This window comes from Hippopotamus amphibius, chromosome 4, assembly GCF_030028045.1.
Source record: "Hippopotamus amphibius kiboko isolate mHipAmp2 chromosome 4, mHipAmp2.hap2, whole genome shotgun sequence".
Taxonomy (NCBI): domain Eukaryota; kingdom Metazoa; phylum Chordata; class Mammalia; order Artiodactyla; family Hippopotamidae; genus Hippopotamus; species Hippopotamus amphibius.
The window spans coordinates 87,735,210-87,981,835 of record NC_080189.1 but is presented as its reverse complement, the minus strand read 5'-3'; the positions used below and the strand labels follow the sequence as shown (position 1 = coordinate 87,981,835).

General features: G+C 37.5%; 1 protein-coding gene and 1 pseudogene across 5 annotated transcripts; one reads left to right on the top strand and one right to left on the bottom strand.

The window, feature by feature from the left end:
• Positions 1-17,659: 17,659 nt before the first annotated feature.
• On the bottom strand, positions 17,660-183,963 carry ORC5 (origin recognition complex subunit 5). 5 transcript variants are annotated; one of them, XM_057731718.1, is made up of 14 exons: positions 183,729-183,885; positions 179,969-180,061; positions 176,800-177,000; positions 171,734-171,808; positions 169,853-169,964; positions 164,776-164,906; positions 162,775-162,823; positions 162,596-162,686; positions 158,168-158,220; positions 156,170-156,282; positions 154,430-154,477; positions 148,308-148,418; positions 124,480-124,592; positions 17,660-17,956 (listed from the first exon to the last, which is right to left on the bottom strand). In XM_057731718.1, exons 1-14 carry the CDS (start codon positions 183,798-183,800, stop codon positions 17,953-17,955), a joined length of 1,266 nt encoding a protein of 421 aa, XP_057587701.1. In that variant the 5' UTR covers positions 183,801-183,885; the 3' UTR covers positions 17,660-17,952. The 5 variants fall into 5 exon arrangements, with proteins under 5 accessions (XP_057587701.1, XP_057587698.1, XP_057587697.1 ...); XM_057731715.1 differs by lacking the exon at positions 17,660-17,956 and adding an exon at positions 34,360-34,423; XM_057731714.1 differs by lacking the exon at positions 17,660-17,956 and adding an exon at positions 87,651-87,750.
• LOC130851419 (protein-L-isoaspartate(D-aspartate) O-methyltransferase-like) lies at positions 45,522-46,847 on the top strand (annotated as a pseudogene).
• Positions 183,964-246,626: the final 62,663 nt, after the last annotated feature.

Below are 246,626 nucleotides of genomic sequence, written 5' to 3'. Positions count from 1 at the left end.
TGGCGGGAAGGGCTGGCGGAGCTGAGCCCCGACAGGCGCTCTTCGCTGGACTGTTCTGTGATTCATTGCTGCTGGGTTCTTCAGGCGGGGATGGTTGTAATTTTTTAAATCGGTGTTTATTTCCTTTAAATGTCAGCTACGACCAATGTCCCTGAAATGGGGGGAGGGGAAAACGTTCTGGGGAGATGCTGGCAGCGGTGATTGAAGCGGGTGGTAATGAGCTGCTGCGCCGGAGGCTGCGGGGAAGAGAAATAAAAAGCACGTTTTTAACCGGGGACGGCTGGCAGAAGCCCTGCGGCATCCGGAGATGGGGAGCGGGGTTGCCAGGTTTTAATGCCTCTCGCCACCCCCTTGGCTTGCCACCAAGCCCAGATAAACCCTCACGTGCAGAAATGTGTAGGTTATAAAATTGGAAGGAATGGTGCCTTTGCCTGCCTTTGAGGGGGACAGGAGGAGTGTGAAAGACAGGGGGAGTCTTTCCAAGGGGAGATCTCCGTAGTCACTTCGTTACAAAAGGAAGAGACTGGTTGTTTTCCTTTTACCCAGGCCGAGTTCAGACAGGTAGAAGGGCCACTTCTGGCTGCCTTTTGGTTTCCCTTCCTTCAAAATCCCCGAGGGCTCAACTGCTGTATATATTTGATGTAATAATCGTTACCGCTGCAGCTCTGTGCTGGTACAGGCTTTGGGCTGTGGGTAAGTTACCTCATTTAATCCTCACACCACCCGGAGACGGAAAAATTATCCCCATTTCACAGTGGAGGAAACAGTCAGAAATGTTAATTTGCACAACTTCAGTAACAAAGGCTGGATGCGAGGCAGCCTGGCTGCTGGCTCCAAAGGCTTTCACCGGTACCTGCCTTGCAACCATCCACAGCAACCCTAACTAGAGGGAAAGCTACCACCACCACCTGTTCCCCGCAGGTAGGCAATGTTGCCTCAATTACAAGACACTCGCCCACAGCTGGCAAGACTGTGACTGCCTCTTCCTGTCCAGTTCTGTGAATATAACATAAGAAAAAATGAATCACTTATAGAAAGAAGCCAAAACTATTGAACGTTTTTAGCTAACACTTTTTAAATGTTTATTATGTGCCAAGCACTGTCCTAAGTACTTTACATATATTAACTCCTTTAATCCTCATAACCCTATGGAGAAATTACTATTAATAGTACATTTTACATATGAAGAAACTGGAGCACAGAGAGGTCCAGTAACTTGTCCAAGGTCACACAGCTGTAATTGTGAGAGAGCAGTGACTTGAACAGTCTTACTCCAGAGTCCCGGCACTTAACCGCTGCAAACTACTGTAAGGAATGAATGTTTACTAATGCTGTTAAAGAGATGGAATGAGAATTATTCTTTATCCAATGTCAGATTATCTCATTTAATCCTTACATTGGCCTGTGAAGTCAGTATAATTATCCTCATTTTTTAGGAGATAAAGTTGAGATTCATACAAGTTAAATAATTTGTCAAGGGCACTCAGTAAGAAGAGAAGCCTGGGATGAAATCTGGCCATGATTGATCCCACGGTTGCTGTTTTACATAAACTGAGGAGTAAAGTAGTAAAGCATTGATACTTCATCCAGGTCACAATTGCACTTAATTCCCAGAAGGTCCTCAGTTCCTAGGAGGTCCCCCTCTTTTCACTCTGTGAGTAGTATTCTCCTGTGAATCTCTGACCATGGCTTTCTTAACATTCAATTTACGTGACCAGGTTTATTTTGCAATCTTCCCCTTTTTTGTGCTTTCTTAACTTTTACAGCATGACTTCCCTACGTGCATTTGGGTGACTTTTATACTACGCAGGCTTGAATATGTGGCTGCTAGCTACCGTGGTTGTTCATTAACAGCCACAGAGACTGTTTAAATAATGCCCTGAGTAGTGCTGAGCTGCTTAAGAAGGGGGTAGATGCTTGTACACTCCACTTAGCAGTCCTTTGGACTAGCATGTGTACCTGTGCCCTTACAATAATAGAGGCCCAAGTTCACACATCTCTGAGACTTTCTTCATGGAATCCAATTCAACTGATTATTAATACTTTTCAATAATCTTTGTTAAAATGAGGAAAATAACACAAGATGGATATAGAATCACCTTGAACACTGGGAATAGCATCATTCCTAGTGAGCAGTTTAAGTCACACAATAAGGTGGCAAACTGGGTTACTATTCAAAACTTCCAGTTCCCCAGCTCATGTGCTAATCCTTAGATCTTACTTCTATTTAGTGACCCATAATAAACATCTTCAGGACTATTTGGCCCACAAAATCTACAAACCTCGAAACTAATGGGAAAATAAAGAAGTACTCTTCAAGAAAATTTGGTTTACATCCAAAAAATCTACAAAAAAATAAAAGGTGATGTTGATATCAGGAGTGAAAATGAGTAAATCTGTGGGAAGGGGAGTTTAAAATGGGATAAGATTCCTTATTAATTAAAAGAGCATTGGAGAAGCAATTAGTCTACCAAAAAATTACATTTACGCGTTAGAGACTATAAATTCATTTCTTGCTGATAAGTAGAAATTATTGACCACTATTTGAATAATCTTAACACAATGGAAATTAAATTATGTACATATGAGATCCACAACTTTCAAGTCATAGGAAGATGATGCCTCTAAATGAAACACAAAAAAGACATTAAATTACACTTTAAAGCTGCAAGCATTCATTCGTTGTCTGCCTTCATTGATTTTTTTAAAATTTAATTTATTTATTTATTATTTTTGGGGGGGGCACACCAAGTTCAATCATCTGTTTTTATACACATATCCCCGTATTCCCTCCCTCCCTTGACTCCCCCCCCACCCTCCCCGTCCCAGTCCTCTAAGGCATCTTCCATCCTCGAGTTGAACTCCCTTTGTTATACAGCAACTTCCCACTGGCTATCTATTTTACAGTTGGTAGTATATATATGTCGGTGCTACTCTCTCACTTCGTCTCAGCTTCCCCTTCACCCCTCGGCCCCTCCCAAACCTCGAGTTCTCCAGTCCATTCTCTGCACCTGCGTCCTTGTTCTTGTCACTGAGTTCATCAGTACCATTTTTAGATTCCATATATGTGAGTTAGCATACAATATTTGTCTTTCTCTTTCTGACTTACTTCACTCTGTATGACAGACTGTAGGTCTATCCACCTCATGACATATAGCTCCATCTCATCCCTTTTTATAGCTGAGTAATATTCCATTGTGTATATATGCCACATTTTTTTTTTGGGGGGGTACACCAAGTTCAATCATCTGTTTTTATACACATATCCCTATATTCCCTCCCTTCCTTGACTCCCCCCCCCTCGAGACCCCCTACCCTCCCTGCCCCAGTCCTCTAAGGCATCTTCCATCCTCGAGTTGGACTCCCTTTGTTATACAACAACTTCCCACTGACTATCTATTTTACAGTTGGTAGTATATATATGTCTGTGCTACTCCCTCGCTTCATCTCAGCTTCCCCTTCACCCCCCGCCCCCTCCCATACCTCGAGTTCTCCAGTCCATTCTCTGTATCTGCGTCCTTGTTCTTGTCACTGAGTTCATCAGTACCATTTTTAGATTCCATATATGTGAGTTAGCATACAATATTTGTCCTTCTCTTTCTGACTTACTTCACTCTGTATGACAGATTGTAGTTCTATCCACCTCATTACATATAGCTCCATCTCATCCCTTTTTATAGCTGAGTAATATTCCATTGTATATATATGCCACATCTTCTGTATCCATTCGTTTATTGATGGGCATTTCGGTTGCTTCCATGTCCTAGCTATTGTAAATAGTGCTGCAATAAACATTATGGTATGTGTTTCTTTTGGGATTATGGTTTTCTTTGGGTATATGCCCAGCAGTGAGATGACTGGATCATATGGTAGTTCTATTTGTAGTTTTTTAAGGAACCTCCAAATTGTTTTCCATAGTGGCTGTATCAACTTACATTCCCACCAACAGTGCAGGAGAGTTCCCTTTTCTCCACACCCTCTCCAACATTTGTTGTTTCCAGATTTTGTGATGATGGCCATTCTGATTGGTGTGAGGTGATACCTCATGGTGGCTTTGACTTGCATTTCTCTGATGATGAGTGATGTTGAGCATCTTTTCATGTGTTTGTTGGCCATCTGTATGTCTTCTTTGGAGAAATGTCTATTTAGGTCTTCTGCCCATTTGTGGATTGGGTTATTTGCTTTTTTGGTATGAAGCTTCATGAGCTGCTTGTATATTTTGGAGGTTAATCCTTTGTCCTTTGTTTCATAGGCAACTATTTTTTCCCATTCTGAGGGTTGCCTTTTAGTCTTGTTTATGGTTTCTTTCGCTGTGCAAAAGCTTTTAAGTTTCATGAGGTCCCATTCGTTTATTCTTGATTTTATTTCCATGATTCTAGGAGGTGGGTCAAAAAGGATGTTGCTTTGATGTATGCCATAGAGTGTTCTGCCTATGTTTTCCTCTAGGAGTTTTATAGTGTCTGGCCTTACATGTAGGTCTTTAATCCATTTGGAGTTTATTTTTGTGGATGGTGTTAGGAAGTGTTCTAATTTCATTCTTTTACATGTTGCTGTCCAATTTCCCCAGCACCACTTATTGAAGAGGCTGTCTTTTTTCCATTGTATATTCGTGCCTCCTTTGTCAAAGATAAGGTGCCCATATGTGTTTGGGCTTACTTCTGAGTTCTCTATTCTATTCCATTGATCTTTCTGTCTATTTTTGTGCCAGTACCATACTGTCTTGATCACTATGGCCTTGTAGTATAGTTTGAAGTCAGGAAGCCTGATTCCACCAACTCCATTTTTCCTTCTCAAGATTGCTTTGGCTATTCGGGGTCTTTTGTGTTTCCATACAAATCGTAAGATTTCTTGTTCTAGTTCTGTGAAAAATGCCATTGGTAATTTGATTGGGATTGCATTGAATCTGTAAATTGCTTTGGGGAGTACAGTCATTTTCATGATGTTGATTCTTCCAATCCAGGAACATGGTATATCCCTCCATCTGTTTGTGTCGTCTTTGATTTCTTTCATCAATGTCTCAAAGTTTTCTGCATACAGATCTTTTGCCTCCTTAGGCAGGTTTATTCCTAGGTATTTTATTCTTTTTGTTGCAATGGTGAATGGGAGAGTTTCCTTAATTTCTCTTTCTGCTCTTCCGTTGTTCGTGTATAGGAATGCAAGAGATTTCTGTGCATTAATTTTGTATCCTGCTACTTTACTAAACTCATCAATTAGTGCTAGCAGTTTTCTGGTAGAGTCTTTAGGGTTTTCTCTATATAATATCATGTCATCTGCAAAGAGGGACAATTTTACTTCTTCTTTTCCAATGTGGATTCCTTTTATTTCTTTTTCTTTTCTGATTGCTGTGGCTAAAACTTCCAAAACTATGTTGAATAATAATGGTGAGAGTGGGCACCCTTGTCTTGTTTCTGTTCTTAGAGGGAATTCTTTCAGTTTTTCCCCATTTAGAACGATGTTGACTTTTATTATATTGAGGTAATTTCCTTCTATGCCCATTTTCTGGAGAGCTTTTATCATAAATGGATGTTGAACTTTGTCAAAAGCTTTTTCTGTATCTATTGAGATGATCATATGGTTTTTATCCTTCAATTTGTTGATATGATGTATCATGTTGATTGATTTGCGTATATTGAAGAATCCTTGCATCCCAGGGATAAACCCCACTTGCTCATGGTGTATGATTTTTTTTAATGTGCTGTTGGATTCTGTTAGCTAGTATTTTGTTGAGGATTTTTGCATCTGTATTCATCAGTGATATTGGCCTGTCATTTTCTTTTTTTGTGACATCTTTGCCTGGTTTTGGTATCAGGGTGATGGCCGCCTCGTAGAATGAGTTTGGGAGTGTTCCGCCTTCTGCAATATTTTGGAAGAGTTTGAGAAGGATAGGTGTTAGCTCTTCTCAAAATGTTTGATAGAATTCGCCCGTGAACCCATCTGGTCCTGGGCTTTTGTGAGTTGGGAGATTTTTAATCACTGCCTCAATTTCCATACTTGTGATTGGTCTGTTCATGGTTTCTATTTCTTCCTGGTTCAGTCTTGGAAGATTGTATTTTTCTAAGAATTTATCCATTTCTTCCAGGTTATCCAGTTTATTGGCATATAGTTGCTTGTAGTAGTCCCTCATGATGTTTTGTATTTCTGAGGAGTCCATTGTTACTTCTCCTTTTTCATTTCTAATTCTGTTGATTTGCATCTTCTCCCTTTTTTTCTTGATGAGTCTGGCTAATGGTTTATCAATTTTGTTAATCTTCTCAAAGAACCAGCTGTTAGTTTTATTAATTTTTGCTATGGCTTCCTTCCTTTCTTTTTCATTTATTTCTGCTCTGATCTTTATGATTTCTTTCCTTCTGCTCACTTTGGGGTTTCTTTGTTCTTCTTTTTCTAATTGTTTTAGGTGTAAGGTTAGGTTGTTTATTCGATAATTTTCTTGTTTCTTAAGGTAGGACTGTATTGCTATAAACTTCCCTCTTAGAACTGCTTTTGCTGCATCCCATAGGTTTTGGGTTGTTGTGTTCTCGTTGTCGTTTGTTTCTAGATATTTTTTGATTTCCTCTTTGATTTCTTTAGTGATTTCTTGGTTGTTTAATAGTGAATTGTTTAGCCTCCATGTGTTTGTATTTTTTGCAGTTTTTTTCCTGAAATTGATATCTAGTCTCATGGCGTTGTGGTCTGAGAAGATGCTTGATATGATTTCAATTTTCTTGAATTTGCTGAGGTTTGATTTGTGACCCAAGATGTGATCTTTCCTGGAAAATGTTCCGTGTGCACTTGAGAAGAAAGTGTAGTCTGTCGTTTTTGGATGGAATGTCCTATAAATATCAATTAAGTTGAGATGGTCTAATGTGTCATTTAAAGCTTGTGTGTCTTTATTTTCTGTTTGGATGATCTGTCCATTGATGTAAGTGGGGTGTTCAAGTCTCCCACTATTATTGTGTTACTGTCAATGTCCCCTTTTATGGCTGTTAGCATTTGCCTTATGTATTGAGGTGCTCCTATGTTGGGGGCATAGATATTTACCATTGTGATATGTTCTTCTTGAATGGATCCCTTGATCATTATGTAGTGTCCTTCCTTGTCTCTTGTAATAGTCTTTACTTTCAAGTCTAATTTGTCTGATATGAGTATTGCTACTCCAGCTTTCTTTTGGCTTCCATTTGCATGGAATATCTTTTTCCATCCCTTCACTTTCAGTCTATATGTATCCCTTGGTCTGAAGTGGGTTTCTTGTAGGCAGCATATAGAAGGGTCTTGTTTTTGTATCCATTCAGCCAGTCTGTGCCTTTTGGTTGGAGCATTAATCCATTTACATTTAAAGTGATTATTGACATGTGTGTTCCAATTACCATTTTCTTAATTGTTTTGGGTTTGTATTTGTAGGTGTTTTCCTTCTCTTGTGTTTCCTACTTAGAGAAGTTCCTTTAGTACTTGTTGTAAGGCTGGTTTGGTGGTGCTGAATTCTCTTAACTTTTGCTTGTCTGGAAAGTTTTTGATTTCTCCCTCAAATCTGAATGAGATTCTTGCTGGGTAGAGTATTCTTGGCTGTAGGTTTCTCTCTTTCAGGACTTTCAATATATCCTGCCATTCCCTTCTGGCCTGCAGAGTTTCTGTAGAGAGGTCAGCTGTTATCCTTATGGGTTTTCCCTTATATGTTATTTGTTGCTTTTCTCTTGCTGCTTTTAATATTTTTTCTTTTTGTTTAATTGTCATTAGTTTGATTAATATGTGCCTTTGTGTATTTCTCCTTGGGTTTATTCTGTATGGGACTCTCTGTGCTTCTTGGACTTGGTGAATTATTTCCTTTCCCATGTTGGGGAAGTTTTCCACTAGAACCTCTTCAAATATTTTCTCAGACCCTTTCTTGTTTTCTTCTTCTTCTGGGATGCCTATAATTCGAATGTTGGTACGCTTAATGTTATCACTGAGGTCTCTGAGACTGTCTTCTATTCTTTTTATTCTTTTTTCTTTTTCCTGCTCTGTGGCAGTTATTTCCCCCATTCTATCTTCCAACTCACTTATTCGTTCTTCTGCCTCAGTCATTCTGCTGGTTAGAGCATCTAGAGTATTTTTAATTTCAGTTATTTTGTTATCCATTGCTGTTTGTTTTTCTGAGTTCTTATGAACTGTTTCTTGTACTTTATTTTGTTATCGAGATTTTGTATCATTTTTACTGTCATTACTCTGAATTCTTTTTCAGGCATTTTTCCCATTTCCTCCTCATTTATTTGGTCTTGTGGGTTTTTTCCTGCTCCTTTGCCTACATGGTATTTCTTTGTTTCCTCATGGTTGTCCAAACTTTTGGGGTTGCTTGTCCTGGTGATAGAGGTGTTTATAGAAGACTGTCCAAGCCTCAGACTAATGTCCAAGTATTGGATTAAACAAATACTAAGTCTAGGAAACACATACATGTATAAGACACACAATTACTGAATCCATTAGGACATAAGGCTCTGGAAAGACCTGACAGAACCCCAGTATGCTATCAGGTATTCAAAGAGAAACCCAACAGAAATTGACAATGGAAACAGAACAAATCAGAGACAAAAGCAAAAGCAAACAAACAAACAAATAACACCTTACACATACAAACACTAATCCAGGGAGATTTTGTAAGCTAGGATCAAATATAGAAAAGAGCTAGAGTACCACCAGACAGAATGGAGATTCTCAGAATGTAATTAGACAGTTGTACTAAGAACTAAGATAAAGACAAAAACCTAATATTAAATACCAAGGTGGTGCGTCATCTGGAGAATAGAGCAAGGAGTCTGAGCAGATTGATAGTGTTGCTTATAAGTATGTTAAGATAAAATAAACTTAAAATGGCTGGAAGAAAGGGGAACAGAAGAGCACAGTGTGGTTGGAAATATGGAAATAAAAAGAAAGGAATAGAAATGTATAAAAGATAGGGATGAAAGGAAAGTATGAGAGATATATTGTCCGTACTACCAAAAACTTAGCTAGATATAGAAGTATATAAAAAGGCAAAAAAATGAAAATAGAATAAAAATATCATTAAAAAATTATGTTATAAAAAAATTATGTTATAAAACTTGTAGATCCCTTAGGACTAAGATCGTAATTAATATAGAAAAAAAAAAAGAAGAAAAAAAAGTCCAGAACTGGTCCCAGAATGGACCAGTTCAATAGGATCGATACTAATATTTCTGTTTCCTTAGAGTCTCAGCTGTAAGTGTCCTTCTACTCGCCTTGGGTTTTTTTGCATTATTCTGTGACCAGCAGAGGTTCCTTTATTGTTTGTCTGTAAGCGTTGGTGTGTGGGGAGGGAGAGGGTACAATAGTGGCTCCTTCCCCTGGGAGTGAGTGAGCAGTGGCGCACTGTTGTTTCAGTCGGGCTTGGAGGTGCCTGTTGCAGAGGGACGCTGGTGGCTCAGGTGTAAACAGAAAGTCTTAGAGTTGGGCCTCTCTTGGGGTTTTGTTTGTTTGTTTTTTCTCGGCAGCCTCCCTGCTGCTGGCATTCCAAGGGGTTTTAATCTAGCCCCGCCCGAGTGCCTGAGGGTACTTGTTCTCCCTGAGAGCCTTAGGTGGCCCGCAGGGCGTCTCTCCACTTCCTGCTGCAGAGGTGACGGAAAGAGAGAGGCTATGCGCGCGGCTCCTCCCCCCGCCCCCCCCCCCACCCGTAAGCCTGCAGCTTCCAGCCGCCATCATGGCCAGGCAGCTCTCAGGGACAGGCACTCCTCACCGCGGACCTCTTCCCTCCTGTCCTCTCGTCTGTCACCTTACTGGCAACATTTCTCACCCTGAACCAGCTCTCCGGTTCCCACGCTCCCGCTCCCGGACCCTCTGTTCAGCTGTGAATCGACGTCTCAGTCCGGAAACCCTGAGCTGTGGTGTGGATCCTCTGTGTGTTTCTCACTCCCTCCCATCTGCCACAGCTCCGCCGCTTCACCCTCTTTGAGCCCTCGTAGATGCCTCCCTACTGGTTATGTCGGGATCCTTGCGGTCCTTTCTCTCATTTCATTCTTATATCCGCATGGCTAACATAGTTTATAGCACAAAGTACTGAAAAATATTCACTGACTGAATAATGAAATAAAAGAATGAAAAATATCATGAACACAGATGACGATGTTTCTCAAGTGTCTTCATTGATTTTTTGAGTCAGAGTATCAGACATTTTGGTGTGTATGAGAAAGTGAATCTCTACTCTTATCTACTGTGTAAAAGTCAAATAGAAAGTATATAAAATTTTAAAAGTGTATAAATATAAATATGGAGATCATGAAATCAGTCAACTCTCTAGGCTCCAAAATGGTGATAAAAGGTCAACTAAAAGAAAACCCTTCTTTATATAGCAGTCAGTGAACTTATAAAACCTACTCCCCATAAAATGTACAATCTGAAGAAATTGAGGCTCTTAAGCTAAAAAAAAAAAAGTTACTTAAGTCTTTAGGGAATGAAACCACTGAGAAAGTGGAATATTTGAGGATTGGCTCTGATATGCATGTCTTGCCAGAACAAGTTACTTAATATACTTAGTATTAAAAATACTAACATAATTAGATAATGGGTCAATAAAAAAGCATTATATCATAAAAATTTTAAAACAGAGCACAATCCAACACTAAAAATCCCTTTTTTTAAGCTTCTCCATTTCCAGGGATTTGCACATGCTATTTCCTCTCCCTGGAATGTCCTTCCCATTTCTTCTGCCCTGACCACACACCTGCAGCCTTCTCCTCTCCCACCTCACTCCTTACTTGGATGCTATCAGTTCATCCTCCAAGTCTCCATGTACATGTTTTTGCCCTTGAGAGACTTTCCTGACCTGCCTCTCCCCCCAACCTAAATTAGTTTCCCTAGAACTAGGTAGCTAGCTAGGTCCTAACTACGTGTAGCTATTTAAATTGAAATTAAATTAAAAATCAAGGATGGCAAGAAAAAAGAGAACAGTGGAGGCTTAACTGAGAAAGAGGTCAAAGCTAAGATTTCCGAATAGTTTGGTAAAAAGTGGTGGAGAGAAGGAGGGAAAACATTTCAGGCCAAAGCACCTACATGTAAGAAGAAGCTTATGTGGAAAGGAAGGTGGCAGATTCAAGGCCTGAAAGAATGTCAGTGCAAATGGAGTAAAGAATATCCAGGGAGCCTGGTCTTGCCCTAGTATGGGCAGTGGCCAGACTAGGCAGGGCCTTGTCAGCCACAGTTAGGATTTTGGTCTTCTTCCTGAAAACAATGGTGAGGCATAGGATGGATTTTGAACAGGGACATTCCCTGGTCATGGTTTGTTTGTTCCAGAGGGGAGGATGGACTGGAGAGTGGTAAAAGTAGAGGCAAGGAGAGGATTAGAATGTGGTGCAAGGAGCTCAGGTGAGAGATGGTGTTCTGGAGAGGAGATGGAGAGAAGAGGATGGAACTGGGAAGTAATTAGAAGACAGTTACAGGACTAAGTGATAGACTGGGTTATTGACTGGATAGGGCTGGGGGGAGAGACAAGGGTTGAAGGTGAATGATGCCTAGCTTTGTCTTTTAAAGCTTGGTGACTGTCACTGTGGGGTAAACTATTTTTAAAATATTTTTATTATATTTAGTATATTTATATACATCATATATTATATTTATATTATGTTTTAAAATATTTTCATTAAGTAATTTTTTTAATGAAGTATAACACATGCAGGAAAAAGTGAACAAATCTTCAGTATAGAACTCGATGCATTTTCACAAGTGGAACATGGCAAGTGAGCAGCATTCAGAGAACAGGAGCAGAAGTGCCTATGACCCCTCTGAGCCATCACTCTTACCCAAGGCACGGAAGGGATTTTAGGCAGGGACATATCATGTCTCCAGGATGCTTAGTGTTGCCTGTTTATAAACGTCATCTAAATGGAATTATATAATACGTACACTTTTATATCTGGCTTCTTTGGCTCAGCTTCATGTTTGTAAGAATTATACACATTGTTGCATGTATCAATAGTGCATTCATTCTTATTACTACATAGTATATGGGGGAAGGGCAATCACAATGTATTTATCATTAATGGAACGTTTGGCTCTTTTCAGATTGCGGCAACTATGAAAAATGCAGTTAAAAATACTCTTGTGCATGTTTATTGGTAAACATATGCATACATTTCAGTTGGAAAGGGGGTGTGGGATCATGGGGGAACCTCTTTTGACATATTGCCAAACTAATGAGATATACAGAGAAATCTTTAGAGGTGAAAAAGAAGTGAAAGCAAGAATCCAGAGATAAGCTAATGAGTATCCAATCCACCCAGGACTCTGTGACATTGCCCATTTCAACAGACCTTGAACTTCCATTTTGATGGCTAAGTGGGGTGTGGAAACGAGATAAATTTTAGGGCCTGCCAAGGTGAGAAGAATGATAAGACAGTGCTACTCAAAGTAGGGTTTGCAGATCAGTCTACAAATTATCTGTTGCCAGTTGATGTTGAGATGTGTACAGAAAATGAGAGTGTTTGGAAACTTTTCTAGTGATTTTATAGTGCAGTAACATCCAAGCAGAATTCCATTTTTCTAGTAACTAATTTTTATTGTATTTTATTAAAACAAAGTGTCTGCGATGACTCACAGATAGTTTGTGAAGAAGTGTGAAAGGAAATTCATAATAAAGCTATGACCCATCCTCAAATAGCTAGCCTCTCAATTGTAAGGTTTACTAGAAAAATTTTTCCTCGTTTGTCTCAATCTCAGTGGAGAGTAGTGATGTCAGGGGAATCCTCTCACCAAAATGTAAAACCACAATCTGGCTCTCAAGAGCTTGTGACCCAAATTCATACTTCTATTTGATTTCAGAAACCTCAAGCCAAAATTATTTTTAAGGTGGTCCTGGGTTCAAACTGCTCCCAGGGCCTAGAAAAAACAAATTCAAGTTACCTCTAGGAAGAAAAAACCCCATTCCTTTAAGTCAGGCTTCAAAGAATTACAACAGATAAAGATGCACTGAACATATGTTCACAATCAAAAATCACTAATACTTTGAGAAATCAGAACCCAGTGAGTCAACAGAAACAGTAAATAACTAGAATCAGACCCACAAAGACTTCAGATATTGGAATTATCATCTACAAAATATAAAGATGTATATATTTAATAAATGTAGAAAAATAAAATAATGCTTCAAAAATGCAACGAGGATAAGAGACCGTCTAGAACGATCAGGCATTCTCAAACTGAAAAATCTGATAACCAAAAGTTAGAACTCTAAGGACAGAGACATCTGCTTTTGATAGTAGAATATTAGATAGTCTGTGTGGCTTATTTCCTATAAAACAACTAGATCCAGCATAAAACATAATTTTCTTATATTATTGGACTTATAGAAAGTAAAGGAAATCACTAAGAGACCAGGAAATTTTAAAAACGAACCAATCATGAGGGGAAATGAGAACCACGTGCAATGAGCATATGTGAGTGTGGGTTCCCAATTGTATGGAAACTCAGTATACAGTGGCTGGGACTACAGATCAAAAGAGGAAGAGATGGACTTTTCAATAAATATGCTGAGATAATTGGTTATCCATATGGAAAATAATAAAATCGGACCTCCACCTTCCACCTAGGGCCGCAGGCTTAAGTACAGGGCCTTTCACTAGCATGAGCCTCCTCCAAGGCCTGAGAGGGGAGCAGAAATGGGTTCACATGGTCACATACACTTGTAAAATTTGTAAAGTAACATGACCACATGGGTTAAGATCACTGTCCTTTTCTATTCTAACTACCTCTCCACATTTCTCTTTGTGTAGACTGTCATTGGAGCGGCTGTGAGCATTTTTTTAGATATGGCTAAAGGGTAGTTGATTTGGAGATTCACTGCATTTGAGTTTAGTTGGGTATTTTGATGTGCTTTGCAGACACTGTGTGTTCATGTACGTTATTGCCAGCTCCTGCTCCAGTAAGGAATGACCTCCAGAAATACTGTCACGGTCCACTAGACAGACCTAACTGGCATCATGATATGTAGGTGCAGATTAAAGGTTATTTCATAGACCATGTCCTATGGCCCCTGGCACCAGAAATATGTGGATAGTGAAGCGGTAACGAGGTGTGAAGTGCATGGACCAGAAGCTAGTCTGTGGCAAATTATTTCAATCATAAGATGTTTCAAAATATAAGTTCTCTTCTGTCAGAAATATGTGAAATAATGCAGTGTTTGCAATTAAAGCTATATTTTATTTTTGATAGGATCACCTGAAATGTAATTTAACTCAACCAGAATTCCTATATTCAAAGGGCATTAAGCTATGGTACCACTACAAATAGCAAATACATCTGTAAGTGGTCTTGTATTTCACCATTCCTGATCTATTGAATCACATATTTAGTGTGTCTGATGCACCTTGCTCTAACAGTCTGATAGTTCCAGAAAAAGCAGTACACAAAATTGTCACTGGTGCAGTGGAATGGCCTGAAGAGACAAGCGTTCCAGTGGCATATCTAAACATAATTATCAGTAGGACTAGGTATGTAGTATTAGTGTGAGTCATTTGATGATAAATGCATTTGACTGATTTGATGTGCCTTAAATTCAAATTAATTTTATGTTTTTCATGATTGTTAACTATACCAGAATTTAAATATGATGAGAAAGAGGTATTCTAAGGAATGTCAAAAATAAAGCTATAGAAAATGAGGTAAAGTTTTAAAATGTCAAAAACTATCTTATTACATAACTGGGAACCAAAAACTCTGATGGTCAATGTCATGAAGACAAAGAAAAGAATTAAGATAGCTAAGAAAACACAGATAATAATAAAAAAAAAAACAGTAGAAAAGTTAACAAAATTATGAGAATTGGTACACTCCCAAACATGAAACAAAGATGAGAAGGAACATGAATATAATAAAGAAAAACAATTTATATGATCAATACATGAAAGTCTGAAGCAGCCTCAATTTGACAAATTTGTTGACTTGGATAAATGTCATGATCTTTCATTTTATTCTGTTCAGATGGATAGTTTCACCATTTAATGAGAGTTTTGTAAAAGTTTTTTTCCAAATAGTGATCCCATTAATATTTATAGAGAATAAAAACATACAATGAACACAAGAGCTTCTCAAATAGATATTTTGAAAAAACAAGTTTTTAAATGGTCAAGCCACTGTGAGATCTTGTTTGGGCCATTGCAAGAGTATAGGATTGCTTTTATTGTTTTGTTTGTAAACTCTTTTAACAAGACATAGGAATTTGTTCATACAAGATGGATTGTCTGACTGGATGAATTTATTAAGTTCCCTCAAAATTCAGGAAACTCCTTAAAATATGTCTATGCAGTTTACTGAAGAACATGCAGCCAAAAATGTAGGAAAAGAAGTATTGTAAAAGTGGGTTGGGCAGTTCATTAATACAAATATTATGCTATTTTTCTGGATTTTGCCATGTTTGTGGTATTTGCTAGCTTTTAAAAAATGTGTACTTGGTTGTAATTTTTTCTTCTTAGCAATCATTCTCTTTTACACATTCTATTTTTCTTAAAGAGGAACCCAAATTATATATGTATCATGCCCCACAAGGCCTGGATCCACCTCTGATGAGATATAGCATTTAGCCATTGTACATCGGTATAGCCTTACCTGACGTAAACAGGCAGCATCAGTTCTGACTAGTGGGGCATTGTTTCCAATTGATTGTGCCCAGGCTGTATCAGTTTTTACATATTTTGTGTTTTTTATTTTATTTTTAATTGAAGTATAATTGATATACAACATTATATTCGTTTCAGGGTAAAACATAATGATTTGATATTTGTATGTGTTGCAGAATGATCACCACAATAAGTCTAGTTAACATCTACCACCATATGTACTTACAAATTTTTTTTCTTGTGATGAGAACTTTTAAGATTTATTCTTTTAAGCAACTTTCAAACAGGCAATATAGTATTATTAACTATAGTCACCATGCTGTACCTTACCTCCCCATGACTTATTCATTTTATAACTAAAACTCTTTGAATTTTGCTCTCTACATGCTATCTAGTCTTGCATTCTGGAACTCTGTTCAGATGTAAACTACATTTTCTCACTCCATTTTCCATATCTTTTAACCTGTTATATTTTCTGTCCAATTGTCTCTCTATGCTGCATTTGAGAGAAATTCTTCAGATTTGTCTACCAGTTCATGAAGTTTCTCTTTCAACTTGCTTGTCTAAGCTTCCATTAACCTGCCCTTTGGGTTTTCATGTTTAGGTTTTTTGTTTGTTTGTTTTGTTTTTTTAATTTAAAAACAAAAATTTTTTTGGCCGCCCCTCGCAGCCTGTGGGATTTTAGTTCCCCGACCAGGGAGTGAAACCGGGCTCTCGTCAGTGACAGCGCAGAGTGCTAACCACTAGACCACCAGGGAGTTCCCTCATCTTCAATTTTTATTATGTAATATTTGATATACATTGAAGGAAGATTTGAAAAACAAGAAGCAATGCTGTAATGTACTCTTAAAATTTTGCCAAGACAGTATATCTTATGTTATATTCTTATCACACAAAAAAATAATAATAAATGATGAGGCCAGGAAGAAAGTTTAAAGGTGATGGATATATTTATGGCATAGATTGTGCTGATGGTTTTACGGTTGTACACTTATCTCCAAACTCATCAAGTTGTATATATTAAATGTGTATAGATTTTTATATGTTGATCATACTTTAATGGTCTTTTTTATAAAATTGAGCAGAACAATGGTAAAAATAATAATAGTAATCAATAAATGTGCACAGAGACATAAAAGTTAAGTTATGGAATATACATATATGCATATAATTTAATTTGGGGCTGGTATAATCAGAATTAGAGTGTTCAGGAGGAGCATACTGACTAACTTCAATCTTCATTAATAAGAACTTAGTGAAACACTTGTCCAGTATGTATGGGTGTGCATGGATTACACTACACAAGGGTTACCACTGATGGGGCAGGAGTGGAAGATAAAATCAGCCTGTGCATCACTTGCCAAACCCAAAAAGACAATATGAGAATTGAAAATTATTGACCAATCTCAGTTGCTCGTGTACAAAGATGCACAAACTCTAAACAATCTACTAATAAATAGCATCCAGCAGAATACATAAAATATAATACAGGGGATTTCCCTCGTGGTGCAGTGGTTGAGAATCTGCCTGCCAATGCAGGGGACATGGGTTCGATCCCTGGTCCAGGAAGATCCCACATGCCACGGAGCAACTAAGCCCGCGCTCCACAACGAGAAGCCCGTGCACCACAAAGAAGAGTAGCCTCGCTCACCGCAGCTAGACAAAGCCCGCGTGTGCAGCAAAGAAGTCCAAATGCAGTCAAAAATAAATAAATAAAATTTTAAAAATAAGTAAATAAAATATAATACAGGATTACAAAGTTGGGCTCACTCCATGACTAAAAGAATAATTTAATGTTAGAAAAGAAAGCTCTTCACTATATTAAAGAAAAAAATTAAAGAATCATTTAGATATAGGAACTTCAGCTGTTTATGATGAACTCATAGAAAAAAATGAGAATTGAAAGGAAACATCTTAATCTGATGAAGGATATTTACAAATAATTTCTACAAGAATTTAATTATTCTTTGTCAAACCTCAAAAGCATTCCCTTTAAGATCAAGAATGAGAAAAAGATGCCCTCCATCACTAATTTTATTTAACATGTATTGGAGGTCCTAGTCAGTGAAATAAGAACAGAAAAAAAAGAAATGAAATATCTAAGGATTGGAAAGGACCAAACTGAATTCTTAGTTGGCACTTAACTTCTTTCAGAATATTGATATTGCTACATTGTCTCCGCATTCATAGTTGCAATTGAAAAGTCAATTGTCATCTTTGCTGCATATTTGAAGGTAATCTGTATTTTTTTTCTGGCTCTTTTGCTTTATCTTTGGTGTTCTTCAGTTTAACTATGATACACTTTTTTCTGCATAAAACTCCAGCGAACTTTTGGAACTCACATATTCATTCTAATAGTTGGTATATGTCACAAGTGATTTGATTACCTACACGGAAAATGGGGAAAAATATAAAATGATACTACTCAGAGAAGAACAATACAACAAGAACAAAATATGCTCTCTAGAAATAAGCTAAAACAAAAATGTGAAGTTATATATCAATAAAATTATAAAATAATTTTTCCAGATTACTTAACATCTAGGAAGTGGTAGAACCATAATTCAAACCTAGACAGAATATCCTTTAACATGTTACCATTACACATCCCACTTGGGTCACAGACTGGGAAACACCAGTGTCTCATGCCAGGTGAAAAAAAAATTGTCGCAAAGCAAATTAAGGCAAGATACCATTTCATACCCACTAGGCTGTCAAAAGTTAAAAGTCTGACAATAACAAGTGTTGGTGAGGCTATAAATTGACAAGATTTCTTACATACTGCTGCTGGAATATAAATTGTTGCAACATCTGGAAAGTAGTATTTCAATATCTAGTAAAATAGAGGCAATATAGCAATTTTGCCTCTGGCTACACACCATAGAGACATGCCCAGTGGGTACAGAAGGAGACATGTTTAAGAATACTCTTAGCAATATTGATATTAATAGCAAAACCAAAAAATGGAAACCACCTTAATATCCATTAATAGAATAATAAATAAATGATCTGGTCATACAGTGGAGCAAAGGTCCTTGCTTCTCTTTAACAGCTTCATTGAGGTTTAAATACCATAAATGCCATCCATTTTAAGTGTATAGTTCAATGATTTTTAGTAAATCTACAGAGTTGTACAACATCATCATGATCCAATTTTAGAACATTTCCATTATGTCAAGAAAGATCCCTCATGCCCATTTGCAATTAATCCCGTCTTCTTCACCCCCAGCTCCAAGCAACCACTAATTTACTTTCTATATATAGATTTGCCTTTTCTGGACATTTTGCATAAATGAAATCATAAACTTTGTAGTCTTTTGTATCTGGCTTCCTTCACTTAGCATATTGTTTCGAAGTTCATTCATGTTGTAGGCTGTATCAGCAGTTAGTTCTTTTTATTCTAAAGTATTATTCTAATGTACAGATAGATCCATTCACTCTCTAGCTATTATGAACAATGCTGCTCTGAACACTCACATACAAGTCTTTGTATGAACATACCTTTTCATTTCTCCTGGGTAGATGCCTAGGAGTAGAACTGTTTGGGAGCAAATGTTCTTAACCTTGTTTGTGAGAAGGACCTCTTAGGCAGTTTGATGAAACCTATGGATCTCTTCTTAGAAAACTGTTTTTAAAAATACCGGCTATCCGTAAAAGCTGGACGAAGCTTGTTAGTGATTTCTGAAGAGTAGAGTCAGCTTTATTTGAGGAAGGCACCTTAAAACAGTGTTCTTCAGACACTATAAAACTCCTAGAGGAAAACATAGGCAGAACACTCTATGACATCCATCAAAGCAACATCCTTTTTGACCCACTTCCTAGAATCATGGAAATAAAATCAAGAATAAACAAATGGGACCTCATGAAACTTAAAAGCTTTTGCACAGCGAAAGAAACCATAAACAAGACTAAAAGGCAACCCTCAGAATGGGAAAAAATAGTTGCCTATGAAACAACGGACAAAGGATTAACCTCCAAAATATATAAGCAGCTCATGAAGCTTCATACCAAAAAAGCAAATAACCCAATCCACAAATGGGCAGAAGACCTAAACAGACATTTCTCCAAAGAAGACATACAGATGGCCAACAAACACATGGAAAGATGCTCAACATCACTCATCATCAGAGAAATGCAAGTCAAAGCCACAATGAGGTATCACCTCACACCAATCAGAATGGCCATCATCACAAAATCTGGAAACAACAAATGTTGGAGAGGGTGTGGAGAAAAGGGAACTCTCCTGCACTGTTGGTGGGAATGTAAGTTGATACAGCCACTATGGAAAACAATTTGGAGGTTCCTTAAAAAACTACAAATAGAACTACCATATGATCCAGTAATCCCACTTCTGGGCATATACCCAAAGAAAACTATAATCCCAAAAGAAACTTGTACCATAATGTTTATTGCAGCACTATTTACAACAGCCAGGACATGGAAGCAACCGAAATGCCCATCAACAAATGAATGGATACAGAAGATGTGGCATATATATACAATGGAATATTACTCAGCTATAAAAAGGGATGAGATGGAGCTATATGTAATGAGGTGGATAGAACTACAATCTGTCATACATAGTGAAGTAAGTCAGAAAGAGAAGGACAAATATTGTATGCTAACTCACATATATGGAATCTAAAAATGGTACTGATGAACTCAGTGACAAGAACAAGGATGCAGATACAGAGAATGGACTGGAGAACTTGAGGTATGGGAGGGGGCGGGGGGTGAAGGGGAAACTGAGACGAAGCGAGAGAGTAGCACAGACATATATATACTACCAACTGTAAAATAGTCAATGGGAAGTTGTTGTATAACAAAGGGAGTCCAACTCGCGGATGGAAGATGCCTTAGAGGACTGGGGCGGGGAGGGTGGGGGGACTTGAGGGGCGGGGAGTCAAGGAAGGGAGGGAATACGGGGATATGTGTTTAAAAACAGATGATTGAACCTAGTGTACCCCCCAAAAAAATAATAAAAAAATAAAAAAAATTTAATACCTTTAATAAAATATATAGGCTAATAAACAAATTATACTGAAACATGGTTATTATCAGCATAGAAAAAAAGTTAGAGTAATATATGTATCTTTATTAGCCCATTAAATAATTAGACATAGCAGCAAGATAAGAAACTAACAATGTCAAAAATTAATGAGCTTAGTCAATATTTCAAGATCTCTGTATTAAGTATAAATGTGATATGGAAATATCTGTGATTTCTATTGGTGATCAAGTCACATATTAGTATGGTTGGTTGCCTGCTTTATAACTGAAGGAATGTCAAATTTCAGTTATAGGTGGTGAAAATCCTATTTCATAGATTTCCTCCACCCCCTACGAGGTCCTTAACCTATTAAAAACTTGAGATATAATATTATGCTATAACGAAATGAATAAAGGAGAGTTACTTATTTCAACATGAATGAATCTCATAAACATAGTGTCTAATTTAAAAAGTAGCTGGAGAAAATATATACTATTGTTCCACTTGTGTAAAGCTTAGTTACCTGCTAAATAACACTATTTGTTGTTTGGGCATGCATACGTATATGGTAACATGTGAAGAAATGCATGGGAATGACAACAAATTCAGAATAGAAATTACCTCTAGGAGGGAAAGAGAGGGATTTGTCCAGGAAGGGGAAAAGGGGGCTTCAACTTGCAATGATATATTTATTAGGGTGTCAGGTACATAGGTGCTGGTTATATTATTTTACACTATTTTATATGTTTACATTTTATGTTTCCAATGTATTTCCATATGTATGAAATATAATCAATTTTTAAAAGAATGAATTAGCTCTTTTAAAAATGTAATTGAAGAAAAACTAAAGTCTTTACTTAAATATGAATTATAATAATCAAAATATTAATGTCCCAAATATGACTAAAATACTTTGTTATACTCAAAATTGTGAAATTTAAAAATGGAAAGTGAAAATATAATAACTTCTTTTCTCACCTATCATTCCCAGTTAAGAATTTGTCTGCTTTTTGATACTAGCTTCAAAATGCTTTCAGGGATGTTTAATATTCATTCTCTTTATATTTTCTATTATTTGAGCTCCTTGGACTTTCCACAGACATCTTTTCCAGATAACTTTTAAATTTCACTGCACTATTATTTGTAGATTAGAGTTGATAGAACCTTCTGATTGTAAGCAATGGAGTCCCCAACTCAAACTAGTTTGAGAAAACGGTAACATCCCAAGGAATTCCTGGCTTTGGGCGTGGTTTGAATAATGCTACCAGGACTCCGCTCACCCTCTGTCTCTCAACTCTGTTCTTTGCTGCGGAGGTATCACTCTCAGGCAGACCCTCTCAACATGATAGCCCTTGGAAAGTTCATACATACTTAATCATTACAGGACTGAGTCTCCTGGACTGACTTAAAGCTGTGGGCCAATCCCTGCACGGTCACTGTGATGAAAATGCTGATGGTCCCAGTCAGTAGAGTGGGTGGAGTCAGGCCCACCCAAACCACACACACTATGAGAGAGAAGGGGTGGGTCCGCAAAAGAAAATCTGCCAAAAGAAGGGAAAGTGAATGCTAAGCAGAACAAACAACAAATGTGCACTGCTTCAACTAAGGATTGAAATGCCTTCCATTCTTTGGCCGTGGAGGTTTATTCTGGTGTCATGTATTTCTCTAGTAACTGCAGGATGTCTGACAATATGGCTGAATGGATTCTTCTGCTTAAGGATAAGTGACCACCAGCCCCAGTTTTCAGAAGTAGCATTCATAGTAAGTAATTTTTTTTTCTTTTAGTTTCTTGCATTGTTTTTTGTTTTGTTTTATCAGATCTTTCTTGGAGTATAATTGCTTTACAATGTTGTGTTAGTTTCTACTGTACAACAAAGTGAATCAGCTATATGTATACATCTATCCCCATATCCCCTCCCTCGTGAGCCTCCCTCCCACCCTCCCTATCGCACCCCTCTAGGTCATCACAGAGCATCGAGTTGATCCTCCTGTGCTATGCAGCAGCTTCCCCACATTTTACATTTGGTAGCTTATATGTGACAATGCTATTCTCTCACGTCTTCCCCCCCTTCCCCTTCCCCCACTGTGTCCTGAAGTCCATTCCCTGCCACTGGTTTCATTAATACCAATTTTTTATATTCCATATATATGCATTAGTTTTTCTCTTTCTGACTTACTTCACTCTGTATAACAGCCTCTAGGTCCATCCACCTTACTACAAATAACTCAATTTCATTCCTTTTTATGCCTGAGTAGTATTTCATTGTATATATGTGCCACATCTTCTTTATCCATTCATCTGTCAATGGACATTTAGGTTGCTTCCATGTCCTGGCTATTGTAAATAGTGCTGCAGTGAACATTGCAGCACATGTATCTTTTTGAATGATGGTTTTCTCAGGGTATATGCCCAGTAGTGAGATTGCTGGGTCGTATGGTAGTTCTGTTTCTAGTTTCTTGTTTTCAGTTTACTTTCCCACCAACAGTGCAGGAGGGTTCCCTTTTCTCAAGGTAAATTTTAACCTGATAAGAAAAATCTGGACCATTGTAAAATCAAGGCCAGGACTCCCATGTTTCAAAAAACTTAAAAATAAAAACAGTGTTTTCTATTTGGGTCTTCAGTTTGCTACTTCCATGATGAAGTCCTACATGAATAATATGTAATTCTATAAATCTTTCCAGTAAAGTTAAATAAAGAAGAAAGATGTTTGATACTGTTGGATTTGATGCTGTGTACTGACGTAATGGGAAAATTATCCAATAACATTTCATTCTTGAGAAAATACTGCCCACATTATCAATACCTCGACACACTTGGGCTTATAAAAAAGTATAATCCATATTTCCTGAGCACATGACTTTGTCGGCAACCTTCACTACAAAAAAAAATTTATCTTAGAATTCAACAGCTATTAGCGGTGCTCATAAAGTAAGTTTTCTCTAACAGAGAGGATACAATTGTAGATGATATCTACCCAATTTCTTTTCACAGTATTCAAGGAAATTTTCTAAGGAGGTTCTCTACATATAAATATTCCTCCCAAGGAAATAGGTAGCCAGAATTTTGCTTATCAGGGGTTAAACTGAGGGAGGTTAATAAATACAGATTCATTAAATGTTGTTCACCTACTGTATGCCAAGTACCATGCTAAGTCCTGGGGATATAAGAGTGAAGAGACACAGTCTAAGCTCTCAAGGAGTTTGCTGTTTAATGGAGGAAACATACAGGCAAGTAATTATAATATAGTGTAATAAATACTTTGATTAAAATGAATAATTTTCACTGTGGTTTTTAGAATTGAGGTTCAGCAAGAAAAATAATGGAAAAGGACGAGAGGTGTTGGGAATGCTTCGGGGGGAATAAATGTCTTAGGGATGACTTGGGCTAAGTCTGAAGGACAAGTAGGAATTATCCAAGTCCAAGCAGTGGGAGTAGAAAGGGCAACACATGCAGAGTGAACAGAAATGAGCAAATAAGTAAAGATGTAGGCACTTCCTGGTAGGCACTGAGAAGTGTACCTACTCAAACATATCTGTCAAGTACCCACTAAGGTTTCATTCATGTAATTGCAATTAGTTATGTCTTAAAAACATTTTTAATAGGTAATACTCCTGGGGGTGGTTATTCGTCGTCCGCATCTTAGTGTCAATTACTTTAATCAATTTGCTGCCCTAACACTTGGTATCCGTAAGGGGTCAGCAAACTTTAGTGTAAAGGGCCAGGTGGTAAATATTTTTGGCTTTTCAAGCTGTACAGTTTCTTTTGCAGCTACTCAATGGTATAGTTGTATTGTGAGAGCAGCCATAGGCAGTACATGACCCATGGACACGGCTTTGTTCCAACAGAACTTAATTAACCAAGACCAGTGACTCCTCCAAGGCCTCTACTAAGTAACAGAGCTGCGAGTTAAACCAAGGGCTTAGGATTCCAAAAATAGTGCCCTTCCTAGCCATGCTGACCCCAAAAACAAACTTTGAACTTTGAATATCTGCCTGAACAGACAGCCCTTCCTCCTCTCTCAGTTTTCTCTCAAACAGCCACCCCTCAGAGGCCTTATAAGAAACCCGTTTGGAAGATGGTGCTGAAGGGAGACAGGAAACGCAGGCCACCCCTCCTGGATTCATTCCCCACCGTGGAGAGGCAGTAGGTGGGACTCCTATACGGCGAATGGCTTCTCTTGCTCCAGGGGTACGCCTCCCTTCCAGGTTCATCTTGTCAAGTGTCAGATGTCCTGCCCTGCTCACCGGCCCGGCCTATGCCTGGCACACAGGTGTGCACAGGAGTCATTTTGGCGATGTGCAGATTACAGGGAACATTCCACTCCCATTCTGAATTGTCTCCGTCTCCTAACACCCTCCCCCAAACATAGTAAGTCACAGTTAGGGTTTAAGCCTAAACACAAAAGCCGATTTAACATATTACATAGCTTAAATATGGTACTATTCCACTGCTAAAGTTCTGTTATGTTTAGTAAATGTGTGGGTCTTGGACCATGAAACTCACTCTGAAAAGAATAAAAATATTGAAGAACTAGGAATCCCAAGCCTTTTGGGAGGGGGAAAAAAAGAACAAAACTAGCTACCTTTAATAACTTATTTCTCTCATGCTCTATCCTCATTTGAATTTGAGAAAATCTTAAAGGATTCGAGGGGACTTGTTCATGCCAAACAATCTATCTCTATGAATTCCTTTTTTGTGCATTTCACATGTCAGAGACACACACAATAATGCCACCATTACTTGCCAATTGCATGAACTTTGATCTCAAATGGGTCACAGCTCAGTTTCAAACAAAGCACTAAATGTGAAGTGATAAGCAACTTCCATGCCTATGATATTACGAGATTTTATTTTTCGCATAGTGGACACAATGGCATATTTTTGTCTTTATTTTTCAGTTAATGACTATAATGTGGATATTGCTCAAAGCCGGGGAAAGATCTAACCATTTTGTTGGAGACAAACTTCTCAGCATTATACAATCCAGTCTAATATATCTTATATTTCCTAATAGTTCATTGATATTAGAGGATTTAACAGGAGAAGGGCCATTGACAAACTTGCTGTATAACAGAAGATCTTAACATTTTGAGAGTTGTGAGACTGGTCACTATTAAAACATGGTTTGACAAAGTTGCTTGTGAAGCTGCAGACACTAATGTGAAAAGGAATAATAATAACAATTTTAAAAGCCTTACCTTGGCCAAATTCTCTATCATTTATATAATTCATACAGGAAGTGTTAAATATCACACATTTTACATTAAAATGTGAGGCAAGGTATTTATAACAAGACCAATGCTGTAGCTTCAGTATTAAGATATGTAAATGAATCTGGACCCATAACTAAAGTAGCTCAAGTCCAGCTGATTTTGTAAGTTGAGTGGTACAAACGGTGTGACCATGGTATTAGAGTTGGGGATCAAAACCAACTATCTCTAACAAAATCCCCAGTCCTTTTGCATGAACTTCTAGCCTTGTGGTTCTGATTATTCTAGAGGACTTGCGAGGTTTTTTGTTTATCTGTTTTTATCAGAGCCCACAAACAGAAATCCGATAATATACTTCTGACCCAATTTACTAAGCCAAGTTATACGCTCAAAGAAATGGTAGTTATGATTATTTTTTAAATTTTATTTTAGCAATTTATGAATTATGTATATGATAGTTGGGCCAAATCAAAGCCTTTAAAATCATTACCATGCCTATTATTTCACACAGGTGTGGGAAGCGTGAGCCGCAAATGTGTGCAACCGTGTCTTAATGTGTGCAACCGTGTCTTCACAGTGAGGGGTTTTATAACTCTAAAAGTTAGATTTCTCAATTATAAGACAGTTTTTGTGAATGGCTTTGCTCATATTAAATTCTTTACTAAGAATTTTAATGACATTGTTAATTAGAAATTTTAAATAAGACGTTCCTCCTTTCTGGAAAAATTCCTTGTTGGTTCACAAAACTACTGCCTGAAAGGTGGGTTTACAATTTTTTAAATTCAGTCATAAATATTTATTCTAGACAGTCTTTATCTGGAGTGTTTTTGAAATACTGATCATGACAAAAATCTCTTTCTACTTTATAAGAGTTTATAACTTAAGGTAACACAATAATGTAAACCACTAGCTGCTTGTTTTTTCAGTAAAGGTAGAATTCAAGTCAAAGGTGTTCAACAACTTATATTTGTTTTCTTCTGTGCAATATGATTAATTTTACAACTTTGGAGTGTCACAGGCTGAGAAAGCTGACAAGGGACTACATTTTATGCTCTTGTAATGTGCAGTTCTTAGACATTACGCTGACATACTCCCAGGGTTAAAATATCCATATGTTTTAGATTGACCACAATGTGTTATATATAAGGGTTGATTTCCTAACTCTCCTTTACTTTCATGAAAATATAGTCTAGCCACCCTGCTTTATTTTGCAGAAGCTCCTCCAGTGGGTGAGCCATGGTTCTTCCAAGAGTCATTTAAAGTGCCTGAGAAAGGATTTTCTCCAAGAATGAGCAGTTCAGAGGTTCCACATGAGGTGAGGACAGAAAAGCTTCCTGGTCAGAAGGCCCAGGGAGCAGACGCCCCACAGTGAGGACACAACAGGTCCCTCTGTCTAAGAGATCCATGTTCTCTGACCTGGATGAGCAAGGTGATCCAGGCGCAGGCGGACAGAGGCTGGTGAGTTACTGGGATCAAGCAGCTTTGCTTGCTGATAGTAAAGCCCTAAGCTTTGTATGTTAACAAGCAGCACTTTCTGGGAACTCAGTGATGGGCTTCCCCCACAGCTCTTCTCCCTGCCTCTGTTAATCATTGAACTCTCGTTTTCAGAATTTCAGAATGAGCCACGGCTTCAACTCTAGGGTGGCCTGCCCTGGGATTTCCAGGTCAAAGGAAAAGAAGAAAAGGGGGGGAAAATGACAACGACTGCCAACTTAAGAGAGGCCTCGGACAAGTGTTATTGTTGAAAAATAATGCTGACCTCAAAATGACCTTCAATACAACTGTGCTCCCTGTCATAGATGAATGGAGCCTACACTAAGCTATAACATCTAAAGGTAGGATGGAGCTGCTTTTATCCACCACATTTTGAATTTTGCTAATATTTGATGTACACAACTAATCTCGACTGGGACAACTATTGTCCTGATCTCTATGTAAAGCAACTGGTTCACTGAGGTTTAAAGTGAGCATGTGGTCTAAGAGAGGAAATCATATGTAAATCCTCAAAGATGTTGAAGGCCCTGGTTTAGTGATTGTACCTCCCAGTGTTTACTACTGATAAAACTGGGCATGATTTTGTTGCCTTGGCGGTATTTATTTTGTTACAGTCATTTTAGGCATCTGATGGGCAGTATTCTTTGGAGAGTTTGAAGCCAAAATGATGTGTTTGGCTTTTTTTCCCATAGCCAAATTAGATACAAACAAGGAAATCTGAAGTTAGGGAAGGAGACAATCACATTTCAAAGATTCAATAATCAGAATAATTTTCCTAATTATCCTGGCAGATGAAATTTTAAGACCTCATATGAGAGCAGAATTTGCTAAATCAACATGTGGTTTTTATGGTCAAATATATTGTTTGACCTAATTACTAAATTGAAATATGTATGTATACACACACACACACACACACACACACACACACGATGAAGTTCAGAGACGGAGAAAGCATTTATCATGTACCAGGTCAACTCTACATGCTCCCCCGAATTCCAATGAGCCAAGTCGTCTATTGCTGCTGAATTGTATTTTCTAAGTTGCTTATTATTTAATGTTAAACTATAAACAAAGATCAGGGAAATAAAAACACATGAAGTGTTCAGTAGATGACTGAGCAATCCAATGCTCTACTTTTACTAACATTAGTACTATGGTATCAAGCCATAAATTTTACATTTTCATAACATTCTGTGATTGAGAAAACACTTGCACGCACAAGCACTCATTTTACCTAATCCTCAAACTGAACCCAGGAGGTTGGTATTACCATTCCATTCTCAAGATGCAGATGTTGAGGCTCGGTAAGTGTAAGAGCACTCAGTAGAGATTCATTCATTCCAACAATTATCAGTTGACTGCCTACAATGTGCCAAGCATAGCTAGTAAATGAACTTGGACCCAAATCTAATAACTGAATCTACTGGTTTCAGTATCTTCCTCAACATAGAAAGAAGGCAGCAGCTTCCAATCTATTTGAGTTGCCATCTCAGCACTGTGCCAATCTACTACTGACAATCTGATAGCTAGAAAGCAGTGGCTTTATCTAACACCTGAAGTGCTAATTATAGACAAAAATTGTGAGATTGAGATGAGAACCAACTACCCGCTTCCCACCACAGGACTTTCTCTGGACTTCCTCTTCTCTCTGCCTGTGTGCCTGTGTCCTACCTTTTCCACTTCAATTAGCTCTTCTTTGAAAAGCAATCTGAAAAAAGGTAGGTTCTTTAAGAAAAAAAAGAAGATAAACCCAATTTTTAAAAAATACAGAAAGCAAAATAAACATGCTTTAAAAAGAGAGATTTAACCACTGATATGGAAGGATTATGGGAACTGTAGGGAAAATCTGTGTAACCCTATGGACATAAAATTGAAAATTGAGGGGGGGATGTGGCAATTTTCCAGCAAAATATAAATGACCAAAGTTAGCCTTAAAAAAGAATGAAAAATTAAACAGACCAATAATCATAAAATATAACTAAAATTATATCTTTGTGAAAAGCTACAGGCCTAGGTAGTTATATACATATATTTAGTTTTAAAAAACTAATGATTCATGCCACTTAATGTACTTTAGCTCATAGAAGAATGCATTAATCTCCATTTTTATGCAGATAACAATGCCTTATTAACAAAACCCAATAGATAGTACAAACCAGAAACTTATGTCAATTTTGCTTATGAATGCAGATACAAAATTCTAAGTTAAATATTATTAATCTAATCTAGCATTAAATGAAAAGAGCAACAATTTGAGTTTATTCTAAGCATGCATGGATAGTTCAATATTCTTTCAAGATAATTCAGTATAAAAATGAATATTGTTATGAATATAACAATAGTATACTAAAATGAGATTTACCAAAATTTACCATCCATTACTAATTTATAAAACTTCCAAGTGAAAAATAAGTAGGGACTTCCCTGTGGCACAGTGGTTAAGAATCCACCTGCCAATGCAGGGCACATGGATTCGATCCCTGGTTCGGAAGATCCCACATGCCACGGAGCAACTAAGCCAGTGCACCACAACTACTGAGCCTGCACTCTAGAGCCTGTGAGCCACAACTACTGAGTGTGCACACCACAACTACTGAAGCCCATGTGCACCTAGAGCCCGTGCTCCGCAACAAGAGAAGCCACCACAGTGAGAAGCCTGCACACCGCAACAAAGAGTAGCCTCTGCTCACCACAACTAGAGAGAAAAGCCTGCACACAGCAGCAAAGACCCAATACAGCCAAAAATAAAAAGAATTAAAAAATAACAATAAGTAGAAGGAAATATGATAGAGACTGTCACAAACCAAAAGCCAACATCAAACTAAACAGTAAAATGCTAAAGCCATTTCTATTAAAATCAGGGACAATGCATAACGTCCACATCAACCTTATTAAACATCATTTTAGAGCTAGTGTATTAGATAAGAAAAAAATAATTCATATAAATATTGGACATTTTTTAAATTATTCTTTTTTGAAGGATGTGATTATAGACATAGAAACTCCAAGAAACCAGTTTAATAAGTTAATAGTATAAAAAAATGAATGGATTTGAGGTAACATACAAAAGTACTTAGTTTCCCTTTATACTGGCAATAATCAATAGAATAACAGCATAAAATAACAGATGTAGACATCATTGATGAGAGCAATAGTTATCACAAAATATACATGAAGAAGAATATAAAATTGTACTAAAGAACATAACTCAAGACCTGAACAGACTGAATGATATACCCTGATCCTGAATGAAGAATTTTAATATCATAAAATGTTACATTTCCAAAATTAATATGTAAATCTAATTCAATTCACATATAGATATTTTAGAGCTGAGTAACATTTTAAAGATCAATTGAAAGCATCCAAGAATAGCCAAGAAGACTCTTAAAAAAGACAATTGTGATATGAGATTTGCCTTGTCAGATATTAAATGTAATATAATGCTTCTGTAATAAAATAAATAGTAAAAGAAAAACCATGAAGTATAGATAAATGATAAATGACAAAAGTAGCATTCATTCATAAGAGAAAGTAGAGTATACATTACTTAATATGTATATAGTGCAAATATAGTAGGCTAGTCATCTAGGAAAAAATTCAAACTTAATTCCCTATCTCATTCTATATACAGAAATAAATTATTATTTATTTATCACAATTATTAGAGAAATGCAAATCAAAACTACAATGAGGTATCACCTCACATTGGTCAAAATGGCCATGATCAAAAAGTCTACAAATAATAAATCCTGGAGAGGGTATGGAGAAAAGGAACCCTCCTACACTGTTGATGGAAATGTAAATTGGTACAGCCACTGTGGAAAAGAGTACGGAGGTTCCTTAAAAAACTAAAAATAGAGCTACTATATAATCCAGCAATCCCACTTTTGGGCATATATCTGTAGAAAACCATAATTCAAAAAGATACATGCATCCAAATATTCACTGTGGCACTATTTCAATAGCCAAGACATGGAAGCAAACTAAATGTCCATCAATCGATGAATGGATAAAGAAGATGTGGTATATTTATATAATGGAATACATATTAAAAAGTATGAAATAATGCCATTTGCAGCAACATGGATGGACCTTAAGATGATCATACTAAATGCATTAAGCCAGACTAAGAAAGACAAATATCCTATGATACCACTTAAATATGTGGAATCTTAAAAAAAAAAAAAAAGAAAGAAATACAAATGAACTTATCTACAAAACAGAAATAGACCCACAGGCATAGAAAACAAATGTATGGTTACCAAAGGGGAAGGGGGGTGAGGGATAAATTAGAAGTTTCGGATTAACATATATACACTACTATATATAAAATAGATAACCAACAAGTACCTACTGTATAGCACAGGGAACTATACTAAATATTTTGTAATAACCTATAAGGGAAAAGGATCTAAAAAAAAAGATATATGTGTACATATAGCTGAATCACTTTGCTGTACACCTGAAACTAACACAGCATTGTACGTCAACTATGCATCAATAAAAAATTCTAAAAAGGAAGAAAAACCATGAGAATGTAAGACTACTGTATAAGTATACTTATTACCACATTGTAGTTGCAATTACTTATGGTATATCCATTCTAAGTGATATTGTGTAGCTGTTAAAAGAAAAACGTCAGGTGTATATCAGTTACTTTTTAGGGATGGCCAAGTAATGTTATGTGAGAAGACAACTGCCAAACAATGTGTAGAGTATCTTCTTATTTTAAAAAATCAGGCAATATAAGATATTTGCTTTTCTCCAAGTGTTGAGAAGGCTTCACTTGGGAGTGAAATAAAGGAGCCGGTATAAAGGAAAAGACTATTATCTTTTAAATATATGGATGGATTGTCCCACTTGAAAAAATTTAATTGGAAACTAAATACATATGCAGGGAAAATTTTTAGAAGATACTCTAAAGTGAGGTTTGAGTATGCATAAAGGAAAGACGCTTCTCTATTTGTACCCTTTTGTACCTTTTCAATTTATTTTTTGAACAAGGAGCATGTATTCATTTTTTGAAATCTGATAAACTGATTCCTGTGATTAAAAATAGCTTAAGGTAATGCTTCAAGGAATATTTAAATTTTAATGGATGACTCAGAACTTTTTATCTAGGAAGGATAAGTCTATTTCAAATAGGTCACCAGGGCCAGTAGAAGAACTCATCAAAACCTAACACACAGACCCACTAACTTGGCCTACCTACTCACAGCTCTTTTCAAGGATTCTTGAACTTAAAGGCTTTGCTGTCAGGGTTCCAAGGAAGCTGGGGGGGTGGGGGGTGTACATTTAGTATTAGAATAATAATCCATGAAATGTGGAGAAAAGAGGTTGGTAGACACATTACATACATCCATTATCACTGTTCATATCACCCCACCGCATCATTTTTGTACCAGGCCGGTTCACAAATTGGAAAGAACCAAGAAATCCCTATGTATCAAAATTATTTTTTTGTTTACATGTCTCAAGGAAACCTGAAGCTGGTGATTGCAGTTTACAAGAATGCTGTGAAAAGCCGTCTGCAGCTGTCTAACTTTATGTGAGCAGCAGAAGGTAGATGTTGATCACACAAAGAATAGATGACAGTACTGATGGAATAAATATTCTGCTGCTATTCCCCAGCAAGTCCAACAGGCAGAAACTACACTAACTAATAAAAGAAAAAATCAATTACTTTTATAAGTCCTGCTATAATATCTGAGCTGGCTGGATGTGGGGAAGCACAAAGAAACACTTAAAAGTTATTTATTACTTGAAAGTCCTCAAGCTCAATTTTCCTCTTTACATTGTCTTAATAAATTACACATCAAATAAATACCATTGAAGAAAAAAAAAAAGTAAAATGAGTTCAATGTCAGGTTGAGTAGAGAATTTTAATTGGAGAATAATGGTCCTTGTGGATACAGACGATGCTTTTAAGTTATCACTTCCTTGCTCTCTCTCACCTCAGCCCCCAAAACAAAGTGACAATTGCTTTAAAAGCAACATGCTTCTTGATACACTGATAGGCATTTTTTCCCAAGGACTATAGCGAATTTCAACACCTGATGAATTGCTATTTCACATCTCACTTAACAAATTCTAATAGGCAGCTAAAAATCTCTCACAGGGTATTCATTTATCTCAGTTCAAAATGTTTGAGGTTGAAATCTGGCCCAGAAAATGGAGCAGAAAGATCAGGAAAGGGAAATTATATAACTGTCATCACAAATAACACGCTGTTCTTCTGGAATTGAATCACAGCATATTCAGCATGAATGCCTATGTTTCCTTCTCAAGAAAAATAATCATCAAAAATTTAGAAATCTAGATAAAATATAGACAAACATTGCGCCTCCTAAATGTAACCACTGTGAAAGAGTTAAAAATACGAAAAAAAAAATACACTACATAAGGTTTCTTTACAGAAATGGAATAAACACTTGCAACATTCATACAACAGACAGAAGATAATTGTGGTCAATTATATTATACTCCTGCTCCTGAGAAAATATCTCACAGTCCAGGAAATGAGTTCTGAGATCCTTCCTGTATGTGGTAATATGCGCCAGTGAGCCTTATTGTCTGTTAAATGCTCTACTTTCACACAGACTAAAAGTGGATGTGCATTTTTATTGATTTTTATGTACCACACCTTCAGTTCCAAACAGACTTAAGACAGCTTTAAAAGACACATAAAGTGCAGCAAGACCTCGTATATTAAAAGTCTGAGCAAAGAAGAAAGGAAAATATGGATTGGAGCATGAATGGAACCAGAAATAAGGCCAAAGAAAACATGTTATAATAACCTCACTCTTGGTATTGATGGGCCACAGCTTTGGTGAGACGGTCTCTAGCAGTGACGGAGAAAAGGAAGACATCAAAAACTCTAGCATATTCTTATAAAAGGGAAAAGTCCTAAGGAACCTTCAGCATTGGCTTAAATTATTTTATTTGTAATAGTAGTAAAAATACACTAGTAGTTAGAGTAGCTCTAACTCAGAGTGCTCACTATAATTTCAGGTATGATTCTGAATTCATTACATATATTAAATCATTTAGTTCTCATAAAATCTAATAAAGTAAATAATACTATAACCCCTTTTTTATAGATCAGGAAACCGAGGAACAAAGGAGTTTTTTCATCTTGCCCAAGATCACGCACCTAGTAAGGAATAAAGTGAGATGTTACTAAATGTGTACTTAGATAAACAAGGTAAAAATGCTATGGGCTTATAGTTTTTATATATTCATCTATATGAAACAAATGTAATTAAATATAAACAAAACTACAAAAACAAGCCAGCTGACAATTTTAATTTGATATGATAAATGTTCTCTGAAACTACATCTTGCTTGCAACATTAATATGGAACTGAGTGCTAAGATGAAAGTTCATTTATGTTTGGCATGCCACAAGTTGATGACTCAATTCTCCCTCCATTTTTCTCTAATTAGACAACTGAGAAACCTAGTTCATGTGGCCTGTTGTGATACTGTTTGGACTTCCTTTGGTGAGAAGACATTCTCAATGTATCAGGCACACCAGTTTTCTCATTCCTGGCAACAATTCAAAAACTACCGCTTGGCATCAGCTCTTTTGGAAGCACAAACAGGAACTCAGGCAGTGAAACTGTGGGGCAGTTTTCAATTATCAGATACAAGTGATCCAAAATACGCTTATATTAGTTTGTTTTCCAGAATGTCGTTTAAATAAAAACACAAAATTTAAGTTTTCTTGTGAATAACTCTCAAGTTCCCTCTTTTGGGAAATACCATTTTTGTAGAAACATATTTGACCATGTTCTTAATTTTAAAAATAGTGTAAAGCAATTATACTCCAATAAAGAGCTTTAAAAAATAAAAAAATAAACAAATCACTCAAGTATTACTAATTTTCATACTAGAAGACAGTTATTTTTCATGGGAGGGGGCAATATAAAGAGGGCAGTATGGAATTAAAATAATAATGCTATTGGGACTTCTCCAAAAAGAAGACAAGGATCGTGAAGTAATAGTGATGACATCACACTAATAGGCAACTCAATAAAAATAACCATGATACTCTGGTTTGATTTGAGAATATATTTTTAAATAGTGGGAAGACAAGCTTTGGGGAAAGACGTTTATGGCAGTGAACTCAGAGATGTCAAATACCTGAATTCAGCAATCATATGTTGCTGGTTGAATACAGACCCATAGGTTTCAACATCAAGAAGCTCTTGCATAGAGAGCTAAAAAGGCCAATAAGAAATTGAGCCTGAAAAGGTAGTCTATCTCTATTCACAGATGGGCTGAGAGAACAGTCTTTGGAAGTGTGCCACCCAAGAATGTATATTTATATAACATCCTTAAGCTTGGAGATCAACAAAACCTTAAAGATGCATCATTATTTCATTTGTTTCCATTTTCAGTACTGTTAACATTTAGGATGCTCTCAAGCTGACTGAAACTAAAATGTATTATCTCACATAATAAGAAGTCCAGTGTAGGTAGGGCTTGAGGGTTAGCTGATTTAGAAGCTCAGAGAAGTCCAGGCCCTATATTCTTTCCATCTTACTGCTTTGCCTTCCACAGTGTGGACTTCTTGCAACAGGTTTCCCCAATGATCAGAGCATGGGAGCCAGGAGTAATAAGGGTACATGATTCCTTATTCATATCCAGCAGAAAGCAAGCGAGAGTTTCTCCCTCAATTATGTAATAAGATTACTTCCTTTCAGTCTGACTTGGCCCAACATAGGTCTCATTACTAAAAGAATGCCACAAGCTGATTGCTTAAGCCAGGTTACTTAACCAGTTCAGGTAAGAGGCATGAGATCACCATGATTGCTTTAGACTAAAGTTCATCGAGAGGCTGGGCTGGGGTCACATTCCCTTAAGTCACGTGGGCTGCATTTTGTGGATGCCTGCATAAAATCAGAGTTCCGCTGTGAAAGGGGAAGTGGGGATACGAAGCTCAGTAGACAGTCAACTGATCTGCTAGCAATAAAACCTTTTCCTGACCACGTCAAGGCAAAACATTTAGTAGGATGCCCTGATATACCTTGGATAGGCTATAGGGGGCAGTAGTGGCTCAGTCCTCAATGAATTTCTACCATGCTGTAGTAAAGAACACTTCTCTTGGACAGGTGTTTCTCTTGAAGAGTCAAATATCACTTGCTATCAGTAAATCATAACTACTATTTTCATCAATTAAATTCACAGCTGCTTGGAGTTGAATGTATAGCAATAAGACTTGTTCCTTTTATCAGTATTGCATTGTAGGACCTCTCTGCACCTCTGACTTCACTCACAGAAAACTGCTAGTAAAAACAGTTTATGCATTTGATTAACATATTTTTCCTGTTAACCATTTGCCTGCTATGTGCTATATAGAATGAGTGAATAGGCAAGATACTTCTATGTATGTATTCTGTACAAAGCAGCATGATTAACATTAAACTCAAATGTTAAAAATGTTTGAGAGATAAGCTAACAAACATGCCAACTTCTGATTTAATCAGGACGACCTCTTGGATGAGTTGGACTCTGAGCTGGAGATGAAAGAAAGGGCAAGATAGAGAGGGAAGTTTTTCCAGATAAGCAGACTTCAGAGGACAAAGAAAGAAGGCTGAGTAGGGTGGTGACTATTTGGGAAGATGGTAGTGGATAGGAGGATAAAAGAAAAGACCATGGGACTAGTTCACTGATAACTCCAGTCAGTTTCTGAATTACTGGTAATGAGAAACCTATTAGAGGACATAGGAATAAAATTAATATTTGTTGGTTGTCTAAAATGTGCCAGACACTGTGCTGGGTGCTTAATATATTTATTTATTTAATCCTCACAAGAACCTAGCAAAGTTTTATCGTTATCATCTTCTTTCTATGGGTGAGAAGACTGAGGGTCAAAGATGTTAAGTAAATTAAGATCACACAGCTAGTAACTGGCAGAAGAATTTTAGTCCAAATCTGCTCCAAATCCTGCATTTTCCCACTGCCTAATGTTGTCTCTGAATCTTAGCCTTCAGAATTGACCACGGGATATTCAGGGAAGACCTGAGAGAGGGTACCCCAATAATCTAAAAGAGGAGGGTGGTGGCTAGCAGACAGGGCTTGAATGAAATTCTTGATTATGGAGATTTAGATGAAATAATGTACAAGTTACTCACACAGATCTGTGAGGCATAGGATTCTAAAGTAACTCCAGGTTCTATGCTTAATTTGTCAAATGATTCTGCTTCCAACCAAAATATAGAAGACGAAATATCAGGAGTTGATTGTCATTGCTGTCAAGGACGGTGATTGGGCCAGGTAACAGCTGAAGGATATTTTTATGTAGCCTCATGGTTGTATTCCACAGACCTCGCTCCCTTAGGAACACAGCTAAATTCCAATTTTCTTAATATGTACTTAGGACCCAACCGACTTGGAATTTGTTCTAATTTGGAAAAGAATTGAGTTGAATTTCCCTTTTTCTTTTATAGAGTAATGATATAAGAAAGATATTTAAAAATCTAAATTATCTTAGTCTGATGGTTAGAGTCTAAACAAACCGAGTATTGTTTAAGGTCAATTGACAAAGAAAACAAACTAGAGGGTGAATATTCACATTACAATATGGCACTCCATGAATTTGCACGTTTTCCTCTTCAACTTTAAATGCATATTCAACTCACATTTTAAAGTCATATCCTCTTTGGACTGCATATGTTGCAACTGAGGTTGGTTTACAGGTTTGTTTTTCTCAGTAGGGAATTTCATGGCAGAGATTCTATTACTTGCCTTTAAGAAAACTTCTTTAGTCATTTAATTTAAGACGTGCACGGTAAATGCTTGTTAAAGACAGCATGTTCATTAAATGCAAATTTAAAATTTTAAATTAGTACCCTTGCAAAGGAAAGAGTCTCTGTTTTTTTGCTGCATGACTTCAAACAAGTACTTTAACATTCTGAGTGTTCCCAATGATGCCTACTGAACAGCACTGCTGTGAAGACAAACATAGTGACGAATGAATAAACAACTTATAAATATTATTCACTTTATTAAATTAAGTTACAACTGTGCAAATATTTTAGCCAGCATGCTATTCCACACCTTAGCCATGTCAACAAGGCAAACCTTGATAATTTATTCTGAAGATCTGAGAGTAAGTAAAAGACATATTCTAGAGTCCAATTGTGCTATAAATTCAGACTGGCAACCCTCAGAAGATTCCATCTTTCCACTGAAATGAAGTTTAATAATAATAAAAAATGAAAAAAGATCTGAGAAACTAATACATGTTTTCTAGAATATCAGAGCTGTTTTTCCTCCTTTCTCTTATCTGTTGACATTCCCTTGAGCAAAGAAGCTGACTATTTTTTTAGATTTTTGCAGTATATCCACTCTGTACAACTCAAGTCAATGATCATGTAACTCCCAAATGATTTGAGTAAGTTTTGGACTAAAAACAAATGTCAGTGTTAAAAGTATAAGATATAAAAAAAGATCCCATTGGGGGAAGAATTGGAGGACACAAAGAAAAAGAATAATGGGGGTAGCTAAAAACTATGATTTCAGTCTCAGCTTGGAGGTTTGCAAGGTAGGAGGAAATAGAAAAAATCAGAAAGGCCATAATTCTAGAGCATCCAGTAATAGTTCCTATAATGAATTCTAAAAATGTGATCTCCTCAGTCACAAATCCCCTTTCAATCCTCCACTCCTCTCAGATCCAACGCAACAAAGTACTTTTTCCACACTGTCTGCAAGACCTACTTACTATGGTGCTGGGGAACCAAAAATAAATATAGAACTAGCTCAAAGGTCTATATTGTTTGCATACAGGTCCAGGCCATACTACAAAATCCCAACCCATGACTTTGCTTTGAATCCTGACCAATGGACACAGAAAAAAATAAAATAAAGGGGGAATTGTGAATCAGAAACCTTTGGCTGCCATGGTCCTGAAATTGGCAGCTTTTCTACCATTCACAAATGAAGTGGGCAACAAATTAAACTACACATTAAAATAATCAAGTTTAATTCAGGTGACATTTTTAATAAAATCTGGAGATTTTATTAAATATTAAAATGGTTCTCTGAAGATTTGCTATTGGGCTTTAAAGGCATTACTGAGGGGTTCCTTCCCGCTCTATGCCCTCAACCCCTAGGGTGGTTGTCCTGCTCTCAGTTCTTTGGGTAAGGAAATGCAATAGGCTAGCTGTTCAGAGCTCAAGCCGGGAGTCATGCAATCATAGGACTGATTCCGAGGCATCTACTTACTAGGTGGTGGTGTTTAGGAAGTTATGCCACCTCTCCATGCCTCAGTTTCCTCAAGTATAAATAGACATAATAATAGTTCCTGCCTCACAGAATTGTTGGGAGTGTTGCTGAGCTCAGTACCTGACATGCAAAGATTTAATAAATGTGACCCATTAATATTAAACACATTCTATGTCAAGAGAGTAGGAAATCAAGGGGCTACTAGTTTAGGAAAATATACCCTGCCTTGAAATCATGCACCAGCCTGTGGGGCACAAAGGAAAGGTGTACGGTGAACCTCTATCAGGAGTTACTGGATGGGTTGGATCCGTTATGGGAAAGGAACAGAAGTGACAGAAGCCCCTCCATTTCCCAAGAAGGGCAGAGAGGACACAGTCTGCTCATAGCTGCACCTCCTTGAATGGATATTTGTCTGAGCAACAGATTAAGTTTAAAGTTTTTGTTTTTACCTTTTAAAGCTCCTTGAAGGACTGCTTCCAAGTCTGCTTTACAAACTCTGGGCCAGCCCTTGCCTTCAGGGGGTTTGAAGGAATGGAGCTTTGGACTTTGGGGCTTAGCAGAACATTAAAGGGATTGTACATCTCTTTCCTTATGCAGCCCCCAGGCAGGGAGTATCATCTCTCATTTTAAAAAAGCTTTCATTTTTCAGGGCCCCTTGGCACCTCAGATTCATTTTACATCTGAGTTTTATATCTGTTATTTATTTTTTTGGTCGTCTACATTTATCTTTTTTATGTTTTTGTTTTGCTCTCTCTTTTTGGGTATTGTTTTTTGGGAATGAACTTTGGGTTAGAACCCAGCTAGTGTGTGTCAATGACAAGAATGTCCACTGTGAGTTTTTTAAATTGATGGATAATAGATTGGCAGACTACATTTAAAAGTCTTTTAAAAGACTACTTTAAAAATTATTTTTAAAAGTCAAGGATACTGTACTTTAGTCATTTGTTTTAATTTAAGAAACACCAGCATGTGGGCTGTTTTTAAATCCTTTTATCTGAGGCTCTCTGAATAAGCTTTTATTATGGTGAGCCCATGGGTCCAACCTACTATGTCAAAACAGAGTTTCCAAGAAACTAACAGAATTATCCAAGGTCATTTAATAAGTTGTAGCCAGTCCAGACATGGAGTCCAAAAGCTTTGACCAGTGCAGGATCCTGTATGTGCAACAGAATGACTGAAAATTTTTTCAGACATGTAAATTTTCCCATTGCCATACTGCAAGAGTCCATTTCAGGAATGTGGGAAAAAGGGCCCAAGGAATATCCATGGTTATACATATTATTTTTAATAATCCTAAGGCTGGTTGTTCACAGACCACACTTCAAAACCCATAACTTTAAATCCAGTTCAAAGCTGTAAGACAGTGAATCTCAAACTTTGATTTCAGGTAACACTTAAACTTTTAAAAAAATATTGAGAATCCCTCAAAGCTTTTGTTTTTGTAGGTCAAATCTCTCAATATGTATTGTTCTAGAAAGTTGAATGGAGACATTTAAAAAAGATTTACGTATAAATTCATTTAAAAATAATAATTCTATTACATGTTAACAAACACACTGATTATGAAAAATAACTATATTTTTCAAAACAAAATAAAAATTAGTGGGGAGAGTGGCATAGTTTTACATTTTTGCAAATCTCTAATCACTCGCTTAGACATAAAGCAGGTGGATTCTCCTATCAGCTTGTGCATTCATTCTGCTGCCATATGTTGCATTGGGTTGAAGTATATTTAGAAAACTTGGCCTCATACAAATACTTAGATAGAAAAGGACGGATTAGTTTAGTAACCTTTTTACATAATTGTGGATATTCTTCTTTGATACTATAGCAAAACTCAACAGCTGAAAGTTTCTTAAGGGTTGGATGCAATGTAGAATATGAAACCCTATTAGTGAACTTTTCATACTCTCTCACATGAAAATCCACTGGTCTCACTTATATTCTGAATATTCTTTTTACCTATTCTGAATTTTATAACACATATATTATTTGGAAAATAACATTTGGAATACATAACATTTGGAAAAAATTGTTTCACAGAGTTATGCAGATTTTCCAAATTTTGACGTATTTTACTACACATATAAAAAAAATCATACTCATTAATATAATCACCAATATTGTCAGAACAGTCATTAAGTACTGAGAAGCTGTCAGGCTTACAGTGGCAGATATGAATGTTCCAGAATCCTAATTTTCACTTGAAAACTAGAATTTTATCATTGGCAATAAATATTGAAAGTTAGAACCTAGAATCAAGGCTATTACTTGGTTCATTTTTGCAAAGTCTAAAAATCCATATTTTATATGCGAGTTGTTCTTTCACATTAAAATAGTGTTCCATGAAAAAAAGTGGCTAGTACAGCTCATGAATCAAACAATTGCACCATTGCTTTACCTTGAGACAATCGTTGGACTTTGGTACTTTATGAGCACTTTCTGTTTTGTTACACAAGTTAAAAAGACGTTCTCAAAGATGGAGATACCATACAATCAATGATTTTTATTGTTTCATTAGGGACATTCTTAACTGAGACTAGTTTGTTCGTTTGTTTAATTGCAAGTGCTTAATGGTGAAGGATGACTACTTGTGCAATTTGGTACCATTGCCTTGGTACCATAGCCTTAGGTGCTAGCAGCTTGTTTTTGCATTATCAAGGCAAATATCAACATTGCGAAAAAAGGCAAAGAACATCTTAGTATTTTTTTGAAACTAGTTTTGACCTGCAGACCTCTGAAAAGGTCTCCAGGACTCCAGGGTCTGTGGATCACACTTTTGAGAACCACTGCTCTGGAAAAACAGTTTGCTATTATTTTATATATAATCCAGCCTGGAAAATAAAAACACAAATTTAGCAGACTGTTCTTATTTTTATTGGCTCATCTTCCCCCAAAGAAGAGGCATAATGAGTACAATTAACTAACTCATCATTCCCATGAAGCCATCTTTAAAAATCATGTGTCCTTCTAGAGCTAGCAACCTGGGACGTAGGCAATGAGATGAAAATGCAACATCATTTATAGAGTGGGTGATAACCCAAGTGTCAAATGGTGGTTATAATGTATGGAGGGTCCACATGCTATTGTTTTACTCTTGGCCCAATACAGAATGAGGGACTAAAAAGAGGTTGGGGTGAGTTTAGGTTACAGTGGCTTTTGAGGCTATTTCATCACAAAGGCAAAAATATTCATTAGCTATGCATGCACTGTATACAATAAGCAATAAGGAGAAAACCTTCCCCTATGGGCATAAGTATTCTGTATGTTGAGCATTAAGGGAATTTTTTGAGAAAAGATAATAATAATGTGATGGGGGGAGAGAAAAATAAAGTTCTCTTTGCCCCTTAGGTGTTCATCTGCCAATGACTGGATATTATCCTTGGATGCCTTTCTCATTTCAGGCCACAAGAAGGAAAGGAGCTTCCAACTCAGAGTAAAATTTGAACAGGCTACATATCTGCCTTCTAGCTATAAGTTTCTACAGAGCCCAAACTGCTAAGAGCCTTCCAGTCCCTTCCATCTGACACAGTTTACCATACCCAGGAAACTTTCATATGTATTTTGGAAATTTCAAGATGTTTAATGATTTTGCAATTAGCTTTCAGCTATTATTGCCTTCAGTCTGTGGGTCACTGGTTTGGAGAGAAGGTACTGGATACCAGTGCTTTCTCATCTCCTCATTAACTACTTGTCTGACCTTGAGCAGGGCTCAAGTCTCCCATCTCGTAAGTATAATGAGGGGGCCTAAACACGAGCATGCACAAAATCCTGGAGTTGGAAGGTCTTTGGACAATAGTATCTACTTCAATCTCCTCTTTGTTAGAGCAAAAATAGCCACTGCTAATTTACCATTCACTATAGCGAAGTGTTATCCTGAGTGTTTTGTACATATTCACTCAATAATTAGCTTTATGAAAGAGACAGTTATTGTTATTATAGTCAGTTCTGCTATAACATGATGCATGTGTTCCTAAAAATCACTGCTCTACTCATTGGTGTATAATACACAAAAACTTTTCAGTGGCATATTTTTAAAAAGAGAAGCCTAATAAAAATGGTAGCACAGTTTTATAGCTGTGCAATAGTTAAGAAACACATAATTTTACTACAATAAATACAGCACTTTACCTTGAAAAAAACCTGAAGCTTGCTTGTGGGGGTGAGCACGGGTACTCCCAGCTTGCCACCCTATGTGTAGATAACTAAAGAAATACAGGAAAAGAGTGAGAGAAAGGATAAAGAGAGAAAAAAAACAGAGAGGAAAATACAAAATAGGCTGAGAAGAAAGAGGGAAAATTAACAAGAGGAGAGGGTGTCGGATTGTGGCCAGGAGTGGGGCCAAATTCTTATGCCCCACCCCAGACCTAGTTTGCCAGCAACCTGTTTTAACAAGCCCTTAAGGAGATTGTGTACCACCTTAAGGTCTGAGGAGCAGCACTGATAGGAAAGGGATGATCATAATAGTTAGGCAGAGAACCTCTCAGTACTGGCTACAAAGAGTAAAAAGATTGTCTGATCTAAGGAATGTTGGCTATCAGAGTATCAGAGAAAAAATCAATTTAAGCATAAGATCAGACACAGATCATGTTGATAAAATGTTCTCAGATTACTTGATAAAAATATGTTGGTTATTTGATAATCTATCATTAAGATGAACATTAGAAAGCAATGATAATAAAAAAGACCAAGGGGGACTTCCCTGGTGGTGCAGTGGTTAAGAATCTGCCTGCCAATTCAGGGGACATGGGTTTGAGCCCTGGTCCGGGAAGATCCCACATGCCTCAGAGCAACTAAGCCCGTGCGCCACAACTACTGAGCCTGCACTCTAGAGCCTGTGAGTCACAACTACTGAAGCCTGAATGTCTAGAGCCTGAGTTCCACAACAAAAGCCTCTGCAATGAGAAGCCCACGCATCGCAAAGAAGAATAACCTCTGCTCGCCAAAACTGGAAAAACCCACACACAACAACAAACACCCAATGCAGCCAATAAATAAATAAATAAATCTATCTTTAAAAAAAGAGAGAATCAATTGACTATATTCCAATAATAAAAATCTTAAAAAAAAAAAAAAAAAAAAGACCAAGGGAGTGGTTGAAAACCATTAGTTTCCCATTAACTTGTAGAGCTCTAAGACTATACTACCCCAGCTTCATTGTGAGATGGCAAGAGTAGGTATAAGCCACACCTCATAGAATGTAGGATTTTCCCACCTCATCCTCCAGCACACCCAGCTGAAATATAAAGCCCAAGAATTTCTAAAAATCAATTTGTTCCACAGAAGCTTACAATATGGCACCTTTAAACGGGTTATAAGGACTGAATTATCTCTTTTGTGAATACTTTGATGAAATAATCCACTGGTAGAGCCTCTTCTGAAGTTTGTTAGAGAGAAATGTAAAACCTCCACAGTCTTTCTCACGTGTTGCTGCTGATTATTACTATTATCTACATTTTATATCAGAGAGTGCTTTTGGCTGCAAGGGAGAGAAAACCCCAATGCAGAACGGTTTAAGCAGTAGGCAAACCTAACTAGGAGCTCAGAGGTAGGGCAGCTCCCAGCTCAGAACCTTAGCGTTCCAGTTCCCCACCCCCCTGTGTGCACCAGCTTCACCTTCAGGCTGGCAGCCAGATGACTCCAACTGTCCCCATGGTCACATCCAGGCATGACAAGATTCAGAGGAAGGAGAGGCACCAGCTCTTTCTTGCAGCTCTTTTTTAGCAGTCTCCCAGAAACTCCCCAGCAGACGTCCCCCTCTTGTCTTAAGTCTAGAATTGGGTGACAAGCCAATTGTGGGTCTTATTGACACAATACACACTAGATGGCTTCAGCAGATCTCTGGAGATTTATTCGGTTAAGAAGAGTAGACTTGAGCGCGCAGTGGCGGCAGCGGCGGCGACGGCAGTAGCAGCGGCGACTGCAGCGAGGACGCGAGCGAGGCGGTGACCGTGTGGAAGGTGGTCTCACTCTTGGGGAAGCTGCTGGGCGCCGTCGCCGCGCTGAAGGTGGCTCTGTACCTGCTCCGGGTGTGCTGAGCGATGGCCTGGAAATCCGGCGGCTCCAGCCACTCGGAGCTAATCCGCAACCTCCGCAAAAATGGAATCATCAAGACAGATAAAGTATTTGAAGTAATGCTGGCCACAGACCGCTCCCACTATGCAAAATGTAACCCTTATATGGATTCTCCACAATCAATAGGGTTCCAAGCAACAATCAGTGCTCCACACATGCATGCATATGCACTAGAACTCCTATTTGATCCATTGCATGAAGGAGCTAAAGCTCTCGATGTAGGATCTGGAAGTGGAATCCTTACTGCATGTTTTGCACGTATGGGTGGACCCAGTGGAAAAGTCATAGGAATTGATCACATTAAAGAGCTAGTAGATGACTCAGTAAATAATGTCTGAAAGGATGACCCAATGCTTTTGTCTTCAGGGAGAGTGCAACTGGTTGTGGGGGTTGGAAGAATGGGATATGCGGAGGAAGCCCCTTACCATGCTATTCTATTCACGTAGGAGCTGCAGCCCCAGCTGTGCCCCGGGCACTAATAGACCAGTTAAAGCCTGGTGGAAGATTGATATTGCCAGCTGGTCCTGCAGGTGGAAACCAGATGTTGGAGCAGTATGACAAGCTACAAGATGGCAGTGTCAAAATGAAACCTCTCATGGGAGTGACATACATGCCTTTAACAGATAAAGAAAAGCAGTGGTCCAGGATTTCCAGTACTATGTTGAATGGAGGTGGCGGGAGTGGGCATCCTTGTCTTGTTCCTGGTTTTGCAGGAAAAGCTTTCAGCTTTTCACCGTTGAATATGATGTTGGCTGTGAGCTTGTCATGTGTGGCCTTTATTATGTTGAGGGACGAACTGTAAAAGCAACATCAGCTTCACCAGTATATAATATTACAGTGGATTGCTCATCTCAGTCCTCAAAGCTTTTGAAAATCAACAGCATCACAGCTTGTTTTGGACTTTCTTACACTGTTTTCAGCATGAAAATGTGTGGTTTTGTGGGGTTTCTAATTCTTCACAGAGGCACAGAAGCCAAATTGGTAGAAGGATGCAAAGTATAATTTTGTGTATTATTACTTTAACATGCCCATGTTTTACTTTAAATATTAAAAGAAGGGGTTCTGCAAAATGGAAAACATAGTTTGTGAATTGATTTTGAGGAGTGGCTTTTCTTTTCTTAGACACTTAATTCTGTTCTGATGTTAATTTATCGGATTGCTTTTGTGCATCAGATAACACCACCATTCACAAGTTAAGATTCTTGGTTTTTGAGTATATGTTAGATGCTACTAAGAAAATAGAGATGAGCCTCCTTTTTAAAGCTTTTGATGTCGTGTTATAGAATAGCATGTTGTAGATACAATCAGCTGCTTTGTTACCTTAAAACTAAGCATTTGTAAATAGTAAAACTTAAGAAGACGGCAGGTGTTGTCCCTTAAAACACACAGCTGTTCAGATTGGACATAACTGACATAGTTCTTTCTTTCTCTCTAAAAATTATAGACTTGTAGTTCAGTATTGTTTTTTCTGTTTCTAATTTGCTGCTCATAATGTATATGGATTTAACATGCTGTGTAAGCTGTGTCCTAGTTACTGAACAGTTTATGCAGTGCTGCTTTGCCAAATAAAGTTAAAAGTGAAAGAGGCAAAAAAAAAAGAAGAGTAGACTTTGCCAGAGTCATGGACTCAGCGTTCTAGGTTTCCTTGGGATGTTTGTCAAGTAGAGTTGGTATTTAGGCATTTTTATAAAATTATTGAATATTGTTCCTTTTTCTGTTAGTAAAAATATAGTCATTTATAGTAAGGGCAAGTGTATAACCGTGACTAGCTCAGGCTAACCCTATGGGGTCGTACAGATGTTAGAAAGTCAACCACTATTATCACTACAAATAACAATCTCCACTAACATTTACTATGTATACTTTCTATTGTGCTAGGGACTATGTTAAACCTTATGCATGTATTATATCACTTAAAAATAAATCCAGAAGGTATGTACTTTTATTAATTTCATGTTACACCTGAGAAAATTTGGGCTGAGGTTGGTGAATCACTTCAAATTACACACCCAGTAGATGCTGAGCTAGGACACAAGCCTAAAGACTACCCCAAAGCTCAACTCCAAAGACCACTCTGCTGTATGGTGAGAACATCAATCCTCATACACTGTTGATGGGAATGTGAACTGGTGTAGCCACTGTGGAAAACAGTGGTAGAGGTTTCTCAAAAAACTAAAAATATAATTACCATATGACCCAGCAATTCCACTCCTGGGTATGTATCCAAAAAAAACCAAAAACACTAATTTGAAAAGACACATGCACCCAATGTTCATAGCAGCATTATTTACAGTTGCCAAGATATGGAAGCAACCCATGTGTCCATCAACAGACGAATGGTTAAAAAAGAAGTGCTATGTATATACAATGGAATATTACTCAGCCACAAAAAAGAATGAAATTTTGCCATTTGCAACAACATGGGTGGAGTTGGCAGGTATTATGCTAAGTGAAATAAGTCAGACAAAGAAAGACAAATACTGTATGATATCACTCATATGTGGAATCTAAAAAATACAAGAAACTAGTGAATATAACAAAAAAGAAGCAGACTCCCAGATATAGAGAGCAAACTAGTGATTACCAGTGGGGAGAGGGAAGGGGAGAGAGGCAAGCTAGGGGGAGGAAATTAAGAGGTACAAACTATTGTGTATAAAATAAGCTATAAGGATATATTGTACAACAGAGGGAATACAGCCAATATTTTATAGTAACTATAAATGGAGTATAACCCTTAAAAATTTCGAATCACTAAATTGTACACCTGTAAATTATATAATATTGTACATAACTATACTTCAATTTTAAAAAGATTACCACATAATTACCAGGCAAAAGTGAAAAAAAAAAAAAAAAGACTATTATCAAGGTAAGCATAGCATAAACCTCAGCAAAAAGGGAATGGAAAGATGGAAGAAGACACATGATACCAAGTAAGCTTGCCCTGTTGTGTTAAATGCATCCAATCTTTCAAGCTCTAAAAGTTTTATCCTAAAACATGGGAAGAGTCTATGTATATGACTTTTGTGATATCATGGATAAGGCGGAAAGCACCCAAAAACTGGAGAAAAGCAAATGCCTAAATTTTCAAGGAGTGAAAAAGAGTAGATTTTGAGCCAAATAATAACAGCTGGCATTTATTGTTTCTTCTATGCCTGGAATTGTTCCAACAATTTTGTTATGTAGAATTATTATTCTCTGCATGTTATAGATGAAATACTGAACTCATGGGGTTTCTAAAAGGATTAAATAAGTATTTAGAATAATTCCTGGCACATAGTAAAACCCTCCATAAATGTAGGCTCTTATTGTTATGGAGAAATCAAAGTTCTCTTCTTTATGCCTGCAGTGTGCAATCTTTATTTAATTTATATTTATTTAATTTATAACTGTCATCTGCTTTTCTAATCTTTTTATTAGCAATATTTTACAGCAATAATGTGTATCAAAGGAGAGTACAATGTTGGTAGATTCATTTTGCAGGTCAAGAAACAGAGGCAAGCAAATTAAGCAATTGATGTGAGATTCTTTGGTTTGGTTAGTAGTCTAAGCAAGGTTAACTCCACTAACAATAGGACACAAGGGTGCTTAAAGCTCTTCTCTATGACTCACCAGTGTCAACTACACCTGAATCCAGCCTCTTCAGCAGTCTGGGGCCCAGGAGCTGAATTCCTCAGCTGAGTTTAAATTGCTGATTTGTTATTTCCTGAACTATGCTCTTTTTCTTCCCTTTGTGTTTCTGGCCATTGTCTGCAAGTAGTCATAAAAGTTTCATATAATGACAGGTAAGGGACTAGGAAAAGATGCAGGCATATGAAATCTGACACTCAAAAGATGCATTTGTCTTGCAACATGCTTCAAACAAAGCATTTTTCTGGGGATTAAAGCAATAACAATGGAAGAAACCCAGCCCCTGCCAATGCTAAATTATTTGGCACAAGAGTCATTTTGCCCACCTCGTAAAATTAGGTGTGAGTTTGGTGATTAAACACACTTGAATAGTTTGAGAATGAAAAATTTTGGAAATTCTGAGGTGTGAGGGCAGTGGTTTTGTTTATTGATTTGGACAGGAGTTTAGATCGCTTTCCTTGTGGGTCTCATTAACATACAATTCCCACTAGATGGCTGCAGCAAATCTCTGGAGATTTATTCTATTAGGAGGAGTGGACCATGCCAGATTCAAGGACGCCTAGCTTTTGTAGGTGTCTCTGGGATGTTTATCAAGTAGAGTTGGCATTTAGTCATTTTTATAAAATTACCGAATACTTTTCTTTTTCCTGTTGGTTAAGGTATTAATTCTGAATTTGATTCCTTTCTCTTTCCCTAATTTGAAATCACTCTCATTGTCACCCTAAGTGTATTTGTTTACTAATGCCATCAAGAATCATCTCACAAAGCAACCCATACAACTGGTCCCCCAATATGTGGATACCGTATGTGCGTAACCATGATCTGGACAACATAAAATCAAAAGAGGAAAATTTAAATTTCCTCCCTGACAGGAATTTATATAATTGAAACCAAGAAAGTAGGTCCTTTATCAGGGAAGAGACTGTAGGGTAGTCCCACTTGTGGCTCTCTTCACCTCCCACCCCTCAGACTGGAGGAGTCAAAGAGCTGACTGGTAATCAGGGATTGATGGTAGGAGTGACCTACCCACCCCTTCAACCAATCAAATATAGGCACAAAACCCCCACTGAATGTTATCTATTATTTCACCATAGTTAAGTAATACAGTATTCTAACCCACCTAAGGCCCTTAGGGTGGCAAAGGTTTGCAACTGACTTTCTTCACCTGTTTGTGTTGTCTCTGATTTCCACTTTTAGACACAGGGCCTTATTTCTAGTCTCTCAAGTACTCCTGGTGACCTCAACTGCCAGAAAGTGTTCCCCTGCAGCCCTCTCCCTGTGCCTTCTCTTGTCTCTCTCAAAGGTACCTCAGCACTATAACCATTTCTCTACCCACCCCCAAGGGATAGACCTCATCTTATGTCCTGCTTCTGCTGATGGCTGTATGTATCATGCAGTCCCTCTAATACCCTGGGGGAGAAAGTTAGCTTCAAATCCTTTGAGTGAACAGAAAGAAGGAAGAGATATCAAATTGAACTGGCCTAAGAGTGAAAACACTTAGCAACCATTCATTTAAAAAAACCTCACATCACAAAGGATAATTCCCTTTAGGATACCTCCTGCATCCAGCATGATGCATTAGTGTCTGTCTTCTTCCCTTCAGTTACATTAGAAATAGCCCCTTTCTAGTCCCTCTCCAAGTACTGGAAAGAACCAGGTTCCATGAGGGGATAAATAGGGGGATGGATAAAGAGAAAAGATAATCCTTCCTACAATATTATATCACTTTAGGAATCCCTACCTTAAAGTGCATCATTAACTACAAAACAATTTGCTTTATTGCAACATTAAATGTATGTCATATCCTATTTCTACATATACAAACACATATGGGGCAGAATAGAAGTTTCTGTGTGGGAGTATGTGCAGATTTCCTTCTTCCCCTAGTCTACCAAAAATATCTTGTAACTTCCAGGTTATTCCTCATGCCCTTCAGTCTCGTGAAGAGGATGAATTCTTTCTCACTGTCAGAGATGCTAAGTTTATTTACACAATGAAGGGCTTAGAGAGAAGTGAGGTGGTAAGAGAAAGTAAGAACACTTTTTTTTTTTTTTTGCAAAGTTCAAAGGAAAAGGTGGCAGAGCAGAAGTAAAGAGAGAGGGCAATGAATAGAGAACTATACAAACTATATATTTGGATTCCTTTCAGTTTTCTTTATAAGAGGCAAATAAGGAATGGAATTCCTTATAAAGTATTTTTGGTTATTAACTGTGCTTCTTCATTCATATGTTTAAAAACAGCTTTATTGAAATATAATTCAAATATCATGCATTTACCATTTTAAAATGCACAGTTCTACAATAGCACCATTATTTAATTTCAGAATATTTTCATCACCCCCAAAGAAACTCTGTACCCACTAACAGTAACTCCCCATTATCTCTGCCCCCAGTCCCTATAGCTATATACTTTCTATTTCTTTGGATATTCTGGACATCTTACATAATGGAATCATACAACATGTGACTTTTGTTACTGGCTTCTTTCCTTAGTATAATAATTTCAAGGTTCATCCATGTGGTAGCATGGATCAGTACTTCATTCCTTTTTATGACTAATATTTCACTGTGTGGTTATAGCGCATTTTGTTTATCCATTCATCCACTGATGGGCATTTGTTTCCACTTTTTGTTTATTATGAATACTGCTGCTATGAACTTTCATGTACAAGCCATATGTTTTCAGTTCTCTTGGGTATATAGCCAGGAGCAGAAATGCTGGGTCATATATTAACTTTATGCTTAACATTTTGAGAAACTGCCAAACTGTTACACTATTTTACATTCTGAACAGCAATATGTGAGGGTTCCAATTTTACCTTCTTACTGTCCATCGTTTAGATTATAGAGATCCTAATTGATTCATAGTGGTATCTTAGTGTGGTTTTGATGTGCATTTCCCTTATGTCTAATGATGTTGACCATTATTTTATGTATTTTTTGGCCATTTTTATATGTTTTTAGGAGAATTTTTTTAGGAGAAATTTTTTAGGAGAAATTTTTTTAGGAGAAAAATATTTTGCCCGTTTTTTAATTGAATTATTTGTCTTTATATAATCTGGATACAAGTCCCTTATCAGATATATGATTTGCAAGTATTTTCACCCATTCTCTGGATTGTGGAAAGCTTTCAGTCTTTCACCATGAAGTATGATGTTAGCTGTGGGTTTTTTGTAGATGACTTTTATCAGGTTGAGGAAGTTCCCTTCTATTCTGTGTGTATGTGTGTGTTAATCATGAAAAGGTGTTGGAATTTGTCAAATTTTTTTTCTGAATCTGTTGAAATGATCATGTGGTTTTGCCCTTTATTTTATAATATATATTGTATTAATTGATTTTTGTATGTTGAACTAGCTTGCATTCCTGGGATAAATACCACTTGGTCGTGTTGTATGATCTTTTTATATGAATTTAGTTTGCTAGTATTTTGATAAGGATTATATATATATATATTCATAAGAGATATTGGTCTGTAGTTTTCTTGTGGTATTCATCTGATTTATCTATCAAGACAATACTGACCTCACAGAATAAATTAAGAAGTGTGCCCCCTCTTCTATTTGTAGGAAGTATGTGAAGGATTGGTGTTAATTCTTTTTTAAACATTTGGTAGAACTGACCAATGAAGCCATCTGGGCCTGGGATTTTCCTAGTGGGAAGTTTTAAAATTACTAGTTCAATCTCTTCATTTGTTGTAGATCTCTGCATATTTTCTATTCATTCTTGAGTCAATCTCAATAATTTCTGTCTTTCTAAGTATTTATCCAGTTCATTTAGGTTATCTAAATTTTTGGCATGTCTTTTATATGCCATGCACAGTTTCAGGCTCTGGGAATAGGGAGAGGCAAACAAGACATTACCTTGCCCTTATGGAGCAATTATTCTCTCATAAAGGAGGGAGACAGGAAGTAAAAAATAAGTCATATAATATGTAATATGATGTCAGTAAGACATTTGATTATTGAGTACAGTTTAATAGGTGACAGCTTATCAACCTATTGGACATTATATTCCAATCATAAGTTAATAAGTTAATAAATGAACATAATATGTTGGTTGGATGCCTACCAGGTTAAACAGATTCTCATAATGAATTTCCTTTCATATGTCAAACCCATAAAATGAATAAATTTGCATATGTATTTTATTTTTAAAACTAAAGTGTATGCACAGAGATATTAATTGATCAATAAGATAATTAATAGAAGGGAGGGACAAATCAAGTCAAAACAGCTATTTTCTGGGACTTCCCTAGGGTCCAGTGCTAAAGAATCCATCCTACAATGCAGGGGACGTGGGTTCCATCCCTGGTAGGGGAACTAAGATCCCAGCTGCTGCAGGGCAACTAGAGAGCCCACGTGCCACAAACTACATAGTCCACACACCCTGGAGCCTGTGCACTACAACTAGAGAAGAGAAAACATGCACACCACAACTAGAGAGAAGCCCATGCGCCCCCAACTAGAGAGAAGCCCACACGCCGTAGCAGAGAGCCAGTGTGCCACAAAGAAAGATCCCTCATGCCACAGTGAAGATCCTGCATGCCACCACAAAGATCAGACACGGCCAAAGATAAAATAAATACATAAATAAATAAAACAGCTGTTTTCTTAAATGGCTAGTTGATTTGGTAGCATTTAATTCCATCACACAGTTTATGTGAAGTAGTTGGTCAGTGGTCCCACTTTAATTTAGTCAGAATGGTTCCCTACATAGATATAGCCTTGCCAAATGGGAGAGCATCTACCTGATAGACTGTATGTACTGTACACTTGTGTCATAACTATCATGATTCAGAGCTCACCTCAGGACCTTGGACAGCACCTGGTTAAGCTCTCATGTTAGCACATGCAAAAACACTAACTTTAATTACTAAATTATGCTAATTTTTATGAACACAATCTCATTATCCATAATTACACTGTAAGGTAGATAATATTATTTTCCTCTTTTTACAGAGGAAGAAACTGAGGCTCTGAGGTACAAAGTCTTATGGCTAGTAGGTGGCTGAAATGGAATTTGAACACAGGAAATTTGATTCCAAGTCAATATGTTTTACCACTGTATTATCCTCCCTTATAAGTAACAGATTATACAATAAAAAGTCTTGCTTTGTCAGTTATTTGTGGCTCACCTCACCTTCTTCTAATTACACTCATTAATGAAGAATAATGGAGAGAACAAGTCAAAATGGCTATTTTCTGTCTAAACCACTTCTTAAACATCTACACATCCGTATCCTTGTTCCCATCCTCAGAGGCAGCATTTGCATAGACTTCCTGAGAAGACACATTATACTAGAACTTGTGATGAATTAGAATAACCCTGAAAGTCATGGGCAAAGTCAAATATTAACAATTCCTAGACCTGCAGATAATCTATATGAATCTAATGGTACCCTAACCCTCTTCAACTATCCCAGCAAGAAATTATCAGCTTTTTTCCATTAATACATTTAACAAAAATGTTCAAAATACTGTACTTAATTATCTACAACATATATAAAATGGAATAAAAGTCACTAAAGCTATGTGTTTCTGAATATATATATATGTAAGGGTCTTTCACTGATAGTACTTTGGTCACTTTGAGTTTCTTAGAAGACAAAGATGGGGTGACTAGAGTATTTCTAGAACAACTATGAACAATCTTGGTGAATAAAGGCCTGCTCATTTATTGTTGCTCTTAAAGTCTTTTATAACAACAGAGAGAAAAAGCTTTCTTAAAAATTTTGAAAAACAACCCTTAGTACACATCCACCTTCAGATACTACTGGTAAGCAAATGAACACAACCTCAAACATGAGGACTAAAACAAACTGAACAATCTGATGTCAGGACACTTCTTGGGATTCTTGTGTTGAAAGGCTCACTTCTACCTTAAAGCCAGTCGAACCCTGTGTCTTGTTCAAGTGCATTGTGCTTCCATTGCCTGTGTAATTCACAATTACCATAACAGGGCACTCGGTTCTCTGGCTGCATTATGACAAACACATCTGATGAGTTTGTGGGAGAATGTTCACAAGCACCATCAGTCATTGTCTGGAGATTTACGATCCACATATAAGATCAACGGTCTGGTGCTCACTGATTATTTTACTGCTGAGCGGTGCTGAGCAGTGCTGAGCGGCGCTGAGCGGCACCATCTGTCACCACCCAGGAATCTTAAAGATTTCTTAGATAATGTTGCAGGATCCTCTTTCAAGAGGCATTATCAATGGCCCTCCAACCCCTTTTGACTAAGCAAAATCAATATGAGAGCTCTCTAGTGAGTCTCAGAAATTAAAGGACTTATTACAAATAAATGTCCTATCCATGAAACTAAGCTTTTACTAACAGGTTTAGCCAAGGGGAATATATATATATATACACTCCACAATATCTGAGGATTAAATTAGACATGCCAATACCTACTCTGATTATAGACTTAAGGATATAAAATGTAAATTCTGAATGCAGTAGGACTGTCTTGCTAAAATCAACCACCACTGATTTAAAAGATGGTCTCAGAGCTGCACTTAGCTACAGTGATCAAGACCATGCTTACCAAATACCCATGTGCTCTCCCTATGGTAGTGCCTTTAAAAATTGTGCTGGGTATGGTGTTCTTGGGATACTCTTTTCTAAAGATCAGCCTACACTTTCATTATGTATTTCCCAACCCCCTTGCAATTAGGTTAGGACCATATGATGAAATTGACCAATGGGCTCTGTATGTGTCCCTTCCAGGCGGAGGCATGTAGGAGCTGGTATGCCTTCTCCAATACTCTCTCCCCCGGTGAGGGGAACCTTGAAGAACATGCACAGGTGTTACAGAAGATGGAGATCTCTCTGGCCAACACTGGGCTGTGATGAGAGTGAGAAATAAACTTTTATTGTGTGAAACCCCTGAGATTTCAAGGTTGTCTGTTGCAGTTAATTACTCTGAATAATACAGCCACAAATAGATGGCATTGAGAATTCTCACCATTGAGAACAAATCTTATTTTCACTATCAAACTGGGCGTAAGTCAAGAAGGACGCTTTTCTCCTATCAAAGGTATTAAAGCGTTCTTGTAACTATTCTAGTTCTACGGTATTACCTTTAAAAACTATGCTGATCACAAGGTTCTTGAGGTAATTTTGTTCTAAAGATCAACCTACACCTTAATTACATTGAGAGATATGTAAAAAAAGATGTCTGCCCAGTTATTGTTATTCCAATATTTTTAGTAGGTCTGAAGAACAACATCTAATTCCAATACCCTGGGCTACGTTCCCAGTGGCCTTCAAAATGCGGTATGCCACCTCCCCTACAAGAGCTTTAATGTCAAATACTTCCTTGATCCATCTTTTTGGGCTTGGACCATCATATTAACTGCCTGGATTCAAATGCAGTATGGATGGAGTGGCCAAAGGAGAAGGGCAGAGGCACCCAAGCTTTTAACAGGCTGCTATCCTGAGCTATCTGCCTATAAAGAATGACTTTTGTGGAGAAATCTCATTGTTATTCCAGAAGGCAATCGTCACATTATCTCAGCCACAATGAGTGAAGCACAATGAAGCAACTGTTTGCAAGAAGACCTTGGCTATAAGCTACATTTGGTGACCCAGAATTTATCACAGTATTGTAAGCATTGTAAAAGATTGTGGTGTAAGTAAGAACACTGCCTGTAACTCATCAAAGGAAATCATGTTCCATGAAATGTGACTAAGATGTCTTGGTCAGAAATATATGTCAACTTCCTAAACCTACTCTAGATGGAGAAATCTCTATTTTAAACACTGTTTCAAATGTTTTCCCATTATTTGCTGAATTTTTCTATGTCTTCTTTCTTCCGTAATGGCAGCCTTATTACTGCGTTAGACAAAAGGGGATCAGTGACTCTGTGTGCGTGGAGGACACAACCAGGCTGAAGGGGGAGGGAATACATGTGACTAAATATTTCCCCCTCCATAGTTTTCCATCCTTGTGGAGAGCCGTTCATTGCAAAACACACCTGGACTCTCTGACACCTTCTTCATCCCCAGGAAAGGAGGAATTTCTTATCTGTTGAGCGACTTTAGGAGCAGGGACTGTGGCTCTGCAACTTAGTCCCTTCTTCCCCCTCTTTTCTCCTGGGGTTTCTCTGGTTGCAGAGAAAATGTGCCACAAGGTAAGCTTAGTGGCAAAGGCTCTGCCCCTACAAGGGGAGGTCACAGTTTTCTTGTGCTGTGATGGATGGATAAGTTGGTCAAATTCTGAGATTTGGCATTAGGAAATTCTCTCTGGTTACACACCTAAGTTACATCCTTCAATTCACTATTAATCAGCGATAAACCCAATACTTTTACCTTCATTTGCTTGACTCCTTTATCTCACAGTTCAAGACTTGGCATGGGGGAACTCATGTGCCAACCGAGGACAAAAATTCACCATCCAAACCAGGGGAATTTGTCTGGAAGACAGTTTGAAAGTCCCAAATGGGCCATAAAGTATTCAGATTCTCTGTATTAGTCAAATGAAACCAACTCAAGCTAGGAAGGGGGGTGAGGAGGAAGTGGAGTTTCATGTGAAGATATAGCGATATTTCATTGAACTCAGGGCAAAAAAGCTGTTGGACCTTAGGAAGGAACTGGAACCAGGAAAAGTGAGCCCAGCTGAATTCACTCCACCTCTTATCTTGACATCCCTCAACTTGCTCACCCTTCTCTCTCTCTGCAGACAGGCTTTCTCTGCTTCTCTAGACCACATGGGGTTTTGCACGTGTGTGTGTGTGTGTGTGTGTGTGTGTGTGTATGTTAGGGAGGTATCCACACTGACCTAATCAATTACAGTCATGAGGAAAATAATCATAAAGAGCAATATGTCTACTGTATCAATAAATCAATAATGTAGTTATCAGCTAAGAGTTAGAAATGGGGAACAGCTGTATGAGGTTTGGGGACTAAGAAGAGAGTGTAAAATAGATATGGGAGAGACAGACTGGAAATTAAGTGTAATAGCATTGGTAGTCTGTGCTGAGGGTGCCTATGAGATTTGTGGTCCAGTACTTAGAGACCAGTCATCTCAGCTGCAATTGTGTCCCCAGTCATGAACAGCTGCTGACCTGCAGACACAGCCTAGGCAGAGACCTGAGTTTAACCTGCACTGCTTTTTCTGTCAGGTGAGTCAATCAGAGGAAAAGAAGATGTTGACGGTATTTTCTGATATAGGTACCCTTTTGGCTACCACTTAAACACGTTCTTGTAGGAGCCCCCTGACTTGCCCTTCTAATTTGCTTTCCAAGCCTGCTACAGAATTCTTCTCCTGGGATTTCTTTTTATTGTGCACCCCAATTAGTGCTACCATTTCTTGCATCCTACAACTCCTTTTGAATTATTTTTGATCTTATTTTGTCAGAAGAAAATTCTTTAGAAGGAATATTTTAAATGTAAATTTTCTGAGGCTTTGTAGATCTAAAATTGTCTTTATGTTACCATCACTGTCAATTGATAATTTGACTGGGTTGTAGAATTCTAGCTTGAAAATTACTTTCCTCTGAATTTTGAAGGCATCACTACATGCAAGTTTGATTCTTATTTCTTTATATAATGACTTTTTTTTCTTCCATGGAAGTATTTAAGATCTCTTCTCTATCCTTAAAGTTCTGAAATTTCACAATATGTCTATTTGTGGGTCTTTTTTTCATTCATCCTTCTCAGAATTTGGTGAGTAAACTTCATTTTAATTTAAAATAATTTAGTTCAGATTAATACTAACAATTTCAATATTGTATAAAAACTTTTCCCCAATATATACATATATCCCTTTTTTCCTCCCTCAGTCTATTATTGTCACACAAATTACATCTTTACATGTGTAAGCCCATAAACATAGTTTTATAATTATAGTTTTATGCAGCTATATTTTAAAACAGAAGAGTTAGGAAAAAGATAATTTCAATCCAAAGATTCATGTCTTTTTAGCTTTGAGAAATTTTCTTCTAATACTTCTTTGATAATATCTCTTTTTTCCTTTCAGGAACCTCACACTTATGATATTTGCTGTCTCTTTGTATATTTACTCTTTTATCCCAACTTTTCTATTATTTCGTCAATAATGTCTTTACTTTCCAAGAGGTCCTTCATGTACTCTGATTGCTCCTTTTCTATAGTACTTTGTTTTCATTTATGGATCTATTATATTTTATTAATCTGAACAGTAATATATGCTCATGGGACAAAACTCAATAGGCTAAAAAAATGCACAGTGACAAACTCTATCTCATCCAGTTCCCAGCCCTAGAGACAACCTTGTTATTAATTTTTTATAAATCCTTCAGAAAAATATTTCATGTATTTAAAAAATACATATACTGTTTAAAATACATTTTGAATCTCTTTGAAAATATATCTTCAGTTTTACTTTTCTTTTTCTATTTTCTTTCCTAAACTATCTTGTATTTATTGGGGATCAGATACTCTCTTTATCTTGGACTTTTGATTCATGATTCTGGGTTTCTTCATATGATTCATTATGCATTCACGTGTAAACATGGACTAGATTATTCTTTTCAAGGTAGCAGATATGGATTTTCTCCCATTGCAAATGTTAGCATATTTTCTTGCTCATTTTCACCCCTGAGTAGAAAATCTGCCTAGAACCTATGTTTATGTGTGGTAATGATGGTAGAGAGGGAGTAGAAAGCATCAGTACAAGGGGTTTATTCTAGAATAAGTGGTTGAGAGTCGGTCCATATGCTGATCAGCTGAATGAACAGAGAAGCCAGAATCCACCCAGCAGCCTTCTCTCAGACAAGTGTGCTCTGTGTATTTACACAGAATTCCAGTTAATGCCATGTTTTCCATCTCCCTTCTCACTCCCACATCCACCCCTGCCAACTCCAAGTTCAGAGTCCTGTGTTTTGCTCAGCAGCTCAGTTCTTTCCACAGTATTGTCCTTCTTTGCATTTACACGGAACTGTTTAGGACTATAGCTCCCACCGATGTATAGTGGTCATTAATATCTTCCACCAGGTGAAATCTCTCATCTGCTGGTTGTTCCCTCTAGTATGTTATCCTTGGGAAAAGTTCTGGGCATTGGTAAATAATGCAGTTTGAATACTCCAATCTAGCCTGTAATGACATTTGTTTGGTAATGTAAAAGGAGAGCCCATGGTGGGGGTGGGTACTTTTCTACAGAAGGATATTTTTTAATGTAAGGAGATTGTCAATCTGTTCTTGTGGGTTTAGTGACATGTTTTGGGGGAGCCCTAGAACAGAGAAGGGAGAAGAAATGCTATTTTTATTTATTTGTTCCTGCATCTTCCTCCATTTGCCATCTGGAAGATTGGTGTTTTCCTGAGAGACATCTGGTAGCCCTGTCTGTTCTGGGGTTTTCTCCTTAATTTAAACAACAAGGAAAATAGGGTTTCTCCTTAGTTTAAACAGCAAGGAAAATGCACTGTAGTTATTATTTCTTCCTTATGAATATAGCACCTTGCAAGGGTTGCAGCACTTTGGATTTTATTAAGGTTTCATCTCCTTGGGAATATTTCTCATTTCCTGTTTTGAGGTACAATTGTTTTCTTCTTCTGACAGAAGGACCTCACTCATCTAGGCTTCTAGCAACACTATAAAATTAGAAGGAAAAAAACTTCAGAAGTTGCAAAACAGATGATTAACAACAATGCCATGGCCTTATTAAGTTAAGAATATCACGCTGTTTACCCATTCACACATGCTTATTGATTTAATGTTTTGTAAATTTAGATCTCTTCAGTCTCAGCTGATGTGCAGGTGCATTTACCAACCAGACTGATATTTATGCCATAAGTGAGAAATAACTTGATAATTTATGAGTGGTGAAACCCAAAGCCAAAAAGGTTTTCCCTCGGGAAAGGAAAAAACACACGTGGCCCATTTTAGACAACTCTATTCTTCAGCTTTTTCATTTTAAGAAAGTCCACGCTGTCTGGTGGGGTTGTCGGAGGGAGAGTTGTGTGATTTGGTCAGCCCACGTTTTCTTTTACAAAGAGTCTCTGAGAAAAATGTGCCTGAGTGATGGGTTTTTTTTCTTGCTTTTTCTCTACGTCTGTGCAGAGGCTGGACCTATGCTAATGAGGACATCCTGGGAGTTCAGTAACCACATTTGGGATGTCCAGGGGTTGTCACTAAGTGGCCCATGGAGATGCCATGCTGAGGGAATAATTAGTAAAATAGGTCCTGGGCAATGTCTGTTATGAGCATCTCCCTTTCTTACATGCCCTGTATTTGACAAAAGGGCTATCTTTTTTTCTTTTAAACTAGGGGTATGAATTTGGTTACAAAGGGACAAAGGAAGTTTTTCTATTAGAGAGAAGGGCATGTACGTAACAGTTTGTGGAAGAGAGGTTAAGGGACAGTTGCTTGAAGGTCCTCTTGGAAAGACACCCAAATACACTCGAACACATGCCTACATACATGTTTGCACACGTACTCGTGCTCTCACATATGTACTTAATGACGATGTTGACTTAAAAAAAAATATACACAATGTTACAGTTGCGAGTTAAGCTTCATTTGGAGCAAAATGAGGACTGCAGCCCAGGAGACAGCATTTCAGATAGCTCTGAGAAACTGCTCCGAGGAGGCAAGGGGAGGAGTCAGGATACATAGTTTTGCAACAAAGGACAGGTAGTCAGACTGTTAGGAGATTATTGTTAATTAAAGGAAACCAGATACCTCGAGTTAAGGAGTTTAGCACTATTCTATGCATGGGAAGATGCCAGAGTCTGGGCTCACTTGAAATCATTCCTTTGATATGTACCGCAGCTAACTGGGCCAGTATCCTGATACATTGTGAGTTTCCTCAGGGCTCACCACAGGGAGAAGCTGTGGTCTGATGGCTGCTAGACAGCAGGCATTCTTTTCAGCCCTGAGTTACCTCAGCTCACGTTTGAGGGCTACAATCACAGATGACTGTGACATCCTTTGTGTATTGATATGGCAGGAAATATTCCATTTCTCAGATATTCCATTCCATTTACAAATATTCTATTTATCAACGAGAAGGATGGGGAATTCTGAAGGCAAAAAAAGAGGCACCAGCTGGTGAGTCCCCTTCTCCACAATCTTGCTCTTCTATTTGGAGACGTCTCTGGCAGCCCAAGTGCACCTGAGCCAGAAAACTGATCTAAGCTTGTGTCAAAACCTGCTTACCCTCACAGCAGCATGGGTCCTTCAGAGACCATGGGCTACAATGCAAGATATAAGCTGCTTTGGCTTTCTTTGGAAGAGAGATAGGATTGGAAGGCAGGAAGTTGATTCAAAGACTAAACTTGGAAAAGGGGGAAAATAGAGGCATGCAGTAGTCGCTGGTCCATAGTAATTCTGGAAGACAGGCAAGCACATGTTAATTTCTTGTGGAAGCCCTGTTCTGCTCCTTGGGACTGATTCTCTGTTGTTTTCTTTCTTAAACTGATGGTGCTTCCATCAGAACAGTTCTCTTAAACATTCTGTGAGTTCTCCATGAATTCAGTCCTTTTAAGAAAGCCATAACCACAAATCTCTTTAAGATAAGCTCTCTTCTACTTGGAGTCCTTGGAAGCTGCTGTGTGACCATCCCTTAAGATTCTAAAAAGCCCTACTGCATAACAAGTGTCCGTAAGGCATGCTTTAAGATCTTTAGAAAACCTTTTGCCTACGTGAAAGGGTCTCTGAGGTGCCATCTTACATCATTCTGAGGTTTTATAAAAGGATCCTATAGGCCCACCCTAGATTTGATCTTTGCTTGGAAGCCGTTTCTTAATTTGAGAATGGTTTGCCATTTTAACAGATTGAGAAAAGACATCTTTTATGTTCAGATCTAAAAAGGACTGGTTTCTTTATATTTCTTCCAATTTTCCTTGAAATTGAACAAGTGCTGTATTTGTTGCTGTGCAACAAATTTTTGCAAACATAGTTTAAAGCTACACAGATTTATTATCTCAGAGTATGTCTTAGCTGGGTCCTCCACTCAGGGTCTCATATGGCTACAATCAGGCAGCTGTTATCTGGAGAAAGATCTGCTGCCAAGCTCCCTGAGGTGATGGCAGAATTCATTTGCTTGGACTGTGTAACTGAGGTTTCTGTTTCTTCCTGCTTTCAGCTCCTAGAGGACACCGTCATGTCCTTACCATGTGGCCCTTCCAGAGCCTTCTCATACTTCAAATCTCTTCACAGAAAGAGACTACTCCCTTTTAAGGGCTCACCTGGTTAGGTTAATCCCACTAAGATAATCTTCCTTTGATTTATTCAGAGTTAACTGATTAGAAACTTTAATCACATCTGTGTAATTCCTTCTGCTACATAATGTAACCCAATCACGGGTGCCACACCAGGAGAATTCTCAATGCCACAGTTCATTTTTGGTTCATCTCTCTTCTTCCATTTCACTATAGGTAGCTAAAAATCCAAGCAGAACCACCCATACTCTTCATGGAAACTTCCTTTGCCATCAGCGCATTTATTATATTTTCCATTTTCTACATTCTGCTACTGTAGAACAAGGGCCCCCTTTTCTCCAGTTTCCATTCATTTTTACTCTCTTTTCTTTAGGCCCTTACTGACAGCTTCCTTGCGGGGGGCGGGGGTTTAGACTTCCGCTAATGTTCTTCTCAAGCCCCTTTAGGTTTTCACTAACACTCTCCTTGTGTCCCTTCCAGCTATGACAAACCATGAGATGCCAAAGCTGATAACATGTTTTGGGGTTTTCTTATGGCAGCAGTACCAAAATCAGGCACAAGTACCAACATTTGTATCACTTAACCACAGTTGTATAGCAAGCCACCCTAAAACTTAGCTTAAAACAACAACAATCATTTTTTTAAGCTCACAGACCCGCCAGGAGAATTCTAGACATGCGTCTGTGTTTACTAAACCAATTAACACATAAGATGTGATGAGATTGCTCTGTTAGCTTAAAATTCTCTAGGCTAGGAGTTCTACTTTCTAGCCATCAAAATTTAGTTGTTTGGACCAAACTCCCCACTGAGAACTAGGAAAGCTGGAACACACACACACACACACACACACACACCCCCTCCAAGGCAGCTAAGATCACGGGAAAACATCTTAGGGAGGGGAAGGAAGCCCAAAGAGGTGAGTCTGGCATTTGGTGCCACTATCCTTTCAAAAGAGACGGCATCCTTACAAGCAATAAATGAGAAGCTGAGCAGAACTTAAAGCAGAGACAGGTCTGGGGGCAAAAACTGAAGCTCAAGGCTACCTATAGAGCAGGAATCTATTTATAGAGGTGAGTAGGGACCCCAAAGGGATATACATTGGGAGTATAGCCCTGCCACATACTGACATCCAACTTCTAATCATTTCATTTTCTGGTTATAAGGTGATCTGGAGGCCCTTGCTCAAGACCAAATTCCAAAAGTAAAAGAAAATTCTCACTGAAGGAAGATAACATTATCTAGAACTACAACTTCCTCTCCATTTTTTTTTTTTTTGTATACAGTGTCTGATACCCAATCAAAAATATTTGGGCATTTGAGAAGATATTACTTAACTAAAAGCCAAGATAATAAAACGTATGATAGATACTTATTGTTTTGTCTGATGGAGTTATCAGACATGAACTTCGAAATAATATGTTCGAGGAACTAAAAGAACAAGACAGAGAATTTCAGCAGAGAAGTAAAGGGAATGAAAAAGACACTTTAGCTGGTAAATCCTCATATTAACAGTAACTGATAATAGGAAATTGATGATTAATACACTTGACCCAACTGTCATATGTAGAAGAGTGCACCCAACAACTGCAGCATCATTTATCTAAACTGGACATATGCTAGTTCATCAGCTACTCTAACAAATTTCTTAAGACTAAAATTAGAGAGTACATTCTCTGACTACAGTAGAAATAAGTTAGTTATCAATAACAACACTACCACTCAAAAAAAGAAGAAAATCCCCATGTGTTTGGAACTTCAACAATATACTTCTAAATAATCCATGTTACCCAGAAGTAATCAAAATGGAAATTAGAAAATACTTGAACTGAAAGATAATGAAAATCGAACATAGTAAGGTTTGTGTGATGAAATGAAAGCAGTGCTCCCAGGGAAATATACAAATATCAACACATATATTAGAAAAGCAAAGGGTCGTAAAATCAGTGATTGAAGTATTCATCTCAAGAAGCTTCAAAATAAAATTAAATGAAACCCAAAGTAAGTAAAAGCAGGGAAGTTATAAAAGCAGAAATTATTCAAAAAGAAAATAAATGTAAAATAAAAATTAACAAAGCCAAAAAATTATTCTTTGGAAGGACTATGAAAAAAATTTTTTAAGCTCTTTATTGGAATATAATTGCTTTACACTGTTGTGCCAGTTTTTGAGGTACACCAAAGTCAATCAGCTGTATTTATATATATATCCCCATATACCCTCCCTCCCGTGACTCCCTCCCTATCCCAGCCCTCTAAGTCATTTCCCGTCATCGAGTTGATCTCCCTATGTTATGCAGCAACTTCCCACTAGCTATCTATTTTACATTTATTCATGTATATATGTCAATGCTACTCTCTCACTTCGTCCTGGCTTCCCTTTCGCCACCCCCCACCCCGCCGCACCCCGTGTTCTCAAGTCCATTCTCCACATCTGCATCTTTATTCTTGCTCTGTCACTGGGCTCATCAGTACCATTTTTTTAGATTCCATATATATGAGTTAGCATACAGTATTTGTTTTTCTCTTTCTGGCTTACTTCACTCTGTATGACAGACTCTAGGTCCATCCACCTCACCACAAATAACTCAATTTCATTCCTTTTTATGGCTGAGTAATATTCCATTGTGTATATGTGGTGCATCTTCTTCATCCATTCATCTGTTGATGGGCATTTAGGTTGCTTCCATGTCCTGGCTATTGTAAATAGTGCTGCAGTGAACATTGTGGTACATGTTTCTTTTTGGATTATGGTTTTCTCTGGGTATATGCCCAGTAGTAGGATTGCTGGATCATATGGTAGTTCCATTTTTAGTTTTTTAAGGAACCTCCATACTGTTTTCCATAGTGGCTGTACCAATTTACATTCCCACCAACAGTGCAGGAAGGTTCCCTTTTCTCCACACCCTCTCCAGCATTTATTGTTTCTAGATTTTTTGATGATGGCTATTCTGGCCGGTGTGAGGTGATACCTCACTGTGGCTTTGACTTGCATTTCTCTAATGATTAGTGATGTTGAGCACCTTTTCACGTGTTTGTTAGCCATCTGCATGTTTTCTTTGGAGAAATAAGATGATGAAAATTGATAATACCTTGGCATGACTAATCAATGAAAAAAGAGAGAAGGCAAAAATAACCAATAATAGAAATGAAAAAGGGATATTACCACCAGTCTGACAATAAAAAAGATAATATGAAGATATTAGGATCATGATGAGAGATTTGCAAGTTTAGGTAAATTAAAAAAATTCCAAGAACACATTACAACTGACACTAAAATGTAGAAACTGACCAACTGGTTCCAAAATCTATATGGAAATAGAGAGAGGAGTGGAGGGATTGGATGAAAGCATGATGTAATTATACATCATGAAATAATTATGCTGTACACAAATTCATACAGTGCTATATGTCAATTACAACTCAAAACTGGAAGAAAAAAAGATAGAAGTTGACCAACTGGTTCTAAAATCTACATGGAAACAGAGAGAGTGAGTAATAGCTGAGATGCTTTGGAAGAAAAAGAACTAAGTTGGAGGAGCCACACTACTGAATATCAAGACTTGTTCTAAAGCTGTTACAATTGAGATGGTGGTATTAGCACAAGCATAGACTAATAGAGAAATGGAAGAGAACAGAATCCACCAAAAGACCCACCCACACATGGACAGCAGAGAAGGGAAAAGATGGTTTTGAAACAAATGGTGCTGGGGCAATTAGACACCCACATGAAAGATAAAACTGAAAATAAAATTCAGAAAATAAAATTTGACTACCCCCATGATTGAGTCAGAAAAAATTCTAGAAAAAAAATAAGAGTATATCTTCATGAATTGAGATTGGCAAAGATTTCCTAAATGGAACACAAAAAGTGTTATCCATAGAAGAAAAGATAAATAAATTGGAATAAATTAAATTTAGGAACTCCTGTTCCTGAAGTAAGAGAAACCAACAAGAGACTGAAAGGCAAACCTCTTCCACTTTATGGGAGAAGATGTTTGAAAATCATGTAACAGACAAGGAGTTTGTATCCAGAATATGTAAAAATAATTTCTGTAAATCTGTAAGAAAAACATAGATAATCATATAGAAAGATATTCAGATGACCAATCAGCGTATGAAAAAAGTGCTCAATATTATTACTAAACAGGGAAATATGCAAACAAAAACCCCAATGAGCTACTACTACACCCCCACCAGAATGGCTAAAATTATAAAGACTGACAATACCGAGCGCTGGTGAGACTATGTAGCAACTAGAACTCATGCTCTCTGGTGGGAGTGAAATTGGTGCAATCATTCTGGGAAAATGTACATTACATGTATACATCTCTTGTGACCCAACTAGTCTTCTTCTAGGCTTACCCTGAAGAAAAAATTCTTGCATATGTGAACCAAAGACACATATGAGAATATTCACAGCACCAATATTTGTAATAGCTAAAAGTGAAAAAACCATAAAAACCAAAGTTCTATCAACCACCATAAGATAAATACTATATGGTTTAATCATATAATGATAAAGAACAGGTAGCAATGACAAAGAATATGCTACTGCCACACATCATGGATGAACTTCACAAACATAATGTCGAGCAAAATAAGTCAGCGTCCCCCGACATGTGTATATGTAATTCCATTCCCCCAGGAAGGAAGCTGGAGCAATTGAAGGGCTCACCTTATTTGTCTGTCTCCTTCCATGGATCACAGTCTTGGAATGGCCTGTTATCCTATGTCTAAAAACCACAGTTTTATATATTTCCCCCAGTTTTCTAGTTATTTAACAGCAGGACCACAATAATAAAAGTGCAAATATTTGGATTCCATTCCTGGAAATTCTAATTCAAGGTGAGATCAAGGTATCTGCATTTTGAAAAAAGTATATAAAAGTGACTCTGCAGTGCAGTTCCCCCATTGTCTATGATGAGAAAAAGGCCACTAACTGACAGGCCTATGGTTCCCTATTTGAAATACTGATAGTCACATTTACACACACACCGATGTGCATATATTATCATTTCAATTAATATGTATTTTATATGTTATTTTAACTATATACTGGGCATTGTGATCCTCTGAATTTGAATTCTAAAGTGAAAATATATTCACCATTTTAAAGTATAGAATCAAGCTTGTTTGGCATTTATACTTTTTTTTTTTTAAATCATATTGGTTATCCCTTTACAAATGATATCTCTGTTCAAGGATTTTTTAAATGTATTGGTCTTTTAAGAAAATTGCTTAGCTCATTTATATCTGGGTTCTGTAATGTGTAGCAGTTTTTAGATTATGCACACACATACACACACCATAACTTGTATGCATATATGTGTTTTAAGTATTACAATAGCATTAATAGCTAATATCTATTGAGCACTTATGTGCCAAGCACTGAACTAAATTTTTTATATTGATTATACCTTTGAATCTCAAAACCACCATAAAATGTAGGTCCTGTCATTATCTCCTCTTATGAGGTTGGTATCTTGCCCAATGTTAGGCAATGAAAAGGTGTAGAACCACAAATCAGCTCAAGTGTTTGTGATTTCAGACTATGCTTATAAGAACTGTGCTACAAAATCCATGTAGAGTCAGAAAAATTCCCCCAAATATTTTGAAATAAAGTGAAACAGTGAAGGAATTTTGACCAAACTTTCTTTTCTCAGATTAATAAGATTTTTAAGTTTACCTCTTTTATGGAAAGAAGTAGAGTAAAAAATTGGCACATGGGAATTTTTCTAATGATAACCCTTTTCCCTCAAGTAAGCAATGGCCTTTCAAGTCAATATTTACTATTATTGATTGAAATCTAAACATACAGTAAGTTCAACCGAAAAAGGAAGTTTTGCCATATCAAAGAACTTTGACACAGATAAAGAAGAAAATGATTAATCCTGGGGGAATCAGAACTTTGATCCCATGTTTACTTGCAGGTGAATGGCAGCAGACACTTCATCATTAAAAGGATGTCATTAAAAGGAATCAGTGATTTCAGGAATCCCTTGAATCAATGCATAGTTCTCTCCATGTTTGTAAAAGCCCATGTGTCTCTGTGCAAACTGGCTGGGTTCTGTGCAGATATCTCACAATACCACACATTCTCTGTTCAATAAAGCCACAAAGGCTGAACTCAAAATAGTTCAGCCATCAGGTAAAGTATTGTGTCATCTCCAAAACAAAGTCTCTTTTATTAACTTTCACTAAAAACACTAAGGAAGTCTGTGTATACCAGCATCAAAGACTGCCATAAAAGGAAAGGACCAGGAGATAATTTTCTATCACTTCTGTTTCTGTTCTCTGTGTGTGTGTGTGTGTGTGTGTGTGTGTGTGTGTGTGTGTGTGTGGTTTAAGATACATCACCTTCCTTTCCTTTGCCCTTCAACACCCAGAAACATTTGCCTGTTTCATAAAACTCAGTTTAAAGAAACTTGGGTTAATGAACTCCACATGAATAGAAATGGTGTCTAGGTTTCCACAATGAACATTTAGGATTGTTCATCTTCTTCACCCCTTACGGCAATTGCAAAGTGAGAGTTACACCAGCCTGGAGGTCTAATGAGCACCTTTTAAATTTACTCATGATACAACTCGAGCTGCTGCAAAAATTGCTTTTGCAAAAAAAGAAGAAAAATTATAAACAAGCTCCTCTTCCCAGAGCCATAGTAGTTTGTCCATATCTATCACTTCATAAACAGTTTCAATCCAAGTCTCATCTTTTGGTGTCTCAGAGGAAAGCCTTGGAAACATGGTAGCAAAATACATGCTTTGGCTCGAACTATTTGGACTTGGATCCCAACACAAACACCTAGCTGTGTAATCTTGAGCAAGTCACTTACCATCCTGCGCCTTACCTTCTTATTGGGAAGTTGGGAACAATAATAGTACCTGTCTCGTGAGTAGGCATTTTTGGGGAAAAATTCAGCCATTATTTGACTGTTCTCATGGTTATTGTGGTGATGAATTCTCTCAATACATATCAACTTATTTGAAATAGGATAGACACTATCTGATAGAGTTAAAAAATCTCTAGATCAACCATATTTGCAATATATTCTAGCTAATTTCATCCAGCCTCAAGACTCTTTACAAATCCCTTATACATACAGAATCTTCCATGACTAGGTCCTTGCCCAAAAGGACCTCACGCATATTCCTCCAGATTCCAAAAGTACTGTAGTTGCTGCCTGGCTCACCCTTGTGGTTTATCACATACCGTTTTGTATTCTCAATTATACTACTTTTTATTTATGAGTTGCCTTCCTAACAAGACTGTGAGCTACTCAAAGGTAGAAACTGTAATAGTTCTCTGATTCCTCCCTCACGCTTAGCAGCAGCAGCATCTTCTCATCATCATATCTCCTCTCATCTCTTCAGCTAAGGCAATCCCCCTACAGGGCTGACAGCACACCCAACAGCTGGGGTAATAATCCTTCATTTCTGATGGGGGCCTGGGTGGTACATCAGAACATCCACCATGATATTCAGGGCAGTGTGAGTATAATAACCATAGAAGGTAGGGCCAGACCTTCCCGTACTTGGGCAGAGATTTTCTATCTGTCCCTTTGTGATAGGGTTAGGTGCAGATTTTCCTAGGGAGATGGATTGGGTGACCTCTGAAGGTTGACCTTGTTTATTATCAGCCTATGTATGAATCAATAGCAGTTGAGAGGCTTCATTGGGCAAATAATTATTGCCCTAGTGAATCAAAACATCATTGCTGACAAAACATAGGTATCTGTTTGAGCACCCATGTTCAATTACAGGTTCAAGGAATTCCACCAATGATCCCCTTCCCCAAACCATAGCCAAGAAAAGCTGAAGAAGAGCTCAGAACTGGCTCTAAACCTTTAAAAAAGAAAACAAAATTAAAACTATCAGAAACTCTTTGAGAAGGTGGTTGGGTGTGGGGGAGAAGGGGTAGATGATGAGGCATGCTCTAAAGCCCCAAATGGGGATAGGCTGGCAGGGAGTTTTCTAGTTTTGTTCTTTTCTGTCCCCAACATTTCCCTGAGCAGAGATCATTGCCTTCTCTACCATAACCACAGAGCCATTAAGATAATATCCTAGAAGTTCTGGAAGCTGCAGACATAAAGAATAGATGGCCTGAGTGCAGATGAGCTGGCAAGCACCTGAGCAACCTGCTCTTCCTCAAAGCGCCCCCATCAGCTTTAGCAATGGTATCGTTGGGTAAAAGCAGTTCCTGTGAAGTGGGACTGAACTCCCGGGGTGGAAAGGGTGATGCTGGCATGGCTTAATCCTGGATTTAGCACGAGGGTCTCTCCACTATGGGTCATTTCCTCAAAATCACTTGGTATAGAACTCCCCATCTTCTAACTTACTTGAGGAAATGCTAGTCAGGGTCTGATAAGCTTTTGCTCTTCTCTCCAGGTAGACACCACTAGCTGAATATATTAGCCAGGGTTCCAGCAGAAAATGGTGGCATATTCAACCTGATAATTTGAGAAAGCTTTAATATTAAGACTATTTATAGTTATGTAGGCAGCATATAGTAGTACTTGTAAATGCTAGTAACAGACCTGAAAGGAAGTAAGAGATATTAGAATCACAAGGAAAAGGTCAGGATTCTGGTCTTAAGGACACAGCCAACACCTTAGGGAGCAAAGTGAGAGAATAAATACACTTGATCTCACATTCTCCCCTCCCACCATTCTCCTGATGGTTCGTCCCAGTGGCTGAACCCCATAGGAAGCCGGAGGGCAAGGGAACCTGTTGATGTTGTTTGTACAGGTCAGTCTTAAGAGATACGGAGCAGGTTGGGAAAAGATGGTGGTGAGTGGGTCTGGAGAGGTGAACAGAAGACCTCCAGAACATAAGGTTAGCTGATAATCCCAAGGGACGAATGATGAGATATCTTACAAGGACAAACACTATACAATGAAAACAAACACTCACAAACTTACACTCAAAAAGCAGAATTAATGTAACAGACAAAGATTTTAAATGAATAAAATTCAGAGAAATAAGGAGGAGTATTAGAAACATGCAGCAGAGGAAAGCAATTATGAAAAATAGACATTTGAACATATTGTGATGGAGAATAATACAATAAATGGGTTTAATAGAATGATTATAATCAAAGAACAAATTAAGGAGCTGGAAGACCTTCCTACACTTTCAGTTGTCCAACCCTTGCTTGGGTTCCATGAGTCAAAGTAAGTTGCCTCTCAGTCTAAGCTAATTCTATCACTGGCTACCACACCAGTATACTTTAACACTACAAAGCTTATTGTGACGAACCAATGAACGTAGATTATGAAAAAGAAAACAGTACCGAGAGCTAACGTTTATGGAGAACTTACTCTGTATCAGACACAATTTTAAGTGCTTAAGTGTCTTAACACAGCCCTCAACAATCTTAAGAGGTAGGTGCTACTCTTATTCCCCTTTTACATATGAAAAAACTGAGACACAGAAAGGCTAAGAAACTTATCCAAGGTCACACAGCTAGTAATTAGCAATGTCAATATTCTTAATCACTGTGTTATGTTGCTTCATAGAGAGTAAAACACTGCATGTATGTAGAGCACTATTATCATGTGGAAGAAATTAACATAAGAATTAGTGTCCATGTTATTGTTATTAAATAACAATTCTGAGATATGGGTTTTTTAAAACAATCAGTATGGGGCTTCCTAGGTGGCGCAGTGGTTAAGAATCCGCCTGCCAATGCAGGGGACACAGGTTTGATCCCTGCTCCAGGAAGATCCCACATGCCATGGAGCAACTAAGCCCATGTGCCAAAAAAAATAAAAAAACAATCAGTATCTCATATAGAAACTTTCAAAAACTATACATGACATTCGGTGCTTCTAACCTATGATTTAACTTCCATAGTGGCCCCAGTTTTCATGGATGACTAATATCAGTATTTCGGTTTATACAGCTACAGAGCCACACACAGTGTCTGTCTCTCTGTTATGATCCCAAAGAAAGAAATGTTCATATTCTGATGTTTTATTATCAGGAAAGTCAATAAATGATCTACACAGAGTTCACACCAGAGCCGTGGAGTTTGATAGAATATGATCGCATCATCTGAATTACATGCAGGGTCTCAATGCTGCAGCAGTAAATCAAAAGGACAACATTGTGCTGCCTGGTTCTCCTTACAAGAGTACCTCTAAATTCATGTTAAACGTATGAACTACTTTCTCAAGATTAGCAAATCAGATTCTGGTGAATCCCAATGCTCTTCAAATTTATTCCCAGAGGAGGTTGGAAAGTTGCACATTAAGTTTTCCACTCCTTCCTCTTAGTCTTCCCTGCTGAAGGACATGTCAACTTTTTGTTAAAGGAAGCACTCAAGGGAAAGAGGCTTTTTCCTCCAGGCTATTCACTCCCTGGTGTCTGATTTCCTACAGAGTGCTAATTACTGGTAGAAACCTGTTAGATGGAGTTTGTGCATTAGGCATCCTTGTATAAGGAACAGGAAATGAAATTACCACTTCATTTCACATAAATATCAAGTTGTCACCAAGAAGGCAACAACCTGTGCCAACTTTAGAGGTGAAGTGGGGACCCCTAGGGAGCATGCTGGCTTTCGATTTAAGAAGGGTGCTGAGATAGGTGAGGAAACCAAGCTGGTCGGGAAATACTTGTTTCTTTTGCAGTATAATATCTGAAATTCCATGGTTGGAGTTTCACTCCTTAGTTTCAGATTTTGCTAGGTTATTGAATTGCAATTAATCGAAGGAAAGGAGACATTTAAAATCTTCTCAATTCTTTATTATCTTATTGGGAATGAGTTGCAGATCCTATGCTGTATGTTTTAGAAATGGAAATAAAGAATAAGAATGCACCTCTGGAAGGAGCAATGAGGGACAGGAGCTTAGAACAACACCCGATGTTGTCCCAGTCCTGCCTTGCAGTGCCATGTCTGACTCGTCAGTGTCTCACTGGGTTACTCAGTCACTGAACCAAAGGGGAATCGTAGGGGCCTGGCCATCCCACAGGAAGAGTTGGGGGGAATTCTTCCATAAAGAGGAAATCACAGTAGGACTCAAATCAAGTGAAAAGGGAAAGGTGACATTGTTTTGTGCTTGGTAACAACCAGTTAGGTCATAAACCAACACATTTGAACAACCATAATGAAGTAACTGCTCTGGGCAAAGTTCTACTTGAAGGTGGTGAAGGAAGAAGAATGGAATGAAACAGAAATAGAAGAACTGGTTGCCCTCATCCTTTGAAAATCCAGTAAGAAAAATCATATAGACACAAAACAAGGAACAGCAATTCAAAGCAATATGTCTGTTACTTCAAACTGGTAAAACAAAGGCAGAATATGTAAGTGAAAGTTGGGTCTGATCAAGATCGATCAGAGAATACTTTCTGCAGAAAAGATCCGAGCCTCACCAAAAGGTAATGTGAGACATGAGGCATCAGGGAAGAGGCCATTCCCAGGTGTTTCTGCTTTTTAATAACTGCCCAACGTGTACAAATGAGAGTAGACATTGGTTACACGGGCCTCTGAGTTTCAATTACACTATCAAAATATGAGGCAGTTCTTTAGTGAAACAAGCCACCCCTGCTGTCACTAAAACTACTAATGTAACTATGGTTTGCAGCTATAGAAGCTTTTCCTAAGTCTACCTACCTCTGTAATCTCATAATACCTCATATGTATCCCTTCCATTGTACTTGCTTGCAATATTACGAGGGTGAATCAAAAATTATCCGCACTCTGGCTGTAGAATTTATTTTAATTAACTTTAAAAAAAAACAAATACATCATTTTTTGACGTAACTCCTTGATTTTCAATACACTTTGTTCATCTGTCAACAAGCTTTCGTATTCTCTCCTTAAAAAATGTTTTAGGCTGAGCTGCGAGCCATGAATTCACCACTGTCTTCACCTCTTCATCATAAGTGAATCTGGCTCTTTCTTGATGGCTAATACTTGTGCGAACTTCCTTGAACTTCTCTATCCATTCATACACACTTCTTTGTGACAAAACACTTTCTTCATACTGTGCACAAAGTCTTCAATAAATAACTGCATCAGGTACATCCTCAGACCACAAAAAATGAATCACTGCACACTGCTCTTCTTTCATGCAAATCACAAGCAGGGCATCCATTTTTGCTCGCACCACAGTTACAAATGAACTGATGTAACACGTTCACACCTGCACAGCAGTGACTGGGGAGATAGTAGCCTTGAACAGGAAGCACTGATAAGACAGTGCGGCCAACAGAAATTTTAATAATAATGGGAGTGCGGATAATTTTTGACTCACCCTTGTATAATAATCTGTTTATGGTTGTTTTCCTCAAGAGTCTGAAAGTTCCTCAAGTGCTGGGATCATGTCTTATTCATCCTAGTAACCCCAATACTTGACATAGGGTATAGTACATAGTTGGCACTTAATACTCGTTTATTCAATTAATATTAACTGAGCACTTACCTTATGTCAAGTGGCATAGAGAGATGAGTAAGATCAATGGGATTCTTGCCCTGATGGTACATACATGCACAGCCTGCCACTGAGAGGGTAAATGGATGAAGGAGTAAATGTTTGCATATTCAGGTGCTATAGATGTTGCCCTGAAAAGCCTTTTTTACTTCTTGAAAGAGGTAAAACTCTTTGGTTGAAAACTTGTCTTTGTCTTACCAATAAGTGTGTCCACAGAGGTCCAAGGCTTCCCCCTAGAGCAGAAAGTTTTGTGGTTGGAAGGTCAGAAGGAGGCTGTCAGGGGTAGATGGCCTGGCAGGGTGACAGGGATAACCAGGTCCCCAGGGCCTGATCACCAAGACGGCTGCTTCATCTGTCTTAAGTGGGGTTTTTCTATATGATATTTTGCTTAAGCTCTCTCTACTCCTGCTAGTTCCAGATTCAGTCAGCTCATCAATCCTATTTATAAAATGTCTAATACTCATTTATGTGCTGTTCCTCTCAAGAATCCCATGATGTGAATTTCTAGCTAAGTCTAATGTTTCTGTTTTTATTCTCTGAAGACTGTCCTGATAAAATTTTTTCCCAGCAGCTTGGAAAATAAAGTTTGCCATCAAAATAATCGTTGCTAGCTATTCATCATCTAACCCTGAGCAGCCCTGATATTTTTCTAAAAAGAATTTGAATAGGAAAGTAAAGCGTGTCAAATTTATAAAATAGAATAATAAAGGTAGGTAGACGATTGCCATCATAAAATAATGGATTTTGCATTTGTCACAATTCAGTGGTGACAGACATTCCAACCTCTAAAAATGCAGAGTTTTAAAACAGAAATCACTAAATTATGTATAGCATTTTATAAATTATCTCTTGCTTCTAAAAACCAACCCACAAAGGGGATTGGAATGGTATTTACTATGTGACAAATGATGAAACTTTAAGAGATTTTTTTTCTTCTCTTCTCAATTTTATTTTATGAAAAATTTCAGGTAAAGTTGAAAATGAGTAAAATGAATACTCAGATGTTCCCCATTTAGATTGAACCATTGTTTTGCTAATTTTGCTTTATTTATATATGTATAAAAATATTTCTCTCTTGCTGAGACATTTGAAAGTAAGTTGCAAACATCATAAGTTTTATACTTAAATGTTTCAGAATTTGTCAATTTAAAATGATATTCTTCTTTTATATCCATATCATCTTCACCCTAAGAAAATTAGAAATTATTTCCTAACATTGTCCAATAATTAGAACATGTCTAAATTTCCTCAAATGTCCCCTAAAACTGACTTTTTGGTTTTTTTATTGATATAATTCACATACCATAAAATTAATCTTTTCAAAGTATACATTTTAGTGGTATTAGTATATACCCTTATGACTATCTAATTCTAGAATATTTTCATCCCCTCAAGGAAATCCCCTCACTCTTCGTTCTCTCCTCCCTCCAGCCCTATCAACTATTAACCTACTTTCTGTCTCCATGGATTTGCCTATTCTGGACATTTCATATGAGTGGAATCATACAATATGTGGCCTTTATGTCTGGCTTCTTTCACTTAGCACAATGATTTTTAGATTCATCCATGTTGCAGAATGTATCAGCACTCCATTTCTTTTCATAGCTGAATAATTTATAGCTAAAAAGTAAAACTCCATTGTGTGGACATACATCTTGTTTATCCATTCATCAGTTGACTGGACATTTGGGTTGGTTCTACTTTTTGGCTTTTATGAATAATGTTGCTATGAACATTAATGTACAGATTTTTGTGTGGACATTTGTTTTCAATTCCCTTGAGTCTATATCTAGGAAATTGCTGGGACATGGTAACTCTAAGTTTAATATTTTGAGGAACTTTCAAACTGTTTCCAAAGCAGCTGAACCATTTCATGTACCCATTTGCAATACATGAGGGTTCCAGGTTCTCCACATCTTCATCAACACTTAACGATCATCCATCTTTTTGATCACAGCCATCCTAACATGTGAAGTGGTATCTCATTGTGGATTTGATGTATATTTACCTAATAACAATGACACTGAGAATCTTTTCATATACTTATTAACCATTTAAATAGATTCCTAAAACACTGTCTATTCAAATCCTTTGCTCATTTTTAAATTAGGTTATCTTTTGTTGTTGAGTTGTAAATGTTCTTTATATTCTGGATATCAAACTTTTATCAAATATATGATCTGTAAATATTTTCTCCCATTCTGTGAGTTGTATTTTCACTTTCTTGATGCTATCTTTTTAAGCACAAAAGTTTCAATCAATCTATTTTTTCTTTTGTTACTTGTTTTTTGGTGTCTAAGAAACAATTGCCTAATCCATGGATATACAGATTTACCTCTAAGTTTTCTTCTGAGTTTCATAGTTTTTGCTCTTACATTTAGGTCTATGGTTAATTTTGAATTAAAATTTGTATATGGTGTAAAGTAGGGATATGACTTCATTTTTTGTACATGGATATCCAGTTGTCATAGCATCATTTGTTGAAAAGACTATTTTTCCATATTGAATTCTCTTTCACCCTTGTCAAAAATTTGGTGACCATAAATGCATGGGTTTGTTTTTGGACTCTCAATTCTGTTCCATTGTTCTATATGTCTAAACATATGTTAATTTTATGCTAGTCTTGATTATTGTAGCTTTGTAGTATGTTTTGAAATTGTTAAGTGTGTATCCTCCAAGTTTGCTCTTCTTTTTCAAAACTGTCCTGGCTATTCTGGGTTCCCTGTGTTTCTATATGAATTTTAATATCAGCTTGTCAATTTCTGCAAAAAAGACAGCTACCATTTTGATAAAGATTATGTTTAGTAATTTTAGAACTTGCAAAGAATGACTTTAAGTGATAGCCAATATGCTTTTCTAAGCAAAGAGTTTTTTCAAGGACAATCACGTTTAACTATTTTAATTGTTTCAAAGGACTAAATGTGGGGTATTTATTCTCATTTTTAAATAAACTTCATTCATTTTGAAGAAAATTTACATTAAATACATGCAAAACTGTATTTCAAAGGGTGTTCATGAATAAAGATGTGTGCTGTCAAGTAATTTACAGCACTCTTACCCAGAACTAGTGCTCTTTAATCAGCAACTTTAAAAAAAAAAAAGATAATTTTGCAAGGGATTTTTTTCTTTTGAAGAAATCTGATTGCTAATTATTAAAGAGAGTACTACATAGCTCCAACAACTAAGTGAGGAACAGATTGAAAGATGAATTTTCAGTGAATGAAAATTGAGAAAGCAACAACCACACTTCAATCTGTTGGTGTAAGCTCTTAAAATGCTACTTTCTAGAAGACTGATTGCCTGGGAGTTCAGTTAGCAATACTGTCAAAGAAAAAGATTTTAAAATGCTTCCCCTTATAGGTTTGGTGCCAAACTCTTGCAACTGATTTTTTTACTCAGCTTTATCTTCCTCAATGCCTCCTCATCACTCACCCCACCTTCTCTTCACTGAATGCTTTCTTTTGGGGGGAATTTCAGGTATAGATTTTTTGAAGTTTGTTAAAGTTAAAATACATTATTACTTAAATAATTTATTTTCTTACATCTAGGTCCCTGCTGACCCATTCTACACTAAGCTTTTGGGTCACATCCTGAAAAAGTAGTAGGGTCCTGGCTGGGGAATGTATAGATCAATTCAAGTGGGTGAGCACATGAATATCAAGATAGGATGCTATCCACCCTCCACTGACTCACAAGGCAGACTTAGGTGTAAAATTTCCTAATAAGAAAAATGTTTTGGTACTTCTAAGACAAAATCAACTTCAATAGGACTTCAACTTGATTAAACAAATTAAATTTTTCTCTATGGCTGGTACTATGATAACATAGAAGGAACAATACACAAATATATATATGTCATAATTGTGAATTTTGCCAGCTGCAAAATATCATAAGATAGCTACTTCATATATATATGAGGCAAATTTTAATATCAAAATGATAATTTTTAACCCCTTGGTTTGCTTCTGAGTCACCTATCTTCCTCCACTGTCAAAAAGTCTATGTTCAGGTCTCAAAAGATGGCGGCGAAGTAGAGAGACGTGGAGTGCATCCCTCTCCACAGATGCATTGGGAATGCACGGAAGGACGCAGTCATTCCCACAGAGAACCAGCTGAACACCAGCAGACGGCCTCGGACACCAGAAAGGGCTGCGGGGAGCCTGACATAGCCGGTAGGGAGGCATCTACGAGGGCTCAAAGAGGGTGAAGCGGCGGAGCTGTGGCAGACGGGAGGGAGTGAGAAACATACGGAGGGTCCGCAGCGCAGCTCAGTGTTCCCGGACCGAGACATCGATCCGCGGCTGAACGGAGGGTCCAGGAGCGGGAGCGTGGGAACCGGAGAGCTGGTTCAGGGTGAGAAACATTGTTGCCAGTAGGGTGACGGACCGAGAGGACAGGAGGGAGGAGGTCCGCGGAGAGGAGTGCCGGTCCCTGAGAGCTGCCGGGCCATGATGGCGGCTGGAGGCTGCAGGCTCCCGGGCGGCGGGGAGGAGCTGCGCGCATAGCCTCTCTCGCTCTTTCGGTGCCTCTGCAACAGGCAGCGGAGAGACGCCCTGCGGGCCACCTAAGGCGCTCAGGGATAACAACCACCCTCAGGCGCTCGGGCGGGGCTCGATTAAAACTCCTTGCAACGCCAGCAGCAGGGAGGCTGCCAAGAGAAAAAAAAAAAAAAAAAAACCAGCATCAAAAAGAAAAAACCCCGAGAGAGGCCCAACTCTAAGACTTTCTGTGTACGCCTGAGCCATCAGCACCCTCTGCAACAGGCACCTCCAAGCCTGACTGAAGCAACAGTGCGCCACTGCTCACTCACTCCCAGGAGAAGGAGCCACTATTGCACCCTCTCCCTCCCCACACACCGAGGCTTACAGACGAACAATAAAGGAACCTCTGCTGGTCACAGAATAACGCAAAAAAAAAACCCAAGGCAAGGAGAAGGACACTTACAGCTGAGACGCTAAGGAAACAGAAATAGTAGTATCAATACCTATTGAACTGGTCCATTCGGAGATCAGTTCTAGATTTTTTTTTTTTTTTTTTTTCCTTTCTCTCTCTCTCTTTTTTTTTTTTGTTTTTTTTTTTTGTTTTGTTTTTTTGATTTATTAAATACGATCTTAGCCCTAAGGGATCTACAAGTTTTACAACATAATTTTTTAAGGATATTTTTTACTCTTTTTTTTTTTTTTTTTTGCCTTTTTATATACTTCTATATCTAGCTAAGTTTTTGGTAGTACGGACAAAATATCTTTCATACTTTCCTTTCATCCCTTTCTTTTATACACTTCTATTCCTTTCTTTTTCTTTGCATATTTCCAACCACATTACGCTCTTCTGTTCCCCTTTCTTCCAGCCATTTTAAGTGTATTTTATCTTAACATACTTATAAGCAACACTATCGGTCTGCTCAGACTCCTTGCTCTATCCTTCAGATGATGCACTGCCTTGGTATTAATATTAGGCTTTTGTCTCTATATTAGTTCTTAGTACAGTTGTCTAATTACATTCTGAGAATCTCCATTCTCTCTGGTGGTACTCCAGCTCATTTCTATATTTGATCCTAGCTTACAAAATCTCCCTGGATTGATGTTTGTATGTGTAGGGTGTTATTTGTTGTTTGTTTGCTTTTGCTTTTGTCTCTGATTTGTTCTGTTTCAGTTGTCAATTTCTGCTGGGTTTCTCTTTGAATATCTGATAGCACACTGGGGTTCTGTCAGGTCTTTCTAGAGCCTTATGTCCTAACGGATTCAATAATTGTGTGTCTTATACATGTATGTGTTTCCTAGACTGAATATTCGTCTAATCCAATACTTGGACATTAGTCTGAGGCTTGGACAGTCTTCTATAAACACCTCTATCACCAGGACAAGCAACCCCAAAAGCTTGGACAACCATGAGGAAACAAAGAAACACCATGCAGGCAAAGGAGCAGGAAAAAAACCCACAAGACCAAATAAATGAGGAGGAAATAGGAAAAATGCCTGAAAAAGAATTTAGAGTAATGATAGTAAAAATGATACAAAATCTCGATAACAAAATAGAGAAAGTACAAGAAACAGTTCATAAGAACTCAGAAAAACAAACAGCAATGGATAACAAAATAACTGAAATTAAAAATACTCTAGATGCTCTAACCAGCAGAATGACTGAGGCAGAAGAACGAATAAGTGAGTTGGAAGATAGAATGGGAGAAATAAACGCCACAGAGCAGGAAAAAGATAAAAAAATAAAAAGACTAGAAGACAGCTTCAGAGACCTCACTGATAACCTTAAACGTACCAACATTCGAATTATAGGCATCCCAGAAGAAGAAGAAAACAAGAAAGGGTCTGAGAAAATATTTGAAGAGGTTCTAGTGGAAAACTTCCCCAACATGGGAAAGGAAATAATTCACCAAGTCCAAGAAGCACAGAGAGTCCCACACAGAATAAACCCAAGGAGAAATACACCAAGACACATATTAATCAAACTAACGACAATTAAACACAAAGAAAAAATATTAAAAGCAGCAAGAGAAAAGCAACAAACAACATATAAGGGAAAACCCATCAGGATAACAGCTGACCTTTCTACAGAAACTCTGCAGGCCAGAAGGGAATGGCACGATATACTGAAAGTCCTGAAAGAGAGAAACCTACAGCCAAGAATACTCTACCCAGCAAGAATCTCATTCAGATTTGAGGGAGAAATCAAAAGCTTTCCAGACAAGCAAAAGTTAAGAGAATTCAGCACCACCAAACCAGCCTTACAACAAGTGCTAAAGGAACTTCTCTAAGTAGGAAACACAAGAAAAGGAAAACACCTACAAATACAAACCCAAAACAATTAAGAAAATGGTAATTGGAACACACATGTCAATAATCACTTTAAATGTAAATGGACTAAATGCTCCAACCAAAAGACACAGACTGGCTGAATGGATACAAAAACAAGACCCTTCTCTATGCTGCCTACAAGAAACCCACTTCAGACCAAGGGATACATATAGACTGAAAGTGAAGGGATGGAAAAAGATATTCCATGCAAATGGAAGTCAAAAGAAAGCTGGAGTAGCAATACTCATATCAGACAAATTAGACTTGAAAGTAAAGACTATTAAAAGAGACAAGGAAGGGCACTACATAATGATCAAGGGATCCATCCAAGAAGAACATATCACAATGGTAAATATCTATGCCCCCAATATAGGAGCACCTCAATACATAAGGCAAATGCTAACAGCTATAAAAGGGGACATCGACAGTAACACAATTATAGTGGGAGACTTGAACACCCCACTTACATCAATGGACAGATCATCCAAACAGAAAATAAATAAAGACACACAAGCATTAAATGACACATTAGACCATCTCGACTTAATTGATATTTATAGGACATTCCATCCAAAAACGACAGACTACACTTTCTTCTCAAGTGCACACGGAACATTTTCCAGGATAGATCACATCTTGGGTCACAAATCAAACCTCAGCAAATTCAAGAAAATTGAAATCATATCAAGCATCTTCTCAGACCACAACGCCATGAGACTAGATATCAATTACAGGAAAAAAACTGCAAAAAAGACAAACACATGGAGGCTAAACAATTCACTCTTAAACAACCAAGGAATCACTACAGAAATCAAAGAGGAAATCAAAAAATATCTAGAAACAAATGACAACGAAAACACAACAACCCAAAACCTATGGGACGCAGCAAAAGCAGTTCTAAGAGGGAAGTTTATAGCAATACAGTCCTACCTTAAGAAACAAGAAAATGATCGAACAAACAACCTAACCTTACACCTCAAACAACTAGAGAAAGAAGAACAAAGAAACCCCAAAGCGAGCAGGAGGAAAGAAATCATAAAGATCAGAGCAGAAATAAATGAAAAAGAAAGGAAAGAAACCATAAGAAAAATAAATAAAACTAAAAGCTGCTTCTTTGAGAAGATTAACAAAATTGATAAACCATTAGCCAGACTCATCAAGAAAAAAAGGGAGAAGATGCAAATCAACAGAATTAGAAATGAAAAAGAAGAAGTCACAACGGACACCTCAGAAATACAAAACATCATGAGAGACTACTACAAGCAACTATATGCCAATCAATTGGATAACCTGGAAGAAATGGATACATTCTTAGAAAAATACAATCTTCCAAGACTGAACCAGGAAGAAATAGAAACCATGAACAGACCAATCACAAGTACAGAAATTGAGGCAGTGATTAAAAATCTCCCAACACACAAAAGCCCAGGACCAGATGGGTTCACAGGCGAATTCTATCAAACATTTCGAGAAGAGTTAACACCTATCCTTCTCAAACTCTTCCAAAATATTGCAGAAGGCGGAGCACTCCCAAACTCATTCTACGAGGCTACCATCACCCTGATACCAAAACCAGGCAAAGATGTCACAAAAAAAGAAAACTACAGACCAATATCACTGATGAATATAGATGCAAAAATCCTCAACAAAATACTAGCTAACAGACTGCAACAGCACATCAAAAAAATCATACACCACAATCAAGTGGGGTTTATCCCTGGGATGCAAGGATTCTTCAATATACGCAAATCAATCAACGTGATACATCATATCAACAAATTGAAGGATAAAAACCATATGATCATTTCAATAGATGCAGAAAAAGCTTTTGACAAAGTTCAACATCCATTTATGATAAAAGCTCTCCAGAAAATGGGCATAGAAGGAAATTACCTCAACATCATAAAAGCCATATATGACAAACCAAAAGCCAACATTGTTCTCAATGGAGAAAAACTGGAAGAATTCCCTCTAAGAACAGGAACAAGACAAGGGTGTCCACTCTCACCACTGTTATTCAACATAGTGTTGGAAGTGTTAGCCACAGCAATCAGAGAAGAAAAAGAAATTAAAGGAATCCAAATTGGAAAAGAAGAAGTAAAATTATCACTCTTTGCAGATGACATGATACTATATATAGAAAACCCTAAAGACTCTACCAGAAAACTGCTAGCACTCATTGATGAGTTTAGTAAAGTAGCAGGATACAAAATTAATGCACAGAAATCTCTTGCATTCCTATACACTAACAACGGAAGAGCAGAAAGAGAAATTAAGGAAACTCTCCCATTCACCATTGCAACAAAAAGAATAAAATACCTAGGAATAAACCTGCCCAAGGAGGCAAAAGATCTGTATGCAGAAAACTTTAAGACATTGATGAAAGAAATCAAAGACGACACAAACAGATGGAGGGACATACCATGTTCCTGGATTGGAAGAATCAACATCGTGAAAATGACTGTACTACCCAAAGCAATTTACAGATTTAATGCAATCCCGATCAGATTACCAATGGCATTTTTCACAGAACTAGAGCAAGAAATCTTACGATTTGTATGGAAACGCAAAAGACCCCGAATAGCCAAAGCAATCTTGAGAAGGAAAAATGGAGTTGGTGGAATCAGGCTTCCTGACTTCAAACTCTACTACAAGGCCATAGTGATCAAGACAGTATGGTACTGGCACAAAAATAGAAAAGAAGATCAATGGAATAGAATAGAGAACTCAGAAGTAAGCCCAAACACATATGGGCACCTTATCTTTGACAAAGGAGGCACGAGTATACAATGGAAAAAAGACAGCCTCTTCAATAAGTGGTGCTGGGAAAATTGGACAGCAACATGTAAAAGAATGAAATTAGAACACTTCCTAACACCATCCACAAAAATAAACTCCAAATGGATTAAAGACCTACATGTAAGGCCAGACACTATAAAACTCCTAGAGGAAAACATAGGCAGAACACTCTTTGACATACATCAAAGCAATATCCTTTTTGACCCACCTCCTAGAATCATGGAAATAAAATCAAGAATAAATGAATGGGACCTCATGAAACTTAAAAGCTTTTGCACAGCAAAAGAAACCATAAACAAGACTAAAAGGCAACCCTCAGAATGGGAAAAAATAATTGCCTATGAAACAACGGACAAAGGATTAACCTCCAAAATATACAAGCAGCTCATGCAGCTTCATACCAAAAAAGCAAATAACCCAATCCACAAATGGGCAGAAGACCTAAATAGACATTTCTCCAAAGAAGACATACAGATGGCCAACAAACACATGAAAAGATGCTCAACATCACTCATCATCAGAGAAATGCAAGTCAAAGCCACAATGAGGTATCACCTCACACCAATCAGAATGGCCATCATCACAAAGTCTGGAAACAACAAATGTTGGAGAGGGTGTGGAGAAAAGGGAACTCTCCTGCACTGTTGGTGGGACTGTAAGTTGGTACAGCCACTATGGAAAACAATTTGGAGGTTCCTTAAAAAACTACAAATAGAACTACCATATGATCCAGTAATCCCACTCCTGGGCATATACCCAAAGAAAACCATAATCCCAAAAGAAACTTGTACCATAATGTTTATTGCAGCACTCTTTACAATAGCCAGGACATGGAAGCAACCTAAATGCCCATCAACAAATGAATGGATACAGAAGATGTGGCATATATATACAATGGAATATTACTCAGCTATAAAAAGGGATGAGATGGAGCTATATGTAATGAGGTGGATAGAACTACAATCTGCCATACAGAGTGAAGTAAGTCAGAAAGAGAAGGACAAATATTGTATGCTAACTCACATATACGGAATCTAAAAATGGTACTGATGAACTCAGTGACAAGAACAAGGAAGCAGATACAGAGAATGGACTGGAGAACTCGAGGTATGGGAGGGGGCGGGGGGTGAAGGGGAAACTGAGAAGAAGCGAGAGAGTAGCACAGACATATATATACTACCAAGTGTAAAATAGTCAGTGGGAAGTTGTTGTATAACAAAGGGAGTCCAACTCGAGGATGGAAGATGCCCTAGAGGACTGGGACAGGGAGGGTGGGGGGGAGTCGAGGGGGGGGGCGTCAAGGAAGGGAGGGAATATGGGGATATGTGTATAAAAACAGTTGATTGAACCTGGTGTACCCCCAAAAAAAAAAAAAAAAAAAAAAAAAAAAAAAAAAGTCTATGTTCAGAGAAGGTATTTCACTTTAATGCAATTAAAATAGGAAATGTACATAGTGAGGTAAATCTAGTAAGGAAACTCCAGTAGCATATTCCAAAACAAATACAAGTGATATTTTTCTTATTTAGTATTTTTAATTCTCTGGATCCACTAGCCTCCATGTATTATGCTAAATTACCAAAGTTGAACATATGTAGATATAATGTGTTTGGGCTTTAAAGGGTGACATGTTACATCAAATACCCACTCACACACAGATACATTCACCCTCACTAGTTTTACTGAAAGGTTTAACTGGCAAGTTGGGTGCAGTTTCTGAGAATGTCTTTGTTTAGTCTGGTTTGAAACAACTAAAGCCTGGGCTCTCCTTGCTTCAAAATCCTTGTAGAAATTTGTTAGAATAAAGTATAACTTTCCAAAGAATTGGGATTATAATGCTTCCATATTTTTAACTTGTAATTTGGTATTAAAGAATGTACTCTATGAAAATACCTTTGAAACTATTTTTTTACTCTGACCCATATAAAAAATACATTTTACATTGCAAATCAGTACACACACAGGAGTATGTGTGTGTATATGTGTGTGTGTGTGTGTGTGTGTGTGTGTGTGTGTGTGTGTGTGTGAAACAACAGGTTTATGAAGCAATACTTGCCCTTACTACATGCAATGCATTCTGATATTTTCTATTTCTTTAATTTTATGAAAATGCTGAATAATCTACCCAACTGATTTCACAATTCAGTAATGGACCCCAACCTTCAGTTTGATAAACACTGTTTAGAGAAACACAGTCTTATCACATCAGAGTAATCCAAGAATCAAACCTCAGTTTGCCAAGAATCGAACCTCAGTTTGTTACCTGATAATCCCAGCTTTGACTCAGCTGCTACCCCCCTTTGAGTAACAGGGATGGCTTGTATTCCTTCCTGTTTTCTTTCTTCTGTAACAGTCTCAGATGCCACATACTGCAGGCAAATGCAAACATGCCAAGAAATAAGACTGAGCAATCATGTAGCATCAGTCATAGGTTTTAAAAAATAAACTCTCATCTTGAACATAAAAATCTATAAAATTGGTGATTATGTAATCAGCAATCAAGGGCAAATATTGAAGGAGAAATAGCCCCACAAAAGCAAAACACACATAACATTCTACAATCTGCCTCCCTCTAGACTCATTTTTTATCCTCTGATCTTCCTAATGTCAAATTTTTTGCTCAGTGGGTAGAATATGGTTGCCTTCCTTGCCCTAATGTCTGCTTTCTTTCCCAGAAAGTTGCTTTTTTCTTAGACTCATGGCAGCCTTCCATGTGGTCTCTTCCCATCCTTCTTTAGCACTCTCTGAATAATAGAAGCTGTTTTATTCAATCCAGGGCACCAGCTCTCACTTGACTCCTCACCCACTAATCAATCACTCATTGCCCAAGGATTCCCAGTAAACTCTGGCTCCCCTTCCTGCCTCCCAGCTTTCATTAAACAAAGGCACATGACTACTCAGCCAACCTAGATAAGAACAACACAAAACAAAAGAGCGGTTTAAAAATTATTTCATTACAGACAACATTGCAGTCTATTGGGTGGATATTAGTCACTGTATTTACCCAGCATAAGATAAAGATTTTATTTGATTTACCCAGGGATTAGGTGGAATTAATTCAGCCATAGGGAATTCCCTGCCCCAGCCCTGGCTAGAGAAAAATTCCCTTTAGTGATCTCGGCCTTTCTGTTTAACTGCGTGCATCACCTTGCTAGTGGGGCTGTGTCACCTTTAATTTTCCATCTCATCACTTGTGGTTATTGTTAATTATTTTTACTTTTCCTACAATGACTCTCTTTTCTTGTTACTTATGTGACCAAACTAAATAAAAATTAAACTTGCAACCTAGAGTGGAGTAGAACTAGACCATCAACTTTCAGCATCTGCCATTTCATCTTTATGGAAGTCATATTTTACCATATCATCCCATCTATTAAAAAAGATGGGCTAGATAACATTTATTATCAGGTGACAAAACTCAACAGAGAAATAACCTGCTTGACCCTTTTTACTTCATCGTTTTTCCCTGGTTTTAACTAGTAGATACCTATATATATCTTTTCCCCAATATTATATAAAGGTATAAAGATAAAAGTGAGAATTAACCATCATTCCACCACCTAGATAACCACTGACAACACTTTGGTACACATCCATGAAGATGTTATTCTCATATATGTCACACACACATTAACACAATATTTTAGAAAATCTCAAAAGCAGTTGCTTTCGGGTAGTTGGATTAGGGATAATTTTTTTCTGTTTCATTACATCTTTCTCTGCTTTGCACATTTTAAAATAATGTCTATGCATTGGTTGCAAATCACAATAAATGAAAGTAAAAAACTGAAAAGACCAAGGGAGGAGCTACGGTGAGGAGAGAGGTCACGTGGGCAGATGGAGGCTGGGGCAGGCAAGCCACAGGCATGGGAAAGGCTTGCAGGTGGGACTGGGGAAGGGTCTGCAGAGGAAGGAAGCCCCAGCTGATCACACCTAATTCTCAGTTCCTGCTGTTGTTCTCTCACACTTGGGCACCTTCAGTCACTTGCACATATGTTTATATTTCCCAGGACTTCACTAAGGGCTGATAAAAAGAAAATTACCTAGATCTTTTGCCAACGTCAAGAAGCGAGGAATAATTTATGTGTTTTTCCTTAACTTGGGCTGTTTGGATCATTATGAAAAACTTTGCTCATAGATAGGATGTAGCTGACAGGAAAGATGTGATGATTATCTGTGCTCCCTCCTTCAGGCTCGGAGAAGAGGAAGTGCACACATCTCTGCAGGGCCTGCACTGACTCCCCATAGGCCACTATTTCAATGCAACTCTATTAAGTTACACTCCTTCGCCAACCCCAGGAAACTCCCCTCTTTCCCTAATGAAGCATTTATCACCCTTTCCACACTGAATCTACAGCCCGTTCCCTCTCCTGCACCTTCATATCTGAGCCCCATCCATCTCTTCCCTTTGTTTTTAGTTCAGGAGGGAGGCTTGTTATATATTTCTTGTATAATGCTTTAATCATGGATTATGGGTTGCTTTACAGCTCCCTGAATGCCTTGGCAAGGTTTCTATATAAATAAAATTATTATTATTAAAGTCAATTAATCAGAGGCACAATTCACTTTTCACTGTCTGACATCCTGAAACCTTACTGATGCAGAAAAGTCTTTTTGTTCACCTCCAGTGTAACAACATTTTTGGGAATCAATAACATAGAACATGGGACTGTAGAGGTCCTTAATTAGATTGTGCTTTGCACATACATATGGATGCATTTCTTTTTGTTGACCTGTTAAGGATCAGTGATTGATCAGCAGTAAAATAAGATATGCTACTGAGTAATTATGTTTAGGAAGTGCTAGTGAGGCTTGTCACATAATTTGCAAGCTATTTTAATTCATACCCAGCAGAAAAAGAAGGGAGAAGCAGCTCCTTGTATAATTAGAAATCTCTCACCCACCTCAATTTCTTTTGATAGATTCTCTGTCTGGAGTAGCTAATTCTTTGATTTTTCTTTTTTTAATTTTAGTAAACTTTTTACTGAAGTATACATATACATACAGAAAGTGCACAAGTCATAAGTGAACAGCTTAATAACTTTCACAGTGGAAACCTAAAAAATTACTACTCTGCTTGCCATGGGAAGAGGCCTCGGTTCCGACGGGGGCAGCAGTTCCACCACCAAATAGACCCCCGCCTCCTCCTCCAGCAGGAAGAGCTGCAAGCACTGAAGCCCTGCCTTCAGCTGGCTCCACAACGTCCCAGGCCCCTCTCAGCGGCACTGCCCTCTCCTCCAGTTCCTTCTTCTCTCCTGCTTCCTGCTTCTCTTACTCCTTGAGTTAGAACTGAAGCTGCTGAGAGCACTCATCTCCTCTCTGCTGACACCCACTTCACCTGACCTTCCGTTGTTCACCATCAGAAGGTCACTGCCTGAGTCCAACACAACAGGGCAATTCCCCCTGGCTTTCCACTGGGCCAGGAATTCCCCACCACACAGATACTGGGTCCCCCCTTGCAGTGATCATGAAAGCACAAATGGCTAGTTCTGTGATGTAGGGTATGTATCCCTGTGATGTTTCCTCTGCTCTTTGCCCGCTTATAAGTGCTAAATAAAGCAGATTTATAATATTAAAAAAAACCTACTACCCAGCTCAAGTGATAGAACATCATCACTCCTAAGAGGCCCCCTCACACCACCTTCCATTATTACCCTGACTCAAAAATAATCCTGACTCCTGTCTCCAGAATGGTTTTCCCTGTTTTGGATCTTTCTATACATGTAGTTACATAGGATGTATTCTGTGTCTGCCCAATGATTTGGTTTTATGGTACTTACGTTTTTATTTATTAAGTCCCTGTCATGAGGCAGGAATCATATTAAGGGCAGGAACTATAAAGACTTAGTACACACAGGCCTCACCCTCGGTAGCCTTTCAGTTTTGGAGGGTTGGGGGAGACAGACCTGCACACAGATGGAGGCGGTAACTGTCAGTGGTTCTGTGAAGGAAGACAGTCGGGCTCCAAGCAGATGGGGATCAGTCCCACTGGGGATCAGTAGGTAGGTTAAAAAGATTCCCCAGACATCTATTTTGATACCGATTATAAATTTTAAAATTCTCTAGGGACTTGAAGACAGAGTAGGAGGGCCCAGTAGTGTTGTTCGGGCAAGTTACTCTGGAGGGCCTTCGTGGGTGGGGTCCTGCCTTTTCAGCTCACTCCATCCCTCCTCCCTTTCCTAGTTTCCCACTCCCTGACCTCCTCTCCTTTTACCTCCTCTCAACTCTCCGTCTCCCCTCTTTCTTGGTCTCCCTCCCATCATAATCTGGAGAGCCTTCCCCCACATCTGCTCTGGATCCTTCTCTCCCGACTTGACTCTTGCTTCCAGGGTGAGAGGAGACAAAACTTGAAGCCTCAGTGCTTTCGAGGCCCACATGCTCTGCCCCCTCACCTTCCCACGTAGGCTTCCTTAGGGTTAGGGTGCTCACAGCACTGCTGGTGGCTGAGGACTGAGCAGGTAGAAGGATAGATAAAGGGAAGGATGGATGTGGGTGGAGGATGAACAGAAGCAATGAGCAGAACCATTTCAATCAATTCCTGTTGGTTTCCCCCTTTGACTCCTGTGGTCAACCAAATTCAGTTTGCTGACTTAAATTTATTGTGCTCCTTGTACCATCACCAAGCACTTTCAATTTCAGGTGTTGAGGTGGCACAGTTAGTTTTGTTTTGTTTTGGCTCCAGCAAACCCATCCTTTTCTCCGAAAACCCACAAGGTGGTTTGTGGTGATTGCTTGTCTACTGAGGGGATGCTACTCTTGTGTCTCCTGCCAGCGGGATGCTCCCTGTTCTGTGTCAGTAGGAGGCCATTTAAAACACCAGCGAGGACCTCCTGGACTGCCTGCTTCATCATTATGCTTCATCATTATAAGAATCCCCAGCCTGTGTTTCTTTTTCATCTGATTCCGACAGGGCAGTTTTTGTATTTTGCCCACTGGCTGTCTAAATTGGAAACTTGGCTAAAAATGAACTGGCTGAAGTTCAATCCAGACAAGATGAATGCCCAGGGCTGGTAAACTACAGAAACTGGAAGAGATACCCTTGTCCCTCTTTACATAGGATTTTCCACAAGGGGATGTTGGAGTTTCAGAGGAAAGAATGTGACTATCACTTGGCAAGTATTATGTTGTGTTAAGAGGCAGAGTTGTGGGATGGTGGACATCAAAGGGTTTTGGATTAAACCATCTGAGTTAAGTCCTGGCTGCATCAACTAGCTGGGTGACCTTAGGCTGGGATGGTAAAGCAGGCCTCAAAGGTGGCAGGCCGCAGTCAGCTGGATTATGCGTATGGAGGGCTTGGTGCGGGGTCTGGCACAGCTCTTCCAGTGAGTCATGTCTTTATTTCTCCTGCATGGGATTCTGTTTTTAAAACCAGAGGATGTGGATGTCAGGGACCCAGGCTAAAACGCAGATTTTTGAAGAGGCTAGATTTCAAGTTCGATTGAAGTTAGATTTCAAAAGGGGCACGGTTGAAATTCCCAAAATATAGCTCTTCAGTTTCCATTTCCAATGAACAAATCTTACAAAATGCCAAATGTCTACTGTCCCATCACCTCTACAACAGATAGTATGTGTGTGAGGATCTTCTGGTCTTGGTGAACTGTCACCAGGGTCCAGACCCTGAATGACAGAGAGATAATCCTAAAGAATTATCTCCTTGTGCTTCTTCAAGCTGGGAATTCCAGTAAAACTTGGAAATAATAAGCCATATAGCTGCTTAAACTCCCACTGGGAGGTAAAACCCACTGAATAAGAATCAATATCATATAGACACTGATATAGATATTTAATAGATGGTAACAGATGATAGCTTGCTGGGATTATTTATTATTGTCTCAAACAACCTATGGGAGAATTACATGCACATATCTTGTGTGTAAATGAAAGTATAATATTCTTTTTATGCCATAAACATTTATTTATAGCTTGTATTGTACCTGGAATCATGTCTCATGATAGAGTCAGAGAAGGGAAAAGACACAGGCCCATCCCAAAGGAGGCCACAATCCAGTGTTTGAATTCATGGCTCTTCAGTGTAGTTTTTACACAAAATAGAAAAGTTTCTCTGAGGAAGCACATCTCTTAAGTTATAATGGTAGAAAATAAGATTTGAGACTAAGACAACTTATTCCTTCTTTTTCTAATATTCTACATCCCCATAGATCAGGAAATCTTGTTAGCTCCACCATAAAAGTATAACTAGAATCTACCTACTTCTCATTATCTCTCCTGCTACCACCCTAGACCAAGCCATCATCTCTCACTGAACAGCCTTCTAACTAGTCTCCCATCCCTAACCAGTCCACATTCTAAAGACAGTCGACTGTGTGGCCCTTTTAAAGTGCACCACCCCTATACTCCTGGCCCTATGCTCTGTGGGTTCCTACTTCACTCAGAGTAAAACTCAAAGTTGCCCCAAGAGATCTACGTTCCCATTCCGTCTCCAGCCTCGTCTCCCATCACCTCCCCTGGAGCACCCTGCTTCAGTACACAGGCCTCCTTGTTGCTCCCTCACTCATCCTCCCAGCTACCCTACCCCAGGGTCTTTGCACTAGCTCTTCCCTCAGCCTGGACCATTCTTCCAGTGACATGATCACTGACCTCTCCTATCTGATACCTCAAACTTTTCAGGAATTGTGCATCTAATACAAAAACTGAGAATAATCTGTACTTCTATGCTCTAAATGAAGTTCTGCTAAGAGTGCACTCCTTGACAATAGATTAATTTACACAGTTCAATTTGATTTCAACCACTGCTTCTAAAGTGCTTATCTGCAGTGAGGGACCTTTTTATTTTTTTTAATTAAAAAACTTTTATTGAAATATAGTTTATAATGTGTTAGTTTCAGGTGTACAGCAAAGTGATTCAATTTTATATATGTTCTTTTTTAGATTGTTTTCCATTATAGGTTATCACAAGATATTGAGTATTGGACTTCCCTGGTGGTGCAGTGGTTAAGAATCCACCTGCCAATGCAGGGGACATGGGTTCAATCCCTGGTCTGGGAAGATCTCACATGCTGTGGAGCAAAGAAGCCTGTGTGCCACAGCAACTGAGCCTGGGCTGTACTCTAAAGCCTGCAAGCCACAATTAATGAACCCGCATGCCACAACTACCGAAGCCTGCACGCGTAGAGCCCATGCTCCGCAATAAGAGAAACTACTGAGAAGCCTGTGCACCACAATGAAGAGTGGCCCCTGCTTGCCGCAAGTAGAGAAAGCCTGCGCGTAGCAACGAAGACCCAACTCAGCCAATAAATAAATAAATAAATAAATAATTAAAAAACAAAAACAAAAAAACCAAGATATTGAGTATAGTTCCCTGTACTATACAGTAGGTCCTTGTTGGTTATCTATTTTATATATAGTAGAGTGCATATTTTAATCCCAAACTCTTAATTTATCCCTCCCTTGCCTTTCCCCTTTGGTAACTGTGTGTTTTCTGGGTCTGTGAGTCTACTTCTGGGGACCTTTTTTAAAGAGAAAAAAATACAATCTGCAGTCGACCAATACTTTTAAACATTACAGTAAAAAGTATTACTAGAAAAATAAAAACAGAAAATAGAAATATAAGAACAACAAATAAATAATAAAGTATAATGTACTACTATTAGGTTCAGTGGAATTATAATTACTCTACCCAAATCTTGAGAACCTATTCTTAATTTCTGTTCTTACACCATGGCGGGCAAGTAACGACAGTTGCAGAAAGATGCTTTGCAAAGCACTGGGCTAGATGCTGCTTCAGAGTTCACTCTGCTCTCTTGCCCTCCTGAGGCTCTCAGCATGCCCTTCCCCTTGTACCCTCAGGTGAACAAGGTTGGCCTATGTGTTTTGCTAACTCTGTGCACAATCTCTCTCCGGGGGAAGGTCTCCAGAAGCCATCCTACAGAATCCTTGCACATCCTTGTTTAACAGAAGCCCAGTAAGCTGATCTTTGGAACATGGGGATAAAGTCTTATCTTTCCAAAGTCTTTTATTCTTCTGTTGGGGAACAACAAGGCCACCGTTTTTCAGTTGCTTTTATAGTTCATTATGCTCACTGTTATTAAAGACATATTTCTTAAAATGCAATATGCTTAATACAGTTTGTATATATGGTACCTGAGACCATCTAGAAATGTTAAAAATTTTATCCATATGTATCAATGTAGTGGGGCAATATAGTTCTTATTTTACAGCAGTGAATAATCTATTGCCTGGGTGCAGTAACACTAAGAATTGTATCTATTAAAAAGATGCGACCGACCGTTTTAAAACTGCTGAAAGTGTTTTGGGGATGAAGTTGAAATATAATTTGGAAAATAAAAAAGGTAGTAAACTCATATTTTTCTAGACATTTAAAAAATCTGATACATGCAGCAGAGTTCACATTTCAGTGTGCAGCAATTTCTCCCCTTAACAATACCCTGATCGAGCTTTTGTAAACTTACCAGGCATTTGTTTTCAGTTTATGTACTGGGTTTCTCCATGGAGATACATCCATAACATGAAGGCATTCAATATAGAAAATGACATGCAATGCCTTTATTCTTCCAGTTTAATTAATGCTGTGACAACCACTTGGCAGAGACTGCAGTGGAGAGGAGGCCTCTGTAGGGAACTGCAGGTCATAAGCAGTAAGGAAACTGTCAAACTGTTCCTGGGATCCAACATATCAAAATTCGAAGCTTTTTTTGCAGCATCATTGGAGATAAATTCCAAAGAGAACAAGAAACTTGAAAAATTGGCTTGTTTAGTCTAACAAAGAAGAAAGTTAATAATGATACAAGCTGTAATTTTTTGCACATTTCAGATTTCTAGAAAATGGTTTCCCACCAAAAAAAAAAAAACAACCCTGAAACTAATATATTGCAAATCAACTATACTCCAATTATAAAAAGTCCTAATATCCATTGGAGCTATATAAGTTCTCAATGCCCTGAATACTTTGCTTGAAGAATTCAAGTTTCTTTCGTCCCCTCAAGGGGGATATTGAGCGCCAACACAGCACTGGGTACAGTGGTGAACACAACAAAGTCCCTGCTGCCATGAGTGAGCTGGCGGCAGACAGTGAATGAACCATCAGATACAGGATAGACGGGGGATGAATGAAGTGGGGGTGCCATTGCAGACAAGGGGGTCAGGGAAGGCCTCTCTGATGTTTGAGCTGAGACTTAAGTAAGGCAGGGACTGAGACCACTGGGGAGAGAGTGTTCCAGGCCATGGAGGCAGGGAGTGAAAGGCCTGAAGCAGGAGCCTGTTTGCTGGACTTGAGAAAGAGCAAGAGGCTGGTACGGTGGGAGCAGAGGGAGCAAGTCCAAAGTGTCTGGAGATTAGGTGAGAGTGTTAACCAGATGGCCATCGCTTGTAGAGCCCCGTGAAGGTTCCTGAGTCTACCAAACAAAGGCCTCTTTCATATAGCAAATGTTTTCAAATGGCCCTTTTACTCTCTTGTAATAAAAATCTGTAGATAATATAACCTTCACTCATAATTTTAAAAACCTAATATAATGCCCGAACTCCAGGAAGAAGTAGAAGACCTACAATAATTATTTCCCTGCCATACCAGCGACTATAATGAATTCATAGGACCCTTGCACCTGTAAATCAAATCACTGTGAATGTGACAATGGACTGATACCAGTGTGTTGGCAACTCAACAACATGTTGCCGTATAGAGATTTGCTGAAACGGCAAGTACTCTTGAAAAGTTCTGGACAAAATGAAGTAGAAACATTCCCTGAGGTATGCAACAGTTGCATTCTTAGCTAATTAGGTGTGTGGCAAAAGCCTGTAAAAATTAGTTTGTGTTTATGTGTAAAATGGAGTTAGGAACTAGGCTCGAGTCATAATTAATAGATTTCAGGACTTTCAAAGGTCTTGCTGAATGTGGGAAGACCCACTTGCATAGTGGGAAACTATTCTGAGCACTGTACAATGTCTGGCATTCCTGCCCCACTCACTTGCCGGGGTCCAGCCCAGGCAGGATCCAGGGAGTCCCTTGGGAGGGGTAGAGTCAGCGAGAAAAAAAAGAGACAGAGACAGGAGAGAGAGAGAGAGTGAGAGTGTGAGAGTGAGAGAGAGAGAGAGAGTAACTTTAATTTTTGCTCGGGTCTTATATATCTTACATCTTGCTTTGTGGATTTTTCCATTAGGGGCCCCATATCCCTCCCCCAAATGTCCCAATGACTCCGCCGGGGGCCTGTCCTTAGTCAGGTGACGAGTCTTCTATGTAATCATCAGTTCTCATCAGTTCTTCACGTTCTTGTCCATAAACAATCGAACAGTTTTTTCCCCATGCTTAACATTACCATTCTTGTTTTAACCCTCCAGTGATTACAAAGGGGAGGGGAACACAGGATAACAATCTCTAAGGGCAGGCCTCTCAGGCGCCCAGACTTGAAGTGACAAACATTGTTAGCAGGTTAAGCTTAATTAGTGAGCTACATTCTCTATGCTACGTGACAGCAGACATACAGGACATGGACATAACATAGATACCCGTAATATTCTGTTCTTATAAGGGAAGAGTGCATGGGATATTTTATAGGCAACTTTAGTTTGACTGACCCTCACTTCAGAGGTTTGGGATAATTGTGATTGGGTGAGGCAGCATTCCTGATCACAATGCATGGCCCATTACGGCCGAATTGCCAGCAGGGCCCAAGGGTGGGGACAATAAGTTTAAACATTCCTCCATTACCCGGGCCCCCTAAGGGTCTAAATGTGATTTGTTTGCGGCCCATAGAATTTCCACAACACCAAGAAAGCGGGGGGGGGGGGGGGGGGGGGGGGGGGGGGGGGTAGCCACCATTCTTGAAGGCAGCGTTGGCGCCCCTCACCCAGAGAGCTCATCATTCCTAGAAAGAAAAAGTACACAAAGGAGACTCATAGTGAAACTAAATCTCGGGGAACTCCGGTACTTCCAAGATGCCTGCTTTGCAGCTCTCCCGAACCGAAGGTGCCTTCATCGGAATTCCCGCCTTGCAGGCCATTCCCGAAGTGCTCGGCCTTGCCTGAGCCTTTAGGCAATCCCCGGACAGCTCCCGGCACTCACTAAATGCCAGTAGCACCTCCACATACTTCCCATAAGCCCCCCAGTAGACAGTATCGTCTCCTTGGAAACCGCCTGACAGACCATGACAGAGGCTTTGGGTTTTAAAAGGTGTTGGTGATTTTGAGCATGGATACAGACCAGTGTTGTCCCACAGAACTTTATATAATGATGAAAATGCCCCGTATCGGTCCTGTCCAATAACATGGTCACTAGCCACAGGTAGCTACTGAGTTTGAAATGTGGCTGGTACAAGGGAAGGAACTGAATTTTTAATTTTAATTTCTCAATAATTAAATTTAAATAGACACGTGGTTAGTGGCTGTCATGTTGGACAGAACAGTTATAGACAATATAGATTCCTAAAAACCAGTTTTTTTTTTAAATTTATTTATTTATTATTTATTTTATTGGCTGTGTTGGGTCTCCTTTTTGCTGTGCGCGGGCTTCCTTTAGTTGCAGTGAGTGGGGGCTACTCTTCGTTGTGGAGCACGGGCTCCTCATTGCCGTGGCTTCTCTTGATGCAGAGCACGGGCTCTAGGTGCGTGGGCTTCAGTAGTTGCAGCATATGGGCTCAACAGTTGTGGCTGACGGGCTCTAAAGTGCATGCTCAATAGTTGTGGCGCACGGGCTTAGTTGCTCCGCGGCATGTGGGATCTTCCTGGAGCAGGGATCGAACCCGTGTCCCTTGCACTGGCAGGCGGATTCTCAACCACTGCGCCACCTAGGAAGCCCACCAGTTATTTCTTTTATAGTCATCCCTTCCCACCTTACATTCATGATTAATTTTTTATTCTATGGATATAACCACGTTTGAAAAAGGAGTTAGCTTGGAAAAGTTGGACCTGGAGCACTGCACTGTCACTTACATAAGGGCTAATTAGGTAATAAATAATGGGGCCTGATAGCCAATGCCTCTTACCAAATGGACTAGCAGTGAGCTGAGCCCTTCCCCAGAACAAAGAATGTCTGGATACAGAAGTGGATCTCACCTGTAAGCGAAATCACCTGAGGGACTAAAGTGTTCTAGGAACCTGAGGTTTAGAAGACAAAACTATAGCACAGTGAGGACTGAGAAGGGGAGAAGAAATAATAGGGGAAATAAAGACAGTGTTAAAGGGGCCAAGAGAGGAAGCAGAAAGATGCAAGAGAACAGCTTAATCTGAGGAAAGGGGTGGGCAGACTTTAAGCAATGATACAGTATACTTAAACCAGGGGGCAAGATTATCTCCCTACAGTTGCTGTAAACTGGGTGGTGCAATCCCAGTTAGGTGAGCTTCCTTGCCGACCAGACCCTTCCTCACTCTTCCTGAAGAAGAAAGCATTCCTTGTTTCCAGGCTTTGCTCAGCTGCTTCCTCCCCTTAAAATCTTAGCAGATCTGCAGTGTCCAGGCTACGTGGCACCGCCTCCCCTGTCTGCTGTCACCACACAATGGACTGTCTTTATTTCATCCAGTTGGATGAATCACCTTCCAATTCCTTCACTCCGTGTGCCTCTATCACAGCATTTACCCCAACCAGGTGAATAAAGCCCTCTCCTGACTCCTCAAATGGATGTGACCCTCCCCTCTCCTGAACCCCTGGCCCTTCTCTTGGTCATAACATGATGTGTGCCTCCTGGTCCCATCCCCCTCTGCAGAGTGCCTGGCCAAAGTGGGTGCTTGATGAACAGCTGTCAGTGGGAATTTAGCTACTTTTCTCCTTAGCAAAGAAGAGTCCTTAGGTGCTAGGCATAAAAATAGCCCCACCAAAGGTGTCTACATCCTATTCACCAAAACCTGTCAGAGGGCTCTCCCTCCAGGGCATGTGAGCTCCAGGGCAGCCTCAAGGAATACTGTTTTGAACTCCCCCATTGTCCTCTCAGCACGAAGGCATGCCTATTGCTCGCCCAACCTCCCAGGTCCTTTTGAGTGTCTCCAAAGGGACAGAGACCCCCTCCCACCCAACCAGCTCCAAGACCAAGACTTGCTCAGGGAAGAAGCCCCTGTTTAAAGAAAACCTACAGTTGAGAATGAATAGTTTTCATTTAATACATTGATTAACCCAGAATGTTTCCAAACTGTGTGCCCTGAGTCTGGGCAGAGGTGAGACCTCCCCAGCGTAGCCTTTGGAGGTAATCAGGGAGCATGCGGCTTCCTGCAAAGGAGCTGGCATCTGACAGTGCTGTGTGCAGGTTAAGAAGGCTGTCACTGACTTGATGTGCTCCCAGCATTCCCTGACCCCCATCACAGTCTACTGGCAGCGACTGTGCCGTCGCCTCCTTTCTGGTGGAGCATATGCTTGTGGGTGCAGGATCCAAGTCTGTCTTATTCGCTGCTGCATCTCCAGGCTCAGTGCGTTACCTAGTTCACAGTGGACACTGTACATCTGTGTTGAGTGGGTGAAACCACCACCACGTGTATTGCCTAGTACCGAAGAACAATCTGGAACCAGCACTCATGGGCAACTCAGAAAGGCACACCAGTGGGGCCTCTTCTCTTCCCTTCAAGCCATTGTAATCTGCCTTTTACCCCTTCCCAGGCTTTGTAATTTGACAGTTTACATTCTTTACAGTGGACATTCTCTTCATTGGCATCCATGACCCTAATTTCTCTGGTATCTACCTGAGCCTTCCTTTCTTTCCACTATTCCTCTCTGTAAGGTCTCATTCATGGTCAGGACTTCAGCTATCACCCAGAAACTGATGACTCTCAAATCTACCTCTAGCTTGGAATTTCTCTAGAAATGTTCAGCAACTTAAAGGCGCCTGACATAGGTAGAATAATCTTGAACAACACAAAGTAATAGATGACAAGGCCCTAAATCACTTGATAAAGTCAAAATAGTTTTCTGGGCTCGTCACCTAACAAAGCTGGACATATCACCCTGAGTTTTCAAACAAGTTCCTCACTTGAAATTGGTTGCTTTAATTCTATATCTCATCTAGGCTTCTGTGGACATAAACAACAATTGTTAAGTAACCATCCTCATTTAAAAAATCCTTCATCAAACAATGAACCAGAAACATTGTCACCTCTTCTCCTAATGTGAGAACAGGTAGAGGAAAATTCTGAAGGAATAGAATCAGCAGGAATAATCACATTGCCTCCATACAAAGCCCCACACCACTGCCTCAAGCATAACCTACTTGGATAGCTACTGTTCCCCTATCTGATGATAAAGTCAATTACCTGTTCCCCATTACCCAGCGTATATTTTGGCATTACAGTTTCCTGGGGCTTCTTGCATTCAACAAATACATATTCAGTAGACTTGGTTATAAAGATAGTGTCTATAAGCAACATCTCTGAATTCATCAAGGATATGTTGGATGATCCTTTAAGTAAGTGACTCTGTCTGGAGAAACACTCTGCGAAGGATGTTTCCATCTTTGTTTTTTGTTATTTTAATGTTCATTTGGTTGTTATTTGTTTGTATCAGTTATTTTCCACCTATAATATTCCTCTCTTCTGTCCATTTATAGTTTAATTTTACTGCTGCTGACACTGATTTGTAAATCAGTGTCAGAAAAATTATCAAGTGTCATGAATGTACCACTAATCTCATAGAGAATGTTTACAAAGCTAGTTCACACATGAATCCTAACCTAAGCCCCAGCCTCCACTGAGTACTCCTCAACCTTCAGTATGCAGCCACTGAATTGACCTTTTATGGGATCAATATTTTAATCAATATACTTTTAGATAATTTATAATAACTAGTTTGCAAATGGCTTTATTTCAGATGATTTTTTAAAAAAAATATAGACAGCTAACAATTTTTCTTATTCATTAAGTTTGTGAATCTACAGATACAAGGCTAGGATGTTCAGGAAATAATTTTCAAACCCTTGCTGTGTTCTTAATAAATCCATTACATTGTCTCAGCATCACAAGTCATAAATTTTAAAAGTAGTATATTATGCTTAATGCATTTTCTTCCTTTCACTGTTGGCATTTAAAACAGATTCCCATGACAACTGAGCCCCACAGGGTCCCCACTGGATGCTCATGACTTACTAGAAGACTGAAAACCCAGCTGAGATTGATTGTGGGGTCACAAGCTTCAAAAGCGGCCCCTCACCATGACCTAAGAGTATTTCCAATGGGTAAGAAGATATGCCTGGCTTAAACCTGTCAGCACACATGCCCCTTCCCCATACATGAATTTTCTGGACTGTACTCCCCCTCTGAGCTCATCAAGAGCAAAGCTTCGAATGAGAAACAGACTAGCTCCTCACCACAAACATTTTGGGACCCCCTAGAATACAATGTAATGCAAATATGCTGACTGTGTATTTGGCAAAGATAAAACTAAGAGACTCTGATATTGATGGCTGTGGTGTCTGCAGTCCCATTAACTAGGATTTCAAGGTTTATCTGAAGGATTCAACCTGTGACATATGCAGTTGCTAGAGAACACAGTATTGAAGACATACTGACCAACCTAGCCCCACTAAAACTGTAGCCACAGTATAACGGTACAGTATGGCTTGGGTTTGAAACCTGGCTCTGCATCTTGCTTAGCTGTACCTTGGAAATACCTCTTAATCCCTCCAAAGCTTTGGTTTCCTCATGTACCTCCCTGTGGATTTATTGAAAATACAGCAGGGTTTTTAAAAGGGGGAAATTTAAACCTAGCATTTTCTTTCCCCTCTTCTAAATTTTTGCCTTTTATATTAAATTTTTTTCATATCTATTTTATTGCATTTTATTATTTTATTTTTACCCCTGAGCCAGTGATACTCATTGACTCATGAAGGAGATTACTTGTGCTCTAGGAACAAAGAATTTAGGCGTGTTCAACCCTCTTCAATTTGTTAGCACAGTTTGAGGAGGATAGGTATTAGCTCTCTGTTATGCTTGGTAGAATTCTCCTGTGAAGGTGGCTGATCTTGGACTTTTGTTTGCTGAGAGGTTTTGCTTTTTTTCCCAGTTACAAATTTGGTCTGTTCAAATTGTCTGTTTTTAATTGATTTAGTCCTGGCAGGTTGTATGTTTCTAGAAATGTGTCCATTTCTTCTAGGTTGTTCAATTTGTTGGCATACAACTGTTTGGAGTATTCTCATGATTTTGCCTTTCCTGTAGATTCTTGCTTCTTTTCCACTTAGAGAAGACCCTTTAACATTTCTTTTAGGGTAGGTTTCGTATTGATGAACTATTTTAGTTTTTGCTTATCTGAGAAGTTCCTTATCTCTCTTTCAATTCTAAATGATAATCTTGCTGGGTAGAGTATCCTAAGTTGCAGGTTTTTCCCTTCCAGGACTTTTTTTTTTTTTTAATAAATAAATAAATTTATTAAAAAAAATTACCTTTGAAAATTCCTTACTTAGCCCATCTATTAGGTATAGCATATGTTAGTTTCAGGTAAAATACAATATATAGCAGTACAATTACAATGATGTACAGAATACAATTTTACATTATTTTAATTAAAGAGAAAGAAGAAAGCATATTAAAAAGAAAGATGTGGGGACTTGCTGGTGGTCCAGTGGTTAAACTCAACGTTTCCACTGCAGGGGGCATGGGTTTGATCCCTGGTCCAGGAACTAAGATCCCAGGTGTTGCTGGGACTTCCCTGGTGGTCCAGTGGGTAAGACTCTGTGATCCCAAGGCAGGGGGCCCAGGCTTGATGCCTGGTCGGGGAACTAGATCCCTCATACATGCCACAATTAAGAGTCTGAGTGCCGCAACTGAAGATCCTGTGTGCAGCAAGTAAGACCTGTCGCAGCTATGTAGTATGCACTGGTCCAGGTGGTGGGAGGCAGACAAAAACTCAAAGTCTGTTGGAGTTAGAAGAAGCCAACATAGAAGTACTTGATGGCATCTGGTTTCAGGACTTAATGAAGCTCAGGATCTTGATATCTCATCTCAGAAAGAATTAAGTGAGAGACAAAGTGATAGGTAAAAAGTGGATTTATTCAGACACAAACACACCCAACAGACAGAGTGTGGGCCATCTCAGAAGGTGAGAAAAGGCTTCTTTCAGAACTTTGAATACATCACGTCACTCCCTTCTGACCTGCAAGGTTTCTGCAGAGAAATCAGCTGATAGCCTTATGGGGATTCCCTTGTATCTGACTCTATTTTTCTCTTGGTGCCTTCAGAATTCTCTTTATTTTTTACTTTTGCCATTTTAATTATGTCTTGGTTTGAGTCTCGGTTCATTTTGTTTAGGACCCTCTGTGCTTCTTGTTTCCTTCTTTAGGTTTGGGAAGCTTTCAGCCATAATTTCATCAAGTATATATTCGACCCCTTCCTCTCTCTCTTCCCCTTCTGGGACCCCAATGATGCAAATGTTAGTATGCTTGATGTTGTCCCAGAGATTCCTTCAACTGTTCTCATTTTTTCTCATTGTTTTTCTTTTTGCTGTTCTGATTTCCATTATTCTATTTTCCAAATCATTAAGGCATTCTTCTGTATCACCCAATGTAACATTAATTCCTAATGTGTTTTTCATTGTAGTTATTATATTCTTCAGCTGTTTTTTATATTTTCTAGTTCCTTGTTAAAATTCTCACTGTGTTCCTCTATTCTCCGTAATTTCATTAGCATTCTTATTACTAATGCTTTGAACACTTTATCTGGTAAACTGTACATTTGTTCCATTTTTTTCAGGGTTTTCTCTTGCTCTGTCAATGGAAACAAATTTCTCTGTCTTCTCATTTTGCTTAACTTTCTCTGTCTCTATGAAATTAGGTGAAACAGTTACCTACTGTAGTCCTGAAGGAGTGTCCTTACATAGGAGTGACTTTATAGTCTGCACGTGCCCAGTTACTTTGTGGGAGAAGCTGGATCTGATGTGAACACAAGTCACATCTTTCCCCAGGACGGGCAGGCAGCTATCACCTTGGTAGGAGGGGGTACTGGAGATGGAGGGGCTACGGCAAGAGGCAGGTGTGAGCCAGGGCTTCTCTTTTGCTAAGTGGTCATCACTGCCCTATCGATGAGAGAGTTCTCTTTAACTCATTAGCATAGAGGTTTTTTTTGTTCTTTTAAATCATAAATGGATCTTGACAAATGATTTTCTGCATTAAATTAATCATGTGGTTTTCTTCTTTAGTCTATTGACATGGTGAATTACATTGATTTTTGAGTGCTAAATCACTCTTGCACTCCTGAAAAAATTCCACTTGGTCATAATGTATTACCATTGATACTTACATATATTTGCTGGCTTTGATTCAGTAATAATTTGCTGAGGATTTTTTTGCCTTTTTTTCTTTTATTATTATTTTTATACATCTTTATTGGAGTATAATTGCTTTACAGTGTTGTGTGTTTCTGCTGCACAACAAAGTGAATCATTTATATTTGTACATATATCCCCATATCCCCTCCCTCTTTTGTGTCTATCTTAATGAGGGATACTGGTCTGCAAGTTTTCTTGTTCTCTTGTCTGGTTTTGGTATCAAGGTAATGGTGGCCTTGTAAAATAATTTGAAAAGTGTTCCTCTTCTATTTCCTGAGTTTTTGTAGAATAAGTATTATTTATCCTTTAAATAATTATTAGAATTCTTTAGTGAAGAATATGGCTATTCAGATTATCTGTTTATTCTTGAATAAGTTTTGGCTGGCTGTGTTTCACAAGGAATTTGTCCATTTAATTTAAATAACCAAATTCATGGGCATTCAGAATATTCTCTTTCAGTAATTATACCCTTTCTATCATACAGTAATCTCTGTGTACTTTTTTCTTGATTAGCTTGACCAGAGATTTATGAATTTTGCTGATCTTTCCCCAGCAACAGGTTTTTTTCTGTTCCTTTAGCCATTTCTTCCAAGGACCATCAGGGTCTCATCTGCTGCTTCACATCTCTGTCATCTTCTGCTCCTCAATTTCTTCCCTAAGAGGCATTCTAGTGTCAGCTGTTGAGTGAATACAGTTTTTCATACACACTATACACATATTAGAGATAATATATATGAATTGCCTATTATGGTGCCAAGCACATAAATGCTCACCTGGTAATTATCATCAATAACAATCACATAGTTTTAACAGTGAAAATGAAAAGAGGAAAAGGAAAACAAATTTCCATCTCAAATGGCTATGTATGTCCAATAATCCTCTGAGCTTTTTTACTCATCTTCCCTTACTCAGGTCGCTCTTATTTCTTGTAATGTAATGATGGACCCATATTTATAACTTTAATCATTAGATAGACCTGTCAGTTTTACCCTATTCTGCATACTACAACTTTCTTACTAATGAATTTTTCACGGTGGGGATTGAAAGAGAATCAGTGCAAACCAATCCAGCATCCAGAGCCACAACTCGAAACATGTCTTCTCCTGAGCATGGTTCAGTGGTGGACGTATCATGATTAGGGTAAAAAAATACAGCAAAAGATAGATGGATATTCCCATGGGAAAAAAAAGTTACTAAATGTTACACACTTAGACATACTTAGAAGAAACCTTTATTTTAATGACAAAATTCTGAATATTACCTTTTAATTAGTTTTTACTTCTGAAATGGAGAGAACGCAAATTCCTAGCAGTAAGAACAGCCCTAAAAGAATGGATTTCGGAAACTAATTAGCATATTCAGTCTGTGAACTCAGTATTTACAGGTCATTTTGTCTGGGCTGGGCATCGCGTAAATTGTTATATCTAAATCTATGACCCACTCACTCCTTTCCTGTCATTTTTCTTTTTAATGTTGCAAAGATTATTTGAAATTTTAGTATTAAAGTTAGAAATTTAGTATTTGCAATTTCAGTATTTAAAAAAAGAAAATTCCAATTGTATCATGAATCCCATCTTCCTATGGAAACAAGTAAGCGAAGGTTCCTTACACAGTTTAGAAGCAACTCCCCAGGGAGGGGATTTACCTTCTAGAGGGGTTCTGAATGCTCCTAGGCAAGAGCTCAGTGAGTAGGCAGTTTTCTGACTCAGAAGACCTGGCCATAATTCCTTCATGTACACATTTCCCTTACACATTCCCATTTAGATACTGACAACCCCTGAATTTGTATTTCCAAACTGGGTTTCTGCCCTGAACTTCAGACTTGTCTAACTGTCTCCTTGACATCTCCAATCTGATACCTAATAGAAATCTCCAATATACCATGTCCACACCTGAACTCCTGATCTTATCTCCCCTCCATGTTTCCAGATGTTCAGGTCAAAAACCCTGGAATCATCCTTTATTCTTTCTTTCAAAACTGACACCCAAGTAATCAGCAAATCATGCAGACATTTCTTTTAAATTATATCCTAAATCTGATAACTTCTCACCACCTCCACTATTAACACCCTTATCTGAGCCACCTTTATCTCTCACTTAGATTACTTTAATAGCTTTCTGCTTTTCTTGCTTCCAGTCTACTCAATACTGGTTCCAGTATTTCTTAAAAAAAAAAAAAAAAAAAAATCTAAGCCAGACCATGTGACTCCTCTGCTGCTCAAAACTCTCCCCATCTCACAAAGATTAAGAACCAAGGTCTTAACTGCCATTCTTTTTTAGATTCTCTTCCCATACAAATCATTATAGAGTATTGAGAAGAGCTCCTTATGCTATATAGCAGGTCCTTATTTGTTATCTATTTTATATATAGTGTCTATTTGTCAATCTCAGCCTCCCAATTTATCCCTCCTCCCACCCCCCCGCTTTGCCCCCTGGTAACCATGTCTGTTTTCTACATCTGTGACTCTGTTTCTATTTTATAAATAAGTTCATTTGTACCTTTTTTAGATTTCACATATAAGCAATATCATATATTTGTTTTTCTCTGTCTGACTTGTTTCACTCAGTATGACAATCTCTAGGTCCATCTGTGTTGCTGCAAGTGGCATTATTTTGTTCTTTATGGTTGCATAATATTCCGTTGTATATATGTACCACATCTTCTTTATCCATTCCTCTGCTGACGGACATTTAGGTTGCTTCCATGTCCTGGCTATTGTAAATAGTGCTACAATGAACACCGGGATACACCTATCTTTTTGAATTATGGTTTTCTCCAGATATATGCCCTGGAGTGGGATTGCAAGGTCATAGGATAGGTCTATTTTTAGTTTCTTAAGGAACCTCCATACTGTTCTCCATAGTGGCTGTACCAATTTACATTTCCACCAACAGTGTAAGGAGGGTTGCCTTTTCTCCATACCCTCTCCAGCATGTACTCTTTGCAGACTTTTTGATAATGGCCATTCTGACTGATGTGAGGTGATACCTCGTAGTTTTGATTTAGATTTCTCTAATAATTAGCAATGTTGAGCATCTTTTCATGCGCTTTTTGGCCATCTGTATGTCTTCTTTGTAGAAATGTCTATTTATATCTTCTGCCAATTTTTTGATTGGGTTGTATTTTTTCATACTGAGCTGAATGAGGTGTTTGTATATTTTGGAGATTAATCTCTTGTCAGTATAACTGATACACTTTGCTGTATAGCAGAAACTACCACAACACTGTAAATAAACTATACTCTAATAAAAATTAAAAAAACAATTAAAATATGCAAATAAAATAAAATATTTACAACCCATTAAAAAAAAAAAAAGAACTAAGGTCTTTCAATGCCCTGCAAGGTTTCACATGAGCTGCCATCCATTACCTCTCTGATCCCACCTCCTACCAAGGTTGACTTTGTTCCCTATACTCCAAACAGGAGTTGGCCCTCTTGTAGCCAGAGCTCCTGTGCTTTGGAAAAATGGAGAACAGATATCTGGTGAGGGTATGGGTACAACCAACAGTCTGTCACACTAACTCAAATTTTGAAAGGACATAAAATATATTCCATCTGCATTCCATATTTTTATTTTCTGTCTATTATGTTCTGTGTGGTGATTTAAACCATGCTTGCAAATTTTTTGACACTCCTTCTATCAAGAGGTGGGTATAAATCCCTTCCCTTTAAATACAAGGAGGACTTAATCACAATACTGCAGAAGTGATGTTATGAAACTTCTGAGGCTTGATTAGAAAAGGCCATGCAGTACTGCTATTTTCTCTTGGGATGCTTACTTTTTGGAACCTAGTCACCATGCCATGAAGTGGAGACAGCACATGGAGAGACCACACCTAAGTGTTCCAGGTAGGAGCCATCAGCCAGTGTCAGCCTCCAGACAAGAGTGAGGAAGCCAGCTTTCATGTGATTCAACTCCAGTCTCAAGTTGCCCCACAGGATACCACATGGAGCCAAGCGCTGCTCAAACTGCAGATTCATGAGATCAAAATAAATGACTCCTGTTTTTAGGCCATTAGGTCTGGGGTGGTTTGTCATCCAGGAATAGATAATTGAACATCCTGTTTCCACGCCATTTTCGATACATATTTCCACAACTTAGCATGTACTTCACTGCCCTCCTCCTTCCATACTTCAACTTTTGTCTCTCTTCCCTCACTTCGGTGCTTCTTTTGTTCTTTCTCCCATTTTATTATCATGACAAGCATTTTAAATAAGCAATTCTAATGAAAAAGATATATTGGCCACACATATTTGAGAAATGGTTTTTGATGTTATATCTTTGAAATATATTGCTTTACATTATGTTAAGGTGGTTTCACACTTTAACTACTTGTACGTAAGTGATTTTTAAAAAAAACTGTGTCACTCTAAACATTTTTGATGAAACACCAAACTTAAGTCCTGCCAGTCATATTTCACAGGCTGCTATGAGAATCATTAGTCTCCACCTGACCTCTCTCTCAACATAAAAGACACAATTACACTTTTTCTTTAAACTACAAGAACAATACAGTAACTAAAGTAAATATACCAAAACTTTTACTTACAGAGGCTATTTCTGAATGTTGTTAACTGGTGATTTTTATTTCATGATTGTCCCAAATTTCCACAGTAAACATGTGTTCCTTTTATAATAACTAAAAACAGATTTTTAAATTAGGTATAACAGCATTATAAAAAAAAACAAGTTCTAAATTGTTTTCTCTTTAAACAGGGCTGGGGCTCTTTTCACATTCTCTTCTTTTTTCTTTACAGTTTAACCCAGAACTTTCATCATAAAAGAAATCAGGCAACCAGCCCAGGCTTCAGGGAGCTGTGGGCAGTGTCCTCTTTTGTTCAACAGCTCCAAAGTTTTATTCTTACCTAAGCTGGAGAGTTAGCTCTTCTAATCTACTAATCTAAGAAAATTTCTTTTTATTGGTACATGTTTTATTTCTCCCACATAACTTTCAGTTACAATATCATAATAAAAAAAATCTGATTATTTAGATTTATTTCCTTTCTCTGTAGCTCACTTCAGCTTAATTATTATGTTTTTATACTCAGAGGCATTTGTAGCAGCTGCCTGTTTTATCCCTCCTCAAGCCATGTGGCTCTTTCCCATGTCTTTCCATCCACTCGATGCCTAGGCTTTAGTCAATGTTTTTCAATGAAAAAAAGAGAGACCGATGTAGAAAACAGCAGGAGTTTCTGTTTCAGCATCTTTTCTCATGGATGCTTATGGGGTTAGTGCATCTCTGTTCCTCTAAGGCTCTCTTCATTTCCAGCTGGATGAATCCCATGAACAAGGATGGCTGAGGAAGTGAACCTAAAGTGGGTTCAGAAATTCTAGGGCACACCTAAGCCAGTGCAGTGCCTCTATTATTATGAAAATTGGCCCGAAGTGATTAAATCATGTGTTTGGATCTGACATTCTCCACAGAACTAAGACGCTAGGTGGGTTTGGTTTTTCCTTTTGGGACCAAATACTAAATGGGACTTAACCCAGGTCTCTTACTACCACTTCTTACACTAAGGGAATGGGGTTTATATGAATAGCAGAGAACTCGTTTGAAAAAATAAAATTAACTTGCAGTTCTGTGGTGAGTTAACGAGCAATAGCTATGACCACCTTCTTAATTCATTTCAGGATAGTTTCTCCCTCACCATGTCAAGAACAATTTTCACCACTATTCTCATGACCCCTACACTAATGCCTGGCAGGAACTCTGATCTGTAACTAGATCCAACCACCCACTTCATGCTTTCACTTGAATAAGCACCTCAATGGCAAACGTGCAAAACTGAACTCGTAATCCTTTCATCCCACAGACCTAGCCCTTCCCTCAGGATTTCCTATTTTAAGGAATGGCTCTCCGCATGCTGAGCACGCCTGTTGTCCAGGAAAGAAATCTGTCTCCCTTGTCCACTGCTGTATCTCCCACACCCAACACAATGTCTGGCACATAGCTGGTACTTAGTATTTTCTCTGGTGAATATTGAATAATTTTATGGGAACTGCCATTAAATAGGACTCTCAACTTCCTCAAAGACCAATGAAATGGATTATGGTTTATCCAAAACCCCAAGCAAATCGCTACTGCCTCTAAAATCAGACTCTTTTCTCATGCCAAAGCTACCACTATTTACTCAAACAGTTGAATGCCTCCTAAAATTCCCATCATTATTGTGCATCAACATGCAGTTAAATGAATGAATTGATTATAATTTTCTCTGTTCTACCAAATTTCTACTTCTCAAACTGTGCTTCATGAATGTGTCACTGCTGGAAGATGAACACTAACTGTGCATTCAGGGCATTTAACAGCAAACTTGAGTGAAATGCTGATATCTTGATAGGAAAGATTTCTTTGAGCTCTACTAAACATTTTTGAAAGCAAATAGTGTCAGCAGACTGAAATTACATGCAAAATTATCTAAACTATTTTACATATGATAGTCACACTTTGTAGGAGATGAAGCTTTCAAAATGTAGGGGATGAAGCGGAATAATATCAACCTCCAATCTAAGTCTCTGCTCTTGGAAAAAGGCATAAGATGTAACTATGGTACACAACAGTGTAAAACTTCAGGTAAAAGTGGAGGATGCTATTACAGCCCTGACTGCCTACATGGGGCAGCTGCTGCATTTCATCTACTATTTTAGAGACTCTCTGAGTACTTAATGCAATAAGAGATGCAGTATTCCTGGACTTGGTCCACTACTTTTCTTTGCATAGTACAAGCAGAGTAGGGCAGACCTTGGAGGAACAAAGAAGGCTTCTTCTTACGCTGAGCTTTCCTTGCTCTAGACCACCTTAATTACATTAAACAGTTGTTGGTTAACAAAATCCGTTGGCAGTATACTACTAATTGTTCAGCCATCACACCTTGAGGGCAAACAATGTAACTCCTCAGTCAGTCACCTGCTCTCTGATTTGATCATTCTCAGTTCATGCTTTTGACTATTCAACAAGATCCTGAAAAATAAGTAATGAAACCTACATGTGAATCAGAACACAACAGAAAATCCTTCAGTTCTAAAAACAAAAATCCAAGGTATTGTGTCCATTTGAATAACTCAAAAATTTTTAAGAAAAAGTTTCCTGGATATGATTAGGTAAGAGTATCTCTTCTCTATTTAGTTGGAATGTTGTCACACTCTGTCACTTACCTCTTTTTGAGGTCACAAATATTTCATGATAATAATAATAGCTAACATTTATTGAGCACTTACGATGTGTCAGGTACCTTACTTAGATCAGGGTTTCTCAACCTTGGCACTACTGATACTTTGGACCAGCTAATTCTGCTGTGGGACATGCATTTAGGATGGTTAGCAGTCTCCTAGGTCTCTACTCTCCCCCACCCCACACCCAGTTGTGACAACCAAAAATGTCTCCAGAAATTGCTAAATATTCTCTGGTGGGCAAAAATGCCTCCAGTTGAGATCTAGCACCTTAAATATATCAACTTGCTTACTAATTCTCTAAACAACTGCGTGAGGGAAGTTCTAATTTCCCCGTATAGGTGAAAAAACAGAGGCACAAAGAGATTCAATAATTTATCTAATGTCACACAGCTCCTAGAGGTACAGATGGTATTTGCTAAAGGGAGTCTGACTCCAGAGCCCCAACTCTTTAACTGCTGCCCTAGAGACCTGACCCCTTTTTGACTTTTTAGGGCTTAATGAAGAGAGACTTGTAGGATCAGAATCCCTTCCAGAGTTACTGCAAAGGAACTGTTTCAGCAATGAAGACTGATTCAGGGATTGAAACTGACTTGAAAACAAGAGGGGAATAAGGTCTCCACCTAACTACGTATATCTGAGTCATGGTAATGGAAAGAAGACATTTTTAAAATGGAGGATCACTCATGTATAAAAAATCTAAAATCCTACAGCTTGGTAATTTTGTTCTTCTACCACCTAAATCATTTTTAAATTTGGTAGAATAGATGCTGAGTATAATTTAAGCACCTCCTCTCTGAACAGAAATATCTGGCCCCCCGGCCAGCATAATTCTCATCATTAGATTCCCTCCTCTAACTGGAGATTTATATCTTCCAATTAGGAAATTCATCTGCAGATAACCCTTGTTAAAACACTAATATCCATATGAACCTCTGTTAGTCTTTGTTTAAATAAATTAATCAAATTAGCTAGTGAGTCATTTAGCAAGCCATTAGTAAGTAAATTACAAAACATAAAGTTCTGATGGCCCAGTCAGAGGCAGGAAAATCTGGTTACAAGCTGTTTTGCAGGAAAGCCACACGTGGGGCTAGTAGCACAGTGTGGGGCAGTACAGATAAGCAAGGTGCTGGGTGGGAACAGGTGGCCAAGCACTGAGGAGGCATGGAGAGTCACATACAGGAAAACTTGCCTCCTTTCTGTCTTCCCCAGTTCCCTACTTGACAATCTCTTTCCCCTCTCATATTCCGGAGTTCTTCCCTCAACATGCAGATTGGTCCCAGGCTATCCAAGAAGGCTGCACAGCAGACTATGAGAGGCTGAAAACCCCCCAAGTAGCATTGCTTTTCATTGAATCAGCTACTCAAACTGCCTTCTACCTGAAGGATACACAGATTTCTATGTGCAGTAAACCTAAGCCTGAATTTGCAACGCACATGGCTCTTCCCTGGTCCTGGCTTCTCCAAACATCTTGTGGAACACAAAATTTCACCATCTTCTGTGGGACAAGAGACACAGGGTGAGGGTGCTCCTTGCTATCTTGTGTAGGGAGACAAAGAGACACAGGGTGAGGATGCTCCTTGCTATCTTGTGTAGTGAACTCATACTTTCTTTGATCCAGAAAGTATGAGTTCACTACATTAAAAGGCTTCCTATTTGGGGGGTGCCTATTGTGAGAATTTTTCTTCAAAAAAAGAGAGAATAAAATGCAACTGAAATTTAAACTAGGCTCTGTAATTAAGCACTTTAAATCTGCTCAAAATAATTTTCAAGCATTTAAATGCTAACAGAGAATGTGTTCAAAAATATGAATAGATAAGAAAATCAGACCCAAGGTTTATAACTGATATAATAGGAAAAAATTTTATAGTGGGACTATTAAAGCCCAACAATTAAAAAAGGAAGGAAAACCATCATGTAGATTACAAAGCTATATTGGGTAGTTAATTGCAAAAGTTACCAGATAAACCTGACCTAAGCATACTGCAGTTATCAAGTAGGCTTAGAGGTGGAAAGCTGCCCTATATCTGATCAAACTACCTTGCCTTTTGAGAAAATCAGGGTGAAAGATAAGCATATACAAACCTGGATCTTAAAAAAAAAAAAAAAAAAAACCTTCTACTTATTATATTTTGCAACTATGATCTTTTAAAGTGGTGGCCTTAGGAAAATCTGCTTTGGCAAGCAACTGCAGAGGTTCCTGTGGAGAGGAAGTGAAAAGACTGGGCTTATATACAAGGGCTGCTGGCACGTTCAAAGCGCAGGGGATAGTTCACAGAGCAAAATGTAGTCCTCAGTAAATGGGTTTCAGGCAATTTCAGTGTTAAGATAACATCATTAAGAATAGAACAGATTGTGCTCAAACCCTGCTGTTTATAATTAACACGTTCCTTCCAAATACTCCAGGGTCCCTGGTAAATAGTCTTCTGCTCACATTCACCCAGACCAATCAGAGTATTTTCATCAGATTACATGCTGGGCCAGCACCTGTCTGGACAAATCCAATAGAGCCAAAGAACTCCTCTCCCTGGTCAGCTGAGTAGCTGGATGAACACAGCTTGGCTTAGTCATTGTCACAGTGTCCATATGGCTTTGAAGCTTGTTTTCACAAGAAATCATACAAGTATTTTATTATGTCAAAGTTCACCGTCCTATAAACAAAAACAGATAATATGTTAGCATCCTCAACCCCTAGACTGCTCACCTTTGTATATATGATTCTGAGAAGCAGATGCAAAATAATTTATGTTTAATACTAAATAATCCTATCATACTGTCAAAAGCATCATGATAGAATTGACATTATTCTTTTAAATGTCACTAGGATCAAAGTTTCTTTATTTTCCCCTAAAGCATAAAGTTTGCTTTTCTAAAAAAAAGAGAAAACGAAGTTAGAACTATCCAACATGCTGTATTTCAATTATACTACAGAAAGTCTGGATTTCATTTGAAAGCTATTTGCTTTTTTGTCTAATAACCAGAATAAAGTAATTAGAGATGCATAAGTATTTAAATCTTCTTTGCTTTTGAGCATTGTTTATCTTCCAAAACACCTGTTTTATCATTACATAATGCATAGCTCATCTGTCCTCATTTGAAGTTTTCATTCTTTTCAGTCTTTTAACACTGGCTGACCTGTGTTTGTATTGTAACTAAATCTGTAAGATCCAAGAATACGATACAACAAACAGACGATGTGAATGTATATTTTTGTACTCTGATGGCAGGCAGAATAAAATAGCAGGAGACAGAGACATATAATTATTTTCCTTTCTCTAAACTCATTCTTCACTATAAATATTCAGACTTGGAGGTTTATTATTTGAATAAATGGTCAAAATAATTAGATATAATGATCTAGCAATAAGTATAAAATTAAAGCCTTAAAGTATTCAATTCTGCAAAAATAATCATCCATGTGAGAACAGTCTTTTAAAGATTCACTAATTGCATGCTCTTATTTATTAAACCATCATCAATTAGTGTTTTTGTCTATCATTTTGTGATACACTTTCTAAAAAAGTTTCTAAGCAAATGACTGACATCAAATATTTTTTAAAATCTGGAATGGGGAACTATAGATACTGCTTATGAAAACATTTTAAAATAGCTCAAATGAGATGCTATGGCTATTGTGGTACCTAATGATGGAATGAAGACTACTTTGTTTCACTACAATAGTGCCTCTTTGAAGGACACTAAAACTTTCCAAATTGCATAAAAACACTGCCAAAACAATTCTGTTATCATGAGCAGTAATAAAACAACTAAAAATAGTTACTAAAAAAAAAAACTTATCTCAGGCATAAAGACATAAAAGGTATGGTTATTATATCATAAAGCTATTTATTTTTATGTGTTTTTCTTTCATTCAAATCTAGAACCCCCCCAAATTTACTAGTAACAAGGTACCACTAACAAATTATTTTTAAAAAAAAATCATGAAGATTTTTATGCTTGGCTGAAGAGTTTTTTTTTTTTTTTTTTTAAGAGGATCTTAGAAGGAAACAGACTATAGTAGGCTATTTTTAACCATAGGCAAAAAGTAAGGTTGAATTTGTATATCTCTCCAGGCACATTTCCCCACAATGACTTTGGGTCTTAAGATTATAAACCTAAAGTGACAAAGTGAAGTGAACTTAATATTAAGTTTTATTGTCTTTTGGATTTTTTTTTTTTTTGCATTGAGTGGAAAAGAAAAAGTTTAGAAGCTAAAATGAAAACAATTAAAATTCCAACACTATGGGACTAGAAGGCATTATTTGATAGACTATTACAAAGCCACACAAAATGATCAGTATAAAGCCATAACTACAATATTAAGAGAGGTAAGGAGAACAGAGAATTGGAACTATGTTGTGATAGCTAAAGAGAAATGTTTGTATAATGGACTAGTACTAGAATATAAACAAATGAAAATACTGTGATTTGTTACTGGTAGGACTCCTTGTTATCTAATAATCTATTTAACACTGCAGCATAGTTCATGCAATAAATTTTTCTTTATAGAATGAATGGACTGACTTAAAAACACTAAGCAATTTAAACACTAAAAACACTTAAATACTTAAAAACACTAAGCATTTATAAAAAGATTCACTACATTCCACTTCTCTGCTTTGCCACTGGGAAAGCAAACTGAATCACACAGTTAAGATTTTTGGACTTAAAAAAAACTAAATTAATTGGGAAATGAATATGTAAGATCATTCCTCCAAGAGACATTTACTTCCCAAGATGTATGACTACCTTTCTTTATCATCTCTCCATCCCCCAATATAAGCAGGTGACAACCAACTGATCCTCACATATATTAAGAGACAGCAGAATTTGACAGAGTAACCACAAGTGCAACATTAAAACTTAAGTCACACATTCCAAAGACAGTTTTTAAATACTATAGGAGGGACTTCCCTGGTTGCGCAGTGGTTAAGGCTCAGTGCTCCCAATGCAGAGGGCCTGGGTTCAATTCCTGGTCAGGGAACTAGATCCCACATGCATGCCACAACTAAGAGTTTGCATGCCACAACTAAGGAGCCCGCTTGCCACAACTAGGACCCAGAGCAACCAACCAAATAAATAAATACTACAGGAGATTCTCTCATAGGACATAAATGAATTATTTTCTAAAGTAAGCATCTAGAAAGAAATAGGATAAACAAAAATAGTGTTGGTGGTACTCTGCCTAGGATTAATTCTTAAATCAGAATTTAGAATACTTTACTACAAGTTAATTACATGGCATATACCTAAGGATTTAATTTTGCCTTTATCCTTTTTTTTCACTTTGTTGATGCTTTTACTACACTGAAATACTTTTTTTCTCATGGGATACTATTTTATTTCCTTCTACTTTTGTGGGCAGTTTGAGTTTTTCTTTCTGAGCTTGGTTCTTTGGACAATTTACAACTTTAACTTGCAATCTTAAGTTATTTTGTAGTATCTACCCACTGACTGTGGAAGGAAAAAATTAGAAACTTTAACTACCGTTAACAATAAGAACAACCCAAGGACAATATTTAATAAGCTTCTTGTCATCTGTCTCTCCCATACTCTACCTCCACATTCTGTGCTCCTTTCCGAAACCAGCCTCCCACTGCTTTTCTGTCCAAATCTTTCCACTCACTGTTCCTTGGTCAAGAACGTTCTCTTATGTCCTCTACCTCGTCTATGCATGTTTTCCTCTTCCAGGCTTAACTGAAAGTTGGCTCCCCCTGAAGGACTGAGCCATCTCTCCAGCTCTTTCCAATGAGATTAGACTCTACTGCAGCCCAGGCAGTCCTGTCAGGCGGGGTTGGTATCTTTGTGCAAAACGCTCTGCTCCTCTGAGACTCAGACCATTCCACTAACCGCTCTTTATCCACCTGTCACCACCTCTTAATCAGTGAATAGCGCAGCACCCAGTTCAGTCTTCCTCTCCATCCGAAGATCTGCCTCAGCTTTAGTGACTTCACTGCACACCTGTCCCTCTTACATCCAATGGCCTTCTTTTCTACTCTCACGATCACACTCAGAAATGTTCTACTTCTAAAAACAAATTCAGACATTCCACTCTGATCCCCACTCTCTTCCTTTAAGCGATCTGGAACACCTGGAGATAACCAGTTCACAAAGCTCTCTTTGCTTTCTCCTGATCTACAAATAATTACTGAGTACTATGTGCCAGGTGCTGGCTTTCCTTCCTTCCTTCCTCTCCTAGCTTAGACTCCATCGTTTGTCACTTCAAGCATCCATTTGCTAGCATCCACTGAATTCACTTGGCAAAACCCCAATCCTATGTGATTTCAATTACACCCCTTTGCTGTCCCAGTATCTGGCATATGGAATGCTGTTAGAGAAGGTCACAAGTTTCACAGATTGGTGCCACTGTAAATTCAAGGTCAGGAACCTCAACTGGGCCCTCAACACTTCCAACAAGTTGCTTTCCTTGTCAGCACTTTCTTCCATTCCCCACAGCAGCTATTTCAAATACCCATATTCCTCTCAAACTGCTAGTACTTCTGTCCTTAGTCTCGATTTTGCTTCCTCCTTTACAGGGAAAATAGAAGACCTCAGATCAGACCTCCTTTAACTTCTTGCCATCAAATCTCCAAATTCAGCTCCATCTGAATCTACCTTTTCCTTTTGTTATAATGCAAAGGGATTCCCCTCTCTAACCTAGGCCTATTTCTTTAACTCATGTTTCTAAATCTCATGTTACATAATTTAAAGCACGAAGTCCTTGAAAAAGTAATACCTCTCTGGCACCATTAACTCTCCTTCTCTACGAGTTCTTTCCTATCAGCATTTAAATATGCTCAAATCTTTAAAAAAATAATAACCTGCTCACAACCCCACAACCTGTTTAGTAGGTAACAATCGTCTCTTCCTCTTTATAGCAAAAATATTCTACAAGTAGAATACAGGCACATGAGGATAGGATACAGATCTGTTATACTTCATGCCACATCCCCAAAGCCTAGCATAGTGATTATAATGGACAACACAATAAATCTTAAGTGAGTAAAAAGCATTCTATTTGTTGTATCAACTTTCTTATAAATACTACTTAAATGTACCACATCCTGATTTCTATCCCACTGTATCCCTGAAAGTGATCTTGATAAAGTTACAAATGACTGCTTCACCACTAAATCGGACTGACTCTGCCTGATTTCTTGGCAGCAACTGACAGTTCTGACCATTACTCCCTTGCCTTAGGTTTTTCTACCTTTCTTGTATATATAACTTTTTATGTCACTGTTTTATCCACTTAAGCTTGTATCATGAGTATTTTCATCCTACAAAATTATGATTTTAAATAACTGCACAATGGTTTTTTTGGTAAGAATATATAATAAATTACTGATCCATCCCCTTATTTTGGATATTTAGGTTGTGTCCTGTCATCTAATTGTTCACCCTCTGCCACAGGTGTCTAGAACTCCAGCTACCTACTTCATCTTTGGTAACTATCCTCAGGATCTCTGATCTCCACCAAACCTCAATTTGGAGTGAAACTTTGTCTCCTTAGTAGCTCCCTTCTTCTTGCTGCCCCCAAAGACAAGTCCACAATTGCTCCCTTTCATCTGAAGTTTTACTGCTAATCATGACTTTTAAAAAACATGCAGGGGCTTCCTAGGTGGCGCAGTGGTTAAGAATCTGCCTGCCAATGCAGGGGACACGGGTTTGATCCCTGCTCCAGGAAGATCCCACATGCCGCAGAGCAACTAAGCCTGTGCACCACAACTACTGAGCCTGTGCTTTAGAGCCCGTGAGCCACAACTATTGAGCATGTGCTGCAACTACTGAAGCCCACATGCCTAGAACCCATGCTCCACAACAAGAGAAGCCACAGCAATGAGGAGCCTGTGCATCACAATGAAGAGTAGCCCCCACTTACCGCAACTAAAAGAAAGCCTGTGCACAGCAAAAAAAGACCCAACACAGCCAATTAAATAAATAAACAAATAAATTAATTAATTTTAAAAACATGCAATATTTTGGACATTTAGCATATATTAAGTTTAAAGTATTGTGCTAAGTTTGAGTAAGGCAGTGATTGACACAGTCTCTGCTCTGAGCTTCATGGCCTTACACTGTAGGAATAAAGTTCTCATTATTGAATTAATTATTTAAGTAAAACAATGATAAGTCTCAGAAGATAAGGGGACCTGTACAACTAACTGTGTACAGTGTGTGGGGAGGGGGCATGGGCAATGGGAGGTCATAATATGTTTGACATGGCTTCTTCAAGGAACAGACATTTAAACTGAAATCCAAAGGTCATGCAGCAGTTAGATAAAGGAGAGGAGGAGTTGGAAAGTGATGAATATGCAACGAATGGTGAATACAAAGAACTGAAAAAAGCCAGAGCAGCTGAAGTGCAAATACCTAGGGTAGAAGACGTGTGTGGCAGGTGTGGTTGGGCATAAAGGCAGGGGCCAGGTCACTGGGGCCTTGGAGGCTATTTTAAACATTCTGTTTTTCATCCCAAGAGTTATGGGAAACTATTGATATTAAAGACTTTTAAGTAGGAGGGTAACATTAAATTTTTATAAGATCATTCTGGCAACAGCACAGACAACAAATTACAAAGGAATAAGAGTAGACTGAAGACCAGTTAGGAGGCTACCAGAGAAGAGATGATGGTGGCCTGAATAAGTGAATGAATTTGAAATACATAGGAGGGACCAGACAGGCTCAAAAGGACTAATGCTTGGGTACTGGGAGTGTGGGAAGTGAGAAATGTCAAGAATGACTCCCAGGTCTCAGGCCTGTGCAACATGCCAGACTACAGTGCTAATCACTGAACCAGGGAACTCTGGAGAAGAGCTGCACTATTCCTTTTTTGTTGGCAGGCAGAAGTAGAGGGAGGAATTCCTGAGTTCAGTTTTAGAAATATATTGATGTAGGTGGGAAGCATCCAATAAAGGTCAAGAATATTAGAAAAAAGGTCTGGCCTTTAAAAACTGGGGAGTAAGCCAGCTGTAAGCCAGTACATAGATGGTTGCTGAAGAAGGGGTAAAGCTAAAATTGCCTAAGAAAAAAATACAATATGAAAAGAAAAAAGAGCCAAGCCTCAAGGACAGCTATATTTAAAGGTCAGGTGGATAGAATAAGCTGGCAAATGAGCTTTAGAAGAAACACCTAAAGAATAAAGAGGAAAACCAGAAGACAGGAATCATGGGCCCTAGGAGAAGAGAGTTTTGAGAGAGAGAGGTGTCAACTGTGTTGGGTGCCTGAGAGAAGAGACAGTCTGAGGACTGGAAAAGGTTCTGGGGAGAGGGAGGAGAGATGGAATTCAGAGCAGAAGTGGAAGAATCCACCTTAGACAGTAAGAGGATCCCAACCTACTGATAAAGGAAAGAGAAGATGGGCACCAAGGTAGGTAGCTGAAGGGAGTTCTCAACTGACAGTTTCAATTTCATTCTGTGAAACAGTGAATGCTGAACAGAGTGAACACAGACATTAGGACTTGTGGTTTGAATAGAATCAAGAATCTAGGTTGAAAAGAAACCTGTGAACCACATGCTCTACTGTTCAATACATGAGGTGGCATGGCTGGGAGGCTGGTAGAAGATAATCAGCCAATCTTCAAGGAGAAGAGGAAAATAGAGCCAGACTGCAAGAGTCTCAAAGAAACCCACATTTTCACAAGAAACTGGAGAAAAGTAACAATCTAGAAATGGCAACAAGAAAAAAGGATAGCACCTAAAAAGCATCCAACCCGGAGGGGCTAGAGTTTGAGAAAATAAGAAGCTACCTTTAAAGATAACTCTAGGGGAAGTAGTATCTCCAGGTAAGAATCGGGTTTTCATTAAGGCAGTGATGAAGAATGTTAGGGAAAAATAGAAGGATGGGGGAGGGAGGGAAAAAATGGCAGGTTAAATCAGCAGATAAGAAGTACAAAAACATTACGGGGATGAGAGGGTGGATGAGGGCAGATGTGGAAAGAGGGACGTGACTATTCTCTGGACACTGCCCATGGAAAGTAAGAAACAGTAAATACATGTAACAAAGCAAGTTAGAGTTCCCAAGTTCTACAGCAAAATTCCAGGTCTACAATTCCTGCTCCCTTCGGAGGCTGCAGATGGAAGTGCACTTCTCTGGATGTGTTTAACATCAGTGATGCTGTGGATTAAGTAACACACAGTTCATTTCAGTTCACTGCATATTCATCCTGTGGGGCATTCACAAACCTGTCCTGTACATGATTACGATGGGGCACAACACATAAAGAGTAATGACAAAATTCCTGAAGTAAATATTCTACATTCAAAAGTTATGCCTTTGACAGAGGCTCTTAAAGATACAGAGTTTTAAATACCATTGTTTAGAAAAAGAAAGTTCCTGAGCTATGGTCATGTGGTATACATTCAAAAAAGTTTCTGCTCAATTTCCTCTGTGTAAAAGTTTGCCCAGTTTTATCATAACAACACATTTCAAAACCCTCATTTCAAGTTTTAGAGTCTGCATGTCATCAAAATGTATCAGTGCCTGCATCATAGTATCACAGAACTTTTAATTCAGAAGAGACGTCGGGGCAGAGACTGCCAACCTGTGGACTTCAGAAACTTCAAGAAGCTGTAAAGTACATTAGAGGAGATCTGCAAATCTAACCCATGTCAAGCACTGGTTTTAGGCTGAATAAATCATGTTCCATGCCTATATATTATTAATTTTGAAATATATGTAAATACTTTCATGATTAATTTTAAAAGAATATTAAAATGGAACCATCATATTCAAAAAGGTTTGAAAGGCACTGCCTTACAGCTTGTCTTATTCCACCAACCAGACTCCTCACATGGTACTTCTTCTACTTCAAGTCCTGACAGACTATTATCCAGTTGCAACCATAATGGCTGGAACATTTTCCCTAACAGCAAGTACACTTCTTTGTGAGGAAATGCATTACATTTTTAGATAGCTCTCATTTTGACAGACATACTTTCCTCCCTTGAATTTCTAATGCTCTAGAATTACCGAGAATTAGTTTCATCCATTTTGCACGTGACAGCCCCTGAAATACTTGAGGTGGTTACCACACCCTTCCTAAGGCTTTTCTCTCACACCTTGCCCCTCACTTAGGGATGTGACATGGTTCCTCATTCTACTACTCTCCTCCTGCCCCCTCATCATGTACCCATTTCTTAATGCCCCCTCTTAAAACTCCAAGCACAGCATAGCACACCACATTTGATCTGCCTATGGCAACACATAGCAGACCTACTATATCCCTTGAACAAGACACCAAGACTTTCAAATCCCTGTAGTCATCTAAAATACTCAGGACTTAAGCCAGGTCCCTTCCATCTTGTTTTAATACATATGAGGTTTTTTTTTCTATTGTGGTAGCAACACTTTATAACATTATATAAGTTTCATGTGTAATTGTATTCTGACTTCTGTATACATTATAGTACATACAAGTTTTTTGTAGTCAACTGCCCAATAAATCCTGCCTTGCTACTATGGGACCATTATTCCAGTCTGTTAAGGTCTCTCAGAATCTTGATTTTTGCCACATAACATGTTAGCTAATTCTCCCTATTTTATGTCATTTGTAAATTTGACAAGAGGGTTCATTCAACAGTGAAACTTATGCATTCTTGCCACTAAAATGATCTTTTCTTTCTTAAATGACTAATGACATTACATTAGAAAGATTAATTTTTATATTTAGTACATCATTTACATAATTCAAGACATTTTACATTAACAATTATTCTACACTTACCTAGCAATAGCTCTGATGAAGTCTAGAGATACTGCACATTTGTATTTTGGTCCATCAAGTTGATCGTCATGGCCAACCAGGGTTAATAGCTGAAGGGTCACTAAAGAGGTAATCTAAAAATAAGAAAGCATTTTTTTTTTGAAAATGGTTTCATCAGATTACAGGATGTCCTTGTTTCTGAAACATTTTATAGTTACTTTGATAAAGATACATAAGTGAATTCACAAGAACATATGCAAAGAATATGACTACCTTGAAATTCATATACACAAATCTGCACGTATGCTTAAAGTCTTAGTTAATCAAACTAATGATCAACCTTTAAGATTCCACTAGAGATAAATTTGTTTCATTTAATGACTCAAACATGACTGTTAACCTTTAAAAACTATAAACAAAGGATGTTCCTTCTCTACATAAAATTTTATGAAGTTTCTATCTAAATATCTCAGAATATCAAAGCTGTACTCCTTTGAGAATCAAGCAGTTAAAATGTGAAAGTGGGCCTTTTTCAGTTAGTTAGCTGGTTAAACGAGATAAGAAATACATCCTTCAGACTTGGACTTGGTCTTGCTTTAAAACAGATCACCAATTAGGTAGCTGGGTGGCTTAATACTGGCAAAAGCAAAAGTGTATTTTGACAGGTCAAAATCAAAATACAAAATAACTTCATATGCATAATGCCAACAAAAGCATTAAGTGCTCTGAAATCCAAGAAAGCAAGCTGACCCAAGAGCTGAAATTCTTTGAGTAACCCATTCTCTTCTCCCAATTTTTTATTCTCATCTCCTGAGGCCAACAGAAAAAAGAAGCCAGCAATGGCAAGAAGAAAGATCTGGAGACTTGGTGACCTGTAACTGCCTGTGGCAATATAAGGGATACAAGTTATAATAACTGTAATACCTAATCATATATCATAGGACTAAAAAAATGTTCACTTAACTTGAGATTAATAACCTTGAGATGCAGTAAATATTCTGAGAAATAAAAACAATAATAGTAGTAGTGATTTGCTTGCTACCAAGTACTCTATACACAGCATCTCATTTATTCCTCGTGACCCTATAAGGTAGACGCTATCATACTCATTTTATAAATGAGCCTTAGAGATGTTAAGTAACTTTCCTCAGATCCCAGAACCAGCAGGTGGCTTAGCAAGAATTCAAACCTAGAGTCCATGAACACCCTAATATGCTACAAAGACTCTACTATGTTTCCCATTACAATTTTATTTTTTATTTTATTATTATTATTATTATTATTATTATTTTGGCCATGCCACACAGCTTGCAGGATCTCAGTTCCCTGACCAGGGATCAAACCTGGGCCATGGCAGTGAAAGCACCAAATCCTAACCACTATACCACCAGGGAACTCCCACCCATTACAATTTTAAAGGGAAAACTGTTATGTAGTGTTCAGTCAGCTGTCATTACTTTATTAACAATTTTTAAAAATGAACATATGGATAGATACCACAGTATTTTATATATAGAAAATACTATATTTAGCAAATATAAAACATTTTTTTAATTAGAAAAACATTTTGTTTCAATACATCAAAATATGAAGCTCTGTATTCAAGAGGCTAAGACTTTAATTTCTAATTAAATATTACAAATGAGGTTATGCCTTGAAACATTTTTATAGATGTTCTATGTTTTGAATATGTATTTTGAAGCTGTTATATACGCCATTCTCTACATATTTATTAGATCAAACTTATTTGTGTTTTTGAAATCTTATTTATGTCACTTTTTATCTACTTGAGGTACTAAAATTCTCCCATTATGATTAGAAGTTTGTCCTCTCCTCTTTGTAATTGTTAGTTTTTGCTTTATATTTTTGAGTCTATGTTATGTGGTGCATACACTTAAAATCACCGTGTTTTGCTGGCAAATTAAACCTTTTCATTATTATTTAATGCTCCTTTTTTTCAAAAGTAATGCCTTTGCCTTAAAGTGTTTTTTTCTAATATTAATATACCCACATCAGCATTCTTTAGGTGCTAATCTTTTTTCCTATGTACTTTCCATCATTTTACTTTTATATTTTCTTAACTTTAGATAGTTCTCACACAAACAACACGTGGTGTGGTTTTCTTTTTATAGCCAGTCTAACAACAGTCCTTTTGGCTGGACTACATATGCCATTTGCTTTCACTGTAATGATATTCTAAAATTTTATTTCTACCATTATGTCAATCTTTCTATTTTTCCTTCCTCTATGTGTCCTTCTCATTCCTTTTGCACCTTTTATTGAACTGAATTATAGTACTTTGAGGACTTCCCTGGCAGTCCAGTGGTTAAGACTCTGTGCTTCCAGTGCAGGGGGCATGGGTTTGATCCCTGGTGGGATAATTAAGATCCCACATGCTGTGGGGTGCAGCCAAAAAAAAAAAAATTAGTCCTCATTGAGATGTAGACATTTGAGAAAACACCTGAAAAAGATGGGAAAAAAAGAGATATGAATTATAATATTTTTTCATTCTATTGTTTTACTCTATTACCTTGGAAATAGTTTTATACTCTAATTTCCATTTTAATTTTTTCTTTGGCCCCTCAAGCTATTTTAGAATTTTCCTTTAATTTTCAACTCATAAAGTTTCTCTTGTCTTTTTTGATTTTTCTTTTTAAGGGGGGATATCACAGAATGTGGTCTGTATACTACCGATCCTTTGAAATTTGATGAGAAAGCTGGATTCTCCAGGGCAAAAGAATAGTGCACAGGGACATGAATGCCAGTGTGGCAAAGAGTGAAAGTGACCACAGTGGTCACTCTGCCTGTCAGGCCCCTTCCCTCTTTGTCCCAAGAATGTCTTCAGTTGATAGCAACTGAGGGAAAAACATGCCCACAAAAGGGATGACCCATAACAGGCAAACAAAGTAGAATGAGAGACAAGAGTTTTCTCTCTTATTTATACACATACTTATATCATATCCTCCATTTTGCATCTTGGACAGCAAAGCCTAAAATACTATTTTAGGGCCCTTTACTGAAAAGCTTGCCAACCTCAGCATTTTAAAAATTTACTAGATTCAGATAATTAATTTAACCAATGTAGAAATGGAGATGTTCAGTGACTTGTCCAAAGTGATAATGACTAGATAATGACAGACAGAAACTTACCTGACTAGGATTTAGGTCTTCTAACTACAATTCTAGAACTTATAAAAAGCATGACTAAAATGTGATCACAGCTGAGAGAGCTAACTTCTAATAAGTTGTATTATAAGCTTGCCTGATAAAGAACGTGTTAAAAGAATGAGGATGATCTGTAAAAAAGAGAGTGTTCAAGAGAACAGACATGTCAGTGTGCCTCCAGCAACAGGACTAAGGGCTCCTTCCCCATTAACTTGGAAATCTGGAATGTGCTGTAAGTATGTGCTCACTGTGGAGGTGTAGTTGTCCAGTTGTCATTCTATTGATGGTTTTCTAATAATATTTTATATGTACATATGGGTAAAGTTGATGAAAAGGTTAAAAAATGTCAAGTTACTCAACATTTTTATAAAAGAGCTCCCATTTACCTAGTTTAGGAGTTAAGTTAAATGAAATAAAAAATTAAGTTGGTTCTTAAAAATGTGTGAAATAGTATTGTGCCCAATAAATGAGGTCATCTGTAAAGCACTTAACACAGTGCCTCTAACAGTATCCAATAATATGAGCTACTATTTATATTATTATTAGCACTATTTTTAATTTCAAATTTAATGAATAGATTTCTTTTCTAACAGCCCATTAATTTACTTAAAACTCACTATATTTTACTTGAAAACACTGTTTCACATATATTTCCTATAGCTTTCTAAATAATATGCCATGCTTAACTTCTTTAGAAAATAAAAGATAAAACTATCTGCAGATTTAAAATACCTGTGTAATATTTATAAATATTGATAACAAACTATTGGTTACCAGTGGGGAGAGAGAAGGGGAGAAGGATGAGACAAGAGTAGAGACTTAAAAGGTAAAAAATAATATGTATAAAATAAAATACAAGGATAAATTGTACAGTACAAGGAATATAGCCAGTATTTTATAGCAACTTTAAATGGATTATAAGCTAAAAAAATATTAAATCACCATGTTGTACACCTGCAACTACTATATTATAAATCAACTATATTTCAACTAAAAAAATGCTTCTGAACAGGTCAAGAAAAGCAATGTGCACATACATTAATCACTTTGGAGAAAATACCCAATGTGTCAGTTTTACCTGGAGATGAAGTAGATTTAAAAAATGAACTGACCAAAAAAAAAAAAACCTGTATGAAAAAATATAAGAAAAATTATATGGTAGATTAGAGCCAGATGTAGATAAAATTAAGGAATATAAGGATAATTCTGAAGAAATGATACAGAGTGCAAACTAAAGAGGTTAAAAAGAAAATATGAAAGAGGTTAAAAAATAGAAAAGACAAAGTGAGAAGATCTAACATTTCTAATCGAAGATCTAGAAGGGAAACAGAGATGGAAAGAATGGGGCAGAAGTAATATCTGAAAAGATAATGGATCAAAATTCATTCAAAAAGATGAAAAACACCAAATCACAGAATTAAAGGGCCAAATAAATCCAAACAAGGAGAAATCAAAAGAAAGCCTTGCCTAGACATATCATAGTGAAAGTACAGAACACCAAAGATAAAAAGATGTTAAAAACAGCTAGAAAAAGTCTGTGAAGACTACTTTCACAGGACTGGCAACTGGACTGACAGCTGTCTTAAGAACAACAATGAAAGACATAAAATAGTGGAACTATATTTTCAACATACTGAAGAAAGTAACTGTTAATTCAGAATTGTATGCCCAGATAAAACAATCTTTTGAGACTGAGGATGAAATAAAAGGCACGCTTTCAAAGTAAGAATCATCAAAGGTTTGCTAATCAAAAGAGCCCCACTCACTCAAATTCCTAAAATATATCTCCAAGTGAAAGTAAAGGAATCCAAGCTGGAAGGTCTGAAATGCAAGAAGGAATGAAGAATGAAGAAACCGATAAATATGATGGTAAATCTAAATGAATTTGTCTGTTTAGATGACAATAATACTATATTATGGGTTTAAAAACAGGATTAAAGTGCACGATACCAGTAACAGATAAATCGGGAATGGACAAAATGAAGTTAAAATGTCCAAGGTCCTGTTATCTGAGAGAATAAAAGTACTCACTAAATTTTGACTTCGATAAGTATGAATGTTATTATATTCATAGTAATAACTAAGAGAACAGAAACAAGAGTATGTACTTCTAAATTAGAGGAAACCTGAATTACAAAAATCCAAAAGAAAGTAAGAAAAAGAAACAATAGGTAAGACAAGTAGAAAGTACAAAACAAGATAACAGATATAAACAAAATTATATTAGTAATTATATTAAAATTGACTAAATGTTGCAAATAAAAGGCAAAGATTAAGTGACTGAAAAAAATAAATCCAACTATATACTGTTTAGGAGAGATACATCTAAAACAGAAGAATATGGGAAGGTTAAAAGTCAAAGGACAGAATGAGATACATGAAACAAACTGAAGAAAAAGTAAAATGATGAAGGTATATTAATGCAGACAAAAGAGATTAAAAAGAGATTTAAAGAAGGGCTCACTCAGTAATGACAAAATGCAGGCCCTGAGCTCCTCTCTCTCACAAGACGAATGGCTTGAGACCTTTACTATGAAGGGATGAGACACAGAATAGGATGAACAGTCAAGGAATAATGGGCTCTTTGGGGGAAAGTGAGGACTGCTGAAAGTCAAGACAAACTCATTATCCTTCCCAGTTTAGAAACAGGTAGGAATCATGATGAGAAAGTAGGTCTGAAATTTTAATGAATGGGAGGCTATACAGAAAAGAGTTAACATCGTCTCCTATGGCAAAATATATTCATTAACTTCATTCCTTTCTATTTTTCTACAAGGGATTCATTTGCTAAAGTAGGTTAGTAATAGACATTTGAAACACAGATTAATCTCCCTTTATTATTAAAAATAGGTTTCTTTAGTAGTTGTTTTTATTTTAATATAGAAAACATTACTTACATATTATTTTCCCATTGGCATTTCCTTATACTATTTCTTATAACCTCTACTTTCCTGTGATTCAAATACTCTCACATATTTAATTCAATTCTTTAATCCAAACCGTATGCTATATTTACTCTTCCATTTTTTCATAAACACAGACTCTGTCTTTACTCTAGTTAAGTTAGAATATCAAGAATATTTTCAGATATATCACTGTTTTATTCTTTTTACCACATTAGTTACAGCAAATTACCAAAGGCAATTAAGCTGAAATAGTCCTTTGAATCACTTTCAGTTCTACCAAGATTCCATGGATAAATTAATCACATAAATTATACAAAGGATATAGTACCACTTTAAGATGTAGCAGTCAAAAGGCATTTCCAAAATATTAGTAAGATGACTGCTCAATTTGGTGGGGGGTAGGAGGGTAGGGTCTGATTTAGGAGAAGCTAATACACAAAAAATTTAAACCAAAATGAAACAAATTGTAATGTGATTTTTCACATTCAAAAATACTAATTTCAGAGATCTTTTATTCCTTGAAATTACCATATGAACAAAAACAACATGCAAATACATAATTTAGGAGAACATTACATAAAGCAGTGCACAAATACCAACAACTTAAAAGTACTTTGCCAGTTTATGAAAATAAAATGCTGAGTAAAACTGAAAAAATTAAGTACAAAGATTAACTTATGGGGTCAACATTTTGAATCTCAAATATATTAATTTATGCCTGGATGAGCAATTTTGGAAAAAACATATGAAACTTTTAGAAAATTATTTCTATATATGTATAAGTACAAGAATACCCACCTTCCTCTCCATTACTGAATCCTTACAATTATCTAATTTTTATTTCCCACTGCATATCCGTGACACTCTTAAGGGCTTGGTCTAGATACTGTGCATTCAAAGATGAACAGGATCATGGAAAATATTGATTTACTTTCTTGCCCAATGTTAAATGTTCATGACAAAATGATGAGGTCACATCTGCAGGCTGGCATTAATGCCTACATATTTTGATATGGTCACTAGGAATATGGCAAAAGTCTGTAGACAGTAAGGGTACTCAGGACCAGTTTTGTATGTGAGCATGCGCAAACACAAAATAGAGGAGGAACCAGAGTCTTTACCATCTGCTGCAGCAGCCAAGCATTTAGTAACAAAGAAAATAGACACACAAGAGTCACTACTGTTGTTAAGGCCCCAAATGAAGTGATTTAGTTCTAGCAAAAAAGAATAAATTGCAATATTTTGCAGGTAATAAAACATGTCTTAGAAGGTTTTAATTACTGTTGGGGATTAGCTCTCTAAATAATGGCAAAATATATTTGAATATTTTGAAATCTTTTTCAGCACTATCAAATTCACAGAAAGCTTCTCATCCAATTGAGCTTTAAATAACTATAGAATATATTTCATAAACAAATACTAACAACAAGCCTAGACAGAAGAAAATATATTTTTAAAAAAATACAGGAGGACTTCTGGTCCAGGTAACATGGCACAGATTCATATTTACAGTTCTCCCCTTCTAAGTACAACTGTAAACCCTGGAAATAACCTAAACAGCACTCAAAGGATTCTGAAAGGTGGAAGGAGGAAGGTAGACTGCTTAAGGACCCAGGACTGGAGGAACGACGTAGAGGCAGAAAGTCTTATGACTCCCCACCCAACAGCACAAGGTGACTCAGGCTCAGCATCTCCTTACCCCCAATCCAGAAAAGAAAGCTACCCAGGTAGGCTTATTTCTCTCCTGGACTGAACAGGAGTCCTGCTGAAAAGAACTGGCAACTGTAAGTTCTCTATATGGCAAAACTATCCCTCTCGAATGAAGTGGAAATAAAGACATTCTCAAATGAGGGAAAACTAAAGAATCTCACTAGCAGACCTACCTTTAAAGCATGGCTAAATGGAGTTCTTTAAACAAAAAAGAAATAATAAAAGAAGGAACCTTGAGCATCAAGAAGGAATAAAGAATGATGGAAAGAGCAGAAATATGGATAAAGTAGACTATCTCCTCATTAGTTTTCCAAATCATATTTGATTAAAATCTGATACCTTCTGATACTCAAGACAATGATATTTAAAAAATGGGAAAGTTAAAAGAACCTAAACAGAAGTAAGGTTATAGTATTTCATTGGCAGTAATAAAACATTGATACCACTTATAAAACTAAACATGCAATTACCATATTACCCAGAAATTGCACCCTTTGGGCATGTTCACACAAAAACCTGTACATGAACATTCCTAGTAGTTTTATTTGTAACAGCTCCAAACTGGAAAGAACCCAGATAGTCTTCAATGGGTGAATGGTTAAACAAACTGTGTATACGGAATATCACGACAACTCAGCAGTAAAAAATGAACTACTGTGTACATGCAACAATCTGGATGACTCTCAAAGGAATTAATTATGCTGAATGAAAAAAAGCCAGATTCCATAGTCAAATTTTTGAAATGACAAAATTTTAGAGGTGGGAGATTAGTGGTTGCCAGGGATTGGGGGAATGCGCAAGAGAGGTGGGTGTGGTTATAAAAGGAGTCCTTGTGATGATAGAACTGATATACTGACTGTGGAGGTAGATACACAAACCTACAAATGGAATAAAATTTCAAATAAACAAATACGCACAGACATACACAAAAATGAACACATGTAAAAGCGGAAAATTTGATTAATATCAGTAGATTGCATCAAGGTCAATTTCCTGGTTGTGAAACTGGGTAAAGGATGTGTAGCAAGAAAGAGCCTTTATTATTTCTTAACAACTGCACATGAATCTACAGCAACTCAAAAAAAAATTTTAATTAAAAAATAACATCACTGATAAAATACACAAAATATAGAGGGCTTTGAGAAAGACCTTATAAATTGCCAGAATGCATTTTATCTCAAAATACTTAAGTACCTTAAGTAGATACTTAAATCTACTCATAGAAATAAAAACATTTTTTGACCTTTATTTAGAGGGATTTTAAAGAAACTACTTGATAAAATATTGCTCAAAGTGGACAAGTCTGAGAATATTAATTATTTCAATACTGATATGCCACTGGGGTGAGGTTATATGGGTTTTTAAAAGTTTATAGATTATAGATTTTCCCACGGAAAGCCAGATAATTAGTTGTGACTTGTGGTTCAGCCACAAGGAGGATTTGTAGCTGCTGGTTTCATGCTGTGAGCCCATAAAGATATCACAAAGTTGCTCCAAACCTGTAGCTAATACAGCTTATCACCTCCTCTAAAACATAGGATTATAGCAAAACTATTATGTAAATCCCAACCTCAGTGTTATATGTTTTCCCAAATTCTACTTTTTATTTCTATTTTTTTAAATGGTGAAAGTTTTGTTTTTGTTTGTTTGGGGGCTATAAAAACCAATGCACTTCAAACTTATTAAATACTAAAATATTCCAATATAAAAATTATTACGAAATAAAATTGTGAGCCAGCCCATCAGGACTGAAAACCTTAGAGATCAATGCCTCATTTCACAGATGAGAAAACAGACATCATAAAAGGATGACTGGCATTATCAGCCCCTAGTCAGTCACCCCAAACAAATTAATATGTTGCACATGTTAGCAGATGTTTCAAATTATTAATCCAAAAGTCCCAATGAAAGAGAATATAACATATATACCATGCAAAGAGGTTTACTAGAAAATATTTTAGGGTTGTAACAACAAATTTTAAATTAAATACTTAATCCTAAGAATATTTAGAATTAAAAAAAAAGAATATTTAATATATGAAAAATGTTTAGCCAAAATAATGCCTCATTTTGGGTGTTCATGAATATTAGAAGGTGGTTTGCCAAGACATGACTACTGCAGTAAAGACCCCAGTCAGTGCTTTTATCTTTTCTTCTGCTCTTCAAAATTCCTGAGAATGACACATACGTTAATTGGCATTCACTCCTCTCAGGATCTGGCAGAGGATATGGACAAAACTTGAGAGAGGGGAAATAAGAGATATGGGAATTACTTAGTATCAGTACTATGGGTAATCAGTGGTATAGGATTGGAACTTGTTATTGAGTCCAGGCTCTACAGATTAGATAGAGACATCAACAGATCTGTATCTATAGGCTATAGATATAGGCATTGTACTAGCACTTTATCCTTCAGTCCTCACAACAGCCCAGCCATGAGTTAGGTACTATAAATAAAGCTCTTTTTCCAGAAGAGGAAACAACTTCAGAAAGGTTAGTAAATATTCAAGGTCACTGAGCTAATAGTGGTGAGAGCCACACTGGATTTGAATACCATCTGAATTCAAAACTTATACTCTTTACACTACCCTAAAGGGAGATGCAGAATATACAGAAGAGATCTTGAATTAAGACAGACTAAGGAAAGGTTTACAGAAGGCAGCACTGATAAGGAAAAGTGAATAAAATGACAACTCTGAAAGCATTCCACCAGGAAGGGGATACTGTGAGTCTGCTGGAAGTTAGAAACCCAGCTAAGGCACTGCAGATAAAACAGGAAAAAACTCAAATGAAATTGTAGCAAAAAAGATAAGAAGTATCTCAATACAGGCAAATGTCCTGCTCCAAGGATATAGGTAATAGCGTTAAGAATCAACAATCAACAATCCTGTGAACAAAATGATCAGATATGAGGTCTGATGTTACCAAAGGAATATCAATGTGGAATTTATTAACCTAATGACATGTAAACTTTTCATAAATTAAATTCCATATTGTATTAGACATAAAATTGCTGTTTTTAAAGTTTAAGTTTTAAAAGAAAAACTAAGGTGGAGGAAAAAGCACAATTTCTTAAAATTTTAATTAGGCAACACTGAAAATGGTATCCCAAAGCAAAATTTCCTATACATTTGTGGATTAAAGGTAATTTATAAAAAAATACATGACTATAAACCATACGATATATACAATAGTTGAATAAATTAAAAGTTAGGATAAACATTAAAAAATTTTGAAGCAAAGATATAGAAAGGTCTTCCCTCAAACACTGGAATCATTTTCAAGAAATACCATTTTAATTATCTAGGTAAATTTAAATTTCTGTGGGGAAATTATTACTCCCCTTCTTGGTGTCTATTACCTATGAAGACATATTCATTTGCCAATAATTTTCAGATTTTAGGGGAGTATACACTGTTTTCCACAGCTGTTTTTGTTGTCTATTGTATCAAGCTCAAATTCAAATGAATGAAATACAACTGAATAAAAAAATCAGCCTAACAAAAAAAAAAATTAGCCTAGAAAATGGGTTTTCTTTTTCAAGTGAGGATTTAGATTCTGTGCTAGGATACACAGACTAAAGTTTAAAAAGAAAGCTGTACTAAAAGTCAGTCATTTTACCTCTAAGTTTTAGCCATGTTTCCACCGATGTTTCTCCTCAAAATATAAATTCTAGTTTTTAGTCCGTGGTTTAAAAATAAACAACACAAAATCTGAAGCATCTTGTTACCAAAGAGAATAGTATTTGCCTAGCCTTTAAACTTACACGCACATGCGCGTGCGCACACACGCATATGTAGCGTATTGACACTAATTAAAGGATTTTATTTTACTTTAGCTTAAAATAATCAATCTACCTAATTTAAAAGCCAAAGTATTTATTTTTTTTCCTCTGACTAGCACCTATGTCATGACTGAGGCATTCACAAAGAAAAAAAATTAAAGCCTCCTTAAACATAAAATGTTTTAAAATTTACATCTTTAATGGAGTTGTACAATATTTGCTTAGTTAATCTTTGCTCTGTGTACTATTATGTTCTTTGTTTTCATCCATGTAGGGGATGAGCTGATTATTTATGTCTTAACAATAGGAGTTCACGTACCACAGGGAGGATGTTTTTTCTTAATCTGAGAGGCAGTCACTAACAAGCTTCAGCTGGAAGTGCTTGATGTTAAAACAGTGTGAACCTGTTCCTGGGCTAATAAACTATGTTCTTTCTGCCAACAAAAGGAAATCAATTTACAACTGTAATTAAATTTTAACATGCTCATTATTTTTATACTTTCATAGGCTGGTATATATGTCAATTGATTTGTGAAATATCCTATCCTGCTTGTTTTGGAGGAGCTTTACAATCTCAAACATTATTTAAATAAAAAACAACATAGTGTATGAGGTCCACACAGCCCAACAAGCAACACATTTGATCTGATTTCAGGCAATGTGATAATTCATGAACATATGGCATATATCAAGAAGAGTTCAACTGACATTTTCACACATACAAGGTAGAGGTGGTGAGTGCAGCAATGGAAAGAAGGCAAATACTCTCAAAATTAATTCAACTTTAAATCATCACTGCGAATTTGTATTTAAAAACAGAGGCAGGGAGTAGATTGTTACTCTCCAAAAACACAGATAAACAAAAAGTGGCATGAATGTTTATGCCTAGGGGAACTAAAGACTGCACCTCTAATCTCTGGAACTTTTTAGCACACAAATGACTGCAAATCTTTAGTATCCAGGAAGACTTTAACGTCATGCTTAGAAGAATGGGAAGTCATTCGTTCAAGGAGTGAATCCCATGTTCAAGGTACCGTGCAAGAGAGACAAAAATGAAGACAAAGTCTGTGCCCTCAAAAAATTCAGGGTATCAGAGGAGATAAACATATAAATACAATGGCAGTAACAGAATACGAGTGCTATGCTAGTGATATGTGTGAATCTGATTACCTGACTAATAGGAAAGGAGGCAAAATGTGAATTCACTGAGAAATGGCATTTGGGGGGTGGACCATGAAGCATTAAATGAGAGCTCAACAGCGGTGGAGGACAGCACATGTAACAACACAACAAGAAAAACAGGTGTGATTTTCAGGGTGTGCTTACTGTGAATGGTGTTACAAGATGAAAAAAGATAGTGGCAGAAAATAGTGCCAGTGTGTGAAGGGCCTCACAAGAAGTGCTATGGAATGTAGACTTAGTTCTGCAGATAATGCAACTCACTAAAAAATCGTAGCAGAAAAATAAGACGTTATTTACTTTTAAGATTTTTGTTGATGACTGCATACAAAATGAATTTGAAGATGTCAGTGTCAGGGAGACCAGTTAGGACACTGGTGCAATGGTCTAAGAAATAATGACACTATGGATTTAAGGCAATGGCAGTGGAGGTGGGAAGAAAGGAATAAGTTTGAGACATTTGTATTTAGGAAGAAAAACAAACTGGGCTTGAACAACTAAGCGAAGTGAAAACAAAAAGAGGGTTCAGAGACAATTTTTCCATTTAATTAAACTAAAAACTAGAAATTGTATTATCTTTGTTTTTATAGTACCTAACATTGTGCATGCCACAAAGTATGTGCTTAGTAAAAGATGAACAAGTAAATGACAAGTTTTGAAACTTAGGTAAGGCTGAAAAATCACAGGAAAAGGTTTAAGGAATAATTTGGTTTTTATACATCAGGTGTTGATAAATACGGCACATTCAGGTATGACTGTTCTGTTGCCAACCTGGGTCCGAAGCTAGAGGAAAAGGACTAGAAATACAGAATTCAAAAGTTATCAGCATACATGTGGCATTTGAAGCCAAGGGAATAAATAAGACAGTCCCAGGTAAACACAGTTCCCTTTCTTATTCCTAATTATTGGGAATTTAACTCTCCACCACTATTTAGAGTGACCAAGATCAGGGAGCACCTTAGGTTCTACAGGTGATTTGGGAACAAGGACCTTAATTTCTCACCTAGGGCAAAGGATAAGGACTTGGTGCAACAACAGCTCATGAAAAATGTCTCCTATAGGCAGATGAGGCCAATATCCTCCAAAGGACTCCAATTAGCTGTGAGCTGACAAGGAATCAAGACAATTTCTCGTTGGAAACCCCCTTAAGCATCAACATTTTTTTTTCCCCAGATCTCTATTGGAGTATAATTGCTTTACATTGTTGTGCTAGTTTCCGCTGTACAACAAAGTGAATCAGCTGTATTTATACATATATCCCCATATTTCACCCCACCCCTTGAGCCTCCCTCCCACCTTCCCTATCCACCCCTCTAGGTTATCACCAATCATCGAGTTTCTCTCCCTGTGTTATGCAGCAGCTTCCCACTTGCCATCTATTTTACATTTGGTAGTGTATAAATGTCAATGCTACTCTCTCACTTTTAGTCAACTTTTCACAGAGTATTTTAAAACGTAGCACGCACTTTCATAATGTAGGTTTTTTCAAATCATTTAACTCCTAAACTGTTATTAAAACTCCTGTCCTCATTAAAACTAGTTATAAAGCTGTATCTAAGGTATGCATTTGCTTTTATAGTCTCTGTATTAACAGATTTACCTGAATAGGCATGTATAAGCACATATCCATATAAACTTTCCTGTGTGGGCTTTCAGCAAAAAATTTGCAAAGTCAAATAAAGTTTATTGGTGTTCAATACATTTCCCCAGAAACTGTGAATAAAGGATATACATTTGGTATATTTATTAGAAAGGTGGTTATAAAATATTGCCTACAAAAGTAAGGTTCCAAGATATTATTTAACAGTTGAAAGCATAATTTATGCAATTTTTCTATCCCTTAAGCAGTATTTTACATGACACTCAAGACATTCCTTCCCATTTTTTCTGGAGTTCCACAAAAATGCTTACTGCTGGGCTGATATATTCATAAAAGCAAAGTGGTTACACTGAAGAAATTTAACACCAGATTTAGGGAAGACAGGAGAAAAGTAGGGTTAAACACTGTTCTTTTACAAATGAAAATGAGAAAGAATTTATCCCTGGGCCACAGAGTAAAATATACTGTGCTTTTTATTATCTTTAGTAATACTTAGTATTCCTTACAACAATAATGCAGCTAGTAAAAATCATAGTTCAACTTTACTCTTTCCAAACATGAAGTATGCCAAAATGGTTTTTTAAAAGTCTCCTGAAATAGGCACCTACTGCAGAGTGGTCTGATAGGCAGAATGGTAATACATCCACACCAAGAGTAGTAGGAGATTTCGGAATCTAATTTACTGCACCAGTTGGAGACAGAGCATCATGACTCTTTGCTGCTAGAGAAGAGCCCGTTTCTGTCAAACAGCACCCCTGCTGACCTATTCATCAGCAAAGTAGGCATTAAGTAAGGCTCTTGCACTATCTTTGGAATGGAATGCCTCACAATTTCAGTTGTGATTAAGAAAAAAACATAGTAAGATTATTAGAAAATGCTAGCATTCAGGATATTTCTTGTTATTTATATAATTTACCTTAATGGCATCAAGGATTTCAGTTGTATATTATAGAGACACTGGAATGCTGGTTCAAGCCAAACAAGACACATAGAAATTGCAAAAGAACAGCTTTTCACATTTTCTAATACTCTAGTAACCAGGGAATTTGTTTTTAAGAAAACTGTCCCTTTTATTCACCAACTTCATTAACTATAAAAATAACTGTCATACTCAAATCACTTTATATGAATATCTTATATAGCTAGATTTTAGGATATAACAATTTATGTTTACAAGGTTCAAATCCTTATCTAACCAATATATGCAATGAACAGTATTTCATCAACTACGATTTCTAATGTGACTAGCATGTGATAAATATAATTACCTTTTAAAAAATATAAATCAAACTATAGTATTATATAATATACAAACTAATTTTTTAAGGTAAAGAGGTTTTATAAGTCTATAAAGAGGTTTTATAAGTCTATAAAATGAGTTTATTTGGTTAAAGTCCTTTTCTTTAAAAATCTATAAAAATAGTTTGAAATATTGTATATAAAAGAGTGACATAATGAGTATAACTTTTAAGCATAAAGAATTTGAAATACAGCCACATAACTTTAAGAAAAGCCACTTAGTTTATAATACGCTATGCATAATACACTCCTACTTTCCATAACTGAACAAGTTTCAGGTTTTAACTGAGATTGTTTGATACCAATGTCATAACTTCACTGTTCAAAAAATTTAGTTATGACACAGGTATCAAACAATTGTGCTCAAGGAATGCCAGAAGGAAACACTGTTAATTTACTTGGAAGAAGATATTTAAATACCTATATTTTCAAGTATCAGGGACTACTGAAGTGAAAAATCCTATTTTTATATATTCACTTCACAAATTTAAGTATTAGTTTTGACTTTAAGTATTTAAGTATTAGTTCCTTCAGCATGAATGTCCTCCCAGTAAAAATACATATACACCATCAACTCTTGTATAAGCTGGCAGTTGCACACAATACCAATGAAGGGCAGAGGAAGCCAGAGACGACTATAAGGCCCTTGAGGGCAAGAACTGCATTTTCTTGACTTCTGTATTCTCTTTTACATAACACAGAGTGTGGAACATAACAGACCCTTAATAAACACCTGTTAAATGAAATTTTAAGCAGAGAAAGAAAAATTTAATTCCAACTAGGGAAAAAAAGATCTATGTTGACTCTGAATTTGAAGCTTGAATTAAATTATATTTAAACATTTTTAATTAAGCATGGACAAAATCCCTTCACTTTAAAAAAACTGAAAATTATATAAATGTCCTACACATCTACCTATAGATGAAGAAAAATGCCAAAAATCTGGTTTTTGGTTGAATAAATAAATGTAACCTGCCCTAAAATTTATAGCAAAAACATCTTCCTACAGCTATGGCAAAGTAGAGATGAAGCATCTGCTTCAAAAACTCTCACACATAAAATAACTAAATCATTTTGCTTTCTGATTAATGATAAATTTCTTTCAAAAATACCAAAATAGTTAGTTTAAATATATCCTGTATCATAAACCAACACTTAAATGAGCAAAAAGGATGAGGTTAACTAAATGCTACTACAATTAACACAACCCTTGTGGGAAAAGATCAAGTTGATTTATGACTAACAAATTAAACTGATGTAACAAACATAAGTTCAAATATATTCCAATATACAGTATCATGATGTGAGTACAGAAGAAAACAAAAATGGAAATGGAAAATTTTTTTTTTCTTGAAATTTATTTCTGGTAGCTAAAGTCCAAGGCCAAGGTGTTACCAGGGTTGGTTTCCTGTCTGAAGCCTCTCTCCTTGGCTAGGAGGTGGTCACCTTCTCCCTGTCTTCACATGGCCATCTCTCTGTACACGTCTGTGTTCTAATCGCCTCTTCTTATACAGACACCCATCATATTGGATTAGGACCCGCCCTAACGATCTCATTTTAAATTAATTATCCCTTTAAAGACCCTATCTCCAAATACAGCCACATTTTGAGGTCCTAGGGGTTAGAATTTCAAAATTCAAATTTAGGAGGCACACAATTCAGCCCATAATACCCCATGACCTAGAAGTGGCCAAAATCAAAAAATTGAAGAACTGCACCTATCAATAATATTATCTTCTTCAAAATCATGGGCACCCTTTCTACTACGTTTCAGATATAGTAATACACCTTATTCTCACTCTGACTGGATGGAACTACCACTCTCTCATATTGGTGCCAGTATCTAAACTTATTTCCTAGCTAACACATCTATAAAAATTGCCTTTTAAGCCCTTTTTGGAAACTATGGATACAAGTGATATTTGCCAGTTACAATCTTGGCACACAAGTTCTGAGTGCTCTCTGCAGATGTTTCACCTGTCACACATGACACTTTTTTCTGCTCTAATGAACAAGGAAGTTGTACATGTCATGAGGTTTCTTTGCTTTGTCTTGAAATCACAGACAGCCAACAGTCCTGGAGCGTCATCTGCTGCCCTGAACACGGGCTCTCTCATCTGAGCTGGGTTTGGCTAGAAGTAGGCTGATTACAAAGACGTATTCTGCACAGATGTCCCCTGGCTTACAAGAGCATGAGTCTTGAAGGGCTTGATTGAAATTTGGGCAGAAATTGCAGGTTTTTATGAGAAAAGTAAATCATATTCCGAGAATAGTCAGAAAGGGTGGCTTTCATTTATGTCTTGGTTCAGCTGGCAGCTATCTGGGCACTTAAGACAGAGGTAAATCATTCCACTGGAAGCTCTGCAGTCACCTTTATGAATGCCGCTCCCGGACAACTGTAGATTCCACTGGCCAACTTGCCACGTTGGAAGAAGAGATCAGAAACTACAATTTGTAAAAACTTTCCGATGCTGGAGGAAACGTTGCAGCAGGCTGAAGTTGAAAATGATTATCATCTAGTCAATTTGTCAGAAGTCTGCCGACACTCAGAAATACTATAAAAATCTGATGAAAATTACTTGTGCGGAGATGGAAAAGGGATTCATAATCCTTTTCCGTTCTGTAGGTGAAGAGTTCCGGGTTAGCTCGACTGGTCTCTGCTGCAGGTTTTAGGCCAGAACCGAGGTGTCAGCAGCCTGGGTTGTAGTTGGAAGGCTCTGGGAAGAATTTGCTTGCAAGTTCACTCAGGTTGTTGGCAGAATAAAGTTCCTTGGAGTGGAAGGACTGAGGTCAGGTTTCCTGGCTGGCTGTCAGCTGGGTACCACCCTTAGCTCCTAGAGGCCTCATTCAGGGCCCCTGTCTCACAGCCACCAACAGCTCATCACACCTTTGTCAGACTCGCATCTCTCTAACTCCCCGGAAATGTAAATTTTTGAAAAAAAATGCTTGTATATTACACTTTGCTCCAAAAATGCTTTTTATTTATACTCTTGAAAATAAATTTATAAGAACTTTTTAACTTAATTTTTTTCTTATTAAATTCTGTACAACTAAATATGAAATGATTCAGAAATTAAATACTAATTACTGAAAAATACATCTTGCCAATTTGGTATACAGAACTATTTTCTTTAAAAGTACTATGCTCCTTTTCATATTTTTCAGTTGTTTCTTGAAATTAATTTAGAGTGCACTGTTCCTTATAATAAAAAACAACTTATTTTTTTAAACCTCCCAAACAGTGAACTACCTTCAAAGTAATTTTTCAAAATGCTAACTGATTAAATAAGACCAATAATAATATGTGATATATGTGTAATTAAATGTCCTTAATTTTTTAAAGATAATTTTCCCTTTAAAAGTCACTTCAGAAACCTGTGCCAATAATTTCAGAAATAAACTCTTCAGTGATTTTATCCTCTGGGATAATATAAAGCAATATGGCTTAATGTTTTAAAATAAATGATATGTCTGACAATCTTAAAGAACTATTCTCCTACTGCCTTCACCTAACTATAAGAATATGGAGGGGGTAGGCAAGGTTGAGTAAAAGATACAGAAATACCAAAACAATGAAATAAATCATTCAAAAGTCTCCAAACAATCATTTTTCTTTGAGATAAAAAAAGATAAATTAAAAGCAAAACCTGGTTTTAATACACTTTTGAAAAACAGACAATTCAATAATACTTCTTTTAAAGATGACAGTCTTCAAAAATGTATCTCATAACTAACTTTTGAAGGTAATACCTACACGTTACCGTTTCTTGCTTATAAATAAATGGCATTCTATTTATAGTCCATTTTATTCATGCTGACAGGAGAAAAGAATGAAAACACCAGAATTAATGCTTCGTCATTCATGGAGTTTAGGTATATATAGAAAGACTACATTTATTTTATTTGAATGAATTTTTTTAAATGACCCATGATCATGGCTGTAAAATTGTATAAAGATTTGGATAAGGATGAAATTATCTTAAAGGTCTAAGAAAAATTTAAAAACTGTATTTCAGTTCAATAAATTGAGTATTAACATACTGTAAAATGTTAAATGTGGTATTATTCCTTTACTTTTTTATGAGACCAAAAAAGCTAATAGAATTTTATCTAAAATTTAATAAAGAATAAAGAAACTGAGAAGAATGCCAACTACAATATACTACTATCACTTATACTATTATGAATTTGACTATTATTCTCAATTGGACTTTTAAAAATATTAGAGATTCCTTAAGCTACTCTTTTTATAGCTTTATTACAGAATAGATTTAAATGAATGTGATGGAAATAAACTTTTGCTTCAAAAGGATTTTGAATGTATATACATGTAATTAATTTATTATATGTGAAAAACTATAAAGTTATGTAACTGGTAAATCAAGGTATAAAATAACACATTACTGTAAAGCAAATCCTTAGAACAGTTGCAAGTAGACAAAATGAATAGAAACATAATACTTTACCATCTCATATAGACATAACCAATAAAAAGCAATTTGGTTCCAAGTGGAAAATATTCATGCAACACAATTCCTTATGAATTTTATTTACATTTTCATGAAAGTGTAAAAATGTGAACGTGCACATATAACATTAAACACCTTCAGGCAAATTATTTTTTTCAAATAAACCAATGTGTTAACAAACTGCTCTCTCTAAATATCAAAGACAATATTAACAAGTAAAGCTAGGTTTCAGCACCCCCCCCCGCCCCCCGCCCCGTCCATCTTAAAGCTAGAATGCAACAATATTGCCATCCAGTGTTCATATCAAATAAGTGCTTCCAACACAAATGTGGTCATAATTTTGTTTTGCACTTAAAAATCGTGTACAGGTTAACTACAAATTCTGATTCCTATGGGCAAGAGTACAGTTTTGGATGGATAAATAAAAGCAGAAAAATAGAAAAAGTTGATGAGAGATAATGAGAAGAAAAAAACATAAGGCACATGGGAGAAATACCTTTCTTTTGGATGCAATTTCTGTCACATTTTGTTCTTAAACGTGGTATATGTTATCTGATTTGCTTTGATACTCTACTGACCAAACAAAAGTAAAGGTAACGTCCTAGGGTTAGTTATACAGTCACCCCTCAGTATCTGTTGGGGATTGTTTCCAGGACACCACCCACCACCCCTCCATACCAAAATTCAAGGATACTCAAGTCCCTTATATAAAATGGCATAGTATTTGCATATAACCTATGCACACACCCCCATATACTTTAAACCTTCTCTAGATTACCTATAGTACCTACTAAAATGTAAATGCTATGTAAACAGTTGCCAGTGAGGCAAATTCAAGTTTTGCTTTTTGGAATTTTGTGGATTTTTTTTCTGAATATTTTCAATCCTTGGTTGGTTGAATCTGTGTACGCAGAACCTATGGATATGGAGGGATGACTGTATCTATCCCTTTGTACTACCCCCTCAACTTCTATATCCCAAATGGAATCACTGAGATTAAGCCCTAAATGATTTCTCATCAAATAAATATAAATTCATTTAAATATACAAAATTTATCACTGATTACTGCTAATTAGAAAAGATAAAGAATAAAAAGATTGAGGTTCATAAAGTTGAAAAGAATTTAGCTTCATTAAAACATAAAAGATACATTTTGGGCTACACTGTTTAATTACAACATTATAGGTATTACTGCAAACAAAGACTGATGACATTGTTCATCTATAATCAAAGCCTCAGAGTAGCTAGCAGATCTCTAAATCAGCAGCCTATCATTATTTTTGATTGTCCATCCCTATAAACCTAGACCTGCTGCTAGGAAATGCTCTACCAATGTTAGGTACAATATGTAAGGTACGACGTGGTGGTGGCAGTATTACTACTAGATCACAACTACAATGACTGCTACCCCTGCTACAACATAACCCCTCTTACTTTCAACTAATCCAATGTGATACTTCACAATTGTGTCTTGCTTTTTTTCCTAGTCCCACATCTTTGGTCATATTATCCTCCCTCTTAGAGCTCTATAAATTCTACCCATTGGAAATAAGATGTAGCTAATTTTACTATTATTTTTCCTTTTTTATTTACTCATTTTTGTACAACAAACATATAAATTAGAAATGTATATAAATTAGAAATATGAGAAAAAATCCTACTCATTCCCTATAGCCCAGCCCCATTTTCACCTTTTCTGTGACGCCTTCAAGTTCTCTCCTTTTGTCCAATCCAGAAGTGATCTCTTTCTACTCTAAACTTCTCAGCAGCGCTATCTAGCATTCACTTATAGCCTTACAATATTACTTTTATGTACATGTTTTTTTATCCCCTCAGAATACATTATAAGCTCTCTGGAAGAAAGAAAGCCACATTTATTACCCTTCTTTGTGTCTCCCACAAATGTAATTTTTTGGGCACCTAAATACCTTTCTGCTCTGTTTAGAAGCACTGTCTACTTCACTTCCCAAGGCTTTAATTCTCAAAGATTTACTCATTTTTGTCATAGTGTGAAAATTATTTACTCTCTCTGTGGCTCGATTCCTTATTCATTGTAAGAGCCTCAGGTATTAGACAGCCTGATATCTGCTGTCTATTTCATAGTTATTGCAACAGCAAAAACAAAACAAAAACCTCACATATTATATGTATAAAGCTATTAATAAAATGTAGTTTGATTAAAAACTTATTTCAGACAAAGCATTTAAATACATATACACACACATGAATATGGCAAAAAATCCCTATAATACAGATTAAAATTGAATTAGATTTTTAAAATTATCAGCATTAGGGCTACCATCTACCTACCCATGTAGCTAGTTATTTACATAACCTAATAACTCACTAGACTGCCTTTCTTTAAAAATGTAATAAATGTAGATACAATTTTCTATAAAGTTGACATATAAAAATTATCTCTGGAGTTGCGGGAGGGAGGGGATATGGGAATATATGTATAAATACAGCCAATTCACTTTGGTGTACCTCAAAAGCTGGTACAAAAGTGTAAAGCAATTATATTCCAATAAAGAGCTTAAAAATAAATTATCTCTCGCTTCATCTCAGAGACGAAGTGAGAGAGTAGCACAGACATATATATACTACTGACTGTAAAATAGATAGTCAGTGGGAAGTTGTTGTATAGCAGAGGGAGTCCAGCTCGAGGATGGAGGATGCCTTGGAGGACTGGGGCGGGGAGGGTGGGGGGAGTCGGGGAAGGGAGGGAATACGGGGATATGTGTATAAAAACAGATGATTGAACTTGGTGTACCCCCAAAAAAATTTGAAAAAAAAAAAAATTAAAAAAAAATTATCTAACTTTAATGTTGAGCACATTGAGAACACAGCTATTTTAGGTCTCCAAAGACTTCTTTAAACAAAGAATTAAAAGTTATCATCACGCAAAGTCTAACATCCATTCAGGAACCAAATTTATCTGAAGTAAATTAAAATGTAAATGCTATTATTTACATGTTTTTCAACCTAAAAACATATACATAAAATAAAATGTTCCCTGAAGTATGCTCTGAAACATATCAATAAATACTAGTTGCAACATTTGTTTTTTCTTCTGTTTACAGCATGAGCTAACTACTGTTTTTCTGGACCATTTAAAAAAATTACTGTGACTATATTTTTCATTAATAGGTTTTTCTTAAACATCACCTAAGAAAAGAAACAACTACTTTATAAATGCCATGTTTCCTATTTTTATGCTACTGCTGCCATCTAGTGAAAATTTTGAGAACTTTATTTTGGAAAATATCAATGTAACATTTTAAAAAAAAATGCATACTGTCAACTTGCAAAGTATATATATGAGGAATAAGAATATTATGGATTATTTTATTATAAATACATTTCTTAAATTTTTTTCATTAAATTATATTTCTATAATTCATCAATTTAATCATGAAGCCCATTTTTTTATTTAATCAGTTCTGAGATAATTATAATCATTTAAAACTTCCTTTATGGAAAAGAGAAAAAGCCCAGAAACATCAAGTTGTTTCCATCATCAAGTTATACCTTTAAATATATGCAAATTCAGTGACACCCTCAAAGACTGTATATTTGGAATTTCAATTACTTACCATGAACATTGTTCATTATATAGTTAAATTAGTAACATATGCTGACCAAAAATCTAAATGCCTGGAACTCCACTGATCACACTACCTGAAAAATTCCATAAAGATAAAGATGATATATAATAACTTTTCATTAAGCTTACCTGGGAGAAGATATTCGCTGTTGGAGCAACTCTGCTGTCCACAATACTATATAATATTGCTAGTAATCTGTCTAGTGGAAACGGTTTTGGTCCGAGGAGATGATTGCTTGTCTATAAGAAAAAAGAACATGGATTTTCTTCTTATAGCAGAACACTCACTCTCTGTACTATAAATTCCCAATAACAACATATTTACATTGTATATAGTTCCCCAAAGAGGCTAACAAATCTAACTTGCTGTCTCTAAGTTAAAACTTTACCTGATATGACCATGATTTATCTTTCAACATCTTCTTTAAGATGCTCTGACTTAGCACCAACAGATATTAAAGAACTTACAAGTCATCCAGTCTAGTCCTGAACATCACCCCTATTCTGCTGTTGTAACCAGATGTTAAGTGACTTAGACAAGTATCTGTCAAGAGAGTGCACAACCAAAATGAGGGTCTAGGTCCTAACCCCTAGACTAGAACTTACTCCTAACTCCTCACCATTCCTCTTTGTGCCACTGTCTGAAAAATGCATTTGTTCAACATTAATAGTTCTAAAAAGATCAGTTAAACACTAGCTTAGAAAACGAATGCAGTTTCATAGTATGTGAATAAGCTGTCAGTCTGAAACAATGTAAAATTTATTAAAAATTTTTAATATTGTAAAATGTTCATATATGTCTATAAAGTCAATGGTACAATTACTTGTCATTAGAAAACTGCAGTGCTCAAGGGTCTACAGATAATTAGGTAATTCTAGTAGATAATTTTAGTAGCAATGTAAGAATCTAAGCACTCTATAGAAGCAAGGGAAAATAAAATGGGAAGCTTTATTTACATGCATGGGAATAACTATTTCTTGAAAAGAATGACTAAGTAAAAAAAAAAAACCTACTCAAAATTACAAAATGAAGTATGTACCGCTGTTATTTGCATCTAAAAGACAGTTTAGAAATCATTTTTCAGGTCTTAAAGTTTCTATGCTTTTCTTATTAAATACTTCTAACATTTAGAAAAGAGATTCATAAATACCAGTGCACCCACCAGCCAATTTTATCATATCCAATTATCCATTATGCAATTTGTTCAAAAAAAGCATTACATCACATTACAAACTGAAGCCCCCTTGTATCCCTCCCACATCCCACTCCCCTCCACATCCCACTCCCTCATTCCCTCCCTAGAAGGAACCACTATTCAGAATTTGGTGTTTTTATCATCTTCAGGACAAGTTTTAAACCACTACTGATATATACTTATCCATAAACAATACATAGCATTGTTTGCATAATCTCTCATATAAATGATATTATTTTGGACATATCACTTTACCAAACTGTTTTTTTCCTTCAACATTATGTTTCTGAGATTTATTCGTTTTGATACATGTAGCTCCAGTCCATTTTTAAACTACCCTACAGAAGTCCATTTCATGACAAATCATTGTCTACTCTAAAAAATTAATCCCTATAATCCATCACAAATAATACTGTGATGGCCAATCCTGTACATTTATCCTTGTGCATATGTGTGAATTTCTCCTTGGGACTGCTCAACTAAAGTAGGGGGCAGAGAATGTTACGTGTTCACCAACATAGCTTCCTCCTGGGCACATAGGAAGACTATATAGGTCTCAGCCTCTCCTGCAGTTAGATGGAGGCCACCTGATTGAGTTCGGGCCAATGGAATATGGATGGAAGCGATGTGAGCTATTACCAAACCTGGCCTTTCAAACCACTGGATCCTTTAGTCTTCTTTTCCTTTGGTGGCAACTTGAGAGGACACCATGTTTCACTTGACATCACTATACCATGAAAAAGGACCACATAACTCATATCCAACTGTGTTGTGAGCAATATGTATGTATATATATGAGCAATATATAACTTTTATGTTAAGCCCCTGAGGGTTAGGGAGCTTGTTTTTCACTACAGCACTACCCACTCTATCCTGACCAATGTAAAGTATGTTCACGTATTAGCTTTATTAGATATGAGCAACCTGCAGAATATACAGGCTCTTATTCTTCCACATTATCACCAACACTTGGAATCATCAGACATTCTTTTAGTTTTGCCAATCTTAGAGTGTAAAATAATATCTCGGTGTTTAAAGTTGCATTTCTCTCATTAGTGAATGAGGGTGATAATGTTACGTTTGTTAGACATTTCAAATTCCTTTTTGTACCATTTACCCATTTATCTACTGGATTTTTGCCTTTTTCATACTGGTTTGCATAAGTCTTTAAAAATTCTAGATATTAATCATTGTCAGGTGTATGAGTTCAAGAACAGTGGTTAAACATCATGGTAGGCTTTGGATTCAGAAAGTCCTGGAAGTGGATGCTGGTTCTACCATATTAACTATGTAATCTTCAGCAAGTTACTAAATTTCTCTTTAATATTCAGTTTCCTCATAGAGAAAATGAGGATAATGATAGCAACTACATTTATTAGGTCACAGTGAGAATTAAGATCATATGCAGAGCTTAACAGTGTTCAGCTTACAGTGCTGAATAGCTTTTATTATTATCATCACAATATACTTGTTTATATGTTCTTTCTTTTCTATACAAACACCTTGAAAACAGATGGTTCACTTACCTTTTTCATCCCTAGCACTTGGGATTTTTAGTTAAATAAATGAATGGATGAAAGGATAATTAATGAAATGGTGTTAGAAGAAAAAAATAAAGGTAAATGTTGAAATATCTAAATGGAACTGGTGTCCCTGTCCTCATTAACACTTAGAAGTGACTTGAGGTTAGTAAAAATTACCAAATTCCTGACATCTTGGGAATAAAGTGGGAGACAATTCAGGCTGAGAATCACACTGCGAAATGCTGCTGACACTTTCCTGATTTTCACTTTTTACTTTGTGATTGGAAAACAATTTCCAAATTAAAGTGTTTTAGTGCCATGGAAGGCATATGACATTTATCTTCTTCACATAACTGATTTTGTATGCTATAAATGCAAACTGACTTCCCACCTAGAGAAAAAGTCAAAGTGTGAGAAATACCTCATTGGATTCACTATAGCTCATTAGAGAGAATGAAGGTCTGTACGAATGGAAGAAATAAGAGAAAAAGGAAACCAAATAAATGAGGTAAAATGAAATCAAAACCGGCATCAAGTCAAATTAAGAAAAATAGAAACAGGAACTTAGAGATATAGATATTTATACCAGAAAAACTAAAACTAGAAACAAAAGAAGTTTAATTATGGGGAATGGGATTATGAGTGAGGAGAAGGAAAACATTGCTTTTCCAGATAAACTAATTGGCAAATAATCTGGTATCACATGCATGCATCAGTTGAACTGAAAATTAAAATCTTAAAAAAACAAGTGTCAACAGGATATACAGAGAAAAAGAATTATACAACTGAAGATAACATAACAGATTTAAAATAATTGCTTATGATTATTATTTGTGTGGTTTGCTTTTAATGTTTGATGCCCTGATTAAATTGAGACCTTCATGAGAGCAGAGACAATGGCTATTTTGTTCTCCACTATGTCCATAGCATCTAGCAGATTGCATGGCATAAAGTAAGCATTCAGTAAGATTTCAAGAAGAGAGGGAACAAAAATACAAAGAAACTACTAAGAGTACATAGATTTTAGAAAGTAAGCTCAGATTTTAAAATGACATGAATCAAAGACAAAGAGGCTGATGTGAAAGTCAAATCTATAAGAATAACATCAGAAGAACGAGAGTTCACCTAGAACTAAAGACAATTTCACAGTGCTTTGCTCATACAGCTCCCTGTCAAGACTGTCTTCCTACACTTGTACAAATCCACTCATTCCACAAGGATGGTCTAAAGTGCCAGCTCTTTCACAGTCCTCAATGATCAGCATTCATATATCTCCCTCCTCAACATTCTTAAATAATTTTCTCTGTCTAAAGAATGAGACCTAAAATTCATAACTTTATGTTCATTCTTTCAGTTTATTCATTTGTATAATAAACACCCACCAATTACCAACAAGTGCCAAGATACACCGTTGAGATGGGCTTTCTTCCCTTAACTGGTAAGGAAATTCTCCCACCATTTGGCCTCAAGTGATTTTTCTCTCAAGCTCACCACACACTCCAGCCAACTGTATTTCATTATTCCTTTTATATACCCTATACTTTCTTACCTCTGCTTCCTGGCTCAAATCACTTCCTCAACTGAAATGTCTTCTCCTCCCATCTTTGCACATCTAATCCTCACCATTCTTGAGTGCCCACTCAGAATGCAAGCCCCACTACAAATCCTTCCCTCACTGCCTCAGCCAGAAGTACTCTCCTCCTACCAATCGTTTATGATCCAAAGCAGCTACACACATAACAAAGAGGGTATAAAATCAATGATTTGCCTATAGTGGAGAGTCTAATCAGAGATGTCTCAGTGAAAGGGCATACTAGAAAAGTTTTTCCACGCCAAGCAAATGGATTTGGTAAATAAATTTGCCTGCCAAACTCTAGCTCTGTGTGAATGGAAGCAAGTCTTCCCTAAGACTTTTAACTAGAAGCCAGAGCTAATGCTGATGTGGGGGCAGAATTCACAATACCTGTGTGGTCTGAAAGTCCCCAGGCTGAGAACTGAATTTCAAATGATCCCAGGTTACTGGTGTTCACAAGTGCTTGCGCAGAAGTAGATGTCAAACCTTTCTGAAGGAATACACCTCAGGCCTCAAAAATTCCAGAGATCAAGTTCAGCCAACAATTAAAAACAATAAAACATTCAAGAAGCAGGATATTATGTGCACAAGTCAGAAAAAAGAGAAAACATGGAATCAGACTGACAAGGACTTCTCTAACACTTAAATATAAGACACAGATTATCAAATAGGTTGATTTATGTTAAAGAAAAATATGACTAGGAAAAATATTAAAGTGATCAGATGGACTTGAAATGAACCAGTAAAACTTCTGAAGATTATATATAGGATTACTGAAATTACAAAATTGATGTAAATATAGCAGATTAGACAAAGGTGAAGAGAAAATAAGAACAGAGAACTGAAGAAATTACCCAGAATAAATAGCACACAGAGATAAAGGGAATGAAGACTATGAAAGACTTAAGAAACAAAGATGGTAGAGTGAGAAGGTCTATCATAAGTCTAACCAGTGTCTCAGGAAGACATGTTAGAGAGAATGGAGGAGAGGCAGTATTTGAAAAGTTTATGACTGAGAATTTATCACAATTAAATAAAGGCATCTTTATTCAAATTCAGGAAGCAAAACTAATGCTAAGTAAAAAGAAATTCAATCCCAGATATACCACAGTGAAACTATAAGAACACTAAAGTTAAAAGGAGAAGAGAATTTGGGGAGAAAATAGGGGAATTAACACAGGAATAACAGACTCACAGCAGGTTTTTTAAGCAGCAATAGTAAAGCCAGAAGACAGTAAAACAATGTCCTCAATTCAGAAGTGTATACTGAGCAAAACTGCTTTTAACAATGAGTGAGAGACAAAACTCACAACTTCTATAGTGCAATGTCTACAGTTCCAACTTCTCTACATTCTGCCAAAAGAAACCAGTGGTTAAGATGCACAAGAGAGCTGAACAGTCTAAATGCTCCTTTCACCAATTTCTTGCCCCACACCCTACCTTCAAAGGTGCTTAGTGCTTCTAATTCCTAAGCTTTTCCAGATTCCTCGGGTCAAATCAGCTTGTTTTGGGGGTTAGGTTTCAGCCTTCTATGATCTGCTTAGTCACCTGCATATCTATCTACTAGTCAATTCTAAATTTTATTGATCTCTCATCTGCTTAGTCCTTCTTAGTTTACCTTTTTAATGTCTTCAACGCCATCTTTGTGGTGTTTCAAAGGGGAAAAGAGGAAAATAAGCTATATTTAATTAAAAATTCCAGGCTGACAGTTTTCATCTATTAATTCACTCAAAAAAATTTTGTCAACTCACTTTTATCTCTAGAGCCAGCTCACCTGAATTGTGCTTCCTTAATCACTATATTCAGCATAACAAAATACTACTACAACATTTTGATGGCACCATATCAATACAAGTAACTTCTTATATCCAAATACTAATACAATTATGCATTTACCTACTTCTTATAATATTCTAAATTCATTAGTTTTCCCCATTAGAAAAATTACAACATAAATACCTTTTCGTGTTTCTTTAGAAAGTTGGTTTTCCTGATTTTCCCATGATGCTGCAATTAAGGAAAATAATTTTTAAGAAGAAAGATAGTACTCCACAAAACCAGAAAGCATAATTTGTTTAAAACATGGCACACGTGATACTAATTTATGTATCAGGCTTTCTTATTTTATTTTACTTATCACCTAAAATATCACCTTAAAATGCCAACATATTTTAGGCTTTTAAAATCAATTTTGATTGTATACAAGATTATTTTTGCATGTAAAGGAAGAGATTTCAAAATAAAATAGTGATACTTCCTAAAAGAACTTATATTGATATATTACAGCACATTTATTTCTATAAAAACAAAACTTCCAAAGACAAATGGGTTTTCTGTTCATTCTGTAAGGCAGGCTGTCAATTTGCATAAAATTGAGAATATTTAGTTAAGCACCTGGGATTCAATAGTGGGGGAAAAAAAAGATGCAGTCCTTGTCCTCTTGAAACGAAAGATTAGTGGTAGAGATAGGCAAAAAGTAAATAGATAAAAATTATAATACATTTAATAATAAATCTAACTGCATATTATTTATTTTCAGGAAGAAAATTCTAAAATGAGATTTCTCCAATAATATACACACAGAGAGGCTCTTGAATGTTCTGGATAATGATGTATGGAGTACATGACACTACAGTAGGAGCTTTAGAACAGTAAAGGTGTTACTACCCTTAAAATTATTCCCATCTCTCATATTTTTAACAAAACCTTAGTTACATTTTTTTAAATGTAGAGTTATTAGCTAAAGTATACCTGAACTCTTCTGTGAAACTACCTACTTCACCCAACTTCACCCATTCAGGCTGTGATCTTAAAGTGAGAAGAATAAATGATTAAAGGAGGGAGGAAAAAAAAAAGAACAGATGGAATTTAAGCATGTAGAGACTGGAGAGGAAAGAATTCTAGATGGAAAAACCAATGTAAAACAAAAGCTTGGAGAGTCAGGTGGAAAAACAGCCAAGTTCTGGAAACAAAAGTTCAGTTTGACTGAATTTTTTATTAATCAGCTTGTAATTGGATTTGCTTAGGATATGTAGCAAAATATATGTGGCTTCAAGGATATTTTTCACCCACTTGACATAATGCCTTGGTAAGGGAGAGCAAATGGTTATAGGGAGAAGACCACACAGAGCAGCCAAACTCATTATGGAGGAGAGTCGGTGTTTGCTTAGGTGGAAGGTGACAGGTAATGGCTCATGCATCCCAAAGAAACACTGTTGGGAAGTTTGTTAAGTGTGAGGAATGCTCCATTGATGGATAAAGTTCTGAGGGCCTCTAGATTATTAGTATTCATTTCAGGAAAGATATGTCTGTTTTTTGCTATCATTTTGTCTTTCAGAATTCAGCTCCTACTATATAAAGCCTTCTTTGCTCAACACTTCCCTGCAAGTTGTTTATCATATCATGCTTACCAGACACTAATACAATCTCTTTTTTAGCCTGTCTGCTCCACCACAGTCTCCACTCCAAAAGCGGCACTCACTCATCTCCAATATCCTAAAGAAAGTTCTCAAATAACGTTGATTGGCAAAGGTAAAATGAGAAATTATGATTAAAGGAAAACAAATAAATAAAATCTTTAAAGAATGAGTCCTATACACATCTCTTACTCTAATCTCTGTCCCTTACAAATTTACAGGTGTTGAGGAATTTTAAAATATTCCCTAGATCTTCAGAAATAGAGTGAAAAGAAATGATTACCTTAAGGAAAAACCTCTTGTCAGTTCTTGCTGGATTATAAGAAGCGAGGTATGCCGCAATTAGAATAAACTTAGAGTAATATGGAAGTTCCACGTGAGTATATGCTGAGAGACCTATACAACAAAATACTTATATGAAGGTATTTACCAGGTTACTATTAGATTTTAAAAGTATCTCATATCTTTTCTCACTTTTGACTTCCACATGGTACCCTCTAGTCAAAAGATTTAAAGTGTCCTGAGCTTAAATTGCCATGATAACGATGGTGGCGGGGGTGAACATTATTGTAATCATATGCTCTGCTCATTTTTTGTTGGGCTCCTTCTCTTCTGAAGTCTAAATCCTATCCATCCTGCCCTTCAAAGCCACACTCTCCATTAAACCTTCCCTGATGCCCCCCTACCACACCAAAATAGAAAATTTGTCTCTACTGTGAATTCCTACTTGGTGTATTTCATTTATGGTCCATATAACTTTATACCTTATATAAAGAATTAAACATAAATTATATTTCTTACTAAGCTACAGTGTTCACTGAAGGAGCCAAGTCTAATGCTTTTTTGTATCCCTACAGTATCTTGTACAAAGGAAATAACTGAATGAATGGATAAATAAAACAAGAGAGTAAGTCAAGCAGCAATGAAAGGGAAAAAGGAATCTAATATTTACTGAATATCTAGTATGTGTAAGACACTGTGCTAGGTGCTATCCTTAAGCATCTTTGAATCTTTACAGTGACTTAAAGGTAGATATTCTTTCCATTTTAGATAAAGACACTGAGGACACATAGGCAGTAGAGCAGACAAATTATTGCAGATTTTTTTTTAACTCCATTATCTATTTCCTTCCATTACAACACACAACTGAAAATCACTTGTATCTCAGAAATCATATAAAAAAACACAAAAGCATTTAAAAACCAAAACAGAATCTAAATACCACTTCATTTCATACCACTACCCCCACCACTGCTAATGACCCAATTTTTAAGTAAGAGTTTTTTAGATAGTTGCTTATTTTTCTTTAAAATAAAGGTAAAGTTGGCCCATAAATAATGGGGTGGGGGAATGTTAAGGGCACATCTTTCTCCTACACAGTAGAAAATCTGCATGTAACTTTTGACTCCCCCAAAACTTAACTACTAATAGCCTACTGTTGATTGGAAGCCTTAGTGATAACATAAACAGTCAATTAACACATATTTTGTATGTACATATACTTTATGCATTCATGACATACTTAACTTTTCCTTAACTTGTTTTGATATTTCTAGGCTATGTAGTTTGCGAGTTTTTTTCAAATTGCTGTATGTCTCAAAAAAAATCTTTCCAATATATTTATTGAAAAAAGTCCATGTATAAGTGGACCCATGCAGTCCAAATCTGTGTTGTTCAAAGGTCAATGTAGTTCTACTGGGATAAACCCAAATAGTTTCTTTAAAGAAAACAAAAGCACAAAGCTTTCAAAATATAACCAAATGAAATATATCCCTCAAACTACATTAACATAAAATTCAATTTTATTCCATAAAACTCATGAAATACACATATACTGAGATAAAATTAGGTATACAATTGATTGTTTTAACACAAGTATTTAAAGAAATATAAATTGCTTGGTTTTCACATGATATAATCCAATATGTAGAAAATAGAAAACTGGTATTCAAACTTCATCTCCTGCCATTACATTGGAGTGGTGCTCAAAAGAAAATCATTAATTAAAATATCATGATAGCTTGTCGGAATTCCCTGGCAGTCCAGTGGTTAGGACTCGGGGCTTTCACTGCCAGGGCCCAGGTATGATCCCTAGTTGGGGAACTAAAGATCACACAAGCTGTGTGGTGCAGCACCAAAAAAACCAAACAAACATGATAGCTTCTAAATTATCTTTTGTAACACTACTGACTGATGCTATCATTAGTGTTAACTTTAGTATCTTGATTATTAGTAATCAAAGAAGTGTCTCTGGTAATTGTCTCAACACTTCCTTTGATACCTTTTAGTTGTCCTGGATCTGTGTCATCTTTCTGTAGCTTTTCCCACTGTGAACTGAAAAAAAAAAAAAAAAAAAAAAAAGGAACAGCAATGATGGGTTGAAAACATACAAAATCAATATACTGTACTTAAAACAAAGCCCTAGAAAAGCTAAAATTTTTTGATTTGACAAAATACATTTAATTGCCTTATAAACAACACAAATAACATATACATATTGGTACCTCTACAAAACCATTTAGTGTATATTAGAACAATATAAACTTATATATCAATACCCAAATGTTAAATTTTTTAAAAATCTCTTTTCCTCTGATCATAATTATAAAGCTATTAAAAAGCACCAACAAATAACACCACCTACCATTCAATAAAATTTCCAATATTCCAGTTATCATATTAAATACAATTGTTATACACCATTTCTAAACTCCATAACAATTCCTTAAAGTAAGTATCAATACATCAGAAAACCGAGGCCCACAGGTTAAGTTGCCCAAGGACACTCAGCTAGTCAGTAGTAGAGCTAAGAGCTGAATTCTTGTGGAATGCCCACAGAGTTTATGCTATTTCCAGTGCCCAACTCTGGTGTTACTTGCACTTAAAACTATTAAACAGCCCTAAATATTATTAAGAATAGAAGCGATTAGAATATAATAAATCAAATTCATAAGGAAGTACGTTATAAGGTAGTGAAAAGACTGCCCTGGGAGGCAGAAATTTTAGCTGTATGACCCTGAATAAAGCAATAATCTCATAAAAAAAAAATAAGGCAGTTAGATGCAATGATCTTTGAGGACCCTCTCCAATGCTAAAGCTCTCTTACAATGGCTCTTAAAATACTAATTTAAAAATTAAAGCCAAACCAAACAATTAAATACCCCAAATCAGCTGTATGTATTTTTTCAAATCTTCAAGCACAGCTGAAAATCATGGGAATATAGCAATATGGGAGATTTTTTATAACCTATGTGGAGAATAGACCTAGGACAAAATGCTCACTCTCCAAGTCAATCATTTCTTCCACCTTATTGTTGAATAGTGCTTCACAGATTATAAGGTACTTTCACATTCATTACTTCTTATAAATGTAAATAAAAATAAAATTTTATCATTTACAATGTTATATAACCCAGACTTCAAGACAGTTTAAATTGGTAAGATTTTTCTTACATGGCAATTATTGATTTAATGTTGTTATTTAAACTTTCAAAGGACAACCAGGGAAAAACTGACCATCTTCCTTGGGAAGAGAGAAGACTAACAATTTACCAAATGTCTATTACAAAGCCAGGTCTTAACATACCCCATTTAATCCTCATAAACTTACAAGACTACCATTGCTTTTTTCTTTTCTTCTCTCTCTCTTTTATTTTTTTTTAAAGAAATGACAAAACTGAGAGAAAACTAATTTGACTAGGGTTGCAAAGCTTCTAAGTGGTGGAACCAGCATTTCAACTGATATCTATCTGACAAAAAATTCCATCCACATTCTAAATAAATATATAAGAACTACCAATTTCCAGAGGTGATGCAGAGTTATAGCAGTTATATTAAGTAGTTGTATAAGTTGAGGTCAAACAGGCTGGAGTTTTAAGATGAACCAGTGAACAAGGTTGGAGGCTTTTTCATAATTTATCCAAATTGCTTATAAAAGCTATAAAACCAACATATATTCCCAATAACAGTTTGTTGAGTGAGGGTCTAACCTTCTTTAGCTTTATTGTCCCTCTTCTTTATTCTGCTTATCCCAATTATTTAATCTCAATTAGAAAATATGAAATATGTGATGATTATTTTCTAATTTTGTAAAAATTTATTATACATGGGTGAATGGAGGTCAGGGGAAGCAGGGAAAATAGCTGAGTCATTTACTGTGAAGCAATTTCAAATGGACCAGGAGATATCACCAGACTTAGAATGCCATTTCTCTACTACACTATTGGAGAGTCTCATTGGTCCCTTATGCCACAATGTGACAAAAAGGGAACTAAGGGTATTACATATGCTATTACTATAAAGGTAAACAGCTGGAACAAAAATGCAAACTGCCCTAAATACCAAAAATTTTTTTTCAAAAAGACATGAGATTATAACCGCATAAGAGACTCTGCAAATTAATACAAAGTTAATAAAACATATATATTTCCTGTCAATAAATATAAATGGTGTACCCCATTAAAGAAAAATGTTTTCAGAACCCCTCAGTAAGCACGAAGGTCAAATTAGCAGTGCTTATTTCTGTGCTCTACACCTTTTTGTGAAAGATTATAGATAGATTCTATATTAATTGCATATATAAAAATATACATGTATATATGCTTACTTGTGAAAGATGAGGACAAATCAGAAATTACACATGTGGTTAGGAAAGAAGTAAAAGGGACAACGGGGTGTGAGACTTCTTTGAGTACTTTTTTTTTAATAGTTCTAGGTTTTCAATTATTCTGATGACCTCTTTTACCTGTACAGCAAACAATGAGTTTATTCTACTTTGCCCTTTCTCTTTCTCTTCCCAATTTTTTAACTTTGTAACTGGGTTATTCCCATCCTGTCAAAGCACGTAATATATACATAGTATTCTTCTACCCTTGTTCCCATCTTTTAGTTTTGAGCTAAAATTAATCAAATTCAGTGCTCATCAATCCTTTTGCTAAAGTTCCCCCAGTCATCTTCACTGCACCAACACTGTCACTAGTAGACTCTTCAGGAAGTGTTTATGAGTATACTGTTCCCTGAGTTCTTATATGTTTAAAAGTGTTTTTCTATAGCCACAATACCTGACTGACAGGTTGGCTGGATATAAAATTACTTGGCTTACACTTCCTCTCTCCTTCAGTTTCTTGAAAATCTTGCTCACTTGTTGTCTTGCTTTATTAAAGATTCACTTTCCTTTGTAAGTGACTTATCTTTTTGTCTTAATTTCCACCCCTTGCTTCATTCTTCACCACCAAGCCTCCAGGAGATGCCATGTCCTTCCAAGTAACCTCTCTGTCTCCCCACAAAAACAGTACTTTCCCAAATCTGCCTTGTTAATTCTTTTTTTTTCTTAACATACAATAAACTGCATATATTTAGAGTGTACAATTTGGTATCCCAATCTCCCAATTCACTCCCCTCCATGCCTTGTTAATTCTTGTCTACAGACTCTTGAAATACTTCCTTTTGATTCTCCAGCAGCCAGTGCTCTAATCCTTCAGGTCTCACTTGTTTTCAGTATTTCCCCACTCAGGCTTGGACTCTCTTTCTAGAGGTGATTCATTTGTATTTTACCACTACAAGTCAACCCTATCCCCTGTCCCCACTGTCCTCTCCTCTTTTCTTTAGTCTTTGCTTAACTTTCCATTTCAGCATGAGCCCCAGAGTTAGCCCTGCTGGCTTCGGTTGTTTATTTCACTATTTACATGTAAACTGAAGTTTGTAATCAACTCTGTAGACTCCTAGTCATACTACAGGCAAGGGTTATGAGTGATTTTATTTGCTCTCGTTATTGATCTTGTGGAGAGAACTGGATTTAGGTGCCCAACACTATCCTATGGGAAACTAGAAGTCCTTGAATTACTATGTAAGAGTCGCTTTAACAAGCAACCAAATTTTTCTACCTTTAAAAGATCAGATCACAAGCTTTTCTATTCTGTGACTTCCAAAAATTCTCATCAAATGACTTTTTATTATTAAAGAGAGAAATAATAGTATCTTTCTAATGTTTCTACTTATTAGAAATTGTTAAACTCATTATCAGCTAATTAAGTCAAACACAAAGTATAGAATAAGGTATTCATGAAAGAAAAATGATAACAAAATTGATCAGAAAGTGAAAAAAGACAAAAGCGTTGAAGTTTTAAAATTTCCTAAGTTGCTTTGTAACGCAGGCTAAACCTAACATCTATAAGGCACTTTATTATTCACAAATCATTTTCACATATATTAGTGAAATCTTCTAAGGATTGTCAGAAGACGGACCTGAGGTCTAGAGGTTTTAGATGAATTGCTAAGACTTCATAAGGCAGAAAACGGCTAAGCTGGAAATCAAAACCATGTTCTTCTCACCATACTATGTCTGTGCAACCATGTCTCCGAAGCAGTTTCATTACTATGAAATGCTTATAGATAAATGTAGATTTATGACTTAATACATTTCTTTAATAATCAACTGTCATTATACCATTCAAATATCTAACATAAATATAAAAAACAAAGCTGAAAATGATTTTCCTGTGGCTTTTCAGATTGAAAAAAACTTACCAAGTATTAGAAATATGCCTTGTATAATACACTGGCTAAAAATTGTTTGTCCTTCCCAAAATAATAAGAAATGATTCAAATCACAAGCGATTTCCCAATGTGAAGAAGGTAAACATGTACACTTTAGTGAATATCCCAAATAAAGATATAGAAAAGAAATAATACATACTAAATAGAAAATTACCTTGATATTTCCCTGAGATAAACAGTCTGCATGGCTTTCTTCAAGTGAGGTTCAATATTTCTCCAGAGTTTGCGAGTATCACGTTCACTTGCTACTCCAAAGAAGAGAAAATTTCAACAATTTAGATCTTACAGAAACTTTTTTCAAAAGAAATATTATTATAATAAAATTATAGTTACCTTCTCCTTTAACCACAGGTTCACAATATTTAGGAAAATTAAGTACTGCCTATAAACAGAGAAAAAAGAGGAAAAAAGCACTTATTTACCACAATTAGAAATTATTTTTCAAGTAAAATTTTTATTAGAATTCAGGCAATTTTATTTCAATATAATTGCTCAAGTAAAATGTTATCATAGTTTATTACTACAACAATAAAACCACAATTATCAATAACAATAGTAAAACAACATGTAAAATATTCCTTAAGTGGCTAAATCCTGCCTCACATATTTGCCTCTAGATATAAAGTAACACAACAATTCCCAAAGTTTAAAAGCACATTCATGGAAAAGATGCCTAAAAAAAAACATTTTGCAGATGATTTATTGAACTCTCAAGAATTACGCCACTTACGAACTTTGGAACAAATAATAGTATCCATTTGAAGGAAAAAGGAAAAAATATATTTATTATCCTATGCTCTACACATGCAAAAAAATAAAGAACACTACTATTTTTTCTCTAGTGCTTAAAGATCATTTCTTATATTTATTAGTATTACTAGTAGTAGTAAAGACTTAAACCATACTTCAAGCTTGAAGTTTAGGAATATGATGTAATAGCAAGAAAAAAAAGCTGTAACCTCATTCCTAAATAAAATCATTCCTCAGTGAAACCCAAAGGTTTAAACCATATGTAAATTTCACATTTTATTTTCCTACCAACAGTTTCTCTAAATAATTCTTCCTTCTTGTACTTTATAACCTACTTTGAAATGGCTGCCAGCACAGATTCCTAGAGGATTCAAGGGCATCAGTGCTAAGGAATGGAAACTATAAGTTATTTCCCAGGAAGGACAGTGGATAAGTATTTGCTCCTGACTCCATCTCACGCGGGAACCACACACTAACCCTCTCTCCTCTCTATGAGTCCCCTGTTGTAATTTCCCTTGGGCATCAGGAATCCTAGAAATTCAGCTTCTGGAGAGATGTTAGTGATGAGCTTGAACTAGAACAGCTTGTCTTTTCAAGCTGTAGCTTGAAATCATTTTCAAGCAGATGCTTGAAATCTACATGTAAATCAGAAGAGGTCTTAAAATTTAAAAGTTCCAAAAACATACTAAATGTGAACACAATTTTAAATAGTCTTCTCCTATAATATACACTGAATCCCTCTAAGTAATACTTTTCACAGCAAAGAAAAGAGCAAAGCAAAGAAAATGTACCAAGAGATACAGAATCTGTTCCTTTGAAAGTAACCATTTTCTAGCCTTAGATATATTACCATTTTCTGTTATATGGAAATAAGATCTTAATTATTAACAAAAGGTTCTAAAAGTGAAACCAGATATTCGTGCCTCCTCCCTTTCAGATCCCCACAACTAACGCAGAAAGATCAAAATTAAATTAAATATGAAAATTAAATACAATTATTTTCCAAACTGCCTATGAAGTAAAAACAGCTTTTCTAATGTTTCTAAAAACTTCTTAATCTTTTATATAAATATTCAAAGTAATCCTTTATATATAAAGATTACTAACTCAAGGTCAGTGGCTAACGAAAGACCTATATAAAATAAAGCTTCTGACCACAGTCAAGTTCATCTAGATGCCAGACCACCATCAATACATAACATAAACCTGAAAAAAATTTGTTACAAAAAATTAACAGATATAAAATTGCTTATTAAGTTTTCACACCTCCTTTATGTTCATTTTCTCTTGAATTTTAATAAAGTTCAACATTTTCTGTGATTAGAGAAAAGAGAAAGGAGGAAATTTAAAAAACATTCCTAAGGATGTACAAAAAAAAACAACTAAAGATGACTGAAAGGTTTCTGATCAGGTGAAAGTTTGTACTAACCCACAGACTTCTACCTTCTTATGGTATATTGGCTCCCAAAGGCCACACACAAATTTCCAGAATAAATTTTCAGCTTCTAGCCTAATCTCACACCCTTTCTTCATAGAAAAAATATTAAAAGATGTACATTTTTTTAATGTAAAATGAGCACTCACCAGATGTCGGAGCTCTTTCAAATCTCGACAGACAGTGTAGAAAACTCCAAGAAGAATGTTAATGTAGGCAGCATAGAAGTCAGCCGAATACTCTGGAGGATGATCATGGGATAGGATCTTCTGAAGGTTCCCTGTTCACAGGACACAAATGAATAGAAATGATTGACCCAGCACCCTAGTTATATCTTCTAGCATTTTATAACAAAGGTTTAAACAATAAATACATAGGCTCAGCAATTATTAGGAATAATAAAACATTTATAAGATCAGAATGTAAAAGTAATACAAGTTGTGAAACTGAGGTAAAAGAATTATTTGTCTAATGTTCTAAAAACAATTACTAAATTTTACTTAAGACAAATACTAAGCAATGACATCTAAAGAAAATCACAAGAAGCTTACTGAAGGCAACATATATATCAAGGGCAAAAAAAATATGAATTTCAGTTATTTTTCTGCCAATTAATTAAATCACCTAGATAAAAACAAGGGATACTACATAAACTACCACCAAAGTGCAAAAAGCTCTTCATTTTTTGTGAAATGAAAAGAATTCATGAATTTTTTAAATGAAAATCTTTATTTTTACTTTGTCATTTCCTTTTTTATAAAATGTTTTCTTCCTGCAACTTTGGTATCTTTATTTCTCTTCTCTTATATCTTAAACTCTTTATACACTATCACATTTAGAGTCCTAAACTTATATTTTTCCTACTAGAAATATCGTATTGTAGAAGCACAGTTAAAACTAAAAAGAAACCACCTGTTATTCAAAATTTCCCAGCTATAGCTCATCAATCAATCGGTCATTCATTCCTTACTGCAATTCCCTCTGACTTCTTGATGCAATGGTCTCTTTAGACTTCTCAGTGAAGAGCTCTTTGAACATGACTAGTACTTTAAGCCTAGTTCCACAGGGTTCAAGACTTTCACAATACTTATAAGTGAAAAAATTCTTATGGCATGTTCTGATCATGTCAATTTCCTTTTGTCTATGAATCCCTTTAAGTGAGTATTTTTACCATGGCTACTTTGCCAATCACCATCAGCCCCTGATTTTTAACTACTCTCTTATTCTTCACAGTTAGATACAGGTACATAACAATATATATGGCCTATCAATAGATATTAATTTACATAAATTAATTTATAGAAATTTAGAAATAGCTATGTTAATGGTATCTTTTAAACAGGGCAATTGGAAAAAAAAACCCACAAATAAACAAACGAAAGCCAAAAAACAAAAAAACCATTTCAAAGCTTATTCTCATGCCTAGAATGTTATCCTGAAGGAATTCCAGATGAACACTATTACTAGATCTGCATTTTCATATCACAACCACTGAAAAAAACACACAGTCCAAAACTTGACTTTGGAATCTATGTATTTTTACATTCTAATAGCAATTTTAAATTTAATGTTACTAAGCTTTTTAAAACATAAATATTTGATACGCTAAAAATTTCTAAAAGGTGCCTTAAAACTTGGAGATAAAGATATTTATATATAAAAGCTGACAAATAACTGGATAGATGGAAGAAAGAAGGGAGGGAGGAAAGGAAGGAAGGGGCCAATGATCAGACAGACGAAAATACACAGGCAAAAAAGGTGGTCACTAAATGCACGGATGAGGAAATCTGGAAAAAAGTTAAGTCTCTGGCTCAGACTGCCCTCCTAATCGCCTTCCTCCTGACTCTCTTCTGGATATCTCTTACAGGTGATCCTCAGTGCCTCAAATGAAAGCTGATTAGCTATGACCACTGGCCCATTTCAGTTCTGATCAAAGACTTCTAAGAATTACAACTCTCATTGGGTTGCTATAAAAGCAGATCAGCTGCTTAGTTATATAGGCTACAGACAAATTCTCAGAGGACAACTCTACATTAAGGAAGCCATACCAGCTCTAACAGTCAAACTTATTAAAAATCCCATCTCTAAGAGAAAGCTGAAAGCAGTGTACTAGCAGGTAATAAACAAAGGGAAGGAGAAAGCACTTGATGGGTCCCCCGTTGTATTAAAATTTCACTATCAAAATATGATCTAACACACCAAGAACAACCACTTCTAACTTGGAGAGGGACATAAACAACTAAAAACTGGACAAAATATAGAAAACAACTATTTTCAGACATCAAACAACAGGCAACAAAGGACTGTGATACATGAGAAAAGGAAATTGAGGTGAGTCTTACCATCAGCCAGGCTTTCTAAACCGAGGTAATTTTAGAACTGTGGTACAGGAGAGTTCCAAAAGGATCCCATTAATCTCAGTGAGTTGAGGAGACAGAGATGAGAGAAGAGAGAGCTAACGTAGCTAGAATGTGCAGGGTAGAGTACATGAGAGAAGGCAGCGATGCAGAGAAAGAGCCCCAGAAATATGCACAGGGGTTGTCCTTGATTCTTGGCTGAATACAAATGCTTATATGCATAGAGTAAAACCTCAGAAGGACAAGCAAGAACAACTTCTGGGGAAAACACAATTATTGGAGAGCTGTAAGTCAAACAATTTCTAGAGTTCAGACAAGGCTATAAACTGTTCATCTTGCCACCAGTAAGAATGCAGAAACTATAATGAATACATGCGGCATTCAGCAGAGTACCCAAAAGGACTGTCTCAGAAGTGGAGCTAAAATCAGCCCTGGAATAAAGGCTGCAATAGACCCTCTCTCTAAAAGAGCTTAAAATAACCTGAAAAGGTTCAAATGTATCTTCAAGTGATTTAAATGCTTAACCAGAAAAAAGTCCAACATGCAACAATAAAAAATTTAGTATCTAGTATTCAATCAAAAATTACTAAACATGAAAAAGCATAATGGATACCCATAATAGAGAAAAATTAGTTAACAGAAACGACCCCACAATGAAAGAGATAATGGAAGTAGCAGACAAGGACATTAAAACAACTATTATAAACATGCTCGTATGCTCAAGAATATAAAGGAAGACAAAAGCATAACGAGATCTGTAATGAAAAATTCCACTGAGTTGGATTAACTGCAAATTAGACACCTATAGATAAAAAGCTCAGTGAACTTGAAGACACAGAAACAAAAGCTATCCCAAATAAAACACTGAGGAAAATAAGATGTAAAATTTAAATAAATAAATAAGAGATTCAGCAGTACAATATCAAGTAGTCTAACATTCATGCAATGCAGTCCCAGAAAAAGGGGGGAGGGGGGGAACAGATAAAATGTTTTTAAAAATAATGGCTGAAAAATTTCCAAAATTGAAACTATATACTTATGTATTCAAAAAGCTCAACAAATTTCCAGCAGGAAAAACAATAAAAGATATTTTCCACCTTGCCTTTTTATTTCTGTAAAAGCCCAAATAGTAATATAAGGTTTATAACATATGTATATTAAAATGTAGGACAAAAATAGCACAAAGGTTGTGAGGTGGGAAATTATAAGTCACTGAGATTTTCAGATTGTTTATCAGTACATAATTTATCCTGATTGATTCAATAACTAAACCAAAATTTTGATCAACTGTACTATAATCCATCTGAAGAGAAAAAAAAGCATTACCAAAAGATGAGCAGTCTGCATATGAGAGAGACCAGAAAACAAGATATCCAAATTAAGCCCCTAGTGTTAACTGCTAAGAGGAAAGGGTGCCCTGAACATCAGATACCATAGTCCTACAGGTGACATATGTATCAAGTTATGACTGGATGACTTAGCCACTAAGATTATCTTTTTGCCCTGGTTCCATGCTTACTTATTTTGACTATAATTTGGCTTATCAATTAATGCTTCCTTTTTGAATGCTTTTTTGTGTGACTATGGTACTTTAGAATTATTTAAAAAAAAAACCTGATATGTTAAAGGCTCTAAAATTTAATAATCAGATGAACCTGGCTCCATATTATACACTTTTCAAAAAGCTATTAGCCTCCACTTTCTAAAATCAGCAAGATCATTTTCATTGTTTAATTATGTCCTCAAATTCTCTCCATCTCTGCTGCTTTCTATCCTTATTTTTTAATAAATTTTAATCAAATTCTACAATTCATATAGGATCCTTTAATTTCAACTTCACTAAAAAACCAGCATTTTAAAATAATTTTTCAGTAACTTAAACCTAAAATGGGTCATGAAAAACTTTAACAGTCATGACATAAGTACAAAGAAATTTTTTAATGAAATCCTTTGATTTATTCATTTTCTTCCTACCCTTTTCTCTTCTTGTGATTTTCATAGAAGACAATCTATTAAAAATAAGGGGTCCTTTCATCTATTTTGGGTTCCATTTTTCTGTTTCAGTTAATTAGCAAAGGCAGGAGGTGTTATCTGATTGCTGTTCTTGCGAAACCAGGCAAAAATGTGTTGATCTTAATAATGAATGTTTATAGCTGATTAGTTCACAGGGATAGTGTTTTGAGGCCAAGGTCAAGGAATGCTATTTTTTTCATAGCCTCTATCAACCTTATGCTTCAGTTATAATCTTTGAATCAGAGTATCATATTTGTACAGTAACAGCACAGTATTAACCTACACAACTACTCAGCAACACAAAAAACTACTGTGTTCTTCCAAGGACAAAAATCATTAGGATCTATGAAATTTAAGATTAAACACAAACCAAAAAGAAATAAGAAACACAAGGGTTAGCAGTTGCTACTGTAACAGTTACAGTGATGAAAAATGGGATTTACAAAATCAAAAGATACATTCCACATAGTACTTAACTCAAGTACATGGTATACAAAGATTTGAGTACAATTTTAATGTGCTTTGCCATTCTGCTCTGATTCTCACTTGTGTGGATGTACAATCACAATATATACATCTTACTGTACTAAAAAAATGTGAAAATACACCTTTAGCACAAATATGGGAGAACTGCTCATTCAAAAAACCTTAGTAATTATACAAGAAAAACCTCCCACATTTCCAAAATAAAGCCTCTATAAGTGCAAAAATATAAACATTTTATTTGAGATTGGCAGCAAACCCTAACAGATTAAGACATCAAAGTATTCCCATTTGAACATGCTAGCTTAATCTTTTAAAGAACAAAAACTATTTTACTGAATATCATTTGTCAAAACAATGTTTTCAAACTTACCTATGCTATAATCAGGGAAATACAGGACAAATGGCTCAAAGCATCCAGTATTTGGACGAAACTTTTCCCAAACAATTTCGCTGAGAAAGATAACAGTCACATTTCTGTCAGTCTGTAAAAGAGAGATAAATAAAAGTAACTTTGCATTAAAAAATCTTAATCAGAACAGTAATTCCATTTGAATTTTTCTTTCAAAATAAATCCAGCAAAGTTCCAACATATAATAAATTATTTGCATATTAATAAGCCATATTTAGAAAACCTAATCAAGAAGCTCATCCTTGTATGCAAATTTTCATACATAATTACTTAGAATTTCCATAAAACTTTTAGGTTAATCGACAATTCAGTTAGTTACCCATGAATGCTAGGACAGTCACACAAAGACTTATTTTATAGAAATTAAGAAACACATCTGCTTGAATGATTAAGACAAGACCTTTTTATGGGAATTTTCAAAGAAATCACATGCTTTAAATCAATAAACCAAAAAAGGCAAAACTTAACATCTCTTATTAAAATGGCTACAGTACCCAGAGAAAATATGGGTTGAAGATGTTGACCATACATTAAAAATACAAACAATTGTGAGTATCCAAAACATCAATGTTAAGTAAACAGACATCCTTGAGCAAAGCAATGAAAAATAGTGGATGAATGTATGCAAAAAAACCATGAACACAACATAACACAACAAAACAAAAGAAAAAGAGGAAAAGACTTCTACTCAATGAGGATGGGTCCCTGGTGTCAGTAGTAAAATGCCAAGAGTTAATCAAACTGGAAAAGGCTAGACTGCACGAGAAAACTTCTAGGATAACTCATCTGGAGCTACTCTCATTCTTGTCCTCTCCACATCTTCCCTTCAAGACTATTACTAAAAGTGGATTTTAGGAGTCAGCCTTAGGCATACAATGATTTCAGTGGCAATCAGTTGAGAATTTCTAGCAGTTTCTCAAATTTGAGTAATGAATTTAACTTTTCAAAGGTGGAAATGTTCCAGGCACAGTCTCCCCAAATATTTACTTAATTTTTACATAATGTTCCTTAATACTTAAGTAATACAGACATAAAACTAAGTAAGTATAAACTATTTATGCTCAAGGTACTTATAAAGTTATAAAACCAAATAATTTATAAGTTAAATGCAAAACTATAAAACCAATAAAATTTAAATTAACATTTCAATATGAATATTACTGTTTTGTCTAAACTATATCTTTGCTCACTTCGTGAATATGGTACTAACAGGAAACAGCCACAGTCCTTTTGAGTTTAGCATTTCTATACCAACTAGTATTGGTGAAAACTGAATTCTCTCACCAATTTCCTTTATTCAAACTACTACAAACTATTACCTGTCACTGTCATCATATTACTATTTGGCTTTCACCTGACACATATAAGTATTGTCTATCCCTGTTCTTTTCTCATTAGGCCATGACAATTACAGTAGAATTAGTATTATTCAGTGCCAACACAATTTTCAGTTGAAACACAAAACTCGTTCCAAAAACTGAGCAGCCATGGGACAGAACATCGGATGATCCAGAACAGACCTATCATTCTTTTTTTTTTAATTCCTGCAGAGTTAAGCCTAGCCCCCCTCACCATTTACTCTGGCAAACACCTAAAATCTTTTAATAGAAAGCAGTGTTAGTCACTTCACAATCAAAAACAAAAGCTAAAATAATTAAGAATAAGTCTTATCAAATCACAAATTGCTTTAACTTTGAAAACTCCTCACCTTCACTCAGAGAAATGCATATCAACTTTATATTAAGAGATTATTTCTTACCTATCAAATTGGCAAAATGAAGAAAAATGTAACACAGATCTACTGAGTAGGCCATAGGGGAAGAAGATTCATACATTACTTACCAATTCTTGTAACCTAAGAAATCCAGGTAAAAGATTTGCTTCCATATCTCTTAGGTACTCGGCTTTATCTAGAACCTTATAAAAAAAAATGCAGTGTCAAAATCGATATAAAAGGCCTTTAGCAAAACATTTACATAATACAATGCACAAATCAAGATCTGGACTTTCCATGTTAAAAAAAAATGGCACTTATGAATTACTTTTTTAAATAATATTTACATTTGTGGAAGACATTTCAAATAGGTCAAATAAGTTAAAAAACAAGCTACTAACAGTGTTTTAACCCAAACTTTAGAGAATGAGTCATAGTTACACTAAGAAAGGTTTGTTTTAAAGATATACCATTAAACAGATAATGAATTAAGATGCCCTAAGGGCCTTTCCTTATAGGTACACAAGAGATAAACTATGTGCATTTTTTATTCCATTTAGTAAAAGATAAATGTCTACCACGTACCAATAATTACAAAACTTTCTGACCAGAGAGACAGAAGAAAATTCTGAATTTCATCATGTAAAACTTTTCTTGCTTGAACTCTGTAACTGCACACTAAACCCTGTTTAACTAGAAAACCGATCATATTAAGAAAGATTAAATTTTTGTTCAGTGTTATGATAATGCTACCGGGATATGTTTCAAATTATAATAATTTAAACTAGGAATAAAATTAAAATGCAGGGAATATAATATTATTTCCCTGAATAGTCTAAATTGTTTTGTATCTCTTTTATTGATTCACAGACAGCTTGAAACAATGTATTAGAGTAATCAACTTAAGATACTTCATTCCTAATTCTTTTAGACAAAATAAAGCTAAAATTATTTACTGCTAAAAAGACACAAATTAGTTTCTCTGCTATATATTCTCAATATGCAATTTTCCCATCAATTGCCATTTAAAAACTCTCTAATACAGGACACAGATTAATGCAAATAAATTGGTCCATTTGTATGTTCATTTTAATGCAAAACACAAAGCTGAAGCAGTAAGTTAATAGTTCATTCTTCTGACCTGATATAGTTAGCCCACCGTAATTAATGGTTTTACGGTATTTTAATAAATGATCCTTCTTCAAAAGCAATTATCAAATAACTAATATTCTAAGAAGTTAAAATTTTAATTCAGACTCAAACATTTTTTACATAATTTATCTGAAAGTATTCTAACAGATTCTTGATTTGTAAGCTTGTTTACTGACTGGAAAACATTCTCAAACATCTTTCTGCATTATTTCCTAAGTGCTGAAGCTTACCAATTCATATATTACATAGCTGAACATTCTACAGATTTACTTTAAATAATGTTCTATGCTAAACACCTGCAAACTTTTCCACCCTTAATGTTTAGTCATCTAACAAATAACTTACTGAATGCCTATTTTGATATACTGGGCCTGAAAAGTGAGCTGGGTCCTACTTATTCCTCATGACTCTTTGCAGAATATTGACAAAGCTTTGAAATGCTACTTGCTGAATGACTCCAAGAATGACTCCAAGAGTCATTCCTCCTGTTCTTTAAATTGTACAGTTTCTGACTATCATGTGTCCTATTTTTTTTTTTTTTTGATACTTCAAAATCCACATAAATGACCTCCCGATATGGTAGACTCTTACTTCCTTAAATCCCTCTCTCCACCAATGATCTTGTTGCCTATCCTATCTAGTGAAAGATCAACTTATTTCCAACATCACTGGTTTCTGAAGTGTGGTCTGTGGCCCTCTGTGAGGTGAGGGCAGGGTGGTGTGCTATTTCTGATACTCTTTCAGGAGGGTGGTGAGGTCAAAACTATTTTTATAATAATACTAAAATTTTACATGCCTTTTCCACCACAGTGACATTTGCGATAAGGGTACAAAAGCAATGGTGGGTTAGAGTTGCCTTAGCGTAAATCAAGGTAATGGTGCCAAACAATACTAAGAGTTGTTAATTCTTCATTATGTACGTGCACTAAAAAAAAAAAAAATTAGACTTTTGCTTCTAAGATGGAGTAGATGTATTTTTTCCTATTCCTCCTAAGTACAACTAAGAATCTTGAGTATTACATATAAAACAAACGAGGCTCTGAAAGGTGCAAAGAAGAAGGTAGACCAGCTAGGGACCTCAGGATCAGAAGAATGATAACTCACTTCAGAGGGTGAACTGTCTAAGTTGTCTTTCTGCCTCACATATCCCATATGTGGAGCTAAAGAAGCTGGCAACACAGAAAGGCCAAGAGCACTGACCAAAAGAGCCCCAACAAAAACCTACTTTCTCTAGCCAAAGGACCAGAAAAGGGGCAGCCTAGAGAGACCTCCAGGACTAGGCACTCTCCAAGTTTCTTTGTACATGACTGATTTCTTTTGTTTCCTCATTTCTTCATCCCCTAAATACTGGAGCACCACAGTATTCAGTCACTGGACTCACCTCTTTTCTAACTCAGTCACTTCTCTTCACTTGTTCCACAGGTTCAAGTACTACTACCTATATGCTCAGAAGTCGAAAATGGCATCTCCATGTTGGACCTCTCTTGACCTCAGACTCAAGTGTCCAAATGCCAACTCAACATCTCTACTTGGACTTAGCATGCCCAAAACCAAATTCCTCATCACTTCTCCCCAAGCAAGACCCCATCTGTAGTTTCCTCCACGCAGATAATGACAACCCTATCCCTTTAAGTGCACCAAAACTTTTTTTTGGCATCACACCTGACTTCTTTCTTTCTCCCCTCCTCCACACTGAACCTATCAGAAAATTCTGTCAACCCTACCTTCAAAAGATATCCAGTCCACATCTTACCATATCTGCTGCTAGCACCCAGTGTAAGCCAACATGCTGTTTGCCTACATTATTACAAATACTTCATAACTAGCTGTATTAATTTCCTATGGCTACCATAACAAAGCACCACAAACAGGGTGGCTTAACCAACAGAAATTTATTATCTCACAGTTCTGGAGGCTAAAAGTCCAAGATCAAGTTGTTGGCAAGGCCATGCTTCCCATGAAGGTACTAGAGAAGGATTTGTATCAGTCCCTCTCCTAGCTTCTGGTAATCCCTTGCCTCATGGCAGGATAACCCCAGTCTTTATGTGGCATCCTCCCTGTGTGCATGTCTGTCTCTAAATTTCTTCTTTTTATTAGGACACCAGCCATATTGGATGAGGGGCCCAATCTACTTTAGTATGACCTCAGTTAATTAGAACTGCAATGACCCTATTTACAAACAAGGTCACAATTCTGAGGTACCAGGGGTTAGAACTTCCAACATGCGAATTTTTGGAGGAAATAAATCAACCCATAACAGTAGTCTGCACGCTTCTATCTGGTACTCTTCATTTGATTCTCAACATTCTCCCCCTTACTTAAACTATTACGGCTAAAACGGCCTCCTTGATATTCTTTGAATACACAACGCTCGCTCCAGTATCCTTTGTATGCTCATGTAAATCTCTTTGTGAGGAATACTCTTTTTTCAGATATTTTCAAGGCTTGCCCCTCACTTCCTTCAGATTTCAGCTCAGTTATCATCTCAGTGAGATCGTCTCTGCCTTCCCCACTTAGAAAAATAACTACTCTCCCACCGAGCTGATTCTCCCTTACTCTAATAAACCACATCTGACATACTACATATTAACATGCTTACTATCTACCTTCCTCAATTAGACTATCAGCCACAAGTGGGCACAGACTATTTTGTCCCTGTTCTACCTCCAGTATCTAAAATAGCGCCTGGCACATAGGAAGGGTTCAGTCAATACTTGCATAAATAAGTAAACAAAATTAAAAAGTGGAAGGAACTGTTTTATACAAATCTTATGATATAAGAATGCATAAGATTTGATCCCTTCACTGAGTTTATAATTTAGCTGTTACGAGAAGGTATTATACTGAAATTTAATTTCAATTCCAGAGATAATCATTTTTTAAGAATGAGGTTAAGGTATTATAAAAAACTCACTAATGTGAGTTTCACTTGTCTGCTAGTTATTTTCACATTGACATACCAACTAAAACTCAAACTCAGTGGATTTAAAATCAAACGATTCATCTTTTCCAGACCTACCCCATACATAATTGACAAGTTTGACGTTTGCTGTCTCTTCCATTTATTCTTTTCTGCATCTTCTGCTCCCATTCTAGTCCAGGCCCAAATTTCCTCTAATGGAAATAGTTACAAGAGCTTCAAAACCACCTAGCCCATGTCCTTCAACCGTCTCCAATCCACCTATTCAACATGCCTTCATTAGCAATCTTCCTAAAGCATGTCTATTGCTCTAAAGTCTTCACTACCTCCTCTCACTGCCTAGGAAATGAAATAAAGCAAGTTAGTGTGGTTTTCAAGAGACTCCATGATCTACCCCCACCCACCTTCCTAGCCTTCTTTTTCTTCTTTCATACTTCTAACTCACTAAGACCAGACTATTTGGCATTCCCTGGCCTCCATTCCCACCTGCATGTCTTTGCCTAATTCCCTCCATTTGAAATTCCTCTTTTTCAGTTTCTTCCTAATAATACCCTAGTCATTCTTTTAGGTCTATCTCAAATATTATTACCTTATGAAGCTGTACCAGATGTGCTGAATCAGTGCTTTGCATATCATGGTTATTAATAATCACATTCTGCATGTAGTCATATATGAGTACACCATAACTCTTCCACTAAACTGAAGCTCCCTTTAGATAAGAACTGTATCTATAGACTCATAGACATAGAGGACTAGTGGCTACCAGTGGGGAGAGGGAAGGAGGAAGGGGCAACATAAGGGTTGGGGATTAAGAAGTACAGACTACTACATATAAAATAAGCTACAAGGATACATTGTACAGCACAGGGAATACAGCCAATATTTTATAGTAACTATAAAGGGAGTATAACCTTTAAAAATTGTGTATCACTATGCTGTACACCAATTACACATACCTCAATTAAAAAACTATACCTCAATTAAAAAAATACATCTAAAACATTTTTATATCACATAAGCACCTTGTACCATGCAATGTACATGATGAGTCAAAAAAACAACATGGAACTGATCTAATCAGTTTTCAAATAAGAGATGATATAATGAAATTAAATTACTTACAATATATACAGTCTGATCCTTGAGATTTTCAGCTTTGGTTATTTGTTTAAATAAGCGAACAAAGTCATTAAATGTTTCACAGGTCATTTGAGTAGAACATTCACCCTCTGAAGAACCAAGATGATTCAACTTGTTTATAATTTGTTCCAAAAGCAGCCTCAAGGTAAAGCATTCAACACAATTCACAAAGACATGTGGAAGCTGAAAACAAAAAAAAGTTTAAATAAAAAAGAAAACACACAAACACAATAATGGCTCTGCTGGATATCCCCCATTTGCCCTTCTAAATCTATACCCCACCATTCTGCAAAGTGCTCTGTGGCTGACCACTATAGAGTGCATGGCCCAGACTCTCGTTTTCTGGCTCTGGCTGGATTCAGCCAACGGGAAGAACCAGGAGAGAGAAGGAGAATGGTAAGAGAAAGAAGTTGAATGTTTATTCCCTTGACTCCCATCCCCATCCCTCAGTGGCCCACAGCTTGACAGTGGCCGCATCTTCTACCAAAGGCTACAGCTAGAGTTGGGCAGCCCCTTGTCAAAGGCTACACCTCTTGCTGGGGCCTGATAACAGCTCCTTCCTGTGGTCCATTCAGGTCTGAGGGAGGTAAAGGCTCTCAGGGCATCACCATCCCTTACTGGTTCCCTTAACATTTCCTCAACTTTTGAAAAATAGTGCCTCCATTAAACTCACTTCAATTATTTGAGTTTTCATTTGTTTCCTAAAGGGATTCAAAGCAAACCTGTTTTTCCTCTAAAGAATTTTACAAAGAAACCCAAGTACATGTGAATGTTAAAACTCTTAGTGGGAATTTCTTACTTATAATTTTAAGATAATATTTGTAAAGATGGGCACACCTAGATCAAAGAAAAAATTTAAGAGTTAAAAACCACTGTAACTCCCCTCTGAGGACTGAGAACTAGCTCTTCATTTAGAGAACTATCAAAATGGAGGTAATTCCAGAAGTAACAAGGAAACAAAAGACTTATAAATATAGTCTGTTTCTCAAATGAAATCACAAAAGCAGTACTGATCACTTAGAGGAACACAGCCTGTGGCATATGCCACAAATAATGGAACCTATAACTCTTTTTAGTGACATTCTATAAATCTCACCCAACAAAGAGGCTTTTCTTTCTTAGAGTAACAGTGTAACTAAGGCTACACTGTATTTACTTAGGCACAATTTCACCAGCATTTTCTGACCTCCTTTATCCCCACTCCTTTATGAACTACAGTCCACAAGTGTCTTGCTTACTGCTACCTGTGTGCTATCCATGACCTTTAATGGCGGCATATTCTAAGTGCCTCTTTGTGTACCTGTACCAAAAGTGGTGATAATCATCATTTATTACAATGATTAAGCAGCAGCAAAAATCATGATACAAAAAAATGAAATACAGCCCTTAAATATGGAACTTCCATATTCAGTTTTCATGCTTTTATTCAATATAGATATTTTTGGACACTTCATGCAGGGAGTTCCAAATGCTAATGCCTGAGCCAGGACCTTGTACCCTCAGGTTCTGAAGCCTGGTATAAAGCCCAGGCAGCTGTATTTTAAAATGCACGGGCAATCTTCAGGATCAAAGCCTAAAATCCCTACGTTGATATATGCAAAGAACCTTGCTGGGAATAATCTCAAGAAACTCAGTTTCAACCCAGGGAAACACAAACATTTATCACAGCTGAAAGGGATAAATATTAAGACAGAATTAAGCACAGAATGCTGAGGCTGCACAACAGAGGGGCATCTAACACAGGCTAGAGAGTCAAAAAAGGCTACTCAAAGTGTAAATACAAGAAAACCCAGCAAAATAAACAAGAATTTGCCAAGCAACAGGGTAGGACAGGTGGAGTGAATGAGTACAAGAAAGCCATTCCAAGCAGAGGGAGCAGTATGTGCCAAGGGTTGAAAGTAAGAGATGGCAAGAACTGTAATTAGTTCAGTATGCTACACAAAACATGCATACTCTGAGCTAGAGTTAGGACTAGGGGTAGCAAACTACAGCCTTTGGGTTAGCCGTCTGTTTTGTTTTATAAAGCTGAATGAGAACACAGCCACGTCCATTCAGACAGATACTGTCCATGGCTTCTTTCACACTAAGGAGGAGTTGAGTGGTTGTAATAGAAAGTACCTGGCCCACAAGCCTAAAATATTTACTATCTGGCCCATAAGAAAAAATTTGCCCACCCCTGCCTTAGGATATGAAAGACGACATGGCAATAATCACGAACAATAGCAGCTAACCTTTATTGAGTGCTTACTATACACTAAGTATTGTGGTAAGCACTCTTCATGTATTAACTCACTGAATTCTCACAATTCTAAATGTTGTCACTATTAGCCTTTCTTTTCAGATGGGGAAAGCACTAAGGGGTGAACCCAGAAGAAGAACATGAGTCTATCTCAAATTCTTAGGCATTATGATATGAAAGATAAACTGAATTCAGCTTCTGAAGGGTCTTATATATCAGGCAAAACACCTGAACATTTTCCTGAAAATCTTATTTAAGACTTTTATGGACTAGCTGCAGGGTAAAGAACAGATTGCAGCTAGGAAAATGTGGAAATAAATGAAAGAATGGTAAATGAAACTGAGATAGCAGCAATGGCTATGATTAAAGCTACATGGAGTCAAGACATTAATGACACAGAATCAACAAGAACATGTTTACTGTTTAATTTACTGAGACAGTGAGATGACGAAAGAGTAAAGAGCAATCTTACAAAACTGTGTCAAAGGTGAAATCATTCACTGTGAGAGGCAACATGGGAAGAAGGGCAGGGTAAAGGTGATACATATAGTTTTGCGCTTGTGGAGATGCAGACTTACCAGTATCAATATTACAAAAATGTACAATAGAAAAGAAACAGATTTTAATCTTTTTTAAGGAATTTATTATTATGTATGTTTTCCGCCAACTATTATCATCCAATGAAAGTTAGAGAGGGGAATTTGGCTCAACTTAAATACATTCAACATCAAGGCTCAAGTTATTTAACAATGCCTTCTGAAGCTTACAGTCTTTGAAGGTCTTCAAATAAAAGTTGCTCAGAAATGTTCTATGTAGAACAGAGAAAGGTAAACGAAACATCTCCCAGATCCCTTCTATTTCCAGGAGTCTATGAATAAAAATCAATTAACATCGAGTTTGGGGTATTCTTACCTCTGAAGTTTTCAACAAAGTTTGTGTTACATAGGTCTTTCCACTGGCAGTATGTCCATAAATAAAAATGGAGGGAAAGCTGAAATGATGTCTCTAGGGGAGAAAAGACAAGTATCAGTCTGCACATACAAAACAGAAAATAAACATTTATCAACCTGTGAGAGTTTTACGTGACAAAGTAAATTATTCAATCCAAATTATTTCAACAGTGAGCATTTAGGGGACTCATCATTACACTTTGAAATTACCTGAATTCAACTCCACTCTTTCTCATAATTTCTGGAAAGTCATATTTGGTCTATTTATTACATATATTACTATATATACTTAAACCTTTTACTATTAAACAGGTTTATATATGTGTTCGTATTTTCTACACTTGATCTTAGCCAAAAGGCCGAGAAGCGATTGTATTTTCAAATTTATGGGCGATGTAACAGATTTTTCAAGAATAACTTTGACCATACTTCATTTTTTTCTTAACCCTATTTTACAGAATCTAATCCCACAGGCTGCAATGTCACTGTATATTTTAAAGCTTTGAAACTAAGCACATATAATAACAGAGCTAGAAGGAATTTCAAACAGCCTGCTGTTCTAAGTAAAACTTTTAGGATACTTTTGAATTATGCATACTACATTTACCCTAGCCTAAATATATACATTTCATCATTGTTTTCAATGATCAAATCTACACAGCATTTATTTCAAAATACAGTCTCAAGATTCTCCTGCAGTACGTTATGAGTCAGTAGCCTAGAGAAAAGAAAAAACTGTCAAACACCCCTCTACTGGTCTGGTCAATACCACAAATGTTTCATTCATTCAATGAACATTTATTAGACACCTACTAAACACTGAAAATCATGATGCACTGAAGAGTACAAAAATCAGTTACAGACAAAATTTGCTTTAAAGGAATTCACATACACTTAAAAAATAATTACAAGAAAATTGGATGATGCAATTTCCATGAAAAAGTGCAGTCTCTATGATCATCATTTACCACTACAACACTACAGTTGATCCTTGAACAACACCACTTTGAACTGCTTGGGTTCACCTATACGTGGATTTTATTCAATAAATACACTGGAAAAAAATTTGGAGGTTTGCAACCATTTGAAAAAACTCACAAATGAACCACGTCGCTTAAAAGTATAAAAAAAATTAAGAAAAAATTAGGCATGCCATGAAGCATAAAATATGTCGATAACAGTACATCCTTACATACGTATAAGGTGATATTTAATCTAAAATTAATAATGTCTTAGTTTTCTGTTTTATATATGCATGCCTGTGCCTCCCAGCCTCTCCCCATTTCTCTCCCCTCCTCCCTTCCTCCCTTCTCCCCACCCCTCCATTTGTCCTTCCTATAATTGGAGAAACTGTGTATCAACCTATCATCACAGGTAAGTGGTTTTTCAAAAAACTGTAACCATGTGTTTACAATACTGTATTATGAATATGATCGTAATACTGTACGCCACAAAACTTTATAAGGATTCATTCATTAGTATATAGGTAGGCAATTCTATCCATAACAATAGGCTACCATAAAGCAATCGTATCGCTGCTTCTTTGTTATCAATGCATGAATCATTATACCTGTAAATAATAAATATGAGTTTCTTTTTCACATTTTCTTTTCATTTTTGATGTCTAATTAGTAATATGTATAACATCCCCAGTCTTTAGTATTATTAAGACAATACTGATGTAGATACTGATAGACGATTCATCTTGTAAACAGACAATGTAAACTTACGGTACTGACAAATACAGTATAGTACTGTAAATGTATCTCTCTTCCTTACGATTTTCTTAACAACATTTCCTTTTTCTCTAGCTTACCTTATTGTAAAAGTACAGAATACACATAACACACAAAATATGTGTCAATTTACTGTTTATCGGTAAGGCTATTAGTAGTTAAGTTTGAGGGGAGTCAAAAGTTACACACTGATTTTCAACTCCACAGGGGGTCAGCACCCCTTATTCCCATATTGTTCAAGGGTCAACTGTAGTCACAAACATTTATTACATTCTAGCCAGCAAGTTACAAATTTTCTTTGTGCAAGACAAATCAGGAAATCAGATCTATACAGGAAAATACTTTCTAATGGCAAATGCCCATGGCAAGAGCAACCCAACAGACTAAAAATGGATGTTTTAATACATGGATTCTTTTCTTAAATTTATACATAACAATCTTGTAAATTAATTAGCTCAAAAATTCTGTCACAAGAATTAAACTCATGCTTGCTGAGCATCTCTGCTAACTGAATACTATATTTCACCTTGAAAGAGAAGGACGAGATATCCTTCAGGACACTTTTCCAAGCTACACTAAAACTCTCCTTTTATGGAATTCTGAAACACTTGTCTGCATCCATTATTTGGTGCTTAATAACATCCCACCTTACGTCAACCTTTTTACTGTTAATTAGAATTGCATTTAACTCTTGCACTGTTATTTAACTTTTCACCTTCATAAACCTAACATAAACTGTAATAAGCCAGGATGTGGCACAGTGCCTGGAACAGAGAAGGTACTCAGTAAATATTTATTTGCTGAATACATAAATGAATCTGCTTAAAAATATGAACCAGTTTTTTATAGATCTTTGCATCTCCTACATGCACAGCACCTTACAGAAAAGTGCTATTAAAATTGTTAAACATGATTTTTTTATGTGATCTACACCAAATTGATACTACTCATCCCTATTTGCCAACATTTGTTTTCTGTTTGGAGTGATCTGGGTTTGTCAGCTCCAGGGAAGGAACACGTAAGACATAACCAAGAAAATGTTTCAGTGAGAATATAGGTAACTACAATTAAAAGCATTATAACTAGAATTCTGACTGAGGGTGCAGTCACTGACCTCTTAGTTCTCTAACTAATGTGCCCCTTTAAAAGGAGGGTGGTACTTTTCCACTAATACTTCACAGGCCACTCCAGACTGCCATCCAGGTAGTTAGATGAAAGCAGTACTTAAGAAAGCAAACCAGAGGTGTGGGAGGAGAACATGAGTATGACCCTAAACTCTCTCTCCTTACAGATGAGATCCAAGTCTGATCAATCCCAAGTCTAATTAATAAGTCTGAAGCAAAAGGCTCACTAAAGGCCACCAGAATATAATCAAAAATAGATTAAGTACTGAACTGCTGAATGCTACCTCCTATGGAAAGGACTCCCTAGCAGTGTTCATCCAGAGGAAACTTGTAACCTCTTCTCTTAGGCATCACCTGAACTGCTAATCAAGAAGCCTAGGCCAGACCTCTTCTGTTCTGTAACAACGCTGGAAAAGCCGTTGAAGTTTTAAACCTGAAGCACGGCGCTGGCCCTCACTGAACAGCAACCACCCATCCACACAGGACTTACACCAACTACCTCACTGAAACGTGGGTGCAGACACACCTGTTGTATAAAATCCTGTACAGCTGAGGGAAGAAGCAACTTGGAGTACCTACTCTGAACTAACACCCTCTCAAAACTGTGGCGTGTGTAAAAGAACACGTCCTGGGCCAACGAGCCCTAGCGCAGGCCGGTCCTTCCACTGCAGTTTAAGAGACCCCTCAGAATTTACTGTGGGTACAGAGAGGGCTAGACCTATAACACATCCTTTCTCCACGCAAAAGATGGTCTACGGCCCCTCAATCCGCACGAAAACTTAAAAATTAGAGAACATGTCGCAAGATCACGGAATTGTTTGCCTCGGGATTTGAAAGAGAAAAGAGAGCTGGACCACAATACCTCTCCAAACAGGGACTGCAAGGTGGACACTTGGGACTCGCGACAAAGCACCATGTTTTCCAGGTGAGGCATTCTGGCGGGTCCCAAAGGACAGAGCAGCCCTCGGCCGGCCGCACGCCCACTGCCGCAAGCTCACCTACGACCTGCTCCCCGCGCTCCCGCCGGAAACCGGACTCGCGGGTTTGTGGGAGGAGTTGGCGTCGCCGTGCGTCCGCATGACGTCAGCGCGCAAGAGGCGCGTCGGCCCCGCCCTAGTCTTCCACGCCGTGAGGTGGTAGGGCTTTTCGCGCCTCAGAGGGGTTGTGCGGAGCGTGCTTTCCGGTTGTGGGCGTGCCGGCCTGCGGCCTTTGCAAAGGCCGAGAGGGGGATGCAGGGATGGGCGAAAAGAGAAAGCACTTGAAGGAGTTAAGGGGGCCCTGTGGGGTCAAGTAAGCCGAGAATCTGTGGTTTCGGTTTTCCCACATAGAGGCCCCAAATTTAGAAACCTTAAGTGCTGGGAGATTTGCCATGTAGCGCCACCCAGGAGGGGAAGGCGGTCGTGGAGCCGAGGCCCGGCCGCTTGCGGGGACCTGAGGAAAGCGGGCTCAGGTGACCAATGCTTTCAGGAGCTGGGGGGTTTTTTCCTGAGGAGGGTGTGGAAAATTAGCGTCCGGTGCAAAAAAAAAAAAAGACTGATGGAGTCGAACAGACAGCTTGGAATTATTAGTCTTGGTGCAAGCCTGAAAACGTATCTGGAAATTCTTCTCCCTCCTAATGGGAGGAAGTTCTGATGTGGGTTGCTGAGGGCAACATGAGTGAAAAATAATGCTACCTTCAGCATAAGACTTTCCGTTTATTCGCGGAACACCTGTTAGAAACCAGACGCTAGAAGATTCTGGAAATAGATACAGAAGTAGAAGAAATGTATGATGAAAAGAGGGTTTGGGGGCCTGAATCTACTGGGTTGGGGCCATTGACTCAACAGAGAGAACTTGGAAGAATTGTTGAACCATTCATTTGGAACCTTAAATTGTTTATCTATAAAAGATGATAATAGCTAGGTTATTGCTAGGGGTAAAAGATTATATACTTAGTGCCTTATGTACATAGATTTAAGTCATGGATATCAGAATCAGAATCTTGTAATCGTGGTCTATAACATCAGCTAGTCAAAATCATATATTTAAAGCAATTAAAATGCAATTGCCTAAGTACTTTAAGAATTATAAAGGGTACAATGGGACCACCCATGAAATCTTTCAATGTTTCTTCCTAAGGGAAGCTAGCCCTTAACCACCCTCTCAGGACAGGGTTATACATTTCCATAACACTGTGTCTTTTTAGCATTTCACAATATCATAACTAATTATCTAAATGTTAGTCTCTCTCTGCTTTATGAGGGCAGGAAACCCTGTCTTCGTCACAGCTCCATTTTCAGTATATATTATAGTGCCTGGTACATATCTGATAAGCAGTCAATAAATAATTGTTGACCTAGGGGGAAGTGCCTTACAGCTTGGACAGGTTTAGGAAAGTTTCCCAGAGGAGGGAACTGGGATGCTGAGATTTGAGAATAAGGGGTTCACCTGTGAGACTGACAAAGCAATTCTAAGCAAAAGAACAAAAAGACAAGATAAAGACATAAAAGAGACAAGTAGGCAATCATATGCCAGGGACTAGCAAGTAATTTTTAAGAATAAACCTAGAGTGGCAGGAGGTCAGGCTGGGGACACGGATATGTTATGCTAAAAGGATTGGACTAAGTAGGCCACAGGGAGCCAATTAAGAATCTCAGGTAAAGAAACAGATGATAAGACGAGTTTTAGGAAGTTCCTTTTGGCTACAGCATGGAAAATAGAATCAATTTGGCTTGTTAAAAAGACTATTGCAGAGTTCTAAACGATAAATAATCATGTCCTAAACTAAAGCAATGGGAAATGAGGTGACTGGGAATGTAATTAAGGTTTATTGAACATAACGTGGCAGGCACTGTGATAGATGTATTATCTCTTTTAAACTTTACAGTATAATAGATTTGCAAATGGAAAAACTAGCTTAAGGTAAATAATTTATCTTATAAGTAGTGTATGCTTGAACCTAGGTCTGGTTGACTCCAAAGTCAATCTATCTACAACATCATACTGGGAAGAAGCTGAATCTGAAAGAGAGATTTAGAAGTACATTTCGCAGAACTCAGTGGCTGCCTAAATGAGATAGAGGGGGTAGTCTTTGAGAGCAGCGTTTAGGTTTCTGACTTAGCTGATTTTAGGCTTTGCTGGTAATAAAATCAAAAATAAAGAAGGAGCAGGTTTATTCATTTGGTGATATCTTTGTGAGATTTAGTTTTATCTTTAAGACCAAAGTAAGTTTCTCACATTAAGTTTGAAGCATCTGCAGGATAACCAGGTAAAGTGGCCCAGTAGAAATAGAATCTGAAGCTCCAAAGAGAGTTGCCTAGAGAGGGAGATACAGAAGTTAACACCACATAGGTAGTTGAGTCAGTCCTCTGGATAAGATTACACACAGAGAATATATGTTTGTTACACATTAAACCTGCAAATAATCCTTTAAAAAATGTAATAGTAGTAGATGAAAGTTGGTGCTCAACTACTGTAAATTATTTTTTCCACAGAAAGAGTGCGTCTTCAAAAAATATCCCAATAGTAAAAAGCTCACTACAGCATATTTAATAGCTATAGTTTGGGGCCTGCTGTATTAAACTCAAGTTTTAGTTGAAGGAAAAAAATCAGGAATACCTAAGATCACAAGTAGATTGTTTCACTAGATTTTCTATTTATCAGAATTAGTTTTATAAACCAAAAGTTTTGGTAATACATATAGCACTAGTTAAAGGAGTATGAGAAAATAATGTGGGAAAGGTTTCCTATAGAAAAGAAAAAGTGAACACATCACATGCTATGGATCACCAATAGTTATGCATGAGGGATGTTTTAAAGAGTCCTGAAAATTGCCAAGTCTGCCAATATGTAAACATAAGGGGCAAAAAGTATAGTTTTTATATGTTAAAAGGGTCTTTAACCATAATTTTGAACTTTTAAAGTTAAAACATTAAGCAAATAACATGAAACAACAGGAAAATTTATTTTTCAAAACCAAGCTCAAATAACTTATTTATAATAGTGTTTATATGAGTCCAAAAAAATAAACTAATGAAACTTACTTTACTATCTTTGTTTTTAATTTTTTAACATACCTCTGTGCTCTTTTAATCTTTGTTTACTTATTCTCTAGTTTTTAACTTAATGATTTGTTTATTAAACAAATAAAAATAGAAGCTTTAATCCTAAAATAGTGATAAAGTATGCTTTCAAGTCGATTGTTTTTCAATGCCATTTTGAAAGTCTGGCATACATTGTGATGTACTGGTATTCTAGGACTAAAAAAATATAAATTGTTTAAAAAGTAATCAAATAGAAAGAAAATCTTTAATAATGGTTGTGGAACTTAGTCATTGCATCAGATAAACTAGAGGTAAGCCCAAATAGATGGAAAATTTCCAGAAGATTTTATTTTAGCGAGTTAATCTAATTACATGAAATTAATTCCGGGTTATCCCCCTCCTCAAATCCTTCTCATTTCCCTTCTCGGCTGGATCCTCACAATGTACACGACCTCATTAAACCTTCCTACCTCACCCTTTACTTTGCTCACCTCATCTTCTGCTTCTCTTCCTTAAGCTCACTCTCTTTCAGCCACACTGGCCTCCTTGCATTCTCTGGACGACGCTGGGCATCCTCCAGCTTCTTGTGACACTGCTCTTGCTGTTCCTCCTAGAATCTTTTTCTCAATCTTATTCACATGGCTCACCCCTGAACTCCTTTGATCTCTGCTCAAATGTCACCTTACTATAGAAGCCTTCTTTGACCACTTAAGTCTCTGCTGTCCCCCCTTCCCTTATTTCCTTTATTTTGATTCACAATACTTATTCACAGTACTTATCATCTACATATTTTACGTGTTATTGTCAGTCTCTCACACTAAAATGTAAGACCTGTAAGGAGAACAATCAAAAAAAGCTCCTGGTGCACAGTAGGCACTCAGTAAATATTTATTGAATTAGTTAATGACTTCACTTATCCCAAATAACTAGTGTGAGCTGTGGTACAGAGTATGTGTTTAACCACATTTACTTAATGAAATGAATTACTAAGGGAAAACTACTGAACAATTAAAACACCAAAAAAACCCCCCAAAGTTCTAGTTTTAGTTGCAAGGATGATTGTTTTCTGTGTCTTTAAATATGGCATCCCATCCTTATTCAGCAGTCTGATTATTGCAGTTTTAGCCAATTTGAAGACTACCCTGAACCCAAAAGAAGGAATTAAATGTTGTGCAAAAAATAAATAAGCATATAAATAAATAAAATTGGGTTAAAATATAGGCAGTTTACTCTGAAGTGATGTTAACTTTACGTCCTTTGAACATTTACTGTTAAGGAAGTTTGAATGTGAAGGACCAGCATGGTCTTTAGAAATTGGGTAGTGTGTCCTCAGTACTATGTTAGACATTTGTGAAAGTCCCCCCAGGTGGCTAAAGACATTGTGTAGGCTATTATCTGAAAAATAAACCAAATATTGACTTTCTTCTAAAGTAAGTATATTTTAATAACATATAAATACTGATTGAATAATAATTACCTATTTTCACATATTTATATTAGGAGAAAATATGAAGCAGACCTGAAAGCAATGTCATACTTGGGCGGATTGCAGTGTTATTTTATGTACCTTCTCTAACCTTACCTTACTCTAATTCAATCTAAGCATGATGTCCACCTTTCCTGCTCCCTCCATTTACCACCTGTGATAGGCAGAATAATAGCTTCCCAAAGATAGCCACGACCTAATTCCAGGACATGTGAATATGTTAGATTACATGGCAAAGGGAAATTAGGTTGCAGACAGGAGAAAGTTATCAGCTGACTTTGAGATGGGGAGATTAGGCAGTACTTATCCAGGTGGGCCCAATGTAATTACAAGCATCATTATTAGTGAAAGAGAGAGGCAAAAGAAGAACCAGAGAGATGGCACTATGAGACTTGACTTGACGTTGCTGGCTTAGAAGTGAGAGGAATGGGGACAGGCGCCAAGGAATACAGGCAGCCTCTAGAAGCTGGAAAAGAAAAGAAAATTGATTCTTCCCCAGAGCCTGCAGAAAGGAATGCAGCCCTGCTGAAACCTTGAAATGAGTGAGACTCATTTCAGACTTCTGACCTCCAGAACTCTAAGAAAATAAATTTGTGTTGTTTTAAGCCATTAAGTGTGTGGTGATTTGTTACAGCAGCAAAAGAAAACTAACCCCTCCTATTACATTACAGTTCATTCTGATCTTTTTGCTAGGATAAAAATTTATATGTACTCCAGTGATTAGTACAGTTGGCCATCTGTGTTTGCAGATTCCATGTCTGTGGATTCAACCAAACTCAGATTGAAAATACTCAAAAAAATAAATTCAAAAATTCCCCAAAAACAAAACTTGAATTTGCCAGTTTCCAGAATCTATTTACATAACATTTATATTGCATTAGATATAAGTTATCTAGAGGTGACTCCAAATATATGAGAGGAGGTACATCAATTATACGCAAATACCACACCATTTCATGTGAGAGTTAAGCATCTGTGAAACTAATCCCCATGAATACTGAGGGACTACTGTACTCATATTGATTAGTTTTCATAGTAATCATGTTTGGAAACAACCCAGGGATACTAACTAAAATGGATACTTATCTCTTTCATCAAGAGTGAGGGCCATAATACAATATACTCTGAAGTATAATAGCTTTATTGCATCAAAATTATGGAACAATTCTATTAAAATTACACCAAAATATAACATGCAAAAAATGGTGGAAATTCAAGCAAAGTTGACAAATCCACTACAACAGCAGGAGATTTCAACAGAGTCTTTCTACATTAGTTAGATTGAGACAAAAATTTTAAGGCTATAGGAGATTTGAAAAAACATAATTAATAGGCTTGATTTACCAGATAGACACCTTTATAAGCACATGTAGCACATTTACTTAAATTAACCACCATGTATGAAGGTATTAAGCAAATTTAAACAAATTTTAAAGGATTGGTATCATAAAGATCATAATTCTCATTACAATACAATTAAAATAGATGCCAAAACTTAAAAGATAAAAAATATTTGATTTGAGAATTCAAAAACATGCTTTTCAATAACTCAAGTTAAAGAAGAAATATCAGATTTTTAAAAATATTTAATACTGAGTGATAACAAAAATGGTACATGTCAAAACTTGTAGAATGCAGTGGAAGCTGTGCTGAGAGGAAACGGAGACTTAAAAGCTGGAAATTAATGCTGGCTTCAACTTAAGTAGTAAGACTTAAGAATAAACCAAAAAATGTAGAAAGAAGAAGAAATAAAGATAAAAACAAAACATAAAATAGTCAACAAATATCAAATAGGGAGACTCAATAAAGCCAAAAGCTTAGTTGTGAAAAAAGTTAACATACCAGAGGTACAAATTAATAAGTGTAAAAGTTTTCATAAATAAATATACAACTAAAATTACAAAGAGAATACTATCTAAAAACTTTATGCTAATAAACTTAGTCCTATGGTCTGAATGTTTGTGTCCCCCTGCCCGCCCCCCTCCATCACAAAATTCATATGTTGAAATCCTAATGCCCAGTGTGATGGTATTAGGAGGTGGGGCCTTTAGGAGATGATTAGGTCATGAGGGCGGAGCCTTCCTTTTGGGATTAGTGCCCTAATAAAAGAGGCCCCACAGAGATCTACAGCTTCTACCAGTGCACGGGCAGTTCAGAGGTGGTCTCTCTCCGCATTCTCACCTCTCCCCCAGAGACAGAATGCTGCTTTTTGTGACTTGCTACTTGCTTGTCTGCCTGGAGGATGGTGGAGTATCCTCTGTTGTCCTTTCCTGCTTCAGGTTTAGGCAGGCCCTGAACCTCAGGAGTGGGTTTTTTCTCAATAAACCTGTCCTCCTCTCTGTAGCAGCTAAACTCTTCAGTGTGTCTTTGGGGGATCTTGTGTGGGAGAGTATTTCCTGGTCCACTTTTAGGAGTAGAGAGGTTTTCCTTTCACCCTTCTCCCACTGTAGTTTCAGCTTTTCACATGTACTGCCTTTCTTCCAAAGGCTTAAGACTTGTTTTGTACAGAACAAGGGTCCAGGCAGGGCTTTGTTCAGTTCCCAGTTTCCAACATTTCTCAAAGTTGATTTCCCAAAGGGAGGTGGCCACTCCCCTTCTTCTAGACTTGCACCTCTGAGGGAGGCTCTCTCTGCTCTGCCCCTCATCTTTCTGGTGGGCATCCAGTAGGGGTCTGCAGAGATGAGACTGTAAGTAGGTGTGAACTCCCCTTGTGTCTGTGGCTGTGCATTAGTCATGGTCGGCCTTTAACAAATCATTTAAAATGTTAGCTGAATATTTCTGCCTGCTCGTATGGCACCTATCTTCCCCAGCCCCTATTTTGCCACAGGTGAGTCAGGGCTCCCATCTCATGTCTCCTTGAAGGAGCCTGTCTTTCGTGACATCACGCTACTTGGTTTCCCTGTGATCTTAGCTCTCTGATGGGTTACAGAAAAATTATTATTTTTTGCTTTATCCTGCTTTTTTTGTTGTCTGGGTAGGTGTGATGCTCTTTCCAGATTTTTACAATCTAGATAGTAGTGGAACTCAATTAGTTATTTTTAAAATCCAAGCTCACATATGTTCTCTCATCTCATGTCCCTTTTTACTCACCCTTTCTGCCCTTGGTTTGAACCTTCCATCTGAAAGCACTTTCATCATTGACTCAGGCTGCGTTTTCTAGGAAACCAAACCAAACCAAATCTAACACATCTGCCTATGTTAAGTCCAATCCCCAGTGCTGTGAAACTCCCCCAATTTTCTCAACAAAATTTTCTAATCTTTCAAGTGTCACAGGATTTATCATTTACACTTGTCATAGCCCCTAAAACTTTCAACCTTGTATTATGAATATTTATGCCTATGGTTTTTTGGGCACCAATTGAATGAAAAAACCCAGATTGATTAATTAATTCCTTCATTCATTAATCTAGCATTTACTGAGGACCTATCATGCTGGAGTTCTGGGGGAATGAAGTGTGACCAAAAGAGACATTGGACCCATCCTTGTGAAAATTGGCATCTAGGAGGGAGGACAGGCAGTAAAGATGTAATTAGAAGCTTATTGTGTGCTACAAATGCCGTCTCATTAAATAATAATAATTAATATAAATACTTACAAAATAAATAAATGAGTAGTTGAACAAATGTGTTAGTAATAATCCCTTCTCCACAATTTTCCCCTCTCTTTGTTATATTACCTTTTGCCTAAAGTATAATTTCTTATAGTCCCTATTCTATTATTTGAGAATTTCACTATATATAGCCCCAGGAAATATATTTCACAAAACTTTTTCTTTGATAAATGGTCAAAAAGTAGTTCTTTCTAAGTGTTGGGTTTTCATTACAGGACTACAATTTTCATGCTTCATACCGTCTGAGAGCTATTAACATGTATTAGAAGTTTTTTTTAATGTTCCACTGAATAGGACAAATATTTTAAAATTCGTCTCTACTCAAATTTATTTCAATGATATAATTTTAAAAATCATACCACAAAGGAAAAAGAAAGTAATAAGGATATGTAATAAAACTATATTCAAAAGTAATTTATGTCACAAAATATAAGAAAATCCAATATCAGAGTGAAATTAAATCAATATTAAGTTGAAAAAGCAATTCAGTTAACTTTTGCACTGCAACAGCCAGATACATTATTTTTACATTACTTTTTTTTTAAACTTTCAATATTGCATTTCTGAGGAAAATTTATTGGACAGGCTAATTTAACACTTCTTAAAAGACACTATATTCAGTTTTACTAGTGAATATTCATGATTACATTCCTATTCAAAAGGCAAATAATGAAGCATAGCCTCTAGAGTTGAATAGACTTGAGTTAGCAACTTGGCTCCAACGCTTGTTAACTGTGACCTTAGGCATATTACTTTTCTAAGCATTTTTTCCCTCTCATCTGTAAAGTGGGGGGAATAAAAATAAAACCTACCTTACAAGGCTGACCTCTCTGTATCTCCAGGAAGAGATGAGCTCCACTCATAGTGAACTTCCCCAGCAGCCTGACTGTCCTTTATTACAACGCAAGCACCACAATGTAAAGCAGAGATACTGCTGGCTTTGTTCAATATGATGGTATCTCCAGCTCCTAGAATAATGACTAGCATGTATAAGGTGCTCAGCTAGTATTTATCAATTAAATGTATGTGATGTATTTAACACAGTGTCCAATACATGGCAAATACCCAGTAAAAATCATTATGATTGTAATTATTTTGTTGACTAATTAGCCTGACCAAAACCACATTTATCTTCTTGCCCTGCTGCTCCCACAGTTGTTCCATCTCAGTAAATCGGCATCACCTTTTCCCAGTTGCTTAGGCCAACAATTTTGAAGTCATATTTATTTTTCTTTTATCTTAATACCTCACAAATCCATCATAAATCTTGGCTCTATCTTCAAAATGTTACTGTGAGTCACTCCTCCAATGGGTCTCTCGAATTTTTGTGTGTCTTATGAGCAAAACACTGACTGCCCTTTTTTCAGGACTACCTCCTCCAGGATGTTTAGCTAGCAAACAGCTTTGGAATATCGAGATAGTGTCTCTCTCTGGAGCAAAGGGGCAGCCAAGCTTTCTGTCCAGTATAATAAAGATAATACTTCTCTCAGGAGTAAAGTGCAGGCATGTTTACTACCCATTATAAAAGATCCAGGTTCCCCAAGCTCAGGGTTCCCTTTCATGTAACAAAACCCATGGCATGTGCTGGTGTTATCTGGTCTATAGAAATTGGGGCTTGGGCAACTCACACAAAAATGCTGGGATTAGGACATAGAATCAAAAGTGCACATCACAGAAGGCTTCCTAGAGAAAATGACATGATATAAATATTGAAATATAAGTAGGAGTTAGCCAGGTGGATAAGAAGAACGTGTGAAGGTCCAGGCTAGGAAGAGCATGAAAACACTAGAAAAGCTGCAGATGTTTCAGCAGAGCCAGAGTGTTGCGTACAAGGTAGAGAGAAGGAAATGGAGGAAGAAGGCTGGGGGAGAATATTAAAAAATTTCAAGAAGTAAGAGTGTCCTGGGTATAACAGGTCATGCATGACATAACGTGGAGTTTAGACATGATCCTGAAGATTATAGGGAGCCATGGAAGGATTTTGAGCATGGATCTTTGTATCTTAGAAAGATCACAGTGGCGGCAGTATTGAGTACATTAAACAGGCTAGATTGGAAACACAGAGACCTTTTAAATCTCTGATTTAGTAAACTGGCTTAGAGTTTTTAAAGGATTCAAATAGGGAATGGCAGAAGCAGGGTTAGATAAAGACTCAAATCTTGCAAAGATTGTGATGTTTTCAAGTTTCCCCCTGTGTATTTCAAATAAAAGCTGTATTAAACCATAAAAATATTTGTAAAGAAATTCAATTATGTTCTGATATTGTCTTATGTTGAATATAATCTTTTTGATATATCAAATATTCTTTTTCTAATTTTTTTACTTTTAAAAAAAAATTCCAGGTGTTTTAGAGAAATTACTGGTCAAATATCAATTATATCCTACTTGTCAGGATATAAATTAATTACCTGGTTTGAAAGACTCAGAACATAAAGTAACAGAAATCAAAGGGCTCTTTAAAAAAAGCCTTTTTTTTCCATTTTACTTTAACATTTTTGTTAAATAATGACCATATATTATCTACACACTGGTTTCTCAGGTCTCTCTTGGAACTTGCTCCTGGTTCTATTAGTGAATGCCTCTCCTGTCATGGGAATAGCTGATGAAATGATGTCCATTTACAATTTAACTCTGGACCTGATCTGGTCATTGCTTTCTTGGGTTGGGGTGGGTATATGCAAATTAAGTGCCTCTCTCTTTTGTATCAGAGATGATTGACAGTGAGAATGTCTGAGTACAACTTTTCCTTTCTTAATTTGGAGCACTAAGATGTGGGCTTCCTCTATTGTTTACCAAAAATATTACACAGTAACAAGTATGTAAAAAATCCCCATGGCTGAGAAAGATAAGATTTTGAAGAGCATCTAATATTTTAATATCTTTCCCTTGCAGTAACATATCAATGGTTTCTTGGGAACAGCACAGGGCAGATCTTTGTCTCCTGGTGTCCATTTACCATCTTTTTCTCAGATGAGGGTCAATTCCTTAAATGACAAAACCCAAGAGTCTTGGCTGGCAAGGTGGGAGAATTTCTGAGGGCTCCCTGAGACCCCATACTCTGCTAGTGCCCTGATCACGTGATGAAGCTGTTAGATAATGCAACATCAGGAAAAGGATATGAAGAGAAATGCCTTTCAGAGAGCTATTCAGATGGTAGAATTGACAGATTTGTTTGGTTAAAGAGAGGGAAAAGACAAGAATGACTGTCAGGATACTGAGTGGAGGCAGTGGCCATCACTGAGGTGAGAGATACTGGAGGGAGGGGTTGGGGAGGAGGAAGGATATGAGTTCTGTTTTGGGCAGGCCGCGTTTGAGGAGCCTGAAAGACATCGTTTGAGGAGCCTGAAAGACATCCAAATGTTCATGCCCAGTTGGCTAAATGGTTCTGGAGTTTAGAAACCACTTGAGCTAAACACTCAGATTTGAGAGTCATTAACATTTAAATGGCTGTTAAATTCATGTATTAAGTGAAGTCATTCAAGGAGCAGGGAGAGAATAAGATGAAAGAAGGGGAACATGGAAATCTGAAAAATATCTACATTCATGAAAAGAATACATTAACAGATTGAGAATGCAGCCAGAGAGAGCCCAGGAAAATTAGGAATGAGGAAAGAGGTGTCATGAAACTAAGAAAGGTTCAGGAAAGAGGGAATAATCAGCAGTGCCAAATGCTCTGGAGGTCAAATGAATTACACAGTGGGATCATATCACATATGCTGTTCTGTAGACTGCTTTTTTCCTTATAAGATATTGCAAAGTTTTTTTTTTTTTTGATTTCAACAATGGAAGATCTGCATTGTAAATTTAAATAGCTACGTGTAATTTATAAATTTCATAATTTATTTAACCAATCACCTACTGAACTTTAAAATTATAACCAATTTTTGCTTTTATAAAAATGTTTTATGAATATCTTTGTATATAGATCTTGACATGTGTTCAAATATTTCCCTAGGTTAAAATCCTAGAATTGGAATTATTAGGCTGTCACCTATACTAGCCCCTGAGAGCTGATCCTTGCTTTGATTTAGCTCTGTGTCTGTTACAAAGGCACCCGGTTATTTGACAGAAATGTTTTGCAGCTGTGCTTTACAAAGCTAGGCAGTGGTGGTCAACCACCCTGAACTGGCTCTGACTTGGCCACAGGAAAGTGTTTGTGCAAAGGAACCTAAGTGTATCTAAAGATTACCTTTGCTTCGTCACTATGCTAAGATCTCTGTCCAAGGAGGGGATTTGTACTCTGCCAGGCCTTAAGAAGTGTGTGTAAAGAAGCATGTAGGACTGTGAATGCCCCAGCTGCCCCTAGAAATCTACACCCTTTTCCTAGAGCCCTTATGACATCTGCCTCACTTAAAATTTTCTTACTCCCCTCTCTCCCAGAAGAAGGTGTTTTTAGAGCACAAGCTCTCTCTTCTCCATTCCTAAATCAGTGAATAGTTACTGCTGTGCCATATTGAGCCTGGTTTCATTTGAATGGCATTTGTGACTCCAGACAAAGGATCCATTGAGGGTTCACTGACACTTGGGGATCAGTAACAAGGTCAAAATGTCTATAGATTCCGAAGACTTTTGATATATTTACCAAATTGTCTTGCAGTAATTTGCTCCAATTAGCTAAACTTAGGATTTCTGAATTAAACCAGGGAGACTGGAGGGGGTGGGTGGCCACAAGCTAGTAATGCCATCTGATTCTGGGCAGAAGGAAATGGACATATTCTCTAGAGAAAAACATCTATGGACAGAGTCTCCATGGATGAAGCTCTACCAATCCTAGGGCCTGCTGCCTGCTACTGCAGGATAAATTGCTGGACTGACCGAAGAGGAGGGAGCAGGCATGCCCTCCCCATTCTTGAACAGTATGGGGAAGCAGAGGCATACTTTTTGAGCCTGGGGCTGCACCATCTGGAGTCAACATGCCAAGTTAGGAAAATCCCTCATTTAGCGGCAGGGTTGTCAAGGAGAGATGTGTTTCTGGCTCTGGGCCAAATTCTTCGGTGTTTGCAGGCAGCTGCAGCTGCAGGGTAGAGAAGAAAGCCAGAAGACTAATAGAAAAACAAGTTGGCCTTGGGCTGGGTAAATGGGAAAGAGAAAAGACAGAGTAGTTTCTGGGAAAGAAACCCTCCTAGAAGGTCAGCAAAGAGGGAAGAAAGCCTTGGAGAAGACAATGGGGTAGGAAGACCTGGGTATGGGAAATTTGTTTCCCTCTAGAAATCAGGGCCTTTGAACTTGCCCTCCAAATTCACAGCCTCCCAAAGAAGGTGAGGGTGACTAACCAATGCCTCTACCCACCCAACCCAGGCCAGTCCAGAGCCAGAGTTTTACCTCACTGGTTTGGACAGTTCGGACTAGAGGAGGATGCAGGTGGGGCTTGGTCATCTATGCCCTCCCACCCAAACCCTGGGGTTTGCTGATGCTGGGGGTGGGGGTGGGGGTGGGGAGGGGCAGGTAGAACTCCACTTACTGGATTAGTTTTGGGATTTTGGGCTAAACCATGAGAGTTAATCATGTTTCCCTGCTGATGGCTTTTACAGTGGAGGGCCAAGTCTAACCAGAATGCAGTCCGAAATGGGCAACAGAGGGTCGGACATTAAGGGAGCAGTCTCTGCCCTCATCCACTCTGTCCTGGCAGGAACCCTGGTCACCCGGGAAAGAGGGCCACAGTGGATGGCTGGAAGGAAGATTCGGAGAGCGATGGCTTCAGGTACCAGTGGCTCTGCAGCTACTCTTCTCTGCCTCTAGATGTCGCCCTTGTAGCCAGAATAACAACTCCTGGATCCCTGAGAACATAGGCTTGGAGAATAGGGCACAGAATCTACCTTCCTCCTCAGGGGGAATGACATACCTTGACTGGTTGAACTTAGAGACATTTCCGACCCCAAAACTGAAGGGCTGCAGGGTGGGAGTGAGGGGCAAATAACTGTTCTCTCTCTCTTCCTGTGTCAGATATATAGGAGACCAGAGGATAGTGGCTGAAATTATGCTACAGCAATTGAGTCAACAGAGATTGAGACTTCTGAGACTCCAGAATTGTCTGTTGCGTGGACAATGAACTTGTTTGGGTCAGGAGCTACCTCCAGTCCCCAAAGGAGGTGCTGCAACTTCTTGTTGGCCTCAAGACCTCCAAGGTGCTGGGCAGCTGAATTTTCCAGAAAACTCTCTCTAAATAGTTGGTACCTGAATCATCATCTCCTAGAAACTAAGTCATCTGTGGTTGCCCCACTGAGATTATTTTCATGCTTGCCGAATAAAAAAAGGAGAGGAGATGAAGGGGGTGTCTCTTCACTGCAACTTGGTTGTGTGGCCCACAGTGACCTAGATCTCTATGGGGTGGAGGAAGAATTGAGACATTCGGGTCTTTGCTTGGTGGCCTTGGCTTGTAAGTGTCCCCCTAGTAAAGCCTGTTCCTTACCACGTGACACCACAGAATTCACCATTATCCACTCTACCACACTGCAGGAAAGCAAAAACAAAAGATCATAAAACAGCCCTATACTATATGGATTTATTCTTAAATTACATGTAAAAGTTGTACTTCAAAAAAGAAGGAAAATTATATCAGAAGGAAGGTCTGAGAATGCCAGGAGCAATGGTGAGGAAAGAAAGTGGTAAACATAGTTGAATCTGAAATGTTGTCTACAAAAAAATAATTATGATAATAATAGTAATAATGTCTAATTTTAGGGTGTTGGACAAACTAAAACATGGGGCAAGAGTGGCATGCGAGGTGGCAGGGAGTTGATAGGAGCCCAAGTGCTTCAAAGACCTTTTTCAGAGGGCAGTAAATTTAACATATTAACTTTAGACTTCGACATGTGTTGTTCTTCACATATATTGCTTTGTATAAAACATATCTTAACTAAACCTCTTTTAAAAGGGAAAAATAAAATGTACATATGAAAACTTCAGAAGTTTCATAAATCTCTCTTTAATTAAGATCTCTCTTTAATTCTGTCATTTATGCTCCCCAATGCAATTTTTTGTTTACATGTGCACACACACAGATGCACATAAGCATAATCATTTTTAAATTTTATTTTTTTTGAGGGTTAGTTGATTTATAATATTAATTTCAGGTGTACAACATAGTGATTCAAAATTTTTATAGATTATACTCCATTCATAGTTATTATAAAATATTGGCTCTATTCCCTGTGCTGTACAATATATCCTTGTAGCTTATACATTGTATACATAGAGGTTTATACCTTTTAGAACCCCTACCCCTATGTTGCCCCTCCCTCCTTCTCTCTCCCCACTGGTAACCACTAGTTTGTTCTCTATATCTGTGAGTCTATTATTTTTTTTTGTTATATTCACTAGTTTGTTTTATTTGTTAGATTCCACATATAAGTGATAACATACAGTATTTGCCTTTATCTGGCTCATTTCCCTAAGCATAATATCCTCCAGGTCTATCCATGTTGTTGCAAATGACAAAATTTCATTCATTTTTATGGCTGAGTAATATTCCATCATATATGTATACTACATCATCTATTTTTTTAAGCTCTTTATTGGAATATAATTGCTTTACACTGTTGTGCCAATTTTTGAGGTACACCAAAGTGAATCAGCTGTATTTATGCATATATCCCCATATCCCCATCCTCCCACGAATCCCTCCCAACCTCCCTATCCTGGCCCTCTAAATTATCACCCATCATCAAATTTATCTCCTTATGTTATGCAGAAACTTCCCACGAGCTATATATTTTACATTTGGTAGTGTATATATGTCAATGCTACTCTCTCACTTCATACCACATCATCTTAATCCATTCCTCTCTTGATGGACACTTGGGTTGCTTCCATATCTGGGTTATTGTAAATAGTGCTGCTGTGAACATTGGGGCACATGTATCTTTTTGAATTAGTGTTTTCATTTTATTCAGATATATACCCACTTCTATAGTGGGTATACATATCAAATTAGTGCATAAAGAACAGATGATCAGTGACCAGTCATATCACCACTTTCAAAGTCTGTCTGTGATTGGTCACTGTTCATTTGTTACCAAGTTCAAACAGACAGCAAAGCATGTAGTTGTGCTGCCTTCTTGTGTCTCAGTGATAACCCAACCCACATGACATTTTACAAAAATGAATAGTCAAAAGAGGGAATTAGTCATCAAAGACAAAAGTGCAGCAAAGAAATGAAAAGTGAGAGCGTTGGAAGAAAAATTTGAATCACGCATGGATGGAGTTATATAAGAAATAGCTCACTGTGGGTATGTTGACAACGCCACCATTCAAGAAACTCTGGACATACAACAGAGGAAATTTGTGAAGGTGAACATATTGATGTAAATAAGGAAAGTGGTTGTAATGAAAAAAAATGAAGATATCCCAGAGGAAGTGATAATGGCAAAAATCTTCACCTTACAGGAATACTCAGGAATATTTCATAACATTGAAAGCACAAAGGATGAAAGTCAATAACATTTTTTCACACACCAGTAATAAAACAGTATGAAATGTAATTTTAAAAATTATTTGTCAAAACAACAAGTTCCTAGCAGTAAATCTAAAAAAAAAAAAAAAAAACATGACTTTTAAGGAACTGTGAACTTATCACCCTAAAAATATGTAGTACATATATGAAAACTTTGAACTATTTGGTCCCACTTGCAGTCGCTTGGGAGCAACACCAGGAGAATCCTCAGGGCCACTTGCAGGAAGACCTAGGGCTTGGGGAAGCAGGATGCTTAAAATGACTGCTATGAAGCTGGATGTTTGTCCAATCAGGGAAGCCCTCAACCAGGTATTGTTCCTCTTTCACAACACTTCCCTGTCAGGCAGTAATGGAATGACATCTAAAGAGTCTACTGATGGCTTCTTCATATGGGATGTACTATGACATTTCGGGAAGCCCTTCCTAAACCCTAAACACTCTTGATATGTGATTACTGAGGCTCATCCTTCACTTGTTTTTTCTCAAAGACATAACACTACTGGTGGTGCCAGTCATGGAGGATCATTGCAGTTATGGAGGACTTTGTTCAAGGCACTTGTACGTATCTATACTGCTATTTGCTGTTAGTCCAGCAGCAAAAAACACAGATCTACTAAGTGTTCAAAGCTTCCCTTCCCAAACCTAGTCCCTGCTCCAACATCCCAGCCCAAGCCAGAGCCTTGCCTATGAGAGGACACAGGTGGGTCAAGGGTCTCAGGTAGAAACAAATGCAATTGAATTGTTTGTTCTGAGTTACATGGAGCCACACTCAGGCTCTCACCTGTATCCCATGTCCTACCTCTATTCTTGTCCTCCTGGGTCATCCCAGAATTTTCTAAGAGGAGATTGCTTCTCATGAAGAAAAGAGGAAAATAAAATGGATGGGTAAGGAAGAAATATGGAGAAGTGAAAAACGTAGACTATAAAGCATAAAAATATAAATCAAACCATCAGGAGTAAGATGGCAATATATCTGAAAAAGCAGCCAGGAAATAAGAAAGAGAGAAAGATGTTGGAAAATTAATGATGGCAAATATGAATCCACACCCTCAGATGTACAAAATAATTACTTTTATTTTTAAGAATGTAATTTAATATGACTTTGGTCCCAATTCCCATGACCAGGTTGACAGAAAATTCAGTCTCAATCATGTTAGAACCCCCACCCCCACCCTAAACTTATGAAGCACTCCAGGGAACCTACAAAATATTATGAGTGGCACTTCCCATCTTCAGTCCACCCTGGTTACCACTAATATTCCTATTATCCTTGCTAGACCTTTGAAAAGTTCTTCTATTTCTTGGGCATGTGGAATGTGTGTGTGTGTGTGTGCACGCGCACGCGTGCATGTGTTTTAGGAGAATACTTAATGTGAAGACAAATCGTTACAATATGACATTCAGAGAAAAGAACAGAATACAAAACAGCATGATTCCAGGTTTGCTAAACACATGGAAGTCAGTGTAGCATACTCGCCAGGCATGTACATCCTGGAGCTCTTCTACCTGGGTTCAAATCCCACCTCTGACACCTACTAGTCATATGACCTTCATAAGTTTATTTCTGCACATCAGTTTCCTATTCTCTAAATTTGAGATAAGGATAGCTCATCCCTCACTAATCATCAGGAAAATGCAAATCAAATGACAATAAGATACCATCTCACATCCATCAGGATGGTCATTATCAAAAAACAAAAGATAACAAGTGTTGATGAGGATGTGGAACCCTGTACACTGTTGGTGGGGATGTAAAATGGTGTAGCTGCTGGAGAACATGATGGAGATTCCTCAAAAAATTAAAAAGAGTATTTATATTTGGTCCAGCAATTTCACTTCTGGGTATTTATCCCAAAAACTTAAAATCATGATCTCAAAGGGATATTTGTCCTGTCATGTACCTTGCAGCATCATTCACAATAGCTGAGATGTAGAAACAACATAGATCCATCAACAGTTGAATGGATATAGAAAATGCGGTAGAGGTGCACAAAGAAATATCATTCCGGCTTTTTAAAGAAAAAATTTATATATTTATTTGGCTTCACTGGGTCAAAGTTGCACCACATGGGATCTTCAGGTGTGACATGCAGGATTGTAAGTTGTGGGGAGTGAACTGTTACTTGTGGCATGTGGGAGGGCATGTGGAATTTCATCAATTCTAGGTGGTGACTGTCTTAGCTCAAGCTGCTATAACAAAATACCATAGACCAGGTGGGTTAAAGAACAAAAATTTATTTCCCAGAGTTCTGGAGACTTAAAAGTCCATGATCAAGCTTGGAAGGTTCGGTTGCTGGTGAGGACCCCCCTCTTGGCTTACAGATGGCTGCTTTCTTGTGTCCTCACATGAGAGAGAGAAAAAGGGCTCTGGTCTCTCTTCTAAGGATAGCAGTCTCATCATGGGGCCTCACCCTCATGACCTCATCTAAATCTAATTACCTCCCAAAGTCTCTGCCTCCAAATACCATCACAGTAGGGCTTAGGGCTTCAGCTCATGAATTTGGGAGGGGGGCACAAATGTGCAGTCCATAACAGTGACCATGCAGTCAACCTCCCACCCAAGTTCTGCCACCTCTCCCAACCCAGCCTTAGGTCCCCACTCCCTGTGGAGCCCGCTGACCACCAAATTCTTCCAAGTCTTTAGAAAATCCACTTTCTCTCCTCTGTCTCTTGCTCCTCAAAACCATTCACTTCTCTCCATTTCTTCCTAATGTCATCTCCTCAAGGATTTCAGCCTTTTGGGAACAAATGTCAGGAAAGGAGTTTGCCTATCCAGAGGCAAAGGAACATAGAGGACCTGAGGAACTGGGGAAAATGCTGAGAGAAAAACACCATATCTCAACAAATTATTCTTTCACATTAAAGTAGGAGAAACCAGACTCAGCACCTTGATAAGGCAACAAACAGACCACATAGGAATGGGTGCCTGCACTTCCCAGACTTAAGATCAGAGCAGTGAGTGGAGACCTTTGATCAAAATCCCCGATTCACAGTGCTCAGAGTGCAACAACATCAGCAGGTGACTGGCCAATCTTAGACAAAAAAAAACAGGCCCTGCAGTTGGTACCCAATGTATTACATATTAGCTATTGTCTAGCCAGGTCATGGAAGCAACCTACATGTCCATCAACAGGTGAATGGATAAAGATGAGGTGGTACACATATACAATGGAATATTATTCAGCCATAAAAAGGAAAAAAATTGGGTCATTTGTAGAGACCTGGATGGACCTAGAGGCTGTCATACAGAGTGAAGTAAGTCATATTAGCTATTGTCTATATTACATGTCTAAAATCTAGAAAGCTCAGAAAACTGAAAGTTTTTTGGTAATCATTTGGTAACAATATCTGGCCTGATCTGACTTAAAGCTCTTAATAGTCTTTATTTGCCTTATTTCATGTGAGTAGTCATGTCTTGCTAGTGGGATATTAATGTGCTGGGTAATAGGGTGTTGTCTTAGACTTGCAGAGGATATTAAGTAGTATATTAAGTATATTTTCTTTATCAAATCAGAAAAATTTTGAATTCCAAAAGATTAAGCCACAAGGGTTTTAGAAAAATGACTGTGGAACTTGTGTACTTTGATCTTAATGGCTCATGCACAGAACTGTCCCACAACAGACTCCTAAAGTCACTTATTTCCAACCACAGAGACATATGACATTGAGCAGGTGTGCAGGGTAATCACACTTGAGGTTGATTAACCTGAAGGCCTCATCTCTCCTGAGGGCAGACAGGGAGCAATGAATTGTGAGGAGAGGTAGCATGTGGCCAGGGCTCCCTGGATCTCTGTGTGGTATGTTAGTTGCTGGCCAAGGAAGAAATAAATTCCAGGATAGCAATAACTCCCTCTCTGTGGCTGGGCTTTATTTTCACATTGAGAACTAAACTGGAAGCTGAGGCTGTGTTCTATGTCCTCGCGAAGGAAGTGAAGGGTAGGAGGAGATGGGAGTGCATAATTGCTGTTAACCCAGCTTGAAGCTTGTTAGCAGAAAGGGATCTTTGGGGGAACATAAATCCAGTTCTTGCAACTTACCAAGAGGTTTTACCAGGTAGAAACCACATGCTTATTAGATCTCAGTTTTATATGACAAAGAAGATGTAGTTGAGGAAAAGAAAGCAGTAAGGAAAATGAAATAGGAAGGCACTTCAATAGGAAATGGTTCATTCCTTTACATGAGGATACCAGAGCTAATACACAAAGAGGAAATTCTCTAAGAGGTAAAGATGTGAGAAAGAATCCAAGAAAATCAAGAAGAAAGGTACGTGGGCCTCCTTGTAGCTACTTCACAGTAAGAAAAAACATCTGGGAGTTATTTTCACACTTTGAGGAAGTGTCCATAAGGTGAAGTCTTTTTTGTATAATAAAGCATAAATGCGAGCTGGTTCAAATGCTTTGGTAAACAGAAGAAGTGTAAACGAGCAAATAAACAAGTATGATTTAAAGTCATCTATCACAACATATATGAAACATATTCACCTTGGAGATTGTTGTATTTCTTACATAATATCAAACTGTGAGCTTTAAGACGCTCACCAAAGGATTTGAGTGCTTGGAATCTTTCATCACCATTTGAGACCTGGCTATCAATCTGTCCTGTAGAAATTCTTGTTAACCATGTGATTTAGAGCAGCGTTTGCTCCATAATGCACATTCCCATGAAGAGGCTGAGGAGAGGCATGTAATACTCACAGGCTGGTAAGAGTTAAGCAAGGTTTCCATTTCCCCATCCAGGCTGTGGATGTGGCAGCGTGGTCTCCTGCCCCTCTGTCTCACTGCGGGGTCCACAGGCAGATTTTCGGCACAAGCTGTAGAAAGGGCCTTAGACCTACTTTTACACACTGCTGGTTCCCATCCAATGTTACCTCCAGCATCCTGCTAATTGTCTTTCCTCTCAGCTACTGATTGTTTTCTCACTTATTCTTGGCTGCTTCCTGGGATTACCTTCTATTCACCCTTGGTTTGCATGTTACTTCCTGGCTTTGGCGTCCCATCCATCTTGCCTGCTTGCCTGATTCTCATCCAGCATCATCTCTGGCTAGATTCAGTATACCCCATCCTTCAGCCCTCTTCCTGAGAGATGCTGTATTTTCCCTCTGATTAGCCTCCTTCCTCTATGCCACACACTTAATCAGCCTCTCCTTGATTATTGACACATTTATGTCATTTAGATTCTGCATAAGTCCTAGCTAGACATTATTAATTGTTCATTGAATATTTGTTGAATTGAATATCAATCAAACTAGTTTTCAAACTACTCACAGCCAATTGTGGTCATGAAAACCCTGTGGTAAGTTGGGACTTGGATTTTTTTTTTTTAATGAAGTAGAATGGGATAGAATGGAAAATATCAGAGTGCAATGCAAAACAGTATTATTTCATGAAACTTGTGTTTTACAAAAGTTGGGAATCTTAGGATCAAGTTATGTTTCATCACTACGAGTCATGGTTAAATAAGTTTGAAACACATGAATTAGATTGCAGGGTGGGCCATATAGATGAACTAGACATTTGTTGTTTCCATCTGTCTAAAACATTCTCTAGCCATATTTCTGGCCACTGATCCACTTCTTTTCCACACTTGTTGGGCAGAGTTTTCCCCCACTCACCCGACCTTGTCATAAGAGAACTCCATCCCCTGGTCATAGTGATTGGCTGAGGAGGAAGCAAGTGGAACAAGCCAGTCTAATCAGAGCACTCCCTGAGTTATTTTTCCCCCATTGCTATTAGAAAAAACTCTTTCCATTATAGTTACCAAATTGGGAACATATGATTTTAAGGCTACCAGTGGACATATTGGAGAGACTTGGAGAGGGAAACACCGCCCCTGGTCCCAGGGTTACCCCTGGACTTCCCCATTACAGAAGCCAATGTACTTCCTTTTTGGCTTAAAGTAGCTTAAACTGAATTTCTGTCCTTTGTAACCAAATGAATCCTGGACAATATAAAAGAGCATGGACTGAAGAGTGGGGAAATTTGGATTTAGGTGTAACAGTATCACAGGCTACATATATTACTTTTGGAAAGTCTCAAAAGCTACGTAGGTCTCAGTTTTCTTTTCCTCTGAAATAAGAGAAGTGAACCTGATGGTTACTTACAGTCCACTTCCTATTGGTCATCAGCGTTCCCTGCGGAGCTTTAAGCAGTACACATGCCTGATCTCCACTCTGGATTTTCTGAATCAAAATCTGTAAGAGCATGTCTCACACAGGTATTTGTAATTTTAAAACGACCTTAGGTGATTCTGATGCACAGCCAACATGGGAAGGTGCTGGACTAGGTCATTTCTAAGGTGTTTTCCACCCTAATACTCAGTGCTCTGTGATTCTTCCAAGATTACAGAGTCTGACTGAATTTTCAGCAGTTGACAAAGTGACAAATGCAGAATCTCGATTCACATTGCTTTTGTTGACTGGCCTGAGATGAATAGTGTCATGTAAATGGTAATAATGACTAATAAAGATGTGCTATCACTATTCCTAATTAGCCTTATAGAGAAGTAACCCTCACCAACGCATTAATCAAATTTTCTTGGTGCAGACACCCACAGTACGGTCTGCCATCACAGCAGACTCTTCTTCCTGAAAAGTCAAGGCTCAAGGGGAGGAGTGTGGAAGTTTAAAAAAATTTGTAAGTGCAAGAAAGTCAGATTAAATTTGCTTTGTGTCATTCCAAACAGTTCTGGTATCCAGAAGTGTCACATTTCAGTTCTTTCCTGTGTCAAACCACAAATGTGAATTAGAGATGTTAGACAAGTGATGATACAGTGGCCTCAGTGATCTTTCTTAAGTAATTGTTTCTTGCCTAAAGTTTTCATTCTGTATAGAAAAGGTATATTTCTCTCATTAATAAAAAATCCACAGAGATGTCTCATTATCCCTACAGATTTGTGTCTATCTTCCTCTTTAATATGCTTCAGGATAATTCATTAGTTTGTTCATTGTTTTTCACACTAATGAGACTAGCAGACTTGAAATCCTTTGTCTAGGAGACTGATGTCTTGGTAAATTTTCATTATGCTCTGATCACTCCCACCCTTTGGTGGAAAATGCAGTGAGTTATGGGAGAGCTGCAGAGAGGTTGTGTACAAGGCCTTCAAATGCATGTATTCAATTCAGTGTTCTGGGGGCTCCAGGGCAGTGGCCGCAGAGGGGAGAAATATGCATAGCGTCTGTTCTTGAATGATTGATGAAGACCTTTGGGGAGGGAGGAGGATGCATGGGGACAACCAAGTAGGCAGAATAGGGGAGGCAAAATAGCAGACAATTTTACACCCAAGAAAATAACTATTTTCGAAATGTTAGAGTAGCCTGTCAGCCTGGACAATTTTTTTTTTTTAGATTTGGAGGAAACTGGGGTGAGTAATTAGAGGCAGTGACTGTCATTGTCAAGATAGTTCTGTAATTAGAGAAATACACAATATGTCTCATTTAGAGGCACCTCGAATAGAGCCATGGGGGCAGCCATCAGCTGGAAAAGGTTAATAAAGTCGGAACAGACAACGGTGCTGAAGCTAAAAGCTGGCAATGTCTGTGACAGGAGAGGACATTCTGTCATCCTAAAGCATGGACCCTGCTTGAAAGCACATCTAGACAGAGCAATCTGGAAAGAGGAAGGGGTCTTGGAATCTGCAGTAAAATTGAAGGGAGGGCACAGAGGAAAAGCATACTAAACTTCTGTGCATTAAACAGTCATTTTTAAATCCTATTTGCTTTCTTAAGTTAATGGAATAAAAAGTAGTTGGTGGGGAGGAGAAAATTCTTTCTTTAGACTCATAACACAGTTGGAATCCATTTTTGCTCATGTGTAAATCTAATGAAATGGTTGAAATGAGGCAGCTTGCTGTCTAAGAAGTCAGTGTTTTTACAGGCATCAAGCTGAAATCTTAACTGCCACACAATTTGGAAAAATGAGAAAACTTCACCCAAGCAAGCATGTAGGAAGCAGATATGCATGAATTAAGGTGCTAGTTGGAGGGACGTAATCTTCATCATTTATTTCATAAAGAGAGAAGCAGTTACATGCAGCTGCCTCCTGGCATCTGGTCCAGATTTATGGGTGCCCCAACAGGCATCCTGAATTCTAATGAAGACACGTGGTCAGGATAACTGATTATACAATCTTGTTACATGTGGGTTTTGTTTTTTTTTTAAATTTAGAAATATCCCTCTTATTCTTATCACACCAATGAAAGGCACTTAAGAAAAAAAAAACATATCTTTATATTTTTATGTAAGCACATGCTTAAAATGATTCTCAGAATATACGAGAAGTCCAAGGAAGTTTGTTTCCTCTAAAACCAGGTAACATAGTCTTCCTTCCTCCTTCTCTGCTTCTTTTTTTCCCTCCCTCCTTTCCTTTGCATTTTATATTTAGGATGTGAAATCTCCCTAAGCGAAATATGAGAACTATGTGAAAATTAGGCTAAAATGGAAAGTTTTATTTATTTTGCTTTAGAAAGCTTTATTCATCAGCCATAAATAGATGTGATTTTTAAATACTAGCACCATATCTTAGTCCAGATGTAAGGATAATTTTAAAAGTCATGTCTAAAAAGGAAAACCAAAGTATTAAGATGTCAATTGACTACACCAGAGTGAAAGTATCTGCCCACATGTGTAACTTTTCCCCTTCTTATTTAATGTTCAGTGTAATGGAGTCCAGTTTTTGTTACATGCTTGAGCCAATGATATCATAACCAGCACTCAGTGCTCAAGGGTGGAGAATGTTACTTGATCACTTCTCATGTACTGGGTTTGAGGAGGGACAGACTAGAGGCCAAGGGATCCATTAGCATCCCACTCAGCTTAGTTTCTTGAAAATCTGGCTCCCACTCCCTTAGGTGATGAAAACACACTTGAGAGCAGCATTTCAGGATACAGGTGGCACATGCATATTTCTGGTTTCCAGCTCCTCTCACCTATTTCACCAAATGACTTTCTTATGCCAACCAGGGTGCTCATGGACAAGTACTGAACCCCACTCTGCATGCGAGGCAATTCTTTAAGGATGGGTGGCCTTAAGAGGATAGGTTCACTGGCCTATATTTAAGCATGGTAATTAAGGAGGTCAGGGCTCAGAATCCTGGCTCTAGACATGAGAGGTCATATTCAGCATTATACACTATTACACACATGCTTTTCTAAAAGGCCAGACTCCACAGGGAGCCTTCCTCAGAGCACAGCTGCTATACTGATAGACAGATGAGCTTACCAGAATAATAAGGCAGATGGGAATAGATTATAATCTCAGTTTCCTTGTCTGTAAAATAAGCATGGTAATGCCTGTCCAGGCTGCCTGACAGTTTCTTGTGCTAGTCAAATGAAAACATATGAGTTCGCTTCATAAAAACTAAAGCAGTAAACCAATTATCTCAACCACGCAGCCCAGAGACATGTTTGGTTTTGATAGAAGAATATGTTTCCTGTTCTCTAATTTGGGTGCCTTCAGAAGAATGATAGTCCCTGACAGGTTTAACACCTGGTATAGCATTAATTTATATAAACTGCCTGACCCTAAAGGCTTTTGAGTTTGCAATTTTGCTTATGCAAATGTAAGATATTATTATTAACGATGCTTTAAGAGAAACTTCTATTACAATGGTACATGCATCAATGTCTAATAAATTATAAATGAATCTTTCTATATCAACTGTAAATGCATCCCATCTGACTGTGAACTCACTGAGGAGAAATGCAATATCTTATTCATTATTATATCTCTAAAACCTAAGACAGTGTCTGGGCATTGTAACCACTCATTAAATATTTGTTGGGCCTAATTAAACCAGATGGTGGGGAAACTGGGCCATTGTAATAGGGTAGATGGTAAGGAGGAGCAGGATATGAAAATGTAGGGGAAAAAAAAGATCTAAAAGTATAAAAATGTGGAAATAAGTGGTCATGTATGAATTGGGCTTCACTCCTTTAAAGAGAAAAGAAAAATACTAAATCAACAAATAATGAGCACTAAGTGGACACTGGGACACAACTAGGACAGTTTAGATTCCAGAGGATGAGGTTCAGAGAAAAGGAAATGGAACAGGTCTTTTAAAGACAAAAACAGAACCATCACATAGTGAGAATGTGGGAAGACATTCGGGAACCTTTCTGAAACCTTGAAAATGTTAAAGTATGTGGGCCGAGCGATGGGATTCTGAATGTCCTGCTTGAGCAGTGGAGGAACTGAGGGTGCGGGGCGTGGAGACTAATATCACCCTGTTTGGTCCTGAAGGATGGCTGGTTAGCCAAAGACGGGTAAGATTCCTCAGAGGAGGAACAACCTAAGACAGGCACAGCCGCAGAGGGGCCAACAGGGGTGGTGCATAGAGCCTTCCTTATATCACCCTGTTTGGCCCTAGAGGATGACTGGTTAGCCAGAGACAGGTAAGATTCCTCAAGGGAGGAACAACCTAAGACAGGCACAGTCGCAGAGGGGCCAACACGGGTGGGGCACAGACCCCTAATATCTGAGAGAGGTCTCCTGCCCCCAGGGCTGTTTTGCTCTCCACCCCCAGCTCACATCCACACGTGCTCAACTCGGACCCAGGAAGTAAACAAAGATAATTGCCTCAGTCATGTGAGGCCTTTGATTGTTTATGAGTGTAACCTGAGAATGTTAGCCCACCAACTCAATAGAAGCAACCTGGGATGAGTCAGCAGGGCTCTTGATCCGAGAGGTCTTGAGCCCCCCAGTCCCACTTTTCTCTTCAGTCTGTGTCTGTGTCTTCTTCAAGCTTGCGGCACCCGTCACTCACCTCGAGTCGCCGAGCTGGTCTCGGCATGAGAAAGCATGTCTTCTGAGTGTTGCTGATTGGTGGACAGTATCTGGGCTTGCTGGAGAGATATGTACTGGCCTGGCTGGAGGTGGTTTTCTGCACATGCGGGGGTGCCCGATTTAGGATCATGGCATCAGCTGCCTCTGCTTCTTACATAAGATACGTGTCTCTGATCTGTAAGCAAAGTGCTCGTGTTGGGGTCTTGTCACCCAGTTCTGTCTGCACAGGTGGCCAGGTCACGGTTTATCAGCCTCCAATCTTTCTCCTTCCTTCAGCTTTACATCAGCAATTCACCAAGGCCTTTGCTTTCCCCCAGTAGTGTAATAAGTGTAATAGTGTAACAGCCTGGACTAGCGGTAGAGTTTACACAGGCCATAGCCTGGACCATTGGTCTAGATACATTTTGGTTTCCAGACTGCAACTTCTTCCTGCCTCAACTCTTTTTACATTGGTTTTGTCTCCCGCTTAGATTGCCTGCCTGTTTTTAAACTGAATTAAAATTTCAACTCCAAAGATTTATACTTATCTTCCCATGGAAACCTGCTGCATTCATTCATGCGTATGCCTGCCCTTTCTTCCATCAGGCTATTCTCATACCCTCGTAATCTTAGTGAGTCTGGGCCTATTCTGTTTCCCATTTGCAATGGTTTCCCCACTTTTTTTCACCGATCATTTGTAGTTTTAATTTAAATCAAATATTTAAATTTTGCAATGTGGACTTATGTGTGGTTTAATGAAAGTTCTGGCATAGGAATACATAAACTCAAAAAGTCATTGCCCCAAGCATGGCCTACCTATCTGGGAAGATGGCCTTGTCATTTTGGAAAGGACACACATCCTACAGGGAGGAAGGAAAGGGATTCCATCTTTGGCCATCCATAGGAGAGTAGATGTAGCAAAACTGCCTCACCTGAAGCAGGGGTCGGCAAATCAGGGCCTGTTGGTAAAATCCAGCCTGCCGCCTATTCTTGTAAATGAGACTTTATTGGAACAGAGCCATACCCATTCTTTCACATACTGTCCATGGCTGCTTTCATGCTACAATGGCTGAGTTAAGTAGTTGCAACAGAGCCCATATGGGCTGCAAAACCTAAAATTAAAATTCAGTATCCAGGTCTTTACAGAATGTTTGCTGACACCTGACCTCGACTTTTCTTGATAGTTTTAGTTTGTCTGGCCCCCTCCATTAGACTACAGCCTGCTTAAGCCCATGTCTGTGTTTCCCCCACTGCAACTTATAATACTCCCCACACAAGGAAAGAGTTGAATTTCTGATTTAATGACAGGCATTCATCCAAGAAACATTTTTAAGTGCACCAGATGAGCAGGAAAATCCAGAGATGATTTATATTTTATGTGGTGGAAAGGCTATTTCCATGCCTTTCTTCTCAATACATTGATTCTTTTTAAGTTTTACTCCACAGAGGCACCATAATAGAAGCATCTCAAACTCTGTTGAAGAGTTTTCAGGAGACATAGCCTCTTTGAGGAAGGGGACTCTGGTTCACGGCAGCAGTCCCCGTCCTACTGCAGTGCTTGGCACAGAGGAGACGCTCGACAGATATTAGTCAAGTGAACGATGAATAAATGAGCTTCCTCTCTGGTTGCAAACAACTTTACTTAAAATATGTTGTTTGAAAACATATGTAAACTTGAATTTCACAATGTTCATAGCTCGACGGTTAATTAAATAACACCCAGGCATATGTTTGTTTGGAGAATGCCAACATATTTTGCAGGGAGCTCATCTAAAAAGCAAGCACTGGTATAAGAAGCCCATCAGGCCAATTTGTAGAACCCTCCAAATAACAGTATAATGATCAAAATGAACAGCACAGACTCCCCTTAAAAAACACATTGTGTTTCAGAATTACATTTATAAGTCAAGACTTTGATCTACATGTCCTCATAGAAATCATCTTACAAGGAATGGCTAGATTCTAGTCCAAAGAAACCACTGTGGCAAGCAGGCTTTGTTTGGAGAAAAACAAACCTGGGTTCAATCAATCCTGGCCATGTCACTAATCAGCTGACTTGGGCAAATTATTGTCCGTTGCGGAGCTTCTGAGGTTTGTTTTTGTTTTTAAATCTGTAAAGTGGGAAAAATAACACAAGGATTTGGGGGAGAATTAAACGTCATAATAATATACATGAGTTGACTTTCACAATTCCTGGCACATATTAAATATTTTTAAAATTTAGATTCTCTTTTTTTGCTAGGCAGTAGTGAAATTTATATTTGAAACCCTTCCTTTCTGCATTCTTCTTTTACCTCTAGCACACTCACTCCGCCTAGAGATCAGTGATTTAAATCCTTTTCCAGGTCTTATTTCCCAAAGTACTCCAAGCTCCAGAATAACTAAAACTCTCATTTCGCTAATCATCTGATCTTGCGCAGGTGTTAGAAAGGAAGCAATCTGAGTGAATTTACGTATACTACAGTGTTAATGGCTCACCATTGCTTTTTCTCCCAAGATAGTTAATGTTTTCGAAAGGGACTGCTAGATCACCCAAATGAGTCTCTAGCAGCCAAATTAAAATGCAGGCAGAGGAGAAGGGCCATTCCATTTCATCTCTTGAAATGATCTCCCCACTTTTCACCCTAGTGGTGAGACGGAAGGCTGCTGCTGGGGTCAGTTCTTCTAAGTCTGGGTTTCTGTGGATAAAGAGGTCTGGAAACAGCCTGAAATTGTACGTGAGTAAACAGAGGCACATTGTTCTGAGGAAAGGGTCTTCAGCTTTCATCAGATCCCAAAAGTGATAACTCATGACTCCAGAATAGTTAAGAATCTCTGCTCTAAACTGTATCTCATTTCACAGCTTCTTCCCTGCCTGTACTGCTGAACACTTAGATACTCTAAACACTCAAGTTCTCATTGCCTTCACCACAGGAACCTGAGAACTCTTAGTGACTGAGCAAGGGGGTGGCAGACAGGGTATCGATAGCACTGGTTATTCTCTCTATAGGAACTTTTTAAGACATGATTTTTCTGTATAAAAGGGAATTGTCACTAAAGACAATGTAGAAATTAAGGAAAAATAGAAAAAACAGGAGAAAAGCACTTGTTCTAAGCATATGTGCAAATTATTAGCTGTGATTAGTTTCTTCACTTATTTTAAAAATTTTAGTTTTTCTTCCAGAACTCATAAAGCATTTATTTATTGAATGCAGAACAATACATTAGTAAAATATAATGTGGCAGAGATTTCACATACGATTCAGAATTAGTGTATTTTTTCCAGCTTCATTGAGATATTATTGACAAATAAAAATTGTGTATAGTTAAGGTGTACAACGTAATGATTTGATATACATACATTGTGAAATGATTACCATAAACAAGCTAATTAACACATCCATCACCTCACATAATACCGACATCATATGGTCATCATTTATGGATAAAAAAAGTTCTGGCACATGGTTAACACTCAATAAGTATTGGTTATTTTGTTATTCTCATGCCTGGGTTTCATTATCTATAAAATTGAGGTAGGGACTTCGCTGGCGGTCCAGTGGTTAAGACTCTGTGCTTCCGCTGTATGGAACATGGGTTCGATCCCTTGTCAGGGAACTGAGATCCTTGCATGCCATGTGGCATGGCCAAATAAAAAATAAACAAATAAATAATTTGTGGGACTTCCCTGGTGGCACAAAGAATCCACCTGCCAATGCAGATGACACGATTCGAGCCCAGGTGTAGGAAGATCCCACATGCCACAGAGCAATCAAGCCCATGTGCCACAACTACTGAAGCCTGTGCGCCTAGAGCCTGTGCTCTGCAACAGGAGAAGCCACCGCAATAGGAAGCCCGCAGGCCACACCGAAGAGTAGCGGCAGCTCACTACAACTAGAGGAAGCCCACGCACAGCAAGGAAAACCCAACGCAGCCAAAAAAAAAAAAAGAAATTTAAAAATCTATGTAATGATAACTACATTTCAGCTATTGTGGAGATTAAAGATACAGCTGTATAACACTTGACACAGCTATTATTATTTTGGTTATTAGTATGATTATTATAACTCTTCATAACTATAATTTTAATATCAGCATAATATCCCATTGATATGAAGGCACCATCTTTCACTTAACATTCCTCCATAGCAGGTATGTAGGTCTGGAAACATCCTTGGTCCTTTCGTGGGGAAAGGGGAGAGCAAATATACATTGTATTTAGGCTTATTTTCTTAGTATGCAGTCCTAGAAGTGAAAAGTAGTGTTCAAAGTACTTTATTTTTATTTATTTTATTTTATTTTTTAAGCTCTTTATTGCTTTACACTCTTGTACCGGTTTTTGAGGTACACCAAAGTGAATCAGCTGTATTTATACATATATCCCTATATCCCTCCCCTCCTGTGACTCCCTCACACCCTTCTTGTCCTGGCCCTCTAAAGCATCACCCGTCATCAAGTTGATCTCCCTTTGAAAAATATTTTATTTTTAAAGTTGCTTTTATTTAAAGTTATTTTAAAGTATAATCATATTTTAATGATTTGCTATATGTTGCCAAATTAGTTTTTAAAACTGTATATCACTTATATGTGAAATCTAAAAAATAATACAAATCAATGTATATGCAAAGTAGAAGACACAGATATAGAAAACAAACCGATGTTTACCAAAGGGGAGAGGGAAAGGGGAGTGGCAAATTAGGGGTATGTATTAAGAACCAAACTACTATGTATAAAATAGATAAGCAACAAGGAGTATTGGATAGCACAGGGAGTTGTAGCCATTATTTTATAACTTTTAGAGTATAATCTGTAAAAATACCAAATAAATATTTTACACCTGAAACTAATATAATATTGTAAATCAACTATATTTCAAAAAAAGAAAAAAACCAAAAAACCCCAAAACTGTTGCGCAAATTGGCCACTGCCAGCAATGTTTAAAAGATCTACTTTACATCATCTCACCAGCAACAAACACGGCTATTAATAATTTCTCTTAATTTGATTTGATAGGAAAAATGATATCTTGTGGTCATTTTAATTTATAATGGCCACTTATTGTTATTGATAAGAGAAATTTTTACTGCACATTTGTTGACCACCTTCAGTTATTCTTTAGTAAATTCTTTAAATGTTTTTCACACATTTAATATGATCTTAATGTTTTTCTTACCAACCTCTACATCATTTTTTTAGAGATTTGTCAGTCTAATATATCAATCCAAAGAAAATAATAATGTAATCACACTTCTGCAGATGCAGAAAAAGCATTTGCTAATAGTTTGTACCCAGTCATAGCTTTTGTTTTTATTTTTAACTTTTTTTTTTTTTTTACCATATTTACATGGTGAGAATTAGCCATTTGTTTTGTTTGGTTAATATTTTACCCCTACTTCTTACTTATCTTTTAAGTATAATGGAGTGGATTTTTTAATGGTGAAAATAAATTTTTTATGTAGTTAAATAATACCATTTTTTAATCCATGTTTTAAATTTAGTGGTCTTCCTCCTTCCAGAAATATCCCATTTCCAGTTCTAGTTTTCTTCTTTTTTTTTTTTTAATGGTTTAAAATTTGTATATGTAGCTCTAAATCTACCTTAAACTTATTTTGCTGTATGGCTGAGAAGTAAGAGTCTAAATTGTCATTTAAATTACTAACTCACCATCTCCATACAGTTTATTGAATAATCCTCCTTTTACCCAATTAGATGGATCATTTATAAAATGGGTGCCTAAGAAACAGGGACCAGTGGTAGAATTTTACAAAAATGTTCTACCTGAGAACCTGAGCTGACTGAAGAGTCTTCAGGCCTATGGGACTTGCCACCCCTACCTGACACCCCCCAACCCAACAAACTTTCTAGAGTCTGTGCTCGGGTAGCCTAGAAGACTGTGAGCATGAAGTTATCCATTTTCCATGTGACCAGCCCTGAGCCACTTTTCTCCTGGGCCTGTGTCACCTGGCAAGCTGTGCTCAACCACAAAGGGCCATGACGAATCTCCACCCTGAACAAATTGGCTTGTGTAACAGACCCAAGATAACGAGAGGCTTGCCATCGCTTTACAGGGGACAAATCATTCTACACTGCGTAAAATGTGGAGTGTACAAGGGGAAGCCTCCAGAGGAAAAATTACTTCAAGTGGGACAACCAAAAACTAGAAGGAAGGCCACATGAAAAAGTAGTCCTGTTGTCTTGCTGATATGAGAGGATTAGATTAAGGAACATATTTACCTGATTGGAATGCTTAAGCTAGTTCCTTTATTCATTCATTCATTCATTCATTCATTCAACAATTATTTCTTGAGCAGCAACAACTGTCCTCGCCTGTGGTATAGGAGATAAAAGGAGAGAGTATCTAATTTTTTAAATTTAGGTGGTAAAAATCTAACTGGAAGATTGACAATTCACAGTGTAGTGATTGTTTTACAGTGAGTATCTCAAAGTGTGATGAGAGTTAAAAGAGGAACATCTAAGTCTGACTGGGAAATGATGGAATCTTTTTCAGAGGATGATGCTTCTGTGCTAATACTTGAACAGGAAAGAGATTGCCATCACTGACTTTCCAAGGATTTATGTATTTGAAACTAAGTGCCAATTATTAGTATGTAAGGACTATTTCCTCTCCCAAACCCCAAATAATCAATATTTTAATGAATTTCTTTTTGCTTATGTATTGTTTTCTTTGGACGGTTTTATTTTAAATCAGAATGTGTATCATTTAGGACTCACTTAAACTGCATATAACAACCAAACCAAATTAGCAACATATCAAATTTTAAAAATCGTATGGGGGAGGGATGGATTGGGAGGTTGGGATTAGCAGATGCAAACTATTATATACAGAATGGATAAATAACAAGGTCCTACTGTATAGCACAGGGAACTATATTCAGTATCCTGTAATAAACCACAATGGAAAATAATATGAAAAAGAAGGTATATACATATATATATCTGAATCACTTTGCTGTACAGCAGAAATGAACACAACATGGTAAACCAGCTATACTTCAATAAAATAAATTTTTAAAAATCATAAAAGTAGCTTAAACAAGATAGGAGTACAGTATATATCTTTGTACTTTCTCTTGTAAAGGAAATTTGGAGGTAGGAAGGTTAAGGCTGGTATGGCAGCTACATGGTTGTCAGGGGTCTTGGTTTCTTCTGTTTTGCTACTATATCATCCTTGGTGTGCTGTTTCCTGGTTCAAGATAGCTGTTAGAGTTCCAGCTCTCATATACACACTTCAGCCAGCAGGAATAAGGAAGGGAGATAGAAGGAGAGCTCTCCCTCCCTTTTAAGGGTACTATTTGGTTAAGTTCCATACATAACACAGTTTATATCTCATTGGCCAGAACTTAGTCACAAGGTTAGAACACATGGCAAGAAAGGCTGGGAAATGTTGTCTTTTATCTAGCTGACAATGTGTCAAACTCAAAATTGAGCTTGTTACTAAGGAAGAAGGGGCGAGTTGATACTGGGAGGCAACTAGCAGTATCTGCCACAGATTGTCAGTTCACCTGGACTTGAACACATACTGCCTGAAGACCACATCACAGTCTCCCATGGTCCCAAAGGGGCAGCCTGGTGGAGCGAGGCCAGTGGAGTAAAAGTTATGTGAAAAGTGGATTCTGTAGAAAATAAGTTTGGGAAAAACTGTGTTACAAAGTTAAACAGGTTTCTTTATTGTAGGATTTCTCAGGATCGTTTATTTGCTAATGTCCATTAGGCATCTTTAAAGGATCCCAAGGAAACTCTATAATAAATTTCCTAAATATATTTAACAAGTAAATAATTTATTTAAAAATCATTCCTTCCCAGGAGTTTTTAATGGGCTTAATGTTCCACAGGACATATTTTGAGAAATGCTGATCTCTTGGAAAGATTAGAGCTTTGCAGCCAAAGTAAGATACAGTAAATCCCTGCTCTTTTGATTACTAGTGGTGTATCTCTTGCAGGTTGCCTTTGAGTATAAAGTAACATTAGAATTAATCCAAGTTTTGTGCTGGCAAATAGCATGCAGTTTTTATAGATTTTAATTTTTAGAACAGTTTTAGATTTACAGAAAAATTGAGCAGTTAGTACAGGGAGTTCCTGTATATCTTCTCTATCAAGTTTCTCCTATAAGTAACTACATTAGTATGGTACCTTTGTTATATTAATGAACTAATACTGATGCATTAGTATTAACTAAAATCTATCATTTACTCAGGTTTCCTTAGTTTTTACCTAATATCCCTTTTCTACTCTAGGATCCCACCTAGAATACCACATTACATTTAGCCATCGTCTACTTAGGCTCCTCTTAGCTGTGGCAGGCTCTAAGATGTTCTTTGTAAAAACAAGAAGTTTTAAGGGGTTCCAGTCAAGTACATTGTAGGATGCTCTGCTATTGGAACTGGTAGGATGTTTTTCTCATAATTAGACTGGGGTTATGGGTTTGGGGGAGGAAGATGACAAAGGTAAAGTCCATTTTCATCATACTATGTGAAGGGTACATGCAGTTAACATGATTTATGACTGGTGAGGTTGACTGTGATGACCTAGCTGAGGTAGTGTTTGTCAGGTTTCTCCACTGTAAAGTTACCCTCATTCCCCCCACTTTCCATATTGTACTCTAAAAGGAAAAATCTCTGAGTGAGCCCACACTTAAGGAATGGAGTTATGCTCTCCCTTCTTTGGGGTGACGAAGCTACATAACTTATTTGGAATTTTCCTGCATGTGGGATTTGTCTCTTCTCACCAATTTATTTGTTTATTTATTCAATCACTGATTTCTATCAGCATGGATTCACAAATATCCATTTAAACTTTGGGTTATAATCCAACACTATTTTGTTGCTCAAATTGGTCCAGCTCTGGCCATTAGGAGCTCTTTTAGTTGGATCCCCTGTGCCTTTGACATAACCCCATTGATGTGGGTTGTTTTGTTTTAAGAATTTCCTTACTTTCTGGCAATGCAAGATGCTTTAGCCTTATCTTGTAATATTTCCTGCCCCAGTCCTAGAAGTCCAGTCCTTGAAGCTATCTCTTCAAGGATCTCTGTTCTTTTTATCCGAGAATATTATTAGAAATCCACACTGAATGCTAGGTGTGCCCATTGCTATAGGATTGTCATTTCTTTGAGTCTCTGTCAGCTGATAGACCAAAGAAATATATATGAGTATACTAACTCATGTATATACACATATCTCTAAATATTTCTATATCTAACCATGTTATGTATATGAAGTCAAACATGAGTTCTTTTTGTTTGTTTCTCTTTATTCATTTAGGCTGCATTGGGTCTTTGTTGCTGTGCACAGGCTTTCTCTGGTTGCGCTCAGTGGGGGCTACTCTTCATTGCGGTGTGCGGGCTTCTCATTGTGGTGGCCTCTCTTGTTGTGGAGCATGGACTCTATGTGCATGGGCTTCAATAGCTGCGAAGTGTGGACTAAGTAGTTGTGGCTTGTGGGCTCTAGAGCACAGGCTCAGTAGTTGTGGTGCATGGGCTTAGTTGCTCCGTGGCATGTGGGATCTTCCCGGAGCAGGGATTGAACCCGTGTCCCCTGCATTGGCAGGTGGATTCTTAACCACTGCACCACCAGGTAGTCCAACATGAATTCTTAATGATGTTTCCAACTCTGCTCCATCACCACATGATCATTCTAGCTTTCTCCTCTTGCTAATCTGTAAATTTCAACTTCTGCAATAAGAAATCCGGCTCTCACCATCTGCCATTCATTTACTTAATTGTCTAATTCCAGTAAACATGTATAGTAATCTTTGAATTGTTAACCTGTACTCCTGAGGGGAACAAGTTTATAGACTAGAGTACATTATGTATGTGCAGTTCCTTTTGCCTTTCATCGTACATTCATTTCCAAAGTTATTGAGGTCAGTACCTTTCCCCGGACTCCCTTCAGTGAGGTTGTTTCATGCATTTATAATACAATTAGACTCTCTTGTCACAGTCTGCATTCTTCCTGGGATATTCCAACTTCCTAAGTGATTTTTAAAAAAAAAAATTTCTACATCAAAAGTCACTCTTTGTATTGTAGAATTCTATGGGCTGTGACAAATGCATAATGTTGTGTATCCACTATTACAACACCACACAATATTTTCACCACCCTAAAATTCTCCTGTGCTTCACCTATTTATTCCTTCTGTTCTCCCCTGAACCTCTAGCAACTACTGATCTTTTTTGTTGTCTCTATACTTTTACCTTTTCCAGAAACATCATATAATTGGAATATAATTACAGAAAATCATATAATTGGAATCATAAGATCTCTTCATACTCACTTCTTTCACTTAGCAATATGCCTTTAAGATTCCTCCTCATCTTTCTGTGACTTGATAGCTCATTTCTTTTTATTGCTGAATAAGATTCCATTGCATGGATGTACCACAGTTTGTCTACTCATCACCTATTGAAGGACCTCTTAGTCGTTTCTAGGTTTTGGCAATTATGGAATAAAACTTCTATAAATACTCCTGTGTGGGTTTTTGTGTGGACATGTATTTTCAACTTGATTGGGTATATACCTAGGAACACAATCACTGGCTCATATTCTAAGACTGTGTTTAGCTTTGTAAGAAACTGCCAAACTGTCTTCCAAAGTTATGCCATTTTGCATTCCTACCAATGATGAGTGAGTGTACCTATTGCTTCACATCTTTGCCAGTTTAGGGTTGTTTAGTATTGTTATTTTCTTTTAAAGTTTCACCCATTCTAATAGATGTGTAGTAGTATTTCATTGTTGTGATTTGCAATTCTCTAATGACAAAGGATGTTAAGCATCTTTTTATATGCTTATGTGCCATATATATACATTCTCAGGTGAAGTGTCTGTTTACATCTTTTGCCAATTTTTTATTGGGTGGTTGGTTTTCTTGTTGTTGAACTTTAAGAGTTCTTAGTAGAAATTGGAGGCTAACTGTTCACCTCTTAAGTACCATCCCCTGGTTTATGGCATTCTAGCAGTTAGAATGCTTTTGTTTTGCATTTTTCTCTGTATGGAATGCTTTGCTCTTACCTGCTGCAGTAATTTAGAAGAAAGTTTCCAGTGCCCAAGAATGTGACTATATTTGGAGATAGGGTTTTTAAAGAGATAATTAACTTAAGGTCATTAGTGTGGCCCCCTACTCCAGTATGACTGATGTGCTTATAAGAAGAGGAAGTTTGGACCCAGATGGCACAGAGGGAAGACCATGTGAAGGCACAGGAGAAGACAGCCATTTACAAGACAAGGAGAGAGGCCTCAGAAGAAACCAACCCTGCTGACATGTTGTCTCAGATTTCTCCATAACTGTGAGAAAATAAATCTTTGTTGTTTAAGCTTCAAAAAAAAAAAAGAGTTCTTTGTATACTTTTTAAAAAATTTTCATTTTTTGTTGGAGTAGAGTTGATTAACAATGTTGTGTTAGTTTCAGGTGTACAGCAAAGTGATTCGGTTGTATATATTCATGTATCTATTCTTTAAGAGTTTTTAGTATACTTTTGACAGAAATTTTTTGCAAAAAGAGTATAGTCATTGTTGGGATGTATTTTTTTATATACACTAATACTGTAAAGAATTCTCAGTAAATATTGTTGACTAGTCTTATTCAAGCAGATCATACATAGCTATTGATTTTAAACAGTTATTTTATTCTGAAACTTTCCTAATTATCCAGGCTTTTCTGATTAATTTCTTCTATGTATTAATTCTTCTATTCACTAAAGTTTTTTTCTTCCTGTAGAACAGCTAGAAAATAATATAATCTATGTGTAAGGATGAAGACTGGCTGAAATTGTATGAGTAATAGAAGGGTAAAATCAGACCTCTAACTCCAAAGTAATCTACTTCTGCAATATTCATTCATCAAAAATAGGAAGATAGAATTAGAGTAATCCAAAAGATTCAAAAAAGCATTTTTAAAAAATTGCTTTGCACACATAATGATAATTTCTACTATAGAACCTTCATTGTAAAGTTAAAGGAATAGAGAATAAATGGTAACAGTCCAGGAACAGTTGATAGTGGCAATTAATATTCATAGCAACCCTCATATAGCTCTAAAATATTACTGATTGTTATAGCTAGTATATAAAATCCAGTTGACTTCCTCAGAATTGGCATGGTAATGTCATTATAGTCTGAAATCATGTTATAAAACTGTAATCATACTGGCCTAAATAAAATGAGAATTTACACCAGAAAAGTTCATCCATTTACTTACATTTTGCATTTGACTTAACTCAAATGCCTTCCCATCTAAATTGTACATCACATAGTCCTATCTGTACAAGTTTAGTAAGAAGTGGAAGCATCAACTAAGGTGCCATCTGCAGGTTATCAAAGAAAATGCAAAGATTGTCTACTGTGTGACTATCTGGTCAACAAGAAACAATCCTATAGGCCACTTTCTGGGGTGGAGGACATGTAGGAGCAAGGCAAAGCAAAATACCAAATCAAAGGAGCGAGTTAATTACTACTTTTGAGTTGACTGGATGGAGTAAGCTGTATGGTTCAAGTAATGTGTTACCGTCCTTGTTTGTACATGATTTTATAGTTTTCTACGCACCAAGTCAAATGAAAAAAATTATGTTTGAATTGTCCAGAGGGCATTTTGATGAAATAGAGGCCTTCAAAACAAGGAATTAAGAAATTTGGCTCCAAATCCAAATGCCACTTACTAGTTGTGTAAACTTGGATTATAATGTTTAAAATTGTGGGCTCTGGAGGTCAGCTCTTGGATTTGAATTTTCTACACTTCTTTCTCTCCCGGTTCTTCTCCCTTCCCTCAAGATCTCCTACCCTTCTTCTAGCTTCTTTCCTATGAACATGTCCTTTAACTTCTTCCCTTTCCCTCCTGTTTCTCTCTTTCTCATCTCTGCCCTCCTTTCTTCTCCCTTTTTCCCCCTTAGTCACTGTTCTCCTCTTTCTCCTTTCATTTCTGACATATATTCACAAAAGTTGCTCTTTTTAACCACTCACCAAATGTTAGTAAAATCGTTAACTATACACAATTTCACGTCTTTCATTAATGTTTTTGGTTTTCTTCCCTACCACTAAAAGCTCATGATATAAAAGTCAATTATAGAAGTGGCTACAGGCAACAGATCCTCAGAAAAATGGAGAAAATCTGGAATGGATTACCTGAAATAATCGGACCTGGTGGCTCCTAAAATCAGCTAATAATAGCAGGTAGATTCTGGTGTCATATGGCACACATATAGTGGCAAAAGGACTAATTAAGTTAGGTAATAAGAATTAACACCTACAGCCACATGGAATAAAGTGCCCATTGACGGCATACTTTGAGTGACCAAGTGGCTGCTACCATAGAAAAAATAGGAAGGTTGTGAGGGATTTAAGAGCTGTATAATAAGCTGTTTGCTTCTAATTGCACTAGATAGCTTAAAGAAAGATAATAAAAGCCTCAACCTATTAAATTCCCAGCTCACAGAAAATCATGGAACGTCCATAGTTAAGACATGAGTCTCTTATCAAAAGTAATTACAGGATCACATACCAGAAAAATCAAACTCCAAATGTGATTCTCTGGATTGCTTTTCCATAGCAGTTGAATTCACAGACAAGCCTATTCTCTTAGAAGAACTTTAATGGAAAGAAGGAGACCCCAAGAATGGGAATTTATGGGAAAATTTGAGTGACTCGTTCTTCAAAATCCCAGACCGCCCTGAGCCTCGTCCAGGAGAAGCACCACCTGCTCTCTGCCTGAGGCTCCTCCTGCCTTGTGTGAAGACCCTGTGATTATCTCACCTTAGTCTCCTTGTAAGGGGAAGGTGATTCTCCTCCTACCACTTGTACCATCTCCCATTGTCTCCAGATCTTTTACTGTTCCCAGTGAGCCCAAATATAAAGTCAAAGACTTACACATCAAAAGAATTGCCACATTTTGCTAATTTGTGCTGATGAATGAAAGGAAGAAAGGAAGGAAAGGTGGATGGAAGGGGAAGAGAATATGTATAGTAATAGATTCTAAGAGAGAGAAAAGGAGGGGAGATAAATAATTTTAGATTGGGCTAAATTTATCAATAGGAATGCCCTTAACAGAGCTTCTAGATTAATATTGGAGAGAATTGCATAGGTATTATTATTATTTTTTTAAGCTGTCTATTGGAATATAATTACTTTACACTCTTGTACCAGCTTATGAGGTACACCAAAGTGAATCAGCTGTGTTTATACACATATCCCCATATCCCCTCCCTCCTGCGACTCCCCCCCAAACATGGGTATTATTTGCTTGGTTGGTTGACTAACACCTAGGCTCAGCAGTGGCTGCTGTGAATGCTCACCAAGTCCCCCAGTGATGGCCCCTGGACCAGCAGGTAGACAACATGACCCACCCTGAGGCTGTCAGACAGCTTACTTCTTCTGTCAACCCAAGGCTTACCGAGTGGCTTCAAGGAAAGCATAACTAACTCAGCCAGTGTCAGATGCTGTTGCTTGAAAAGGAAAAATCTTATATAACATTCATCTTTAATTAAAATAATTAAACACCAGGTGTATTAGTCAGTGTTGTCTAGAAATCAGAACCATTAGGATATGTACATACATAGAAATCTATTTTAAGGAACTGGCTCACACTACTATGGAGGATGGCGAGTCCAAAATCTGCAGGGTGGGCTGAGAAGCTGGAGACTCGGGAAAAGCCAATGTGACTTTTCAAGTTCGAAAGCTATCTGCCACAGAGTTCCTTCTTGCTCAGGGAGGTCTGTTTTTTGTTTTATTCACGCTTTCAATTGATTGGGTGAATACCATCCAATGGAGGCCATTCTGCTTTACTTGAAGTCCACTAACAAATAAAAAGTGAAAAAAAAATGTTAATCTCATTCAAAACATTCTCACAGAAATATCCAGAATAACTTTTAACCACCCACAGGCACTATGGCCCAGCCAAACTGACACAAGATTAACCATCACACCAGAAGAATAAAGTTCTTTAATAGAACACTGATAATCTGCATTATAAATTAAGAATTATTTCTATAGATGTAACCCAAAAAGTGAATGACTAAGGGCAATGTAATTTTAGTCCAGTTTAAAATGTTGAATTTAAATGCACCAGAATTCCCTACTATACACTTTTCTAAATTGCTTGTTCTAATGATTAATGGTTAGAACAGGAGGGCACCAGTCTATCATGCTTACTCCCAATTCTTTTTTCTCGGTCAATATGCTTTATTCAGAGATTGCAAGCAGGTAAACTTTGTATTCACGGCACACACCTAAACAGAAGCCTGTGAAAGATAATGGGTAAACATTAAGACTACGAAGTTCTGATCCATGGGGTCATCAGGCTATTGATCTTGCTTGTTTATATTTGTCTTGCCAATCGAAATCCTAAGACATGTCACCTTAATGTGTATTACTAGACAATAACTGCAAAATCACAGAATAGATCATCCATTCCAGTGAAAGGCAAACAGATAAAAATGATTAAGATTTAGAGAACAATTTTTTCCCTTGACAAATGGAGACTTAACAATGAAAGCATATTTTTTTTCAGTCAGGTTTACTTTTTCATGATATTAGGGTGATAGAGGCCCTACAGATAATATTCTCATAAAAATTTCTCTACCAAATATACACACTCAAATGAGATATAAAAAGAACCAGTGAATTATTCTGTTGAAAGCAACTTTTTTTATAATAAAAATCTGAAAAAGATGAATTAACTCTATGCATTTTTATATAATTATTTGACCTCCCTTGAGCTGAGAATTTCAAGGACTCTGAGAGCCAGAAAAAAAGCTATTTAGCTTCACTGAAGGTTTTACGTCTCCCCTTTAAATTAAGCGTGGGTTTCATGTTCAAGATGGTTGTTACTTAGTGACTCACAGCAGGAGGTTCTTAGCCACTAACAGAAGTGGTATACTAAGCACTAGTTTCATACCAGGCTTCGCATGTCAGAACCCACAAATGCTCCCCAATCCTGGCTTTCCACAAGCCTGACTATTCTAGAAAGTGTCATAGAAGTGCATATATAGATTTACCTTTCCTGGTGCAACACTTAAGAAAAACAATGACTTGATTATTATTTCAAATCATCTTCAAAACTTTAATGGTAGAGCTGGGTATGGCACAGCCAAACATTTTCTCCTGTATCTGCTTTGTTACAAAATGCCTATGCAATCTGTGGCGTGTGCAGTAGATGGCAGTGTTTTAAAACGTCCTTCATTTGCCAATCAGGACAACTGGATGATTGTCTTCAATCAGGCTATTTATATTATATATAGATGAGGCTCTACAAAACAGTCATGCTTTGATTCTCAGATTTATTACTTCCTGGGCAAATGCTAAAAGGCAATGAAACTTGAATTAACAAAAAACATTATCTGTGTACTTGAGAGGTGCCAGGTGTTACTTGAGGAGTGCATGGAATTCCCTGAGTCAAGGGAACAGGAAACTCAGGATTAAATTATATTAATAATGGTCATCAGCAGATACTAACTGAGCCCAGGTAACATTAAACGTATTTTTAGAAGAACCCAATACTGAAACAAGGACAATAAGAGTTTATATCTTGAATATTGGGCATTCAATAACCTCAGGAGAGGTGAAATTACTCTCTCCATTGAAAAATATTTCTGACTCTCAGATTTGCATTGGAAATCTTTAGAAAATGCTTTTGGCTGAGTATTGTGTAGCATCAGTAATATGTTTGTTATTTATTTTCATTGACTGTTATAGACTTGCTTGTCCCTGGCTTAAAACTTCACCTAGAAGCAGTTATTTAAGCTTTGCTTTTTTTTTTTTTAATCGCTCTGTTTACTGTAAAGCTACAATGGAAATAAAAATTTCTCCATTACCCCCCAAAATAGGTGGAGATTCCTATACTTGGAGGAAAATTGTTTCTAAAAGCTTAGTAGAAAACCAACACAGCTCCTGATAAACGAAGCATTTTGTGGAGTCCACTCTTCTCCAACCTCATGCTTTATTGTCCTCCAACACTTCCCTAATGCAGAATATTAAACACCTCAACAGCCAATTATGGGAGGGATTCTGAAAACTCTGCTTCATATACCCCTTGTATGTGTTTTTCCTATTTTAGATCAATCCCTGTGTCATGCTCTTGGCTCCACTTCCTACTGCTTTCTCAGGAGTCTTGTTCCATTGATTATCCATTTTATTTTCTGTCTCCTCAACCTTTTCTTTTCATTGTTTTCCTCCCCTAAGCCTAGAAACATGCTCAACCTTGCCCATCCTAAAAAAAATAACATTAAAAATCCTTCCCTTGATCCAGAACCTCACTTTGGTTGTTGCCTGTATTAGGCTGCTATAATGAAATACCACAGACTGGGTGGCTTAAGCAACAGAAATATATTTTCTCACAATTCTGGAGGCTGGAAGTCCAAGATCAGGGTGCCACCATGGTTAGGTTCTGGTGAGAGCTCTCTTTCTGGTGGCTTGCAATGGCTACCTTCTATGTGTCCTCACATGGCAGAGAGAGATACCTCTTCTTATAAAGGCCACTAATCCCATGATGAGTGCTCTGCTCTCGTGGTCTCATCTAACCCTAATTACCTCCCAAAGACCTCATCTCCAAATACCATCACATTGGGGTTTGGGTCTTCTCCGTATGAATTGCGTCGGGGGAGACAAAAACATTCAGTCCATAAGGTTGCCCCATTGTCCTTCCTTTGTGACTTTTCAGATAACATTTTGGAGAGACCAGCTTTCGCTATTTGCTCCTCTTCCTCATCTCTCATTTTCCCACAACTCTCCACAATTTGGCTTCTGTCCCCATAACGTGACTGAAGTCACTAAGATCACCAGTGACCTGTCTATTAAATCCAAAGATTGAGCCGGTGGGCCACAACTACTGAGCCTGTGCTCTAGAGCCTGCAAGCCACAACTACTGAGCCCACGTGCCACAACTACTGGGGCCCCTACACCTAGAGCCCGTGCTCCACAACAAGAGAGGCCACTCCAATGAGCAGCCCACGCATTGCCAACAGGGAGTGGCCTCTGCTCACTGCAACTAGAGAAAGCCCATGGGCAGCAGCAAAGACCCAATGCAGCAGAAAGAAAGAAAGAGAAAAACAACAACAACAACAACAAAAAACCCAACATAGCTAAATAAATAAATAAAAATTAAAAAAAAATCCAAAGATTGCTCTTCAGTTCTTATCTTACTTGATCTCTCTTGAGTTGTTCAATGCTGGTGATCATTTTATTTCTTCTTGGCTTCTTCCTCTGGTTTCTAAAACATGATGCTGTTTGCTGTCTCCTAACACCCAGTATCCTCTGGATTGTCTTCCTCAGGGACCCCTGATGTCAGAGTTCCACTCTTGGTGTTCTTCCCCTCATAATCTATATCTCTCCTCTACTTACTCCCATGTCTTAAATTTTGCCTCTGTGCTGTGGTTGATCTCCTGCAGACCTCTCTGCCATGATGCAAAAGGAGCGCCTTGCCTTGCAAGGCAACCTGTATCACTGACCTAGTTAAATATTTTCTCAGGAACTGAAATCTGCCTCCTTACCAATTCGGGGGCCGAGGGGATGGGGGGGGTAGTTGTTGTTGTGGTGGTGGTGGTGGCAATATAAAACAAGTGTATCCTCTCACTTGTCCAGGAAAACTCTTAACATATATTTAAAAAGTTTTATAGTGGACTTTCTTAGTTTTCTCTTATCAGCACTAAGTAGCATATTACCTTCCATTGTTCCTCAGCAGGTATGGACTCCAGGATGCTCCAATCACCTCTGGATACTGCACTTTTTGTCAATGTCTATCTTAAAATGTGCCACTAAAAAAATCAAATATAATATTCCATAAGTTAAGGAACTGATAGTCTGATGATCTGGACACTATTCTTGTAAGATTAGAATGAGGTTCTATGAGATATTTTCATGAAAAACAACCTATCTCTGAACCACACTTCCAAAGGACACTTGGGTTTTTTTTTTAATGAAAAATACATGAATTATCATTTATTCCTATTAAATTTCACGCTATAGATTTTTAATCCAGTATTCTAGCTGCTAGAAATAATAAATTGTAATATGGAATCTATTATATAGTTTCTATTCTATAAATGATCATTTCCAATTTTACATTCTGAAATTTGGATAATCTTGCTTTCTGGGAACTTATCCAAGTCACTGAGATTGTTGAACAGGATGAAGTCAAGGAAGAGCTTCTAGCACATTATTGAAGATGCTACCTCACTGGTAGCGCTGTGTGCTTTCCTCAGAATTTGCTCTGGAAGAGGGCTGACCCACACAGTGTCATTCATAAGCATCAGTTGTGTTTGTGCAAGCCATAACTCATCAACCATGCTGTCAACAACCCATCCATGAAGCTGTTGTGGAAATCTTCATCAAATGTGTATTGAAACAAGATATGTTAAAGGTCTATGGTGTTTCTGTATTCCACCAAACCATAAGTCTTATGCAAAAAAGGAAAAGGTTAGTTTAATATTACTGTCTCACTGAACTCATTTTTATAGCCAATGATCACCACACTTTCCATTAAATACTCTTTTATCATATGCCCAAAACTTTTCACTTTATCTTGATTTTTATTTCAATTTTCAAACAAATTTTAATTTCCCTTTCCCTTTCCTTTCCCATTTGTATACTTCAGGACAAGTGACTGGCCAGAGAGAATTCCTCTGTCAGAAATTGCTTCATTGTTCTGGATATTTTGCTGACACATTCTTCAGCGTGGTTCATTATGGTGATGAGAAACTCTCTTTAGCCTGAAAAATATAGATTTCTCCTTTGAAGTAAGTCTTACCATTGTGTCACTGGAGAGTCTCTGAAGATATAAAACTATGCTTTTCTATCATCCCTTGCATATAAAAGCCTCCCAAGTATGTTAGTGAGATTCAAACTGTGATTTTCATTCTGTATTTTTAATCCCAGACACATGAATATAACATATTTCAAGAAACTCTGATTAGCTATATCATGGGTTTATTTCACACTCTGTTACAAACATTCCAAACACTTTGATTGGAGTATAAATGCTTAGCCTCAAGATTTTTCCACATTCCAAAATATTGCCTCAAAATTGATGGTTGAGGAGTCATTCTTCTCAACTGTTACAGCTTTCCAGAAACATCTTAGCCAAGCAAATGCACATCTATAAATGCCTTCACCTTTCCATTTTGGCTCTTCTTAACTTCCCCTGATCTACTTGTCATTAGGGGCTTACCAGCAGGGCAAAACTACTCTAACCACTCTTTGTGAGCCTTCTGAAAACCTACTACCAGGCTGCCTTTCCCCTGGAGTTTCTCTTTTACTGTCTCTTGCTCATCACTAACCACCTCCCATCCTCACTGTTGCTGGTCCATTTTATCTTCCCAAGCCTACATAATCAACCCCCATAAGTAGCATTTGCAGTTAGATTGAACCTCATCTGCACTGAAGTTTAAATATTCCAGGTGTTTGCCCTGGATTTCTAGCTGTGAAATGAGACTTTTTGATTCCTGTGAAAAGAATTTCAGGTCATAGTCAGCAGGTCAAAGTAGGTTTTGCTTTGGGTGGGGGAGTTATTTTCTTCTGCTTCTGAATCAGATTATGCGTAAGATTGTCCCTGAAGTCATTTATTTAGGGTGCCTGAGATAAAGGAGAGCTTTCTCAGAATGGGCAGTAAGTCTAGGCCAATCCCTTAAGAAAACCATTTCAAGAAAACTACAAGGCAAAAGTTTAGGGAAGAAAAATAAACACATTATCTGGCCCTCTTCCTCCACTCCAAATTTGGTCACATGGTGCAATTAATTTGACCAATTATGTAATTCTTAGATTAATAGTTACCTTAATCTACAGAGAGGTCCAACACAAGGAATCACAAAAGATCTATAGGGTAGAGTGAAAACTGAAGGTACCATTCAATCTCTAGAATATCCCTAAGGGAATCAAACAACACATAATTCTTTCATAATTTGGGGGACTGTAATTAAGTCCCTTAAGAATGCAACAACTGTATTGAATTACACACCTGTTTCACAAAACTCAGTAGTTACAAGTTATTCAATAGCATAGTGACCAACACAATGACGGTTGATTCTATATGTCTGATGGAAGAACAAGTCCCACGGGAGGTCAATGGTAATATCTGATAAAATGATTAAGTCATGGCCGAGATAGAAAAATATTGTCCCTCTGACAGGTAGCCATGTTGAAGATCAAAAGATGATCCTTTCAAGCAAAAATTAGGATTCTACTGTAGCAGTCTACTTAATGAGAAACCATTGGTAATTCCCTGTACAAGACCAATCTTACTCAGGAAAGAGAAAGGCCAGGAGCTATGAAAATAATCTTTCTTTTATAAAAAATTAGTCTACCCCTCAAGTTGATTCATCATGAAAAATGCAGTATCTCATCTGGAAAAATCAAATCTGAACTTTCGGCATTTTAAAGAGGTGGTACATCAGTCAGGCTGACAATAGTGGAAGCAGAATTAGTTGGTTGCTCAGATGTAAAACTAAAGGCAAGAAGGCCATTTAAAGTATTAATATAGATTTTTATGAGGATCCATGATTGTTGCATATAATGAACAGGGAAGGCTAGTAACTTGAAGTACACTACACTATTATGATATATGGATAACTAGGAACTTCACGTTTGTTTGGTTTATTCATTTTTGGAAAATGAAATAAAACCTAGATTGCTGGCATTTCTGTAGATCTCACAAAGTTTTTCTGCTCAGACATTTTGAGCAAATATCTCTAGAAATAGCCTTCCCTAGAATGGTAGTCAGGAACTGCATCCATCCATAGATATGTTTATCTTCATTCTTTTATATTGGCATATTTTCAAGGAATTTGCAACTGGAAAAAATATGAAATCCATTCTATACACAAGTCCAGTGTCAGTGAAATCAGTATTCTGTCAGAAGGTAGGAAATTGTCTAGTGATCAAATTGGAATGAACCAATCAGGTGTTGACATATCTAATTCCGCTTACTTAAAGCAGATGGCCTTCTCATCTTCCTCACTGTCCCTCAGTATCTCCCTCCTCCCCAACTAGGTTTCACATCCATAGATTTTAAAAGGTGATGGTCTACTTAAACTGTTTCTGTTGCTATGGTATTAATGTTTGCAGTGTCACTTTCAGACATGGTCCAGGAGTTGGAATCCAGAGGTTCTTTAGTCCTAAACCTCATGGGAACTTCTGGATAAGTAGTTTGGCTTCTCCAACCTAGCAATAAGATCAGATACTGCTGATCTGGCTTAAGAATTCGCAGTCTTCAGACCAAAGCTGTGGCTTATTGGGAAACAGCAGCGGGGACCACAAACTGAGTGGCCACCAGAAGACTGTTGCTAGTTTTTAGTAAAGGAAGGCCATGAAGCAAGGAGCACATATTTTATATGATTCGAACTCTGCAAATGGCAGTCTTCCTTATGGTGTTCCTCTGTCCTGTGGAGAAAGAAGAGCTGATCACAAATGGACATTTTGTGTCACATCAAAAATTTCTATCTTTGATCACATAAATCAGATGGGCTCATGCACTCAGGAAGTAGCAATAGCAGAAGCAGTAGCAGCAGCAGTAACATGAATGTATGGGTTTGAATGCCGGTGTTTGTGTGGTATGTTACTTAAACTTACTAAAGAGATACATCTCAAGTTGTGTGTGAAGTTTATTCATTTAAGAAAGTGGCATAACAGGAGTATTTTATCTTTCTGTAATCTGTGCTCTCCTCCACTTTAAAAGCAATCTACTGTTCTCAGTAAAAACTTGTATTTGCACGGGAAAAACCTGATTTGCATCGGGTAAGTTTTCAAGTATGGAATATCATGGCGGATGATGGGCAGAATAGACAAGGTTGATCCATAATCCCCACAGGCATGGAATCAACATTTTCACCTCTTGAAAGGATAAAAGGAAAAGGGAAAAATATATTCAGCAATGTCCTGGCATTTGCCATTAATTGTAACAACCCAATTGCATATTTAAGAGCAGTTACAGTCCTTCAAGATTTATGTAACACAGCAGTATGATTTATTTACGAAGAGCTCCTTTGATGTGCTCTTTGAAACAGTCCAGTAAAGTCATATCTCTTCCATCCAAATAACGTTTGATTTGAATTCCAAATTCAGTCCTGGAAAGGAATGCAGGCAGTCAAGTGCATTTGCTTTGGACATGAGCCATGTGCAGATCTCAGGCCTTTCAGAACTGATGTCAGCTGCTCTGTCCCCTCTGGGCCCAGTAGGGCTCCTGAGGCTGCCTTTTTTATCAGCATGGTACCCCACGTGGTGTGGACACTGTGATTTTCCACAGTCCAGCATCTGATTCCTATTCTGTCATTTGTGTCCCAGTTTTGCTCTGTAGAATTGTTCTTCTCACCTTCACTGGATATAGACTTGGTGGATATAGCAATCAAGAGGTGCTGCCATCCCCCGGTCAAGGGCTAAGACTGTGACCCACATTAGGCCATTAGAGGCTTTCTTCTGGGAATTTGACTCCTGAACTGAGACTGATACAAGGACCTGGCCCGTTCCAGTGATGGCACTTTGAAGAGATTATCCATTGGTTCTTGTTATTGAGGTCCCCAGACTGTTCTGGCCCCTGTCCTCATTGCATACTTGCTGATTTGAATTTGAATTTGCAAGTCACCCCAACAACAGTCTTTCCTTCCTTTTCTTTCCTTCTTGCTTGCTTGTTTAAGTTAGTTTTTGTTTTGTTTTTGCCTCTTGCTTGCAAACAAAGACCCCTACTCACCAACCTATGCCTCTCAGCCTGTAAAATCTTTCTTTTTAGAATATCTGTCCCCAAGGCCAATCTTCTCTATCTACTCTGCTCTTCTCACAATCTCTTATTGACACATGTTGAGTTGTCTGCTAACTGGAGATTCTTCAAGAGAATATAGTAAGGACAGAAAATGAGATGAATAAGAATTTTAGTAACAAATATTTAGTATTTTAGATGTCAGATCCCTTTTTTTCTAAGATTGGAGGTACTTCCTTACACATCTGAACCTGATACACCAAAATTGGATCCTATTTCATCAGCAATTCAAATAAAGATGCTCATCATCGACCATCAGCAATTCAAATAAGCACCTGGCACCCCTCCAGAGAGCTCTGCACAACCTGCTGTTCTCAGGAATGGTTCCTGCCTATTTCTCTCTAGCAAATTGTGTAAAAGGAGGCTTAGGTGGGAGACTTCCTCCAGGGATTTCCTGGAAACCACCTTGATGAGAGCCAACTGTGTCCTTTCAAAGCCTTCTCTTTTCCCACCTTTTGTCCTATACTTTCTTGTCCTTCAAAGTTTTCCAGCTCCAATTTCATATTATTAACTTTTCTTAACATCAAGACTTCTGGTTTAGGATACAGAGGGCTCTTGGAGGCTCTTTATCCAGAGACAATGTTCTCCATTCATTTCTAAGTTCACTTCTTCTTTCTCTTTCTCATCAACCTCTTTGAGATTCTGATATGTTTTCCAACAATGTTAGAACATAGAACTTCTCCATCAGATTGAAAATAAAGAATATATAAGTCCTCACTACAAATCTTAAGGAAATGTTCTTCAAACTATTGATCAAAATCCATTTGTAGGAAGGGAGATCAGCTCGATGATGGGTGATGCCTTGGAGGGCCAGGACAGGGAGGGTGGGAGGGAGTCATGGGAGGGAGGGGATATGGGGATATATGTATAAATACAGCTGATTCACGTTGGTGTACCTCAAAAACTGGTACAAGAGTGTAAAGCAATTATATTCCAATAAAGAGCTTAAAAAAAAAAGAAAAAGAAAAAATCCATTTGTAAGTTATAAAATCAAGTTAGTAGATTGGGTCCAAGATTTTTAAAAAATAAAATAAAATTGTATAGAATAAAGTAGAACTGAACAGAAAATATCACAGTACTTCACTCATAACAATACTTTTTTAAACAAAAGTTTTATTTCCGCAATACATAGTTCATAGTCTGGTCTCTTTGTACGAGGCAGGACCCAACTGTGATGCCTGATTGACATGATCTTCCACTCTTTGAGAAGACCAGCATCTCTGCCACATCCTCCACTTTATCTTGCAGCCTATTGGAGGATGCAGTCGGTCACTTACAAGACAGTATAACCCTATGAGCTTTGTCCTCCAAATTCAGTAGTAAATTTGCCAAGGCAGGGAATGAGGGGATTTAGGAAATCCTCTTTTGAGACAAAATTCTGGTTAGCAAAGCTATGATCTTTTTGCCTAATTCTGTTTTGCTTGTCAGAAGCTGAATCTCACAATGTTACCTTGTTCTTGCTCTGCATTCTTTCTTTAAAGTTCCTAATTTCTCAGACATACTCTTTCATCCACATTTGGATACCCAGGCTCAATGGAGTGAAGGTTAAGTACCCAGGAAGGCAAAAGAGAAAAACACAATCATTTAAGAACTATTATTAGGTTACACATATAAGTGCTTTATGAAGTATCAAGCTCATAATGTGTTACCATGCTTCTCTGAATGAGAGTTTTGACTTGATGGCTCCTAAGTTCCTATTCAACTCAAGATTCTCTCATTTTAAGAACATCTGTACCATTTCCTCTTTGAACTCCCCACCTATCATCCTCTCCACCTTCCCAAGAGCCAAGTGCCCTTTTGCTGTTTCTATTGAGGTTTCTTTCCTTGGCCAATGTCTCATCTATTAGTCTTTGAGAAAATTGTTGTAAATAACTTTCCCTCTGTGCATTGATCTCTGCTTTCAAAGGTTCCACTAGCTAATGGGATAAACTAATCTATGCTAAATTCATCTTAGTTTCCCTGCTTTGATGATTCCCCTTAGCTATGCTTCACACTCTTTCCCTAACCCTTACCCAACCCTCAGTCTCCCTTTTCTCCTACTTCATTGAGGTCCCTCCCTTCCAACTCAAAACATTGTAATAACCAAGGTCCTTCTTGCTACTTCTGCCCCTCTTTCTCCTGGAGGCTGAGCCCTCCACCTAGACTCAGTTTCCTGCCACCACTCACCTTTGTATGTTCATTTTCTTCCTCTCTAGTCATTTCTTTCTCTGCAGACATACTAATAATGACTTTCCAGAAAACTGTCCTCAACCATTACCCTCTCATTTCTCTACTTCCAAATTTCTTAGCATTCTGCATTTTATGTTTCTTCTCTATCAATTCTTTCTCAACTTATCTATTTTTAAATAAAAATTATATATGTTTAAGGTGTACAGCATGAAGATTTGTTATACATAGGCAGTAAAATTATACTATAGTCAAGCTAATTAACATTTTCTCACATGGTTACCATTTTTTTTTTAATGAGAGCACTTGAAATCTACTCTCGTAACAAATTTCCAGTATTCAGCACAGAATTATTAACTATAGTCAGCATGCTATGCATTAGATCTCTAGACTTATATATCCTGCATAACTTCAACCTTGTATCCTTGACCATATCTCCCCACTTTCCCACTGCCCCCCCCCCCCCCCGGTAACCACTGTTGTATTCTTTGCTTCCATGTATTCAACTGTTGTAGATCCCACATATAAGTGAGATCAGTTTTTTTCTTTCTGTGTTTGGCTTATTTCACTTAGCATAATGGCCTTCAGGGTCATGCATGTTATAAATGGCCGAATCTCCTTCTTAAAGGTTGAATAATATTCCATTGGGTGTATAAATAAATATGTGTTTATTCTTTTGTAGCTAGACACAGGTTGTTTTTATAAATTGGCTGTTGTGAATAATGCTGCAATGAACTTGGGAGAGCAGATATCTCTCTGAGGTCCTGATTTCATTCCCTTTGGGTATACAACCAGAAGGGGGGTTGTTCGATAATACAGTAGTTTATTTTTTGTTTTTTGAGGGAATGCCTTACTATTTTCCATTTAGGTTATAACCCATTGAAGTATGAACATTCTATACTGAAAGGTCTCAAATGACTTTTTAATTGCTGATCTTTTCAGTTCTCATTCCACCTAATCTCTTTATAGCGTTTGATGCTGTTGACCACCCCTTCTTGAAACTCCCTTCCTCCCTATCATGTTAATTAACACTTATTCATTCAGTGAATTTATTGATCACCTGTTATGTGCTAGGCACTGTTCCAAAGCTGGGATAAATATCAGTGAAACACAGCAACAACAAAAACCCCTGCCCTTATGGAACTTACTTCTTAGCAGTGGGGGAAATTTTGGCTTCCTGGCTTGTGTAAGTCTCCTCCAAGTTCTCTCACAGTTCTTCAGACTTTTTTCCAGCTTCACATTCTCTGCTTCCTCTTTACATGCTTATGTGCTCCCATGATTCCTCCCATGGACCTCTTCTCTTAGTGCTTTTTCTGTTCTTCCAGGGTGATGTTGCCTGATCCCATGACTTCAACTTCTACCTACATAACATTAACCATCATGTTAATATCTCTATCCTAAGCATCAGGTCAAACTTCTAACTACAATTAGAAATGTCTACTGGTATGTCCTACATACTTCTCAAATTCTATTACTGTATATAAAATAAGATTAATAATCCTTTCTCCTTCCTCCCAAAACATTTTCACTATCCTGAACTGGTTAGTAGCAACACCATCTATATAGACCCATTAATTAAAATTTTCAAGTCAGCTTTAATTTTTTTCAGTCAAAAATTTCCATCAATTTCATTTATTGAGTGTCACTCTCTATCTTTGCTTTCACTCTCTGGATTTTGGGTCTCAAATTTTGTCAGTTGTCCCATTGTCACAGCCTCCTAACTGGCCTCCTTGTCACTCTAATGTCCAATTTTCACACTGAAATCAGAGTTCTTTTGAGACAGAAATCTGATCATGACATTCTTTCGCTTAAAAATGGCTAATGGCTCCTGACTTCCTATAGGATAAAATCCAAACTCCTTACAGAATACCTAAGGTCTTTCAGAATCTGTATAAACCTTATTTCACATCAAGGTGCCCCACTTTTCTTCTACTACAGTCAAACCAAATTTCTGGCTCTCACATCAACCAGTTTTGGTACATGTCAATCTCCCTGCCTGAGAAAGAAGATAAATCGTCACCACTGAATATCCACTATGTGCCAGGCACTGTGCTAACCACCTCCTCCTCCAGTACTCCTAGAAATTTGTTGTTTTTCCAATTTTGAAAATGAGAAAAATCATGCTTAGAAAAATTTAAAAACCCTGCCCAAGTTCATGGAATATTTAAGAGCTAGAACCAGGACTCAAACTCTATAGTCTTCTTGAATCTAAAAACCAAGTACTTTTTACTAAATCAGGCTGAGCTTTGGAACTCACCCTCTTTTTGCCCTTCAAGACCCAGTCTAAAATGTTACCTCCTCCGTGAAACTTTTTCTGACCCCCAAGGCCAGAAAAAGCTTAGTCATTCCCTCCTCTGAATTTGGGTACCAGAGCGTAAACCTCTCTATGGTAGTTCTTGTGACATTGTATTGTAGTTATGTACGCGTCTGCCTTCCCCTCAGCCTGTGGGACAAGGACCAAATCCAGTTCATCAGCAGGGAGGCCATCTGGGGAGGTGGAAACAGCAACAACTTGCCAAAGAAGTTGAATCCCATTTCTGTTATTTATTAACCATGCACCTTTGGCCAATTTAACGCATCTCAGAATTTCTTCACCTGCCCAATGGTGAGCACAATACTGCAGGCAAGGTTTCTGGTACATAGCGGCTCTCAGTAAATATTGAAAAAAATGCTTGTAAGAACATTCAAGGGAATTCCCTGGGGGTCCAGTGGTTAGGACTCCTTGCTTTTATTGCCAGGGTCCCAGGTTGGATCCCCGGTCAGGGAACTAAAATCCTGTAAATCGTGCAGTAAGTCGTGCAGTGAAGCCAAAAAAAAAAAAAAAAGAATATTCAGTAGTTTGGTAGTCCTTTCAAGACATAAGTTTGCGTTTCAAGGGATCTTCCACAGGACTTTAAAACTGGGGTTTTTGGTATTTGTGGGAGACTGGAGGGAGAGGTGGTTTGGAGGGCAGAGCTTATAGTCTTCCCCACATCCCCGTATTTTGGTATCCCCAGTGCTTGCCTTAGTGGGATAGGCCTGACCTCTAGTGGAAAACACTTACTCTTGGATCTGTTTAGCACCCCTTCCCAAGAGCCAGAACCCAGCCCTGTGCTAAGCAGGTGTTGAGAATGTACCCACTGATTGACTCATTTGTTAATTGAAAACTCATAGCTTTATAAAGAAAAAATAATGTCTTTTATTGTACATTCATGGGAAACACTCAGTAATAGACTTTGTTTCACAAAATATCTTTTAAGAAAAATGTATCCCCCAAACATCTTTCATAAAGCTAATTATTGTGTTTTAATATTTATGGGAATCTTTCTATCTAAGTAGACTGGAAGGCATTTTGCAAACAGATTTATTATCTATATAGTGTGTTCAAGTCAATTAAAGTAAAATTCAATTAAAATGCAACCACCTCCGAAGTAGGGCACAGCAGATGTTTAACAGCTCACAGCGACACCTCACAGCAGTGTAAGTTAAGCAGCAGTTGACGAACGAAAATGAAGAATTCCATTTTCTATTTAAGCTACAGGAGCAACAGAGAGAAGCAGAATGTAATTATCCAAATTAGAAATTTTCTGTGACACTGAGGTCAACAGCTCTGCTATTCACAGAAGGGCCAAGGGATATTTATTGATCACATACAGACAAGAACACTGCTTTATGTCTCTGCTGACGGACAGCCCCCTCAGGCACTCAGCCTCCAAACACTCCAACGATGAAAATTCATGATGAAGCTGGGGAGGTGCCTCAAGACTTCAAAAAGGCAGCCCCTCACTCCTGATTCTCCTACCCTTGGGCTCAAAATAGGGCTTGACCACCAGCCTGTCTACTGAGTGACACAAGCAGAATATGATGCTAGTGATGCAGCCATGGTGCATCTTTCTGTCCAGGGCAGCAGAGATGTTTCTATTCAACTCAATCCTGAGTCTGGTGGAGTGGAAAACATCCTGACGTCTTCATGCTGTGATTTTCATGTTCTCTGCTGTTGAAGACTAAGGGGTACTGAGGTGGGTCAGGATTTCATCTACATGTAGAGATGTGATTTGAAGAAAGAAACTACACAATAATCAAAGCAACCTTACAAAGAGTGAAAAATATCGAACATGATACTGAAACATGCCTGAATAGAGAACTGAATATGTCTTCCTTTCTTCTAGATGTGAGCTTGTTCTGCATCCACAAGCCAGGTTAATCATCCTGCATGTACCAACCATATGCCCATTATATTGCATTTAATTTAAATGCTGGATGGAATAGGTTTCCAGATAGGAATGAAAAAGAACAGCCTCTTGACTTCAGTTTATGTGGAACTGCATGATAATTTGGCTTGGTTTTGCCTTAATCTGATAGAATTCTAAAATTAGAAACAAGCAGAAACATGCTAATGGATTTGTCTCTGGGTCGAATTTCTACATCAACCAGCCATCGTAATGCTATTATTTCATTCATTCATTTTGGTAGTGGCTGCTTGCAAACAACTTACTGATACGTATAGAATTCACAATTACTCTGTCCCTACATCATGCAGAAAGGACATCTCCATGGTCTGAAGGAGAGGGAGCCGGCAGTTTCTGAGGATTTCCGAGGATTAAGAGATGCAAATCAACGTGTTTACTACATACCCACTGTGTACACAAAACTGTGCTGACTACTAGGCAGATATAAGATGAACACAGCGATCTCTTGAATCTTTACAATATCTTAGGGATCTAAGGAGATAAGAAAGAGCAAAAACTAAGAAACAAGAGTCACACAGAACATGTATTGTAGAACCAGAAATCATGTTAGAACTTCCTTTTGTAGCCTGGTCCTGCCCCTCCGAAGCAGAGTTTTGAAATATTTCTTAAAGATCTCAAATGGTCTTCAAGAGCAGATGTAAAGAACAATGGAACCAAGTAGGGCACCTTCAAGACAGCAGAGGAAGAATCACTCCTTGTCACATGCAGGGGAGACTAAATTCGGAGACCAAGGTGGAGGCTGTCATCTCTCTCCAGACTGAGATTTCTTGTGTCAGCTGACAAACTTGATTCCATCAGTAATCTCCCTCTTCTGTAACTGCCAGTCCTCTCCGTAACCACTGGGTCTTTCTCAGCACAGAATCTGATCAACTCCTAATGTCTAAACTGATCCTATAAACAAGCAAAATCTTACCTGAACCTAAGTGCCCTCTACCTATCTCTGTATCTCTTAATCTTTCTCCTTCCCTTCACAGCCATACTCAGAGGATTTAATGCCCCTGCTTGTGGCACTAGCAGTTTGGCCCCAAGCTATTGCGATTGCCTTATAAGACTGCTAAGAACTTTTCTGTCTTTCATCTTAGTGCTGCAGTATTCCTGGTGACAGTGTCCTTGTCTTGAATCTTACTTTACCAATCTCTCTTCCTTGCCACTGCCTCCACAACACCACCCCTTCTAAATCTTCTCCCCCATCTCAGACCACCTATCTGTGGCCTACTTCACAGGCTCCTCTTCTTCACTCACCTCTTCAATATCATTCTTTCCCCAAATTCCATTCTTGGTCCCGTCACTTTGTCAGTCTCCCAGAACACCATGGAAAGTGGAAATAACCTGAACTTCTGAGACAGTCATGTGGGTTGGAACATTGATTCTTTCACTTATTAGCTATGTGATCTTGAGCAAGTTATCAATATTTGACTCTGAACCTCAGTTTCCTTGTCCTCGGTAAAATGGAGCTAATCATGCATAACTCACCACGCCCTTGTAAGAAATAAGTGTGAAACCATAAGAGAGAATCTCAGACCTGCCACATGTTATGTGCTCATTAAATGTTCATCCTTCCTCACCTACCTCTTCTGTGTTGATAATGCCTTAATTTATGTCTCCTGCTCAGATCCTCTCTCAAAGAAGGTATACACCCCACCATGGCCAACAAGTCACCTTAGATCCCATCCTCTACCTCACTCCCACGTGGAGTCGCATTGCCCTGAAATGTCTTGAATCATTTATCCTCTCAATTCCCCACTACAACTCCAGTCTCCTTTTGGGGCATCTTCACCCTCTAGCTAGGCTCCTGCAGTAGTCTTCCAGCTGACCTCCCTCCAGTCATTCCCCCTGCCCCCCGCACACACACGCCCTCCATATCCCTCCATAGCTACCGTCGAAAGCATGTTCCCTACTGGAAAGCCTTCACTGGCTCCCCATGGCCTAGAGAACAAAGCTCACCTCTTTGCTTGATGTGCAAAGCCTCTGAGTGTTCCTCCTACTAAAACTTTCACCTTTATCTCTAGCTCCTTTCCACAGACATCCTGCCTTCCATTCTTAAGGATCTACTAGTAAGTTTCCTGACTCAAATCTCCTTACATTCTCTCTGCCGTTTGCACTCAAGTCCCTCTGTTGGGTGTACTCCACTCCCCCTTGTTCATCCTTTGAACCTCAGCTTAGTTATTACCTTCGCTATGGAAGAATTCTTCCCTAACATTTCCCATACTTCCACTCTTTATGAATTTTTCAACTCAACACATGTTTATTGCTTTATTCAGTGAATACTTATTGGACACGGAATTAGTTACCTATCACTCTATAGCAAACTACTCCCAAATTTAGTGGTCTAAACAATAGCATTTATTAAACAATAGTTCCTGCGGGTCAGGAGTTTGGGCACAGTTTAGCTGGCTTCTCTGGCTCAGTCAGGGTCTCTCACAAGGCTTCAGTTAAGGTGTTATCTAGTACTTCAGTCATCTTAAGATTCAACTGGTGAAGAATTAGCTTTCAAGCTCACTCATGACAGCATGATTGAGTTCCTGGAGAGCTGTCGGACTGAGGGCCTTAATTTCTTGCTGGCTGTTGGTCTAAGGTTTCCCTTAGTTCCTTGCCTCTCCACATGCCACACCACAGTACGGCAGCCTACTCCATCAAAAAAATCAAGTGAGAGAGAGATGGGGGGTGGGGGGGAGGGGGGAGAGAGAGAAGTTACAGTCTTTTATAACCTGATCTCAGAAGTGACACCGTCATCACATTTACCATAAATTGTTCATTAGAAGCAGGCCACGGGCTTCCTAGGTAGTGCAGTGGTTGAGAATCTGCCTGCCAATGCAGGGGGCAAGGGTTCGATCCCTGCTCCAGGAAGATCTCACCCGCCGCGGAGCGACTAAGCCTGTGCATCACAACTATTGAGCCTGCGCTTTAGAGCCCGTGAGCCACAACTATTGAGCCCATGTGCTGCAACTACTGAAGCCCACTTGCCTAGAGCCCATGCTCTGCAACAAGAGAAGCCACGGCAATGAGGAGCCTGCGCACCACAACGAAGAGTAGCCCCCACTCACCGCAACTAAAAAGAAAGCCTGCGCACAGCAAAAAAGACCCAACACAGCCAATAAAATGAGTAAATTAATTAATTAATTTAAAAAAAAAAGAAGAAGAAGCAGGCCACTAGCTCTAGCCCACATTCAAGGAAAGGGAATTACACAAAGGCATGAGTCCAGGAGTAGGGATCATTGGGAGCCATCTGTGAGAGGCACTAATTACCGGACTAGGTTCCTCCAGCCATTAAGGAGAACACCCAGTCTGGCAAGGGAGGGAGATATGGGTCCAAACAGTTGCAGCAGTTTAAGTGCTGTGATAAAGCTGTATGCAAATGCATCGATTAGAAGGGAGCTTGGCTGCAGTTTACAGCAAGTCCAATTACAGTGGCTTAAACATACAGGGTTTTTTTAATTAATTAATTTTATTGGCTGCGTTGGGTGTTCGTTGCTGCACTCAGACTTTCTCTAGTTGCGGTGAGCAAGGGCTGCTCTTTGTTGCAGTGCGCAGACTTCTCATTGCAGTGGCTTTTCTTGTTGTGGAGCACGGGCTCTAGGCATGTGGGCTTCAGTAGTTGCAGCACATGGGCTCAATAGTTATGACTCGTGGGCTCTAGAGTGCAGGCTAAATAGTTGTGGCACACGGGCTTGGTTGCTCCGCGGCATGTGAGATCTTCCTGGACCAGGGCTCGAACCCATGTCCCCTGCATTGGCAGGCAGATTCTTAATCACTACACCACCAGGGAAGCCCATACGTACAGGATTTTAGTTTTCTCACATCATACGAAATCCAGAGGCAGGTTATTACTGCCGTTGGTTCAGTGACCCTCAACAGAAAGGTTGAGATCATTGTAATTCTCTCCATCTTTAACTCATGCTTTTCTTGCCCCCTCATGAATTCACAATGGCTACTGCATCTCCAGGTATCACGTCTAGTTTTAAGGCAAGAAGAAAGGGATAGGGTATTAGGCTTTCTCCTCCAATAGCTTTGTGTTTGTATTTGAGAAGGAACGCTCTCCTCAGGAGATTTTCCCTTGGAGTCAATGAAGTGTCACAATTAAGAACATGGATTTTACAGCCAGACTCAACAGGTTCAAATCCCACATCAGCCATTTATAAGTTATTTGACTCTGTTCATGTTACCTAACTAATCTGTATCTCACTTTTCTCATCTGTAAAGTGGTTTTACCAATTTGCTTCATAGGATTATTGTGTGGATTAAAATTTTAAACTTGTATAAAGATCTTAGAACAGCACCTATGTATACTGTATATATCTTGTTGTGTTGCTGATACTGTACTTTTATCCACTGGGCAGAGCTAGGTCACATGCCTATCCTTACAAGGGTCACTGACTAACAGAAATGAGATTATATGATTGTTTTGGACCAGGGATTCATCCCCTGGGGCTGAACAGAGACCTACCCACCTAAGATCAAGGAATCCCACCTGTCAGCTGAACAAATTGGGTTCTATTACCAGGGAGCAAGGTGGCAGGGGGAAAAAAGGCTGTTGAGAAGGCACAGTTGTTTTGGAAACTGTGGTAGGCAGAATAATGCTCCCCAAAAGTGTTGATGTCCAAATCCTTGAAACCTGTGTGTATATCACCTTATATGGTAAAAGAGACTTTGCACATGTGATTGAATTAAGGATTTTGAGGTGGGAAGATTTTCCTGGTTTATTGGGGTGGGCCTCATGGAAAAACAAGGGTTCTTAAAAATGAAAGAGAGAAGCAGGAGAGGCAGATGCAAAGAAGGAGGTGTTAAGCCAGAAGTAGATGCCACAGTGATGTGACTGCTGTCTTTGAAGATGAAAGGAGGCCAAGAAATGTGGGCAGCCTCTAGAAGCTAAAAAACAAACAAACAAACAAACAAGGAAACAGACCCTCCCCTGAAGCCTGCAGAAGGAACACAGTTCTTTCAACAACATGATTTTAGCTTAGTGACACTCACTTTGGATTTCTGAATTTCAGAACCATAAGAAAATTAATTCGTTTTGCTTTAAGCCACTAAATTTGTGGTAATTTATCATAGCAGCAATAGGAAAATAATAGAGAACAGAAAGGTGGAACCCCCGACTCTTTCCTCCACTTGCATCCTAAGTTCACCTTCACCATAGCACTGTCCCATCCCTCTCAGTGGACCAGGAGGACTTTAAGGACAAGAATGGTCTCATTTCTTCCTGTATCCTCAAGGCCAAACACATTTTGTGACACACAGTAGCTGACACAATTAAATGTTTTTAAACAAATAAATGAGTGAATTATTAAAGAAGTCTCTCACCAAGTAACAATTTGTTAA

Bases quoted from the DNA above. Each gene is read 5' to 3' on its own strand.
- ORC5 (XM_057731714.1), bottom strand. From the start codon at position 183,800: ATGCCTCACCTGGAAAACATGGTGCTTTGTCGCGAGTCCCAAGTGTCC. The intron at 177,001-179,968 runs GTAAGAATACCC...TTTTGTTTTCAG, and splicing joins CTTTGTTGAAAACTTCAGAG to CTTCCACATGTCTTTGTGAA. The intron at 158,221-162,595 runs GTAATTTTCTAT...TTTTTTTTTCAG, and splicing joins TATCTCAGGGAAATATCAAG to TTCACAGTGGGAAAAGCTAC.